This window comes from Anastrepha ludens, chromosome 6 (genome assembly GCF_028408465.1).
Source record: "Anastrepha ludens isolate Willacy chromosome 6, idAnaLude1.1, whole genome shotgun sequence".
NCBI classification, from domain to species: domain Eukaryota; kingdom Metazoa; phylum Arthropoda; class Insecta; order Diptera; family Tephritidae; genus Anastrepha; species Anastrepha ludens.
Genome location: NC_071502.1, coordinates 6,886,049 through 7,145,078, shown reverse-complemented (window position 1 = coordinate 7,145,078; position 259,030 = coordinate 6,886,049). Strand labels below are relative to the sequence as shown.

Below are 259,030 nucleotides of genomic sequence, written 5' to 3'. Positions count from 1 at the left end.
TAGTAGGAGAAGCATTCCCACACATTGATTTTCCGCCTTCATGCTTGATCGTTCGAGAAGTATAATATATCTGGTATCAAAAGAAGCATTTTCTGACCTTCGTACATACTCTCGGCGTCCTCTTGAAACAAATAAAACAATTTTTGTTTCAGTGGACCATAAAATATTGCGCCATTTTTCGACTGGCCAGTGCAGGTGCTCTTCTACAAATTTAATTCTGGCTTGCACATGCCGGGGTTGGAGTAATGGTACCCTTCTTGGGCTTCTGCCGAAAAGTTTAGCTGCGATCAACTTCTTTCTAATTGTGGGCGAATTTAACATTAAGGTTTAACTCAGCCTTATTTTTTTTTTTCTTTTGAGGTATAAAAATACTTCTCTCGAGCTAAAGTCACAATTTTCCTTAACTGTGCTCACGAAAGAGCTTCCGTTCGACCTCTTGTTTCGAGATTTGGTGTCCATTTTTTGGCATTCGCTATCATTTTGGCTGAACATCCGAGCAAATCCTCGATAAACTTGTAAGGTTTGCCTTCTGCCAATAACTTTTTAATGAGTTCTCGATTTTCTTTCGTCCATTTTTGCAAATTATTGTATCAAAAATTATGAATTTATATAAATACCGATAATGTCACTTGAAGTTAATACAAATTTTCACGCTTCATTCGCGTCACTTCAAAAAGAATGAAAGAAAGTGGCTGCGCTATGTCCCCGATAGCCTCACGAATTCCATCTTTGAGGTCTTGAATCGACCTTGGGCTGTTGGCGTAGACCTTCTCTTTCACGTGGCCCCAAAGAAAAAAGTCACAAGATCTCTGTGGCCAATTGTGATCACCTTTTCGAGAGATAACACGGTCCGGAAACTTTTCCCGTAAAAGATCAATGGTTTCGTTGCTTGTGTGGCCGTCGTAGCGCCATCTTGTTGAAAATAAACGTTGTCCATATCAATACCATCTAATTTCGGCCATAAAAAATCGATAATCATCTCTCGATAGCGCAATCCATTCCCAAATAACACCTCTTATTGGAAAACCCTTTATATACATATGAAATGTCGACCGCTGGTTTCGAGAACTTTTGCTACCCACCCCTACTTATTTTGTCTCAGCTTAAGGTAAAGCAAGGCATCTCTTGAATTGAAAAAAAAAAAAAATTCTAATAAATGTTATTTAGACTCTGCATAACAAACTTTAGAACAAATTCAATTTTTTTATTGTAAATTAAGCAATTAACTCAGCTTTCTCTTAATTTTATTTATATTTAAATATTTAGAGCAAGAAATACATACTTACTTTTCTAATTACACCTCCCGGACAACTCCCATTAGCGGACTCTTTTTTCAGTACATTCCCCAAGCCCATAAGAACTTTTGACGTGATAACGTCTTATAATTCGATGTAGCCGGCTGCACGCACAAAAAAATGCGTCGTTATCTTGCTCATGCGTCGTTACCTTGCTTGAACTGCAAGCGAGAGCGCAGAACGCTCAAAGTTGTTTTCAACGACGAGATCAGCATGTTAACTACCGATTGCAGCAGATTACTGGCATATATGACAAACTTTTCGGAGACATTCACATTATATTATGTGGAGATTTCAGACAGCTCCCACCTGTACGAGCAACTCCATGTTATACTATGCTGATCAACCAATTAGGAGGTCCGATTCTTTGGCACAGTATTGATTACTTCCCACTGGTTCGTATTATGCGACAAAACGATGAGCAGTTTTCAACGATTCTAACAAAAATCGGCAATGGACTTCAACCAAGCAACGATAATATCTCCCTTATTGAGTCCAGACGTAAAACTCAGGCTTGGTGCAAGGAAAACGTGCCTAATGCTGGCAGGCTGTATTATAGTAACAATGAAGTGGATTCGTACAACCGAAGCGCAATTCTAAATGCTTACAACTATCCCACACATGATATTATGCTTGGTTATTCAAGTGAACAAGAGAGGAGACGGTACCAAGGTAAACTACACAAGATGACAGTGGCAGAAATCGATGGATTATCGTACCTGCTGCCTTTGGCAGAAGGATATCGCTACATGATAACTTCTAACGTAGATGTCGCTGATGGGTTGGTAAATGGAGCTATTGATGTCTTGCGACATATCGAACATCAACAGTCAGATGTAGATGACAATTCTGCAGAATCAGGACCATCGACCAGTACAACTTCTCCAGCAGCTAGAGAAGAAATTGTTACTTTATGGTTCGAGTTTCTGGAAGAAACAACAGAAACCAGAGCAAAAGTTAAATGTCGACCTCACGTGCAAATTAAGCCAAATACTTTGTCCACAAACTGGATACCAGTTTATAAGAAATTAGCAACTATTACACTAACAAAAACTATAAAATGCAAATGAAAAGAGTTTCCTTGCGTTCCTGCTTGTGCCATCACTATTCAGAAGTCACAAGGTAGGACGTTTGCTGTTATTGTTTATAAATACTCATCCAAGCAACCGCAACAGTTGGTGTACGTGGGCGCCGAGTCGAGTAACAAGTATAGAAGGCTTACATATTATCACTAAAAAAGATGCTCCATTTCGCTTTAAACACGGATGGGAGGGAAACGATTCACAGACAGCAAGAGATATCCGTAACGAATACATTCGTGTACTTCGTGAACGCACACTTCGCACAATTGCTGATACTGCAGTACAATTCTGTAATGGCTCAAACAATGCAGGACAAACTCTAATAACGAACCTTAATTCACTGAGTTTGCCTGCTCACTTTGCAGATATTGAAAGAGACACAGTGATTCCAAGGTCTGATTATTTGATTTTGACTGAAACGTGGATGCGTGACAATTGTGATCCAATTTCAATTGAAAATTTTGAATGTGTAACCCGGCAGAATAATCGATCAGATTCTGAAATAAACGCAGCAAGTGGAGTGACAATTTATAGAAATTTATCATCGTCATCCACGGCCAAAATTATCAACGTTGAACTGTCGAATACAACCCGCCTTATTAGAAACACTGGTGACGTTTGCTTGACAGAAGTTACATGATTAACCCGTGATACCAGGTTTAAAATGGTTCTTGGCGCAGTTTATATTCATTCTGGAGCAAATATCTCTAACATCCGTGTTCTGCTGCATCAAGCACTATTTCCGTATGTTCACAACAGCCAGTATGTAGGTACATCCCAACATGGAAGTTGATACCGATGTACCAATTCTTCTTTGTGGTGACTTCAACAAAAACGTGAAAAATGACGAAACATTTATCAAATTCATGAAAGACATGTTCAATGGACGATTAGAACGATGATAGGAAAAGTAGGATATGAAAGGGGGTGTTTCGAGTGTAATGTGTCTTGAAAAAGTTAAATCGATGATGTTGCCTCATAGTGTTGTTGGCTTACTAACGTCTGATGCACAATCGAAATTGAACATATCTTTCATGAATTTGATAAATGTTTCGTCATTTTTCACGCTTGTGTAAATGTAACTTGATCAATTCCATTGGGATTCCATTTACCTCCTCCTCTATGTCCATACAAAATATCTATCAAACAAATAAAATTAAAATTTTGTTTTGAAAATTGCAACCATTCCATCAGTATTTTCTTATGATGTTGTCACGTTAGACTTTAATGTTTTCTTCTTGTGCCTCCCATAACATATTATTGGGTAGTTGAGAAAGTCTTCGTATTTCTAATCAAACTTCAACTCATTTTTTTTTATAATATATTTATAATGAACTTTATTAAACCAAATATGTACCATTTTGGTCGACCACCTTTTGCCATTTTTCTTCTAGAGAAATTATTCCATCAGTGTAAAACTTTTGAGGTTTCTCGGCGAAAAACTGCGACAAGTAATTTTTACAGGCTTCTCTTGAAGCCAACTTTACTCCATTAAGGGTCTTCTGCATTGACCGAAGCAAATGGTAGTCCGATGGTGCAAGGTCAGGGCTATATGGTGGATGCATCAAAACTTCCCAGCCAAGCTCTCCCAGTTTTTGCCGAGTCATCAAAGATGTGTGTGGCCTAGCGTTGTCCTGATGGAATACGACGCCCTTTCTGCTGATCAGTTCTGGCCATTTTTTTTCGATTGCTTGCTTCAATCTCATCAGTTGTTGACAGTAAAGTGTAGAATCAATCGTTCGAGCAGGCTGGAGCAGCTCATAGTGGATGATTCCTTTCCAATCCCACCAAACACACAGCATAACTATCGAGGCTTCAATCCTGGCTTTGCGACCATTTGTTGAGCTTCACCACCCTTGCACCATGATCTTTTTTGCACATTATTGTCATATTTGATCCATTTTTCGTCTCCTGTTACCATTCGCTTCAGAAATGGTTCGATTTCATTGCAGATGTTAATTTTCACAGACAATTCATGTGGTACCCAAACATCGACCTTCTTTTTGTAACCAACCTTTTTTAAATGGTTCAAAACCGTTTGATGATGAATGTGCCTCGGCTATGTCATGGCAGCTTATGTGACGGTCCTGGTCAATCTTTTCCATAATTTCATCGACGTTTTCAACGATAGGTCGACCGGAGCGAGGTGCATCTTTCACATCAAAATTTCCAGAACGGAAGCGAGCGAACCATTGTTGTGCTACACGAACAGATACAGCATCGTCTCCGTAAACTTCACAAATTTCATTGGTGGCTTGCGTGGCATTCTTCCCTTTTTTATACAAAAATTTCAAAATATAGCGAATTTCCTCATTATTTTCACTCATTTTTGAACAGCTAGAACTTTTTTTCAACTTCTCCGAATTTAATTTTTTTTTGTTAAATGAAGCTTAAAATGTCACCTTTCTAACTCCATATGATATGACACAATGTGATTGGTACCACTGGAGATAGATGACTCCAACGACATCTATTGACAAAATACGAAAAGACTTTTTCGACTACCCAATATACACTTTTTTTACACTTCTCTTATAAGGGGACACATTTTTCAGCCCCTTCATCCACTTTTGTCTAAATTAATAATTATCTCAGTTTAAATTCAAAATCACAGTTATAATTTCTGGCATACCTGTTGAGCTACGTCGTGACTTAAACTTAAATAAATTTTATTGAAAAATGTGAGTTTAATTTTTGATAGCCTCTTTAGCTCAGTGGTAGAGCACTGGTCTCGTAAACCAGGGGTCGTGAGTTCAAACCTCACAGGAGGCAAACCATTTTCTCAAGTGCTTGTTTTTTAACGAGACGCTATTTTAAATAATAAATAATCTTTGCACGTGCCTGTAAAATGAAAACGTAGGAAAATTTCGATCTGTCTCAAGCTTTACTCTTATTTTCAAAAGCAGCTAAACTTCCATTTGACAAGCTTCCATTCCAAATGCACTAGGAACTACAGTTACTCGTACATATATTCTTCGTAAATCACTACTTACTAATCGTTTAAACCATTTACATACATAAGCATATACATACATAAGCATATACATACATACATGTTGAGTAAACTTGTCATTTATGTACAGATTTGATCAAGAATCTCGGCGTCTAGATTAGCGATAGGCAGCAGAGGTGCCCATCAGCGATTGCACTGCCGATGGGGCACGAAGAGTGTTGCATATGCATAGGCGCTCTTAAGAGTAGTGCATGAAAGAAGTGTTAATATTTCAGTAACTCAGCAACGCATTTAGGAAAACTCTATTCATTTGATGCATAATTCAGGGGTTGCATACGTCCAGCAGCGCCAAAAAAGCGCCAAAAGAAAAACTGTTTTTAGAAGGGATGACAATAGAAATAAATATAAAAAATGTTTATAAATTGTTTATTAGTACTTAAACTTTATAAAAAAAATATTTTCATTTTTCTTTACAAAAATTAGTAGAGTAAGATCGGGTATTGTGGGCTATTCGGGTAATGTGGTCAATGTCTGTATTTTTCATAATAACAAACATGCTATAGAAATATTGCTTATAAGCTTCAAAATTCATATAACGGATGTTTTACGCTGCTCGCCTTTTGAATTAGACTCTTTACTGAGGAGTAGTTGATCAAAATATTTTGTGAAGTGCAGTCGATTTGTTTTTCAGTGGCGTGTAATAGTAATGGTATTTTTTTAGCAAGTGACTATTTTTAGAGTGTGAAAGTTCAGATAGAATGACTAAACTATTCTACATTTTTTAATGCTTTTTCTTGTAAGTGGTGCAGTGGCTAATGTGGGCTAGTCAGCGTCGGGTATTGTGAACTAGTAGCCCACATTACTCCCTTAGTATTTTCCTAATTCTCGTTAATTTTCCTGCTTTGTATTTCCCAACTATACATATTTAGACATGCCAAAAATAGAGAAATAAAGAAATGGGATTCCGGTATGCTGGAAAAATCCATTGAAGCTGTTAGAAATGAGATGGGCACACTTTTTGGATCAAACACTTTTGATGTGCCGCGTATTACATTGCAAAGAATGGCAAGGAGTAATGCATCCCTAGCCTGCTTTTAAAAGCCCCACTTGGACTTAAGCCAAAACTGGACGAAGCCACAGAAAAATACCTTGTAAAATATACATTAGAAATGAAATCAAGACTTTGCGGCCTCACACGATATTCGACCCCTGGCGTTTCAATTGACGGAATTGCCAAAGTGCCAAATAATTTTTCGGTTCTTTGCATGGAAAGGTTGGCAGCATGGATTCCTGCGCAGGCACAAAAAATGACCTTAGTTTTCGCTCTCCATCGGGAAAATGTAAAGATGTTTTTCGAATTACTTGAGCAAGAGTATGAGAAACACAAATGTCCACCATCTGCTATACAGAATGTGGATTTATATTTACCTAAGGTTAATTATTTTCTTTCAAATAGTCAACCAAGAAGGTAATTAATTAAAATTCAAAAAACATATAAATAAATTTATTGACTTATTATTCTCTTACAATTGTTTTTGGTGATTTTATATAGTGGCCCATTTTACCCGAATACCCTGGGCCACATTACCCACCATTTTTCTTTTCATCAAGTTTTTAGCAGACGAAAACGATTATATTAGGGTACATTTTGCAATAAAATGTAAAGATAATTCAATATCTGTTAGAAAGAAAAAAATATCGATTTTCCATTACGATTATTTTGGCAGAAATTAATATCAAGGTAAAATGGTGCCCACAATACCCGACTTTACTCTATACCTCTATGCTCCACGATCTGCATCATTTCTCTTTGAAATTTTGATGGATCTGTAAAAAGTAAAAAGATTCTTGAAAAATAAAGTTTTCCGTCCCGGATTTTTGAATTTCGAAAAAGTTTGCAATTTACGGCATTAAAAAAAAAAAAAATTGAGAAATAAAATCTATAGAGAATGTTTAAAAAAAATCTTTGAATATTAAAAAAAATCCGCATCAAATAATATTAAAAACTGTATGAGTTATCATGCAGACCGTGCCGGAAAAATTAGTTTCGAAAAAAACGAGTTTATCCTTTCAAGTGCAAATCGCTCGAGGTCGCGCGCATTTAAATCAAGAACATAAAAACAACTAAGCTTTAGTTTCATAAACCTTAGCATATCGACCCCCACATACACTCATAATGTTTCATAGACATCCCTGGACATACTTTAGAATAACAAAGTAACCGACAGGCTGAATAGCTCCGAAAGTAACGGCCAGCTACCTCAAACAAAGGACAGCTACAAAATCCATCTTAAATATGAAGATCTCGTAAAATTCCAATAGTTATGAAATCACCTAATTTAAAAACTCTTCACCATCTATTCTCCCTACTTTTTGCCTTCCCTAATGTAGTTGACAGTTGCAGGGTTGGCTGCTTTTTCGTGCCTGAAATCTTGACCGCCTGCCAATGGATACTTACGCAAAAGCAGATTAGTCGAATAAAATGATTGCTGCTTTCCGGTAGATGGCTGCGCGTTAGTCAAAATAAGTTAGGTTAGATTGGACTTGGTCGATCCTCTACAGGTAGTTCGCACATAGACCAGAAATTTATCCATAATGATACCAAGTGTTTGTATTTACGAGTTTAGGAATTTTATGTTTTGTCTTTAATACACAGTTTAGCTAATTCGACTGACTTAGCGACTTTCGATTTTTATTTCTTTTTTATGTTGGGACACTAGTCTCGAAAATATGTTCATGGTTTTAGCAATATAGCATGCTTAGTTTGTTTGTGAGAGGTATCATAAAGAAGGTGCATCAAATTATGTGTAAAAAATGGAATTAAGTGAAATATTGACAGTGGCATACGGTGAGAGTACTCTGAGTCAAAAAATATTTGAAAGTGGTATAAGTTTTTATAGAAGATCGAGAAGATGTGAATGACGGCGCTCGATCTGAACGCCCCAGCCCGTGAACAAGCAATGAAAATGCTGAGAAAGTGAAGAAATTTGTCACTAAGCATCTCTCAGGAATTGTTGAATGACTTCAACGATGATCCAGATTTGCTTAAAAGGGTCATAACTGGTGGCGAATCATGGGTATATGGTTATGACATCGAAACCAAAGCCCAATCGTCCAGGGCTGGAAAATTTCCAGGAGAGCCAAGACCAAATAAAGCACGCCAAGTTCGATCAAATGTCAAAATTATGCTCACTGTTTTCTTCGATTACCATGGTGAAGTGCATCAGGAATTCTTACCACAAGGTCGTACGATAAATAAGGAGTATTACCTTGAAGTTATGTGCCGTTTGCGTGAAGCAATACGAAAAACACGCCCTGAATTGTGGAAAAAAATTCATGGCTTTTCCGTCACAATAATGGACCTGCTCACTCATCTTTGCTTGTGAGAGATTATTTGGCCTAAAACAATACCGTTATCATGCCTCAGCCACCGTATTCACCAGATTTGGCTCCCTGCGACTTATTCCTGTTCCCAAGTTTGAACATACCCATGAAAGGATGGCGTTTTGGGACGTTTGAGGAGATAAAAACTGAATCGCTGAGAGAGCTCAAGGCCATACCAAAAAGTGTACATATATCAAAACAGCTTCAAGGGATTGAAAAAACGCTAGCACAAGTGCATTATATCTGAGAGGTACTACTTTGAAGGAGATAAAGTACACCCTATTTTTGGAATACACTTCGTATAATCGCAATGCTGCATTAGTGAATTAAAGTTTATTCATAAATTTATTCTCCGTCAAAGGCACTAAGGCACTTTGTGCCTATTTCTAGTATTTTGCAAGAAGTTTTGATTTTCTGCTTTTATTCGAAAAAAATTGCCACTGATACCAATCTAATTTCTCAAATATGTATATGCTTACAATGAGTCTGCAAGGATGATAGATTAGCAAGTTCGGCTCTCCACTATGGTGAAAAACAAATTGAGCAAGTAACTTCGGTTGCCATGCCACCGGCAAGAATGATAGATTTACTAGGTTTGCTGTTTAACTATGGTGAAAAAGAAAATTGTGAGGGGAACTTCGGCTGTCACTTCACTTGGGAGATTCAGCCGAATTCTGCAAGATCATTTCACACATATATATGTATGTATTCACACACTCATCCAATCAGTAGTTGTACTGACGGCAACGAGATGCCATTGATTCATATGTTTTTGTCTATCACCAACATAGTTTTTAATGAAATTCATGACATCATTTATTTTTTTATATATTTTTTTTTGTCGCCTGCTATTTTTTGTCTGCTAATGGACCACCTTTTAGAACTTCTTCTGCCAGCACTGATGGTACGCTCGCTACAGTTCAAGGAACACTGGAAGGCTGACATGCCTCCAAAATAAAGTGATGAGGATGAGCAGAAGATTGAACTTGAAAATAGCTGTCTGTCCATCCATCCAAAAAAGGCCTTAGATTTCTTTGTGGAGTACTTACAATTCATTATAATAGGACTATCTAGCACTAGATTATGCAAGTTCTGCTGTGATTAAGAGGAGCCCATGGGGCACTTAATCACCAATTGTGAAGCATTTGGTCACAGGATATACAGAATACTGGGCTCGTACCTACTAGAGCCTGAATACTTACAAATGCCTTCTCCTAAGGGGCTGGTTCGATTCCCGGGAATACTGAATAATTGAAATGAAGCACTTAGGGGCACATAATAGATCAATCTGGTCGCGGTGCATAAAGGAATCATCCTAACCCGTACAGTCATTGTCATCGCCGTTACCAAGTGATCTGTTACTCAAACATCTCAAAATGACTACCACAAACATGAGAACCAATCCGTATTCATAAGTAGGGAGAAATATGACGAGTATAATAATTAATTAAAGCAATTAAAGAATACGCAGTCATGTGTATATGCTGGGGATATGGTCCACTGGCTCCTGTCGCCTATATGACCAATCCCCGGAAGCTCCGAAACACCTTTTTCTCGAATGTGATGCCATAGCTAGAAGAAGGATTAGATCTCTCGGCCGGAGGAAAGGCGCATACGCTCAGCTCAATCCAACTCCATATTAGGGTTGTTGAGAGGGCTGGGTTTGGTTGAGGTACTGTGATGAGAAAAGGGCACAAAAGACCGCGGGGTCGAAGTGCATATCTCATTTCGCTCATTCACCAATCCATTAATTCATTATTAACCTATTCACAATAACATCCAGCAGTCTTGTTAGGGAAACCTGTAGGCTATAGGCATCGAATTTTGAAAGCCATATTTCGGCAACATTTTTAAACGTGCCTACATGCCTACAAACCTTCATACATACCTACATTTCTTCAAAACTGCAAAATTGATTGCACAGCTTTTTCTTTTGTTCATTGCTGTATATTTTTTTGCAAACAACTGCATGTCTATGTTTTTATCTTCAACTCAGCTTGTCTTAACATCAAAACGCTTTTAAATTAATAACAACTGTTCTCTTGTCATCCAGGCCCCCCCTAAAAGCTTTACTTAAGAAAAAATTGAGTTGCTTTTTCTCATAATTTCAGGCCAATTCTTATATTTTCTTATAAGCGCCTCTTTAGCTCAGTGGCAGAGCACTGGTCTTGTAAACCAGGGGTCGTGAGTTCAATCCTCACAGGAGGCATGGCACATCTGTGTTCACCCTTTTTTAAAATACAAGGTGGCGCAAAATCAATCGCCCTATGGGAAGATTTATAATTTTAGCAAAGGACGCCGTACGTCAATCATATTTGACACTGCAGGATACAAATAGACAAGTAATAGAGCGCGTAAAGTTAAAAAATAAAAAAAGATTTCCACCACTCGTATCACAGTATTTTTGATTGAATTTTTATTTTTGGATGGTTTAGAAGCAAAGGGCATTTATGAACGAATGTTGAAAGCAAATGATGTATAAAGACTTTTCGCCATCAATTAGTACACTCCCAAGATGGGTTGCTAAATTTAAACATGATCGTACAAGCCTTGAAGGCAATCCACGTCAAGGACGCCCAAAAACTGCAACAACATCAGAAATCGTAGAAAAGAAAACAGGAAATCGTATTGAAAAATCGTGGAATGACTAAAAGAGATTTAGTAGAAACCCTAGGCGTCTCATTGCGCATTGCAAGCAATATTTTGACTGAAGACTGAAGTATTGAGTTTCAGAAAGCTGTGTGCGCAATGGGCGACACATTCGCTAACAATGGAACAAAAACATATTCGTGCATTTTCGAAGGCATAAAATGGATTTTGTGCATCGATTCATTCACTATGGATGAGACTTGTGTCAATCACCATGATCGTAAATCAAAACAGGAGGCTAAAGAGTGGTTTGCACCTGGCTCTTCGGCTCCAAAACAAGTTTGTGTCTAGAAATCGACCAAGAAGTTGTTAGCATCAGTTTTTTGGGATGTGAGGGGAATTTGTTTTGTTGATTACTTCCAAGCAGGTAAAAGTTCTGAATATTATTGTAAACTTTAGACCAGCTGAAAGTAAATATTCGTGAAAAGGGATCCAGTTTGCAAAAGAAAATCATTATTTTTCATTAGGACGTGCCACCAGAGCAGTTTAACAATGAATAAAATCCATAGATAGGGTTTTTCAGTAAGAGCGCTTCAACTTTTGAACTTTTTTGAATAAAACACAAACGGTTTGACTTTTTTAACTAATTTTTTTTTATTATCGAGTTTGAACATATACATTTAAGTATGAAATTCGATTTCTTTTGCATGACCACCGCGTGCACGTTTTACGAAGTCCAATCGTTGAACCCAATTTTCGACCACTCTTTTGCATAAATCGGCCGAAATTCCAGCAATTTCGCGTTCAATATTGGCTCTGAGCTCACAAATCGTCGCCGGCTTGTTACTGTAGACCAATGACTTCACATAACCCCAAAACGGGACGGCTTGTTAAATGGACCGTAAAATGGCCGTAATGCTCTTAAAGTAGCAGCAACAGAACGATTATTTTCATAAAAAATTTGCACGATTTGCAATCGTTGCTCAAGTGTGTAGCGTTCCATGATGAAATGTATACTAATGAAGTTTACAAATGACAAGCGAAAAATAAAAAATATTGCGTCGTTCGCCCTCCCTATCGGAAAAAAGTTGAAGCGCATCTATTAAAAAACCCTATATTATATTTCGAATTGTTGGAGTATTCACCAGATTAGGCCTCTAGTGACTTCCATTGGTTTTCGGACCTAAAAAATGCATGGGTCGAAAGGGTTTTCCATCAAATGGTGAGCTCATAACAGCTGTGGAATAGTGCAAGGTGAAGTCCAAAATAAACAAGACTGAGCTAAAATAGAAACGACAGGAGTTTTGTTCTGATAACTTTAAGTTTATTTATTCAAAATCGTCCCTTCTGGCCTCGATGGACCGTTCTGCCGCATCTAAAAGCTTTTCGAAATGTGTTTCAAGTCATTGAGCGGAATGTCCTTCAGGATGTCGGTACAAGACTTTTGGATGGCCTTTACGGACGCAAAACGTTTTCCTTTCATGGCCATATGCAATTTTCCGAATAGGTAGAAGTTACAGGGAGCCATATCAGGCGAATACGGTGAAGATTGATGGTTAAAATAAGATTTCCAATCAAAAAATCAGTGACAAGAGTAGATCGATGAGATGGTGCATTATCACGCAATAAGCGCCAGCTTCGTCCTTCGCGGTATTCAGGGTGAATTCGACGAATGCGATGCAACAAACGCTTCAAAACGCTAATATAGAAAATTGCATTGACGGTTTGGCCCATTGGCACGAGCTCCTTGTGGACTATTCCCATGGAATTGTAAAAACAAATGAGAATCGACTCGATTTTTCACTTCTCCAAACGCGATTTTTTGGGTGGTGGCTTAGTTTCAATCTCAGGTTCATATTGGAAACAGCACGTTTCATCACCAGTTACAATGTTTTAAAGGAAGTTCTCGTCTTTTCTCGCCTTGTTAATGAGGTCTTTCGAATGTTGAATTCTAAGCAATTTTTGGTCCGCAGTTAACTTGTGCCGAACGAAACCTGCACAGACCTTTTATAAGCCCAAATGATCAGTTAAAATGCGATAAATCGATGTTTTTGAGATATTCAATTCCGATTCCATGAAATTCAACTTTGATTTCTGTTCATTTTTGATAAATTTACGAACAATTTTGATGAAGTTTTCGGTTTTTTTCCTCACAACCATCTCTGAAACCACTCATGAACTCTGGCTCGAAACTCATTTTAGACGCAATAACTTCACTTCCACTGAACCGAATGTCACCAAGCTTTCACTGGAAGTCAGATAGGGATCTATCTCCCAACGCACTAACTCAATAAAAAGATGGCGCTATCAAAAACATTTTTATGATGCCAGTCTTGTTCATTATGGACCTCACCTTGTGTTTTAAAGCCCTTCCAGATCTTCACTTCAGGGATGGACTTCATAATTTGGAATCTCGTAGGAACAAGTGTATTGATGTTCAGGGAGACAATTTTATTTTTATTTTTCCTTATTCACTCCTCTCGGGAGTATGGGGCCTCAACAAGACTTAGTCTTGCGTTGGTTTCGTTAATCTATTTTGCTTTCTGGCAGGGTAGGTGATTAGCCTATCGCTACACCAGGGAGACTATACTGAGAAATATGTAAAGTGCATTTCAAACCATAAAATTGTGTTTTTCTCATCGAACCGCAAAACTTATATCACAACTTAGTATAAAGTATATCTTATTTTCTATTAGTTAACATATTTTGCTTCTTCTTCTCGTTGGGAGAGAATTTTCGCTTCTTCATCTTCAGAGCATCTTCATTTAGACGGGTGGCTGCTGATGGCTTATTCTGTTACCGAACACAACTATTGCTTATAGCCGCCATAAACTAAGTCAGCCAAACACTAAATGAACCACCCTGTTATGTGGTTCTCCACACAAATCAAGCTGCATTAAAAAATCGACCCACTATAATAAGAATATCTACATATATAAATATTTGGCTAATGTGTTTTTAAATGCCTTATTTCGCTTTTAATTTAAATTTTGGCATAAAATGCTTAATATAATCCATGCACATATAAATTAAAAAATCATTTACCTTTCAACCTTCACTCCAATCAAATGTGAACGAAATGTTGGGATTTTCGCGCAAAAGTTTATTCATTTTACTTGTTGCAACACTTTGTGGAAATGTGGAAAATGCAAGTGACTTGGATGATTAACATAAAACAAAAGTTCCTCTAATTTATGTGCTTGTTGATTTTATAGAAGCTATTCAAATTATCAAGTATTACCTGCCTCTCCCTGGATGAGAGTTTCATCATATTTGAAACTTGCCGCCTGAAAGCAGTGAAACGTGACACAGCTGAGCTATCGATTTATGCGAAATTGTTCCAGTTGCCTATTACGAATGTTAAGGTGGGTAAGTGCGTATTTTAGTATTATTCAACTCTCTTCGTTTTTCCAGCTCGGCGTAACGTTGAGGAAACGCAACGCCTATGTGAATTCCCCGCTTTATGAGTATCAGATCGATGGCTGTGCTTTTTTTCGCAATAAGCGGCGAAATCCATTGGCTGAGCTATTTTATAACTTTTTGGGTCTTAAAACCCACAGCAATGTAAATCACTCATGTCCTTATGATGTAAGAATGAAGTGTATCAAAAAAACCGAATTATCGAATTACTTAGCATTGCTGAATTTGTACTATTTTTTCCAGCACGACATAATTTTAGATCGTTTTGTGCTCAATCAAAATTTTGCGTCTGTGGTTCCATTGCCTGTGGGATCTTACTTAATTTCAACAAATTGGCAGATAGATGCAGTGGTACGCGCTAATGTTTCTCTCGGCTTGGAGGCTTTGGATAAAAATTGAAATAAATGCAAATTAAAATCTGTATATTTCTCATTACAAATATTTATGAAAGTCTTGCATACTCGTATAAAAGGTGTTTGAAAATGACAAATGGAAATAATATTCTTCAAGTTGGCATTGCTTAAGGGGGAAGTCTACTGTGACAAGGGAAAAAACAGGCTTATTTTCCGGATTTTATTTCTAACAAAATATTGCTCGTACATAAAATCTATTAAACTCTTATCTTTATTATATATTTAAGTTTTTGAAAAAAAAATTTTAAGTCAAAATATTCAAAATGGCCGCTGTGGCACTTCTGCAAGCGCAGGTCCGCTTTTCTTAGGTGCCTAAACGGTGTACATGAAATCTTACGTTTCGGTGATCTAAAACAAAAAAACAAAATATTGTTATCATATACATAGTATTGACTCTCGTCTGACGTAGGATTATGTCGATAAAAAATTTTGGCGTTGAAAAAAAAAATTCTTGAAATTTTTTTCTTTTTTTTGCCTAAAATTGATGTTACTATTGTTTATAACAATTTAACAAATAACGATATCAAAAAAATCCTATGTCAGACGAGAGACACTATTACAGAGAATATATAATTAAATTTTTAAGCTGATTCATTTATCAGAACTCGAGATATCGTGTACACCGTATACAAAAACTTAGTTTCGAGAAAAATGCGTTTAAAGTTTCAGTTTGCAGCGTTTAAAGCTTTGGAGCGCTTCGGGAAAAGGTCGAAATTTCAACGAAGAAAAATTTAGCCAGCTGTAACACATATTGTACCTTATTTAAGAGGGTTCAAAGTATTTTTTAAGCTAATAAAAAAAAAATCGATTTTTTGAAAAATTCACAGTAGACTTCCCCCTTAACACTTATTTACATTTTTTTCCACTATTCATTTAACAATTTTATGGCATTAAAGTTAACCCTCCTTAATTTTACGGCTTCATTTTAACCAAAGCAACCTTCCTGAAATTAGTGCTAGACTTGCAATGACTGACTAAGAAATTCAAAATTTTTTTAACTTTTTTCAAATCAAATAATTAAAAAATAAATGTGTGTATAAATAAAATTGAGTACTTGGCATTTTAAAAGAGATTATAATTTTTTTAATTATTTATAAAAATGCGTAGTTGTAAAAGAGGAGCTCGGCCAAACACCCAAAAAGGGTGTAAGCGCTAATTATAAAGAGTGGTTAAGTTTCAAGGACCGCTGTTAATTTTGAATAAAATACAATTTTTTTAGGAAATTGTTGTCACTTCTCTTTATTATGATAATAATGGTTTGACTCAATTACGTATGGAACAAAATATCGGCCAAATGGGTGCCTCGGCTTCGGCGGCAAACCTCCAAAGACCACCAAATTCAAATAGTTCCTTATCTAAAGAGTGGTTAAGTTTCAAGAGCCGGTGTTAATTTTGAATAAAATACAATTGTTTTACGAAATTATTGTCACTTCTCTTCATTATGCTAATAGTGGTATGGCTCAATTACGTATTGAACAAAGTATCGGCCAAATGGCCGCCGCGACCTCGGCGGCACACCTCCCTCCGATGGTCCAAATTTTTGATGACGCTGAGGCATAATTGAGGTTCTATGCCGTTAATGTGCCGAAATATCTCTTCATTTAGCTCTTGAATTGTTACTGGCCTATCGACGTACACTTTTTCTTTCAAATAACCCCAAAGAAAGAAGTCCAACGGTGTCGTTGACGTTTAGGTGTGGTTCACATTCAACATCAGCCCTTGAAATTTAACCAGCCTTTATATTATAATCGTAACATGTACGAGTTTAACTTATAACGTTGTTTCTAAGGGGTACACTTTTCTAGGATTAATGTTTGAATGATGTCCGCCATATGACCCCCACTATCGGCACATACTTGGCTTTTTCTGGAGGTAAAAGAAAAAAGAAATTCACACAATCTGAGCATTAAATCAGGCTATGTTTTGACAATAAAACATCAATTGCGCACGACTGACGGCGATGAGCCTTCAACTAACGAACCACAAAACTGAAGCAGTTACTGAAGCAGTTCATATTTCCACGACAGTTGGTTCTACGTTATCGAAACGACCCGGATTAATATCCGGCCAAGGACTGTCACAGCATTCCTCGTATGTAAGTATGGGATATGTTTATGCTGCTACAACAACAACAACATTAAATAACTTGGAGTGATGAATAACAGTTGCTTGAACCTTAAAATACAGCCGGATTTCTGCTCTAAATAAGGTGTGCTGCTCTATAGAAGGCATCATCCGAATAACGTCGGTGCTAGACACAGTAGGAACGGGACTAGGTAAGACAGGGCGAGCCCATCCATGAATACACAAATGGCTCAAAGCTCGAGGACATGGTGGGCAGAGGTGCATTTTCCGAGCATCTGGGGATCTCCTTCAGTTTTCGACTTCCCGACTACTGTAGTGTCTTTCAGGGCGGACTGATACCAATAATGAAAGCCGTGACTCTGGTGCGGTGTATTGCGATACCTGGAAATGAAATCTGTATTTTCATTGATAGCCAGGCGGCGATAAAATCCCTCACAAAACAGTCGACAACCTCCAAGGTATCCATGAAATTCTGCACATCTCTTTACAATATGGCTGAGTCATTTCCCCTAAATGGTTCACATGGGTTCCTGGCCACTGTGACATTAAGGGGAACTGCAGAGCTGATGAACTAGCGAAAATCGGTACCACATTGACTGATAGGTACATAGACAATGATATATGTAGGTATACCCTTGCAAACATGTAAACTACGTATCCTTGAAGAAATTGTAAGAGTAGCGAATGAAATATGGCGTAATGAAGCCACTTGCAAAATCGCCCGACAGCTCTGGCCGACTCTCAATGCTAAACGCACGGAACTTCTATTAAGAAGAGATAAGCACAGTCTTAACACACTGATTTCAGTTAATACGGGACACTGTCTATTCGGTAGGCTTGCCCAGAGAATGGGTGTGCAAACACATGACTTCTGTAGAAGTTGTCTAGATGAGGAAGAGGAAGAGACGATTCCGTACCTTCTGTGTCGCTGTCCAGACGTAGGCTCGCCATTTGGGTAGACATTCCTTTAATTAATTGGAAGATCTCGGCTCTGTCGAAATTAAGGATCTTACAAAATTTTTGAAAAGTACACATTGGTTTTAGGAGGGATAAGGGCTAGTTCCCCATGCGGCATCACAATGGGCTATGAGCATGAGTGTGTCCCATAGTGGACAACCGCTTCAACCTAACCTAACCTAGAAATAGTAAAATAATTCTGTATAGTTGGATAGTCAATTCGGTTTTCCTGTACGTCGCTCAAATCTCGGCTAATGGAGTCAATATAAATTCGCACTCAAAAAAAATCAGCAGCTATTTATCGGCTCTATGCATCATTTGCGGTTTTCGCACAATCTGAGGCGAAGCCTCCTTCGTTATCACTGGTCTAATCTAAGACACACCAGCAAAGGAAATGAAGATACTGTATGTAAGATTATCTGCATGTAAGATTATCAATGGAAGAACAAGGCGAAAAGCAATCGTTTCAGGCAAGAAACTTTTTTTGATCGACTTTCAATGGAATACATCAACCAAGGGTAGATGGGCCCATAATAGCAATATAAAGACGTGATTTGAAAGGAGCCATCAACTTTCTATGCAGTTCCTCTCCGTTCATGGCATGTTTCGAAAATACCTCAATAGGTTTAGCATGTCTATATTAAAACGCAATCGACAAGAATTATTGTGCCAATGAGTTAATCAGTCCATTGAGGTAATACGGGAGAGTAATTGTTAGGAGTTAGAAGTATTTGGCACACAGGAGCAGCTGTGAGTTCACAGGTCTTTGAAGTGCACCAAACACCGAATTTTCCTGGTTATAACGGTATTTGAACAATGTTTTTGGGATTTTCACCGTGCATTAAAGAATGATTTTCAAAAGAAATTTCCGAACGACGAGAGACCTTTCATGATGAATTAATTGCCAAGTTAAACTATTCTCAAAAAAAAAAAAACTAAAATTACCGAAATGGCAGAAAAAACAACCTTTATTATAATTTACTTACGGCAATTGAACTGCAATGTGTTACTGGGTTTTCCTACTTAATGAAGCAATGCCTTTAGACATTTTAGATATTGGTCGGGGTCAGCCGAGGTGAAACCGCTTCGACCGGCTTCTGCTAGCCCGATTCTACTTCTTGATTTGCGTGATAATCTCTTACGCAATTTTGGACGAATTTAACAAAGCGCGTCAGTCGTTTCTTCTTCATGCTAACCGGCGTCAATTGGACACACCAAGTGAAGCCAAATCCTTCTCCACCTGATCTTTCCAACACGGAGGAAGCCTTCCTCTACTAACACCATCTGGTACCGCATCGAATACTTTCAGAGCCGGAGCGTTTGTCTCCATTCGGACGACATGGCCCATCCAACGAATTAACAGGATCGCCGCGCTATATCTATGTCGTCGTATAGCTCATACGTTTCCTAGTTTATCGCCTACGATACTCGCCGTCGCCAACGTGCTAAGGTCCAAAAAATCTTCCGCAGAGTCTTTCTCTCAAGCATTCCAAGGGAAGCTTCATCGGATGTTGTCATCTTCTACGCTTCTGCGCCATACATTAGGACGGGCATAATGAGAGTCTTGTAGAGTGTTAGTTTTGTTCGTCGAGAGAGGACTTTACTACTCAATTGACTGCTTAGTCCCAAGTAGCCCTTTTTGGACAGAGAGATTCTACGTTGGATTTTCAGGCTGACATTATTATCGCTGTTAATGCTCTTTTACAACCTCGAAATCATAATTGTCAACATTGACGTGGGTGTCAATACACGAATGCGGCGACTGTTTGTTTGAAGACAGGAGGGACTTCGTTTTGTCCTCGTTCATCACCTGACACATTCGCTTTGCTTCTTTACCTAGTTTGGAGAAGATAGAACTAACAGCGCGGTTGTTAAGGCCGATGATGTCAATATTATCGGCATACGCCAACAATTGTACGCTCTTATAAAATATTGTGTCTGAGCGATTAAGTTCTGCGGCTCGTACGATGCTCTCCAACATCAGGTTAAAGAAGTCACACGACAGCTAGTCACCCTGTCTGAAACCTCGTTTGGTATCAAACGGCTCGGAGAGGTCCTTCCCAATTCTGACGGCGCTGCTGGTGTTGAGCAACGTCATCTTGCATAGCCGTATTAGTTTTGCGGGGATACCAAATTCAGACATCGCGGCATACAGGTAACTCCTTTCCGTTCTGTCGAATGTAGCTTTGTAGTCGACGAAAAGATGGTGTGTGTCGATTCTCCTTTCATGGGTCTTTTCCAAGATTTGGCGTATTGTGAATATTTGGTCGATGGTAGACTTTCCAGGTCTGAAGCCACACTGATAAGGTCCAATCAGTTGGTTGGCGGTGGGCCTCAGCCTTTCACATAATATACTCGCTAGAACCTTATAGGTGATATTTAGAAGACTAATCCCGCGGTCGGTAATTGGCACAGATTGCAGGATCGCCCTTCTTATGGATTGGGCAGAGCACACTTAAATTCCAATCGGCAGGCATGCTTTCATCCGACCATATTTTGCATAGGAGCTGATGCATGTACCTTACCAGCTCTTCCCCGCCATGTTTGAATAGCTCAGCCGGCAGTCCGTCGGCGCCCGCGGCTTTGTTGTTCTTTAGCCGCGTTATCGCCCGATTACTAACACGGTAAGTAGCCTGTGGGACGCATCACTGTTTGAAGCTCACCAGGATAGGCAGGTGGTATCTATACACCAGCTAACCTTGGGTTTTACAAGTGGACAACGATCCCAAGTATTGAAGCCAAAGGTATATAGAGTGGAAACCGCAAAATGGGATTGAAATGTTGGATAGGCCTTCACAGTCGACTGATGTCAACTCCATTGAAAATGTTTTGGCAAGAGTTAAGCAAAAACTTAAGGGGGAAGTCTACTGTGAATTTTTCAAAAAATCGATTTTTTTTTTATTAGCTTAAAAAATACTTTGAACCCTCTTAAATAAGGGACAATATGTGTTACAGCTGGCTAAATTTTTCTTCGTTGAAATTTCGACCTTTTCCCGAAGCGCTCCAAAGCGCGTACCTGCTATACTGAAACTTTAAACGCATTTTTCTCGAAACTAAGTTTTTGTATACGGTGTACACGATATCTCGAGTTCTGATAAATGAATCAGCTTAAAAATTTAATTATATATTCTCTGTAATAGTGTCTCTCGTCTGGCATAGGATTTTTTTGATATCGTTATTTGTTAAATTGTTATAAACAATAGTAACATCAATTTTAGGCAAAAAAAAAGAAAAAAATTTCAAGAATTTTTTTTTCAACGCCAAAATTCTACGTCAGACGAGAGTCAATACTATGTATATGATAACAATATTTTGTTTTTTTGTTTTAGATCACCGAAACGTAAGATTTCATGTACACCGTTTAGGCACCTAAGAAAAGCGGACCTGCGCTTGCAGAAGTGCCACAGCGGCCATTTTGAATATTTTGACTTAAAATTTTTTTTTCAAAAACTTAAATATATAATAAAGATAAGAGTTTAAATAGATTTTATGTACGAGCAATATTTTGTTAGAAATAAAATCCGGAAAATAAGCCTGTTTTTTCCCTTGTCACAGTAGACTTCCCCCTTAAAGGAAAACAAATATGGACGCTCAAACAGTTATGAAGGCAGATTCGGCTGATTTGGAGGCGATTACTTCCGCAACTTGCACTGAAATTAACACAAAATATGACTCGATGATGTGAAGCCATTATAGGTGATGGTGGTGACTATAGATTTTATTGAGTATGTTGCGTATTATAAATATTAAAAGCCCATATATTGTAGATGCGCGAGCACTTCAACAACAAACGAAAAATTTGATGAAGTGAAGAAAATGGTATTGGCCAATCGTCAAATCACCGCTAGAGAAGTTGCTAAGGACCTAGACATATCGGCTGGCTCGTGCCATTCGATTTTTTTTCAATGATTTGGGCGTGAGACGCGTCGCCGCAAAATTCGTACCAAAACTGCTCAATTTCGACATAAAGGCGACATGGAAGGAGGAGCTGAACAAGATAAAAAAAATGATTTTTTCAAGTGCTTTGAAGATTGAAGAAACGTTGGCACAAGTGTATAATATCTCATGGGGATTACTTTGAAAGGGACAAAATAGATACTAATAAATAAATAATTTTTGAAAAAAACACAAAATTAGCGATATTTTTTGAATACACCTCGTACACTAAATATATGATATTAAAAATATAGATGGTCCCGTTTTCGAGACAAACGTATTTTTATTATTTAATTCCCTTTCTAAGCATTTCAGAAAAGGTTCGTTAATACCACAAATTTCTTCCATATTTCAGTGAACTGAACATTAAATAAAGTTACTTATCTCCTTCAGAAGCGTTAGCTACTATCGGAGCATAGAAATACTTTTAAATTAATTAGCTTTCTACAGTCTTTCCATATTAAGTAGAAATAGGTCTTGAGCCCACATGCAGACAAACATATGTGCGCATATATATGCGCCTCTTTAGCTCAGTGGCAGAGCACTGGTCTTGTAAACCAGGGGTCGTGAGTTCAATCCTCACAGGAGGCATCGCATCTATGGTTTTTTTTTTGTAAGCGTTTTTTTGCGATATACAAATATTTTATGCAGAATTTATTGCGAAATAAAATGACATTAAAAGACTTGTCTGAGTTATTTATTTCTTTATTTACTTAGGTTTTTTTTTTCATCACAACTTCTGTTCCTTTTTTTGAATTATGCAGTAAGTGCAGAAAATGAAAACATTTTAGAATAATAGCCTCATTAATGAGATTTTCAATTTATTATTCAAAAGTCAAAATGCAGATAATTAATTTCAGTACAATATTTGCATCCCCCTTTTACTCGCAAATGTTTTTTTTGATTGTAATTTAGAAGGGTTGTTAAGAGTGATCAGATCAAAGCGGCTTTGAGCAAAGAGTTGCGAATATTATTAAAATGCCTGTTTGTATGTATGAACGCGACTCGAGCCACAAATCAAAAAGTCAGTGAACTATCGCACACATACACATATGGATGAGGCTATTCATATGTAGGCACTCGTGCATAGCTACATATACAGCCGTAGGCTCGTACGAGTATTTAGTCTGCGGATAGTGGTGTGTGTGTTTGAGTACTCGACTAAAAATTCATTTACTTCTATAGCATCATAATTCAAAAAGCCGAAATGTTGAAAAAACGGTTTCAAAGCTTTCAATTTACATACCTCCCTGAGTATCATAAAAGTAAATATATAATTTCAGCTGATGAGATGCTCTTAATAGATATCGCCTTGCACTTTTTACACAATCGAGAAGAAGAGTTTGTGCTAATCTCTGCATACTTATCTAGTACAAATTGTATAATAAAAAAAAAAATATTTTCTCGTGCATTGTAATAAAAATCATTGCTCATAAAAGTTATTATCTTCTCGGTAATATCCATTTCTGTGAAATTATTTTCCAAAATACAAATTTATTCTATCATAAATCTTATAAAATAAAGTCGCAAAATAGGTACATACATATGTATGTATGTCCATTGAGTATTTGGCTTATGACTTATCGCGTCGAAAGGAGGTAGTGAACCCTCGAACAGTGGATCGACGTTTCGTCCGGGATGTTTACAATCCTTTCCATTTGGCTGCGGGAGAGTTCCAAAAACTATTCCGGTTAACTCCAGACATGAGTGAGTACCTCATTTCTCAGGTTAACAGTCATCTTAGAGGTTTCCGAATCTTCATGATAATTTAATTCTAAACTCATCCTTTATATTACAAGGTTCTAGCTGCGATTCACCGTTCCATGTCGTCGAGTGACTGAAAAAGATTTAGTAGAAGGCCTTAGGAATCTCTTTGGGCGGTATAAGCAATATTTTGAATGAAGTATTGAGTTTCATAAAGCTGTGTGCGCAATGGGCGCCACATTCGCTAATAATGGATCAAAAACACCATCGAATGCGACTTTCTCGACAACATTTAGATCGTTTTTGAAAGGATAAAATGGATTTTGTGCATTGATCCATTAATTTGGATGAGACTTGAGTTTATCACCATGAGCCTAAATGAAAACAAGAGGCTAAAGAGTGATGTGAACCTGGTTATTGGGCTCCGAAACGAGTTCATGTCCAGAAATCGTTCAAGAAGTGTTAGCATCAGCTTTTTTTGGGATACGAACTGAATTTTGTTGGTGGATTACTTGCAAACTGATATAAAAATAAATTCTGAATATTATTGTAACCTTTTAGACCAGCTGCAGGAAAATATTCGTGAAAAAGAGCCAGTTTGCGATCGAAAAAAAATATTTTTCTTCAGGACAATGCACCGAGTCATAAGAGCATTTTAACAATGGCTAAAATCCATAAGCTAAAATTCGACTTTTTGGTGCATCCACCGTTTTCACCAGACTTCCTCTAGCGACTTCCATCTGTTTCCGGACCTAAAAAAATGCATGCGTGAAAAGCGTTTTTCATCAAATGATGAGGTCATAACAGCAGTAGAAGCATATTTTGCAGCGCTTCCCGATACTCACTTCAGGGAATCGTAATTTGGAATCTCGTTGAAACAAATGTATTGATATTCAGGTAGACTATGCTACTGAAAGATCGTATGCTTTTTGGAACTTGTAGGCCTTGACCTTGAGCTCATTTTTCAATATGCGCCGAATGCTGTCTTATGATATTTTCAGTTCTTTGGCCATTTTTCTTCCACTTCGACGTGGATTTCGTTTAAGTTGAGCCTTCACTTTCCGAACCATTTCTGGCGTTGTTGCGGTTTTTTTCGGTCCCCCTCCCTAGCGTTTTGCAATGCTACCAGTATCATTGTAACATTTCATAGTGCGATACACAAACCTTTTATTCACTTTGACGTGAGTGAGCTCACGAACTCTGGATATGGTTGGTTGTGATTTTCCAGCCAAATATAACGCAATCACACCATTACGTTTGAATTCCATCACAGAAAAAAAAGTTCAACAAAACTGAGACGCAAATGCTTTTCATGGCTTATAAATAATACATATATTGATCTGTCATTAAAACAATTTTGATGTGATGTCATGAGCTGTTTTACAGATACAAGCAGTGTGATACTTCATATCGTTCACCCTGTAAGTAATAAAGTGCATTTAAAACCATAAAATTGTGTTTTTCTTATCGAACCGCAAAACTTATTGAACAACTTAGTAATATGAGCATTAGCTTCAATCGCCTGCGTTGTTTATTTTGAATATCACCAACACAATCTCAGTTTTTGCCGACCTCTCCTGCTGTCACATCCCCTGTTACGTCAGCAAATCAGCTGATTCCTTCAAGATAGCTGAGAGCCGGTCTATGGTCTATTTCATCACTCCTAATGTGACGTACTAAAAATAAATTATTAAAAGAAATTTATTTTAAGTTTCACATCATCATGAATTGAGTCCACTTTTTTATAACCAATCAATCTCATGTCGACGGTATATTCCATAAATTGAACCTACATGGGAATATAGAAAGCAGGAAACTACTAACAGAAATATACATTTTTCTATGTTCTTATAACATAAACAACGCACTGTGCTTCCGAATTTGATTTCAAGTTGCACCTGATTCATTAACTTTTACGTTTCGTTTTTGTTCTTTTTTTTGTTGTGTGACAAAATTCGCGCAAATTATGAATTTTAAAAACAGTTTGATTATAAATAAATGAATGTTAATATATAAAAACAGAGCTTTATTCATTTTGCCTCCTGTGAGGATTGAACTCACGACCCCTGGTTTACAAGACCAGTGCTCTGCCACTGAGCTAAAGAGGCGCTATAAAAAATTGCCTCCAAACAGCTACGGGTTACGGGAAACAAAAACATGTTGGCGTATGAATTTTGTGTTAAAAGTTAAATAGTACAGATTGTGGCCGAAAATAGATTGCAAAATCTAAAAGAAATTTAATTAGCTTGAAAGCAGTTATGTGCCTAGAAATCATCAAGAAAGTGAGTCATGGATGTCATAATTTGGGAAGACTTGTGTGTAAATAGACATAGGTGTATGTGCATGTGTGTATGTGTGCACAAATATGTTGCTTTCCAAATGATGATTTATAGCTGAGGCGATCAAGAATACAAATTTGTATAAACAAGTGCACTTTTATATGAAAATATTTGTTATTGTTGTTAAAGTGCTCAAGCACCTCAGAGGTAAGGGTGCGTGCATGTCGGAGCTGTGATAAGCGATAAGAGCGTCGATAAGAGCGAAGCGTAGAAAATTAATGCATGTATTTTAATAGAAGTGTGCGTGTCGGAGCAGCGCGCTAACTCACTCTTCGCTCGCTATCATCGATAAGAGCGTAGAAATTGTAGGTTAGTAATTTCTTCGCTATTATCGATGATGGACACAGAAGATTTTATAGGTGCAGTATTTTTAAAACCTGCAGTTTGGGATCAAAAAGATCCAAATCACCCCAACAGGTTCATTTTGGATAAATTGTGGCAAGTAAAAGTTTATTGCCTCATCTGAAAAGTATCACTTCATTGCATAAACTAGAATACAGGATGAAAGTATTGCAGCTGACACATGTACTGTTAATAAATCAATACCTATTTATATTGAATGTAACACTGAAAACACCACGGCTAGATGTGATGACAATGCACAAAACAATGAATATCCGATTTAGATTCACAATATTCTAAATGTTTAAAATATTTCATTTTTTTTTGTTATTTACCAATGAATATGTTAATTTTTCTCCAATAAAATTATTCGTACGTATGTACCTTATTGTAAGCATCAATCGCTCCTCTTGCAAGATTGGTCTGTTGTGGCAGTTTTGCCAATTATGCTGCAGTCGATCCGAAATTTGAGACAGAATATAATCGAATGTATCGCTTGTCATTCTCATATATTCGAAAAACTTTTTTGGATCCTGTCTCAAACTATTATAGAGATGGTGAAATTCTCCGAGTTCTAGTCTTGCTTCGTTTAGAGGATGCGCCGAAAACTGACGGTTTTCCCTTACAGTATTATGTAGATGATAATATGCAGCAGTAGGCGTCAACAACAACATATTTTCTTCCTCTGAATCACTCATTATTATAAATATTATAGCTCTTCACTTTTCAAAACTTAAATTGCAAATGCAACTAACGCTCTTATCGCAGCTCTGTTGTATACACCACACAAAACTAAAGCTCGACGCTATGCTTTTGTCGCTGCTCTTATCGACGCTCTTATCGCTTATCACAGCTCTGACATGCACGCACCCTAAGGTAGTTATGTATGTATCTACATAAATAAGCAATGTGCCGTTGAGCACTTAAATATATGTTTCTACTAATATGGCTCATTTGCTGAAAGAATGTCATAACTCAAAACATTAAAAGCTCGTGAAAAACGGTTACAAAGTTTTCAATTTGCTATGCGTCCTAAGTAAAAGTGAATACTAATTTTCTGCTAGTTACTGAGATGTTTTTAATAGACATCATCATGACTTTTTACACGGCATAGACAAAGAGCTGGTTGGTCGCTTTTGCGTACTTACTTCGACATTGGTTTTTAATTAATTTCTTTATTTTTATTACACACTTATAAAAAAGTATAAAAACTACCTCTAAACCGGGCTATTCCTCTCACTATTGTGTTGATATTTTCTATATATATGTACATAATTCACCTTTTCTGTGTACACCTGCGTTCACAATAATAACAAAGTTTGGACTTTTTTTATTTAATTTTTTTTTGTTTTCATAAAAATAAGATAAAATTTCAAATTTTTTTTAACAAATTCCGAAAAAGTTTTTGGATGAGCAGTTTCATAGGCTAATAAATTTTGGTCTATTAAAGTACAAGTTTGCAGTGGATCAAAAATCGAGTTGATTTTTTAGTTTTTTTTCTAGGCGGCCTTCTCGTCGTATGCAAAATAAAATTGTGATTCGCTATTTCGAGGAAAAGCCGTAAAAAAAATTAAAAAAAAAAATTATCAAAAATGAAGGCAATTTTCGAGCCGCTATGATCTTGCACTTTATTATTATTATTAACTTTACTACCTATTAATAACTATTATTAAAATACGGTGGGCTATAAAACTGCATACTCGGAATTCTTCTTAAAATTCCTATCCAAAATATTTGAAATTGCGAAAATTGTTTTAATTTAATTTATAATTTTTTATATATTTATTTATATTAATTTATATATATTTTAATTTTATAAAAAATTTGAAACTTTGAATTATATAATTTTTATTGCTATATTTACAAGAAAAACTGAATAATGAGATAGTCAAACTTTGAAATATGTCGCGCTGATTTTATGTATATATGTTTGTATATTTTCCATGATTCCTAGGAGGAACAAAGTTCCTCGAAGGCTGCTGCTATATATTATGCACATATCGTTCATAAATCTTTTATCAAATTTATTTATCTGTATTTTATTTTTAAAAGCTTACATGATAATAAAATTATTAGTAAACTCAAGCAAACGCAGCGCTAGAGTAGAGGCTTTCGGAAGAAAAAATATTCCACAACATTTTTATCAGCAACAGTGTTGGCACATACTCTAATCACTTGTGGGATCAAAAAATCCCTGAAGGGAAATGCATTGTAAAATTACAACACTAATTTCCATATACAGCAACCAGCACATGCAATATTTCTCCAATAGGCGCCGCCATGCTCGGTATAAGCAGGAAAAATACGCGACAGGGAGCGCTGCGCATAAAAACTACGTTTAAGTCTTTTGTCGGTTGATCGCCATGGGAAGAAGGCAGAGTTTATTGAACTTATGAGCCCTATCATGTAATTCATCGTAGACTGTTTTCCGTAGAAACTACGAAATTGTAATCATACAATTCGTATATCTCGGCACGTGCATTCGAAATTCGGTAGAGTAGCATTCACCGAATACACTCGTAACGTCAAATCTTAGAGTTTCGTACATTTTTTCTACGACGACGTTAGACCAACGGACAAAAATTAGAACGAGTAATAAAAAGAGGATTTAAAAGGAAACAAATACAAAAGCAGTAAAATGAAAGTCCTATATTAACTAAACTATAAATAAAAAGAAATTTTTGAAGTATATGTACTTTTATGTGACTTCCACAGGTATAAAGTAGTATCAACACGGCAGCAGTATGCCACTTCGTTGGAACTAATAAAGGCGAAATCAATCATGGCATTGATACTGTAGTAGACCTTCCGGTTGTAGTAGAGGAATTTTTCTTTAGTGGGAGAAATAAAGTGCGTCCCATCCACACACAAAATTATGCCAGGAAATCTTTATTTTTGGTAGAATTCCATTTTGCTTTCCCGTTTTCAATTGGCACTCATCGTATTTGTAATGACGCCAATACGTCTTTTAGCACACAGCGAAATGTCGACTGCCCCGAAATCTTTGCCAACTCCGTGCTGATAGCCTCCTTTCACAGGAAACCGTAAAACAAAGGATAATCGGAGAACTGGAGTTATGGACGACGACTTCGCTGAGCTTGTGCTGTCTTCAATAAAACCTAAAACGTATATAAATGCAACTTTATTTAACCGGTAATTTTTGATCAACCTGTTTTAAACCGTATTTAAATAAACTTTTTCTTTAACAAAAAGGCAAGCACTTACATTAGTTCGTCCATATCGAGAGGGTTGCTTACATTTCTGAATATTTTTCACTCAATTCTGAGACTCCGTTTGCTTCTCTCACTTTCCTCCTCCATTAACACAACCGCATATGTCAACGAATACATTTTAATTTGAAAGTTCAGCTAACTTGACAAAAACTTAAAGATTATTTGATAAATTGTTTTGTTTACATTGAAGTGAGTGAAATATCAAAATTTGACATTTAAGTTTGCAGCACTTTTTTCGTGTTCACATGGAACCGACGACTAGAATTTTTTCGTATTCGAAGGTTTCCTACGAAACCGAAATAACTGAAATCGACGCCATAAAACCCAAAATGCTTGACAAGGTGATGATAAACGCAGGAAAAAGATCGCAGTTTGTGATTGCTAATAAAGGTTGCCACTTGATTGATATTGTATTCAAAAAATAGTTTTAAAGGGGGAAACCGTTTAGATCGATCAAAAAATCGATTTTTTTTTATTGCATAAATCGTTAGTATAACTACTCAAGTATATGTGGTAAAAAATTTAAAGCGAAATTCGCTTTATTCCGGATTCTATGAGGACTTAAGTGATTGCCCGTCGGTTCCGCACCGTCGCGCGCGTTAGTTAGAACGACGTTTTTCTCGAAACTACTTTTTTTCAACTGGTGGGAATTCTAGCTTAAAAAGTTATCGACCAATCATTCTAAAATTTTTCGGGATTTTTTCTTTATTCAATTCTAATCTATATGAACCTGATTCTGGGAGTATATTATTATTTAAAATATGGGGTTTTACGCAAAATAGATGAAAAAATATGGTAGAAAAAAACTACTTCGTGTTCAAGCGCAACAAAAGCATGCAATTTTCAATATATTTTTACCACAATAAGGTTCACATTCATAGGAAATATGTTAATAAAAAAAAAAATGCTGTTGATTTCATAGATAAATTGCAACTTCAGGAATTCCCACCAGCAAAATACTCGGATGGCGATCGTCCATGGGCTTCAGTAAATTTAAAAGTATACCTAAAAATTTAAATAAAATATCCTCTAAACTTAAACAACTTCTGATTATTCCTTCTTTGTTCGAAAAATTCTCGAAAAACACCAAAATTTTGGCCTCCTAAACCGGTTTCCCCCCTTCTAAATTGTAAATAACCAAACCAAATAAAAATACCTCACTTATACAAATCAGTTGTTTTTGTTTTTCAAAGTTATTCAATGTTTTCATTCGACTCCAAACTGCAGATATTTTTTTATGAGGAGAGAAAATACAAGTTCGCTCTGCCCTGTCGAGGGGCGACCGCTACTAGACAAATTTTTCCCATGATTTGGAGTTTCATGTACGCAGATTTGCACTTGTGCGCTTCCGAATGGTAGTCGCGCACCAACCCATTACCAACCCATACGGCGGTTGTCTTAAGAGTGCTCCTTTGAAAATGAACCAACGCAGATAGGCGCCATGAACCAACATAATAGTTTACCTTACATTTTCCTCCTCTTCAATTACATTTTCTACATTATGTTGGCGCTTTTTAAGTTAGTCTTTCTTTCGTGGCTATTTCTGTTTGTAAACAAACCATTTTCACGCTCCCGCAATCCATTTTTCGTGTAAGTATCAAAGAGTGCATAATTTCGGTATTTCTGTGTGGGTTCTCTTTGAAGCGATATCAATGCTCTTAAGAAATCTAAAAATACATTTCAACCACAAATATTGAAACACCACGCTATGGGCAGATTTTCCATATTTTCAGTTCAGCTGCAGTTTTCTAAAAGAAAAGTTCAATTTTGTATAGCAAAAAGTGAAAGATAATATTTTCTATCGATATACTAAATATAAGAATTGTTGTAACTTATTAATAACCCCCTTCGTCAAACCCATATTGCTTATAATTGAAGAAAAATGTCTTTGGTGGAGAAAACCGGCTTTTTCCCCGACTACTATCTTAACCTGAAAAACTCGCAATCGAGCATTTTTGATGTGCAGGTGGCCAAAATTGCGGCATGTCGCAACGATTACGAGCGGCTGACATTTGTCGAGCAATTTCCTGGCGTGCGGGAACGCGATGCCGAGTTGCAAGTGAGAAGGGTGTATGCGGGCAAAGATGCCGACACGGCAGCACAATTGAAGGAGAAGGGCAATCAGGCGTTCAAAGCTAAGAATTGGTTTGAAGCGATGCTTTTCTATACAAGAAGTTATATGGCTCTACCGGAAGACAAGGGTGAAAGGAGTATTTCTCTATTATTTTTTCATCTCATTATTGGTTAGCTGAATTCACTTTTCTTTTTAGCAAGCGAACGCGCGATTATCTTGGCAAATCGCTCTGCTACACTCTTTCACATGGAGAAATACGATGAGACGCTTATTGATGTCAAACGCTCCATAGATTGGGGATATCCAAAGGAGCTGCTATACAAGCTTTACGAGCGTCAGGCACGTTGCTATCTAGCGCAGGAGAATTTTCCGTATGCAATCGATTGCTTCAAGTGAGCTGCTTGTGTTTTCGGGATACATACACACATATGTACATATTAAATTTAATCGCTCACTTAATGATTGCAGAAAATGCATCACTGCATTGGATGATGCCAAAGTGCCAGCGGATAAACGCAGCAAATTGTGTTTGGATTGCATGACTATGATTAAGTTGCTAGAAAGGGATCCAAAAAGCAGCAAACAGGCGGAGCGACAAATGAAATTAGGTGAGGTGAAATTGACCATGGCCATACCCGACGAGAAAGAGTTCCTCAGTGAAGCGGTGCGCATCGATCAGAATTATGCGGAGGGTAGATTTGCGCGTGCTGCCACCGATATTACAGTGGGTGAGGAGATATTGGTGGAGAAGCCATTTGTGGCGGTGCTGCTAGAAAAATTCGCTAAAACGCATTGCGATAATTGTTTTATAAGGTAATTGGGAATAATATTTGGTTGATTAAGGGGCTAGGGGTAGTCAGAGGCCCGAAAAAATTATGATTTTCAATGATTTTTTTTTGCTAGTCAATTGATTTATTTTACAAAAATAAAAACATAGCATTAATACATAATTTTTCGACGAGACTTTAGTAAAATTAAAAAAAAAAATTAATAATTGTAAAAGTTAATGCGTTTTTGTGGAGCCCATTTCTCCAGAGGCCGCTTGCACTGGTCATCACAAGTCATTGGAGATTCATCTAAAATCAATCGGACAAGAGAAATTAGTTTTATTAATAGATAATATTGTGCCTGATCGAAGCTTTTTCTTTTTTTTTCAAAATTAACAATATGACCGGCTGAGGAAATATTTTTCAGATTTTCGAGAAAAAACCTACAATTAATTGTTAAAAAAAATCGAAATTTTTTAAAAAATATCCTTCTATCAGCCACTCGTTTTTTATGACTTTCAAAACCAGTATAAATTTCATTGAAATCTAACGAGCGGTTTTTAAGTTACAGTGATCACCAGTTCAAAAAACATAGTTTTGAGAAAAATGCACTTAAAGTTTTGCCATCGATTTATGTTGAGTTATACGAATTATTTATTATTATTTAATTACTTACACTGTGTATCTACTCCTTGGCCATATAATAGATCCTCAGCCGTCATAGCAGCTTCCAAAATATCGATTTCCATTTTTTCAGCATACGAACGCTCCTCAGCGCCCGGGTGCCCTTCGTTAAGTGTTGAATAACTCGAAAAGTATTTGTCGGTTTCACCTCAAATTTTCACATAATATTTTAAAGATATTATACTATTATTAATTATTATTATATTATTATTAAAAAAAAATCCATATTTTTAACCCCTTAAGAAATATTTTGTTTTATTGGAATTTATAATTTTTATTTTTTTTTATTTAAAAAACACACCTTTACATATTACATTATAGCTATTTCAATAAACATATTTTTTTCTCTTATTTTGTATTTTTAATTCAATTAATTTTCAGTACACAGTAAATAAACATTCTTTTACTTCTCAGAACCGCAGTACCAGTAGCTTGTCCCAAGTGCGCTGATGTGCTCTACTGTTCCGAAGAGTGTCAATCCAAAGCCAGTTCCACTTATCACAGATATGAGTGCGGAATTTTGCCTACAATTTGGTGTTCGGGCGCATCAATTAACTGTCATATGGCTCTGCGCGTTCTTGCTAATAAATCTTTGGATTATTTCTTAAACATTAAACAAGATATCGAGAAAGAGTTAACCATCGCTGAAATACTCAAGTAAGTACTGGCATACATTTTTACACTCACACATGCATATGCATATATTTCTCTCTTAATTTGCCGTCATATTTTTAAGTTGGTTCAAGTAAAGCGGAGTAAAGTAAAGATAATAAGGCAAATTTCTTGGTTATTAGGCTTACATTTTATGTGCTTGATGCCTCATTGTATATTACCATTGCCAAACTGTGTTTCAACGTCATTTTTGTTTGAGGTTTCCAATGCTGTTGTTTGGCAGTTGAACATGAAACCATTTTGTGGCACTTAGAAAGCGCGGGATTGGTCTAATCCCCACGCCAGACGGTTCTGTAAGAGAATTGAAAAAGTGTTTACCTAGACAACCTGTCTGATTTCAGCTAAGGAAGGAATTGCAAAGGAAGTGCTCTACTGTTTCTTCCTCTTCTTCAGCTCTTCAACTTTTACAATATTCGTGGGAGAAAACTCATAGACTCAAGGAATGCCTGCCAAATAGCCAATGACCGGTGGCACAAGCCACGACCTTCGAGTTATCATTTCTTGAGATGCTAAGCAATTTTTTTGTTTCTTTTTCTTGTTTATTTGCGGCCATAGTAGCTTAGCTGTTACGCGTGAGCCTGCATCTTCCCATGACCTATTGGCATCTTGGGTAATGTTGTTTTTGATTATGAGTTTATTTGCCATAGGTATCTCAATGATACTTTTGTCGCTGATCAGTTGAAGAACAGTATCTTTCCTGGCTAGGTCATCGGCTTTACAGTTTCCCTCAATATCTCTATGTCCCGGAACCCAAATAAGGCTGACCTTGAATACGTCACTAATATCATTTAGTGCTGCCCGGCATTCCTGTGCAACCTTTGATCCTAGTATATCCTCATTCATTGATTTAATGGCCGCCTGGCTGTCCAAGAATATATTTATAGTCGTTACGGCTTGCGTATTTAGATATGTATTACTAAAACTTAGAATGTAGAAAATGATTTTAATAAAAAAAAATGTAATATTAATAAAAAAAGTTATTTTCATAAAAAAAAATTATTTTAATAAAAAAAAAATGTATAAAACAAAAATTTTTTAATAAAAAAAAAATTTCCTGACTTAATCATCATAAGAACTGCCAAGTGGATTTACTCGTAGCTATAAACAGAATTAGTGCTGTTCTCAAGGAAATATAGAATTCCACAATTTAATTCATGAAGCCATCATTAAATGATATACGGCTAGACGTAGGAGATAGCGCCAAATATTTAAGTGTAATTCTCGGCAAGAAACTGATTTGAAACATGAATGTAGAGGACAATGTGAAGAAAGCTACTGTAGCTCTATTCTCGTACAAAAAAGCCATAGAACACAGATGGGGTCCATCTCCGAAGAACATTCACTTACTGCTATCAGACCTATCCTCCTTTACGGGATTGTAATCTGGTGGATGGCTGTCGGAAAGACTACAAATAGAAACAAGTTTCGGAAAGTTCGAGGGCGTTCTTAGAATCACACCTTCTGATGCTTTGAATACTCTTTTCTTCTTGCGTCCCCTAAACAGAATGCAGGTAATACTGTTGCTTGGCTTGTCACAACTAATCAGTGGCGCGATTAAGGTGTTGGACACTCGGCCATGAACCATATTTTAATAGGTTATATAGAACTAGAATTCCAGAAGCCGACTCCGAACGGTAAGTGTTTTTTTTATTTTTAGAAAAAACGATTTACTTGGTCGGAAACACTGCTTATGGATTTTTACTGATGGCTCAAAGCCTGGCGCTAAAGTTGGCTTTGGCGTTTATTGTAAGAAGCCAAAAGTAGGCATTTCAGGTCGACTTCCTAATCAGCGTAGTGTGTTTTAGGCTGAAACTCTTTCCATTAATGAGGCATTTCTGGTTAGGCGAAAATGTGACTACCCTTGGAGAAATCTGTACAGGGTACGCCATCTTTTATGTCAGTATGTAAACGCTGAATAACTTTGTCATTTACCAACCGATCGACTTCAACATACATGTTTTCGATGCGTCAATTCAGTACAATTTCAATCATGGATCGCTTTACAACGAAACAACCGAAAGCGACGCTATAAAACCCGAAATTCTTGACAAGGCGACAAACGCAGAGAAATGATCGCAGTTTGTGATTGCTAATAAACGTGGCCACTTGATTGATATTTTATTCAAAAAATAGTTTTAATAAATTGTAAATAACCAAACCAAATAAAAATACTTCACTTATATAAATCAGTTTTTTTTTTAAAGTTATTCAATGTTTTCATACCGACATAAAACATGGCGCACCCTGAATTTCTTCTGATAGCTAAGCGGCAATTAAAGTTCTTTGTGGGGTTGCCACTAATTCCATTATTAATATTATGGCGTAATATTTCCACATACATCTCATATGGGTGCCAGGACCTGGTGACATACCAGGGAATTGTAAGGCAGGCAAATTAGTGAGAGAGGGCACTAACACTCTCCCCCCTCTTGGTATGTAGAATGTAGGTATACCGCTCTTAACCTACAAACTGCGTGCTGCATTTCATTGTCACTTCAGCCAACACGCGATTTGGTTGATAGTCTGGCGGGTATATCTACAAAAAGAATTTGGACAGCTTGGGACGACAGGCGCTCAAAGGCGCAACTTAATCGGTGAAGAAAAAACGTCTCTAGGTTAGTTGCTTTGATCACAAGCCACTGGCTCCTAGGTGGACATGCTCAAAGATTGAATATATAATACCTCATTTCGCCTATTGCAGAAGCTGCAAGAATTAGGAGAAGGAAGAGTCTGCTAGACACCTGCTTTGTCTCTGTACTGCGTGGCGTGCTACCAGCTTCAGATACTTGGACACAGAAAAAGTCGTAGATGAAAATAGCTAAAATTAAATGTATTTTGAGAACAAAATATAATTATAATCAAGATTGCTTTGAGTTTACAGAACACTTAAAAGAAGATTAAAATCTGTTAAAACAAATCCATTCTGGTGAAAAGTTCCAAAATAAATTTGAGTTGATCTGTTGGAAAAGTTATCGGGTGCTGCCTTATTTGCTTTATTGATCTACTTTTATTGTAAATTAAGAGCCCTATAACATAAATTTCAATTACACACTTAGGAAAAATTATGTAAAGATAATATTTAGGAACCACCTACCTGCTTATCTAATTTTAACATATGACGGCAATTTTTACCAGAGAATTAAAAAAAAATCACGTTTAAACAAAGCTGAGTTTTTCCAATTTTTTTCCTACAGACTACCCAGCGACGACTATAGACGCGTATCACATTTGGAACGCCATGAAAAAACACGCCTGCCATCGAACTTTTTCCAGCACACACTCATGGCGCGCTTTCTAACTAAATGCCTTGCAGAAGCTGGCTACTTTGGTGCGACACCTAAAGCTGAAGATTTGAACACCATTGGCGGCATAATTTTGCGTACTCTGCAGTTCATACAATTCAATACGCACGAAGTGGCCGAATTGCATGCCAAGAAGGCAGATGGCAACGAGAAGACGGTCTTCATTGGCGGAGGACTCTATCCAACTTTGGCGCTCTTCAATCACTCATGCGACCCGGGTGTGGTGCGGTGGGTAGCCGGCAGTCTGTTAAATGCTAGAATGAATTCCCCTTATTTGTATTTTCACATTTTCATATGCAGATACTATCGTGGCACCACGATACATGTGAATACCATACGGCCCATCGAAGCTGGTCTACAGATTGCCGAGAATTATGGACCCATTTATACGCAAGAAGGACGCGAGAAGCGCCAAGCACAACTTAAAGACCTCTACTGGTTCGATTGCACTTGTGATCCCTGTTTGGAGAATTGGCCCACCTTTGAACAGCTGCCAACCGATGTCATACGTTTTCGCTGCGATGGACCGAAACAGTGTAGAGCAATTATCGAAGTGCCGGCCACCTGCAATGATTTCATGATCAAATGCGTGACTTGCGGTGAGAGCACAAACATTTTGAAGGGGCTCAAAGTGATGCAGGTGCGCATAGATAATGTTTTTTGTTTTTTGTTTTGCGTAATGTGTCATAATTGCGTTGATGAATTGTACATTTAGGATACCGAATTGATGACACGCACCGCCAAGCGTCTCTACGATGCAGGCGATTACTCGAAGGCATTGAACAAATTCATTGATCTACTAAAGATTATGTACGAGGTGCTGGCACCGCCCTTCCCCGATTTTTGTCAATGCCAGCAGCACACAAAGGATTGTTTCCTGCACTTGGGCAATTTCTATAATTTGAATTAGTACCTACCGTGCCTACATACATACATACGTACCGAGTTATGCAGCTAATGAAGCTAATTGCTTGTGACATTGCCATTAGTAATGAAATTCGAAATGTTTGCGCAACAACTGGTAATTGTTTAATATGTAGATATTCAATATTTATTAAAGTGTTTTTTATTCAGCAACGAATTGCATTTATTTCGAAAATTATTTACAAACAGGCAAGCGAACAATACTAAATGATGAAAATTGCGCAACAAATATAAAATAATTAGTAAAAAAATGCGCACTACTATTCATCTCATTTTACAATCATTACTACAACTACAACTACAAATATACATACATATGAACGAATACATGCACATACTTCAAATATATGTAGTTATGTGGTTCCATTAGAAATACAACCAATAATTGCTGTAGGTTTTGTAATTCTGCTGACCTGGGCAGTGGGAGCGATGCACTTCGTTGCAACTGGCGTAGCTGACATCGGTGTAGAGGCAGCAGCGGTAGCAACGCACTGGGTATTGGTATTGCCATTCTGTAGTGAAAAAAATCAGATGTATTAATGAAAATAAGTTTCGCATAGCAGCGAGCAGCTTTTTAAAAATCTTTAAAAATAAAATAAAGTCACAAAAACAAAGGAGCGATCAAATCATTGCATTTAAAGTAAAGTGATTTGTGGACGTAAATCGCTTATTGCCCTACAGAGTTACTAAGAAATCGCTCATCCCAACAACAGTGCTATAGAAAAGCGTTAATTTTTTATACAAATATGTACGTGATAACTGTGCGCAACTCGAGTGAAGGCACTGATAACAATGAAAAACAAAATTACTGTAGCCCAATCTATTCATGGAATTGCTTGTTTTTTCTCCCCCAAATATAAGGAATTCCCCACGGCAAGGATTTTCAGTAGAATTCATTGCATTTAATCAATAAATTGTTATGTGCATGCGTGACTTTTGCATTTATGTAGGTCTTTAAACTTTTACATGACTATTTGCATGTACACTTGTGTTCGCAATAATAGCAGCGTGACATATTGCAAAGCTATTACTATTTATTTATTTTATTTTTTTATTTTTTTATACAAATATGGTTTATACGAGTATCTCAACAAAAGCCATATAATTCGAAGTTAAAAACTTGACACAAAATTAAAAAAAAAAATTTTAAAAATTTTATCAAAAATTTCGCGTGTGCAGTTTCATAGCCCATTGAATTTTGATATAATAAATTACAGATTACAATAAATTTGGAGTAAACATACAAAAAATCAGATTTTAGTATCAAAAGTGGCTCACAAGTCACAAGTCTGACAATTTTTTTTGTAATTTTACTGCATTTGAAATAAATTTCAATAATTCGCTGGCAAAAAAAATGTATTTAAAAAATCAACGCAAGCCACTTCTTGGGACAAAAAAAAAAAATTTTTTAATTTATTGAAATCTTTTTTTAATTAAAAATTAAAGCAATAAATTTGGAGTAAATATAGAAAAAACATATTTTGGCAAAAAGAAGTGGCTTAAAAGTCATTTTGATTTCTGACAATTTTTTTTGTAATTTTTCTGCATATAAAAAATTTTCGACCATTCGCCAGCAAAAAAAAAAATTATTTCTAAAATCAACGTGAATATCTAACCACTTCTTTATACCAAAACTTTGTTTTTTGTTTTTAAAAAATTTTTATTAAAATCCTGTTTTTTTTAAATTAAAAATTTTAAAACAATAAATTTGGAGTTAATATAAAAAAACAAAACAAATTTTAATATAAAGAAGTGGCTGGAAAGTCACGTTAATTTCTGAGAATTTTTTTGTAATTTTTCTGCCTGTAGAAAATTTCACCATTCGCTAGAAAAAAAATTTATTTCAAAAATGAACGCGTATCTCGAGCCACTTCTTTACACCAAAACTTTGTTTTTTGTTTTTCAAGAAAATCCTTTTATTTTTAATTAAACATTGTACAACAATAAATTTGGAGTAAACATAAAAAAAAACAATTTTGGTATAAAGAAGTGGCTCAAAAGTTACGTGGATTTCTGAGAATTTTTTTCGTAATTTTTCTCAATATAAAAACATGTCCAACATTCGCCAGCAAAAAAAAAAAAATTTCAAACTTATTTATAACAAAACTTTCTTTATTGTTTTGCAAGAAAATTTATTGAAATATCTTTTTACATTAAAAATTTTAAAATAATAAACAATAAATTTGGAGTAAATATAAAAAAAAAATGATTTTAGTATCAAGAAGCGGCTCAAATGTCACGTTGATTCCTAAAATTTTTTTTAAATTTTTTTAAATACAAAAATGTTCAATCATTCGCCAGCAAAAAAAAATTTAGTTCAAAAATCAACGCGTATATCGAGCGACTTCTTCATAACAAAAAAAATCTTTTTTTTAATTTATTGAAATCCTTTTTTTTAATTAAAAATTTTAAAGCAAAAAATTTGGAGGAAACTTAAGAAAAACAAATTTTGGTATAAAGAAGTAGCAATATAATAAAATTTCGAACATTCGCCAGCAAAAAAAAAACTTTTTTCAAACTTCTTTATAACAAAACTTTGTTTTTTGTTTTTAAAGAAATTTTATTAAAATGTTTTTTTTTTTTAAATTAAAAATTTTAAAACAATAAATTTGGAGTTAATATAAAAAAACAAGACAAATTTTAGTATCAAGAAGTGGCTCAAAAGTCACGTTGACTCCTACAATTTTTTGTAATTTTTATGCATATAAAAAATTTTCCATCATTCCATCAAAAATTAGTTAAAAAATCAACGCGTATATCGAAGTGGCTTCATACCAAAAAAAAATTAAAAAAATGTATTGACATTTTTTTTTTAATTTAAAATTTTAAAGCAATAAATTTGGAGTAAGCATAAAAAAGAAACAAATTTTAGTATAAAGAAGTCACTTTGCTTTCTGACAATTTTTTTTGTAATTTTTCTGCATACAAAATTTTTCGATCAATCGCCAGCAAAAAAAATTAATTTCAAAAATCAACGCGTACATCCAGCCACTCCTTTATACCAAAATTTTGTTTTTTGTTTTTTAAGGAAACTTATTGAAATATTTTTTTTTTAATTAAAGAAAAAAATTTCGAGTGCACAGTTTCACAGCCCATTTTGATATGATAAAATGCAGATTGCATAAAATTTTGACTAAACAAACAAAAAAACAAGCTTTCAATTTATATCAAACAAATTTTGGTATAAAGAAGTGGTTCCATTTCGATCATTCGCTAGCAAACACCAAAAAAGTATTTAAAAAAATCAACGCAAATTTCGTGCAACTTCTTTATAACAAACTTTTTGTAGTCTAAATTTATTGCAATCTGTTTTATTTTTATTTTGTAGAGGCCTACTTTTCTGAGTCGTGGTATAAAGATGTTGTGCTGAAAAATATCTCTGCCCAGATTGTTGGGTTGAATTGATAGTTTGTTAGCATATTTTTGTCGTATCTTTCTATTTCCCCTTGTACCGTCGGTATTTTGAGATTTTTTTAAATTAGATTAGATTTGTGGGGGCGGAGAAGTCCAAGCACTCAGTCAGGAAGACCATTGTACTACACCCGGATAGATTACAATTTAAAGAATGGATGGTCAGAAATTGGTTGGATGTCACTCTTCCGTGAATCTTTTGGATTCGTTGTTGAAACTTAAGAGGTCCGGAAGAGGAAGAGTATGAACTTTGTCCATAGTATGAACTCTGTCATATGGTTTGAACTTTGTCCATACTCTGGACATCGCACCCCAATAGCCTAAGTCTGATTTTAGAAAACGCGGGACAGCTACAGAGACAATGCTTTGCAGTGTCCTCATTCTCACAGCAGGATAGGCATATTGGGTCGTCAACGATTCCCATGATAGCCATATGCTGACCACAGGCGTAGTGCCCTGTTATTACACCCACCAGTACTCTCAAGTCTTTCTATTAAGTTTCAGGAGAAAAATCGCTTTTTTTCTGTTTGGTTCTTTCACAAAGCACTTGGCTACTCTGCAGGAGCCCAACTCAGACCAACGTCTTCTATGGATAGACGTCATGTAGACGTCAAACCATAACTGAATCGATGCAGAATTGGTACCTAGAAAAGGTTCAGGGTCTAGAGGTATGCTAGCAGCGCCTTGATTAGCTAGCAGCAAACACGATCCTCATAATACCACAATGCCAAGGCACCCAAATAAGATAAACTTTGTTGTGTGTTGCAACACTGTTAAGTTTTGTCTTACATTCGCCGACTAACTTCGAAGAGCAGCGTGGGTTAGTAAGGGCTCTTAGTGCAGCTTGACTGTCACTACAAATTCCAATACTACTGCCCCGCTACATTCAAGTTGGCATAGACATCCGTTAAGAGTACCATATCCATCTGTCCCGTAGTATTTTGAGATTACTAAGTATTATTTCATTTAATAGGCTACAAAACTGCATATACAGAATTTTTCCAAAAGTTTTACTAAAAAGCTTGAAATCTTGAAGGAAATTTGTGAATTTTTTTTAATTTAAAAACAAGTTCAAAACCTTAAGTCATATGGTTTGTTGTAGTATTTATAAGGAGCTACATTTTGAAAACAAAAATAAAAATTGTAATTAAAAAAAAAAATTCTATGTGTAGTTAAAACTTTACAATATGTTGCGCTGCTATTATGGCAAAGACTGGTGTTAGTATATGTACAGCTGTGATTAAAAACATCGGGAGTGACTGTACCAAATTCGAGACATACCCAGAAGGTAATTATATTGAGGCTCTAAAATTTCATGTGCATATGCTTTTCATACTCCCATCAATTAAATTTTTTCAATGGCTTGAATGTTTCAAATAACTCAATTTTTCAAAAAAAAAAATGGCTTTAAATACTCATACTTACTCCATGATATTAGTACGAATATCAAACGAAAGGAGATACATATATCCAGCTACTAAAAATAAATTATTGCTTATTTTTAAACCTTTTTCCCTGCTGTTTTGTAAAAAAGTAAAGATAATAGTTGAACTTATCCTCATAAGAAATAAAGTATACGCAGTGGATACCAAACAAAATCTATATTTCTCCTGACGATAACAAAAATGTTAAACAACTTTTGTCGCACGGTGTAGTCCCCATTTAATTTAAATTTGTAATCCAAGAAAGATTTCGAATTTTTTTTCCTGGAAATGGTAAGTATACGAAATAAAAGTAGCGAGCAAAAATGAGAGCAATGGATGCCAAAACGACCAGGTCGGGTAATGTTAAAGAAAAGTGTTTGCAAAAATAAAGTACAATTTCTTCGTATTAAAATCTTCAAAAAAGATATATTTCACTGAAAAGAGATTTGTTTCTGTAGTAATGTTTTTTTGGTTTTTGAAGATTTTAGCTTCACTTCAACGGATTATTGCCAATGTTGGTACTAATTGAATCGGCGGCCTAAATAAAATCTCAGCAAAATGAGACTTTCAAAGCAAATTCCTAGCGATCGAATTTTGAAGCTTTTTTTATCGGCTCAATGCAATCTAAAAAATAAGAGTGGAAAATGTGGGAATGAAAGGTTTACGCCAAAATAGAAACACATTGTGGTAAGCGTCTCAGAATTTGCATTGGTTTGCCTCTAAAAATTTAGGAGCCTAATTCATAATTATACATAGTCCGGGAGCCAGGGGTCGATTTTGGACTGTTTTTTATACTGTAAAGACACTGCATTGCTAACTCTAGAAATTTCGAGTGAAAGTGGAGGAAAGTAAAATTTGTAGGAAAAAATTAAATGAAAATTTCGTTTCTTTTTCTTCTATGAAATAATTCAATATGACCCTATTTTATGATACTTCGGTAACATGAAAGCTTCATAATGGAGAAATTTACAACTTCGTGATCTGTTTTAAATTTAAAAATTAAATATATTTCTTGAATTAAGTTAAGCCATTAGTTTTCACTTGAGAAAAAAATTCTTTTTAGCTACCATTTTCACCAAAAGAGATTTAATTTCACTTCCTGCAGCTTTCATAAATGCAACCTTTTGTGAGGGCGTGTCAAAATTCTAATATTACAAGTGAGCAAACCATTAATGATTGAATCATGGTGATATTGGACATGTTCTCAAATTTTTCTGAAAACTGGTTTATTTGCCGACTTGAAGTAAAGTGAAAAAAAACTTGAAAAAAACTTATTAATTTTGAGATTTGTTCAATACAGAAAATTTCGGTATCGAGTTCTTGAAATTCAAATATCTTCGGTTCTTTATCATACATTTTTTAAGTACTTAGATAAAATATAGTTTAGAAAAATTTTGTTTTTTTAAGAACTTTTGGTAAAAAAGGAATATAAGAAACTTTTCGGGGAAAGAAAAAATATGTTTGTGAAGTTTTTCAAAATTTACAAAAACAATTCTTTTTCTAAAAATTTTGAACACAAATATAAAAGTTTTGTTTTAAGTATATTTTATCCTAAAACCGAAAAAAAATTTATTTAAAAAAATACGTATCTAATTTTATTGGGAAAAAGGAAAAAAAATTGTCTGTGGTGTTTCTCAAAAATTACAAAAAACAATATTTTTCTAAAAATTTTGAGCAAAATATTTAGCTTTCCACAAACAAATTTTGTTTAAATTATATTTATCCTAAAACCGAAACAAGCAAACGAGCAAAAAAATTAGTTTTCCCAAAAAAAACTGTTTTAATTATATTTTATTCTAAAATCGAACCAATTTGACTTTAAACAACTACGTACCGAATTTTTTTGGGAAAAAGAAAAAAATTTGGCTCCATAAATTAATAATAATAATTAAACAAAAAAAAATTAAACCAATCTTTTTCGAAAAATTTTGAGCCAAAAATTTATTTTTCCAAAAAAAAAATTTTTTTTTAATTATATTTTTTCCTAAAACTTTTGTAAAACTAAAAAACTAAGTACCGACTTTTTTTGGCAAAAGGAAAAAATTTTGTCTTGGAGTTTTTCAAATTTTTTTTAAATTTTGAACAAAAAATGAAGTTTTCCAATAAAATTTTCCATAAAATTATATTTTATCTCAAAACAGAAAAATTTTGACTTTAAAAAACTATTCACCGAAATTATGTCAAGAAGGAAAAAAGATCTGTTTGTGGAGTTTTTCAAAAATTACTTTTTGTTTTTTTAATTTTGAGAAAAAAATTAAATTTTTTCCCAAAAAAATTTTTTTTGCCGGGAAAAAGAAAAAATTTTGTCTCCACAGGTTAATAATAATAATTTTCAAAAATTTCAAAAATAATTTGTTTTTCTAAAAATTTTGAGCAAAAAATTTAGTTTTCCAAAAAAAGATTGTTTTTAATTATATTTTATCCTAAAACTTATGTAAAACTAAAAAACTAAGTACCTACTTTTTTTGGGAAAAAGAAAAAAATCTGTCTATGGAGTTGTTCAACTTTTTTAAATTTTGAACAAAAAATAAAATTTTCTAATAAAATTTTCCATAACATTATATTTTATCTTGAAACAGAAGAATTTTTACTGAAATTTTGTCAAGAAGGAAAAAGAAAAAATCTGTGTGTGGAGTTTTTTGAAAATTACAAAAGCTACAATATTTTTCTTTTTAAATTTCGAGTATAAAATTAAATTTTTTCCCAAAAAAATTTGTTTTGCCGGGAAAAAGAAAAAATTTTGTCTTCACAGATTAATAATAATAATTTTCAAAAATTTCAAAAACAATTTTTTTTTTCTAAAAATTTTGAGCAAAAAATTTAGTTTTCTAAAAAAAAATTTTTTTTAACTATATTTTATTATAAATTTTTTGTAAAACTAAAAGACTAAGTACCGACTTTTTTTGGGGGGAAAACATATGTCTATGGAGTTTTTAAATTTTTTTTAAATTTTGAACAAAAAATAAAATTTTCTAATAAAATTTTTTATAAAATTATTTTTTACCTTAAAACCGAAACAATTTGACTTTAAAACACTACTCACCGAAATTTTGTCAAGAAGGAAAAAGAAAAAATCTGTCTCTGGATTTTTTCTAAAATTACAACTTTTTTTAAAATTTGGATTAAAAAATTAAATTTCTTCCCAAAAAAATTTCTTTGTCGGGAAAATTAAAAAAATTTGTCTTCACAGATTGATAATAATAATTTTCAAAAATTACAAAAACAATTTTTTTTCCAAAAATTTTGAGCAAAAAAATTAGTTTTCCAAAAAAAGATTTAGTTTTCCAAAAAAAAAAAAAATTGTTGTTTAATTATATTTTAACCTAAAACTTTTGTAAAACTAAAAAACTAAGTACCGACTTTTTTTGGCAAAGAGAAAAAATTTTGCCTGTGGAGTTTTTCAAATTTTTTTTTTAAATTTTGAGCAAAAAATAAAATTTTCCATAAAATTATATTTTATCCGAAAACCGAAACAATTTGACTTTAAAAAACTATGTACCGAAATTTTGAACATTGAGTAAATCTCGAAGTTATAATTGTTTTTTTCTCAAATATTTTCAATTAACTTCTTTTTATACTCAAGTCAACAAATGAACCAATTTTCAGAAAAATGTCGCGCCATGTTCAAAATATTATGGCAGAAGATCTCGACATAGAATTGCTCATATGTTAGTATAGTCATTTACTTACTGCCGCACATCCACTGTAAATATGGCGACCCGCGATGCGATCTATAGTAGCAGCGATTTTGTTGTGGCTCCTGAGGGGGATTTGGTTTTTGCGGTCGATACGGAGGCACATATGGTTTCCAAGGATTTACCGGTCGATATGATGGATAACCTGGATGTTTTATTGTAGTTGTTGGTCTTGCAGGAGCTATTGGTCTCGCAGTAGTTATTGGTCTTGCAGTGGTACTAGTTGTTGTTGGAAATATGGGAAAATCGGGCCAGCGCTTAGTAGTTGTTTGCGGTAATGCAGTGGTAGTGGTTGTTTTTGGTGTTGTTGTCGTTGATGATGCTGGCTGCTCTGTTGTTGTTGTAGTAGTAGTGGTCGTAGGACTTGCTGTGGTTGTTGGTTGTGCGGTAGTCGTAGTGGTGGCAGTAGTAGTAGTAGTAAGTCTTTCTGTTGTTGTTGTTGGCTGCTCTGTAGTCGTTGTAGGGAGAATAGTAGTTGGCACTCTTGTTGTTGTTGTTGTTGGCTGCTCTGTTGTCGTCGTTGTAGTGGCAGGAGTGGTTGTAGTCGTAAGTGTTTCGGCAGTTGTTGTTGGTTGCTCTGTTGTCGTAGTTGTTGTAGCGGGCGCAGGATTCTCTGTTGTCGTGGTAATAATTGTTGGCGCATCTGTGGTGAACTCAGTGGTTGTTATGGGCAGCTCGGTGGTAGTTTGTGGTGCACTCGTTGTTACTATTTCGGGTTCTAACGGTTCAGGCTCGAAATCTTGCGCCAAAGCGAGACTTAAAAGCAAAACACTGCACCAAAGAAACTGCACTCTTGCCTTGTGATGAAAATTTCAAATATTTATTAGCAAAGGAATTTTTATTGAAAATATATTTTTTTGTTGTTTTTCTTTACTTTTGTTCAATATACTAAGCACAATTACCATTTTGTTGAAAATTTACAAATCTTGCATATGTTTCTAGCTAATTTTCGAACTTTAATAATATTTTCACTTCTCTGCTTGACGGCACTTCCATTCACCAACAGAACTTCTTTCCTACTATTCCTACCAGCTCGCACGCCGGTTGTCACCAAATTGAATTCGCGCTGAAATGGCTCAAGCTTGCCGTCGGTGTCTGGCAGCATTTATCACGAGCATGTGAACTACGAAATATGATCGTTTTCATTCAGTCACATACTTGCTTCATGCAAGTTCGTTCATTCATTTATTTATTCGTTGTTGAATAACCGCCAGCATTTTAGTGCAAATTCCTCCATCATAGGGCTGATAACTGGTGGTTTCATTAGCGGCTCGTAAACGCCTTGACATATCAACAAATTATTTATTTATGCATTCGTCTTCATACGCACACACACGCACTCAAATATACCTATCTAACCATATCAATATATGTACACAAGTATGGTTTACGTGCATGAACTTTATTTACACACTTGAACAGGTTTTGGGGTGCAAATGATGCTGGTGACGTTGGCAGCTCGTCCTCAGCCCAGCTTTAACCGCTTGCTGCTCTTCACCTCGAAATGCGATAGGCATTTGTGGGCAGCTATTGGCATTTGACGACTGATGTTTATTCGGCACCTTGCGCGACTTCGATGACTAAGCCTCACAATTGCAGGTCTGTTTACCCGCCTAAGCTGATGAGAATCCAACGTTCATATGTGAAAAAACAACTCAAATAAAAATATAAAAAAACTTTGTGTATGTGTGTGTGTATAGGCACACTTGAGAGTATAAGTGTACTTGTTGTACTTGACACATGGAAAATTCAAACTCAGCCATACCTACTTGCAATAGCCTGCTTTTTTCTAAATGGTTTAAAATATTAATTTCTTTGGTTATTCAAAGGAATTTCAGTTTTATCAGGAATGACAACTAGCACCAAACGAAATGGTGCAAAGTGCTTCACCCATTGCTTGCTTGACAAAGCTACGAGTTGAAATATTAAAACCCAATTCCGAAAACAGAAATTTCGGATACTCTAAAGGGCTATTTGCATTGTGAAAAGGTGCGGATTAAGGGAATTTTCGATGGCAACTTTGACGAAAAATGACAGTTAATATCTACAAGCATTGTCAATAAAAAAATAATTAAACTTTATAGAGTAGAACAAACTGAAAAAAATCATTACAGCAATACAATTGTGGAATTTGCTATATAAAATACTAAATTTCTTTTCGCTTTGCAATCACCATTCGCATCGCATTACAGGGTAGACCCGCAGGACTCCAACTTTCTGTCCGGCAAGAAAATACACGCGGACTCTTCCTTCGTACACGGTTTGAGCTGTTGTTTTTGCACCGTCCCATGAGATGTCGGCCTCTGCTAGTTTGCGCAATATCGACCTTCTCCAAGTGTTTTTTGGTCGACCGCGATCTCTGCTCCCTTGCGGGTTCCAGCCCATGCTATCTGGTGGATTTCTCAATGTGTGACCTATCCATCGCCACTTTCTGCGTTTGATTTGCCTAAGGATGGTTTCCTCATTCGTAGATCTCCACAGTGCGTCGTTACTGATGGTGTTTGGCCAGAATATTCTGCAGATGATGCGGAGGCATTTGCTGATAAAAGATATGGTTCCTAGAACCAAAGTCATTGGATTCGCGGTGATATTGCGGTGATTATAGTGGATCAAGGCTTGGTTAACGTCCATGAACCTGGAATTAGCAGAGCACAAGACGGATGTGGTTCTAATAAGTAGTATGAAGTCAGTAGAATTTATAAAAATAAATGTTGGGACTATTACTATCAAGGTGTTGATTACATCTTGTTCCAATGGCCACGTTATGTTCCTGAAGCCTTCAAAATTTTAAGCGGAAAAAATATTGTGGATTTTATACTGAAATCAGCTAATCACTGGAAGAGAATCTGCTTGCATGACATTCATAATGATCTAAAACGCGCGGAGCTTCGTAGCCGTCAACAATAACTTGGAGCATTTGAGTTAATCAGCCCCGTGAGATAATACCTTTTTGGCAGTTCCATGGAAAGAGTGCTATATAGTGGAGAGTTGTATAATACGTAGGTAGGAAAATTTTTTGAAGCAATTTACGATCACCGCGGGTGACGTATAAAGTGGAACGACGAGGTAGATCAGCTTATAAATGGCGAAAATGTTATACGTTTTATCAAAGCGCCCCGGTTAAGACGGCTGGGTCATATGTATAACAAGAATGGACGGTACGAAGGTGCATAAGAAAATTGTAGAAGCCAGAGCGTTCAACACAAAACAAGAGGAAGGCCGAGAACAAGATGGGCCAACGAACTAGCGGAGGACATCAATAAACTCGGGATAAGAAATTAGAAAAAAGTCGCAAGCGATCGAGATGTGTGAAGGTCTCTTGTGCCTACTTCCTGCTGCCGAAGCTCACAAAGGCTGTAGTGCCAAAATATGATGGTGATGATTTATTTCGTTCCGTAAAGATTTCCAGCAGGGAAAAGCTGCCACTGTCAAAAAAACAAGTGATCGAAAAAATAAACTGTATGTACCACACTGTTTAGGCTCGACAGATGAATATTAGCACCCTTTGCCTTACGCAACTCCTAAAAATTGTATTTTTATTATTTGCCACTTTCGAATTGAAACTGAATCAATACAAAATCTGGTCACTGGCTGCAGTAGAAGTACTAAAGTAGTTCTAATTTGGCGCCCAGTATTTGCTTAGATTATCTATGCAGCGTCTTGCTCCTCTACACATACTTATATACACTTGGTTTGATTGTATTTATAAGTAGAATTGCTGATACAGCACTGACCTTGCCCATTACACAATAAAAATAAAAAAATGAGTGAAGCAAAACATTTCATTCAGTTACCAGCGAGCAAACATTACAGGGAAAGTAGTGAGGCATAAATTTTGTTTTGTTTTTACATATTAAAAAAAAGACAATTAAGTTTTATTTTGCACAAATATATTGTACTTGTATACGTATTTATTTTTATTTTTAAGTGATAAGAAAGAGCAATGGGGCAGCACTCAAGTGTGTTCTGCTGCTACAGTAAATATTTTTCACTTTACTTGCCGTAAAAGTGTTGCATTGTTTATCGACGATTCCAGAGAATTGTCTTACTAAGAGCCTGACTTTCGTTCTGGGCGTTAAAAAAAATAATAAAATAATAACAAAGGGAGGAGATTTCACTTGTGACTAATACATACATATTTACTCACTGACTAATTTGATGTATGTTGGTCTTGTTACCGATTGTTTGCACAAATGTGCTTTTCTATACTAGTTTTGTTAAGTGCTAAGGTGCAAGCCATTTTTTTTGTTATTTATTATTATTATTATTATTATTTGTAATTGAAATCACAAAGTAAAGAGGTCTACAGCAGGCGCGCTCAAAGTTTGACAGCGCATAGCGGCCCCCAATTCTTCGAAAATGCGCAAAGAGCTGCGCGCTCACTGTCAATGTGTATCTTGGGAGCACATTTTTTATGTTACCCCCTAATTCTGTTCTATGACACAATTTGCATGTACAGGGTCCGCCATATAACTTTACGGAATTAAAAATGCTATAAAAAAGAAACTACTCAATATTTTTCCAAACTGTTTTTTTTTATTTTGCAGTACAATATTTCCGGTTAATGATGGAATACAACTTCATTCATATGTCTGCCTCGGCTAGCCATGCACCATCCCATACGATCGGTCCAATTTTTCAACATATTTTCGATTATATGCGGCTGTATTTCAGCTATGACATCGCGTATGTTGGTCTTCAGTGCATCAATTGTGTCTGGTTTGTTGGCATAACACTGGTCTTCGACGGCACCCTAAAATTCCTATCAATGTTGATTAGGGCCCCCCTATAATGGAAGCATTTTGTTCTACTGATACCGAAACCTTCTTAGTTTGCTGGTCGAAAACCTTAAAATTTATTATAATGGCGTCAAAATAAAGAAGCTTCAGTACCTCATCACAGAACAGACGTCTGTGTACATACCAGTGAAGAGGAAAGGGAGGTAAGAAGGTAGATGAAATGATTGAAGTGCCAGTCTGGCACTCTTCAAGTTGCACTAAAGCGCCGTTTTGATACCCATATGCAACCTAAAATAGACAGATATCTACAGCCAGCCAGAGCTGTTGATATAATAGAGATGATTGATGGGATTTAGGTTGGTGCACTGCTCCAGGCTGTGGAAGAAAAGAGCGCCCAGTGACCTTATTCGTCAAGCTGCCAAACCCGGACATTTACAGAGAAAATGCTCTACAGTCTCCTTCTCTAAAAGGTCCCCACAGCTTCTGCAATGGGGGTTAAATGGTAATCCTAACTTTTCCGCGTGTGTGCCGATCGTCTAGGGACCGGTAAACACAGCTGATGATTTCCATTTCAATTCAACCGGGCTATTCGGGTCATGTTCTTCGATTTCGATGTAACTCAAATATGTTGCTCTCTGGTCAAAATAATGAGACACGTATTTTTTTGTTCGCCCGAAAATTTTTTTTTAAGATTTATCGGCAATTTTCTTTTTCGGCCCAAAATCGATTTTTTTTAAGTAGGTATATAAGAATTTGTTTTCTTTAAATACTCATAACTTAGTCAAAAATGAACCGATTTTAATGATTTCGGGTTCAAAATGATCATCATTACTTACACGAGCGACTTCATTTAGAAACAATTGCAAAACAGTAGTTGAAATTTTTTTATTTTGCAAGTTATGAGTATTTAAAGAAAACAAACTCTTATATACCTACTTAAAAAAAATCGATTTTGGGCCCAAAAACAAAATTGCCGATAAATCTTGAAAAAAATGTTTTCGGGCGAACAAAAAAATGTGTCTCATTATTTTGATCAGAGAGCAACATATTTGAGTTACATCGAAATCGAAGAACATGACCCGAATAGCCCGGTTGAATTGATATGGAAAGTATCAGCTACGAGTTTGGAAATTGAATGGCGAGGAGTCCAAAGGACTTTCTGAGTGCTCCGTATATTGTACTGGGACCGAAGGGTTTTCGAAATGGCACATGAAGAAATGGAGCTCCATCGATTGAGTCGACGCCTTCCTGGCAAGCTCATCAGCAATTTAATTTCCCCCAAAGTTCCTATGTCCTGGAACCCAGATAAGAGAAATGTTATCTGCGCACCCAAGAGATTTGATTTCTTCCTTACAGGAGTTGACCAGCTTCAATCTGCTCCATGACGTCATCAGAGCCTTGATCGCGGCTTAACTATCGGAGAAAATGTTAATATGTCCCTCGCTCCCGCGTTCCCTAAGCATTTTGCATGCCTACAGAATCGCAAAGACTTCTGCTTGTAAAACACTAGCAGTATTCGGCAGTTTAAACGAGATAGATAAATTGGCTGATTTAGAGAAAACCCCTTCGCGGGCTCTCGATTTCATCTTGGAACTGTCAGTGAAGACAGAGCTGCAAGCTTCTGTGCAGATTTTCCCCTCGATCTAATCCAGCCTGTTTGGAAATTGCCCTAGCACGACCCTCAAGTTCGATTTTCAATGTGTAGCTTCCAATGGAGTTTGAAGTCAATTATCACTCCAAGATACTTTACTTTCGATGAGAGCGGGAGAACGTTGTTGTTTAATTTGGAAACTTCTGGTAAATAGCACCAACTCCGTTTTATCAGAGTTGATTCGGAGGCCGCAAGTGGCAGCCCTGCGACTGAGTTCAGCCAGCAGGACCAGGCCATCGGCGTATGCTACTACCTTAACTCCACCCTTATTTCAGAATTTCGTCAATACAACTAGCCAAAGTAAGGGTGAAAGGAGACCACTCTGAACACTGGGAACCAATCGACATGAAAGACGGTCAGTAAAACCAATGGAGGAGAGCAACTCAAGATACCCCACAGAAACGAGACGATTCCCGTTCACTTACAAAAAGGACGTGGTAATACGAAACTATGGTTGAAGCGACGTAAAAGTGGCGGAAGACTCAATTTAAGAAACAGGAAGCAATCAAGCCGACGTCAACACTGAGTCCAAAATGCCAGATGAGATAGCTGAAGAAGGGACTGAAAGCGAGGTGCTACTTCATGAAAACGAGGGAATCGACGACTTTGACTGCGAGCTCGAAGCTTTGAGGCATCTCGGAAGATGAAACTACCAAAAATGTGCTGGCATTAAGCCCAGCAAACATATTTTACCTGAGGAGGAAATAAAACTCAATAAAATATGACAAATATTATACTTAAATTTATTCGGGCAGTTTGGCTCCGAAAAACTCCGAATCCATGAATCTTAGTTCCCTCATAATAATAATATTAATTAAAATAATTTAAAATAATATAATATTAAAATTTTATAAAATAGTACTCTGATTTACAATCACAAAACAGATAACAAAATTTTAACCCCATTCGGGAAATTGCTCTACAGCAGTGTTTTTGTATAAGAGAAGGGCAAACATTGTACTGGAAAGGTGTCGGATTTCTGACTCATTGACTGGTAAAGTGCCGGATATCTGACTCATTGACTAAAGAAATCTGGTCCTACATTTTTAGTGAAATCCTCAGGTGAGTAGGGAAGTTTAAATTTAACATCTTCACTTCAGATTTGTAACCGCAGACTAAGAGAGATGAGAAGACGCAAATGTAACTGTTAAGTATTTTTAGTACAAACGAGTTTTGAAAAGTTTGCTAGTAAGGAACTGAGTTTTGCACCACACAAAAATTGAAAAGATCAAACATCTCTCACCTCAACTAAAACTTTTGTCTTGCTGCCGTGTGCTTTTGTCGTCCACCAGCTGAAATTCCAAATATTGTACTTACAAAAACAGAATATCATACTTTCATAAGTCATCTAAAATTTCTGAGCCTAGCGACTACAAAAATAAAATATATTCATAGGCGCAGTAGCAGCGGCCATGATTCTTTTATATGCGATGGTGCTCAACAGGCTAAAATATTAGATAGCACAACAAAAACAAATTCATTCATAAATTCTAACTCATAGCAAGAGCAAAGTACCCTATGATCAGAAAGTATCGGAAATGTTTAAGTAAAACAAAACAGAGTTAAATTTCAGGCAAATTTATTTTATCTTCTTCAAAACATGACCCGTCTGAAGCAACACACATGTGCTAACGTTTAACCCAGTACTCCACGCACCCTTGGTAGGCCGACGAAAGGATGGCCTTCAGCTCCTTCGTCGCATTTTCTTTGATCTCCTCTATCGACTGAAATCTCCTTCCACAAAGTAGTAACTTCAACTTGGGAAACAAAAAGAAGTCGCACGGGGCCATATCAGGTGAATACGGTGCTTGCACGATGGTATTTACTTGGTGTTTGGCCAAATACTCCAGCACAATTTGAACGCGCCATCGCACGCGTTATCATCATGCAAAATCCAAGAATTGTTTGCCCACATTTCCGGCCGCTTGAAACGTACAGCATCTCTCAAACGCTTCAAAACGGATAAATAATATTCTTTATTGGCTGTCTGGCCCGATGGAAGGTACTCATAGTGCACTACGCCTTGGCAATTGAAAAAAAAACTGTCAACATCACTTTCATTTTTGAGCGGCTTTGGCGCGATTTTTTCGGTTTGGGCTCGTCTTCGAAGCGCCACTCAGACGATTGTTGCTTGGTTTCCATGTCAAATTCATAGACTCGTGTCGCGTTGCACAGTAATTATCCGTCTCATGAAGGTTGGATCACTTTGGGCTTTAGAAATCATCTCCTCAGCAATTGTCTTTCGGTGGTGTTTTTGCACGAAATACAGATCCTTCGGAACGAGCCTGGCTGTATCGCGTCTCATACTCAAAACTTCAACCACTATGTGCTGTGCCGTTCCATATGAAATGCCAAGTTCACTAGGAATCTCTCTTAAGCTGGTATGACGATTTTCAAGCACGATTTATTTCATTTTCTTCACATTTTCATCGGTGTTCGACGTCGGAACGAGGAAAATCTTCCACCACTGTACGACCACTTTTGAAGTATTTATACCACTCGTATGCTCTTGTTCTTGATAGAGCAGATTCGCCAAATGCTTTTTGCAACATTTTCAGAGCATCGGAAGACAAAATTTTGTGCAAACAAACTTATCCATGGTAAAATGCGACACATTGAGAAGAGTTGATTGATGTAAACAAACGCCAGGCAGATACTAATGATCCGATGGCGCTAAAAAGTGACAGCTGTGTGTTTTACAGTCCTACCAACGTAAGAAAAAAATATGAGCCGGTTCCCACGAGCGCGGTTCGTTCAAATTAAACATTCCCGGTACTTTTTGATCATAGGGTACTTTCACTCATAAATCGAGCGCACTGGACGCGCTGAGCCGCCCATAAACAAATTTGTTCAACGATGGCAAAAATGTAAATGCAAGATTGAAGAAATCACTGACGACCATTCGAAAATAGTCAATCTTGGAATAGTCGAAGCTGCTGTAGTGAAATGCCTTCCTAGCGAATCTTCAATTTAGTACTTGCAAGAATGTTTTTTTATTATTTGCGCCTTCTTTTCTTATTTCATTAATATTCTCAGGTGAAATAACGAACAGCCTAAACAGGTTTGTGTCTAAGACACGCGTTTAGCATAGATCCAAACCATCTTTGCGATTGTGAATGAGTCGCACAATAACGCCTAGATTTATGCAGTGTGTATTTAGCGCGACTTGCATTTTTAATACGTCAGAAGTAGGTGGGCGCTTGCTATGTTTTGCTGTTCGCCTGGTAGAATGCGAGTTTACTGATTTCGATTTTCAACATTTGCGATTCCGATTCACGGACACGCACGACCACGACGACGACACGGCACAGCGAATTTTATCGCTTAACTACTAAATAAGAAAAAATGGAATGATTGATGAAGGGGGAAATCGATATTTGGATTCCTATGGTCAAAGATGATTCTGATGCAGCTGCTGGCTGATACCATTGAAAGCGATTTTCTTTTCTGAAATTTATTGATTTGATGAGAATCTGAATTGAATTGATGAGAAGTAGAATCGATTGGTTGCAACAAGGTGGACCGCTAATGGACTTGGTACCGGCAATGATTCGCTCTCAATTTTGTGGAATAGTGTTAGAAGATTGTGGCGTTTTTTTGAACTGCACCAAATAATGGACAAAAATAGGTTTGGATGTGCACTGTTGAAAATTTGACAGTTGAGACCTCTAGAGCCCCTCAATTGTAAAGCAGCTGCCACTACAACGCGGGACTTCGCATATTTATTTCCATAGATTAAAAGCAAAAAAACGTACGCAGATTTGGGCACAATGCCCAAAAATGCCATATTTAACTTTAGTATATTCCTGCCTGACCTGGCAAATTAAAGACTCACAAAAAAATTACCTTAATTTAGAAGCAATGTCTGATCCGCTATCAGAATCAGCCTAAGGAGTGAGTCTAAGTTTACAGCAGCGATGAAGTTTTTGTTTGTTAATATTTACGAAATTTATTCATTTATACAAAATTTAGAAAAATTCAATAGTTTCTCATTTAAATTTGAAACTTTTTAATATGAATTTTTGAACAAACTTTGAGGTATGCAGTTGCTTATCTTATGAGAAAGTAAGCGTAAATTTAAGGGGAAGATACATGTGAAATTTCGAAAAAAAAAAAAAAAATTCATAAAGTGTTAAATTTTATTAAGAATATGTCAAAAAATTTTTAGATCGTAAGTTTAAGTATTTCTGATATTATAGATCCTCAATTGTGACGACTCTATTCTTTGCGTTCCAGCGCTGGGAGAGGTATAGTTACATTGTATTCAAACTTTGGACGTGTTTTTTTCAAAACTATATTTTTCGAATTGGCGTACACGATAACTCGAAAAGTTATTGACCAATCTCCTTGAAATTTATTTTTATGATATTGCTTTCTATGTGAATTTACAAGTTTTCGAAAATTAAAAAAACAAAAATAATTGTTTTCCGAAGCAAAAATAGTAGGAAAATTTGCCCCAAAATTCATTTTTTTTAAGCATTTTATTCCGCGAATTTTTTTTTTCCATTTTTTTTTTAATTGTTTTGAAAATTATGACATTAATAAACAAAAAAAATTTTGGTTTTTTGTATTCGGATCACTGACGCCAATGCTACAATGCCCGCCGATTGAGAAGCCCCGCTGCGATCTTCTTGGAAGAATTGAGTGTACATCCGTCATTTTAAATGATTAAAATAAAGAAAAAAATGTTTATATTATTTTAATGTATAAAGAAACTGTATGCCAATTTGGAAAAATATATATTGACTTCTTCATTTTTAATAATTTTAATGAAAATCAGGGAAAATATGGCCGTTTACAGCCATTTGTCCCCTTAAAGCGACTAAGATCGATTGGATTTTTGATAATTTTTTTCTGAGGGCTTTTTGCTCTTTATTTAATTTCTTGTGGAAAAAAAGGCATTAAAAAATAAAGAACTCCAATTTTTATAAATTGCACATTTTATATGAAAAGAACGGCAAGAGCCGTCCCAAAATTAAAATTAAAAAAATCAACGTGATTTTCCAGGCGTTTGAAACTTTCACTTTTTATTATACTAAAATGTTATGGGCTATAAAAGTGCATATGAAATTTCTCTAAAAATTCGGATAAAAAAGTTCAAAATTTAGATGAAAAGTCGCTGATATTTTTTGAATTCTGTATAAAGTTTGAAAGTTTGACTATGTGCTTTAGTTGAAGAATGAACAATACGTAGGTTAGATTAAATGGCTACCCTAGTTTAGTGCACACTTGGACAAATATTGAAAATTCGCCCGTTGCGATGCCATACAGAGGAGAGGAGAAAGGAGAAGGGAAGGAAGAAGGAGCCTTGGGATTGGAGACGATGATGACCATGCATTTTACGACGACGGAGACGGTGGCTGAAACAAGCTACTGATGAGCTTCACCAAATTTATGATATTTACACCCGCCATATCCGCAGGCGTAACGAAAAAATTAGAGCGCAGATGTCTAAATCGTTGCCAGACGAGAGCAGGTCAGCAGAGAAGAAGGTGCTGAGGTGAGAGTTGAGACAAAAATCTTCCAAATTCATATTTACCGAAACTAACTTCTCAACCTCTTTCGCGGTTATAAAAGGTTTGCTGCACATTCACTGCTCGACATTTAGTAGTGAAATCTTTGCTATATATCAAGCCGCTCTAATAGCCTCCAAAAAGAAAGGTAAATTTTGCATTTGTACCGACAGTCAATCTGCCATAGATGCCGTAAGAAATTTCAACAATAACAGTGTTGTAGTAACTCATGTTCGAGATTTACTTGTCAAGCAAACAAACAAAATTAAATTGATGTGGATACCAGGTCACTGCGGAATTAAAGGCAATGAGTTCGCTGATTATGTCGCGTAAGTGTTCATAAGGAACCGACTCTGTATTTTGACGCTCTGGGAAAAACTGGCTTAAAACGTCTAATAAAGCAGTACCTACAAAACAAGGCTCTATTGAAGTGGAATGAGTACTTTCATCATTACGCGACAATTAATCCCTTCAGAGTAATGCCTACCTATCCACCGGAATCTAAACATGCAGACATTTTGTTGTTCTCACGACTTCGTTTAGGTCACACCCAGATCACTCACAGTTACTTGTTAAACTCTGGAGATGCACCCTGCTGTTTTTGTGGGTCATCTAGAACATCAGTAAAGCATATCCTAGACGAATTCACCCAGTTTACCAATACCAGGCGAATAATTTTTGGCACAGCTCTCCCTTCACAACTTCTAGTTAATACAACATTATCAAATGTAAACACTATATCTAACTTTCTTGTACTGTGTAACATGGCTCATTTAATTTAATATACCTATACTTACACATATTTTATTTACTTGTATTACACATATATTCCTTATTTTAAATATAAGACTAGCAAATATTGTAATTAATCCTAGTTTAGGTATTGTAAAACCAGTTGATGGCCTTGAGCTAGTGCTGTTCTATTTTGCTGCTATTTTCTGTATATTCATATACTTAAAATAAAACATGATTCTTATTAAAGTCGGTAAAACTTTACCGAAACATTTGAATTGATGAAACAAATTTATGGCCACACAAGTTAACTGAGGAGCAAAAATTGCTCTGAATTCAACATTCGAAAGAACTCGAGTTTTTGGGTTTTTGCTCATTAAAGAGGCGAGAGAAGGCGAGAACTTCCTTTACAACATTGTAACTGGTGACCGATTCGTGTTGTTTCCAACATCACCCCGAAACTAAGCGTCAAAATGCCGAATGGAAGGCCCCAAACGAGTCACCAGACAAAAAATCGAGTTTGGAGAAGTCAAAAATCAAGTCGATGCTCGCTTGTTTTTACGATTCCAAGGGAATCGTCCACAAGAAGTTCGTGCCAATGGGCCAAACCGTATATTGGCGTTTTGAAGCGTTTTTTGCATCGCATTCGTCGAATTCGCTCCAAATACCGCGAAGAAGGAAGCTGGTGCTTATTGCATGCTAAAGCACCATCTAATCGATCCACTCTTATGACTGATTTTTTGACTAGAAATCACATTTTATCCATCAATCACTCACGGTATTCGCCTGGTATGCCTCCCTGTGACTTCTACCTATTTGGAAAACAGCATTTGGCCATGAAGGGAAAACGGTGTGCATTCGTAGAGGCCATCCAAAAGGCTTCTACCGACATCCCTAAGGGCATCCCGGTCAATGACCTGAAACACTCTTTCGAAAAGCTTTTAGGTGGCTCAGTAAAAGTGTATCGAGGAGACTATTTGGAATAAATAAACTCGAAGTTATCAGAAGAAAGCTCCTGTTGTTTCCATTGCAGCTCAGTATTGTTTATTTTGGACTTCACTTTGTATAAATAAATGGCTGAAAAAAATTTATAAAGCATTCACCGAAAAAGTAGGTTTTGAAATTCTTAAAAACAAGTGGCAATTTTATCATATAGGCATTATTTTATTTATTTATTAATAATATTTACGAAGATGCACATAAATTTTACAGAATACATACATAAATGTATCGAAGTAAACATATATTTATATAATGTAAATATGTAAATTTATGGAAATCGTAATTATTTTTTTTTTGTTTTTTGTAAATTGTCTTTTAAGGCAAATTGTTGCAAACAACTGTCGAAACGTTTATTTCAATTCACTTCCGCATCCTCGCTAATTATTTGCTAAAATTACAAATAAATCGTAATTATGTATGTAAGTATATAAAAGATTTAGATTAATATCGCAAAACAGTTAGTTAGCATCGGTGATGTGTGTGTGTGTGTGTAGGTATGCGCTACTACTACAAAATATTTGCGTAAATATATTTAAAAAAAACTATTTTCGAGATGTCTTCAAATGTTCGACTTAAAAGTTTTGAAATCAATAATCGGCCAGCAATGGAAGAGTACAAAATATAGCAATTCCATTTGTGAAAGAGCTTTTGAATGGCATAAAAATAAACAATTTGGCGAATGAGCAGCGGCTGCTTGCTATTGAAATTTTTTCAAAAAGTTCTTTGCAAACATTCACAATTTTTCTTTTTTTTTTTAATTTTATTCTTATTATGAATACTTGCTGACTGTGGCATCTTTAGGCGGCGGGCATGAAAGGAAATCGCTAATGAGTGCAGGGGGTGTGGGTGGATGAGGTAAGAGGTAAGAGGTAATGATATCCAACACATGCGAATAAAAAGTGCTGGAGCTAAGCGCGCAGCTTAAAAAATGATAAATGATTAAACGATTTTTTGTACGAATTACAAAGGTATGCATGCAGGTGAGGGTGTGTGCGTGTGGGTGTGTTGATGTGGGTGTGCGGATTCTCGTGGTGCTTATTTAGCTATTTTAAATTAAAATTATAATATTATATTTGGGGGTACACATCCTAATACCATTTGGCGACGTATACGCAACATTTCCATTTCATTTGCGAACGCAAGTGGGCTGCTGTAAACGATGTTTGTTGTATGTAAGTATGTATGTATGCAAATGCGTGAACAGCGCTTAGCTTATTCAGCTCATAGATAATAAACGTACATATGTATGCGCGGAACGGTAAACAAAAATCAAAAACATAACGCACATGCACATACATACACATGCACTATTGGCTGCGGGTGTGTATGGGTGCGTGCACAAGCGAATTTTGTTTCACATTTCTGCTACGGTTTTCTGTTTGTTGTTTTTCTTGTTTTTGTATTCATTTTGTAATTTCTTTGCTTTAGAAATCATACGAATGATCCTCATCATCGCCCTTGCGCACCTTAAAGAAAAGCTTGTAGAAGATTGCCGCAATGATGCCACCAAGTATGGGTCCCACCCAGTAGGCCCAATGATCCGTCCATACGTTGTGAATGACTGCCGGGCCAAAAGAACGCGCTGGATTCATGCTGGAGCCAGTCAATTTGACCTGCAATGGGGGACAGAGAATTAATATTTGTTTTTAATAGATTTTTTTTTTTTTTAATTTTTTTTGTTTTTCATTTTGTTTCTTACAATTTTTTTTTTTTGTTTTTTGTTTTTAATTTTTTTGTTTTTCTTTACATTTTTTTTTTGTTTTTTTTTTGTTTTGATTTTTTTCTAAATATCCATATTTCCACTTACAGCACACAAGTGTCCAGCGGCTATGGAGAGTCCGATAGCAAGTGGCGCCGAGCCTTTGATGTCCGTGCGTCCAGGATCGCATACTGCCTTCACAACGAATACCAAAATGAAGGTGATCAAAGCCTCAATCATTACCACTTGCCCGGCACCGAGTCCAACATCGGCTGAAGAAACGCCTAGATTCGTGCCAGCCAATTCGGAGCTTACAGAAGCCTAAGCAAAATGCAGAAATTTACTTAATAGATTTTTCGCTTTTGTTGTTATTACAGAGGGTTAACGGGAAAGTCGTTTTAGATAACATAGAAGGGCGATAATATTTAGCTTATTTTAATTAATTTGGCTTGTATGATAGATACTCAAAACTTAACAGTTTTCGTGCTATGCGATTTTACAGTTTCTTTTATGAAAATATTTTTCTTTTTTGCGTCTTCTTTTTTTTTTTGAAAGTTTGTTCAAGACTTAAATTTTTGTCTGTTTTTAGTTCAAAGGACCACCACTTTGTACTTACGTATATAAACGCAGCGCCGGCTATGGCACCAACCAGTTGCATGATGATGTAGAATAAACTCTTCAAAATGCTCATTTCACCAACAATGAGAAAGCCAATTGTGACGGCGGGATTGATGTGGCAACCGCTGATATGACCCAGGCCCTGAAATGAGACACAATGAAATGAGATTAGTAAATTTGTGATGGTTATACAGTAAATTAATCTTCTACATAAAGAGGGATGATCCGGCCTGGAACACTGCAGAACTGCAAAGTGTTTTATTACAAGTCCGAACAGAAAACTGTCAAACTTTCTACTAAAACTTAGAAGGAAAGATATTCGGTTGATGGTCGGCATCATTACAGGACACAAGCCATGGGGTCAGCATATGACCACCATTGGAACCATCGAGAACCCAGTATGCCTGTCATGCTTGGAGGAGGCGGATATCACTGAGCACTTTCTCTGTGAGTGTCCTGCCTTTGCTAGAGCAAGGCTACGAGTATTGGGTTCCGATGTCATGAGAATGAGTAATACTCGTTCTCTAAAACTGGAGGATATTTACAGATTTGCCAAAGAATCTGGAAAATTCTCACAGGACTAAATATCTCTGATACTTTTCTCCTTCCGCCTTGACCTACCCCCCTTTCCAGAGCTATAAATACAATGGGCTCTTTAGCCTGAGTGTTTTAGGAGCCACGAAATCTCCTGGTGCTCCTTGGCTCGACCTTTTCAAATTTCAATTTCAAATTGATCTTCATTTAAATTAATTAAATCTCTTCTGAGATAAGTTTCAAGCTTATCAAACGAGTCGATACAGTTTTTGTAAAAGGATGACCAGTATTTTCCTAAAAAATTACTTTAATTAAATAAGGCGCTGTGCTGTCGTTATTGAACGCACTGTGTGTGATGTATCTGAAGATTGGTTCTTGTCAGGAAGTCGCTTGTGATAGATGGACTGAAGTAGGAACTTTATTTTTAGGAAAAGTGGATTTTTCACGCAGATTGATTAGAGGCTCTTATTTATGAGGAACCACAAAAACAAAATCGGACCTAATTCAGCGGCGAATAAAGTATTATCTTGAAGTACTAAGCTCATACCTATGAAACGGGATTTTTTAATAAAATGAAAATGGCTATCAAAATTTGATTTCAATTGTTGGCATAGCTAAAAACACATGCTTCTCATCTCACAGGCGTCATCTTAGATCCCAAACCCAGCTGGAGGTCCATCGTAGAGTGCAAGGTAAAGAAAGCTAATATAGCACTTTACACGTGTAAGAGAATGTTGGGTAAAAATGGGGTCTCGAACGAAAACTATCCAATTGGTCCAACACAGCCATTGTGAGGACAATACTAACATATGCAGCACTAGTCTGGTGGCCCGCAACAACAAAAGAAATACAACCAAGCCAAGCTGAGCAAGCTACAAAGAACAGCGTGTATCTTAACTACAGAAGCGCTTAGCACCAGTCCTACTGAAGCGCTCAATGTGTAAACTCATCTATTACCATTAGACTTACATATAAAAACAATCGCTACTTGCAGCGCGGTGAGACTCAGAGACATAAGAACCAGGACAACAAGGTCGTACGGTCACATCAAAATGCTCCTATAGGGATCCTCGCTGCTCAAAAACAGATCAGACTACACAGTCCCCGACCTTAACTTCAAGAAAGACTTTACGGTACGTTTTCCACCGAGAGCCAAATGGAGCAAAGGGAAGGTGATTGGAAGATACGATATTGAAATCTACACTTACGGTGCTAAAATGAACTGTAATGTGAGAGCTGGCTTCCATTCGGACCCACTCAACCTATCTTAGTCAATTCGACTTCCTGACTATGCCAGCGTCTTCCAGGCGGAACTTTAGCGATCAGGGAAGCATGCAAATCACTAAAACTCTACAAGGAAGTTGATGCAAGAGTAGCTATCTTCTCAGACTGTCAAGAAGCTATCAAGGCCTTAGACTCCAACTTCATTTCATCCAAACTAGTCTTACAGTGTAGAGAGGAACTAGAAGTGCTTATTCATTGACTTGAAATTACTCTGATACGAGTTCCCGGTCATTGAAATACACGTGGTAATGAGAGAGCGGATGAGCTAGCAAGAAAAGGTTCGACAATAGACATAGCAGAGGCGGTGGCAGTCTCCACCTCACTCAACACAGTAAAAGTATCCATTGCTTCACACTATTAGCCGAAAGAAAGTGGAAGCAATTGACTACATATATTACAACAAAAAACAACATGGCCGTCGTACAAAATCCAAAGGACAAATCACCTGTTAGGATGTTCTCGACCAAACATTTCACGCATCACTGCAATCATTACAGATTATTGGAGGGTAAGGGATCTTGCAGCCTGACTCAACCTCACCTTCAATCCCATCTGCAGAAGCTGTCAAGCGGAAGTGGTAAGGAAAGTCTTTTGCACTACTTATGTGAACGTCTAGTGCTAGTCAGGGCACGACTGCGCTCGTTCGGTAAGCCTTTCTTACAGCAAATTAATGAGATCTTAGAAATCGAGATAAATAATTTGCTGGTATACATGGATCAGCAAGACATCATCACATGGGGACAGTGGTAGTAAAGCGGCGCTAGTCGCTAAAAACAACAACAACATCTCTCAGGCTATTTTTAAATATAGATTAGTGAGAGGAAAAAGAAATCCATTATTTTTTCGGTATATGGCTGTAGTTATCGACATCTCGTAAGGTATCGATCAAACTAATTAAAAAAATCATTTGCTGTTTTTCGTTTCTTCCATCCAGTTTCGGGCTACAGGGAATCGAACAAAGACAAGTATAGTTTACAGTTTTTCTTTGATAAAAGCGAAAATACAAGCCAGGTCGCTAAAATTGTGAATGGTGTTTATGATGCCGAGACTTTAATAGCTAATTGCGTGCAATTTTGGTTTCGTCGAAACCGTTACGGCATTTTTGATGTTAAAAAATGTCGATGATGAGAGAAAAGACGAAGGACCGCACAAAAGGGAGACGTGAATAGCCTAAAATGTATCTAAGATGTATATAAGGTATAGCTCTCTCTTTCCTTTTCCTCTACATTATATATCTTTTTTCTCTCTCGCGGAACGAAAATGCCCAAAACGTTGCATGGCCTTGTAATTTTACTCTCCATTCTCGCTCGTCAATCGACGCCTAAGAAGTTTTACTTCAAAAACATGATGAATCGAATTTCCATGTGCGAAGCCTTGGCCAAATGCAATGAAATCAACATACTTTTTAAACTGGTGATGCGACATGGGTCACATACGACAATATTATGCGAAAACGACCGTGATCAAAGCGTGATGAAGCAGCTCAAACGGTGGCCAAACCAGGACTCACGGCTTGAAAGGTTCTATTGGATGTATGATGGGGTTTTCAAGGAATAATTTACTATGAGTTGCTTCCGTATGGCCAAACACTAAATTCAAAACTCTACTGTTAAAAACTGGACCATTTGAAGCTAGCGATTGAGCAGAAACGGACAGAATTGGCCAACAGAAGGGGTTTTGTGTTCCATCAACAAAAAGTAGGGCTGCACACATCTATGGAGACTTGCCAAAAACTCCACGAGCGTAGTTGGGAAGTTTTAATGCATCTACCATATAGTCTGGACCTGGCATAAAGCGATTACCCCCTTTTTCTATCATTGCAAAACTTTCTGAGTGATTAAAAATTGGCATCAAGAGAAGATTGTGAAAGTCGATTACTAGAGTTTTTCGTCTCGACTTCTTTGAGAGAACCATTTTGAAGCTATCTTTAAAATGACAACAAATTATACCAAAAAACGGTGAATTTATGAACTAAAGCAAACAATCGAAACCATCTTAAAAAGAATTTTGAATTTTACGCTGAAATACCCTTTTTGGGTGCTTCGCCGATTTCCTACTCCAATTTGTGGTGTGCGTCTTGATGTTGTTTTACAAATACTTTTTCAAGGCAAAAATACTCTCGGAGGTTTGCCAATCTACTGGGTGTTTCGCAATCAAAATCAATGATATGCAGTTTTTACCTAAACCGATTTAAAAATTGTATAGAATTTAATACGAGTAGGACTTGAAATCACCAAAATAAAAATCCCCAAACATGAAATCCCTATTATTTGTGTGAAAAGCAGCGACTCCACTTAGCACAATCAAGTGCAAGATTTTGAATCAGAACAGCGAAACCACGAAAGAAGAGAGAAAGAACAAGGCTACGTTTAAGATTAACAGTAATAAGTATCCCTCTTTGTCTCAACACAACAAGTTTCTTCATTTTGTCGCAATATCTATCGCAATATTCAACATTCCCACGCTGGGTCCTTTTCCACTACCCAGCTGAATTGTCTGTAGTGCTTCTCACTCAATGTCACGTGATTCGATTTTAAATATGTACGTACATATGTATGTTTATGTATTTAATGAATGTTGTACAGAATAGCTCTTGAATTCAGTTGTGCTGAAATTTGCAATGCTAAAAAGTGATTTAGGTGCGCGCATGCGCTGTCATTCTGCGCACATTCAAAGTACTCCTTTGGTACACACCTGCGTTTGAATTCAAAGCAGACACATTTGCTTACTTCTATTCCATTATAAAAAAAGAGAAAAAAATAATGAGAATTTATGGAAAGTCATTGCGCATGTGTGTATTTCTATCCTATCTGTTTAACCCATTACTGCCTATCGGGTGTTTAAATTAAATAATCATTGAAAGGTGTTTATGCAAACTGTCGCCTACTCGACCTGGTGAAAGGGATCTGTTAAGTTTCGAAAAAGCGTGGACCGGTTGTGGAGAGAAGAGGGAGAAGGGAATATAAGAAGGATGTAGGATGAAGGATGAATTATTATCTCTTTGTTAATGGTTTATTTACTTGAGGTTGATAGCCGAGGTGGGCTCGGTGCTGCCAGGTAACAGTTTGCTTCTGCCTTGTATGCTTATGATAGTCAATGATAGCTCCCGCTGTTACTACCTTCTCATGTTTGTAGGATATAAGTTTATATTTTATTTTTATTTTTTTCCTTTAACTCCTATTGAGTTTTTTTTGTTGAAAATTTTTAGGGAAAAAATCGTTTTTGTCATAATGGAAATACACTCAGCTGCTTATCTTATTTTTTTTTTTTCATTAACAACAGAGACTATGTTTTGTAAGAAAGTTTCCTAATGTTATCCCCATGACTTTTCGAGTTATATACAAATACGTACTGCGAACCAGTGGAAAATACCCCGTGATGGTAATGTAAGTAGTGACGCGCTTCAGTCGATTTGCAAACGGGCATAATACCAATGACTAGAGCCTCGATAGAGCAATATTTTGCAATGATTTTTGACTGGTTCACTGTACGAACTCGTATTTGAACATAGATCGAAAAGTTATATTATAAAAATGCCACTATGAAGCCTTCAGAAACTACTGAGCATAGGCTCAAGGAAAACAAGAAAAAATTCTAAGAAGGTAAGGTGGTTTTCGCAAATGATAAAACAATATTTTTTTCAAAATTTGAACAAACAAATTTTTTGTAGTTTTTGTTTTCAGAGCGCATGTATTTTATTGAAAAATCAAATTTTTTGTGAAATATATTGTAATTTTTTTCTAGAAATGTTCAACAAAAAAAATTTCAATAAAAAATTTATTATTTTTTGAATATATTGTTTAAATTTTTTTTAAATACATATATATTCTTTAAGGACATATATAATATTTTCTTAAAGAAAATTCACTTATCACAAATGCTGAAAAAATAGTTTTTCCTCAAAATTATCAATAAAAAATTTAATTTTTTCAAATATATTGTTTAAGCTTTTTTTTAATACATGCATTCAAAACTCCTGAAAAAATATTTATAAAAAAATTTAAATTTTCCTTTTTAAGTTTTATATATTAAAAAATTTACAAAAAAATTCTTTTTGTTTTTCAAATACGATATTGTTTTTTGCCAAATTTTTAACAAAAAAGTTTAATTTAAAAAAAGTTTGCTCAAATGTTTTTTCTAAAATATTTTGTTTTAAGTTTTTTGTTTTAGTAAATGTGTTTTATTAAACTAGTTTTTTTTTCAAATATAATATTTTTCTCTCAAAATTTTCAACAAAAAATTTAACATTCTCAAGCTTTTTTTTAAGTTTTTGTTTTTTAAATGTTTTAAGGACACACATTTTATTAAAAAATTACAAAAAAAAAATTCTAAATGTTAAAAGGAACCAAAGATGAAATCTTTGTACCAAATTTACAAAATTGAATAAATCTAAAAATTTATTTATTAATTTATTTTCAATTTATATACAAATTTTATAATTTCCTATGTTTTCAGAGAGAAACAAAGGGTCATTAATATATATAATAATATAATATAATGGCCGCTCACTCCCTTAAGTGGGTGTTTGGCCGAGCTACTCCTCTTATTTGTGGCGTGGGTTTTGATTTTTGTACAAATCGAGGAAGCTACAGTTATAAGCCGACTTCCCCAACGACAAATGTTTCGCTTCTTTTTTTTCCTTTAGTTTACTTTTTGTTATACTTAAGCGTACGAATCAACCAATTTTCAGCAAAATTTACGATAGTCTCTACAAACTTGCTTCCGTATACAATTTAAAATAGATTGCGTGGCAGAATAAACTATTCGCCATTAACGGGTTAAAGTTCATGGCTTTTAAGGCACAATTTGTCAGAAATGTAAATAAATACTAGACGGCTACAAGTGATTTGTGTCATGTAAACATTCTGATAGAAGGGGATCTCGTACCAAGAGCTTTCGCTGAGTGTTTGATGGTTGTGAGAAAATACCCATATTTACATATTTAGTTAGAAACAAATTATACTTATAAGTAAAATTATAGAAACTTGGTTGTTAGTGAATCATCACCATCATAGCATCACAGTTCGGCGTGCACCATTGCTTCCGTTACAATTCGCCTCCACGCCACTCGGTTTTCAGCTTTTCTTATGACATCAGATATGCCCAGAGTTCGTATGTCTTCTTCTAACTCATCTCTCTATCTTTTTCTCGGCCGATCGCTTCTTCTGTCGCCTTGTGGATTTATTTATTTATTCATCTACAGAGGTTATTTGCTTCGAATATCTTTTTTACAGTTCTATCACCACTCATGCGCAAAATGTGACGGTGACGGTACCATCGAATTCTTTGCGCTTTAACGTATCGGACAACATTTGCACCTCTGATAAGTGTGCCTAACTCCTCATTGTACCGAATGGGGTGGGTATCATCTTCACGTCGTACAGCGCTCTATACCTTTCTTTCGTAACAAATTAATTGATCGACGTCATTTGATTTCAGCACACAGACTTTGGAACCGTATGTGAGTGTAGGTCTTATGACACTTTTATATATTCGAAGTTTCAGGTTTCTGGAGAGTCGTCTCGACGTCATCAGTTTTGTATGCGCGAAGTTATATGTTATTTGCAGTTCTTATTCTCTCTTGTAGGGCTATTGGTGAATCTTTCTGCGTACTCGGCATATAATTCATTGACTTTTTCAAAGCTATAGTTGCCAAGTTACTTGTTACTTTGCGTTTGGCACCTTCCATATATTTGGCTTTTTCTTCGTTGATGTCAATTCCCTACCCTCCTACTAGTTGATTCTAGGCGCGTAAATGTTTCTTTCAGAGCTTGTTTGCATCTGGCTATAATTATGATGCCATCCGCATAGGCGCTAATTTGTGTATATTTGTAAAAAATGTGAAATTGAAAAGTAGGAATGAGAGCGCGCATCCCCCTGTTTAACATAAGAAATCACTTCGAAACGATTGGCGGACATTGTCTTAAATTCTCATTTGTGCTCAAGTGTTTGTTAAAGTTTTGCTTATCGGAGCTTTTGCTAAGTGTTACCAATTTCAAAGGTATGCCTAAGACCTTTAGATGATGCTCAATATGTACTTTCGGTTCAGTTTGTCAAACACTTCGTTAAAAGCTTTTCATAGCATAGCATAAAAGCACAGCATAGCATAATTTATCAAATATTTGGGACAGTGAAAAGCATTGGTCAAAAATGTTCAAATAGCTCCATTCCAGTGCCAGGCAGCGGATTAATAAGAAAAAAGTACATTCGGCGCACTTTCGACGGGACTACTTTTTGGACATTCAAGTGGTTAGCTTAAGGGGGGAGCCTGCTGTAGAGGCTTCAAAAAATCGTTTTTTTTGCGTAAATGTCTTCCCAAACTATACAAGAATGTGTCCTCAAAATTTCAGAAGCAAATTCAAAATATTTTCGGAGTTACAGAAGAAATTGTGAGCAAGCGTCGAGCAGGTATACTCGTACGAGCGGCCGGAACGCTCGAAGTGCGATTTCTCGGTTTTTTATTTTTGCGATTTTTCCTAATTGGCGGGAAAGATAGGGAAAAAGTTAAACGTCCTATCGAAATTAAATTATCTTCTAGTTGAACTTGAAAAACTTTAAGAACGTTATGATGAACCCACTTTTTAAACAATCTAAAATGAATTTGTTTTTCCACAAAAATTATTATTTTTTAATTAGCGAAAAATTGTTGAATTTCGCACTTTTTGTTTAATTTTCTTGGTTTAACAAGAAGCTGTACTATACTAAAATAAAATTTTTTGGGGGTTTTGGTTTTAGATGAAAATTGCGACCTGCATCTTTCCCGCGAGGCGCTTCGGCAAAATGCTTGTACCAGGCATCATATGACATATATTTCAATGAAAAAATTTGAGAAGACTGCTGAAATATATAAAAATAAAATCTGAAAGTTTCGTTTCAATCGAATATTTCTTACCTTCCCAAAAAAATCCACGAAAATATCGATTTTTTCAAGCCTCTAAAGCAGGCTCCCCCCTTAAAAGATATGAAGAGGCAGCATAGCATAATTTTGTATTCGTGGCGTTTTTAAAATATTTGGGAGAGTGAAAAGGCATCGCTTTGCTCTGAAACCGCATTGATAACTTTTTCGGCGTATTTATTTAGCGTATTATGCAGAATATTTGAAATTTGTTGTTAGCAAATACTAGTTGGCTCAAAAACTACTGTGCAAATTTCAATAAACTGGTTTTAGTTTCTTTCTTATCAACATAGGTTACAAGTGATCCACTCCATGCCACTGTGTTGATATATTTAGAATAATTTCTATTCGAAATTCAATTTGCTTCTTATTCAGAAGGTATTCTGGTAACATGATCAGAAATATTTTTCCGAAAAAACTAGGGTAAATAAGAAAAAAGTACAATCGTCGCACTTTCGGCGGGACTACTGTTTGGACATTGGAAATTAAGCTAACCACCCTTTAACATGCCCTACTACCGAAAAAACTAAAAAGAAAAAAAGCGCAACGTTGATAACAATCGATATTCACAGCCTGTTTGCATAAAACTCATCAGTTACTCGTGCAAAAGAGAAGAAGAAGACCCGCTGGTTTCTTACGGCGAAAAGGAGGCCATCTGTTCAAAACGAGTGAATTCCGCTGTAGAGCACGTACTCCTACACTTATACAAATATACACTTACCCCAGTACATGTGCACATATATTAACATTTACATACGTACATATATTCACATATACATACACGCAATCGTATGGATTTCATGTCATGCCAGCACTTGTCATCTTACAATGCGATGACTTTTCAAAATTTGTTGAACGATTATGCGGTGTTGAAATCAAAAGTGATTATTTGCAAAAAAATAAGAAGGCAGATCAATGATTAAATGTGTGTGCACTTGAATCAGCGTAGACACTTATACGATTATCGCTGATTTAAGATTAGTGCTGCATATGCAGTAATCATTTTTGGCATTCGATTGTGCGTTTGTAAGTTTTATACCCTTCATTAAAAACGTTTATGTGTAAGGTGCATATCGATGCATATATTTTACAATTTTGGGATAAAGGTTGATTTGATTAACCCTCGGATATGTACGCGTACTTACTCCACACAAATAAAAATGTTTAAGGTAGTAGCCCGCTGTGACGGGTTCAAAAAATCAAATTTTTTTTTTACATTTTTTCGGAAGAAAAACATCTTAAAAATATACTATAAAAATTTCAGACAAAAATTTTAATTATTTTTAAAGTTATAGCTAAAATAAGAGAGCGCGCCGTAGTGTGTATGAAAGCGTGTGACACGGCAGCAGCAGCTGTTGTCGAAACTTTAAACGCGTTTTTCTCAAAACCATGTTTTCGAAATTTTGGGGAATCACTGACTCAAAACTATTCAATCGATTTGGCTAAAAATTTAACCCGTTGTTCTAGACACACATATCTAGATCCTGGACCTTTAAAAAATTTAATTTTTTAATAATAAACTATTCAATTTAAACAATTTATGATGAAAAAAAATTAGATTTTGAGAACTTTTTCACAAGTCCGCCATTTTTTTTATTTTTATGTCTATTTTAGGTTCGGGACCTAAAATAAAGTATACAGAATAATAATCTCTTTGAATTTTTTATTCCAGATGACTTTGGAAGGCTGTGTGTTTCCCCGAACCAACTCATCTTATCATTAAATTAATATAAAATTAACTTTAAACATTTTTTTTTATATACTTCAAAACACCAACAAAACATGTAAAAACTTTAAAACGATCGAATTTTTTTTTGTTTTTTTAAAGATTCATGAAAAACGTCGAGATTTCGGTCGTTACACCGGACTACTACCTTAACTGAAACAGTGTTCGTAGAAATTACGTATGAATAGTCATGTTAGGGATGCCAATATTAACGGTTATTGTTGACTTCGGGATTTGGAACATTTCTAATGTAATCGCGATATCGCGGGACTAGTCCCGAAAAAAAATGATCTTAAATTCAGTAAAGTTTTCCGAAAATTCACGCTTGAATATGCATGTTTGGGATAAATACCCAAATTTCGAAAAAAATCATCTTTAATTCAGTAAAGTTTTAACTGAAACAATTTTCCTAAAAATTACGCTCGAATATGCATGTTCGGTATGCGAATATTACCGATTTATATTGAGTCCGGGATTTTGGACCATTTTTAATGTAATCCCGAAATTCCGGAATTCGTCTCGAAAAAATATTATTTAATTCAGTAAAGTTCTTAACTGAAACAGTTTTATGGTTTTGTTGACTACAAGATTTGGACCATTTCTAATATAGTCCCGAAAATTCGGGATTTGTCTCGAAAACAAAATTATCTTAAATTTATTAAAACACTAATGAGTCTTATGTGTTCTGTATAAAAACAAGAGGAATTTTGTCAATTTCATGTATGTCCGTACACTTTTTTTCGGCTTGAAATACTAACAAGAATATAAAAATGAGAAAGTGTTTTGTTTTGTATAAAATTAATCATCCAGTCCGCAGGCTGGTTCAGAGTGAACTCAGGAAGGTAAAGGACGAGCACCAATGGTAACACAATGGGGATATTCAGGCCTAAGTACGTCGGATGACAGCCACTCAGCCTAACCTAACCAAACCTAATCACCCACATTTTGTTCTGAATAACTTTTTTATTAAATAAAAAAAAGTGATTTTGGTTGATGCAAATCTTTCTTTTGAGTTTTACGCCCTCCACTGCTTGTCTGTTTGTATACTTACGGACTACGCCATTTGCAAAAGTAATAAATCTTCCGATAGGATGACTAATTTTGCGCCACCTTGTATATGAAAAATAGGAAATGTGCACATTGGCGAGCTGTATGAGTTTTAAATAGGCAAAGTACAGCGAATAAATACCTAATAGCTCCGCTGGTGAGGCTTAATTGGTGACTGGTGGCTGGTGGCTGATGATGTCGAATTCATTTTTATAAAATTTTGTCTTACGATAGGTTTATGAAAACCAACTCGACAGACGAAATTAGTAGAATGTAGGCTCATTTGCGTAAAGACTACGATCGAACCTTTCAGAGCAAAATAAGATTGCCCTTTAGATTTCTTACTTTTCCGAACTCATCAATGAAAGTCGTTTTGCAGTCATACTGGAGGCCACAGATTTCATATAGTAGAGAAATGATTGACCTAATATTCCTTCTTCCAATACAGAAAAATTCACGTTGAGTGATCGTGAGAAGCTAAATATACAGTCTGTTACATAAGAGCGTGGTCACTGTTACACGTAGTTGAAAAATCATAGCGTCCTGTTTCTTTTTCTATGACATGCCCTCTATGTCCTATAGCCCTCAGTCCTTCATGCTTTTTGTAAAAAGTCAGCTGTCTGTAAAATTTAGTGTTCAATTGAGTGGGTTTTCGAAATGAGTGCTGTTTACGCCTCTCGCTTTGAGGCAATTTTTCTATGTTTGCATGAAAAAGGACCCAAATTAACGCAAACTGCTGCTGCGAAATATATGGGAAAGTCGAAGCAGTTCATTAGCAAGTGGATAAATCGCTATAAAAAGGTCGGTAGCGTTGATGATTTTCCTGATCGCGGAAGTGCAAGCAAAGTCTCAAAAAAAGACGAAAAAATGATTTTCGCATTGTTCTCGAAAGATCCAACTTTGACTTTACGTGGAGCTGCTGTGAAATTGAAAGCAAAAGGTGTTGACATATCTTACCGAACGATTCGCAGGCACTTGCTTGCCAATAAACTGAAATAGCGCAGTACTTTGGAAAAACCAATGTTGAGTGCAAAACACGTTGAAAAACGAGTGGTCTGCACGAAGGAAAACTTGGACCGCCAAGGAAATGGAGCAATGTATTTTTTTCTGATGAATCCTCCTTCTGGGCATTACCGAGCATCCAACACGCCCGTACAACCTCCACCAGTAGGATGCTTCAAAACGGACTGTTAAACACCCCGTCAAGGTCCATGCTTGGGGGTGCTTCTCAAACAAAGGTTTCGGTACTTTTTGTCTTATTAATCGATAATTTAAGTGCCGAAAAAAATTAATTAAATATATCAAAAGGCTTTGTTACCATCTGCTAAGCAATGGTATATCAAGAAAAATGATAGCTGGATCCTTCAAGAGGACAACGGAATTTTCACTTTAGATTGGCCATCTCAGCCACCGTATGCAAATCTCGTAGAAAATGTGTGAGCTCTGATGAAAATGCAACTTCGCAGATGGAAGCCCATGTAATTTAGATCAACTTTCGCGACAAATTCGGAAAATTTGCAGAAGATTGGACTTGCTACTGAGGTATTTGCATTGAGTATTGGCGACCAAATTATCAATAAATTTGCGAATTTTCGAAAAATCAATTGTTGTTACTTTTTAACAGTGACCACGCTCTTATGTAATAGACGTATGTATTTTTAGTGAAGCATCCGGACTAGTACATTTCGTGAAGGCTAAAATACGCCCGGACTAGTACAAGTATGTGGCGGTAGTCAATAACGTTCTGGTATTACACACGCCTCGAAATTATTAAAAAGGCACCACATATTGAGAATTGTTGACTATTTTTTATTTATTTTTTAATTTAAATTATTTTTTGTATTGGAAATATAGTTCAATCTACAATAAACAGCGTAATAATCCAAGTTTCAAACTTTATGCAAGATTTAAAAATTCGTTAAAACTCCTCTCACTCAAATTTCAAACTTTTTTAACGGAGTTAAAAATATTAGGGTACTCAATTTTATAGCTTTTATAAATTTTGGGTTAACAAAGTGCGTTTTCGAAGTCGCTCAAAATTGTGGTTGATTTTTGATAATTTTTCTCCCTGAGGACGTTTCGCATTTTCTCCGTATAAAAAACAAAAATGTAGTGTATTTGCTATATGTAAGGAGAAAAAGCGCATAATCTTCAGGTGAAATATTATAAAAAATCAGCGGAAAGTTTGAGCCCCTTCAAATTTGCAAAATTTTGGTACACTGATTAAAAAGTTTACAATTTAGATGACAATTTGTCGCATTTTAGCCAAATTGAGCAAATTTAACCCAGAAGTAAGGCTATAAAATTGAGTACTCAAATTCTTTCTGAATTCTGAAAAGTTTTGAAATTAGATGAAACTTTCCCAAATTGTTATAAAACTTGTACAAAATTTCAAACTTGGCTTATTATGATGCAAGGGTAGGATCCCATACGTGCGAAATATCTGAAGCTGCTCCCAAACTCTAGAATACTTGACACCAACTCGATGGAGGGTATTAGTCGATGTACCTTAAATATTTCTGTATATTACAAACTTTATAGCGAAACTATGTTCTATTAATTTAAGAAAATTTTGAAGCCTATTGTGGAGGCACAAGTTTGAAATGAGTGCTATGCTGATGCTACACGTCGTATGCGTAATATTTATTTATAAATACTTGAAAAGCTGCTTTATGATTTACGCATTACAAAAAAAAAAAATAAAAAAAATCACGTTGTTGAAGTGTTTTTACATTCGTAAGCGCATTCTAATATAATCATAAACGCCAACTGCTGATTATTAAACTGATTTAATGGGCAAGCAATATTGACTTTTCGCATAGTAAGAGTAGATCTACAAAGAACAGGGTGGGGCATTAATAGTTTGAAAAGTAGTTTAATTCGGCTATAAATTAAATGTGCGTGCACATTTTTTAATACATTTCTTCAGTAAGAAAGATGAAATGGTGCCATTAACCGCTTAATGAACAAGTGAGCAATTTTGTGAAAGTCACGGGTACCGCGATTTTCATACTTTCGAATATTTCAGATCCGTAATGTGAAATTGTTTTGATGTAAAAATGGAAAAGTTAATTGAATTTAATGCACCTGCATATATGTGTTTTGTTGACTTAACAAAAGCATTCGACCGAGTCAAACTGCAAGATGTTTTGAACAACTTGGCCAAACAAGGTGTATCAGCAGACATTCTTACCGTCATTAAAAACCTGAACTGTGATTGGAAAACAAAAATAAGAATAGATGGAAAATATATCAACGAAGTACCATGCGCAAGCGGAATACGAGAAGGAGACTCGCTGAGCCCAATATTCTTCAATACAATAATGGACCAAATAATAGATGGGTATTGTCTTAATAACATGAGCATACCCATTTCATATTATGCAGATGATGCCATATTAATTGCGGACTCTGAAGACAATTCGCAAAGATTACTACATAAGTTTGTAGTTACAGCCAAACAGTTTAATATGGAGGTCTCCAGAGAAAACACAAAAAGTTTAGTAGTTGCCAAGAATGCGGTCAGATGCAAACTTGAAATAGAAAGGACGATGATAGAGCAAGTTATGAAATTTAAATACCTGGGGATAGAAATATCCAGTAACCGCAACATTATTAAGGAAGTCAGAGAGAGATTTAAGCAGGGCGCACGTATTGCACGTTGCATTAGGGATGTTGTATGGTGAAACAAATATATGACCACTGAAAGCAAGACGCGTATATTCAAGACTGTAATAAGGCCAATCCTGACCTATGGAGCCGAAGCACGAGCTGAAAACGCAAAAACGAAACAGCTACTGCGTACAGCTGAAATGCAAGTTCTACGATCCATCGTAGGAAAAACACGTCTTGACTGCATTAGAAATGAGGTCATTCGTGACGAAACTGGCGTTAATGACGTAGTGAAGTTAATAAGAACAAGAAGACGAGCTAGGAATGATCACGGTTCTAGAGCTAGTGACGACAGAATTATCCGAATAGCGAGGGACTATATACCATATGGAAAGCGCGGACCTGGAAGACCACCAAAGAGATGGCACGAAAGCTGGATTTCGACATCAGCTGAAGGACAATAACATTTCGTCATTTTGAATTTTAATAATACTTTGTAATACTTGTATAATTTATAACTATGTAAATGAGTGAAGAAAAACAGGTGAAAACCTATAATAAAAGAATAAGAAGAAAGAAAGAAGAAGAAGCAAAAATGTATCAGCCACAGTGAAAATACCGAAATAAACCTCAAACTCATGAAAAAGTGGTTGTATCTAGAATACAATTTCATTGAAATGACTTCTATGCATTCTATAAACCGAATTTTTTCATGACTGTCGGCGCTCAACACGCCAATGGCAACTTCGATTTTATGCTTTTGAATGGCTGGTTTAACATTTAAGGGTAAATACCAGAAAAAGTACCAGAAAAAATATTCTAATAGAGTCAAGTCGCTGTTACTAGGCGACTAATTGACGTCACCAATTCGCAGTGTGACGAATTTTCTTCCATATAAAGTACATTCGAAAACTTTTATTTATATGACAAAAATAGGCTAGCACTGCCAGCAAAAACTATAGCCAAAAACCAACGGTATTTTATAGCAACTTACAACTGGCACTTTGTACTAAACTTGAATGGGCTATAAGACGGCATACCAAAAATTATTCTAAAAATTCTTACTAAAAAGTTTGCAATTTTGGCGAACAATTGGAAGAATTGTGATAAATTTTTCAAAAAGTCTGAAAAAACAACTTATAGGGTTTTTGTTGAATAGCACATTAAACTTTTATAAGCAATTAAGTTAAATGAAATAAACAAAAGCAAAATAGTGAAAACTGCTCAAAATGACGAACGCGTTTTTTGTTAGCCCTGAGTGCATATTTCATGAACTCTTGCAGTTCCCTTGAATACTGGGCGGTTTATTTATCTTTAACGCATTACTATCAATTATTCATTAATTATTTTTTGATATTCGATTTTAATATCTCACAACTTTGTTCAGGCGAGAATTTACGGATTTATCAAAATTTCGACACCTAAACTAAATTTTTGACACTAAACGCAAATCAGGTTAGGTTAGGTTAGGTGAAGTAGCTGTCCTTCGTCACACCTCGGCCAGTTAGAAGCCCCTTATGATACCACCGGAACTTTCCTAACCTTGCTCTACTTCATCCCCTTTTAACCATTATGTGGCCTTTATAAAGCTGGCTAGTTGGCTTGATATTTTCAACATCAGCAATGCTGTCCAGAAAAGCGAGACCGAGCTATCTGAACCGTCTTCTATACAGAGCTATGCACCCGCATAGAAAGTGGTCGACTGTCTCTTCCTTTTCTATATCCCTACTGCTTCTGCAATACTCATTGTATGGCCCCTAATCTCCTGACATATCTTCCTATCATATTAGATAGCACCAAGATAGGATACCTACTACGATTTTTAAATCCTTCCTACTTAATTTAAGTCAAGAGTCTTAGTGCGGCCCATGTTCCATTCGGTTCACCTTTGTCTACTGATAGTGCAGGTGTTTAACGCTTTCTATTTGGAATTTGCAATAGCAGTGATGTGTCTGTCTATTAAAAGTTTACATGTTGCCAAGGGCGTGGGTATGTCGACCTTGTCCAGACTACTTTGGTGCGTGGAGCCCAATCTAGTTGACTCATTTGTCTCAAAGTTAGTCTCAATGTTATTATGTCCTAGTAGCCAGAGTAGACTAAAACCCTCTGCAAGTTTTTTTGATAATTTGTAAAACTCTTTTACTGACTATCGACGTAAATGAATATTTCTCTTACTGTGACTACGCTTTTATTTAGCACTAAAAGGCTTTCTGAGATTACTAAGTTTTCCGCTTGGAATACGCAGCAATGATCAGTCAAGCGAAAGGATATGTAGGTGTTTATAGCTTCGGAGTACACACCATGTCCCACCTGATCATTGAGTTTAGAGCCATCAGTAGATATACTGACCCCCTTTTCATTATTTATTACACCATTTTTCCAATCCTCTCTGAATGTAGTCGGTCTAGGTATTTATTCATTAGGTCACAGAAGTCAGTGGTGTTCGGAATACCAGGAAGCATCTCAAGTATGCTCGAATGTCCCAGGTTATTTGTCTTGAGCATCGATGATTCCCTCAAGCTTAGCGTCGCTTTGGGGGCAAGTTTTCTACAGTGCAAAGTTGAGCGCGCCAGCAATACTGAAGTTAGCCGCCTCGAAGTTACGCGGTATTAATATCGAAAAGTGTATGAATTCTGCTCTCTCGGAAGCATCATTAATAGAACGGGCGGTTTAGCAGCTGACATACGCAATCGAATAGCAAAAGGTCGCGCTGTTTTTGGCGTGTTAGGCAAAGGTTGGAGATCTTCGCATATATCTAGGCGTACGAAATTAAGCATCTTCGAATCAAACGAGAAGTCTGTCATTCTGTACGGCGGCGAAACATGGAATACGACAATGTGCGATGTACAAGCTCTGCAAGCCATCATCAATCGTGGCCTCCGAAGGATTGTGCGCGTTTTCTGGCCAAACACCATCTCCAATACTGACCTCCGGAGTTTGGCGAAGCAGGTTTCTGTTTATCTCGATATTAAGCGACGAAAATGGAAATGGATTGGGCATACACTACGGAGAATTTCAAAGAGATATTGCAAAAGCACCCTTAAACTGCTGCCCAGAATGCGATTGCAGGCGCGCAGGAGACCATCCAACGCGTGGAGACGATTAGATGAAACAGAAGGGCTTCAAGACCATCCCACGCGTGGAGACGATTAGATGAAACAGAAGGGCTTCAAGACCATCCCACGCGTGGAGACGATTAGATGAAACAGAAGGGCTTCAAGACCAGCCAACACGTGGAGACGATTAGATAAAACAGAAGGGCTTCGAGACCATCCAACACGTGGAAACGATTAGATGAAACAGAAGGGCTTCAAGACCATCCAACACGTGGAGACGATAGATGAAACAGAAGGGCTACAAGACCATCCAACACGTGGAGACGATTACATGAAACAGAAGGGCTTCAAGACCATCCAACACGTGGACACGATTAGATGAAACAGAAGGGCTTCAAGACCATCCAACGCGTGGAGACGATTAGTTGAAACAGAAGGGCTTCAAGACCATCCAACGCGTGGAGACGATTAGTTGAAACAGAAGGGCTTCAAGACCATCCGACGCGTGGAGACGATTAGTTGAAACAGATGCGCTTCAAACAGGCCGTTCGCGGCGACAAATCAAATTTCTTGCATTGAATAAACCGAACTATAACATTTTTGTTGAAGTCCTATGTGCCTCCTAGGAACCACGAAAAAAATATATAGCCGTCTTTTGAGTACTTCAAGCCTCTTGATTGACGTTCTCTTATCAAGGGTTGGGCACCAGACCATAACTCCGTAAGTCATAAGTGGTCGAACAATAGCTGCATATAGCCCGTGAATTATCATATTTTGGGAGCTAAACCCCATTTTAAACATACAGTTGTTTGCATGAGTAGAGCGCCGTGGCTGCATTCTTTACTCTGTCCAGAACATTCAACTTCCATAGAAGTTTCTGGGTTGCTTGCCAGAACGCCAGTTAGTTTAGCTATAAAAATTGAAAAGGAAAATCGATCGCTCAATCGATCCCCAGCGCTTCATGAAGCACTCTGTATATGCGTGTCCATTTTCATAACAATTACACGAAATGTAACTTTTGAACTGACTCCACTGCACCTTATTAACTTCTCTGCTGCATTTAATGCGAATGTTGAGCTTAGAGTACTTCATGAAATTCAGCATAAAATTGAGAATAATCAACACAAAATACAAAAAAAAAATATGCCATACCATCACCAAGAAACGGGTGCGTTTGGGCTTAACCATGTCTATCGAGCTACAACAGCCGTGCAAAACCACACTCGCCCATAACCATAAACAATGTGAAGATGTGATCTGAACATGTCAAGCTGTGCGCTTAGCACTAAATAACCACAACTCAACTGCTCTTGGCTTTTTGCGTTATTCACATATAAAATGTAAGCGCTGCAAAGTTGGCTGGTGGCGGCTGGCTGGTTGCAGCTTAAGCGCTCAAGGCCATCACACAGACAGACACAGAAATGTTACGCATGCGCAAAGAAAAAAATGCAAAAATACGAGCCTACGAAAATCAAATCAGTTTGCAGTTGCTGCTACAAAAACGGATCTGTGCGGCTGCCAACATTTTGAATGGAATCGAAAGTACTTTGATTGAAAATGCATAAAAATTGCCAGCAAAATAGCAAAAAACAAAGTAAAAAAAAACATAACACATATTCAAGTGCGTGTGTATGTGTGTGTGTGTGTGTGTGTGTGTATTGTAGACCCAAAAGTGTTGTCGCAGACAGCTTGGTATTGCGAATGCCAATGTTCATGTCATTGCTGCTGGTTGCCGTCCGCTGGCCATACACTGACCGCCTTTCGCACTAGCCATGACTCTGGCATATCGCATTTGGCTCGCTTTGGCTCGGCTTGGCTGGCTAATGATTTCTGATGCGATAAATTGTAGGCCTTTGGCAAGTAAATAAGTTTTAGCTAAATAATAATACGAATATACGAGTGTCCACATGCAATAAAAGCTGTTCGGCTAATAAATAATATCAGTCAATATCAAAGCTTAGCAGCCAAGCCGCACTTGGCATAGGCCTGCATTTTCCGCTGCCTCGCTTATGCGGGCTTTTGTGCGCACGCATTTAATTTTTCCACAACGCACCGCTCCATTAGCGTTGTTGTCGTTGTGGTCCATGCCCATTCATTTGCGCGCCTGTAGTTTAGCCTAGCGAATTTTGTCTCAATTTAGTCGTTTTGGTCTCACTTGTGGAATACTATTTTCGATTTTTCTTCGCTTAACGTTTATTATTATTTATTCAGATTTAAGAGAGCTTTGTTCATTTTGTTTTTCATTTGCATTAAAGATTTTTCTTTGAGCTTCGCATGACCGCCACCTTCAATGTGATTCCAAAAGATGTGTGCGAAAATTAGCAGCAAGCGTTGATTAAAAGGTTTGTGGATGATTGCAATGCGAGTTGAGAAAATTAAAATTATGCAAAAACTGCGAAGATTGAATTTTGTGTGTATGTAAGTATTTAGTTCTTTCCAAAATTTATGATCTCATAAGATTTCGATTTTTTTAGCGATTTTTTGACTAAGTTTCACTTGATTTAAAATTAAATTTCTCAAAACTGGAATTTCGCTAAATAATATATTAAAATATAAATTAAAACGGAATGAATAAATAAATTTGGTTGAAAATATAATACAAAAATATAGGCCCTTTTAAAGGGTTGTTCAAATACGCGCCAAGATGTTGTTTTAAGGGGTTAGAGGTAGTCAGAATTTTCAAAAAATTGATTTTTTTAACATTTTCTTCATGTATAATATCTTAAAAATATTGTGTGAAAATTTAAAGTGAATCCGACAAATCCTTTTTGAGTTAATCAACAATTAACAAAGGGCGGTTGGGTGCACCGGAGCGTTCGTGTGCTGAAAAAATGGAAGCCGATATTTTGGAAGCTGCTATGACGGCTGAATAAATCGATGACTTTAGCTGCGTTTTTCTCAAAACTATGTTTTTTGAACTGGTGATCACTGTAGCTGAAAAACCGCTTGGTAGGTTTAAATAAAATTTATGCTGCTCTTGAAAAACATAAAAAACTCTCGCCTCATGGAAGGATTTTTTTGTTTTCCAAATTTCGATTTTTTAAAACAATTGTCGGTTTTTTTCTCCAAAAATCTGAAAAATATCTCCTGAGGCCGCCATAATGTTAATTTTGAAAAAAATAAAAGCTTCGATCAGGCACAAGATTATCTATTAATAAAACTAATTTCTCCCGTCCGATTGATTTTGGATGAATTCCAAGGACTTGCGATCATCATCTCAAAGGACTTCTTGAAAAACAGGTGCCACACAAACAGCGATCACTTTTACAATTATGAAATTTTTTTTGTTTTTAAATTTCGTCAAGTCGAAACATGATTTATTAATACTATAATTTAATTTTTGTGAAATACAGCAATTGACTAGCAAAAAAAAAATATTAAAAGTCATCATTTTTTCGGGCCTCTGACTACCCCTAAACAAAACGTGTAAAAATTTAGATTCCTTCCTACTTCAATATTTTAGTCAAAATATGATGAAAAATGTATCCAGAGTACATGAAAGGGACGAAAAAAGTTTGAAACAACTCGTGGCGGTATACAGGGCTCGACTTCCGGGCCATTGCTGTCGTATATAATGTACGACGGTGTTATCCGTGTCATGATGCCAGAGGGAACTGAGGTAATTGGCTTCGCCGACGATACTGCGGTTGTGGTAATGGCTAAAAATTGAGGCATTATCCACAACAACGTGATCTATACAGTTCTAAGAGGCAAACTTGGCACAATAAAAGACCAAAACAGTCCTTAAATCCAGCCGAAAAAAACTCGACGAAGTCACTTTTGTCACTTTTATTCACATCTATTAACTTTTTAGCAAGAACTGATTGTACTTGGTGTAGTCACAAAGAAGGGTCCCGCTTAAAAAGTTGGACGATCACTTTATCCTGCTTCTTTGTAGTCACTCGCTTCAAGCCGCGCTTGGAAAAGTCATCAACAATTTTTTAGACCGTATACCGCTGATTCCACATCACAACAACCTTTTTTGATTTTATAATCACTTTTGTAGATAATTTAATTTCGGCCCTTTCGAGTGCGTGCATAAAAATACCACCTCAAAACGCTCCGTGTACTTCTCACTCATTTTTGTTTGGTTGCGTTTACGGGAAACTTTCGAACGACACTAACCTGATCTAGCACTGGCGTCGTAGTCCTTGAGTGATACCATTGTGCAGCAAAAAGCAGAATGAAATATATCTTGAAGTTACATGAAAAAAACCGGTTCTTTTCTTCTGACACAGACTGTAGGTTAGATAGCGAGAGTACCACGGTTACACTAAAAGTTGCCCTAGAGGCCGCTTTGATATCCTAATGTTGACCACAACCTGCGAAAGGTAATAAAACTCAAAGGCAGAAAAACTGTCTACCGCCATCCGGTGCTGTTGCTGTAGTGGAGCAGTGAAATGGGAACTAGGTTGCACAGCCGTCTCAGGCTATCACCAAAAGGTACACTAAGGAACCTCAAGCGCCGAGTCACCGGACATTTGCAATGAAAGTGTTCAACAGTCGCTTTTTTTGCCGGCGGCCTTCAGCTTCTGCAATGGGAGTTGTACGGAAGTCTAAGATTCTCCACATAAGTTTCGATCACCCAGTGAGTTTGGCAGAAATCAGTGTAAGTTTTGAGTTTCAGAATCTACTGGAGCCATCATTTTTGCATGACTCATCATTTATGTCTGAAAGGTTTTTTTTTAACTTTTCCTTTTGGGGTTTTTTTTTAGTACAACAACAGTTCAACAATTTTACAAAAATATTGCTCAACATAAACCAGCGCTAATAAGTTTGAATGAGTGCTCTGGGTGCTTGTCTGCTGAGTGCTATTGACTGAGTGCATGGGGAAAAAATTTCCAGATATTTTCCGATTCTTATTTTTTTAAGAATTTTGCAGAATTTTGTTTTAAATATATTTTCCAATTGTTTCCCAAATAATTTTGTTTCATTTTGCCTACTACTTCATTATACTAAAAATAACATTTTTTACGAGGTTCTTGTTTCAATGTGACTACTATTAAGGGGAGGTTCTAGTCAAAACCGCCCAAAAAAACTTATTTTCTTGTATTGCTTTATTTTCATCCTTAAGGTCTTAAAAATGTGTTGGCAAAAGGATATTTCCCTATCTAATTGATTTTACGAGTACGAGCGTATAGACGAGAGAGCGCGAGGGCCGAAAAACAGGTAGGAGCGCGCGCTCGTCAAACTTTAAACGCGTTTTTCTCGAAACACCTTTTTTTTGGGCGCGGGGCGCGATTCCGCTTCAACGACTACACCGATTTCGACGTTTGGCGGCGCAAATTAAAGCTTATTCAATTTAGAGGGCCTTCAGAGAGCGGTTTTTGTCAGAACAATTTTTTAGTGTTGTTTTTTTAACGTTAAAACAAATAAAAAAGGCGAAAAGGTGTTTTTTTTCAAAGGGTTCCCATTTTTTCAGAAAGAGTTTTTTCAAAAATTGGAAATTCATAAGGCCCCCTAAAATTCATCTACTTTAAGTTTTTTTTTTTTTGATTTTTTCGTTTCAGATCACTTGGTAGGGTTATAGAGTGCCCTGCGCACATTGTTCATTGCCACGCACGACCGTCGTCAGTGAGGGCTGGAGCTGCAATTTAGTATTTTTTTTACTCGAAAAATTTTTGTAAACTTTTTAAAATATAGACAAATAAATGCTATAAAAGTTAATAAAAAAAAAATACGTATGTACTCTCAAAAACAAAAACAAAACCATGAAATTACGCAAATTTTCGAGCCTTTAGACTAGAATCTCCCCTTCACTCATCAGGACAACCACAAATTACTTTACTTACTTCACAGAAAAAAAAATTTTTCAATTAAGGGAAATTGCAAATTAAAAAAACTACATAAAAATCTTGTTACGTCGATAGCAGCAGCATTGAAAAACCACTAAAATGGAGTACATGAAAATTTAAATTATGCAAGCGGCAACATTTACTTCATCGAAACCAAAAGTATGCAGTTCTATGAAATCATAAAAATTCTGCAACATTTGTTCATTCAAGAATTGGTGCATTCAAAATTTCAGATTGAGAATGAACGCAATCAACACATTTCATAGGAAATTAAAAAAAAAAAAAATTAAAAAATTATATAACCAAAATTTAGAATGAATGTTACAAAAAAATGTTGTCCACATCCGTTCAACGAACCACTAAAAATACCAAACCACACGCCACAAAAACCAATTCGAAGCGTGTTGCATTGCATTGCGTTGGTCGAAAGTTGTGATCACCAATAGTCACGTGAACGAGTGCGTTAGTTACCCCAGCTACTCTCAGCCAGTCAGTTGGTCAGCCAGTTGGTTAGTCGGTCAATTCGACAACCTCAAAGTTAATCAAATCTCGTTACACTCGTTTGACAATAACAGTTCATAAATTGCCGCACAGATTTAATGTACGTTTGGTAGCTGAAAATTCGAGCAGACAAGTGAACGCCACAAATTGATGCACACCATAAAACTTGCAACAAACGCGCCACTTGACCATGTGTGGCCGGGAGAGCAATGGCAACAGCAACGGTTGCCGTTTTGCGCTTAAGTTAGCAGCCGTTATGGCGCACACGGCTGAATGACACAAAAAGCTGAATGACAGTGGCAGCGGCAGCGTTTAACACATTTAAACGCATTTTTAAATGCCAAAAAATGCCGTGTAAACAAATAATTACGCGCCCGTTCGATGGCGCATGCACGCACAACCGGACTCACGCATGCACGACAAACTGCTAACAGCCATTACCATAGCCGAAGCCATTGCCGTTGCCGCGTTGTTGCGATGTCCCTTGCCATTGCCTTTGCAAGCAAATTTCAACGCCGGCAAACACCAATCGCGGTAATCGCGGCAATCACTACCATCAATGCCACGCATCGTCGCCGCAGTCGTAACTCATAATGTGCTTGGTCTTTGGCAGGTACATTGACTATGTCAAATTCAATGCTTACTCAACCCATTGCACTTGCCTGTTTGCCATTTGCTGCTGACTTTGACTTCTGCTGCACGTTCATGGAGCCACGCATTTTGCTACGGGTATAGTCGCCGTACTCTGGCGTATGTAAATTCAACACCTATGCACAAGTATTTGTTCTGAGTTCGAAAACTGAAAGCAGAGCAATATAAGGGGAATAGGGGACAGAGTAAAGAAAAGTTACTCAGAACAAGTAAAACACAAATGTTTTAGCTGTATAGTTTTTCTTCATTAAAAATAATAACTCAAAATATACCTATGAAATGAGATTTTTTTTCAATTTCAAACGTTGGTTACAAACAAAAAATGGTTACAAATTTAATCTTCAAAATAATAGCCATCGCTAGCGACACATTTTTCCCATCTCTCAGGCAATTTGTGGATGCCGCGCCAAAAAAATTGGCCGCCTTTGGCCGCAAACCAATCATCGAGCCATTTTTTGGCTTCTTCGGGAGAATTGAAGCGCTGCTCGGAAAGTGCGTGGCCCATCGATGCAAACAAATGAAAATCGGAAGGCACCAAGTCTGGTGAGTAAGCCGCATGCACCAGCGGTTCCCAATCGTACGTCTCCAGCAATTCCCGGGTCGCTCTTGTTCGATGTGGCGGTGCATTGTCATCAAGAAAATTTATTTTGTGACGCCGATCGGCATATTCTGGGCGTTTTCGGTATATAGCGCTGTTCAAATCGGCCAATTGTCGTTGGTAGCGTGCACCGTCAACTGTTTCACCTGGCTTTAATAGCTCGTACCAAATCATACCACGCTGATCCCAAAAAACACACAGCATTGCCTTGCGGCCGAAGCGATTTGGTTTGACCGTTGTTTTTGGCTTGTGGCCGGACGGACCATACGATCGTTTACACTTGGGATTGGAAAAATACACCCATTTTTCATCACCCGTAACGATTCGATGCAAAAAAGACTTCCTTTTGAACCGGGAGAGCAGCATTTCACAAGTGGTTTCACGATGTCCGCAAATCGTAGTTTGAAGGCACGAAATTCGACATTTTTAAGATCGACAAAAATGTATTTTTGTATGGAACGTAACAAACAATGAACTGAATATTGTTGAAAGATGACAGATATTTGGGAAGGTTTAAAAATATTCCTAGCGACATCTATGTACTAATAGCTGGAAGTCTCATTTCATAGGTATATATAATTTCGATCACACACATAACTGCAGAAATCGACTTTACAGTACCGCATTATTGCTATATAATTTTCCTAGTCTTTCTTTAACGGACTCCAGGTCCACATAATGCATTATTGGCTTGAAAAGAGTGAATACTTCACGTATTTTTCCCATGAGATTTGGTTTCGAATTCGAGACAGCGCAATTACAGCGGGAGGATGGTTTATAACACGAATGAACTTAGCGTGGAAGAGATCAAGAGAATTGTGCGCTATGGTATGTCATGCAACTGTAACTAAAGTGAGTGACATAAAGATAGAGATAACATTTTGATTAGTTTTTACTATATTTTTTTCAGTTATTTAAAAAAAAAATGTAGTGCAGACTTAGTGGAAATTAAAAAAAAAAAATCTTCGCATTTCCAGAAAAATTTCAAACTTTTTAATCAGAATTTAAAAAATAAGTACGCAGGTCTGCTCGTTTCGCCGAGCCTTACCAAAGGGTGAATAGAGGAGGCAACTGGTATAAATTAGGGTTGAGCTCTTTGCATTACCACCAATGGATGTCAATGGATCTGTATTTGTGGCTGCAAGTCAGATCAGTGTTGATCTGTTTTGCTAACCAACCACGATTGATACCTTAAAAGCGAACACTTGCTCTGCTTTTGTTTGTGTTAGAAAAAGTGATGCAAAATTGGACAGTTTACCTAAAACGCAGTCGAGGTAGAACATAAGGAATTATTTATAAACACTACCTGTCAAAAAAACAAAAAAAAGAAATTTGCTTGCAATAAAACCCAAATATTTAGAACCTCACTGTTAGTGAGTGTTAATTGATTGTTTTGGAGTAAACCCCCATATCTCTAAAAAACGCCCCTGGCAATTGCAAACATTTCTCAATGAATGAGCAGCATTAGCCTGTCTAATAGGAATTATATCGCAATTAAATAGCAAAACAATAGTAATTATTGGCGCAAAGATTAACTTTGAATGGAGCTGCTAATTATATTTAGATTTGCTTCGATCATTTGCAATTGTGGATTTCCCCTTCACAAAGCTTTTACATGCACATCTAAACAAATTCGTATAATTTCCCTTCATAACTGAATATCAACATTTGATTTTCAAATGCCAGACACGTAACAAACGACAGTTGTATCGAGCGAAAGAATGCGCGACTGAATTGGCAAATATCCAAAGATGCGCAGGAATGCGCTGAATTACAATTGTTTTTGAAATGTTTTTGAATAAAAAAAATATTTCAACTTTGTTTTCTGAATCTGTTTATTGCTTTAGTGCTGCATAAAGTTTAAAATAATTGTTTTCTGGAAATGCGCTGCCTCAACAACTAGGCGCTAAGCTAGAAAATGCATTTTTATGTAAATACATTTTTTAACATCCCAAACTCGCTTCCCGCTACCATATCGAGACAGTTTTATAGCACAGATAACATCTATTATTGTGTAATAAAAAGGAAGGAAAATCAGCAGCATCAATAAAAAATCAATTCACTTAGTAGTGGCCGACAGCATGTCAAATCCCTCATTTATATGCCCTCCAGCATTTTATAGCCAGTCTGGCTAAGCCCATTAATTTACGATTCATCCATCAGTCAGTTCAGCTATGACTATTTTTGAATTCACAATTATATTGCAAATAAATGAATAAATTGGCAATGGTGCGACTCTTCCGTATTTTTACGAAAGCAGTAACAACTGGCAAAGCGAATCCGCTGTCGTTAAATACTGGATGCGGCTGGAGTGAATGTGAGCTATTGCTTAATGCATGGAATGAAAATGATGTGTATGCAAATTGTGTAGGGGAATGAGCCAAAGCGCGAATTGATGCACCTATACAAATAAATAGTCGGCTACATGCAAGCGCTGGAGCAGAGAAACAATAGATATTTTAAAAGATTTTTTTTCTAGTTCAGAGGCTTAAATAATTGGACTGGGTTTTAGTAGATTTACATAATTCTAAATGAAGGAGTAATGCGAGAAACTTTATCCTAATCCCCACTAAAAATTAAAAATATTATTATTAGATCTATAAAAGTTCTGAGCATTTTTTGTGCTTTATTTTGACGATGAAATTTCCATAGTTATGACTATCCGACTTAGATTAAACAAATCTGTTTTGTTGAATTTCCTTGCAATGGGATAGGAGCTAAACAAACTTCACTTCTTAAATTAACTGCATTTTGTACGGGTTTAGGTCACGCAAAATTCGCTAAAGTATATGCCGAGAACTTCTGTAAACAATGCACAGTGGTCGCAAAGATCATGTTTGCCGCGAAAAACTATATTAGAACAACTGATTCATTGTAAATATCAGGTCAGTCCATAAGTTCGTGCGTATTTTACCCATAATTTCACTTTTTTACAATTTTTGCATACAAAAAATTATGCGCGGAATATAACGGAACTATTTATATTTTCTTTAATATATTGTGCATTCAACAAGTGATTTTAATCGTGGAAAGACGCACGTGTTGTTAAAAAATAAAATGTATTTTTTGTATTTTTTTAAAAAAGTAGTAAAAATTCAACAACTGCTGCTGCAGACATAAACACTGTTCACGGAGAGGATACCGTTAGTGGAAGGACTGCGCAAAAGTGGTTTTCAAAAGTCCGAAGTGGTAACTGCGACGTGGAGGATGCCCCGCGCTCTGGTCGTCCTGAAGTCTTTAACTCCGACGCCTTGCTCGACCTCTTGGAAGCAGAGCCAAATTTGCAGTCGATATGATAGCTCAGAGGTTAAATTCATCGCATGGAATAGTTCACAGGCACCTGGTTCAGATGGGAAAAGTTTCAAAGCTGCGAAAATGGGTTCCGCATAGACTTTCCGTCGCCAACCTTCAGCAGAGAGTGAATGTGTGTTCTCAGCTTTCTGAAACGTATCGTTACCGGTGATAAAAAACGGGTCCTTTACAATGAGGTCTTGTTCGCAAACACCAATGGTTAGATAAAGATGAAACACCAGAACCGACCCCTAGAGATGGCCTTCATCCCAAGAATATTCTCCTGTCTATTTGGTGGGATATGACCGGTATTTTGTTTATTATGAACTTCTGGAACTATACCAGACGATAACTGCTGATTATTATTCCCATCAGATATCAAACCTGAATGAGGCACTTAAAAAAAATCGACCGTCTTTAGTGAATAGATGCAAAGTTTTGTTGCACCACGACAACGCAAGACCTCATACCGGAAGGCAAACATTAGGCAAGCTGAACGAGCTCGGATGGGAGCTTCAATCCCACATGAGTAACAAGAACTACTCCAGAAAAGAAGCTATAAAAAGGGATATCGAGGCGTATTTTGGCTTAAAGGACAAACAATTTTTTGAGCAGGGTATTAAAAATTTGCCTTAACGTTGGGAAGACATTGTAAATAATGAAGGAAAATACATTATTGATTAATAAATACTTTAAACATCTTTTGACGTGATAATGTCTTATAATTCGATGGAGCCGGCTGCACGCACCAAAAAATGCGTCGTTACCTTGCTTGAACTGCAAGCGAGAGCGCGGAACGAACGACAAAGAGGCACAATCGGCCCCCGCGTTCGGAAACGTTCGACATCTAGCACTCTCCTTCTTGAGTGAGCATATATATGTATGTATATGCGCATTTGTATATAAATTCACATACTTGTATTTGCATATGCCATCTTCCTGTGTGCATGGTAATGAACCATTTATCTGTTGAGAATAGGACGATGATAAGAAAAGTAGGAAATGAGTTTGAGTGTTTCGAGTGTAAATTGTCTTGAAAAAGGCAAATCGATGATGGTGCCTCTTCGTGTTGTTGACTTATTAACGTCTGATGCACAATCGAAATTGAACATATCTTTCATGAATTTGATAAATGTTTCGTAATTTTTCACGTGTAAATGTGTAAATGTAACTTGACCTATTCCATTGCGTTTCCATTTACCTCCTCCTCTATATCCATACAAAATATCTATCAAACAAATAAAATTAAAATTTTCTTTTGAAAAATGCAACCATTCCATGAGTATTTTTTTATGACGTTGTCACGTTCAACTATCATCTGTAAACCGACTTTACAGACAATCTCTTTTTTATTAATTTTAAAACCACCTTTAAAAAACACACGAACTTATGGACTGACCTGATATATTGTCGGTGGAAAGTGTGATTTTTAAATACTTTTGTAGAATCAGTACGCTCGGCTATCGACAGCTTTCTTCTCCTCTCAATATTTAAAGCTTACAGCTTTTAGTCTTTTTATAGTTTTCAGCAAATCTGTTCTGACCTAAGCATGCCCATAACTTTTTCAATACTCCAGAGAAAGTTCATCTGTAGATATTCTGGACTTTTGCATGATGATGACTGAGAAAGTCGCCTTAGTCAGGCAATTTAAAGCATACTGTCTCTGTTGGCCAAGTCAGACCAACCAAATTACCTGAATGTTATATGAATTAATCGTTTCGGTATCCTTGTTTTGCTTTAAACAGGCTGGGATTCTTCAAGTCCTCCGATAGAGGGAAGAAAAATGTATGTATTGTATATACGTGGGTTAGTTGCTCATGGCATAAAAAGGAAATATTCAACTCTATTACTCGTTTTTACATCAGCAAGATGTTGTAAGGCAATTCAAAAGGTAAACCTCTATGCACAAGGCCTCACTTAACTAAGATTTTTAACCCCAATTTCGCAGAATTTTCTTCAGCGCTTATAGACAAGCACAAGTCAGTGCATATATAAGATTTTAAAATTTAACAAAGAAAGCCAACCAACCCGTTTCGAGTAAGGACAAGATAAAAAGTTATCTACCAACGATTTCTGCACATTTCGGCACATCAAAGGTTGTGGTTGCCTGACGTTGCAAAAATGTTTGCCTTTTGCGCACAACATCACATGACGACTCACGTTTATGCAAATACTCTACGCAAATATTGTACAATTAGCAACGGTAATACTATCGCACACACTGTTATCTTTATTGCCAATAGTACGCGATACTCCTATTTTCATTAAACTGTTATATGTTAACTTTAATCGAATGCCTACTGTGTGGGTGAAGTGAAGTGGCCGTGGTATTTCATGCTTCATAAATTTGCGTGCTTTAATTGCGATTGGTAATTAAATTGGGCGGCCCACCTAGCGAATGATGAAAAACAAAATAAGATTTTAATGAAACACCTGTCCGAACAAATACACTCGCACGTATTTGTCTGTACATAAATTCAACGGTAAATGATATTACATAAATCAACATGCGAACGAAACAACAAATACAAAAAGAACAACAAAGGAGAACAATGGGCTTGTCTAGTTGAGTGATGTAAAGCTGGGTTGGTTGATAAGTTTAATTCACTGGCCGCAATGTGCTTACCTACAACAACAAGGGTACACACACATATAATATTATTACTGAAGTTGCATTGGGTATACTTGAGCTGCGTGAAGGCAAAAAGCCAGCGTTCACATTTGAAAACTGAGGTTGCAATTTTAGGCAATCAAGCATGCAATTAAAATTCAAAATAAATTTCAACTATTTTTAGATAAATTTTTACCTTTACTTTTTATTTATACAGATTTTTTCTATTGTTTATTTAACTGAATACCTTTTTATGGCCCGTTGTTGTTGTTGGCCCTATTATGGTCCAGTGGTCGAAATCGAGTGAGTTATGTAAAACAGGCTCAGTATTTATTAAAACGCAATTGCGCCGAGCATCATGGTCGAAAGCTTTTGAGAATGCTTTGCTCACAGAACGGAGAGCAACGAAAGAAAAATACCGGGTGTTTGCTTAAAAGAAAGTTATGCTCAAAGTTGAAGTATCTCCGAATAATAGAAAATGGTTCAAATAAATTAAAATTATTTCTTAGATTATATCTAGAAAATAATTTACTTTATATAGGCTTTTTGAAGTGAAACTTCTTAGGCGTCGATGGACGAGCGAGAATGGAGAGTAAAATTTCAAGGTCATGCAACGTTTTGGGCATTTTCGTTCCGCGAGAGAGAAAAAGGATATAACGTAGAGGAAATGAAATGATGTTCGTTTGTACGCATTTTTTGGGCCGATACGAGGCCAATTTTATTCGTTCTTTTTTCATTTTATAGGGATCCACTAGGGGAAGGTTTTTAGCAAAAAATTTTTTTTTTTTAATATTTTCTTCATATAAAAAAAAGAAAAAATCAAAATATTGTACAAATTGTGTTTATAGTGAAAATTTGCCACAGAACTTGCTCGATTCTTAGATTAAGTTTCGAATTAACATTCATTTTATATGTACAACTTTTTTTGAATAAATATGCGAATTTTTCGTTATTGTGAAACGATTTGCAAATTTTTTTCGACGGAGCGTAAACATAAACAACAACATGATTATGATACATACATGAATAATGTTAGCCATGAAACTGGTGGATTGTTTTTCTTGGATGCTTCTGGGGGAACAGGAAAAACCTTTTTGATTTCATTGATATTAACAAGAATTCGATCAGATAATAACGTTGCATTGGCACTCGCTTCTTCCGGAATTGCGGCTACATTACTGGAAGGCGGTCGCACAGCACATTCTGCATTAAAGTTGCCTTTGCGTATGCAGGTAAATGAAACACCAACATGTAATATTTCGAAAGCATCTGGAATGGCAAAAGTTCTTAAAGTATGTAATCTCATCGGATGGGACGAGTGTACTATGGCACACAAGAACCCATTGGAAGCACTTGATAGAACTTTGAAATATCTACGAGGAAGCCAAACAGTCTTTGGAGGTGGCATGATTTTATTGGCTGGAGATTTCAGGCAAACATTACCTGTGGTCCCAAAATCTACAGCTGCAGTTGACATCAATGCATGCTTAAAATCATCGTATTTATGGAGACATACCAACACGCTTACACTTGCTACAAACGTACGTGTTCAACTACAGAACGATCCGTCAGCAGCTGAATTTTCACACCAATTACTGAAAATCGGAAATGGCCAAATGTCTGTCGATCCAACAGGAATGATTACATTGCCTAACAATTTCTGCACTTTTGCACAGTCTAAAGAGGCATTGATACAGGGTATATTTCCAAACATAGTACAACATTACAAAAACCATGATTGGCTCAGCGAAAGAGCAGTTTTAGATGGGAAAAATAAGGACGTCAACGATATAAAGGAAGCAATTTTGGATCAAATACCTGGTGACAAAGTTGCATATAAGTACTATAAGTCAATGGACGCTATTACTGATCAAGATGATGTCGTAAATTATCCAACTGAAATCTTAAACTCACTCGATTTGCCAGGCCTACCACATCATAATTTACGATTAAAAATTGGAGCACCGATTATTATGCTGCGCAACATTCGCTGTGAAGAAGCTAATGGGTAACGTTATTGAAGCAACAATTTTGAAAGGGAAGTACAAACGAGAAGACCTTTTGATACCCAGAATTCCACTGATTCCGACGGATTTACCATTCGAGTTCAAACGTTTGCAGTTCCCTATTCGCCTTGCCTTCGCTATGACATTTAATAAGGCGCAAGGACAGTCTCTACAAATGTACGGTATTAATTTAGAATACCCAATTTTTTCTCATGGACAATTGTGTGTAGCTTGCTCATGAGTAGGCAAACCATCGTCATTATTCATTTACGCGAAAGATGGAAAAACCAATAACGTTGTCTACCAAAAAGTGTTACAATAAAGTTCGAATGAAATTGTATCAAAGAATTTGCTTTGTTTCGTATTAATTTTATTCTCTTTCAGCAAATCATTGAATTTATCGCCTAGCGAAGCGGGCGAGGGTGCGCTGGTATAGTGTAATAATATTCTGAATATCTGAATTGAAGTATAACTACCTGGGGGGTAAGGTCGTACAATTTGCACTTCTTTCTCTTCTTCTTATGTATCTTTTCAATAAAAAATTTCAACTTTTAATAGAAATTCAACTCTAAATTTCAATATTGAATTTTGAATTTTAAAGCTTTGAATTTTGAGCTTACAATTTTGGGTTGTGATTTTTGAATTCTGGGTTTTTAATTTTGAGATTTGATTTTTAAAGTCTGAAGTAAATATTTTAGATTTTGAAATAAAATTTTTGAATTTTGAATTTTGTATTTTTAAATATTGAGATATGATTTTTGAAATCTGAATTTAAAATTTTAGGTTTTTAAAACAAATTTTTGAATTTGGGGATTGCATTTTTATTTTTGAGTATAAAATTTTAGATTTTGAATTAGAATTTTTGAATTTCGAGGTTTGAATTTTTAATTTTGTGATTTTATTTTTGAATTCTGAATGTGAAGTTTTAGGTTTTGAATTAAATTCTTTTAATTTTGAGCTTTGAGCCTTGGGTTTGCATTTTAGTTTTAATTTTTGAATTGTGAATTAATTTTGAATTAAGAGTTTGTAATTTTGATCCCTGAATTTGGTATTTTTAATTTTGGTTTTTGATTTTTAAACTTTGAATTTTAAATTGCGAATTTTCAGTTATGATTTTTCAATTTTTAATTTTTAATTCTTAATTATGGATTTCGAGCAATGAATTTTGACTTTTGAATTACGAACGTAGGTTAATTTGAACTTTTAGTATAAAACTTTTAACAAAAATAAATCTAAAACAGCCCTTAGCTTTGAGTTATAAATTTTGTATTTTGAATTTATAATTTTGATTTTTCATCTTTGTTTTCTCAGCTTTGGATTTTGAATTTTGAACTTTGAATTTTGAGTTTAGAATTTTTTTATTTTTAATTTAGAATTTTAGTTTTTGAATTTGGAATTCGAAGCTTTGAATCCTGAGCTTTGAATTAAGATTTTTGAGATTGAAATTTTGGGGCTTAAATTTCTAGTTTTGAGCCCTGAGGCTTAAGTTTTTTATTTTGAGTTTTGAATTAAGGTTTAAGTTTTGAATTTCGGTTACTGATTTTATAATTTTGAATTTGGAATTATGAATTATGGGTTTTGAGTGTTGAACTTGGACTTTTAATTTGATATTTGAATTTGGAATTTTTAATCTTGAATCTTATGTTTTGAAATTTGAATTTTGAAATTTAAAATTTTGAGTTATGAATTTTGAAATTAAAATAAATAATAAATTTTAAAATTTGGAATTATGAATTTTGTGTTTAAAGTTTAAAATTTGGAATTATGAATTTTGAATTTCAGAGTTTGGGTTTTGAACTCTGAATTTTGAATTTTAGAGTTGGAGTTTGGAACTCTGAATTTTTGTATTTTGAATTTGGAGTTTTGTTTTTTGAATTTTGAATATGGAATGTTAAGCATTGAACCTTAGTTTTTGAACTCAAAATTTTTCATTTTGAATCTTGATTAATTTGATTTAGGAATTCTGAATTTCAAACTTTGAATCTTAATTTCTTTTTTCTAACTTTGAATTTCGAAACTGAAATTTGAAATTTTGAATTATGAATTCCAAATTTTGAAGACTGAATTTTGGCTTTTAAATTACTTTTAAATTTGGAATTTTAAACCTTGAATCTTAAATTTCGAGTTTTGAGCTTGAAGTTTAAATTTTCGAATTTTGAATTTTTATTTGAATTTATTTAATGTTTGGTTCTCGAATTATGAATGGAACTGGGACGTTAAAGTATTTAATTTGGATTTTTTAATATTGAACTTTGAATTTTGAATTTTGTCCGTTGAATTTTGATTTCGAAGTTCTGCATTTTGATTTTCGAATGTTGAATATTGAATTGAACTTGAACTTCAATTTGAATATAGAAATTCGAAAATTAAATTTTTTAACTTCCAATTTTAAATTTAAACTGGAACTTAAATTTGGTTGCCTATAAGCAAAATTTTTATAAAATTTGAATTTGAATTTGATTTGAATGTCCACAGTTTGAATCACCGCCACCTTCTCCGCTCTGCATCCCAACTTTTATGGGATAATTAACTGCAGGATATATTTAAGAAATGTTCGAGCAATTACTCTGTGTCAAATGCATTATTGCGCTGACATTTGTAATATTGAAATTTTCAATGCTACAGGTGCGTACAGTGAACTGCGCTGAGCTGCCAGCCATAGTATCATAGCCAGCAGCAACAACAACAATAGAAACAACAAGATTGCAAGATTGAACGCAATGAAAAAAGCATAATTCGATAATTGTCAAAGTTGGGCGAGTAACTTAGCGAGCGAGCGACTAACCGAGCGCTGATTAATGCTAATTACGGCAAATGCCTGCCATTTATGCCCCACTGCACCGCACCGCACGGCACTTCATGCAGATCCACCACGCGCCTTACCTCAATCTAGAACTTCTTTGCACGCAATCGCTTTGCTTTGGTCGTGCGAGTGTGCGTGTGTTTGCCCGCACGCGTAATTAAGCGTTGCAAGCGTTTTAGTTGGCGTTCGCTGACAAATCAGTTGAAAGATTTAGTTGCTGATATTCGCTTTAATGCCATGCGTTTAGCGGTTGCAGTCACGCATGCGCCGCTACTCGTATTTGCGTTCTCATTCACAGAAAATGTAGTTTTGTCAGCCATTTAGTTTGGCTTTTTTTTTTGTTTTTTGATTTCGTCGTTTGTTTTGTTGTTTTGCGCGTTGCACTTGCCACGCTGGTGATCTTGTTTTTTTTTTGTTCGCAATTCGACGAACGCATTTAAAAAATGTTTTCATGCTTCCAATTTTATTATTTTATTTTCAGTTAATTGTCTTAATTTTTGCTTTTATACTTAGCAGCTGGTTAAACAAGTCTGAGAAGTCTGAAAAGTAAATGCCAATGCCTTAGAAATATGTGGCTTAGGCCTAAATATGAGTTCATTACTCGTTTATTAAGTGTGTTAAACAGTCACTGCACAGTGGAGGCGTGCGCTCAGAATAATGGGCTATTTTTTGCTTGAAAGAATCATAACAGAAGTGTGGACATTTTTTTAAGTATAAAAATTATTTTAGCATTAAAACTGGGGCAGGTGAAAATTGTGCTTTTATGAGAAAGCAAACCTTAAGCGCTACTGGATTCTAAATAAATATTTTTGTTAAAAAATTTGAGTTTATGATGTACATAAAAATAAAGAAATTTTAAACTTAAATTTTTGGTGTCTATAAAAATAAAGAAATTTTAATTTTAGATTTTAAAATTTCAATACATTTCTTTCCAAGTGCTTTATTAGGTGGAAAGTCCGAAAAACTTTATATTAGTTTGATAAAGGAAATTTAAATTGATTCTATTTTTGAGGGTTTAAATACGACTGTAGCTACTTATTTTTTAAGACATGTAAATACGAAAATAAAATGAATATTTATCAATAAATATTAAAATTTTATAAATAATATAAATGTAAAAAAAAAGTAGAGTCTAAGTCACACAACGATGTGTCTGAATTATTGGTGAAGTAAAAAATGCTGACCACTTCTTGCTAGTTGGCTTTACTGAGCCACAATGCATAAGTATTTAGAGCATCACATCAGACTATATGAAGATTTAAAGGAGACCTTATGCGTAAAAATTTGTTTGTTTTTAGTGAAACCAATTGTGCATTACAGCGTTCTAAAATAATAGTAAGAAAAGAGAAAATTTTATATAACTCTGTGGGCAAAAAGTAAGGTGAATTTATTTGTCAAACTTCGTGGGATTAAAATTTCGCTCTAGTTATTTTTTCCATGAGTTGGCAGCACTGTTAATAACATCTGGGTCAACTTTCATGTGAATGTCATTATCAGTAATATATTTACGCTTGTGTTTACCAAACGACCAAGAGTACATTTTTCGATTTTTACAATGTCTTATTTGATTGAGCAGAGAAGTGCCATCAAATTTTGTTTGCGGAATGAAATTTCGGCTGCGGAAACGTTTAGCATGTCGCAGAAGGCATTTGGTGACTCGACCATGTCGCAGAAAAATGTTTATAAGTGGTACAAAGACTTCAAAAAGGGTTGAGAACGTGTTGATGACTTGGAGCGCTCCGGACGACCATCGACGTCAACAGATGACCAACACGTCAATAAAGTGAAGGAGTTAGTGCTCAAAAATCGTCGGTTGACGATATGACTGATATGATCGGAATATCAGAAAGATCTGTGAAAACCATTTTGAAAGACCATTTGGGCCTACGAAAAGTCAAATCTCGTTTGGTACCGAAAACTCTCAATTTCTTGGAAAAAAGTCGTCGCGTTGATGTGTCTGAAACAATGCTTTCAGACTATCAGGACAAGCTCAAATACATCATTACGGGAGATGAGACTTGGATTTATGCTTAGGACCCTGAAACAACCGACCAATCAAGCGAATATCGTGCTAAAGGCGAGGCCAGACCGAAAAGAGCACGTCAAAGTCGTTCAAAAATAAAGGTCATGATGACAGTTTTTTTCGATTTTCGTGGTGTGGTGCACTATGAATTCCTTCCACCTGGCCAAACTGTTAATAAGGAATATTATTTGAGCGTTATGCGTCATTTACGTGAAGCAATTCGTCTAAAAAGACCAGAATTATGAGCCAACAACTCTTGGTTTTTGCATCACGATAATGCACCGTCTCACACTGCATTCGTTCTTCGTGACCATTTCGCCAAAAATTCCACGCATATCGTTCCGCAACCACCCTATTCGCCTGATTTGGCTCCGTGTGACTTCTGGCTATTCCAAAAACTCAAGAGACCACTCCGGGGAACGCGTGTCGAGTCGATTGAGGAGATAAGAGCTGAATCGAAGACGGTGCTGATGGCTATACCGGAAATAGACTATTTGGCATGTTTCGGGGATTGGAAAAATCGTTGGCATAAGTGTATTTCATCGATAGGGGATTATTGTGAAGGGGATGAAATTGATTTACAAGAATAAATAAAGATTTTCATTTTACAACCAAAGTCACCTTACTTTTTGCCCACAGTAGTATTCTTCAGAACCACGGTTGAGGCGAAAAATTGGAGCGGGCGGCAAAAGAATTGTGCGGCTTATAGACCTCTTGCTGTTTCATCGAATGGTAAGCAAATAATTTATTAATGCAACTATGTTCTGGCAATATGAATGTCGAAGTTGACTCAGATGCACTCAAAAATGTTGAAAAGGCGTGAAAATCGGCGAATTATATAAAGCGGGAATCAATGTTTTTTTTTGTGTTTGGTGGGGTTGTAAGAGATTTATCTACTAATAATGCGGTTCTCTACTATCACCAACTAAACGAATTGAAATAGGTTGTCTCAATTCTCTTTAACGGCTGTGAGAAACTTCAACAAATTGGATGGGAGGTTTTATCACAACTGCCGTACAGTTCAGGCCTGGCATCAAACGTTTAGCACATTTGAAAAATTTCTTTAGTAATACAAACTGACCTGAAGAAAGGCTTGTGAAAACGAGCTATTCTAATTTTTATTTACTCATAAGTACGAAGATGTTTTTAATTGTAGAATTATAAGGTTGGAACAATTACAAATGGAGAAAAAGTATGGAATAAAACGGAGCATCTTTGTTCTATATAAGGCTGGAAGAGTAGCCTATAACAGGCTATACATTTCATTATCGAAATGGTTCACTCTTTTTGCTTTACCGAAATAGGCTGCTATTAATTGTAGTTATCTGAACGGTAGCCGCAGCCTTAGTCGATAGGGTTGGTTCGAAACTTTGGGCATGAAACACCAGGTAGGTCAAATGGTTAGAGCAAGTAGCACTAAAGCGCCGTTTAAGTACCATTTTGAGACCTCCAACTGGCAGATATCTACAGCCAGCTAGAGCTGTTCATGTAATGGAGAAAATTGATGGGACTTAGGTTGGTGCACTGCCCCAGGCTGTCGAAGAGAGGAGCGCCCAGTGACCCTTGTCGTCTAGCTGCCAAACCCGGACATTTACAGAGAAAGTGCTCAATAGTCTCCTTCCCTGAAAGGTTCCCGCAGCTTTTGCAATTGGGGTTAAATGGTAACAATAATGGTAAATGGTAATGGTAACCCTAGGGTTAAATGGTCAGTCCAGAATGAAACAAGGCGAATTCATTCTCTGTTTTTATCTTCTCCAATCAAACGTACAAAACATTGTTGTTGGTCTAATGCCACCACGTTTAATAAATCCGCCTTGAAATCAAGCAAGTTTTCCCTTAGGGTATTTTTCAAACAAATTCTGAAATAGGGCGTTGTTGAACCATTTGCTAAGATACGACGTTTCCAAGTTAGAGCGATCTTCCACTCAGCTTACGTTATACCTGTATTGCTTTTTGTTGGACGATAACAAAGGCTTTAAGGCTTATTCATTCAAAACTGAATCGCTTAATTCTTAGTACTGTATTTTTTAAGTTGAAATTTATTTTTCTCATCCCATATTGCCATGGTTTAGCCGATTGCGTTCTTAATAACGAGATAGTAATCACTCAATAACAACGCCGGCATGTCTTAATGAATATTTTTTAATTTAATATTTATTTTTTTGCACCTACTAGGTTCTCTACTACTGTTGAATTTTATTTAATTGCCAATATTTTCCAACTTGTTTTACAGTGATTGAAATGGGGATGCGCAATTGAAAAGCGTGAGTAATTAATTTAAATCACGCGTCTGACCTTGCCAATGAGCGGCGATAAACATTTGTTGAGTTAGCATTTAGAATGGTTTAACAATTTATTTGAGAGGTCGAAAACTATAATTGGCTTGAAATAATATCTCAATATTTAGTTTTCTATTTTTGTATTCCATACCTGTGATAGCTAATATATGTACGTATTTGTGTGAGTAGTCAATTTAATTTATATGAATGAAATATTTATTTTTCACACTTACCAGCGCCATTGTGGCCACCACCAAGCCAAAACAGAAGGCAATCTGCGGCACCGATGGGGAATATGAAACATCGCCTGTGCAACTGCCAACACCGATGGCGACCAGGAAAAACGTGCCCAAGAACTCGCCAATCAGTGCACGCCAGAAGCGTTTACTATCTGTGATATCGCTGATACCGATGATTTTCGGAATATCTGTAATTTGAGAGAAAAGAAAAGAGAAATTTGACGTTAGCAGCTGAAGGTTGGAAGGCAGGACATGCATTTTTGAGGAAAAAATGAAGAAATATGATTCATTCGCAGAAATGGTCAAGCTGATGAAAAAATTATTATTATAAAATTAAAAGAAAAAATAGAAAAATATTTAAAAAATGATTGTTATGAAATTAAAAGAAATAATTGGAAAAAATTACTATTATAAAACTAAAAAAAGAAAAATTTATTATTATAAAATTAAAAGAAAAAATAGAAAAAATTATTATCATAAAATTAAAAAAAAAAATAGAAAAAATTACAAATATAAAATTAAAAAAAATATAGGAAAAATTATTAAAATAAATTTAAATTAAATAAAAATTAAAAAAAAAAACATTATTACAAAATTAAGAAAAAATATAGAAGAAATTACTTGTTATTATAGAATTAAAAGAAAAAAATGGAAAAAATTACTGTTATAAAATTCCAAAAAAATTGAAAGAACTATTAATTTAAAATTAAAAGAAAAAAATAGAAAAAATTACTATTGTAAAATTAAAAAAAAATATTGAAAAAATTATTGTTATAAAATTAAAAGAAAAAATAGAAAGAATTGGTTGGTTGGTTTAAGGGTGACCCCGCATCGGGGTGCCACATAGACCGCAAGTTGGGTCCGTTGTGTTGCCCTAGAGCTCATTATGTTATATGATTTCCCCACCTAACCGAGATTTTTATTGTAGATTTTGGTCAAAGATATTAATTCGTTTCGAGAATTTGATGAGAGATTCGATTTTCAGGTTCGAGAGTACTGAAAGATTGTCAATTGTTGGAGACCCAAGAAGAGCGAGTCGACTTCTGGCTAGACCGGGACAACTGCACAGCAAGTGTCTGCTCGATACTTCCTCATCTTCGTCCTCGCAGTATCTGCACAGGTCGTTTTGAGGAACCCCGAGCCGACGTGCGTGAGTGCCCAAAAGACAGTGACCGGTGATGAGAGATATTACATGCCTTAGTTCGTGTTTCGAAAGACTTATAAGGGTTTTTGTCTGTTTCAGATTGTAGGATGGCCAGATTTGTCTGGTCGTAACGCAAGTAGTTTCCTCTCGCCACCTCCGATCAGCAATGCTGTGAAATTCTCGATCAATAAGCAATTTGCATGTTGAGAGCGGAATGTGGATTGTGGGTAAGTTACTAACATTTAATTGCGCAGCTCCAGCTCTTGCGAGCTCATCAGCTTTGCAGTTACCTTCGAATCCACTGTGACCCGGTATCCAGATAACTTGGACAGAATTCTGAACACTTATCTCGTTAAGAGATAAGAGACAGGATCGAACCACATCTGAGTGGGTATAAGAGGAGCTGAGGGCTCGAACGGCCGCTTGACTGTCGGTGAAAAGCGGATATCCTCTAGTGATATTCTATTTTCTAAGAGAGTTTTCGCAGCATACCAGATAGCGCATACTTCCGCTTGGAATACGCTACAGTAGTCGGGTAATCTAAATGATAGATTGATGTGAGGGGAATTGGAAAAGATTCCAAATCCCACTTTGCCGTCTTGTTTTGAACCATCTGTATATATAATCAGATGGCCATCGATTTCGGTTAGATTTGTCTTCCATTCTTCCCTAGTTGGGAGTGAACAGGAGAATAGCAAGGGTGATGGAAGACTTACATGATAGTCCTATGTCGGAAGAGATAACAGTGTTCCTCTTCAGTATGGCCGAATGGCCAAGATACTTATTCTATTTCGATATAGCATTCATGCGTGTCGCTGCTTTCGCTGCAATCGCTTTGTCAGCCAGATCGGTAGGGAACAAGTGAAGCAACGTATTTAGAGCCTTAGTAGGTGTTTACTTAAGCATCCTGTTATCAGGAGGCAGGCTGTTCTTTGGACTCGATCAATTGTGGCTACTCTGCACCGTTTTTCGAGTGCTGTCCACCATACAACCACACCGTAGAAGAGTATCGGTTTGATGATCGAGGTATACATCCAATAAATGATCCGAGGTGAAAAACCCCAGGTTTTGCCTATAGAAAGAATTACTATTATAAAATAAAAAAAAGACAAATAGAAAAAATTATTATCATAAAATTAAAAAAAAAAATGGAACAAATTATTAAAATAAAATTAAAAGAATGGAAAAAATTATTCAAATAAAATTAAAAAATTACTATTATAAAACTAAAAAAAGAAAAAAATTTAAAAATTATTATTATAAAATAAAATACAAAAAAATGGAAAAAAGTGCTATTATAAAGAGAGGAAAATTTATTATTATAAAATAAAAAAAAAATTGAAAAAATTATTATTTTAAAATTAAAAAAAAAATGATTTAAGTAAAATTAAAAAAAAGTAGAAAAAAGTAGAAAAAAGTACTATTATAAAATATAAATAAAATAAATAAAAAAACAAAAGTTGGAAAAATTATTATTATAAAATAAAAAGAAAAAATATAAAAAATTATTAAAAAAAAAAAAAAAAAATTGATGTGCTATAAAAAATAAGACCATTCAAGCACCTGAAAATGTTTTGCCTAAATGTAACGTATTTGTGCACTTCAATATATGTAATTTTCGAGTTTTAAACAAACAAAGCATTGGCATTGAAAGTTATCAATGGCTTTTCATTTTAATTTTCGTTTCATTACTTTAAAGGACAAAAAATAAAAAGTAAAAAAGTACCACAAAGTCTTCGTTTGTTAAAAAGTACAGAAAAAATACAAAACTAAAGTTATTGGATTAATAAAAGCATTTTTATGTTTTGGCTTTCAAATGTTCATTATCTTAGCTGCAAATCAATAAACAAAGCCACAATTTTGCTTCTTAGCAGTGAGTGAGTGAGTGGCAATCAAGAGATAGCCGCAATGACTAGCGTCAGTCATGCTCATATACCTACATACATACATACAAAAATACAACTTCCTAATGAATGACTGGAACGTCACACGTTTTTTTTTCAGTTTTTGTTTATGTTAACAACCGTGGGGAGTGAGTGATTTGTGGATTGACAAGCGTGATATTGGCGCTGATAAATCATATATACTTGCCCATATACATATGTATGTATGTGTGTATGTATTTCAGAAAGCCGGTTTATAGTTTTGCTATCACTACTTTGCTTTTTACTGCTTTTCGTGTTTGATGAGTTTTGTTTTTTTTTACGAAAATAAAAATGTTTGCTAAATTTATTCACACTTGATTCCAAATATTCAAAGCTGTGGTATGAAAGCTGCACTTAATTAAATGAAGCTGCAAAAATCATATTTTATTTATGTAGTATTGAAATAATAAAATTGTTTTTTGTTCGATTTTTAATTAGTTTTATTTTTTTTTTAAATAAACTTTTTAAAAACAAAATAAAAAAGACCTTATACTTTTGGTTACATTTTTGTGAAAACCACGAGCGTCAAGTAGTTAAGAGAATTTAATTTTATATACCACAACATATTCCAATTTGCACTCGATGTACGGAACACTACGATGGCATCTATGTCGCACCGCTATTCCGCTCTCAGTAAATTTGACGGATTCTCTGTATGTGTGACATCGCCCTGCTGTAATTTATTTGTCTGTTGTTTGTGTAATTTCTTCTTATTCTTGCATGCTTGTTCCCTTTTCAAATTTCTCTCAGGCAATTGCACCAGCGTAACGGCACGCAAAAATTTCTCTCAAAAATCCTCTCCCTTGTATTCTAGCATTGTTGCATTTTAAAGAGTTACTCATACGCTACGGTAGCCCAGAGCTCGACTCTAATTACTCTATATCTAAATTAGCATAAGTTACTATGCGTGAGATCAGTTTACCTATACAACCAAATAAGATTTTTTAGTCTTAGTTGTGACAGATGGCTCGCGGAAAGAAATGCGCTAAGGGAGTAGATTGGCGACATCGCGCCGAGCAACATAATCAGCAAAATGCTCGAACGCGAGGACAGCTGGAACGCGGTAAAGAAATATATCGAGAACGTACTACGAAAAACAAAAGTTTGACCTCGACACAGTGCATCAAAGCGGAGCCGCACAGATAGAGACACAAGACGACGAGCCTATAGCATGAAAGCTGGTTATAGATATGGTGGACCCAGACGTGGGTGAATAGAATTGGTCCTTTATGGATACCGTTCTGGGTTCTCCCGAAGTAATATACAAAGTAGTCCCGGGAAGGGTGTCTCCCCAGAAGGAGAGCAGGGATCGTTTTAGTGGCCACACTACACGACGTAGTAGACGACGGTCGCTATAAGTACGAAGGCATTTTGAACCCTACCTTACCCACCAAAAACCAAAAAAAAAGTTAAATAAGTAAGAGGAAATTAAAAGGGAATCCAAGTGGAATTAATTAATGTCTGAGTGCTGCACGTGCTAGTTGTCCCGACAAAAAAAAAATAAAATAAAAAAAAACTGTGACGACAGAAGCAAACATCAAAGCCCGCTGGGCAGAGTACTACAATAAATTGTTGAACGAGGAAAATTACCATAAACTTTTTAAATTAGGAAGTCCAGTCTTAGGGCCAATCGTGGAAATTTATGATGTGATGACGCTGGACAGAGAAACCTGGCATATGAGGACAAGGAGAGCCGACCCCAAATAGGGACAAGTCAAAGATAGAGAAAGAAATTTTAGAACTTGATATTATAGTGCCGTAAGTCTATTTTCATCACTTCTTTACTATTTTCTGTAGGCAATAAGAAACAATACAAGCAAAATAAATAACCCACAAACCCAAACAGCCAGTAACCCAAAAAAATAACCCACATTCTGGGTTCTCACCCTATTCCCTACTCCATCATCAATCCGAAGATCCTCGCTATCTTCTTTTTTCTTATTGCACGCTTCGTTCATCGCTCTTTACTTATTTGTAGCCTTCGCTATTATCACTTCGTTCAGCGTCATTGCTAAGTGCACAGCTTTGAGTACATTTGCGTTGCCAATAATAGCATACCCTATGATCGAAAAGTACCGGGTTGACTGTTTTCCTCGATTGCCAAGGCGTAGTGCACCATGAGTACCTACCATCGGGCCAGACAGTCAATAAAAAAACTGTATTTATCCATTTTGAAGCGTTTGACTGATGCTGTACCTCGCAAATGGCCGGAAATGTGGGCACCGAGCCCAAATTGTGATGGATTATTTGACCAAACACCAAGTAAAGACCATCGTGCAAGCACCGTATTCACCTGATATGCAACGTGCGACTTCTTTTTGTTTCCCAAGTGGAAGTTACCACTTCGTGGAAGGAGATTTCAATCAATAGAGGATATCAAAGAGAATGCGACGAAGGAGCTGAAGGCGATCCCTTCATCGGCCTACGAGGGTTGCATGGAGGACTGGGTTAAACGTAGGCACATGTGTATTGCTTCAGACCGGTCATATTTTGAAGAAGATAAAATAAATTTGCCTGAAATTTAACTCTGTTTTGTTTTATTTAAATATTCCAAGTAATGTCTTATATAGGGTATATAAACCCACTTCACTTCGCGTTTGCCCTCCACCTGGCATCAAGAAAGGGGTAACGGTGCAGAAAAATGTTATAAAAGTGATAATCGTAAGGAGTTTGAGAGTAGTCTCGATTTGCATTGGCCACCAACGCAAATGCATATAATTTATTTTCTTAAATACATTAAAGGACTTTTACCACGGCGTTCGTTTTTTTGTTGTTTTGTTTTGGTACTATGAGCCGATTGGATTAGCCAATATCAAGCAAGTACTACAATAATAAAACATGCAAGATTTATTTTATGAGAAAATATACTTTTATGACAATACTTAATTCACTTTAGTTGCGAGCTTCCAAGTTTCTATTTTGTTTACTGCAGCCACCGTCTTTTGATATTTCGTATAATTTTTTATGTTTTTTAAAATTAAAATTACTTTCAGGATTTCTAGTTCTCCAAGCTTAGTTTTAGCTGTTCTTGGTTATCTAAACATTTTATTCTTTTACGCGCTCTGTCATAAAAGTCACGAAAATATGCTTCAAGCAATCAAAATTGTTATGTGAAATATTTCGTAACATTTTTCATGGACCCACTCATCAAAAAATAAAAAAAACTTATCTGACGTATAGTATTTCAACTTTTTTTTGAACAGCACTAACTACACTTATCAGACACAAATTATCTTGGATTAAACACAACCATAATCATAAATCAATTAAATAATATGGAAGCATATTTACTGCCTTTTTTAATAGTACAGCAAGCAAATAAGATAGTGAATATGTTTGTGAATATGTACGTCTGCTGAAGCTGTTAACATTCCAAAATTTTATTGCGCCATTAAAAACAATTCTTAAGATCCGAAAAGAGAAGTATTTTCGTACACAAATTTGTTAAGTTGTTAAGATAAAGAACTGTAGGTATTTCGATAAGAACGCCATAATGATAGGAGAAGGAATCTGGGCCAAGAAACGCGGAACATTTTACCGATTTTCTGCAATGATTTATGACTTTGTATGCCCATATAAACATAAGTTTGTACAAGTCTGCGCTTGCATGTAGTACTTGCACAATTTTTAAAATGTTATCCTAATGAAAGTGCTTCAGAGTTCGTGAACTCAAAGGCCTTGAATGAAAGTGCATACCTCGACCTGACTTACTTGGGGTAAAAGTAAATAGCGAATCACGTTTTTTTTTGAATATTTCGAATGTGAGATTAAGAGTTACCTTTAATCTTTTAAGTAAAAGCCAAAGAAATTTAATATTTTAGCAAATTTATTAAAACACTAGCAAACCCGGCCCCCTTCACTGGGCACACTAAAATAGAATAGATATGGTTTAGAACAGAAAATATATGATTTTCATATTATTTATTTCTTTATTCTTTATTCAAGCGCTTTGGCATAAACAATATTTTTTGTTTTTCTATTTGTTTTTGAGTAAATATAAAATATGAATTGAAAATCAGGAAAAAAGAAGATTGTTTTTAAATTTCAAATCAACGCATATGAATAAACAATCGTCTTTTTTCCTGATCATGCATGAATTTTTCGTTTCAATTTATATGTTTTATTAAGCATTGGAGCTTTTTTAACCATTATCCATTTATATTTTTCAAAAAAAAAAACGAAAAAAAATTTTTTTTCCACGAACACATAATTTCATTTGAACATTCGGATTTCACATTAAATTCTCAAATTTCGTAAGAAATTATTCACTGTCCCAAAATCCACTCCAAAAAAATTCACAAACAATTTTTACATGTTGCACTTACGTTTTTTCTTTATGGCATCCAAATCAGAAAGAAATATTGACACATTTGTAACTCACACTGTCAATTTGACAGTTCAGTTCCGCCCCAAGCGTTAAAAAAGTAAGCGACATTATGGCTGGTTCAAAAGAACGCTGTACCCGTTGCCAGTGCTCCGAATTACAACCAAACTTTACGAAACCCATTTTCAATACTTACTTAACAATGTGCGTAAGTTTGGTTTAATTCGGTGCAAAGACACGGCGGGTCCACGTATTGGCATATATTTTGAGACCCTAGTCATCAATAGGTATGAAAATTACCCCGTATTAAAGCACTTATAACAGCTTCAATTTGATATCCATATTGTACAAACACATTCTAGGGTCCACGTTTTGGTCTCTATATCGAGACCCTAGTCACGGAGCGGCATGAAAAATACTCTGGACTAATGCATTCACCAACAGCTTCCATTTGATACCCATATTGTACATACACATCCGAAGGTTACCCGGGTCCACGTTTTGACCTATATCTCGAGCCCTATTTCCAAAATAAAATACAATCCATGTTACTCGTGGATGATGTAGCTTTCGAATGGTGAAAGAATTTTTAAAATCCGTCCAGTAGTTTTTGAGCCTATTCATTACAAACAAACAAAGTTTTCCTCTTTATAATATTAGTATAGATATGAGCATATAATTAAAAGATATATTTTTTCATTCCATACTGGCCTCCCATGGTCTGACTGGAGACTTTAAACTCAGGAAACTGTGAACTAAATCTTATTTAGAACTATTTTTAGAAATTTAATTTTTTTATTTTTTATTTTCCAAAATTTCAAGAAAGTCAGAAAAAACTGTATGGAGATATACGACCTTCGCCGAAGGCCCCTGGCTAAGGTAACTTCAAATTAAGAAAATCTTGAACCAATGAGACTGATTTTAATTTTAATTATTTTTTATGTCATTCTATCACCCTCTCTGATATTTCTGTATGGGGCCTTAGTATGGTGGACTGCGACAAGAAAACTGGCATACTTAATGCCACTGGAAAGGATTCAACGACTCGCTGCTCTGTGCATAACAGGAGCGATGAAAACCACTCCAACGGCGGCGCTGGAAATGATACTCAGCATGTCACTTATTGACCTTATGGCGGAAAACCTGGCAGCGAAATCCGCGAAAAGGCTAGTGGCTGCGGGGTATTCACCTACAGAACCCTCGGTCACAGCTCACTAGGAAAGTGGACATCAGGTTGCACGGACTACATGACTCCGTACTTTAATGGGGAGAGAAGGTTTCGCACTACGATTGAAGAGGAGGAATGGCACAAAGGCATGAAGCATGGGACTTTTCACACCTATACAGACGGCTCTAAAACTTTAGACGGTGTGGGAGCGGGTATTTACTGCTCAAAACTAGGGATAAGGCAGCCTATCAAGGTGCCAGACCCCAGCAGTATTTTCCAAGCGGAAGTTTTTGCTCTGGGAAAGCCGCGGAGCTAGTCTACATAAGAACTAGAAAGAACTCAACAATAATATACGTGGACAGTCAAGCAGCAATAAAAGCAATAAGCTCATATTGTATTAAGTCCAAAAATGTTCGACGGAGCAGGGAGGCCATAGAAAGGCTAGCCGCAAACAGGAGGCTGCATATCTACTGGGTGCCTGGTCACAAAGGCATTATGGGGAACGACATAGTAGATGAGATAGCAAAAAATAGCTGTTAGACTACCACTTCAACAAGGTACCAAACGGCATACCAAAACCGCTAAACACAATATACAATGAAATGGAAAGCTAGGTGAACTAATCTGACCACATGCAAAACAGCAAAAGTTATGTGTACAACTAATGACAAAAACTGACTTAATTCGTACTTACGCTCTCGGGAAAAGACTGCAGAACTCTTATAGATATGCTAACAGGTCATAATCTATTGGCTGCACAGGATTGCTAACACGGACAAATGCAGGAAATGCAGAGAGGATGTTGTGGAAACTTTAGAACACCTTCTCTGCGTCTATCCGGCATTATGAAAAACGCAACTAAAATGCCTGGGAGCCCCACTGTTTGAGGGTCTGGAGGACGTCTCAAAAGCGGAGCTCCCAGCTCTACTTAGATTCGCCAAAAGCGCTGACATCCTAGATGATGTCTACTTTAGGTATTCATAGAGGTCGGTCTCCATCTGGTATCGTTAGGGACCAAAAGGTCTATGCGTGGTTTATTGCCAACCAGGCTAACCTAACCTAACCTATCTCATTCTTTCAATTTAAAAATTTTTTGTATTAATTTTTCGAATAATTTGTGATTTTTTGTCTTTATTTTTAAATATTTTTAATTAATTATTAAAATAATTTTTTTTATTAATTTTGGAAAATATTTTTTTATACTAAATTTTTTTTTTTTTAATTTTTAATTTTTTTTTTTAATTTTCAATTAAAAATTTTGTTAAAAAAAGTTTTTTTAAGTAATTTTTTTTTCTTCTCTTCAAAGATTAAAGTCCATGAAAACTTCTGCTTTCAATAAAAAATTAAAATTTTTTTTTTAAATTGTTGAAATTAAAAAAAGGTTTTTTAGATTAGATTTTTGATTAATTTTATTTTTTTTCAAAAGCTATATACCATTAAAATATTTATTAACTAATTATTAAAACAATTCTTTTTTATTAATTTTGGAAAATATTTTTTTTTCAGAATATTTTTTTTGAAATTTTTTAACAAACTCTAAATTCCATTCAATTTTCCATTTTCAATTAAAAATCTTTGAAAAATATTGTTTTTTCATTAACTTTTTTTTTTCTCTTGAAAGACTAAAGTCCATTAAAACTTCCATTTTCAATAAAAAATTACAATTTTATTTTTAAATTGTTGAAATTAAGAAACAGTTTTTTTTAATTAATAAAAAAAAAAATGAATTAAAAAGATTTCTAATTTTTATATTTTGTAAGATTTTTAATTAGAATTTTTATTTGTCTTCAAAAGCTAATTTCTATTAAAACTTCCATATTCTGTAAACAATTTTTTAAATATATTTTTTTTAATTGCTGGAATGAAAAAGTCTTTATAGTTAATAAAAAATTCTTCGCAACTCGTTTTGGTTTTAATTTATTGCTTTCATGAGGGCTGAACTGCAACTGAACTTGCTACATTCGTATATGAACTATGTTGCCCAAAAAATATCTCACTTGTATTGGTTAAGGAAAAAATATTAGAGAAGCAAGAACCTTTTGTAACCGCTATGACAGTTATACGAGTATAAAATATTTAGATAAGGAACTATTTGGCAGCCATTTGGCCGATATTTTGTCCCACACGTAATTGAACCATACCAATATTATCATAATAAAGAGAAATGACAATAATTTCCTAAAAAAATTGTATTTTATTCAAAATCAACACCGGCCCTTGAAACTTAACCACCCTTTTTAATAGTTGAACTTTTTCAAGTAACTGGTTATGAAAGTCATAAATTCACTAAACATAGGATTTTAGTCTCACTTCCTTTAGAGCAATTTCTTATCACTTTTGGCATACAAAACAAAAAAACAACACGAAATCAACAAAATTATTCAAATTCAAATTACCCTCGGAGGTGATGTCCCTTGTGAATGTCATTTCTGTATTTTCGTGAAAGGTTTTCTTCTCACGCTGCTCGTAGGAGATTTGCACTTGTGTTGTGGTGTCTACCGGAGGAGATTTCTGTACTGCCGACGCCATGCAACTAAATACTGCTCGATCGCTTAGCTACGCAGTTGAGCAGCCGCTTTGCATACGAATCAAACGCTTCACTATTAGATATTCGACTGTGGACAATTTGACCGGCGAGTGAGATGTTAAAAAATGTGTTTGAGTTAATGTGATAATAACGCCACCGACACTAACGTTAAACTGCCAACTGCACACCTTTCGTGAGCGATACAGCTTTTCTACACAATTCGAAATGGTTTTTTTCTTTCGTTGCAATACAAAATTTCACGCCGTGATGCTGCGTTAATTGCTTTTGCTTTTATTTTTGTTATTTAAATTTTTCTACGAAATTATTCTACGCGTATCCAAAAGAAGCAGCACCAATCGACAATGCACGAATGTTACGCAAATAAAAGCAAAGACAAAATCAACTAGAATATTACCGGCTTTTTTGTATTGTTAATTAATTGTAATAATTGTCGATTAAATGACGAAAATAAGTAACAAAGGCGAATAATTGCTAATTTATACGTAACGCAAAGTAATGCGAAATATTTCACGCTAATCGCTTACAGTCTATTTTTCGACAATTGTTTTAATGTATCTATTTTTTTTTGTTCAAACTGTAGTGCTGCGCGATCGATAGCGGCAGGTGCGCTTGGTTGACAGTCGAGTTTCGAACTGAAGCGTACGGCCAAAGTGCGATAGCTTTTTTTCTTCGTTGAATTTCGTTGCTGCTACTAAAGTATTTGCGTTAGGGCAGTGCTGTAGGAGCCTTGACTACTCACTGAATCGTATGTTGAGGGCACACCTGAGTTGCTGACGTAGTCAAGAAGTGCTGATAAGGCCAATAACAAGCAGTGTTATAAGCAAAAATCTGTGAGCACAACAACAATATCTACGCGTACTCTTGAAGTTATGACAAAATATAGGCATGAACAAGCAGTGATTGTTACGCGTACTCAGCAGTGATAGCGATGGGATGGCCGCCTAAGGGCGCACTCAATTAATGGGTGTATGACAAGTGCCAGAGGGTGGTGAGCAGGGTGGTGTGGAGGCTGACAAAGTTAACGAGCGGCACTCCATTAGGCAATGCCGCTGTCTTATCAATCTTCACTGCTGCTATTCACTTGATGCCGAGTGGTTGACATGAATTTATTGAAGCGCGCAAATATTTATAACTTCCCGAATGGGTTGCTTATTCAGAGGTACAAGTGTGCTTACATATGTAATATAGGTATATATAAAAATAGTACAATCAGGATCTCCAAAAAAGGTAAAAAAGACAAGTCAAAAAAAGTTATCATAAAATTCGATTGAGAAAATTTTGCGAATATATAAAGCGAAAAGCGATTGGTGGGGAAGTAATAAATTAATTATAACGTAACTTCTGATAAAACAAAAAATCAAAAAAAATACTAATCAATTACTACCGCTACAACATATTATTTTTGATCACATTTTTTGGTGTTTACCAAACAAACTCTCTGATAATTTTGTCATTACTCGTAATATGCCAATAGCTACCATCAGATATGAAATGGGCACCAGACTATTAGTGATTATGTAGTGTTCATAGTATTTGAGGGCTTCCATGTTTTGCGCGCACTTAGCTACTACGAGTTGTGTGGAACTGAGATTCCTTACTGTTACATATAAAGATAAGCAATGATTGCGGTCGAATGATAAATTGGTGGGTAGTTGAGCAGGAGAACGCGCATCGCGTCTTATGACTGTGCGTTTACTGACAAATTTTCTAATCACGCCACATTTTTAGCAATGACTAACGTTTTCGTTAACCCTTCGAAACATGATGTAAACACCAGCAAGCAGACTATGCAACCTTAGCTAAAACATTATTTTTTTACAACATTTTAATTGATAATGATAATTTGAAATTAACTAATATTTTTGAAAATGAATTAATGTGATGATCGCATGATCAGTTGTGCTATTAGTAGAGGCTGTAAACGGCCACCCTTCATTTTGGTCATAGCAAAGAACTTGATTGTGTGAAAAATGTGGCAGTACAAAGTGGCGCAAAATTAATCACTCGGTGCTTGAAAATTGCAACGCACGCCAATCATATTTGACACTTGTGAACTAGAAAGCCACAGTGTACAAACATACCAGCATTGAAGCGCGTAAAGGTCCAAATTAAGATTTCTATCACTCAAACTATTAGGTGCGCAAATAAGTTCTCGCTGTTTGTCAATAGATGCCCCCAGCAGTGTGTGCTAGTCGATTCTAACATAACTCAAACGTCACAAACCAAGCTTAGACATATGGTAAACAAACTGCTTCGACATATTAGTGATTTTGTTTTGGTATCACATACTTTTGGGTTTGGGAAAATGCCTGATTTTGTGCCGAATAATCGTCATTTGCGGGAAGTGTGGATTTTCCTCTTTCATTCGAAAAAATGGCGGCTGAAGCGCATCGAGAGCTACAAAAAGTTTATGGAGATGCTGCTTTAAGTGAAACAAAGTGCCGAGATTAGTTCCGTCGCTTCAAAGACGGTGATTTTAATGTTGACTACCGTCCTCAGGCCAAAAACCTTCGAAGATGCTGAATTGGAGGCATTGCTCAATGAGGATCCAAGTCAAACGCAAGAAGAGGTTGCTTCAGTATTAGAAGTTACCCACCAATGCATTTCAAAGCGATTGCATGCTTTGAGAATGATTCAGGAACAGGGGGCTTGGGTTCCTTATGAGTTAAAACCAAGGTACGTTGAACGACGTTTTTTCGCCTGTGAACAACTGCTCCAGCGGCAAAAAAGGAAGGGTGGAAGTGGTTTCTTCATCGCATCGTGACGGGTGATGAAAAATGGATTCATTATAGTAATCCAAACAAAAGAAAGTCATGAGACTGCCCGGTCATGCTTCTAATCGGACCAACTGCAAAACAGCAAAAGTTATGTGTACAACTAACGACAAAAAACTGACTCAATTCGTACTTACGCTCTCGCGAAAGGGCTGCAGAACTACCTGATATTATAGGTATGCTAACAGGTCATAATCTATTGGCTGCACATGCGTAAAAGATAGGGATTGCTAACACGGACAGATGCAGGAAATGCAGAGAGGATGTTGTGGGAACTTTAGAACATTTTCTACGTGTTTGTCCAGAATTATTAAAAACGCGTTTAAAATGCCTGGGAGCCCCACTGTTTGAGGGTATAGAGAACGTGCCAAAAGCGGATCTCCCAGCTCTGCGTAGATTCGCCAAAAGCGCTAACATCCTACATGATGTCTACTTTCAGTATTCATAGATTTCGGTATTCATCTGGTATCAGTAGGAACCAAAAGGTCTATGCGTGGCTTATTGCCAATCAGGCTAGCCTAACCTAACCTATTATTAGGCCTCTTCTATTCGCCACTTCTCAGCTCGCTATCTCTTTGCTCAACTTGCTTAACGAAAAATTTGCATGTGTAAGCAACAACAAAGTTATCGAGCAAGATTTGATGCAGGGGAGGATGGTTATGCCTCATTAAAATGCTTTAACTCATTATTTTACAAAAAAAAAAATGTAAGGCAGCTCAATTCCAGCGTTGCAAAGATATGTTCATTTATACCAGCAGCTTCATTTGTTCGCCACTTGCTAACGCTTGGCGAAAAGAAGAGGCCTACTATTATATTCTTTTTGCCGTTACCCACGGACAACATACATATACTTTCTTGTAAAAAACAATGACAATGAATTTTTATCGCTTTTTGAGTGGTCTATGAATTTTCAAGATAGCCAAAAAGGCGGTGAAGATGACTCACACCCAGCGCGCCCTTCGATGTCAGGCATGGATGATAATATGAAAAAAAAAATGATAATCTGATTCCAGTTGACTGTCTGTTAAATATTTGTGAGGATTCAGTTATTAGTAAATTACAGAGCGCGAAAAAATGTAGCTCCTCAACAGAACCTAGTTTTGACTATTTTTATTTTTTTTCTATTAGACTTTTCATTTTTTTTTTTATAAAAGCATAGCCTATTTGTTAAATAAAATATGAATAAAAATTTATAACTTTATATAAAAAATATTGTATATTAGAAGAATTAATTTTATCCCCAGATAAGAAAAAAAAAATGTCGTCATGTGAAGAAAATGGAAAGAAGAGGAAAAAATTAGAAAAAACGACTAGACTTTTTAGCAACTTTAAACTTGCACTCGAATATATTAATATTTAATGGAAAACTAAACTGCATAAACAAATTAAAAAAAGAAATGTCGCAAAAATTTTTAGCGAAAGAATAAAATTTTTCCTAAAAATTTTGTTTCAATATATTATATTTTATACTAAAAAATTAAAAAAAAATAATTATAAAAATGTTAAAAAGAACCAAAGAAATTTGATTTGAAAAACCTCCATACCAAAATTTTCAACATAAAACAAATCTCAAAATTTAAAGTTTTTTTCCTAAAATATTTTTTTGTAAATATATTTTATCCAAAAAATTTTAAAAATTTTAAAAGGAATCGAGGACATTTGATTTGAAACACCTCCCTAACAACATTCAACATTGAATAAATCTCTAAATTATTAAATTTTTTTTTGAATCGCTTTCAATTTTACGGCTTACTTTTTATTACACTCAGCTAACAATTAAACAAATTTTCCGAACAATTGACGACAAAATCTTAAAAAAAAATAATTAGAAATGTCAAAACGAACCAAAGGAATTTGGCTTGAAAAACCTCTATACCAAAATTGTAAAATACAATCTTTGAAAATATTTTGGTTTGTGAAAGAAAGGAATTTTTTGTCCTTATTTAGACTCATTTCGAGGAAGATTGAAGAAAAAAAGTGACAATGAAATTTATGGTCAAATATGAAATGATTTAGTGGAACGCAAGCAAAGCATGAATAAAAGATTTTTGAGTGCTGTTGACATACTGGATTCCTGCATACAATACAAAAGCAACGAGTTTTTCGACGAAGCTTCGACGCCTCCTTGTAGGAAAAGACGACAAACGCTCTTCGCTGAGAGTGTATCGACTCCGGTTGGTTGATTGCCTACAAATAACGGCATATGAATAATCCATATGAATAATCCATATGAATAATCCATATGAGTTTCGATGTTTGCAAGGGCCAATGTGTTCGATAAAGTTGTCAAACAATTTCGTCTCACATTATTTTTTCTGAGCCCATCAACTTCCTTCCTTTCCGGCCCATACCTGGGTGCCTAACCGAAAGGTTTTAAAAAATGTTGCCAATGGAGAGTTAAGTCCATAGAATAAGGGAGTAAATGGTTATGAGAAATTCACACAAATTCGTTGTTCTTGAAATATTGTAGGCTACACATGTCAAAAAACCGAAACACAAAAAAAAAAAAAAAAAAAATATAATGACTTCCCTTTCCAAATATGTATGAGTTTTATTTGAATTAAGAAAGTAAACTTGAACTTGAAAGACCCTGCATATATCTTTTACCTCGTGCGTAATGGTTTTGTGATATCTTTAAAAAAGATAGCAAAATATTGCAAAGAAGGCGATAGAATTGAACCTACTTAACGAAAAAGGTGAGCCACTGCGAAAATTAAGAGGCTGTTTGGCGCTCGGTCTGGGATGCGCTAAAATCCCAAAAAGGTGCGGAAGAAAAAATTGCCCGCATAGTCACTTTAAAGCGTGTCTGCAAGAAACTAACCAAATTTTGAATAAATAAAAATTTGAATAAATGAAAAAATTGTATACACATAATAAATTACACCTTTCAATTGCTTCTTCCAACTGCGCATTGTTGTTTGCCAAAAATGAGATACTAAATTTCACAATAAAAATTGTATTCAATTTCAAATTGATGTCGCCAGCGCGAGATATGAATCCATCAATTTATCTGCGCCGTTTGGCATTCGAAGTTGCGCAAATTCACCAGCACAGCAACGCCCAGAACGACGAATGACGAAAGCCAATTTATGCAAATAAATATTTCAATAAAATACAGTTGTTAGCCGAACGACGTCAGAAATAACAAAACATGTGTGTATGTATGTATGAACGCGCTTAGATATGTAAATACAAGTACAATAGTGAAATATCTCATTAAAAAATCGCATTACTGTAGCACAAATTCTTAACTTTTGGTATTCTGACGACAAATTGACACAGGCACTGGCAAGCTTCGCAATATAATTTAAGTCACGTTTTGTTATTAAGCGCTCGTGCTATAATTTTTTTTCTTACTCTCCACCCTTTCTATGCCAACAGCTTTGGGAAGCAAATATTTTGCATGCGGCAGTACTTTTGTTTTGGGTTGGGTGTGGAAGACCTTATCGCCGCCAAAAAATCGTAATTACAGGTTGATTTTTGTTTTTTTTTGCTGTTTTCAAATTAAATTAGTTAAATGCGCTTTAAATTGAGCGAAATTGCGTTGCTAATAGCTCCAAAGGAGGGACAGTCATATGTTTGCACGCCAAATACTTAAAATTATTATTATTTGACTTTTTTGCATCGCTTTTGCCATTTTTGTAAGTTAATTGACCGTCAGATCCAGACACATAAAATAAGTTTTTTTTTGGGGGCTTAAAAATTGAATTGTAATGTTTGTGTGTTCGAATTTGAGACAATTCGGAAATCTCGAATATAAACAATAAAATAAATTTACGATTTTCTCATTAAATTCATTCGCACAATAAATGATGATTTGCAGTGTGATAGCCAATTTATTTAACTTGTTTTGGCATTTCGCTGGTAGATTTTTCGTAAATTATTATATACATTAAATACATATGCACATTTGTCAACGTTGTAATAAATAAATTGTTCTGAAAAACACATCAAGAAATTCTAAGAAACATTTTTGGTAATTTTTTTTTTCATTTAAAAGGCCGATAAATTTACGGTAATAAATGAAACTTATTTTTGAAGATCCCATAAGCAATTTGAATGTGAGTAATAATTATTTATTTAAGGTACAAAAGGCCGTGATATGATCGTGAGATGACGTGAACGAAGCTGCTTTTCATTCATTCAATAAATATTTAAATTCTTAGTAAGAGTTTATTATAGAAAATAATATGCAAGGAAACGCCTTTCAATATTAAAAATGATGCCTCAACGCAGCATCAACGCGAACAAATCTTGTGCCTTTTATGCAGATTTCAACTTAGGGAACAGTTGGAAGTCAAACGTTGCAAGATCCGGCGAACAAGAGGCTGCTCTAACATTGAAATGCTACTCTTGCGATTTCTCATAAATCGTCCCCTTAGTATAACAATAGCCTATGTGCTCATAGGCTATTATTTTTTTATTGAATTTTTTGATTCTCCATCGTCGATTTTATATGTGGTCAATATTTTGTCAAATTCTAGTTCAACAAAGTGGGTCAAAACGTCAGTCAAAAAATAATAAATATTTACAGACATAACGAGATTTGAGTGAGAGCTACTTTCGACAAAAAGTTTGAAATTCATTTTCCCAAAACATCCAAAAATTTATAGGCTATTTTAATACTAAGGGGACGAAATATGTATTTTGGCTACTGGAGAGACAGTCCTTGGCCGGATATAAACTTGGATTAGCGTAAAACCGATTGCCGTAATAGTTTATGACTAATGGCTAAAGATCCAGCGGCTACCCTGGCTGGGTCGTGTCGTCCGCACGCATATAAACGCTCCGGCTCTGAAAGTATTGGATGCAGTACCAGCTGGTGGTAGCAGAGGAAGAGGAAGGCTTCCTCTTCGAAGGAAATATCAGGTGGAGAAAGACTTGGTTTCACTTGGTGTGCCCAACTGGCACCGGTTAGCACGAGAAAGAAACGATTGGCGCGCTTTGTTAAACTCGGCCAAAATCGCGTAAGCAGTTATCGCGCCAATTAAGAAGAAGAAAAAGAAGAATAGCGCAGTCTTGAAATGTTTTGCAAAAAGTATTATTTCACATACAATTTATTTCTGAAATAAACGATTTTTTTAATATACTTTACATTCACTTGGCTGTTCTTCCAATTACAAAAGGCTGTGTTGCCAAACCAACAACGAAAAACAAAACGAACAGAACGAATCATAAATTAAGGGGTTACATGCGTCCAAAATTAAAAAAAACATCGATTTTTTTACAGATTATTATTCTTTATAGTTTTAGGTATATTTCTGTGGTAGTAAACAAATTGTAAAAATTCCCCATAGATACAAAGTTATGGTAGAAAATGTAACTGCCCGACGTGAGTTTGATGCACGAATCAAGGCTATGAAAGCAACAAAAGAGCCCAGAACATGGAAAGAAATAAATAACAGCAACTGCTTACTGATCAGAAAGGCTACAATGCGAAGCTGGAATGGGAGATTAGACGTAGGTTAACAAAATAAATTAAAAAATTCATTCTAAGTTCTTGATTTAGATGCAAGCGACCTCGAGTGAAATGCACTTAAAAGTTTAAACTCGTTTTTCTCGAAACTACTTTTTTCCACCCGGTCTGCATAATAATCCATACAGTTTTTAATATTTTTGATGCTGTTTTTGTTGAGTATTCTAATGTGTTTTCTCTATACTATTTTGAGCCATATTTTTGATATTTTTATTAAAAAATTTTATAAACGTAATTAAAGTGTGACATTTACAGACATTTTGGACAAATTTTGTCATGCCCTCGACAAAAGGCCACAAGGAACTGCTGTGTGTCAACAAAGCTAATTTCTAAAACCGAGCGCGATATATCTTATAGGTATAAGTACAGGGTAGGCCAAATAAGACCTACTAATGTTAAGCACAAATAACTTTTTTATTTTTTGACATATTTATTTTTTTCTTTTTGTAGGTTATAATTGAATTGTTGGAAATTTATTATGGAACCCTACAGTACAACACAACGCGTTAAAATTATCGAGTTTTTCTATTCTTACACAATTAGCCACACAAAGTGATTTTTTAAATAATGTTTTGATGTCGGATGAAGCGCATTTCCATTTAAATGGTTATGACAACAAACAAAACTGTAGATTGTGGGGCTCTGAAAATCCAAGGGCAACACACCAACATCAGTTGCACCCATCTAAATGTATTGTTTGGTGCGGTGTTATGCCCTAGTCCATATTTCTTCGAAAATGAGGATGAAACGCAGGAATCGTTTTCAGGAGCTTCTTACAGAATATTGATTGAAAACTTTTTGCGGCCAATGGCGGAGCAGTAGTATCCTAATTTGTGGTTTCAACAAGATGGAGCAACTGCGCATACTGCTAGGCAGTAGTCTTTAGTCATTAGTAGGTCATATTTGGCCCACCCTGTATAAGATAAATATAAATTTTTTTAACTAATTTTCATCTGAAAGGAAGTATTTAATTTTCTGGCTATCACAGTAATCAACACAACAGCGTCAATAGGAAGGAGTCCACGTAGTAAATGAAACGTCGCAATGCAATTTTTTTTTAATTTAATTGATATTTAAAACGATGAATATGGAGCTTATGCCAGTATTTAGATTATGCAAGTGTGTGTGTGTAATATGTATGTATTTAAAAAAAAAAAATTTAGAAAAAAAACAATAAATACAATATCCGCAAGTGGGATTATTGTATTGCACGCGCGATTTGACTTTCTGCGCTTACTAAGTGTCAACTATCTGAGGCCATGAAATAGCAAAAAACGGATATCCATAAAATTCTTGTGTAAATAACTGCCGACTTTTCAACGAAAACGCCCCAACTGACTTTGGCGGGTTTTGCCTTTAGCGTAATAAATCATGGTCTTGCATAAAGATAATTCATATTTCTATTCAACTTATGATAAGCTGAATTTTTAGGCCCGAGCTAAGCGCATGAAAAGTATAAAAATAGTATCAGTATTTAGCAAATTAGTGCTTGAATGCCAGCGAGCGCTAAGTCGACTTAAGTTGTTGTTCTGTTCTTCAGTGCACACATACGAATGTAGATGTAATAATTTGCTTGTGTGGTAATCAGTAATAAGGTAATCAGTGATTAAAGTATTATCTAACTGTGTGTTAATTGTGATTGCAATAAAAATAGAATAGAATTTTCATTTTCAATTTGCAATTTTTAGCACCGTGAATGCCACTGAAGGCGTGCATTGAAGATGCTGTGCCGGGAGAAGAGATATGTATGTATGTATGTGTCTCTAGAATTGTAAACAACACTGCTGGAGTGCAATGAAAAATTAATTAACAATCATGTCGGTATGTGAGTATATAACGCTGAGTGTCGGCATTGAGTAGTAAAAGTTCAAAAATATGCGTGAAAAAAATTTAAAACATATAAAAAAAAATAAAATATAAAAAAGTCAGCAACAGCACAACTCGCATTGAATTGAAGAATTTTTTTAATTTTTTTTGCAAAGTAGCAAATTGCAAAAAAATAACGCTAATTTTAATGTGACTGTCAGCAACATTTCGGCCAGTATGGTGTTGTTGTTTGATGTGAAGGAGATGAGCGGCAGCTGTTTGTTGTTGTTGTTGTTTCGTTGACCAACTGCCACTCACATGCAATTACTTAGAATGCGGCAGCCAATAGTAGCTAATTTACAATACATTGCAACAACAACAACAACAACAGTAACAACAATGTGTGTAGATTAAATCAAATTATTTATCACCTCAGCGGTTAGCATTGCATTACAGCAGCGTGTGGCTGGCTGGCTGGCTGGCTGTTGCCACAAAACGTGGCAATTGCGGTAGCTATCAATGGCTACAGCAACAACCACACGAACATATGCCACTTTTGCAACAATTGCCATTTGCTGTGGCGGCTGAAGTTCAAATCGTCACCTTGTTCGCCGACTTGGCGGTCGCCGCAGTGTTGATTGCTCGCTTGTTGTGCGCGCTGCTCAGCGCTCAGTTGTGGTGTCAGTTACGCTACCGGCTCGCCCGCTGGTTACTGTGAGCGGTTACAATGAACTTGATTTTGTATTATTAGCTAATTTGTTTTCTTTTTTTGCTTTGCATTTTTTGCAATTTTCGCATCGTTTTTTGCTCAGTTCGCTAATTCGTTTCGAACGTGTAAAACATCTCCTCATTACAACTCTTGCCCGTGCGATTGCTGGCTAATAAAGTTATTAATTTTAAGACAAATTTTTGATGTGTAATATTTTATAAATATTTCAATACCAATTTATTGCTATTGTTAGCGAAAATATGTTGATGGCTGATTTATATTTGCCAACTTTACATTAAAAAATGTTTGATTGCTTTCACGAATTCATTAAAATGTTTTATTTTTGGAAAAAATATTGGGAACGCTTGAGATGAGCTGTGGTTGAAGTGAAAATAGGAACACCTGAGCTATGCAAAGGCGGACACATAACCATTTCAATAAAAAATATGTGCTATATTAATCAAATATCACAGAAAATAGTTTATTTAAAATAATTTCCATAACTGGGTACACTGCATACACAGTGAGGTGTTAAGGGGTTCCGGTGGTCTAGAGCTCGAAAATTTAGGGTTTGTTGGTTGGTTGGCTAAACTAGCGCTTCCGCACCAGTTTGTTGCCACATCCTCGTTACCAACTTGCTTAACGGTTATTTACAGCATGACTACATCCAGTCTGTGCGGTTCAGGAACCTTATCAGGTTGTTGACGTCTAAGCCAGACAGTTGTTGGAGACTCTCGAACAGCGATTGACCCAGGGTTAACATTCTGTCCTTCCATAGGGCAGAGCATTCACAGAGGAAATGGAAGATTGTTTCCTTTTTCTCCCGTTGTTTAGAACTATGACAGTATGTGTTGTGAGGGATACCCATTTTGGCTGCTTGTTCTCCGATAGACTAAAAGCCAGTTATGACTGCCATTAGTCTCCAGGCGTCCCGTCGATTCATGCTTATTTACGTCAATAATTGCTTGAGGTTGTAGGTAGGTCATAACGTTCTACTAATTTTGCATTTCGTCTGAAATTTGGGGTATTTTCAGGAATTTTTTTTGTAATAAAAAAAATCAAAAACTATGTTTAAATTTTTTAGGCCTTTTATATAATTTCGTTTACATACAAAAAAACATTTTTTTTTATTAATAATTTTCAAAATGGCGCTGAAATTAACCTCACCGAAAAATTAGACCTGGATGGTGTTGTCCATTTTGACTCTTCTATTTATCTGAAACACAAAAACCAAACGAATTACACCGAGTTACACACATTCTGTCCTATGAACCAAATATACTTTTTCGGAAAGGGTATAAAAAATAAAAATACACGTGTATCGGCGATTTTCATGTACACGTCACAATTTTTTTTTTGTATTTTATAACTTTAAACGAGCAATTCTTGTATGCATATCTGTATAGCCACACGATCTCAGGATTAGCTTAACGGATTTGAATGAAATTGGGCACACAGATAGTGTATCACATTTCTAGACTTTTCACCTAGGTGTTGCCACTGACAATGTTTCGCGGGGTTGCCACCTGTTCGAAATTAAGAAAAAAAAAATTGCATGAGATATGCCGATGAGGGTATCAAAAGAAAGGTATTTCACTCCGCATTACAATAGAGATATAAAACCCCGAATATTTTAATTAATTTTATTATATTAAAATTAAAAATTGTTACATTAAAAATTTTAATGCTTTTAAAGAAACTTAGGCCTTTTATTTTTGCGTTTGTAAGCATTTGTGTCAGTATCGCGACAAATAGACCAACAGTATTCGCTAAGCATATGCGTAATGTCTTGTCCTTTAAAGCGCTTTTCAATAGCCGCAATGTCCTGATGGAACCTTTCGCCATGTTCATCGCTACAATCTCCTAAATCACCAGGGAAACAATCTAAATGATTGTGAAGGAAATGGATCTTTAGCGACATTAATATGCCCATTTCGCCATATGCCGAAATCATTTCTGCAACAATATTTTTATAATAACTCAATAACGGCAACTGTGCCTTTCCATGCACGTTGTTCGATAGCATTCAATTTTGATGAAAATTCATAACTTGCAACTATTTTTTTTATCTGCGGACCACTGAAAACACCTTAAATTATACACATCATTAAAAAAATAAAGTTACTAAAAGCCTTCGTAAAAAAAATACCTGCATGCTACAATTTTTTTTTTTTAATTTTACATAATAAAACATTTCCACGAGTCTGCCTGCAGAAATTCAGCGCGATTGGATCACGGAGAAAGGGTTGAAAATTGATCCAAAGTTTTTCACACAGGTAGACTACGAGGTCTATATTTTATACATAAAAAAAAAATTCTGACGTGTACATGAAAATCGCCGACACACGTGTATTTTTATTTTTTATCCCCTTTCCGAAAAAGTATATTTCGTTCATAGGACAGAAGAAAAGTTCGTTCTTGTAACGCAGTGTTATTAATCAATACTATAGCCATATGCCTATGTGCCGTACTAGAATAAAAAAAATGCCAAAATGGCACGGTTTTGACTTTCACACTTTAAAATCGGGTTTTTTTTCAGTTTTTTAATCATAAAAATACGAAATAATTGAAATAATAATATGATTCTAGTACGGGCTAATCACCAACCAGAAATATAATAGATTAACGAAACCAACGCAATACAAGTCTTGTCGAAGGCCGCTCTCTACCCAGTTAATGGGCTGTAGAAACTACAATATTGGAAATTTGCGCATGAAAATTTCACTGTACATTCTTAAGATACTATATTTTCGAAATATCGGAAAAACAAGAAATCGATATTTTGAAATTTTTAGACCACCGGGTCCCCTTAATGGCGGCTTTTTTGACAATTTGTATGTGAAGTGGCTTACATGAGTTAGTAGTTTGCTTCCGCTAATAAACAGTTTTTCTAGTACAAATAATTAAACATTTTTAGTATGTTCTATGTATTTCTTGTACACATTTTTTATTTTGGCTATTCACTCACTCATTGGCAGCCTCGGTAGTCTAGCGTTAGTGCACTAGCCTGCCATATCCCAGAGGTTGTGGGTTCGAGTCCCACGTAAAGCACGGCCCTCGCACTTTTCCAAACTTACCTTCTTTCCTAGTTTCCAAAAAAAAAAAAACTTAATTCCTCAACCCCAACAACCTTATCCTTCCAATCCTTATATATATATAATTGGCGCGTACACCATTTTTGGGTGTTTGGCCTAACTCCTCCTTCTATTTGAGGTGTGCGTCTTGATGTTGTTCCACGAATGGAGGAACCTACAGTTTCAAGCCGACTCCGAACGACAGATATTTTTATGAGGAGCTTTTTCATGGCAGAAATACACTCGGAGGTTTGCCATTGCCATTCTTAATTTTGGTGTTTTGGTGTGAAGGCGGCCGCCTTCCAATCCTTACTCCAGCACAAAAAGTCAGCGCATTACTTGCATTGTGGCTGCTAAAACAAGCAAAAAAATAAATAAAAAGACGCAGTTACACATTGTATCAGTGGCGCCAGCAAGAGGAGGCGGGCAGTCGCGGTAATAGCGCAGACACGCCAAATTTAGCGAAGTCCTCAACCATCTGTGTGATACTTCTGCCAGAAAAATTTCACACACAGATGGCGCTTCAAGCAGTAAGAAGCAACGACAGGTGTTCCTAAGCAACGACAGCTGGCCATTCCCAGTACTTAGGCCTGGTAGCGGCAGGCTAATCACCTATCGTGTCAGAAAGCAAATAGATTAGCGAAACCAGCGCAAGACTGAGTCTTGTCGAGGCCCTATACTCCCGAGTGAAGTAAACAAGGAAAAAAATGGGCTCACTAGGCATATTTGTTTTCTGTCGCAAAAAAATAATCATCTTTTGAGCGCAAGGAGTAAGTCACCTCGACCATTTACTTGGTATGCTGTGCTCGGTGTGATGAAGGAAAATCACCTTGTGTTACCTCATTTGGAGTAAGCGCGAGACAACAAAAAAAAATCAATTTTGCCCTCACTTTCACTCGAATATAGACGTCTCCTTAAGGCTGGTATGCACTTTCAGAATGGGAACTTCGCATAAAAAACGTTCAAAAATAGAAAACATTTTTTTTTAAGGTGCTACAATGGGAAAACATTCCATACTACAGTCTGACTTCCACCCGAAAAACATACCTTTTTTCAAAAGTCTGCCATTTTGCTATTTTTCAAAAAAATTTTCCCAATGCAGCACCTGCCAGAATGACAAGCCTACAGAACAATAATCAGTTTAACTTATTCGTTTCAGATGTCCTGAAGAGCCCGGTTGACAAGGCACCTACCTTTGTTTAAGACGCTTACTTTGGTGCCACACTACTAGAAAAAATTGTGTAAAAAAATTTGTTTTTGTATATTATTTGATGTCAATAATAACATACTATAAAATTAAAAAAATCGCATTTTATTTTCTTTAAAAAAAAAAAATTCTTAAAAAATATCTATAAAAAATGAGTATTTGACCAGACTACTACCTTAAGTCAATACACAGCTCAGAAAAAGTTTGCTTAAACTTCTCACAATTTTTTTCTAAAGATTCTTAAAACAAGGATGTAAAAGAATGATATTGCATTTATTTTTGTTTTTTAAAGTCATAGCAGCGCAGTAAATGTCTGTCTAGTATGACTAAATCGAGTGATCTAGCTAGCTATGCCACAACGGGTGATTACGTGACCGGGAAACGCTGCCTTCACAATATCCATTGTAGTCCATGCTGTGAGTGCGGTTAAATCGTCTTGTTGAAACCAATGTTCACCAAGCTTCGTTCATCCAATCACGGCAGTAAGAAGTCGTTTATCATGGCCCTGTGGCGTACGCCAGTAACAGCGACCACATGACGGCCGATGACGGTAAAAAAAAGAGCCCAATCACCAGTACACAATAGCTTTGAGTGAATGTAATGACTTTCCTGCATTACACGTGAATTTTGAGTCGCCCAAAAAAGAAGATTTTGCTTATTGACGTAATCGCTTAAATAGAAATATGCCTCGTCGTTCATGATGATTTTCGACACAAAATCGTTATCCTCGTTGTTGAGATTAAGGAAGGCTTGAGAGTTTTGAAATTGAAATTAAAATTTGAAAAGGTCGAGCCAAGGAGCACCAGGAGATTTGGTGGCTCCTAAAACACTCAGGCTAAAGAGCCCATTGTATTTAAAGCTCTGGAAAGGGGGTAGATAGTCAAGGAGGAAGGAGAAAAGTATCAGAGAAAGAGATAGGAAAGAATGGAGACAGAGATAGAGAATTGTGAGAATTTTCCAGATTCTTTGGCAAATCTGTAAATATCCTCCAGTTTTAGAGAACGAATATTACTCATTCTCATGACATCGGAACCCAATACTCGTAGCCGTGCTCTAGCAAAGGCAGGACACTCACAGGCTTGACAGTAATTCACACGCGACTGTGTATTTTACAAAAATTCGCTGTAGGGATTGTCTAGTGATGTCAAATTGCGTGTCCCGTCGTCGGGTTCATGCATCTTTGTTATCAGCAACATCGAAAGTCGCAGTCGCGATATTCTCGGCAGAATTACCTTTCGGGAAGGGCCAAGCCCTGCAAGATATCATCTTTTTATTGCAATCTATTCGAGCCGAGCAGCTAAGCGCTGGAATGTTTGCCAGTTGGCGCGACACGATTCGGAAATCGATGTCGATATTCACGCTGCGCCAACACCATCGACCGATTATTGGTAAAAAAATCGACACTTTTATTCCACGCTCTTGCGAAGTATAGCGCTCCATTGCTTGTATTTTTGTAAGCTGCAGCTGTTTAGTTCGCAAGTGATAAATATGATTCATGTACGGCCCGATTTGAAAAAGTTATACAATTTTTTGATAGGGTGATTAATTTTGCGCCACCCCATTTATGTACTTATAGCATCTAATATATGCAAATTCTTGTGACATAGGCTATGCATTGGAGTAAATATGTATTATATAAGTTCATATAATTCTCATTAAGCGAAAATACCACGAGGAAAGGGCTCACTTGAGAACTTGGGGGTATGATCGTTTCCATCAAGGCAAGCTGTGTGCCCAGCTGCCAAGATCCAATATGTCTAAGCTCAGGGTTTTTATGAGTCTCTCTTTTTCTTCTACTATCCATAGTTCACCATACTTAATCACATGCCAACATTACTTGTCTGCCACTCTTCTTCACGAAGCGGAAAGAATACAAAATATTTCTTGCGCTTGCTTCTTCTAACACCTAAAAGGCCTTTAAGCAATCACAAAATTTAAAGTAAAAAGTTAAAAGGTTTTCAAGTTCTTTCTCACAATTTTTATGAAGTGACAGATGTGAGAAAAATCAATTAATCCTAATTATTTGTGTTCTTATCGGCTTAATAGCGGACAGAATCGGTTAAACAAAACTTACATTGTTTAGCGAAACAAAATCGATTTGCATAAAATTTTTAGCACAAAGTCGTAAATTAGCAGTAATTAGTTTTCTCGCCGTGTGCGCGTGCTTTTCAATTATTCCGATTTTTTTGTAACAATTCAATATTCGTTTTTATTGATACAACTAATTCTTTGCGGCTGAGTTACGAGTTGCTCTTTACTTCCATTTATTTTAGTTGTTTACACCTTTTTTCGTTTATCGGTTTTTTGTTTAAATATTGATTATTGACACGTTTCGATGTTTAATGACTGCTTTGTGTGGCGTTGAAAGGTTTGTTTTTACTGTTGCAAGCTGTGAGCTGCGCGATTAACCGTGAAAACACACGAAGTTTAAGCCTCTACAGTAAATGCATACAAATATTTTTGCATTTATTTGTTGTTGTTTAGTTTTGCTGAAAAATAGTGAGTAGTAATTGGAGCATTTGATACTTTGTTGTTTTTGTAGAAAAAACAGACATTTTCAGTGCTTCGAGACGACAGCTTCTTTGCGCTTGTTACGCTTTAATCTGTGAAATAGGCAAATGCTGTTGGAATGAGCGAACACAGCAGGAAAATAAACAAAAAATTAAGTTATCGGCGACAACCGAAAGCAAATATTTGCTGTTTCAATTAGTTTTTCACGCTACGATTACGGTTGGTGTCGTTTGTTTAAGGTTCCAAGGCAGAATACAAATGAGTATGTGTTGGTAGGCGTAAATGAGTTTTTGCGGTTTGGAGCTTTTTGTATTTACTTACTTTAGTAGTGGAGTTTGTAGATCTTTAACGGTATATCGAAGAAGGGTAGGAAATGGAACTCTTTGGCTAAATGAAATGAAAAATAATACTGAGAATACCTCGACGCGATCAGGAAGAGAATATTCGGCGATCAAGTACAGGGTCCGCCACTCGAAGTGTAACCAACTTCAGACCGCTCGCGCAGTTGATGAATGGCATTAGCTGTCTGTTGGTTGGCTAAATCACAGTCCAGAGTATTGTTAACAAGCGCGCGTAAGCATTTTGCCGAGAGTAAAAGCGAAAAAAGAAAATCAGAAATGGATTTCAAGTCTGGACTAATGGACTAAACTGATGTTACCTGTCATGTTCGATCGACTGTCGCAAACCCTTCTGTCATTAAGCAGAGGTGAGTGCAGATGGCTGGTTGGACTGATGACGGGCCACTTTCTGTGGGCGAAGCACATGGAAAGGTTGGGCATCTCAGACCCTCTGCCCAGCTTGTGAAGAGGAGGATGAGACGGCGTATCACTTCCTGTGCGTCTGCCCCGCCTTCACTCGAATCAGGTTTGAGGTCTTTGGCACTGATGTGCTAAGAAGCGACCATCTTGGCTCCTTGGCACCACAAGATCTACTCAGATTTCTTCGGAGATCGGGTAGATTTAAAGAAAATTAAAAGGGAATCAAAGTGTAGTACAATGGACTTAATTCATGTCTGAGTGCTGCACTTGCTAGTTGTCCCGACAAAAAACAAAAAAAAAAAAAAAAAATGTATTTCAAACGTAATAGCGTGATTGCATTATATTTGGCTGGAAAATCACAACCAGCGATTGTTCGTAAGCTCGAGCACTTTAAAGTAAATACAATTTTTGTTTATCGCACCATTACTCGTCACAGTTACTGGCAGCATCGCGAAACTCCAGGGCGGTGGCCATCAAAAGATTGCAACGCCACGTGAAATGGTTCAAAAATGAAAAAGCGACTTGAGCGAAATCCACGACGAAGTGCCAATGAAATTACGAAAGAACTGAAACTATCTGACCGTAGCATCCTCCGCATACTGAAAAATGATCTCAAAGTCAAGCATAACAAGATCCAAAAGATCCAAAACGGGCATGATCTCACACCAAAGCAGCAACAAGTCACACTTGAGAGAGCAAAGGAGTTACTTCGCTTTGCCGAAAGCAGTCAATTTCCGTGTTGCAAACATTGTGTTTTCCGACAAGAAAATTTTTCAAATTGAGCAATTCTTAACTCCCAAAATGATATTTGACCGACCGTTCATACGAGAATTTGACTCATCGATTGGCCACCAGGAGGCAGCACCCGCCACAGGTAATGGTTTGAGCCGCTGTAACCGCAGATGGGCAGAATTTAGTTACAGGGTGTTGTTCAGTGATCTAATAAATATTTTTACGTTTCTGCCAAAAGCACGCATCAACTCATTCGGCCACGGCGGCCACCTCATAAAACCCAACTACTTATGTATTAATTGTCTGACCTTCTGGCAGAAATTCGTGGTACACAGTACCGTTGTAAGCCGTTAAAACCGTGAGCATCGCGTTATTTTTTGACAGAAGACGACATGGTTTTTTTCGTCTTGGTTCATGAGGAGCTCTTCAATCATTCGTCTGACGTCTGCTTGATTGCGTGTCGTGCTCATAAACCCACCTCCCAGTAATGATGCGTTTGATGAATGTTGGGTCGGATTCAGCTTTGGGAATAATGTCTTTGACGATATCAACGCGAATCATTTTGACGTGATAACGTCTTCTAATTCGATTTAACAGGCTGCACGCACGAAAAAATGTGTCGTTACCTTGCTCATTAGTGTTACCTTGCTCTTTAGTGTTACCTTGCTCATATGTAGTTACCTTGCTCATTAGTGTTACCTTGCTCTTTAGTGTTACCTTGCTCGTATGTAGTTACCTTGCTCATTAGTGTTACCTTGCTCTTTAGTGTTACCTTCCTCTTTAGTGTTACCTTGCTCATTAGTGTTACCTTGCTCTTTAGTGTTACCTTGCTCATTAGTGTTACCTTGCTCTTTAGTGTTACCTTGCTCTTTAGTGTTACCTTGCTCATTAGTGTTACCTTGCTCTTTAGTGTTACCTTGCTCATTAGTGTTACCTTGCTCATTAGTGTTACCTTGCTCATTGCATTGCATGAACTGCAAGCGAAAGCGCGGAACGAACGACAAAGCAAACAAAGCAAACGAACGGCAACGTTCGACATCTTGCTCTCTCCTACTTAAGTGAGCGTATATATGTATGTATATGCGCATATGTACATATATAAATTCACGTATTTGTATTTGCATATGCCTTCTTATTGATTATTATTAATTTGATTTAAGAATTTAAAATAAAACCAAGTTTGTTAATAATACCTGTTGTTTTAATGTTATAATTATTAATTTTTTTATTATATATGAAGGAAAAAATGTATTTTAATATTTACCATATACCTTATAAGATATGTTGTCTATACTAATATTATAAAGAGGAAAACTTTGTTTGTTTGTAATGAATAGGCTCAAAACTACTGGACCGATTTTAAAAATTCTTTCACCATTCGAAAGCTACATCATCCTCGAGATATAGGTCAAAACGTGGACCCGGGTAACCTTCGGATATGTATGTACAATATGGGTATCAAATGGAAGCTGTTGGTGAATTCTTTAGTACAGAGTATTTTTCATGCCGCTCCGTGACTAGGGTCTCGAGATAGAGACCAAAACGTGGACCCTAGAATGTGTTTGTACAATATGGATATCAAATTGAAGCTGTTGGTGAATGCTTTAGTACAGAGTATTTTTCATGCCACTCCGTGACTGGGGTCTCGAGATATAGAGCAAAACGTGGACCCGGGTAACCTTTGGTTGTGTATGTACAATATGGGTATCAAATGAAAGCTGTTGATAAGTGCTTTAATACAGGGTAATTTTCATACCTATTGATGACTAGGGTCTGGAAATATATGCCAAAACGTGGACCCGCCGTGTCTTTTCACCGAATTAAACCAAACTTACACACATTGTTAAGGAGGTATTGAAGATGGTTTCCGTATAGTTGGGATACCTATTGGTAGATAGGGTCTGAAGATATAGGCCAAAACGTGGACCCGGGTAACCTTCGGATGTGTATGTACAATATGGGTATCAAATGGAAGCTGTTGGTGAATGCTTTAGTTCAGACTATTTCCATCCGCTCCGTGACTAGGGTCTCGAGATAGAGACCAAAACGTGGACCCTAGAATGTGTTTGTACAATATGGATATCAAATGAAAGCTGTTGATAAGTGCTTTAATACGGGGTAATTTTCATACCTATTGATGACTAGGGTCTCGAAATATATGCCAAAACGTGGACCCGCCGTGTCTTTGAACCGAATTAAACCAAACTTACACACATTGTTAAGTAGGTATTGAAGATGATTTCCGTATAGTTTGAATACCTATTGGTAGATAGGGTCTCGAGATATAGGTCAAAACGTGGACCCAGGTAACCTTCGGACGTGTATGTACAATATGGGTATCAAATGAATGCTTTATGATATGTTATGTTATGTTATGTTATGTTATGTTATGTTATGCTATGTTATGTTATGTTATGTTATGTTATGTTATGTTATGCTATGTTATGTTATGTTATGTTATGTTATGTTATGTTATGTTATGTTATGTTATGTTATGTTATGTTATGTTATGTTATGTTATGTTATGTTATGTTATGTTATGTTATGTTATGTTATGTTATGTTATGTTATGTTATGTTATGTTATGTTATGTTATGTTATGTTATGTTATGTTATGTTATGTTATGTTATGTTATGTTATGTTATGTTATGTTATGTTATGTTATGTTATGTTATGTTATGTTATGTTATGTTATGTTATGTTATGTTATGTTATGTTATGTTATGTTATGTTATGTTATGTTATGTTATGTTATGTTACGTTATGTTACGTTATGTTATGTTATGTTATGTTATGTTATGTTATGTTATGTTATGTTATGTTATGTTATGTTATGTTATGTTATGTTATGTTATGTTATGTTGTGTTGTGTTGTGTTGTGTTGTGTTGTGTTGTGTTGTGTTGTGTTGTGTTGTGTTGTGTTGTGTTGTGTTGTGTTGTGTTGTGTTGTGTTGTGTTGTGTTGTGTTGTGTTGTGTTGTGTTGTGTTGTGTTGTGTTGTGTTGTGTTGTGTTGTGTTGTGTTGTGTTGTGTTGTGTTGTGTTGTGTTGTGTTGTGTTGTGTTGTGTTGTGTTGTGTTGTGTTGTGTTGTGTTGTGTTGTGTTGTGTTGTGTTGTGTTGTGTTGTGTTGTGTTGTGTTGTGTTGTGTTGTGTTGTGTTGTGTTGTGTTGTGTTGTGTTGTGTTGTGTTGTGTTGTGTTGTGTTGTGTTGTGTTATGTTATGTTATATTATGTTATGTTAATGTTAACTCATTCTCTATATCCATACAAAATATCTATCAAACAAATAAAATTAAAATTTTCTTTTGAAAAATGCAACCATTCAATCAGTATTTTCTTATGACGTTATCACGTTAAACTATCGTCAGTAAACCGACTTTACAGACAACCTCTTTTTTTGCATTAAATTCCGCACCGTTGAGACGAAATTTGCAGCAACAAGGCGCAAACCCAAATCATTTACAACAATGTCCTTTACGCCCCCTCAAACAATTTCCAAGCCCTGTGCCGGCTTTCTGCTGGTTAATTTGCGGTTATTAATCAACTTTTCTTTCACTTTATTGATGTTTTTAACAGTTTTCGATGTCGACGTCCTGCCACCACGTTCATTATCCTCCATGGACTCACGATCTCATCTGATGCGTTCATATCAGACGACTGTTTACCTCAGAGTATCATCACGAAACAGTTCCCAACATTTCTAAGGTTTCCACGCCATTGAATCCATTGAGCGCAAAATTTAATACAAAATCGTTGTAGAAATTCATTTTTAAATCTTTAAAATCTCGAAAAAAGTGCAGAAGTAGATTTACTCAACTTTTAAAAAAGTCAAGCAATGGCGATAAAATTTTGGGTAGGAATATTAATCACAGATGTGGGAACTTAAGAAAAAAGAAAGAACAGAACTCACTTCAATTTGCCTACAGCGTCACTTGGCGGTTGTTCCGGGAACATTTTGATCAAAGGGGTATGACGACGCTTTCAAAATTTCCATTGAAATACATGGAAAAATCCACCTTTCCGTACATTTGGTATAAAATATTTAAAAATCGATGTTAATAAAGTTTTTTGGGCAATCCTGTACTTAGTTTAGTTTTATCATAGATCAACTCAGATTTGTGTTAGTTCTTATCGATTTTGGAAAAATAATTTGCTCTCAAACGCTCTCTTTTACTCGAAAATATGCTCCCGGAATGCGAGTGGGGAGCTCACTTAGCAGCAGCTCACTTCGCAACAGATCCCTGGGTAGATCATGAAATGAGTATTTTACCTCAGTTATTGAGCACTACAAATCATTCGACCTCAAGAATCATACAATTTTTCTTTATACCAAATTTGTTGCTGACTCAACTCGCATGACCAAATATGGCCACTCCAAAACCATTGCAATCAGCAGAAGTTTTATCGTATTCGAAACACCTTAATATGACAATAAAAAAAGTTATGTCTTTTGATAAAATCTACTATTTTAACAAATGTTCTAGCAAAGTCAAAGGTTATTTTTAGTGATGATCTTCAAAAAATTGCTGATATAAACAGTCGTATATTTTGCCAAGGCGAAGTCAAATTGTATAATTTTTTTTTTTTTAACAAATAGGCAAAGTAGGCAAATTCTTGCTAAAACAACTGATTCACTTTTTCATTGCGCAAGGCACACCCGTCAATGCGCAAGCGCAAATACCTTTTTTCGTATTAATTTTTCGTTCTTTTTTCCACTGTCTTACAATAGGCGCTGATGCCAAATGCCTTTGGGCCAATTCCACGCATGATTTGCGACGTTGCAGATTTCGCACTATTTTTCGCAATTGGACAGGTAGACAGGCGGCAGATCGGTTTGCTTCATTTGGGTTGGGTATTGTTTGCTGTTTGTTTAATTTAAAGTACGACTATGTTTTATTGCTTAATTTTTGCATCTGTCACACTCACACACACACACTCGAGTCGCTGTGCGTATGCGATACGAATAGCACTCTATCAAAATCCTTGACAGGAAATGTCAAAAATATTTCAAACAACCGCAGACAAGGCAACGCTCGCCTACAAATTTGCTCCAGTTAACCGCAACAAACCGAAAGTTAAATAAAAATAGTCACTCGTATGCGTATGCATAGTATGTGTGTATGTGTGTGTATGTAGTCATTAGATAGCAGCAATTAATCACAACAAAATTGCGTGGAATGAACCACTGATACACCTATTGTACTTGTTAATATATTATGTTATAAAATATATTTTCTCGCATGCAATTTTTTATTTTTTTCTACTGTGCGAATTCCTGTCCATTGCTAACAAAATTTATTCATGCGCTTCGCTCGAAAATATAGACCAAATGTTGGCAAAAAAGTGCATAGAAAATATGTTTTCTTTTCACTATTTGATTGCTGATTTGATTGTTATGCAAAATAATTGTATAGGGTTTCCCAATAAGACCAATTTTTGAAATGTGAAAAATCTCAGTTTTTTATGTGAAAAGTTCGGATGCTTTTTTTATTACAAAATAAATCCGATAAATGTTCGCCTCACTCCGTTGCTCCTTTTGGCGATGAAATTTAGAAAGTTATTGTTCTTTGAATATTTCAGTCCATAGATTTCTCTTTCGTAAATGACATTAACCCTTTTCCCCAAAAACCCCAAAGATAAAAATTCAGTGGCTTCAAATTGCATGATTTGGTTTTGACTCCGCAAAACTCTCAACATTTCTGTAGGGAATTTTACCATTTGCCGTCCTTTGTGCTTTCATGCAATTCTCCATAACCAAACGCCAATGCTCAAAGACGGCAGCTGTCACAGAACAACTCCAAAATGCACACATAATAAATTGCCCTATATTCAAAAGGTGTATTCTCAGTGGAACACCCAATATTACTGGGTTCTGCTATTTGTTATAAAAAACTTTTTTTGCTAAACTGTTTATGTTATTTTCTAAACCTTGTTGTTCTCTAATTAATTGCTTAACAAATCTTATTTTTTGCTACTAAATTTACAGTCATTGAGGGCGTGTTTACAGCTCATTGTGTTTGTAGGTAGATTGCAGCCAGCGATTAAAAGCTTATTAAAAGTCGTATATTAAAGTCACAATGTCAGCGCTCGGATCGTTTGTGTTGAAACTGACGCATGCTGTTGTTTGCTCTTTTTAATAAATAGCTGACTTCTGTTTATAAAAATGTATGCAAATTTTATGTTTAACCATAATTTTTTTTTTTTACTGATTGTTATTCTTTTATCCTCATTGGTTCGTGTTGGTTAAAGCTTATACATATATGTTAATTATGTATGTATGTGAGCTGTTCTCTGTGAAGTGATCCAGGTATTTAAACATGGTATTCATTTTTTCGAAAGTGGTTTTATTTGTAGGCCTGAGTATATTAAGAAGTACGCCAAAAAAATTGGAGAAAAATGTATTAATTTTGAGATTTATTCAATGTTGAATATTTTGGAATGGCGTTAAGTAAATTTTTTTATAACTCTATTTATTAAATACCAGCTGTCTTAATTTAATTTCATATTTAGTGTTACGTTGTTAGTTTTCGTTACGCATAGTTCAGATTTTAAATCTTTATGGTAAATCAATGGGTATACACTTTCTTAGTCTGCGCGATAAGTTGGTGCTTTTTTTTATACAAGACATGAACGAAAAGCACCCAGTGGTGCAATCATTTTTAGATTTTTGCTGATTAGCATAATAAATCCGTTGTGGACTTCCTCTTCAGTCTGTTAAAGGAGATCGGATTGAGAGTTATTTCTGCAATAAAAGGATTTGGATTGGAGTCTTATATTTCTTCAGCTATTGTGGGAAATTTGAGATCCCGATGTATTTGGCCATTTGTGAAATAATAAGGGGCCTTTGTAATCATTCTTAGGGTTTTTGATTGGAATCTTTGGAGATTTTCGATGTTAGAGTTAGCTGCCTTGCTCCAGAGCTCTATGCCATATGTCCTTATGTGTTGGTTTCAAGATGACAGAGTAGAGTAAAAGCTTGCTTTTGAGAGAAACATGAGAATTTCGATTAAGTAGCCATAGACATAGCGCAGCGAATAAAGATCCAGTGGCTACGTTGGCTGGGTCATGTCGTCCGAATGGATACAAATGCTCCGGCTGTGAAAGTATTCGATGCGGTACCAGCTGGTGTTAGCAGAGGAAGAGGAAGGCCTCCTCTGCGTTGGAAAGATCAGGTGGAGAAGGACTTGGCTTCACTTGGTGTGCCCAACTGGCGTCGGTTAGCACGACAAAGAAACGACTGGCGCGCTTTGTTAAACTTGGCCAAAATAGCGTAAGCGGTTGTCGCGCCAATTAAAGAGAAGACGAACCAGTATAAGTTTCGGAATTTAATTCCAAGTGCTTTGTGTTTGGTGAAAATATGCGCTTTCAACTGGCAATGTGGTGTGCGTCTTGATGTGGTTCCTCAAATGGAGAGACCTACAGTTTCAAGCCGACTCCGAACGGCAGAAATTTTTTATGAGGAGCTTTTTCATGGCTTGGAGGTTTGCCATTGCCTGCCGAGGAGCAACCGCTAGTAGAAAACAATTTTTCTTCATTTTATTTTTTGTCACATCAGCGTTTATTTCCCAATCTTTCAGCCATCGAGCTATTTATCAAGTCCTTTATCAAGTCCCCCTTCGGGGTGGGCGTCTAAAGCGAGTAAAGTCCCTACGATAGTCTCCTCTGTAACTGATAGATCTTTTGTGTAAAGCAAGTAAACTATTGGGCGCATAGACAGGACCTTGAGATACGCCAGCTAAACTTTCATAGTATTCAGACAGTTCTTCGTTATGTTGAACAAAGGAGTATCGGTCTTTGGGGCAAAACAGGATAAAAGTATACCTACTTATTAATGAGTAGAGTGAGTTTTATTTTGTAGAGTAACCGTCATGCCAAATGCGGTCAAAGCCTTGAAATATGTCGAGAAATGCCGCTGTGCAATATTTCTTCTGCTCAAAAGCTTTGTGAACACTTTTACGAGTCTGTGTTGTTGTCGATGTTGCCGTGAGTCTTTCTAAAGACGAATCGTCGGTGATTTGGGGTTCATTTTCGGCCTTCGATTATGGGCGTTATTTTTTTGTGAAAGAGAATTATTAAATTAGAGACTCGAGGATTCAGATGGATGGCAAGCCGGTTATTATATTTATAACTAATATAGCTAATTTCATCGAGTGCAGCTGGTACTTTTAAATATCGGTGTATTATTTCGTTGCAGGAATGCCATAGTACATTTGTACGTACTCGTACTCATACGTATACTTTTGATTGAAACCTTTGGTACTTTGGATTGAAAGCTGAAAGGATTTCTATGTTTCGTTTTCGTATTTGAATATAACGGAAAGGTCAATAGAATTCCATTATAAAACTTTCAAGAATTAAATACTGAGCTCAGTCTCGGATATTAATGAGAAAAATGAGAAAATAATCTAATGCAAGTATTTTTCACAAATGACAAAGATATATTTTTCTCGAAAATTTTTAACAAAAAAAAAATTTCTTGAAACTATATATTTTTCCAAAACAAATTATAAGAAAGTGACAAGCAACCGAAGATATTTGACTCTAAAAAACTACTTAACAAAATTTTCAATATAGAACAAATCTGAAAATTATAAGATTTTTACCAAAATTCTGTTTATTTCTTATAAAAATTAACCAATTTTCAGACAACTTTAAGATCAAGCCCAAAATACTTGGAGTTCTAGACGCGCATACAGGCTTTTTTCTGAAAAAAATAGTAAAATGGCTATATGGCATTGCCCAGCATTATGCAGAAGTCATCTTAGCTGTCTTGGTTTTGCCTTCCCATCCCCGTTGCACCATAATTGCGCAGCAGAAGATCGCCAATTTATTAAACTTCGAACAAAAGTGGACCACGAGGCTTACGCTTTCTGGTCTTTGTCAGATAGATGTTGCTCAGCCAAGCTAACACAACTTAAATTTCGTTATACAGGGTCCGGCACTCGAAGTGTAACCAATTAAAAAGACCATAAATTTAGTTTGGAAAAATACTTCTAATGAATACACACACACGTACACACACAACACTCGCTTGCAAAGTTAACTTTTTAATACATTTTTGATTTTACTCTATGGCGTCACCGCCCTGTTCCCCTGCTACTCTGTCTACCTTAAAATCAATAAACCCATAAAAAACTATGTTGCCAATAAACGAACTATAAAATTTTTGATTGAATTGCCAATAATGGGTACGATTATAACTCATTCTCTATATTTTAGTAAGCCTTACCTTTTTTTGCTTGACGATAAATGCTCTATCGCACCTAATGGAAAATTTTCAATTTTTACACCCCAACCTATAACGGTGTTAAATCAACCGAAAAGATAATTCATGTAGGTGTGAGTCGATGACATTAAAATTTGGCTAGTCATTTTTTAATATTTTTTAACAAACACCCCACAAAACAGGCAATCAATAGGACTGTGCGGGTAATAAAATAAATCCGAAGTGTTTGAAATCACATAAAAGTGATTTACGATCTGTCAATAAATCACCGCAATGTTTGTACAAAACTACGCCAATTAACGATAATATCAATAATTGACTATGATATTGATTTTTTTCTATGACGAACTCATTCAGGTGATGCTTTCCTGCAAGACCTGTTGCCATAAAAAGTTAAGTGAGTGTAGTGAAACTTGATTTCAGTGCAATTCGTCGGCGCGCCGGTGATAGACGATATATTTAATTGTATGAAAAGGTATCTGAATCCATATAGTACATATCGACGTTATTTACAGCAGCATTGATTTACTATTTTATTATTTTATGCTATTTTATATTTAATTTTTTACTCGTAACTCTCTTTGCCGATAATACCGAATGACCCCAAATATTGAATGTGAAAGCGCTGGTATTGCAAATGTCATAGCTGAGAAAAAAAGTGAGTCCCTTTTATTGTATGGGTGTTTTATGCGAATGCTAAAGAAATGGATACCACTTTTTCTGAACTGATAGTCATTTGGTGAACCAAAAATTCTTCGCGTTCACTTTTTTCTATTCAATAGACAGGTGAATTTTGAGGAGCTGTGCCTCGATATTTGCGAATTGCCTGCTCCCTTTTTCCTTTTTTGTGCTCATTTTTAATTTTTGGGTTGTTTTTTATTTATTACAAGTTTTCGTTTTGGCAAAATTAACAAAATTATCTAGGAGTGAAAAAAAATTCGTTCAGAAAAACATGATTCTGTCAGAATGAGAGAAAATGTGAAGGAAAAATTTTGCGTTTTAACATTTTATTAATAATTTTTATATTTTTCTGTAAATTTGACGTTTCCTGAGACAACAGATCGTATTTGCACAGATTCTAACAGTTCATAATTTCCAATTTTCCTATGAAGAAATGTACGTATGTACCATACGAGTACATAAAACTGCGTTAACCGGGTGGCCCATATATACAGTCATGGCCAAAAGTATTAGGAATTCGACTAAAATACAAGTAATCTCAAATGTGGCTGCCAAAGTAACCGCTTCTTTTTGCAAATGTGTCACTAGTGTGTTTAAACTTTGATTACAGCGAGAAATTGTATCATATTATGGAAAAACCATGGCACACTTGGGGCGTAAAGTCTAAAAAGTTGAATTATTTAAGGAATGCTTAAAATATTTGCGCATTGTAACTCTTCCGAACTGGAAAACAAAAAGCGGGAACATTTCGAGTTTAGTGATATATCTATCTTCAGTACAGGCCCTGAAATCTGAAAATGTGAAAAGGAAGTCCACCACCCCCTCCAGGGGCTCTAGGGGGGTGGGATATATGTGCCCCATTAGGTGTTTTGAGCGGGACCTTTAAGTCCCATTAGGTTTCTATATCATGCTAATAAATAAATACCAAATAATAAGTTGGATGTTTTGTATCAACTAAAATAATGTATTTCATTTATTTTGAAAAAAAAAATTAAGTGAAATTATATTTAATTCAAATATTATAGCAATCAACGCTTATGATAAGGAGCGAAACAATTCTTCCGTAGTGGAACTTCACATTCTTCACATATTGTTTTAGTACGCCTTTCAACATTTTTGAGGCGACAGTCAGCGCATCGTCGTCTTGTGCTTCCTTCGATTGGTAGATGAGTAGCGGACTTTGCATAAGTCTTTTTCTTTTGGGAAATGTAACCAGACCTTCCACTGCGAATATTGGCGGCTGTTTTCTGACCTTCGGCAATCAGCTCTTCTGCCAAAATTACTATAAAATCAATCAATGGCATCTTTTGGCGACGTAGCTCTGAATATAAAATTCATGAATTCTCAACGGACATCATCAAAAGTCGATAAAAAATTTTCTTCCACCACCTATTGGCTTTTTGGTTCAAATCATATAAGCCAGCCATTTGATCTGCTCTATCGACTTCTCCAATAATTTCGCGATAAAACTATATCATCTTAGGACATGGTGTAGGTATTATTTTTCCATCCCTCTGCTTTTTTCGTATGGTTGTCATTTGATCGTCGTGGCAGTTGCTTAGGAGGATAACTTCTTTTGTATCCAGCCATTTCGTGTACATTAGTCCAGAGCTGCTTGCATTACTGAGTCAGATCGTCCGATATGTGAAGAAATGATGGAGGTTCGTTGAGCTTGAACAGTCTTTCGTGATTGAAAATTTTCATCAGGTATGAACCAACCCGTAACATTTTCAAATGTCGACACATAATTATTTTCACCACTTTCCGTTGATTGCGACTTATCATTTTCAGGAAAAGTATTATTTCCGTTATCTTCGCTAGATTTTTCTGATAAGAAGCTATCCTCTTCAGAGGGCTCGTAATTATCGTCACTGCCGTCTGAAAAATCGACTTCACCAAGGTCACCAGATTCGTCATACTCCATTATATATATATATATATATATATATAATTGGCGCGTACACCCTTTGTTTTGGGTGTTTGGCCGAGCTCCTTCTCCTATTTGTGGTGTGCGTCTTGACGTTGTTCCACAAATGGAGGGACCTACAGTTTCAAGCTGACTCCGAACGGCAGGTATTTTTCTGAGGAGCTTTTTCATGGCAGAAATGCACTCGGAGGTTTGCCATTGCCTGCCGAGGGGCGACCGCTAATAGAAAAATGTTTTTATTAATTTTGGTGTTTTACCGAGATTCGAACCGACGTTCTCTCTGTGAATTCCGAATGGTAATCACTCACCAACCCATTCGGCTATGGCGGCCGCCATTAGCTTGGCCAATATATCCTCTTCATTTAATTTTCTCGAGATATTTCAAGGTTTTTCTAAATCAGAACAGGTTTATGATTAAATATATTAAAAATTTAGAAAGGTTAGAGAATGTCGACAAGCTCTAAACGGGCCATATTTATGCCAATAAATAAACTTAACGGGACACATAGATCCCATTAATAAAAATAATCGCAATAAGACTTAGAAACTGGAATAACGCTACATTACTTAACTTATTCAATTACGGTGATCCAATTCGAACTTAGTTTTAATAAAATCTACTATTTTTTACACTTGTTTGCACTGAAAAAATCGAATATTCACAAGAAAATAGAAATTGATTCAAACGGAGTCACGTTTAGCAGCAAACTAAGCGGCGTCTGTTTACTATTTTAGCATAAAAAAACACGGAACCGTTTTCAATGAGTTGTAATGGAAATTTTAGACTATAGTTATAAGAAAACTTTTGCTGGGACGTATGTGTCCCAATAGGTCCGAAAGGGTTAAACTTGGTAGTCAATGTGTGAATAATCTTTAGTTTAAAGTAAAAAATCCTCTACAGCCCTTGCTGCTCTGTTGGAAAAAATGCAATGTGATTAATGTTTGAAAGTATATTGACTTATTTTTTTATCTGCGTTACTTTCATTTGCATTATTAAAAAAAGTTTAACCAGAATTTCTTATCTGAGTAAAAGCACTTCTTTCACCACCTCCGTTTTCTTTTTGTCGATTTGATATTAATGGATAATGGTCTTAGTACTACACTGGATTCCCTTTTAGTGCGCGCAGAAATTACCAATGAAATTTGCGAATGTATTTCACATCCGGTGCTCTATTTTCCATTTGGTTTCTATGACAAGTTCAATATGATTTTGTGTTTTTCTCTCAGGCGTACACATCCCATACATTCTTATCATTCCTGACATTCCAAATGAGCCATTTTAATTAGCACATGTCGTCATATCTTATCAGAGCAGGGCTCTAACCTGGTTTTGAAATGAAAATGAAGTTCAGCTGAAGACATACACAAGTGCACATACGTGCCTATGTATGTATGTTGTGTATTACAATTGATAAATTTCAAATTACCAGCACGCGAGTGTAGATATGTTTTTCGAAAAGTAGACCGAAACAAATGCAAAAATGTTGGCCGGCAACAGAAAATGTTAAGGATTCTCTTCAAATCGCATGCAAAGGTCAAGTTAAATGCAATTTCTTAAATTATCGCGCACAGCAATCGAAGTAGTTCAACCATTATTTGCATGTATACAGTTTAATCTGTGGAAATGTATCTCCAGCTATTGAATTATGTGGTAGTTCTTGTTTTCCGCTGTGCAATTTTGCTTATCATCCTTTTTTAACATTTCTTGTATTTGGCAGTTCTTTGTGTTGTATTGTACAATTTCGCTATTTCCGGTGCGCGCCACTATGCAAGGAGTGAGAGCCAACTGAAGGTTTGTTATTGTACTAAAAATGTTGAGAATAAGAAACACATACAGGTTGGTGCGGAATAGTTTGTAGGCAGAGTAGAGTGCGGTGTAGTAATGGTCATCACTGCAAAAAAAAAAAAATTTACTAAACTGATTATATAAAAATCATGATTGGCGACTTCAACACCAAAGTGGGGAAGGAACGAATTTTCATTGTGCAGTCGGAAAATTAAGCCTCCATGACGAAACAGAGACTGATCGACTTCGCCGGCGCTCGAAACCTGGTAGTCTGCATCACCAAATTCCGGCATAAAAACTTACACCAAGCTACGTAGTTACCTCCTGATCGAAAAAAGCGAAATAGGATCGATCATTAGATGTGCATACGATCCGAGAAGCCAACATCGACTCAGATCATTACTTTGTTACCTTGTTACCAAAAAACGTACATCTTAGAACGCAAAGAATGTTCGATATAGGAAAGCTGCAATCGTAACAGACAGCCAGAAGATTTACTACTCGACTCTTACTGCTACCCTCAGAGAGTACTGCCCAACAAACCGATTTCGACGAGTCCGAAAAAACAGTTGGTATGACGAGGAATGTCATGCTGCCGCACAAATAAAGGATGCTGCCTATAGAGCCAGCCACGGACTTTCTTCATAATGGGTAGAAAATGCGCAACGTCGTAAGGCGAACAATTTTTGAAAAATCGAAAACAACAACAAGACTTTTCAGCCAATTGGGATTTGCATTTTAAATGGGCCATGAAATTTCCCGTGGTATGAAACTGCACTTGAATAAGCTGGGAACTAAAATTGAATGGACTTTGAAACTGCGTATCTAAGTTTTTCTTGGAAATTATGATTAAAAAGTTGTAAATTTTAATGAATATTTGTCGAATTTTTGTAAATCTTCTATAAAGTTTGAAGCTTTAATTTTCACTATATTTGTTGTAGAGTGAGTCATATTTTTTATAAAAAATTAATGAAAATTAAAAAAAAAAGTAGTTAAAACTGGCCAAAATATTGACCACGGGAGTAAATGAAAATAATTATTAATTTATTTATTTAGTTATTAGAAATATATTTATTAAATATTATGAAAAGCACATTACAAAAGACACTAGTAGCTAAGACTATCGGCCCAAGTCTAAATATTACCTAACCTCATCTAAGCTTGAGCTGACGAGCTTGCTTAGGCAGACATCCGCTTGCGTAGGATGAGTACGTCGAACATATATCCCTCACTCTCTGTTTTGAAGACGAAACTAGACGAGGAAATAACTTTGGAAGCACAGTCCATGTATATGGGAAGTCTCGACTCAAACTGGATTGTTAAAATTCAACACGAAAACAACCAACTTTATTCTATCACTCTCAAGGAAGTAATGTAAAATATTGGTTGGAGTAGTGACGGAGCATTGTTTCACTCCATATCACGCAGCTAAAATAGGATTGGTTAAGAGCGACGCATGTAATTTACGTGAAGAAGGAAGGAGCGCATTAGAACACCTCCTTTGCGACTGCCCTGCTCTGAGCAGAACTCGTTACAACTGCCTGGTAGACTTTTCTTCTCTGAAGAATATTGCTGACAAAAGTTTAAACTGTTTATCAAATCACGCCAAGACACGTATCACGAACTAGGTGTAACACGACTCCAACAACACTGGTAACACTACGGACCCATGTGGTCTATGTGAGATATATTCCGATCACCCAGATATAACTAACTTAACCTCATCAAATGGCATTTCACTGATTATTACGTAGCAGAAGTTTCTGGAAGAAGCTCGGTCTGTGTTACTAATGAAATTCGCTGCTTTTTTAAGCCGACAAATTCAAATAATTTAAAAATTCAAATACCACTTATCACGTTTATTAAAAAGTTTGCAATCTACGATTTAGTGCTAGTAAAAACATTTTCCTTAAAATGGCAACTGTATTTGCGACAAGAGTGCGAGCAAGTATACGAGGTGTGTTCAAAAAGTATCGCGAATTTTGTGTTTTTTCAAAAATTATTTATTTATTCATTAATATCTATTTTGTTCCCTTCAAACTAATCCTCATGAGATATTATGCAGTTCTGCCAACGTTTTTTCCAATCTTCGAAGCACTTCAAAAAATCATTTTTTTTATCTTGTTCAGCTCCTCCTTCGATGCCGTCTTTATGTCGTCAATCGTAAAGTAGCGTCGTCTTTTCATGGAACTCTTCAGTTTCGGGAACAAGAAAAAGTCACAGGGGCCAGATCTGGAGAATACGGTGGCTGTGGCATCATTAGTGTGTTATTTTTGGTCAAAAAGTCGCGCACAAGCAGCGATGTGTGAGCAGGGGCGTTATCGTGATGCAGGAGCCAATTTTTGTTCTTCCACAAATCCGAGCGTTTCTGGCGGATTGCTTAGCGCAAATAGCGCATAACTTACAGGTTATATTCCTTATTGACCGTTTTACTCTGTGGCAAGAACTTTTGAGTCACAACGCCCCTGAAACGAAGAAAACGGTAAGCAAAACTTTTACATTCGACCAAACTTGGCGCGCTTTTTTCGGTCTTGGCTCGTGCGGCAGCTTCCATTGAGACGATTGAGCTTTGGTTTCCACGTCATAAACGTCATAACTATAAACCCACGATTCGTCACCAGTTATGACCCTCTGAAGCAAATTTAGGTCGTCGCGTTGGGTCGACAGAGTCAAACATCTCATTAGCAATGTTCATGCTATGATGCTTTTGGTCGAAATTGAGCAGTTTTGGTACGAATTTTGGGGCGACCCGTCTCATGCCCAAATCATTGAAAAAAATCGAATGGCACGAGCCAATCGATAAGTCGAGGTCCTCAGCAACTTCCCTAACGGTGATTCGACTTTGGCCGATTCCATTTTCTTCACTTCATCAATTTTTTCGTCTGTTGTTGAAGTGCTCGAGCGTCCGGCACGCTTTTCGTCGTTCACATCTTCTCGGCCTTCTGAGAACATTTTGTACCACCGATAAACGTTGCTTTGGTTCAAAGTAGCTTCTCCGTATGACACAGTCAATATTCGGAATGCATCCGCGCACTTAATTTCGTTTTTCATACAAAATTTGATACAGATTCTTTGGTCCATCTTTTTGAATAGGTAAAAATCGAAGGAGTGCCGAAACACGTGCAAGCAAAGCAGCTGTCAAACTTTAACTGAACATTGAAAAACGCCGAACTGGTCGGAATGAGTGAGAGATATGAGTACCAACATCTCGCCACAAAAAAATCAAAATTCGAATTTACATAACCTGCGAAAATTCAAAATTCGCGATACTTTTTGAACACACCTCGTATACCAAATGTAAGTAGGTTTGCTTGTCCACTGTTTAAGTGTCATTGAGGGCATGGCGGTCAAATTGCAACTCACCACATGCCCAGCTCAGTCGTTATTAGAGCGCGCCATCTAATTTATGGTATTCAGTTTTATTCCTTTTTTTCTACATAAGCGGATTGTGAAGTTGGCTTGCAATTTCTCTTGATTTGCTGATGCTACGCCTCTAGGCTTTCATTGAACTTTCCCAAATTTACATATGCACATACATATATAATATATGTATATATGTAAGCACGTATGCTTTTAATGAGAGGTCTGGTATACTTATTTATTATGCAAATCACGCATGCAAAATTCCGTCTGCGCGTCAAAGCATGAACTGAAGAGCAGGGCAATGCTCAAAATATTGGCAGAGTTTTGATTGCATGCACAAAAGGCAAAGTAAATAAATATTCAATTAATGTAAAAGTAATTAAAATGTTGTAAACATTACCTGTTCTTTTGTTAGATAATTACCGATATTCAATTTTTTAGTTGTTAAATGCCATGGACGGATGAAGACAAGATTAAAAAAATTAATTAAAAAAATTTAAAAAAGTTTTTTGTGTTCAGAAATACGCAAAACTGTACGCTAACACTGTCGTCAACTTTGAGCAAAAAATTGATGCATTGTTTCAGCCAAAAGCAAAAAGCCTCTGTGTATTATTGGTAAGCGATTGGCCGCACATTTCCTTTTGTTTGCTGAATTTTTGATTTATTTCATTTCGTTTATCAATCGACAATGAAGAAGTGCCTTCATTAATTTTGTTGCTTTAATAATTGTAATATATTTAATTGTTTTACTGACACTCTGCTGCATATTTCTCACTTGCCTAATGTTGGTAGTTGTTCATTTGTTTTGTCTAAATAAATTAAACAGATTCCAATTGCTGATATTTGAAAGAATTTTGAATTTTCAGTCCACACTTGAGAATTTACTTTTATAAAGTATTTAAGTATAATTTGATACCAATTATTTCGATTGCATATCTGATAAGTTAATTGCGTATAATTTACGTACAAATTTGATACGTCTGATTTGTTGCCCAGTGGCGTAAAAGATAATGGAGAGATTCCCCTTGTACTTATGGGCGCCTATTTTGGCAAAATCACGTTTTGAAGCTAATCATAAGGCATTCATATGTTACCTCGTACCTAATCAAAAGATATGCATACCTTAGGTTATCTTTTATTCTGAAAATATTAATGCTTATAAGATAAAAAGTTCAATAAACCGGAAGCTATTGTTTTTTTTAATTAAAAAATATTATAAAATTCAAGCCAATCAAATAGTACGCATGGGTTTAGCTGTGAGCAAGCAAGCAGTGGTGGTGATAGAAGACAGCCTCTATTCCAAAATAAACTGAACATTTTAAAAATAATTAATCAAAAATGATTAATCAACACCCTGCCATAAATAATTATAGCATATGAACTTATACGCAAGTTTTGACATTTTATTTGGTTTTCATATAATTTTAAAAATATTTCAGAATTTTTAGAAAAATTTTAAGTATGCAGTGGTTCAAGGGGTTACATATAGTTAGAATTTACCTGAATAATATTTAATTCTGATGATTTTTTCAATTGTTTTTAGACAATTTTTTCCTATAGCCGCCATTTTATCAAAAATCAAATTTTGACTATTCCTTCGATTAATACAAAGACACAAAAAGAGTCTAATTGGTTTTTCGATTTCAGATAATCCAAACCGGAGATATTTTGTCCAACGCTGAACGCTTGTTTTTGGAGGACGCTTTGGAGATCATCTGCAGGAGTCGTGCACTTCAATATTTTCACTAACTTTACTACTTTAAAGTAGACATTATTTGAATAATTAAAAATTGTATTTGTTTAATAAAATCGTTCTTTGTAAAAAAATCTCAAAAAACGTGATTTTTCAACCTTAGAAGTGTATATAACCCCTCAATAAATTGTGATTCCAGCCCATTTAAGTTCAGTTCCATTCTATGAGCTATGATTTCATGGTCCACTCGAAATGCAAGTTCCAATTGGCTCAAAATTTCTGTTGATTTTTGAAAATAATTTACTCTTCCGGCGTTTCGCAATTTCTCCACATAGAAAAAATTTCGAGCATTTGTAAGAAAAAAAAATTAATATATAAAAAATCAAAGAGATTTATTTGCGACTTCAAACTTGCACTTTATTGTACTACAATTTAAGCTAAAATCTGCATACCAAATTCATAAAATGCAAGTTTCAGTAAGTTCAAAAATCTTGTTTATTTTTGGCAATTTGTTTTTGCTGACGATGTTGGTTGTTTCCTTCCATATAAAAAATGTCAAGCATTGACACACTACAAAAACAGAATTAATTTTTAATCAATTAAGCCCATTTGCTCTACATTAAACCAAACTTCAACAGGCTATAAAACGACAGGTGGCACAAAAGTAATCGCCACTGCGGAAGGTGTTACAATTTTCGCAACGTACTTCGTACGTACGTCAATAATATTTGACACGTGATAACTAGACAGGTGCAGTAGTCAGACAAGCAGTGGAGCGCGTAAGGTCAAAATGTATTAATTTTATTCAGCAAAAAAAAAAAAAATCGATGATTAATTTTGCGCCACCGTGTACTACATACCTGAAATGTGTCTCTTTTCACGAAGAATATGCGCTTTTAAACGTATTTTTTTATTATTTTTTATTTTTATGCTATTAGTAATTTTTCTAATTGAATTCATTTAATTGTATTGTAATTTATAAAAATATTATGGAAAACCCACAAATAGTTTTTAAAAATTCGAAAAATTTACTAAGAAAAGAAAATGTTTTTCCTCTATTACACTGTGCGACAGTGAAATTATACTTTTATGGAGACCTAGTTCAACTTGTAGGTATAGTAAAACTAAGAAAAATGGTATAGGAGAAATTTCCAATACACCCCCAAAATCTCATTTTATGGCCATAAAACCGTTTTTCAGTAGGTTGATGTGAAGAATAACTCCTAACTTTGCCAATTTTCATCCGATTTCGAATTTGCTTTTTTAGTTCGAAAGAACAAAAACAAGCCTTTTTGACAGTGTGTTGACATTTTTTCTTATTTTTTTAATTTTTTAATTTTTTTTTTTTTGTCACACAGTGTTATTAACTTAAAGGTAAGCAAAATTTTACATTCGCATCCAAAAATCGTGTCGACTGGTGTTATCACTATATCCGGCTTTCGCTTCGATACACAATTTTACACGATTTCCCAAGTTATCAAACGAGGGTCAAATGTAATTAGGAATGTTGGTCACAGCGCTCTTTTGCGGCTTGTATGGCTTCAGTCAATTCATGACTATTTTTTCCAAAGCCGAAAGCCAAATGTAGTTCCCGCAGTAGATGACAGTCACAATGAGGTGAATACGACGAATGACAACAAAATAATTTGCCCACTTTATTTATCATAAATTAACTCACTCTTAGCAATCGGTAGATTATTTGGCTGTTTGAAACAAATATTGAGCTGAGCTTATGAAGCGCTAAATACTCGGTCAAAATGCGATACGCAGTTATTTCAGAAATTCCCAATTCTATTTCAATGATTTTTTACACAGGATTTTTTATTATTTGTCATTATATATTATTGAAATCGCGAACTTTTCGATATTTTTGTGTTGATAACTGACTCTGTGGATAAACTGGTTCTATGAGTATTTCTTTATCCAATAGAAATCGCCTGTGTCACTTGTAAATGTCATTTTTATATATTTTATGAAGCATTTGATGCATTTCCGTAAAAGTTATACACCCCGCACATCAATATTTTGACCAGTTGGACTATTTTTTCTCTTTTTCTCAGTATTTCTTAGTATTTTTTGTATTTTTTATCTGACAAAAGCCAAGTATCAAAATTTATAAAATAACTAGAAAAAATCCAAACAACTAACTTTTCATCCCTTTCTCGTTCTTTTTAATCAGAAATTTTTGGAATGATTTTTGATAAGCTATAGGTACAAACTTTCTGAATTCTAAAGGGTGGTTAAATTAAGGGTCGATGTTGAATGTGAACCACACTTAAACGTCAACGACACCGTTGAACTTCTTTCTTTGGGGTTATTTGAAAGAAAAGGTGTACGTCGATAAGCCAGCAACATTTGAAGAGCTAAAGGATGAGATAATTCGGCACATCAACGGCATAGAACCTCAATTATGCCTCAGCGTCATCGAAAATTTGGACCATCGGATGGAGGTGTGCCGCCGAGGTCGCGGCGGTCATTTGGCCAATATTTTGTTTTGTACGTAATTCAGCCACACCAATATTATCATAATAAAGAGAAATGATAATAATTTCTTAAAAAACTTTTATTTTATTCAAAATCAACACCGGCCTTTGAAACTTAACCACCCTTTAGTATAATAAAATGCCAGTTTAAAGCTGCTCAAAACTCTCGTTGATTTTGGATAATTTTTCTCGGCGCGCGCTACTCATTTTTTTCTTTTATAAGAAAAGTCGTATATTTATAAGCAACTAGCAAAGATGGCTCAGTAAAAAAATGTATTATATTTACATACGAATTTTTATATTTACTTCACTGTATGAAAATGATGGGCTAATGCATATATCAGAGAGAATTTCTTTTTAAGATATAATCATAAGACACAAAATTTGTTTAAAAAAAGTTTGGTTTTTTTGTAATAGTGGATGTGTGAACCTATATATATATATATGTATATATGTATACACAAGAGTCACATGGTTGGCAGTCTCGCCAGCGTCTGGCCTAAAATCTTTTTAATTAAACTGATTAGCTTCATTAATTGGTTACGATTCAAGGCATATTTAACTATAAGATATGACTTGCACGCCGCAGATTAATAGTATCTACGATTATCAGAATATGCTCTGTTTATTCATACACTTTTTTCTTTAAAAAAAAGGAATTATGTAAGAAAAAAAGTATAGAAGGAACCCGATCCACTACCGCCCTACAGTGCATGCTAATAAATCTGCGGTCCCTTGGCAATAGACGTACCCTTCTTCAGTCCTTGATGTCTGTTTTTGATGCTATTTGTGGTTCTGTTGACTCTCCCGAAGTTCTTGAACAAATTGGATTCAATGTTCTTCATAAAACTTTACGGTTTTACTATCCATTTAACGTCAACACAGTCAAATAAAACCGCTATAATTTTGTCTCTATTACGCGAGCCTTTACTGAGTCAAAAATTATCTACAGACTACGCGAGCTAGATTTTGCTATGCCAAGATTTCTTTTCCATTTGATAATTGCGTCCTACTATTCATAATAGAAAACAGAATGCAGGAATTAATTTTATGTATGTAAATATATGAGGTGGTGAGGTTCTTCTAATCATAGACTTAAATAAATAAAACGAAGTGAAATGTAAGCAATCCTCTGGTGGCATACTTTTACGAAGATGCATAGAAGCGATTCTATGCCAAGGGGATCCCCATATTTTGGACATTGTCATAATTTTTTTGCAAATTGATTTATTTGGAGGGGAAGTAGGAAGAAAACTAAAAAAAATTTAAGAAAATTTGTCATTTGAGGATTATTCAATGTTAATGTTTTTTAGAGTGAAATATCTTCAGTTCGTTTATGAAATTTTAACTTTTTCTCTTAATACTTTTACGATAAAATATACTTTTAAACACATTTTTTTTGGGAAAGAATTTAAGTTTTTGTTCAAAACTTTGCCAAAATATTTCTTTCTGAGATTAAAAACAAAATTCCTACCCTCAGAGCTGAGTCTACGCTCAGTATTCTCTGAAAGTTTCATAGTGGAACTCTCATAACTTTTCAAATCTTATTCAAATACGAGTAGCAAACTGGTGAAAAATCAGTGCAAAATACTACTCAGTGAAGCGCTCATATGTTATGGGCGTTTGAAAATTGATCGAGGCATGGCTACACAACTGAGTAAATAAGTAAATAACGGGATTTTTAAAAATTGAAGAAAAAAATAGAAGAAATATAGTTTTTCTCAAAAGTTTTCGAAAAAATTTCTTAAAAAATTATTTAAGAACTTTTTTTTAATTTTAGTTTTTAACAAAAATATATACATTTTTCCTTAAACATTTTTTAAACACCAAAGAAGAAAAATAGAAAAATATAGTTATTCTCAAAAATTGTTGAAAAATTTTCTTTTGTAAATTTTAATTTTTAGTATAAATATATAGATTTTTTTTTTAATTTTAGTTTTTAATACAAATATATTCATTTTTACTTAAAAAAATTTTAAACATTAAATAAAAAAACAGAAAAAAAATATAGTTTTTCTCAAAAATTTTTGACAATTTTTTTTTTAATTTTAGTTTTTAATAATTAAAATATATAAATTTTTCCTTAAAAAATGTTTAAACATTAAAGAAAAAAAATAGAAAAAATATAGTTTTTCTCAAAAATTTTTGAAAAATTTTCTTTTTTAAAATTTAGATTTTAATCTTATATATAAAATAAAGTCAACTTTTTGTGTGTGTTCGCTAACCGGCCGTGTCTTTGCACCGAATTAAACCAAACTTACACACATTGTTAAGAAGGTATTGAAAATGGTTTCCGTATAGTTTGGATACATATTGGTGGATAGGGTTCGAGATATAGGTCAAAACGTGGACCCGGGTAAGCTTTGGATGTGTATGTACAATGTGGGTACCAAATGGAAGCTGTTAGTGAATGCTTTAGTTCAGAGTATTTTCATGCCGCTCCGTGACTAGGGTCTCGAGATAGAGACAAAAACGTGGACCCGGGTAACCCTAGAATGTGTTTGCACAATATGGATATCAAATTGAAGCTGTTGGTGAATGCTTTAGTACAGAGTATTTTTCATGCCGCTCCGTGACTGGGGTCTCGAGATATAAGTCAAGACGTGGACCCGGGTAACCTTTGGTTGTTTATGTACAATATGGGTAACAAATGAAAGCTGTTGATAAGTGCTTTAATACGGGGTAATTTTCATATCTATTGATGACTAGGGTCTCGAAATATATGCCAAAACGTGGACCCGCAGTGTCTTTGCACCGAATTAAACCAAACTTACACACATTATTAAGAAGGTATTGAAAATGGTTCCCGTATAGTTTGGATACCTATTGGTGGATAGGGTTCGAGATATAGGTCAAAACGTGGATCCGGGTAAGCTTTGGATGTGTATGTACAATGTGGGTATCAAATGGAAGCTGTTGGTGAATGCTTTAGTTCGGAGTATTTTTCATGCCGCTCCGTGACTAGGGTCTCGAGATAGAGACAAAAACGTGGACCCGGGTAACCCTAGAATCTGTTTGTACAATATCGATATCAAATGGAAGCTGTTGGTGAATGCTTTAGTACAGAGTATTTTTCATGCCGCTCCGTGACTGGGGTCTCGAGATATATGTAAGTCAAAACGTGGACCCGGGTAACCTTTGGTTGTGTATGTACAATATGGGTATAAAATGAAAGCTGTTGATAAGTGCTTTAATACGGGGTAATTTTCATACCTATTGATGACTAGGGTCTCGAAATATATGCCAAAACGTGGACCCGCCGTGTCTTTGCTCAGCGAAGCGGGCCGGGTTTGCTAGTAGAACTATATAATTTTTTTTTTAATTTTAGTTTTTAATAAAAATAGTCAAATTTTTTCTTAAAAAAATTTCGAAACATTAAAAAAAATAGAAAAAATATAGTATTTCTCAAAAATTTTTGAAAAACATTTTTTTTTTATTTTAATTTTTAATGAAAGTAAATAAATTTTTTTTATAGTAGTTTTTAATGGTTTTTAAGAAATATATATTATATAAATTTTTCCTTAAAAAAAAGTTTTGAACATTAAAGAAATAAATAGAAAAAATATAGTTTTTCTGAAAAATTTTGGTAAAAATTAAAAAAAAAAAATTTAAAAAAAAAAATTTTTAAGATTTTAGTTGTTAATAAAAATATATACATTTTTCCTAAAAAAATTGTAAAAAAAAGGATTTTTTAATATAAATCTATATATTTTTCCAAGAAGTATATTTTATTGTAAAAAATTAAAAAAATATAAAAAAATGTTAAAAGAACTGAAGTAATTTGACTTTAAAAAATGCATAACAGGATTCCTAACATTGAATAAATCTGAAATAAATTATATATTTATTAAATTTTTTTTTTCAAAATTTAAGAAAAAAAAATTTAATATTAGGGTAATTTTCCTAAAAATTTCTTAAAAAAATATTTAAAATAAATTTCTCAAAAATGTTAATTTTTAACAAAAAATTATTAATTTCAAACTTTAAAAAAAAAAAAAAATTTTTTTATCCTAAAAAATTATAAAAGTGTTCAAAAGGACCGAAGTTATTTTTTTTTTTTAAATCCATACCACCATTTCTAAAATTAAATAAGTCTACAGTTTATTAAACTTTCTTCAAAGCTTGTTTACTTTTCTTCTTACTATACTCAGTTCCACAAATAAATCAATTTTCAACAAAAATTGGCGACAAGGTCTGAAATACTTAGCTCACTTGATTGGGATCACTCATATATATAAGAAAAGGGCATGTAAAGAAGCCAACATTTTCTATGAGAAGACGTACGAAAACTGCGTCGAAGTCGTCCGGTTGCCAAGTGAAAGTTATAGGTACAATTTTTTTTTATTAACATATACTGATTCACTTCAAAATTCTTCCGTAGACACAAATGGTATTTGGCTATTTAGTAATTAAATTACAATAATTATTAAAATTAATTAAATTAATAAAATTAATTGTTTTATAAATTTATTAAAATTGTTACTGTTATTGTTTAGTTTTTTTAGCCAAATTTTTAAAACCAAATTGAAAATAATAGTTTACCTAAAAAGGTAGAGATATCACACTTCAGGCTAAAGCTCTTAGTACAATTGAAAATCTGTATGTCAATTATCGTGGTGCGAAATATTAACCAGGACTTGTGGTAAAAATGAAAATTAATGAGCAACGCCCCATAATTAAAAATCTTAACAGATCCTCTCAATAGCACGCAATTCAATTTGAGTGCGCAGCTATCAGCCACAAAGCGGAACTAAGCTTTTGAGTTGTGCGCATTATTTGCTTCTCGGGTTCCCTTTTCTGCACAGCCAATGAAACCAAAATTTGTCTGTACCTGCAGCTATTTTAAGTTAAAACATATTAGAAATGTGCGCTTTTTCTTTTCTTTTTTTACCAGACTGAGTCACAGAAGGTCTGGGCAGATACGCCCAGTTTATTATGTATATAATATTTTTTTTTAGCTTTTCCTTTACACACCCTCTTAGTGATATTTGTATGTCATTACACACTTAATCATTAAATGTAGCTATTTGCGATAACTGTATTCACGCAATGCTCCCTTCATCTAAAAATTACCTTTGTGCAATACATTACGAGTATTACTACATATTATTTATAGCAACACCATTAAGATGGTAGAAATTTCATACCGGCATTCCGCACATAAATTAATTTTCTCTTCAAATTTTATACACAAATTTTTTCTTAAGGGAAAATAAAACAAAACCTATTGCGTGCAAAAGGTACATAAAAAAGGAGACTACACGCCTCGATAAATTGAGTGGATGAGAATAAAAGTCAAGGCAAATTTTAGTTCTACAATATTAAAAAATAAAAATTCAAAATTACTTGAATTAAAGCAGCAGCCTTTAAAACGCGGGCCACTGTATTGAATTCATTGGAGCAAAGAGATTTTAATAAAAAGCGTGAAACAGTGAATGTTATGAAATCAAAGATAATATCTATTACAAAATAAAAACTTATTTTCGAGTTTGTGTGAGATCAGAGGAAGATTTCATACCTGAATATTTTTCGCATCAAAACTCTGGAAAATTTAAAAAAATTACAAGTGTTGTGAGAATGATAACCTTTATTCTGACAAGAAGGGCATGTAACACTAGTCAAAAGATAAAAACATTGTATGGAGTAAGAACTATCTGAAAGTCAAAGTAGAATGTAGCCAGTCCTATTTCAAAAAGGACGCCTACACATCAGTACATAATAAATAATTTCTAGACAGTAAAGTTACTTTGACATTTGTCAGTTAGACAGATATACAATTTTACTCGCGTTAAAATTATTGAAACTTATTACGAAAGTGGTCGATCTTTAAGAACAACATAGCGCGAAATCCGTTTTTTTTTTGTGAGAAATAATTGGGCGAATGAATCGACAATTCGAAGGTCGAAGTCAAGAAACTGCTTCTGTCGAGGGTAGAAAAGGGACTGGCAGAGCAGACACCCGACGTTCTGTTGCGAATATTGCTGCTTTGGCCCAAAAGTTTGCTGAAAAACCTTGAACATCGATATTAAGACGTTCCCCACAATTATGCATTCATTTTTCACATATAGTTGATAAGAGCCGTGTTTTTTTAAATAAAAATAGTGAAACCAGAAATGTTTCATTTTAAAGTATCTAGGCACGTAAGTCATGCGTTGTCGTTGCTAGGCAAATTCGAGGCGCCATTTACTCAATCAATGACAAAAATTTTAGTTGAAAAAACAACTTCTCAAGGTTTGTATTTGTGACTGATTCGAAAAATATTGATGATATATCGATTCATGCTCACATTAATAGGACTATGAATAAGTTCGTGCGGTTTTTTTCGAAATTTGAAACTTTATTGACGTAAAATGGTTACAAATTTAATATTCAAAATATTGTCCATCGCTTACTACTACTTTTTCCCATCTTTCTGGCAATTCACGGATTCCCTTTGTGAAAAATTCGGTCGGTTTTGCCGCAATCCACGAATCGATCCATTTTTTGACTTCATCGTAATTACGGAAGTGCTGGTCAGCCAGGCCATGTTGCATCGATCGGAAGAGATAGTAATCGGATGGCGCAAGGTCTGGACTATACGGCGGGTGGGGTAGGACATCCCATTTGAGCGTTTCTAAGTATGTTTTGACCACTTGTGCAACATGTGGCCGAGCATTGTCATGTTGCAAAATAACTTTGTCGTGTCTATCGGCGTATTGCGGCCGTTTTTCTCGCAGTGCTCGGCTCAAACGCATCAATTGTCGTCGGTAGACATCCCCCGTAATCGTTTCATTCGGTTTCAGTAGCTCATAATACACAACACCCAGCTGGTCCCACCAGATACACAGCATAACCTTCAGGCCATGAATATTCTGCGCCGACGTCGATGTTGAAGCATGGCCAGGGTATCCATACGTTGCCCGACGTTTTGGATTGTCGTAATGGACCCACTTTTCATCGCCAGTCACAATTCGATGCAAAAAACCCTTTCTTTTGTGCCGTTGAAGCAGTTGTTCGCATGCCATAAAACGGCGTTCAACGTCTCTTGGCTTCAATTCATACGGCACCCAATGGCCTACCTTTCGGATCATTCCCATGGCTTTTAAACGTTTGGAAATGGTTGATTGATCAACTCCCAAAGTTTTTGCAACCTCTTCTTGCGTTTGAGCCGGATCTTGATCGAGCAATTCCTCCAATTCGGTATCCATGAACTTTGGCGGCGCACCCTCGCGTTCTTCGTCTTCCAAGCCAAAATCACCACTTTTAAAGCGTGCAAACCACTTCTGGCACATTCGCTCAGATAGAGCATGCTCACCATAAACTTCCACCAAGATACGATGGCTTTCGGCTGCTTTTTTCTTCATATTAAAATAATGAAGAAGAATTCCCCGCAAAAACACATTATTTGGCACGAAATTCGACATTTTCAAGTGTGGTAAAAATATTGTTGTTTACGCTTCAAATAAAAAACTTATACTGACGTTTGTGCCTTACGACAGTAGCTCTCCAATGAATGTTTGGAAATGTGGATCGATGGAATAATAATCAAGTTACGCCATCTGTTGTAAAACCGCACGAACTTATTCATAGTCCTATTAGCTTGATTTCGAGCAGAATATACAATACATATAAATCCAGCGTGAGTATATTGAAAATCATTGGAATGCACCCACAGGAAAGAATCATTTAAATTATTAACTTTTCTTATAAGATTTGAGGATAAAAGTATAACGAAGAGTTATGTTAACCAATTAAAGTCTTTTGGCACATATGGACATATGGACTTCCCTGCAAAAAGGAATATATGTGCCATATAAAAATGTTTCGCTCGTGAAATTTTACTATGTACGATATAGTAGAATATACAATATTATAAACTATGCGTTGTGGAGAGATACGAGGGTCATTTAAAAAGTCCGTGCCAAAATGTGAACTACTTAATTATTTGGGTAAGCCATTCTTACCTTTTGACATAGTCTTCTTTTTGCCTTATACACTTTGTCCAACGCTGTTCTAATTTGTTGATCGCTTCCGATTAAGCCGATTAGGATTTGTCCTGGTGTGGAAAATAGCCATTCGTTTCTGCAATGACCTCCTTGTTTGAATAAAATCTTTCTCCCGGCAGCTATTTCTTTAAATTGGGGAACAAAAATTAGTTTAAAGGGACCTGCTGAGTCAAGTCTGGAGAAGAGGGAGGATGCTAAACGAGTTGGAACCCTATTTCCATTGATTTTGCGACCACAACTGCTGCAGCGTGGGCTGGTATGACTTCGTGATGGAAAAGGAAAATCACTTGACATCCTCGATTCAAACGAATGACAAACACAAAGAATTGAAACAAACCGGCTGAAACTTGGTGTGTGTTCTTGCAAGAGATACTAATCACTAAACAGAACCTCAATACCTCCCAGTAGTGTTACCTTTCTTACTCTGCACGGACCTTTGAAAAGGCTCTCGTACGTGATATATGTTTTATTTAAATTTCTTCCTCAAAAACTCAGATCAGTTACTTAAAATTGAATTAGGCAGGTCTCATTAAATAACTTTTTTCCAATAGGGCGGCCGCCGTAGCCGAATGGGTTGGTGCGTGACTACCATTCGGAATTCACAGAGTGAACGTTGGTTCGAATCTCGGTGAAACACCAAAATTAAGAAAAACATTTTTCTAATAGCGGTCGCCCCTCGGTAGGCAATGCCAAATCTCCGAGTGTATTTCTGCCATGAAAGATCTCGTCATAAAAAAACAAAATATTTTTCGTTCAGAATCGGCTTGAAACTGTAGGTCCCTCCATTTGTGGAACAACATCAAGATGCATACCACAAATTGGAGGAGGAGCTCGGCCAAACACCCAAAAAAGGGTGTACGTGCCAATTATACAATATATATATCTATGTATATATGAGGTGAAGGCAATTGTTCGAAATCTTAGTTTTTAACTTCAAACAAACAAAAATAAATTTTTATTTCCAATAGAAATGGAGTTAATATACAAGGTGAAGTCCAAAATAAACAAGACTGAGCTAAAATAGATATCTTTTCTTTATTTATTCAAAATAGTCCTCTCTGGCCTCGATACACTATTTTGCGCGATCTAAAAGCTTTTCGAAAGAGTCTTTCAGGCCATTGACGGGAATACCCTTCAGGATATCGGTACAAGCCTTTTGGATGACCTCTACGGACGCAAAACGCTTTCCTTTCATGGCCAAATGAAATTTTCCGAATAGGTGGAAGTCACAAGGAGCCATATCATGCGAATACGGTGATTGATGGTTAAAATGCGATTTCTAGTCAAAAAAAAATCAGTCTCAAAAGTGGATCGATGATCGGCCTTTTCATGCAATAAGCGCCAACTTCCTCCTTGTATTTTGAGTGTCTCATCGAAAAATTAGCACAATTCCGGCCCCCAAACCAAAAATGTTACAAAGAAACCAAAATTTTAATTAGAAAATATGATAAGTTGAGTATTAGTTCTAGTCCCTTCATATCGTGGCAAATCGTTTCAGTTAAATAAATTGATAAATAAAAACCAACTTCATATTTTGGTTGTCCCAATTCTTATATTTATTTATATTTTATTAAAATATTGCTCTGATATTCTTTTCCACCTCGAACTCTTTTGCTAAGCCGTATTTTCATATTTTCATATTTTCATACTTTCATATTCTCATATTTTTATGTATTATATAAGTGCGAGTTAGTATAGCATTTCCACTTTAAATGGCCATTTCCGGCCATTACGCACATTTTCGTGCCAGAAAGCCATGTGTCATAGCGAGAAGGTGTGAAAGCGTGCGGCTACTGCCATGTCAGAAGGAGGTGCTAGTACGTACAGATGTACACACAGATATATGTATGTAAGTGTACATTTATGAACATTTATATACTTGCATTTAGTACACACCCTTTCCTTTTACCACCTCCGCCACTAACACGGACAGGGGTTAAGTGAATAAATGAACCAAGTTGATATATCTGAACGCATTTCATAATCTAGCACAGGCGCTTGTAATTGAGGTGTGAAAGCACATTGGTCGGCGGCATAAAATTTTAGTATAGTTTTATATTGGAAAGAAAATAGTATTTATATGACACATACCCAGCCAACACATTAGAGAGAATCGGTGGTTTTGTGGAATAGTTTTTAGTTTTCTCGCAAAATAACAAAAAAAACAATAAGAACATTCTTTTGTCTGCTCGCAAAGTACTATAAGTAAAAATATTAGAATTTTTGTTTCAATATCTTCGTTAAAGTATTACTATGTAGGGTCAATAGCCGACCATAAGTGGCCAACACAGCAATCAAAAATCGACACGTGATAATTTGTGAACAAATAATTTATTAAATTACTGTTTTACCAAAATTTCGACTTCAATAATGATTAAGATCTAGTAAAAACCATTTCACTTGCTGAAGAAATTCTCGTGCGTCTCTTATGGTGTAGAAGTACTTACTTTTTACGTAGTATTTAATGGAACAATGGCTTTGTATCTTAACAGATTTGATAAAAAATATTTTTAAAACCTTGTAAAAACATAAATGTACATATGTAAGCCTTTATGAAAACCTTTAAAAGTAATAATTGTCTCAGAGGAAGTGTTGTAAGATTTCTAAAAAATTCAATGGAATGCTCGGGGGAACTTGAAATCGCTAAACGTGGGGGGCGGCTAAACATGTCCGTCCCTCCAAGAAAAAACTATTATGAGAAGAAGGCGGCCAACAGGGTCTTATTTACACTTGGAGGAGAGGTAGCAATAGACCAGCTACCCGAAGACCAGGCTAAATCGCTAGAGTGGGCAAAGGGAGTAATATCCGACTTGGGAAAACCGGCGGGTGCTACTCCTAAAAGACAACGGGTCGCCAAAAGGCAGAAGATGGAAAGTTGTCCTAGATATATATATATTCTTGTATATATAGGATGGGCCATGTAAAATTTGCTTTTTGAATCGGCTATAAAAAAAAAAACTAATCAATATTTTTTCAAACTTCTTTTTTTTATTTTGAAGATTGAATATTGTCATTTATGAATGAAAAATAATATCGTCCAAATGACTGCCACGACTGGCTTTACGGTAGGCCATTCGATTAACCCAATTTTTAAGCACATTTTCGATTGTTTGGGCTCCAACTTCATGAATGGCAACTTCGATTTCGTGTTTTAAAGCATCAATCGTTTCTGGATGGTTCGCATAGCATTTGTCCTTAACGGCTCCCCACAAAAAATAGTCCAACCGGCTTAAATCACAGCTCCGAGGCGGCCTATTGATATCGGAATTTCGGCTGATTATTCGGTTTTCAAAAACGGTAGCCAAATGTTGGAGTGTAACTTTGGCAGTGTGACAAGTTGCACCGTCCTGTTGAAACCAAATGTCATCCATGTCATCCTTTTCAATTTTTGGAAACAACTCGTTGAGCATGTCATGGTAACGCTCGCCATTTACTGTAACTGCGGCTGCTCACTCATTTTCGAAAAAAATGGCCCAATGATGCCGACAGACCAAAAACCGCACCAAACAGTGACTCGTTGTGGATGCATTTGCTTCTCTACTGTAACGTGTGGATTTTCTGAGCCCCAAATCCGACAATTTTGCTTATTGTCGTGGCCACCGATGTGAAAATGAGCTTCATCAGAAAAGAAGAAAAAGATTCACCACTTTGGAAATAGGTTTTCAATATTTCCCAATTTTGTTCAAGCGTATAGCGTCCCATTTCGTAAATGTCAAACCTTTAAGTAAATTATGAACACATCTGACATGTCATTTGTATTACCATTCTCAAAAAAATAGCTGGTTCAAAAAGCAAACGCTATATTCTTGTATATATATCTATAATTGGCACCTATACCATTTTTGGGTGTGCAGAAATACACTCAGAGGCTTGCCAATGCCTGCTCGGGGCGACCGCTATTAGAAAAAACTTTTTCCTCATTTCGGTATTTCACGGAGTTTCGAACCTACGTTTCTCCGAATTCCGAATGGTAGTCATGTACCAACTCATACGGCTGCGGCGGCCGCCTAGATACTAAGGCATAATGTCCAAAGCTCAACCCTTCCTGAGATACTCGATTTTTCGCATATTTAAAAACAAAAAATCGATTCGCTTAAACGTCCACTTCTGTTTTTAATGTTAGCCCAAGTGTCCGATTTTTTTCCTGTTTCTAGTTAAATGATACCAACACTGAGAACTGGCTGTTTGATAAAGTTTTAAATTTACGATTAAAATTTTTGGCTCACAAAGTATTTCTTACTTCACATCATTAAAACAAAAATTTGTTGTGTGGAAGCTTTTCTGCAAATTATTTTTGAAAACTAATATATCCTCAAATAATAAATTCGAACTGGGAAAAATTGTAAGATTTCTATTTTTTTAAACATCGCGCGTCAAAAAAAAAAAAACAAATTCTACAAAACTACCTGCACTTTGCTAAAAATATTCACTCACTTCACAAACTTTTACTCATTATTTCCTCATCCTGAAAATTCTTCTTAGATATATTTTTTAACTCGGGAGATATTATAATTAAATAGACCAGTTCTGTAAGCCAACTGAAATTGCGCAATTTGTATCTTTATAAGATTCACATACACAAAAATCAGAAGTATAGATTTTGAAGTTAGCGAAATATTCAAAAATTACAACAGCCCTAATAAATAGACTTTAAGATTTTATAGCGACCTACCAGGCAAATGTTAGCAGCATACATACGAGCACATATCAAAATTGACTGCTGACCAACTATTCAACGTTGCATGGGTGCAGTGCTTTCGAAGGACCTTTGTTAAATGCTCATATTTCATTTTATCAAAAAATATTCTAAAGTTACTATCTTCCTCTTGCTTGTATGCACTTATATAAGGCGGTATACAAAGGTCGTTTTGGCCATTTCAAAGGGCTATGACCAACAAATAATTTTGTGTGCATTTTTGGTTTTAGTTCATTTGAACTTGCAGCTGTGGCGCGGAACCTTAGTGGCGTGCCACAAAAGGACACGTGACCCACTTTGGAAAGGAAACGATTAGCATATTTTTGTGCTACTGTTAGTGCTAGGCTAGTTTTTGTGAGTTTTTGTTGGAAAGCTTTTATTGAAAAGGAAATGTACTTTAAATTTTCCACTTTTCAATTTCTTTTGCGACTCATTCATGATCACGCGAGGAACTAGGAGTAATAATTATTTTTAGAATTAGTTTTTTTCTTGTTCACTCCACTCGGGTGCATAGGGTCTCGAAAACCCAGTCTTGTGTTGTTTTTGTTAATCTATTTTGCTTTCTGGCAGGGTAGGTGATTAGCCTGCCGCTAGCATTTTTTAGAATTAGTGCATTAATTAAGATTTCCTGCCTGAAAATAATTGAAGTGATACTTGCAGTAATCCTAAAAATAAAATAAAACACTAGAAATAGTAAGCCTGTGCGCCTAGCCAATTAGAATTATTACTTGCCCTTTTTTGCGGGCCTTGTTTTGTCTTGACTCCTTTGATTTATGAAATTTACCTGGTTTCTTCCAGCTCTTTCACTACTTGTATTTGGCGATGGCCTATTAGAGTTTCAAGGCCTATTGTTTGGTGACGGCTATTAAAAGTCAGAATAGTTAGGTGTAATATTGTTGCATTTATATGAGCGGCTTCCGGCCGACCTTTTGTTATGTTTGTTATTAAATTTCTTTATTTATATGAATAATAAAAAATTCAATCAGTCAAATTTGTAAATAAGAAGATATTAGACAATTTATGAAAATCTAAGTTGTATTTCCAAAAGTTTGCCAAGTGCTCAAAAGTTGTTGTAGTAAAAGAGGATTACCAGGCTGAGTCTTCATTATCAAAGCGCATGTATTACATGCATTAAAGGTGATGACAACAGACCAACAACAATGTTTTGCACGTCTAATTGTCACGGCAAAGTATTTTGAAAATAGAAAACAAAAAATTAATTCGCCTTGTTTTATTCTGTGTTGACAGCCACATGGACACGGCGAAAAAAAAACCAACTCAGCTGATTTACCAACATCACCTTTAATAGATTCGCCTTGTTTCACATGAAGAGCTAACATTAAATAAAAATTACAATATTGGGGAAAATTAAAACGTCTTTAATTAAGAATTAGTGCGGTCATAACATCATGGGTAGCCTTAAAATTTGCCATTTAAAGAATTATTCGATTATTTTGTGATTTTATCGACATTTTTTCAACTTCAAAAATGCCTGAATTTAATCGATGAAACCAAAGTTGTACGTAATTAACTGTTACAGTATCGGCACCACCATTCACAATTTCAGCGGCCTGCCTTACATTTTCGCCTTTATCAAAGAAAAACTGTTACATGTACTATTTTTCTCTTTTTTGACTTCCATTGTTAACTCCCTCTAACTCATAACTGAATGGGACAAACAAAAAACAGCAAAATATTTTTTTTTATGTGAAATGTCATCTTGACAACGAGCGAAAACCTTAAATTGTTTGATTCATACATTACGAGATATCGGTTACCACAGTCATCTACCGAGAAAGTAATGGATTTCTTTTTCCTCAAACTAATGATCTGATAATTTTCTAATTTTTTAATTTCAGATATGATTTCAATAATAAAATATTCGATGGATTTGCAATATTTAGCGCAAATTTTCTTTATAGTCTACTACGTCCCAATCTCAAATGGTTTGAAAAAAATGTTAAAAATAATTCAAATAAAGGGTGGTTAAGTTTTAAGGGCCGGTGTTGATTTTGAATAAAGTACAATTTTTTTAGGAAATTATTGTCATTTCCATTTATTATGATAATATTAGTATGGCTCAATTACGTATGGAACAATGGCCTTGGCGGCACACTTCCATCCAATGGTCCAAATTTTCGATGATGCTGAGGCATAATTAAGGTTCTATGCCGTTAATGTGCCGAATTATCTCATCTTTTAGCTCTTGAATTGTCGCTAGCTTATCGACGTACACTTTTTCTTTCAAATAACCCCAAAGAAAGAAGTCCAACGGTGTCGTTAACGTTTAGGTGTGGTTTACATTCAACATCGGCCCTTGAAATTTAACCACCCTTTATATATCTGAGCGAAATGAGAGGTGAGTGAGAGATGCAGTAAGATTTCAAGTAAACATTTTAGCTCCTAAGCTTCCACTTGGAAGGGTCGTTTCGACCTTTAATTCAAGAAACTTTTCCAAAAACGATTTTGAGAAGTCGTTTGAGGGTTAAATGTCTCTTAGAGAGTATTCTGGGAACATTTTTACTAGGGAGTTTCTTAGACAAAACTTTTGTAATGAAAATCGCGCGATTTGTTACTGATAATTGCATATTTACAGGCGATGGGAGAATAATAATAAGCAAAATTTCTTTACGGAAGAGCTAATGAGGCACTCAAGTGTTTGAATTATTCCATATATGTAACAGTTCTATCTACATATCTAGCCTGAGCACATACTTAGCTGGATATTTTGATGAAAAAGTCAGCAATCAGCTCCCAACAAAGCGGAACGTTTTTATCGCTAATTCAAGCAACCCCTCCATGGAGAGTTGTTAGAGGGTTAAAGTGAATGATGGAAAGATCACCTGAAGGCGCTAAATGACTGTCAATCGCCACTGCCAAAAGCATGAGTTACTTATGAAGAAGTCTGTAAAGTGACCCAGTAGCTAAGTGGAGTTTCTTTTACAAAATTTATTAAACGCCCGCAAAGGATTCATTTCTTAAAAGAACGACTATATTCAACATTTAATGTTCAAGGTAGCAATGCAATCGAGGCAAATGGAGTATTAAATTAAGTTAGACACATAATAATTTATACTACTGTCATTGAGCATAGAGTGCCCTGCCTTACGAAGGACAAGCGCTGTGGTGGAAAGAACATTCTTTGGCACATATCGGACATGTACTTCATTTAAACGATTATTTAGCACTTTCTTGTGCTGAGAAAGGAGCACATAAATAATTTACTTTTAAAACATATTTAAGTACCTCCTGCTAGCAACTTTTCCGCAACAAAGTATGTACGTGTATGCATGCATATGCCTGTTAGGCATTGTTTTTCTTGGTTGTTAACATTTCAGATATGCAAATGCGAACGTTAAGAATTTATTGTAATTTGCAAATTGCCCTTTGCGGATGTCACTGCAAAACATACATACTTTTGTGTATGCGGTTATGTTGAAAATCTTGTTTATTTTAAACGCACGCTACCTACTAAACTACATTTTTTTTCCTCCATTTTCTTCGCACAGGTGGAAACCTGCTTCAATTACGTCGCAACTTTTTACGGCCTCATTGCAGTGGTCATAAAGCTTCACAGGCAAAATAGTCGGTCTATCATTCACTCACTAGTCACTTAGACATTCAGTCAATTCTGCTGTTAGTCTGTTATTCACATTCCGTTCTCGTATATGGTACACACACACGCAAATACATACTCGGGCATACATATCTATTTTTATGATACCTACATATAATTGTAAACAATAGCAGTGCTTTCTCGCATGTCTGGCAACTGCCAACGATGCTCATTTAGGTGTCATTGTTGTTCGTTTGTTGTTTAATGAAAAGTAATTTCTAAAAATTTCTAAAAATTATAAAATTCTTTTGGGAGCTATAATTAACTGCTGGCGAATGTTTTAATAGAGTTGAGAATTACATCATACTTTGGGAAATTGCACTTATAAAGTTTTTGTCTTACAAACATGCATACACTTGAGCTCATATAATTAGGTCCCTTTTCGCGCATGCACGAAGTCTTTTATATGGAAGAAAACTCTTAATATTGTATGTAAAAAAATGTCAAAAATCAAGGGAATTCTTGAGCGACTTCAAACTTACACGTTATTACTCAAGAATTTAATGGGCTCTAAAACTGCATACACAGAAGTTTTCTTGAATTAAAAAATTTAATATTTTGAAGAAAATTTAAATTTTTTTTAATTATGTTGACTTTTGTATAAAGTTAGAAACTTTGATTTATAAGGTGTTTTTTATACTATGAACTATATTCTCATAAAAAATTAATGGAAAATAAAACTTAATGGGCTAGAATCATGATTCAATGATAAAAGGTTTGCTCAGTAAGCAGCTTTCTCGTGCTCTCTTGACAAATCGGCTCCCTTAGCAAGACACCTATATTGAAAATAAATAAAACAGTGATAGAACTAAAGGAAGACGTCAAGTATCTAGGTTTAACCTTAGATAAAAAACTCATTTGGGAATCACATATAAATAATATAACAAAAAAAGCCACGACATCTTTGTGGACAACCAAACAATTACTAGGGAGATCCTGGGGCCTCAGCCCTAGTATGGATGGTTAGACCAATCATACTGTATGGGGCACTAGTATGGTGGAGCAAATCTATCCAACAAACAGCGGTAACCAAACTGGGAAAAGTACAAAGGCTTGCTTGCCTATGCATCACAGGGGCTATGAGAACTACCCCTAGCGGAACTACTACTAGCGGAATTATAGGCAATAATGGAAGCAGTAAACATCATGCAACGTAGAAAACACAAGAGAGTAAAGATTAGAATACTCTCGGACAGCCAATCAGTTCTTTAGATAGCTATACCTACATCTCAAAAACTCTCTTAGAATGCCACAAGGCACTCAATAACCTGGCATCCAAAAAGAGTGTTTCATTAATTTGGGTACCAGGACATGAGGGGGGCAGATGTAAATTTCATCGGACCTAGTCCCATGTTTGGATTTAACAAAAACAGTCTAAAACAAAAAGTAAAATACTGGGCCAAAACTCTATTAAATCAGCATTGGAACAATGTAGAGGGTCTTAGACACTCCAAAAAGTTCCTAAGTTTCAACGCTAAAAGAGCTAACATGGCCCTCACGTTAAACAAAAAGAGCATTCGCCCTCTCACAGGCGCCCTCACGGGTCACTTCATCTACACCTTCACTAACACCAGCACCAGCAGATTTTGCTGCGAAGATGAGGAGTCTATAGAACATCTCATTATCGAATGTGCGGGGTTGACGCATAGAAGGAAAAAGTTATTAAACAATTTCATGCTTATAGATGAAGACCTAAAATCACTCCCTCAGAAGGAGCTGGTACAGTTCATAAGCATACTTAACAGTCAATAGACAGCATAGGGTGCACAATAGATCAATATGGTCGCAGTGCTAAAGGGCCATACCTTAACCCTTTACTACCATTAACCATTAACCAAGACACTGGGTTGCTGGCTCTAGAAATTTTGAGTAACAGTGGAGGAAAAGTAAAATTTGTAGAAAACGCATTTCATTTTGAAAATGGTCTGCAACGAGCAACAATTTCCTAAAGAGTTTTCATCAGTATGTTCAGGACTATGGTAGTACGACATGAAATAATACCTCTTAAGTCAGGACATGATAGAGTAATTGACGCAATCCAAGATCGCTGAGTCGAGAATTTACAAATCTTTAATTTAGGCGGAATTCTTGTTTTGCTAGCATTTCCCAAAGAGTTACGACATGGAGAATAATTGAGTAGTACCGACGCGATCGATAACATAGCATACCTCATTATAAAAAAGTTGGGATTGACGGAACTTATTTCCAATGAGCCCACCTTCCCCTGGATGGATGAAGTGTCCAGAGGAGGTTTAACAAAACACAGTACCAGCATGAAAAATCTCCTCATAAAAAACCATCTGCCGGAATCGGCTTAAAACTGTAGGTCCTTCCATTTGTGGAACAACATTAAGACACGCGCTACAAATAGGAAGAGGATCTCGGCTAAATAACTAACAGAATCGTAAGTGCCAATTATTTATTTATTTTTAACAAAATAGTTTTATATTGGCGAACCTTCGCAACTTCGCGATCGGTTTTAAATTTAAAAATTAATTCACAAAATAAAATCTTAGATTAAGTGAAATAATTTCTTGTTTTTATATCAGACTTGGCAATTTTCGCTAATAACTTCTATTTGTACTAATCTTTACTTTCAAATATTTATTAAAATGAATTTTTTGAACCGTTCGCAGTTTCTTTCCATTTAAGTAAAAAAATTCTTCTTTCCTACCATTTTTTCCAAAAAGGATTTAATATGTTCCCCTTTTATTCACCTTCTTAAATATTATACAACCTTTTGTAAGGGAGTGTCAAAAATCGAATGTCACTAGTGAACAAACCTTTAATAACACAGGTCAACAACGTTTTGTTCTAGGTAAGTGTAGGGTCATTATCGAAGTAATTTTTTGCGTAGAATCCGAATCTGGGGTTTAAATTGCTCTATCATGTCAGGATTTTGAGATATCCTAACCTAAAAGTGCAAAAAACGCTTTTTTGCCCATTTTTGAGGCTATGTAGCTACGCAGATTTTGCTCTTCATAAAAAAGTAAACATAGTATTTTAAAGTATAAGTCTTTCTCTTTTAAATGCCGTTGAGTTTGCTTAAATATCTTTATTTTTCACTGAGATATCGCATTTTGAAGTTTCCATGTCATCTTTGGTGCGTTGACGGAAAGTGGGTCACTTCCGAAAACGTCAAACGCAAACCGTCGTGGTCGAATTGCGGTAAGTCTACGTAAACGGTAGCCAATCCAGTATACGCGGCCCGGAAGGTTTGATATGTGTTTGCTGGGATTACCCTATAATCATCTGCTATGAACAATTGGACGGTCTGCAGGAAGCAATCCTAAAGAAGCGCCCAGAATTGTGTAGGTTCATTTAATGCCTAACTGACGTGATTTCGGTTCACTTCTACGCTTTTCTAAAACACTTCACTACAAAAAAGTCACAAAGTTTCTTGTGTCGTTGATTTAAAACTCGACTCATTAAGAAGAATTACGGAAATGACAAGATTTTTTGGCCTTTCGATTGTTTTGTTGTTGTAGCAAATATTGTAGTAATTTCAATTTTCTGCACATTGTGGCGCGTGGAGTTCATTCACATGCGATTTCAGTTAAATCACTTGTTATTATCATTACAGGCGAAATACGTGCTGTTGTTGTTGTTGTTTTCATTATTTTGTCTTGTCTTGTGATTACTTTCTGCTTTGGCTTAGCTTTCTAAACATGCCATAGCTGGCATGCCATGAACTGTATGGACGAGCGGGAGAAAGAAATAGATGTAAAATGAAATATGAGTGCCAGTGAGGTTGATATTAGTGGAAAGTGAGACATGCAACAATTTAAACTTCAAGTATGTCGTTGCATGACAAACAAGTATCCAAGTAAGTAGATTAAGAAATCGTGGTTTTCCAATATTTGCTTGTATTGGGGTGTGCTTTAAAACCGTTATATTTCAGTGTGACTGATTGCGTGCCTAAAGGTAAGAAATGGGAAGCATTCATTGAACTCACTTGAGAATTTTGTCTCATGGAAATATGGCTCTCGCTGTAGGTTAAGGTTGGTATGGATAGTAAATTAACTGAGTCTTAATTACTGAATGAATTTGAAAATACTCAAAAGATTTAGTAACGCTCTTTTTTTTATGATACTTACTCTTTTAATGTATTCTATAAGATTTACTATCATCTCGGGCGATATCGCCACAATTGCAATTTAAATGTTCACTTCGCGGCTTGCTACAGTCTTTGGTATGTTGGCATAAATTTTAGTTTTTAAAAATTTCTACAAAAAGAATTCCGAAAAAGCCAAATCTTGAGATCTTTCTAGGCAGTCAATATCGGTGTTTTTCATATCACAAGCCCCGGGTACTTCTAACGCAAAAATTTCATCGTGGGAACTAAAAGTTATGCATTACATATTTTTGCATTTGCTAACACAAAAAGAGTGCAAACATCTACGGTTACTGATTGGCAATTCGTCGACTATTAATAAAAATGGCTCAGTCAAGGTTTTCAAGTAAACGCCGGCCCAACCTGCTACTTTCTGATCGGAGAGTAGTGTTTCGTGAGTGATGTGAGGATCATCAACAACTCCATTGATCAGGTTGTGAAATGCAAACTTTGAGTCAAAAATAACACCCAGGCCGGAGATTTTATTCAAAGTAGAAAGAAAAGAGCAGCCAATAGGGCAGGAAATGGAGAAAGGGGAACGAAGTTTGGAGAAACAATCAAACATTTTTTTGCTTAATATTTGTCAAAGTTACGCCGTCTTGAGTAGATGTACCTCCGCACGTTTTTTAGTTTTCTTTACTATTTTAAAAATGGACTTGAATTTGCAACGAGTTTGCTCTAAATTTTGCGTTAAAAATGGATTAAGTGGTGCGAAAATCTTAGAAATGTTGGGATACTATTTCGGTAATGATACTCTAAAGAAAACAGCCGTTTACGAGTGGCATGAAAACCACATGGCTTTCAGTCAAAAAATAAATCAATGCTCATGTTTTTTATAGATTACAACGACGAGGTACATCAAGTCAAACCTTTGCTAGGGACTATTACCATATTTGGACTTTATCAGACGTGTATTTTGCACTAAGATAACGCACCGTGGCGCAGCGCCATCATTAGTCGTGAATTTTTTACCAAGAACGAAACAAATACCATCCAACAGCCATCGAGTTCAACTGATATGGCTCTCTGTGATTTTCTTCTGTTTGGTGGAGTCAAAACACGGGAAACGCGTAGAAAGATGTAACGGAAAATCGCGTACGGGCTCTGATGGCTGTCCCAAAAATAGAGTTCCAGAAATTTTTCGAAAGCTGGATCAAACGCTTAAGTGTCTTACAGTTGATGGGGAGTTGGTTGGTTGGTTGATAACTTGAAGGCGATACTATCACTTAGGAATAAATTTGTGTTTTAAATTCTCTGATTTCGGGGTACTTTTTGAACAAGGTGGTATACAAATACAGATATTTTAAAAGAAATATCGGATAAAATAGTGTTGCGCATCAAGCAAAAAAATTAACGAGAATTTAAAGCTACTTCAAACTTGCACTTTATTATAGTACAACTTTATGGACTATAAAACTTAGTACCCAATTTTTGAAGTGAAAACTTCTTTAGAATCGTTGGGAGTGATTTGAGAAAAAGTGAAACGAAAAAAGCGACACTCTTGGCTACGAATATTACATATACACGTAGCGACGAACTAAATAACTTTTAGGCCAGCGCCGACAGCATGGCGCGATAGGCGAGCGGCTAGCAATGTGAGCTTCCGATCCAAAATCCTTGGTTCGAATCACAAGAAAAAAATTTTTTTTATACAGTTATTTTATTTTATTTTATGATATGTTTATGAGGAGCTTTTTTTCATGGCAGAAATACACTCGGTGTTTTGCCATTGCCTGCTGAGGGGTGAGCGCTATTAGAAAAATAGTTTTCCTTAATTTTGGTGTTTTCACCGAGATTCGAACTGACGTTCTCTCTGTGAATTCTGAATAGTAGTCACGCACCAACCCATTCGGCTACGGCGTTTGTTTAATTTTACTGATGCAAAAATGAGGAAAAATATATGAATAAAGTTTGCTTACTGTTTACACATTTTCCAAAGGTGACGGAGAACCAAAAAAAAAGTCGATTTTCAAACAAATACGAGTGCATATGTGTAATTGTGTTAGAGTTTCGGTCACGCCCCAGCAAAACCTGCGTGCATATGTGGTTGTAACATTCAAAAAAATGTAATTGTGTTAGAGTTTCGGTCATGCAGGTTTTGCTGGGGACGCTCATAATAGCAACCGCGTGTGTATTTTTATATTCGTAAATATTTTCATTTTTAAATATTTACCGCAATTATGCCGAAAAATAATGCTGAAAAGTGTCGTGAATATCGACAGGAAAAAAAATCAATAAATAGCATCACGGAATTCATTCACGAAAATTTAATAAAGTATACACCAGAAGTATCGCGGATACTTAGAAAAGATTATAATAAAGTTCCAATGATTTTAAGTGGTGATTTTAACGTAAATTTTGCATTGGACACAGCGGTTCCTTTAATTGACTTTCTCAATACAACATTCAATTTAAAAATGTGTAACAATCGCACTGAATCGACAACACGATCAAAAACAACAATTGACGCGGTATTTCAAAGATATGTTGACAACATCGAAACCAAAGCATTTGTATCATATTTTAGCTATCATAAGCCTATCGTATCATTTGTTGAAATTGAAAACATTGAGGATGAATAATAATAAAATGAAGAAAATAAAATATGAACTTTATAGAAATATTATAATGAACCTATAATTATCCCGCTCCTAATGCTGCTTTCGTCTCATTCTCTCTCAGTTTGTTTTACGGAAGGTTTCACTTCTATCGCGTCTAACCGTTAGACTGGTGTTTTTTTTCTGAAGATTGTACATACAAATTTTAAAATCTTGGTGGCAAGTTTTATTTAAAGTTTGAGATTTTAATGGACTTTCTTATAAAGGGTGGTTAAATTTCAAGGCCCGATGTTGAATGTAAACTACAACTTAACGTCAAGCTTTTTCTGCACCTCATTTGACATTTTTCAATTTTAGACTAATTCAATTTGAACCATAGAAAGGTACTCAATCGAGCAATGCGTTAAAGTTATTCAGGCTTATTACGAAAACGGGCGTTCAAATCAAAATGCATATCGCGCACTTCGTGATTTTTTGCCCAATTTAATCGTCCAAATGTGCGTATAATCGGAAAAATTGTGCAAAAGTTTGAGCGAACCGGGTCTGTAGGAGATGTGAAAACACCAGTGCATGCTCGTACTGCAGAAAATATTGCTGCTCTTCGCGATAGTGTGGCTGAAGAGCCGTCCACCTCAACTCATCGTCGTGCCCAACAATTGCACCTCTCACGCTCGTCGTTGATGAACATTATGCATAAAGACTTGCATTTACACGCTTACAAGGTGCAATTGACTCAAGAACTAAAGGCTCTTGCCCATTTCAAGCGTCGTCAATGGTCAGAATGGTGGCAGGAAATAGCAACAATGAATGACCAATTTTCGAAGAAAATCATCTTCAGTGATGAGGCACATTTTCACGTCAGTGGATTCTTCAATAAGCAGAATTGCCGCATTTGGGCGAATGATAATCCGAGAGTGATTGCCGAAAAACCAATGCACCCACAAAGAGTGACTATTTGATGCGGTTTATGGGTCGGCGGCATCATTGGGCCGTATTTTTTCCAAAATGAGGCCGATCAGGCAGTTACTGTGAATAGTGTTCGCTATCGTGAGATGATAACGAACTTTTTATGGCCCGAATTGGAAGACATGGATGTGGACGATATGTGGTCTCAACAGGACGGTGCCACTTGTCACACAGCTAACGAAACAATGGCTCTTTTGCGCGAAAAATTTGATGGCCGAATACTCTCACGTCGCGGCGCTGTCAATTGGCCGCCAAGATCATGTGATTTGACACCGTTGGACTTCTTTGTTTGGAGGTATTTGAAAGAAAAGGTGTACGTCGATAAGCCAGCAACAATTTAAGAGCTAAAGGAAGAGATAATTTGGCACATTAATGGCATAGAACCTCACTCAGTTATGCCTCAGCGTCATCGAAAATTAGGACCATCGTATGGAAGTGTGCCGCCGAGGCCGAGACGGCCATTTGGCCGATGTTTTGTTCTATACGTATAAAGAGAAATGATAATAATTTTCTTAAAAAAAATTGAATTTTATTCAAAATCAACACCGGCCAATGAAACTTAACCACCCTTTATATATATAATTGGCGCGTACACTCTTTTGGGTGTTTGGCCGAGTTCCTCCTCCTATTTGTGGTGTGGGTTTTGATCTTGTTCTACAAATGGACCTACAGTTTCAAGCCGACTCCGAACGGCAGATATTTTTATGAGGAGCGCACCAACCCATTCGGCTACGGGGGTCGCAGGTTAGTAACAAGTTTTCATAATTTATTTGTGTTTTATTAAGTCATGCATTTTTTTGAAAATGTTGTTCATTCTATCTATGTAATGCCAAGTTTCAAACTTTATACAAATTTCAAAAAAAAAAAAAAAAAAAATTCAACAATTTCCCTAAAAATTTCACACTTTTCAGTCAAAATATTTAGAACAATATTGAGTATGCAATTTCATAGCCCATTATAATTTTACAAATGCCAGTAATTAACTTACACAAGTTTTGCTTGCCAAGATTTCGACTAAAAGTGTAATAGAATTTCTTATAAATGAAAGGCAAAAATTTACTATTAATTCACTTTGAGAAGCGATATATATTAGTGAGTTAATTGGCGCTTTCATTACTAAGCACTGACACACAAATCACTTTTACTAAGCAATAAAAACACTTGAAATAAGTATACAAGTAATTATGTCATCATAGAGCGATAAATTCTAAATGCTAAATTTTCCACTCATCTTCAAGTTAAATAGAATTATTGGTAATAAAATTGCCTTCTCACGCCTTTCTGGGGTCTAATTAATTGCTTGCGAATGTCGGATGTCTTTGAGAGAAATTCACAAATCTACAAATGTGAAACTGACACACACACACTTACACGCATACTTTACTACATGAAGACACACATACGCACATACGCACATACACACATTCATACATTGCAACTCTGTCGCTTAGCTAACCAATTTCATTTCGGTATTCCCTACTTTGTTTGTTATTCAATTAAAAATAATTAAGAAAGCAATGCCCACCCACACAGCCACAGACATGGATGAGCATCTAAACAAATCTACACATTTACATATTCATATGTAAGTATTAAATATTTAATTGTGCTTTCGAAGTTTATAATCGCAATTTTATTATAAAACTCTTTATGAACAATAGCTGCCTCCTAATGGAATAGAACTCAAATTACTAAATACCACTTAGGTTATATGGCCTCGGCGGAAATGGAAAATTTTATACTCGTGCAAGTTTTTTGCTGAACTTTGTTTTGCACAATTAAAAAGTTCTCACTATTACTCACTTCTATTATTTTGTTCAAGTGAATGTAACTCGGTTTCCTTTTTGTTGTTGTTGTTGTCGGCACTTTGAAATCTCCAAACTGAATGATTTGCGTGCGCGCTCATTAGCTTTATGAATGATTGAAAGTAATGCGAGAAAAACAAATAAACTCGAGTAGGATAATTGTAAAAGATTTTAAAAAATTTAAAAGAATTTTTAATATTGAGAAAAAAAAAAATGATTAAAAATGATGTTGGACATATTATATACAGGTACATATTAGACAAAATGTTCTCAAAGCTTTGCAAGGTGGCGCAAAATGAATCACCATATCGGAAGTTTTATAATTTTTACAAATGGTGTTGTATGCCAATCGAATTGCTCCCTTGGAACTAGACAGTAATGGAGTGCGTAAAGATTTCCGTCACTCAAAATCGATTTTTTTTTGTCAGTAAAAAATAACTCGAAAAAAATTGGATATAAGTACAAGGTCAATATAGCCTTCTACGCCTATAAATCTATGCCAATTTGACATATGGTTGCCTAGTTTGGTGGGTAGCTCTTCAGAAGGGCTACAACACCACTAAACTAGGGAGAGTGCAGAGAACTGCATGTGTGGGCATCACTGGTGCTTGTAGAACATGTCCCACTGCTGCGCTCGACGTTATTCTGCACTTACTTCCTGCAGACCTGGAGGTTAAATCCATTGCTGCTTAGAGCGCTATTAGGTTGAAAGAGATTGACCTCTGGAGACAATTTCCTGTAGGACATAGTAGCATCTTGAAGCAGATCTCCCCTTCCTTCACTGTTCTTCGCACTGATCTCTCCATACGCAAACTGGGATTTGAGGGTTGTGCTAAGGCTATCTTTCCGAGCAGGCAAGATTGGAAAGAGGGGAGAGTCGGTACGGATATAGGTACCTCTGTTTTCACTGACGGATCCAAAATGGAATCTGGAATGGGAGCGGGGGTTTTCTCTGGATCAACCAGCATTTCGGTCTCCTTTAAACTGCCGGAAACGAGCAGCGTTTTTCAAGCAGAGGTTTTCGCGATCCTGCAGGCATGCAAAATGCTTCAAGATCGCTGTTTGGTGGGAGACATTAACATTTTTTCCGATAGCCAAGCTCCGATCAGGGCACTGTCGTCGCCGTATTGTAACTCTTTTCTGGTGAACTCCTGTAAGGAGGAACTCAAACATCTCGATCGAACAGGAAACATCTCCCTGGGTTCCTGGGCACAGAAATATAGAGGGAAATGAAATTGCCGATGAGCTTGCCAGGAAGGGGTCGACAGAACCGGTCTCAGCTGTCCCTCTCTCAGACATCGGTGTGCCTTTGACCGTTGTTAAAAGGAAACTACACAATTTCTTTCTAAGAAAAACGCAAGACAGATGGAGGTCTGTCTCATCGTGCGCTATTTCGAAAACACTATGGCCCGAATACGATAGAAACAGAACGCTTAAGGTGATGGGAATCCCCCGCCATTCAATTTCCAAACTCATTGTGGTGTTCACTGGTCACTGGGTGATTGGTACTCAGGCGGAGAAGCTTGGAATTCGGTACAACCCCTAGTGCAGAAGCTGTGCGGATCCTACAGAGAAAGAGACTGTTGAACATTTTCTCTGAAAATGTGCGGCTCTGGTGGCTAGGCGCTTGAGATACCTTAGCGTGCCCTTTGGGGATGACTTGAAGAAATTCTCCAGCCTAGATCCCTTCTCTCTCCTCCACTACATCAACAGCACTGGATGGCTGTAGAAGGGTTTCTCTTCCTAATAATTTTTCTTCCCACAGGTAATGGTCCACATTATGGTATCAAAACGGCACGTAAGTGCTACTTGAAGTGAGTTTAATTAAATCTCTAATTTGCCTTTTTTTAATATTAATTTTTTATTTTTAATTTTTCGCATTTATTTTTATTTTTGCTTTTAATTTTAAATAATTTTTTATTTCTTTAAATTTGCAATTTCAAGCCATACATTTTTTCATTTTATTTAAGTTGATGTTTTAAGTTTTTTGTCTTGTGCTGAATACCTTTGCTTATATAATTTTGTTAATTTTACAAAATAATTAAATTTAAAATATAAAAAAAAAGTAAAATAAATATTTATATTATATTATTATATAATATTTTCGTTTTTCAAGGATCATAAAATTGAGTAGACGTTGTTTTATTTTTCTTTTATTGTATTTCACATTAAACTTTTAGTTTAAAATAAACTCTTTTAGAAATACTCAAAATGAATTAATTGTTATTACATGATACACCTATATATGTATTTGATTTTTTGTAAAAAAATTATTCAAAACCAAATGGGAGGACAATTTTTGTGCCCCCTTGTAGCTAAAAAAGTCAAGCCTTCGTTATATGGAGAAAATGCGTAAGACCGCCAAAAAAAAATTCTCAAAAATTTACGCGATTTTTAAGCCTCTGCAAACTTGCACTTTATTATACCCAAATTCAATGGTCTATAAAACCAAGTACCCTAAATTTTTGAAAAACTCTGCTTAAAATCTGTGGAATTTTGATAGAGATATGTAGATTTTTTTTTAAATTTGAGCGAAGTTTGAAAGCTGAATCTATATCGTTTTTCTTATTGAAATAAACTTTGTTTTCAGAAACAAAAAACTATTAAAATTAAATAGGAAGCAATTCATTTATCAAAATTTGTCAAAAAGTCCCTTTGCCATAATTATGAGATGCACTGTTTGTGTGTACATATGCAAGAATATACCCTACAAGACAGTTGACTATCATATAAGCACTCATATTATCATCATCACTATCCTCATCCAACTACACATTTTTGTTCTAGCCATGGGAAAGTTCTGATAGTTTCCCCTTGCCGGTGTGATATTCTATCTCTCTTTTACCAATAGCAATTTCTTATAACTGAAAAATATGTCTACTATGCTCTAAACTACTCATTTTCGTCATCAAAAAGTAATCAGCACAAACTCCTCAATAACTCCTCATTTTCGTTAAAAATCAGACTGAGGAGTTTAGTTAAAATGTTTTATTTAGAAATTATACAATTTACAATATATTTTTGTGTTTTCATTGAGATTCGAACTCACGAATTTTCAATATTTTTTTGTTTACATTAAAAAAAAAAAATATTCACACCAATTCGGTGTTTCATCCACAGAGATTCGAATTCACAAATTTTCAAGTCTTAGCCAAGCATCCACTCGCCGGGATTTAACAAGTATGAAACAAAGATAGCTAAATTTCACACTAGAACTGTTTTCAGAGCAACCGCATTACAGTAGATATATTTTTCACTTATATGGAATTGCTATTGGTAAAAGAGAGATAGAAGTCACACCGAACAGGTGAAAAGAATATCAAATGAAATATTTGATTTCCCCATTAAAAAATGTTGTATATGCTATTCTGATAATGAGAATGTATTAGAGTTTAATAAAATACTTGTAAATGTGTTGGAATTTTTGTCAAAAGTGCTCAGCACTGTCTTGTAGGGTATGTACTAAACTCTTCTTCTTCTACAGGGCCGGCATTTCACTTTCAGTTTCATTTCACTGTATTATCAACACTTCACATAAAGCCTCTAGGCTTAGTGTCGTATAAATTCTATATAATTAATTAATTGACCATTCTAGGGGCTTATAGTACTTTGCGGTTTAATCCCATAAGATGTATTTCTATTTTTATCTACAAATATGCAGACACTATAAATATTCTTCGAGTGTAGTTTGAGTGCCAAAAAAGTGGCAATCTTATCTTAATTCGCTTATGGTCGTCGACTGGCTTGATAATAGTTTATTTGTGTAAGTTTTTCTTCTTTTCAGATAGTTTTTTTGTTTTTGTATTTATAGTTTTTGGTTACCAAACAGTAAATTACTTTATTCTAGCGCAGTTAGTCACATGGCTTTTTGTGAATTTTGTTCAAAAGTTGGCAATTTGCTCAGTTATGAACTTTGGATGGATGCCGCTTATAGAAGCGCAGGTGGCGGCGAGAAGTTGCGACCAAACATGAACTTCAACTTGAGGCTTGAATTTGAAATTTCAATTAAACACATGCGCTTGTGTGAACTTTGGATAAGTGTATAGGCGAATGCTTGTGTGTATTGGTGAAGCTGGCGAAATTCGCATAGCAAAGCAACTAAAACGTGACTCCACCAAATTAACGCATTCCATTAAACCAGCAGCCAAGCAACAGAGTTGATGACACCGTTGGACAGTTGGCCGCACCGGTAGCGGTCCACACCCATTCATGTGCGTGTGTGTGCATGTGTGTGTGTGAAAATAGCAGAAAATAAGCTAAAAAAGCAATGTAAATAAATAAATTAATTAAGGAAGTCAGCTGAAGATGAACGAACAAGATTTTGGAGAAGTTTGTTGTGATAAAAGTTTTGTTGTTATTTTTTTTTTTTTTTCAAATTAATTATATTAATTGTTGTAGACATAAATTTCCTTTTTCAGCAGACATATGAAAGTATACACAATTCGGTTTCTCCATCACCTGCAGCGTAAAGGGAAGCAAATATTTTGAATTTGTTAATTGTTGCGGTTGAATTGATTTATGCATTTGTATGTGTCTCTATGTATGTATGTATGTTTACATGTATTGTATTCTAAAAACCACGCAAAAAATTTTAGGTTTTTGTGGCGAAATTTTACCAAAATATTTGCATAAAAAAAGGCAGTAGAAATCCATTTTTTTATCATTTTTTCCTCCCTTCGCATTAAAATTTCCATTCTGTGCCATAAATACAACAGCGAAAAGGGGTTAAGTTAGGCTTGAAATGACACATTAAATGTTGTTGTTAACTCAATTTTACGATGACATCAATGGCTGCATGCGAGCGCTGCGTGTGCGCTATATTTGTGTATATTCGTAAAGGTTCTTTGGCTTGTGCAAGAAAAAATGCCGATTAATAAAGATATTTTTTTTCAGTGTTCAAAACTCCAGAATAAGACAATTCGTGTACATGAAAAAAAAACAGAAGCTTTTAAATTACTTTTCTTTTTCTTCTTCTTATAGTACTTGGATCTACAGCTGTTTGAGTATTGCAATCGGCCACTTGTTATTTATAAACATTTGTACATATTTACATACATTTCTGCGTTCTGTTTTTATTGTTCAAATGTTATTCAGTTAACTTTACTCGTAAACACCTTTTCGTCACTGGAACTGGTTAAATTTTTTGTTTTAGTTAACAAAGCTCACTCATGACAAGTGTTCTTTCTTTCCCACATACTTTTTATACATTCTGGCTGGCCTAGCCGAGTTGGTTAGCTCATGACTAGCATTCTGTTGATCCCTGATTCAGTTATCGTTGCAAATATGAAACACCAAATGGTAGACATTTTTTTTCTAAAAATTTATCCCGATGCGCATTTTTGTCTTCACAATACTTCCTATAAAAAGCATCTGCCGTTCGGTGCAGCATCAAAGAGCTCATCAAATTGAGAACCTTAACTCAATGCCAATTAATTGGCTATAATACAAAAATATTTACGCGATATTTTTTTATGTAAACGAAATATTTATTTGATTTAAAAAAAAAAAATAACTTATTTATAATAAAAACTAAAAAGTGTAAAAAAAATTGAAGAGTTTAGTGTGGGTATATTTAGGATTTTTTTTTGCCTGAATTACGTCTTTTTTGCAAATTGCATTGGCATTCCCTTCCCATCGCAGAATAGCTACGGCGCAGGATAAGTGAATAAATTATTTCTTTATTTATTTTTTTATAAACACAATTTCATTATGTATTGGCAGCAAACGAAACATATTTCGCACACACAAAATTGCTGAAGTCTAAACTTCTAACATATAAATGTAAACTCCGCCTGCACCTGTCAATAAAACTGCCGATGCTGTCCTACGGCTGCGAGTACTAGCCAATAACAAAGCAAAGACGAAAGCAGCTGAAGAGTGTTCGAGTGAAAAGTGCTCCGAAGGGTGTTTGGCCCCATACGCTGCAACGATGGAATATACCAAATTCACTACAACGATGAGTTGCTGAACTTATGACGGGGAGAATACGTCGTTAAACACATTAAATCCCACAGACGTCTATGGTTAGGACACTCTGTGTGCATCTTCAAAAATCCATTTTAACAACAAACCCTATGATAAGCTGGGCTCGAGGGCGTCTAAAGTTATTTTGGCTTGACCAAGTCATAGCCGACCTGAAAAAACTACGAGTTGGGAGCTAAAAGTCTATTGTTATGAACCATGCAGATTGGAAGAGGATTTTGGACGAAGCTAAATCTCACCCTGAGATGTAATCGCTACAGGTTGATTATAATTTATAAAGGAAAGCTTATTCATCATTTAGCCGTTTTCCGGGCATACTTGACTAGTAAACTGAATTAATAGCCAGCTTATTGAGTTCGAACTCACATAAGAAGTTTGTCTTTGAGCTGAAGGTCAGTATTACTTGTGCTCCTACGTATTGAAGTTAGATAAATTCTCATTTACTTTCTGTGTAGTAAATAAATGAAAATAAAATACATTTGTCTTTAAGCCACTTCAAGGATTTTGGTGGTGGCGCTGTGGTCGAAATATTTCTATTTATTTCTCTAAATTTTACTTATGAACCGATTTTTTTTGTCGGCACAACTAGAGCACTAGAGCCACTCAGACACAATTAAGTCCATTGTACTGCACGGATTCCCTTTGAGTAGATCTTGTGGTCGCTTCTTAACACATCAGTGACAAAGACCTCAAGACTGATTCTATCGAAGCGGAGCAGACGCACAGAAAGTGGTTCGCCATCATATCCTCCTCTTCACAAGCTGGGCAGAGTACACTGTCTGAGATGCCTACCTTTTCCATGTGCTTAATGTCAGAAGGATTTGCGACAGTCGGTCGAATATGACAGGTAACAAAGGGTTTAGTCCATCTGCAGCCTCTCTTATCCTACTAGGCTCGCTTGTGGATTGAAGTAACCCATTTGCTAACCGTGGCTTTGATGGCTGCAGAAGGGAGTGGCAGAACAGGCTCCTGGCCAAAGAAGTTCGCCTCAGAGCCCATCCTAGCTAAGCAGTCAGAGGTCTCATTACCCACTATACCCACGTGTCCCGAGACCCATGTTAGCATTACGCTATTATGTCTACCGACATAGTTCAGCCTGGATTTACAGGATTCGACTACCCCAGTTTGGCTGCCGCTGCAGGTACATACAGATCTGCCTCTCCATCAGTTTTCCACAAAGTTTTTGCCGAGCTCATTTTCAGAGTTTGACCACAATTGAGTCTCTGGCAGCACCACACTGTATCTCTTTTCAAGTACGACTTTTGATGGCATGAAGAGAATCGTTAGATCGATTTCCATGCCTTCTCTGTTTTTGAGTGCCGGACAGGGGCCGTACCAATTCCCATTGTGTTTCAGCCTGCCGAGTTGATATACTTCATATCAGATTGAGCCGTAGCGAAGCATGTGGGGTTTGCTAGGTACCAAAGCTGACAAAGCAGATGAACTTGCTAGAATGGGTAATACCTCTTGATGTTCAATTGGGTAGAACGTTGAACCTTGTAAATTACTAATGGATAGGGAAACCATCAACATGGTATATATAATTTTATAAAATAGTTGTATGTATTAAGCAAACAGACATGACGGAAATGGAACAACAGTCGCTCAAAAAGCCTGTTGAGATTTCACAGAGAAGTTACAAGAAGCAAGGTCAACTGGTCATTGTTTAATAGGTAACCACGCTAGAAGGTTGGGTACTCCATACTACGATTTCGGTAGAAGCTGTCTTAACACGGAAGAAGAGGAAACCATCAGACACCTTCTACGTGAGTGAGAAGGAGATGTAGGATGTAGCGCATCTATGACTAACTAACGAAGCTTATAAAATTGGCAGAACGGTTTAAAAAGGAACTCATAGTATAAGGAAAAGTTCCAGTGGTATCGCAAAGGATCTACCCCAGGTCTAAATGTGTCATTACGTGGCTGTCGTAACAACTTACCTACCAAATCTATCGGCCAGTTATGATAAGATATGCGAACCAATACAAGAAAATTGGGATTCCGCAGGATTCAATTTAAATTCTCTAGTTAAATATTCAGGTTTTTCCTGAAAAGTAATAAAAAGTATTGCCATGACACCCGATGCTGTGATGAGGTTCATGAAAGCGCGCTAAAGAAAGGTCGCGTGAAATTTTAAGTGAGTACTAATTTTAAAAACTTAAATCAACCCTCGCTGGGACAACCACAAGAAAGTTGCAAGCAAACTGATATCATGATATTGGTATATTACCATGGGAACACCACAAAAAGATGCTTATCATAATTAGAAATGCCATGATACTAGTTCGCATGCATTCAATTCGGAGCTGCCCTATTGAAATTCGATGAGAGAGCACAGCTGATGTGATCGGATTGAAGATACTCTTTTCAGTATTCATTGACATTTTATGACTTACGCCTCAACATCTTTCACAAATCGTATTATTGTCTTACGAAATTCGACGCTCTGTGAAAAGTGAAAAGAGTTCATCGCGCGCTCAGGCCAACGTATGATGAGCCCACGCGATGATGCCCATTTTTGGCTTAATAGCTATGTCAATAAGCAAAAAATTGCCATATTTGTTCTGAAGACCAACCCGAAGCCATTCATGAGCAGCCTTTCCATCCTTTGAAAACAACCGTTTGAAGTGGCATAAGGGCTGCATCAATCATCGGCCCATATTTCTTCAAAGACGGAGTTGGCGCCAATGATGAATGCTATCTACGAACGCGCCATGATAAACGACTTTTTGATGCAGGATGCACAGAAATTGAAGTTCGTGATCTCCACAACATTTCGTTCCAAAAAAACGGCGCTACTTTTATTAATTTATCTGTCGTCTCGGACCAGTGTATTGACCACCAAGATCGTGTGATATCACACCTTTGGATTTTTATTTGTGGGGGTACTAAAGTTATTCACGAGGTACCGACCGCAGTCCTCTAGCGAGTCATTCAAAATTGGTGTTAACGGACGGCCGAATTACGGCGTAGTTGCGGCTGTCGGACTGGAGGTCAACATCGCCAAGACCAAGGCCATGAGAGTTAACCATAATAACGCAAGCAGGTTGTCAGTTGACGGATGCCCCGTGGAATTAGTCGAAAGTTTCTGCTACCTCGGCTGCATCATCACGGCAGATGGTGGAGCAGATGAAGATGTCAACTGCAGGCTAAAGAAAGCAAGGGCGGCGTTCGAGCGAATGGATACAGTATGGGGGAGTGCGCTAATCTCCAGGCGCACTAAACAACGAATATTCGGCACATGCGTGAAGTCCGTATTGTTGTATGGAAGCGAAACATGGCTGGTCTCTAACACCATCACACAGAGGCTACAATGCTTCGTCAACAAATGCCTCCGCATCAGCTGCAGAATATTTTGGTCAAACACCATCAGTAACGACGCACTGTGGAGTTTAACGAAGGAGGAACCCATCCTTAGGTCACACATTGAGTAAACAACCAGATAGCATCACGCAAATGGCTCTGGACTGGAACCCGCAAGGAAGCAGAGGTCGCGGTCGACCAGAAAACACTTGGAGAAGGTCGATGCTGCGCGAACCAGCAGATGCTGACATCTCATGGGACGGTGCAAAAACAACAACACAGAACCGTGTACAATGGAAGAGTCTTATCGAGGCCCTATGCTCCCGAGAGAAGTGAACAAGGAAAATAAGAAAAGAAAAAAAAATATCTTTAAAAAATAAATATCATGAATGGTTCTATACAAAAATAATAAATTGCCCAATCAGTTTGAACTGTCGTTGTTATATTTCAATTCAAAATCTGATACTACCAAATTGTTTAAAAAAAAATAAAATAAATAAATAATTGGCGCGTACACTTCTGTTAGGTGTTTGGCCGAGCTCCTCCTCCTATTTGTGGTGTGCGTCTGGATGTTGTTCCACAAATGGAGGGACTTACAGTTTCAAGCCGACTCCGAACGGCAGATATTTTTATGAGGAGCTTTTTCAGGGCAGAAATACACTCGGAGGTTTGCCATTGCCTGCCGAGGGGCGACCGCTATTAGAAAAATGTTTTTCTTAATTTTGGTGTTTCACCGAGATTCGAACCAACGTTCACTCTGTGAATTCCGAATGGTAATCACGCACCAACCCATTCGGCTACGGCGGCCGAATTGATTAGCCCTTATAATTTGGTGGGCTATTGCCGAGGAGCGACCGCTATTAGAAATTCCAATCTCGGAGAAACACCAAAATAAAGAAAACCATTTTTCTAATAGCGGTCGCCCCTCGGCAGGCAATGGCAAACCTCCGAGCAAAACTCTGCCATGAAAAAGCTCCTCATAAAAATATCTGCAAATAGGCGGAGGAGCTCGGTCAAGCACCCGGAAAAGGATGTACGCGCCAATTATATATATATGTGTGACCTGGTATATGAAAAGGTACCTTACGTGTCAAAAAATCATTTTTCACTTTTTTGTTGATTCGAATAGTGTGTGAAAGGCTCTTTAAAATGGTGAAAACCAGAAAGTCATAATTTGTTTGTAAGTTTGTTAAAAGTAAAAAAAAAAGAAAAGTACAAATACGAAAAAGACTGAAAAGTTTAAAGTTTAACTGCTGTTTTCTCGAAACTTGTTTTCGCACGTAAGGTACCTTTTCGTAGACCAGGTCACATATATTGTCAAATTTCAGTTGAGGGAAGAAAAGATACAAAAACTCGCACTTGAACAAACAGGCCCCCATCAACCAATGAAATAACACCACCTTGTAAGGATTTGCCTTGGTTTTATGTTACTAACTTTCCAAACAATTTCAACAAGTTGGCAATCTTATACGAATGACCACTCCGAGGTATCCAACAGGGTAAGATAACATCACTTAAGATAATAAAAAGAAACCATCTGCATTTATCAACTGCTTTGAATGTTTTTCTCTAATTGCTTCAATTTGTTATCTGCGCTGAATTCGCATTTGTTCAAAGCAAATATAAAATTTAACAAAATATCCAACAAGTGTTTTCAAGTGGTCAACTGCTGGTAAAGGGGTTTCCCAACAGTCATTCAACACTTTTTATAGCTTTTTTTATATAAAATTCACTTACCACGTTTCTCCTCCATTTTTGATAAGTCTGTATTGGTTTAAAGTGGTGCTTTTATGATCGATTGAAAACAAATGCTTTCGCAGTGTGAAATGTGTTCGCAAAAAATATGTTTTTGTTGCGCTGATTTTTTTTTGTTTGTTTTTAATTTGGTGCTGTTTAGCAAAAAGCACAATAGCACTTGTCTGCAATTAAAGCGTTGCAAAATCACAATCAAATGTCCAATGTGGGCTGAAACGTGGCGCGTAGTTGGTTTCTTCACAAAATTCACTTAAAAAGTGTTCGTCTGCAAGTGGCTGTGTGCTGGTAATCAATGAAATGAAACGAAACGAAAGTCACAATTAATTCACCGCTTCAATGGGCGCGCTTGCCTGTGTGTGCGTGTTTATGCGTGTTTATGCGCGTGCAAGTGCAAGTGGGCGCAACAAAATTAAAATCAAAAGTTTGAATTTGGCAAAAAGTAAAGAGAAGGCACTTATTTTTATTGCGATTTCAATTGGCAAATTGTTTTTCGCTTTCAAACACTAAACTATTGTCTATTCAGCAGCAATTGCAGCCAACCATTTCTTCTTTATCGCCAGTTTTTTTTGCTTGTTTTGTTTTCTTTTCACTGCCAAATAAAGGAGTCCAAAAAGCGTGTGCTTAGAAAACGAAAGTGCGGTCCAGCTGCACCAAATGCTCGTGGGTGAATTGGTGAAGTTTTCGGTCTTGTTTTTCACCTTACTTCGATTAACAACTGAATATCTTTGATGCTCCACAAACACACACAATTTCTAATGAAATAAAAGTGCACGTAGAAAGTTTTTCTAATTACTTTAAAATAAAAATAATGAAATGTCACTAACAAAAAAAGTTGCTTTTCTCTATGTTGATTTAATCAAAAATTCAATGGCGCGAAAGTAGTTGATTAATTTACAATTTTTTTTTTGATAAAACCTTCTAAGCTGCTGATAACCATGTGAAGTTGTTGCTGCCACTCGATTCGATTTCAACAAATCTGGTGTGTAAATATTTGTAACAGTTTAATCACTTCTTTAAAGGCACTTTGAGTTAGTTAGTATGGGTAATTTCAACAAATTGACTATTTTATTAGATTTTTGTTTGTTGTTTTGAATTTCTTTAATTTGTAATTTTGTTGCGGTTGTTTCTTTGATTGCGCGTTGCTACCACGTTCGGTGTTCGAGCGTAAATAAACACAGTCTGCAGTTGACTTCAGCTGATATAGTAGTTGGAAGCGCAAAAACGGCGCGCGCACACATCACCAGCAACACCAACAACAAACAACCAAAGCAACCAAACAACCAGCAGCAGCACCAACACGAACGCCAGCCTCAGTCGCAGTCGCAGCCCCGGTCGTAGTCAATCAAGCCGGGCAAGTTAACGCGGCCTCTGAGTTAAAGCAGGCAGGCATGGCAATCAGCCAACTCGCATAAGCAGTTAGCAGGCGAGCAGAGCTCAGCGGCTTCACGCAGCAGCTTCATGTTGACGGCGACGTTGTCGTCGTTTGGCGCTGTTTACCTTTTAGTCGTTGGTTACTTAAAAGGCCGGTTAACTGTGTGTTATTTTAATGATAAATGCGAGATTTTTGTTATTTCCAACTTCTGAAAGGCTTGCATGTAACTGCAGATCAGTAATGCTGATGGTAGCGCATTCGCTTTTGCCGTTCTAGAGAAACGAACACCTGGTTTTGTGAGTTGCTAATTTTTTCTAAGATTTATCTAAGATACTTGCCTTCTCTTGGCACAGGCGGCTTCTAAAACGGTCAGCGATGTACGATTCTATTAAAACTGACGTTCACAATAGTCTAAATCTTGGAAAAGTTCCTAGATAAAATAAATGCCAAATCTCATTTCTTTATCGATTTCAAAAACTTTCCTTTTTTTATCTAAATTCCGGTTGACGAGTCCCAATCAAACGATTACGGCTTGACTTTTATTACGCCTATCCTTAAAAGCGGGAATAAAAATAATATTGAAAATTATAGGCCGATTCCCAAGCTAACTACAGTTCAAGGCAAATTCATTATAGAAAACAAAGAATGAATTCGCCTTGTTTCATTCTGGACTGACATCCACATAGACATGATGAAAGAAAAAAAAAAATAAATCAGCTGATTTACCGATACCACCTTTAATAGATTCGCCTTGCTACAGTTTCTAAATTATTTGAGTGAATAGTCAACGTAGTGCCGAAGACTAATGTGGCCGCTCTTGGGGTGTTGGAGGGAAAGGGACTTCGAAAAATGTTCGGTCCTCTTCGCGTTGGCGATAACTACTAACTCTAAACGCATCAATATTCAGCGCTTGCGTTGGCTGGGCCACGTCGAGCGTATGGATCCAGAAACTCCAGCAAAGAAGCTGTTCGGATGGCAAGTTAGAGGACAATGACATAGGGGAAGACCATGACTCCGATGGAAGGACCAAGTCGAGGGAGTGCTATTATCGCTTGGGCCTTCTCCAACGCGCCTTCAGAGGACAATGACATAGGGGAAGGGTAGAAGGCGCGCGCAAGGTAAAGACGCCTGGCAAGACTTGTTGCAGTAGGCCTTAATCCAGTAATGGAAGATAGTATAAATATACTTTGCCGTTAAACATTTGTTATTTCCTAATCAACATGGATTTGTTGCGGGCAGATGTACGTTAACGAATTTCGCTGCTTTTATTGAAGATTGTTTGGATATCAGGGATTTTGGGGTTTTCAAATGGATGTAATCCATACAGATTTTCTAAGGCTTTTGACAGTGTATCCACCCAATATTAATAACTAAACTTGAGCGTTTTGCCTTTCGACTAGGGCTTTTCTTTTTCTTCTAGGACTTTTTTTTTCTTTTTCGACGAAGGCTTTTATTTTAACAAAAAACCATAATTATATCAATAAATTAATCAGTTATATTTTCGCCGTTGCTGTTTGCAACCACTTCAAATCGCCGTTCCGCCACAAATCGCCTGGTCTGGTGTCAAAGAAATTGTTAAGCCAGTTTTTAAGGACCCTTCGGATGGTTTGACGGATAACGGAAAATATGGTATTCGGTCGGTGCAACGTCTGGAGAATACGGCGGACCTTGAAGGACTTGTCATTTGAGCTCTTTGCGTGCGGCTTTCACTTAATTCGTGAATTAGTACGGTTTGATCATGTCGATCTGGTCTCGTGAGGCACCCAGGTTCTCAATTTTTCTGTACATCCCATTGAATGAATCGTTTTATGATCGCAGTTAATGTTTTCCGCCAATTTCCGACTAGTTTGGCGACCCTTGCTCTTCAAAAGTGATTTGAGACGTTGTTCATCGAATTCAGAAGGCCTTGCGCTACGGGACGTGTCATCGACGTCAAAGCAACCATTTTTGAACTTTGCAAACCATTTCCGTGCTGTAGACTCACCTATGACACCTTCTCCATACACGTCGCAAATGGTCCGGGCTGCTTCGGCAACTTTTTGACCTCAATGAAAAGCAAAGAAGAGCAGGTGTAAAAAATGTTGATTATTGCCTCCTGGGTATTCCATTTCTAAGCCTCAAAACTAATAAAATTAAATAACTGAAAAATACAATTAACATAATTTTGTAGAGTGGAAAGAGTTCTTTCGAATGAATACTTACCCTTAAAAACGCTATGGACGTATTCCTCAACCCAATAATTAAAAAATGTGCGTGGCGAAAAAACAAACTATATACATTTTTTGTTAAAGTGTTTTTTAGAAAATTATTTTACATTTTTGGCAAACACGCGCCTTAGATTTTTTCTTTTTACTTTCTTTATTAGCTGAGGCTATGCTCAGAGTCTCCGTATGCCTCATAATGGGTCTCCATAGCTTTTCTAGTTATATTCAAATACGTAAATTAAATCAGTGAAAAATACTGCTATAATGAAACGATTGCATACTCCCTCGCATATTACACCCGTTGCAAATCGCTACGCATATTAGTAAGCAGGAAGGTACTTTTTTCGAATATATTTTATCTTAAAAAGTGAAAAATCTTCTGAAGTAGAATTATTGCTGACTTTATTTTACTCCTGAAATGGGGAGAATTTTTTATAAAAAAAATACTAATTATTCTTTCAAATTAATTTTATCATCTTCAAAATGTGCCGTTTCCGAAATAAAGCATTTATACTCGTATGTACCAACGAAGAAGCCAAACATCGAAACATTTTTGAAACGCATTTTCTTGAATCACCTTCATTTTTGAAATCACCTAGAGTTCAAGCCGCGTATTCTCATTTATGGCCGTTTTTTTTGATTGAAAAGGGTTGTCCCGAAGTAGTCATTTGAGTTCTGAAAAGAGAAGAATGTAGCCATATCCATATCAGGTGAATATTTTTGATTTTTCGATGATATTTTTAGAGTTTTTGGATAACAATTTGTTCATAATGATCGATAAGTTGGTTTGGTACGCTGTTTCGAAATCCTTGAGTTTTTTCAAAAAGTTTGGACCTCTTCCATGTACTTTCTTCCCCAAATGTCATATAATGCCTGGATAATATGCTTTATTTAGCAGTTGACCTTTAACAATCCCTGTAAATGGAATTTTTAAACCTATAATTCCAAGTAGTTTAGGTCGCCAAATGAATTCCGTTAAACTGAAGTTCATTTTTGACAGATTGTGCCAACTCTCTCAACGTCTTCGTTTAAGAGTACAGCATAAAATTTTCGTAAAGCAAACAATTTGGGGGAAGCGCTAGTTGGGTTCTGGATGAATTACCACTCTAACCAACCAACCAACCAACCAAATAAGTTGGGACTTTTGCCAAAGAATGCGGACCCAGTCCCTCTAAGAGGAAACTTTTTTCTTTGGTTTGCTGTTTTATGACAAAGATATTGGGATTGGTGTTGAACTACTCTCAATTGCGATTACTCTGTTATAGCCAAATAAAATCAACTACGAGTGAAAAGTGAAACTTCCATTAACGCCTTGAAAGCTTTCGTTTTATTTGTTTGTGATTTTGTTTGCCGTTTTTATCAATGAATACATTTTTTCTATAATAATTTGACGACGAGATAGCTTCCTGCTGATGAAAAATTCAATAAGAAGGGACTTAAACGAAAAACACCAATTGCCTTTTTTAATGTAAGAATAAGAAGTATATTTATGTACTATAGAAATTATCACAGTAAATATTTTAAAAATGAGTTACATATTCCTATATGATCTTGAAGAGCAATGATCTTATAGAGTCACTTAAATTTCCAATTATCTTTAAAACAAATTACTTTCTGTCATATAGACAGGTATAATATATTTTGGAAGCAATAAAAAAAAATTAAAGTAATAATTGAAGTTCAGTTTAGACTTACCACATAACACGTGGGCTGAAATGTCACGGGCCTAACAAAGAAAACACGTTTTCTTTTTATTCAAAATTAGCTTTATTTCCATCAAGAACTACGCAATCATTCTAGCGGCGCTCTAACATTTTAAAACCCCTTTTGTACTACGATTTATCTTTTGCCTTAAAATAGGCCTCAATTTCAGCGACAACATCTGCATTCGAGCGAAATTTCTTACCGGCGAGCACTTTTTTAGGTCGGAGAACAGCCAGTAGTCGCTGGGAGTCACATCTAGCGAATGTGGTGGATATGGGAGCAATTCTTTGTTTTGTTCTGCTCAGAGTCATAAACACGTACTTGTTTTTGGTCAACAGTGAGCAAACGCGGCACACACTTTCAACATAACTTTCTCATAGTCAAATGCTCAAGCATTAGAAAGCCAACACGCGCTTTCGATATCTTTAGGATGTCAGCTAAGTCACGCAACTTCGCTTTTCGATCATTCAAACGATTTTGTGGATTTTTTTGGTGTTTTCTGGTGTTACCGCCTCATTTGGACGTTCTCTGCGTTGTGCATTATCGGTATCTCTGATGGAGCGGGGCCCCCATAAGACTTTTCAAGCCATTGCTTGGCTATAACGGGATTTAGGTATTTTTCCCCATCAGGAAGCAGTGTAAAATTAAAACACGAAATTCTTGTTGATCCATTGTTTTGAAAATAACTAAAGTAGCGACACTCTTAGCACAATAACTCACAAACTAATGAGTAGAATATCATGAAATTTCAACAGTTGTCTTTTTAAGGTTAACCCTTATGTCAATAACCGGGTACCCGAGTACCCTTTTCCATCTTTGAGATAGTACACTGCTTGATAAAAGTTTTTCCCACCGATCCTCGTTATTTGGTCAATTCTACATCGATCTATGCTTTCAACTTCTTTTTTTATGAAAATAACATTTGATTCCTGGGGGTCAAACTAATTGACGCGCTTGTTTAATAACCAGGGAACCCGGGAACCCACTTGATTCCAGTGTATTGTTCGTGCTGTAATTATAATAAATTCAATATTGAAAGTGCAAAATTGGAGAAAGGTTATCCAGAATTATAGTACATACAAATCATTATTATTGATAAAAAATTTGTATGTAAGCGACGGCTAAGTCCTTCACTATTCGTTCGCCTTGATTCGTCTTACGACCCTCTGCTGATGCCCGTATAAATCTGTACATGAAGTGGACATGAAGTTCCATATTTGGCGGGTTTCGATGGAAGGTATTGTATGAATCTGAGAATTCCGAAGAAAGCGTACATCTCTGTAGGCGTCAAATCTTTCCACACGTACTGTTTTTTTCAGGATTTGCTTCATTATACTTCTGGTACTCCATGTTTGATTTCCTGTTAGTGTGTCGTATAATGATATCTATCAACCAATTCATTCGTGGCAGTCAATTCGAACGTGGCCAAGATTGATAAAGTCTCCGTGCTTCGATGAGGACCACAACTCTGGCGAATTATATTTGGAGCTGCAATTTGACGTTGATTGGAAGTTGGTGTTTTTTCCATCTTGTACCGTCCTTGGCCACAAGAAAATCAGGCGCCGATTCATGTGATGTGTCCACTTCAGTAGTCTCGTCGTCATATTCTTCTTGCTGGACTTCGCTATCACGGTCACCAGGTATCTCTTCACTGTCAGAAATTTCAGTCAGACGTTGTGACTCTTCTCTCGCTAACAAAAACCACTCTTCATCCTCACTATCTGACGTGGAACTCTCAGGGCCTGACTTATCTCCCAGTAACGCGGCCAAATACGCTGACCTCTCTACAGCGGTCAACCTAATAATGAAATACATAACAGATCATTTTTTTACTTTCATCAAGGTCGTAAATTTATACCGAAATATTGTAGTAATCTTATATAAGTTTACCTTGCGAATTCTTGCTCAGATAGTTCTTCCATTTTCTTCTCAATTAGGTTTTTTTTAATCACACTGAAATCGTCTACACTTCTCAACTGCTCAGCGAATACTAAATGAAATAGACAACAAAGACGCGGTCACATTACAACCGAGGTACCTTATGACGTCAGTTCTTGACGTCATAGGGCTCGGGTAGTCGCACATCTGCCTACCATTTGTAGGGGGGCATGCGACTACCTGAAAAGCCGGTACGTTATAAGAATAGACCTGGAAAAATGCAAAGAAAAAATATCTGAAAAATACTGTACTTGCTCAAACAGCTACAGATCTTTCAATTAGCCATATATTTATTAACGTGCGTTTGCCAAACGAGTGACGATAGTTGGAGTAGAAGGTTGTAAAATGACATTTCAACCGTTTCGGTGATCAAAGCAAATTGATTAACGCGCCAAAAGTAGGCAAAAAATACCATTGGAAGTGCAAAGAAATGTCAGCGTCAAGTGCAACACTGCACCCAAGTGTCAAATTTGAAGCTAATAAGGACAAAAATAAATAGTACAAATTTATGTGGAGTGATATAGAAAAAAAAATATGAAAACCTGAATTTAACACGAGAGAGGGGGGAGAGATCTAAACCGGGGCTCCCATGCATGGAACAACCAACTTAGAAGTTTCACTTCTACCGTGCGTGAGTCTGACAGACCCTAGTTTTTTATAATTTAAGCGGATTAGGGAAATTTTCTATGGCAACATTGGCGAAAAGTAACAGTTAATATCTATTGTGAATGAAAAATAATGAAACTTTTAAAGAGAAGAACAAGAAAGACTGAAAACAATCGTGCAGCAATAAAATTCTGGAACAATATGAAGAGCACAAGAGCACATTTTATAGCATTTTTGTTTTATTTTTATGTTTAAAAATGTATTTTGCAGAAGAAACGTTCAACCTGAATGGAGAGAGACGAGTAGGCGATCGCAATCAAATGAGAAGAACGCGGAAATGAGATGTTATAGATGCAATGCTTGTTGCACTAACACGTTTGAAATCTCATTATTTGCAGTTTTGAGCAGTTTGAGAAATACCAATTTACAATTTTTCTTAAATAAAAAAATATTATTTCTCTCCAATATACAAATAAGCTGCTCACTAATCCAAGTAAGAACCGTCTGTCCCACTACGATTTTTATCATCCATATCAGGAAAATAAAAAAAAAACACAAAAATAAGTTTGAATCAAAATTAATCATTAAATTTTGTTTTTGAATAACTTTTTTACTAAATAATTCTCCACTGCTTGTCGGTTTGTATGCTGCAGCTGTCTAGTTCAAATTTTGCATTATTATAAATCTTTTCATAGGGTGATTAATTTTGTGATAAATAAATGTCGAAGGCATTCGTGGATAGAGTTGCAGAAAATTTCCAATTGTGCTTATCTAATGGTGTTTTCTTTTTGACCACTAAATGTTGACTTTTATTTGCCCTCCATATATTTGATGTACTTTTCTCGTCAACCCTTACAGAGTGCTCGATGTCGATTGACAAAATGCGCATTTAAAATTAAAGAAATAAATTAATAAAAATTTGCAAAAAATTCCAAATTTGCCCTATCAGCACTTGACAAAGGCGTTGGAAGCCCTGTAATGCTGCTAATAATGCAAAAAAAAAAACAAAGTAAATGTGCGTACTATTCTGTCTGTGCCTTTTACATGAGACCCAAAGCTGTTGAAACATATCAAATAAAATGTATTCAGGCGGGCACCAATTTTCGGTTCCTTTTAAATATTTCATTTGTATGCTTGAAATTAGGCAGCACTTAAAAAGTGATGGGTGAGATTTCAGCAGGTTAGAGCAGCATATTTATGGTGTAAAAGCAGCATTATGACATAGCATAGAAAACACTTTAAATAAACTTCCCAATACAGTGTTCGCGTTTGCGCCGGTACGTTGCGTTAACATCGGACGCTTGCCTCCTCTGTTGGCTCTAGCATTGACGCTAGTACTGGCGCTGCTGCTGGCGTTGCTGTTACTACTGCTGCTTCTGATTTTACTGCTGTCATTGCTTTTATACATATATACGAGTACTATAAACCGCATATATTGTCATTTCACTTTCAACTTGGCCATAATATTTACAATAACCTCAATGGCGTTGCTACTTTCATGACGGAAAATGCTTTATTTTGGTTCCTCGCAAAAAGAAATGAGGTGTGTTACGGTGTGGAGATATACTCGTATAAGTAGATATGTATGTTGTATGTTCGATTCGCTTTCCATTACCATTTTCCTTTGTCAATAGTTTACAATGTATGGGTGTGTGAATGTTTTCTTTCTTTTATGTGAATCAATGATGTCAGCTGAGTTCGAGAGCTGCTCATTCCATCTTTAATGTATTGTATTTATATATGCATTGTATGCATGGGTGCGTGTATGTAGTAGTGCAAAACCAGAAAAGACAAAGCAAATAAAATGCCTGAGTGCGGAGAATGGACAAACCCGGTTGTGCGGCAGCTAAGTCACGTGCTTTTGCTATTACAGTTTTATGTGTAATTTTTGTGGCCCATCGTTGGTTATCTTAGGTGAGTGAAGAAAATTGCAACAAGTTGATAATTTTTTGTGTGGCTTTTTTTCTAATTTTAAAGCAGCTTTCATAATTTAATTTTTGATAAATTAAATGAGATATAAATAATAATGGCAATTATATTTAGGTTATTAAATCATTGATTTCAGATAATTCAGTTTAAGTAATTGTTACTTGAGTGTACTTCTCAACTAAGTGCAATATTGCTATTTCTTTGGATAGCCAAACCGCAATTCAGGCACAGGATTCTATTACAATAACTTCTAAGCTGGTGGAACAAAGCAGAAATGGCCTCGTCGTCTTGACTGTAAACTATAAAGTTACCTTAATCTGGGACTTCGGACATCGGAGCATTGAAGGAAACGAAAAAGCGGACGAACTGGTAAGAGGGAGATCTGCCATGAATAACATTCTTGCAGTATCGGTATGCACACCAATGGATACAATCAAGAATGCAATTTCCATAAAATACCTAGGAATCGAGATTGTAGATGGAGGGACTAGACGAAATGCAAAATTAACAGAATTTTATGGTCTACCTACAACCACAAAGAAACGTAAATACTGACGAATATGAAATGAAGGGATGCTTGCAGACTCACAAATGATAGCTGGCTTCTGGTCTATCTAACCGGGGAGGAAAAAGCCAAAATGGGCACAGTTGTAGACCGGAGAAAAAGGAAACCCTTGTTACAGTTGGGGTGCTCCCGTAGGTTTCACCCTTGCAGACACCTACTTGAGCCAGAGCCGCCTCCTAGGCACGTCAAGAGACAGCTTCTAAACTAAGCCGACGAGATCCAGGACAAAACTGACAGAAATCTACTAAACCAGACAGTATTTAGGCAGTCAATAAACGACATTCACCGGGATACCGTCACCACCCTCTTAAGCTCCCGTCCTGTGAATGCCGTAATCGGAGACCAACCACCACCTATTACAGATGAAGAGCTCCATCTTCCGCGTGAGACACGTGTAACACTGGCCCAACTACGTTCTGGATACTGGAGCAGGTTAAATTCCTACTTATCTAGAATCGACCCCGACATACCAAACATATGTCCGGCATGTGAAGATACCCCGCACGACACTAACCACCTTTTCACATGCCCCATCAAACTCACTCATCTAACACCCCTCTCCCTCTGGACCCAACCCGTCGAAACAGCATGTTTCCTGGGCCTACCTTTAGATAAGCCAGACGAAGACGACCGGTGATATACCCTACACTGACGTGGCTTCTATTACTGTTAAAATAAGAACAACAACAATAAATCCTTTTCTATTTCCTTTGTGTATGCCATGCATTATGAAAGGAGAGATTCTCAACCCTTAGTAAGCCACTATTCGAGAGTTTCGAACAACGGTGTGCCTTAGGTTGGTCACAAACAGGGTACAATTCCCAGCGACTTGTTGTTGTTGGAAGTAAGTCCCGCGTATATGGCGAAGAACATGCACAAATTAAATGTAATTTGTATTCAAGTAATTGAGAATTTTCATTTACCATGGATTTGTTGCTTGTTTGTGCCACAGTTTGTGGATTTTCTCATTTTTTACTGAACGTCGCCGAGATAAGAGTAAGCGGAAGAATGTCAAATGTTAATAAAACAATTTTACACTCCTCTGAAGCACTCATTTCCATATTTCATAACAACTTAATATGAAAACGATTCGCCCTATTTTGCATTTTTCTTTTTTCGTTTTTTTCTTCTTAATAACCGCAAAAGCAATCGCATCATCCGCTGTTTTGTTTCGCATGTTAACAGTACGACGATCGCAACGAAATGATGGTTTTTGGATTTGTGTACAGTGTGTGTGCTGCGGACTAGGCCCAAATCGCTGGGAATTGTGCACTGTTTGTGGCCAGCCTTAGACGTCAACAACCTAATAAGGTTTATAAGCCGTACATACTGGATATAGTCATGCTGTAAGTGTGGTAACCATTAAACAAGTTGGTAGCGAGGATGTGGCGAGAAAATGGAGCGGATGGTCTAGTTGGATTCTGGATGAATCACCTCTTTAACCAACTAACCAACCAACCAACTTCTAGAATCTGTCGAATAAAAAAGCCGAATGGGCTTAAAATATGTGGGGCTTTACTTCGGGTTTTTAATTTAATAATAAAATAAATAATAAAAGAAAAGTATTGAAATGTAATCACCTAAAGATTTGCGATCTTGAAAATTTATTGGGTTTAGTTTTATGAGGGTTGTCCTTTTTATTTTGCGTCTTTGCAACACTAAATGTGATGAGCAATAATTCGATATTTTTATCGAATAGGTAATTTTTAGCACAAAATTATATACAACGTTTTCACTTACGCGTTTTACTTGTTCTTTTTTCAGTGAGTTGAAAATTATACTCGCTCAAAGGATGGAATTAACTCATGAGAAAATTTTCGTGAACTATCTAGAACGGATGCGCTGATCAACTAACTTGACTTTTGGCGTTAAAGTACCTCACTCAGCGACTTTGAAATGCTGATACAACGAGCTCCAACAGAGAGCTTTAGTAAAAGTATAGCTCCAGCTCACTACTGAAGGTGGATTATTCAGTCTTGGTGAAGCACATATGCAAGTATTGGATACATTTAATATCTTGTCGCTTTCTTTATTTTCTGTATGCATTTTGAGTTCTGAGTCAAGACACAAGGTGGAATTCGTCACTAAAAGGGGCCTGAGTGAATCCATTTTGAGTTATTTAAGAATTTGGGGTTGACTTTTGGGATGACATTTTCTGAAAATTGGTTTATTTGTAAGCTTGAGTATAATAAGAAGTAAACCGAAAAATTTCTGGAAAAAATTTAACAATTTTGAAACTTTTTACAGTTGAAAATTTTGGTATGGAGTTTGTTAAGATCAAGTGTCTTCGGTTTTATTTAAATAATATTTTTATAAAAAATTTTAACCCTGTACTACATGAATTAATAAAGTGTTGAAAAAAAATTATTTCACTGTGGAATTAGTTTTATTTAGTTATCAATAAGGCACAATAAAAAAAAATAAATTAATGAAAAAATATATGATAAATAATGAAAAACTTTTATATATATTTTTTTCGTTAACGGAATCTTATATAAAAACTAGGTGTAAGGTATAGAAAACAATTTTAAAGTAGAAGAAGATGAGTATATCGACTGCATTAATACATTTTTTTTTTTGTTAAAAGTGATCACATTTTACTAAGTTATCCTTTTTTCAAAAAGTAATCACTCGTATTTTAATTCTGAATTTTTACCCACTTGCGCAAAAGTGAGGTCATTTCGAAATGTCATAAAATCAGAGACAATATTTTGTGTTCTATTGTTTCTAAATATGTATCAGATGGACTAAAATAGTTTGATTTAAAGTATGCTTTTTAGGGAAAAGTTGTTGGATAAACGAATATAATATTTTTGTTATTAGGTGCGCAACTAAGTTCCCGCTGTTTGTCAATAGATGCCGCCAGCAGAGTGTGCTAGTCGAATCTAACGTAACCTAAACATCATAGACCAAGCTTAGACATATGGTAAACAAACTGCTTCGACACATTAGTGATTTTGTTTTGGTATCATCTACTATTGGTTTTGTGAAAATGCCTGATTTTGTGCCGAATAATCGTCATTTGTGGGAGGTGTTGATTTTCCTTTTTCATGCGAAAAAACGGCGGCTGAAGCGCATCGAGAGCTATAAAAAGTTTATGGAGACGCTGCTTTAAGTGAAACAACGTGCCGAGATTAGTTCCGTAGCTCCAAAGGCGGTGATTTTAATGTTGACGATCGTCCGCATGAAGGAAGGCCAAAAACCTTCGAAGACGCTGGATTGGAGCCATTGCTCAATGAGGATCCGTGTCAAACGCAAGAAGAGCTTTCTTCAGTATTAGGAGTTACCCACCAATCGATTTCTAAGCGATTGCATGCTTTTGGAATGATTCAGAAACAGGGCACTTGGGTTCCTTATGAGTTAAAACCAAGGGATGCTGAACGCCGTTTTTTCGCCTGTGAACAACTGCTCCAGCGGCATAAAAGGAAGGGTTTTCTTCATCGCATTATGACGGGTGATGAAAAATGGATTCATTACAGCAATCCAAAGAAAAGAAAGTCATGGGGACTGACGGGTCATGTTTCTACGTCGTCGCCTCGGCCGAATATTCACGCTGCGATGGTTATGCTATGTATTTAGTATAACCAAGTTGGTGTTATTTATTATGAACTGTTAAAACCAAGCTAAACCGTCACATCGGTATCGACTTCAATTGATGCGATTGAGCCGAGCACTGCGCGAGAAGCGACAGCAATGCACTGAGAGTCATGGAAAAGTTATTCTGCAGCATGATAACGTTCGGCCTCACGTTGCCAAACCCGTTAAAACCTACTTGGAAACACTGAAATGGGAAATCCGTCCCCACTCGCAATATTCTCTAGATATTGCGCAGTCCGATTATCACCTTTTCCGATCGATGGCACATGGTCTAGTTGACCAGCAGTTCCATTCATATGAAGACATCAAAATATGGCTTGATCCGTGGATAGCCTCAAAAGATGAACAGTTTTACCGCGACGGTATACGAGATCTACCAGAAAGATGGGAAAAAGTAGTTATCGTTTTTTAAAAACCTTACATTTATTTAAAAAATCAAATTTTTTCCTTAATTCATACGATTTTGATTTATTTTTGTATAAATTAAATGCAACTATTCAACAAATTTCAATACAAATTCTTGTATCTACGCTTCTTACGCTTCATTGCGTTATATGCTTCCGGTCTATGCGTATTTAGTATGTCTATGCACCCAACCGGGTAAAGATAATATCAGCAGTTCATGTTTTTGTAATTTCTTTCGCATTTTCGTTTTTGCCTCACTTTTGTCACTAACCTATCTTCTTCCTTTCTGTACAAAATATTTGTCGCATTTGCTTTGCTACTTCATCGACTTTTGTCACAATCAACAGTTGCAAATTTATTGATAAAACAAATGTACATTTGTGCACTTGTATGCTAATATTTTCTGGGTCTTTATTTTTATCGCTGCCAGAAACATGAATACATTTCTCATTCCCGCCCTATTTGAGATGTTGGTTTGACATTCAGTATGTCAGCGAAGTTCGTGAAAAGTTCTTGGTATGTACATGGGCATATGATTATGGTAGTATATTTATATTGTACATACAAACATTCTTATATTCAAATAAATAAGAAAATACAGTAGACGTTCGATAATGCAGAAACCCGGTTAAATAAAAATTTTAAATGGAGTAGAAGGGATTTCAAATAAATTTGGTTCAAAAGGATATACACAACTTAAGGTATTTCAGTACCGTGGCATAGGCAAGGGAGCGCTAATCAACCTAACAGAAGAACACGAAGAGGCTCATAGGGACCTACACTGGCACAACGCATAATGTTTGAGGCTCCTCAGAGTACTTTAACAATCTTACAAATTTCTGGGTTTATTCAAGAAGAAAGTTTAAGTATTCCGACAAGTTATGTTGACTATATTCTTCCCACCTCTCGATCAATTTGTTGCTGTTGATGCCGTTTGGTTTGGTGTCAAAGAAGTTGTTGAGCCTGTTTTGAAGTGGCTCTTTGTCATCAAAGGTAACGCCCTTCATATGGTTTGACAGGGAGTGGAAAAGATGGTAATCGGTCAGTGCAAGATGCGGAGAATACGGCGGATGCTGAACGACCCTTGATTCGAGCTTTTGGGGTGCGGCTTCAACGACTTGTGCAACATGAGGCCTGACGTTGTCGTGAAGGAGTTTGGTTAGATCATGTCGATCAGGTCTTTTCAGTCGAATAGCCTCGCTCACGCAGTGTGGCTAGGCAATGTATAGCTCCTTGTTGACCTGCTCACCGTGCCATTCTTTTCGAGCGTTTCCCAGTGCACCGTGCCCTTCCAGCCTCACCAAACACATATCTGGATCTTCTTTGTATGAAGATCCGGCTTGACTCTCGGCTTTGACGTATCTCCTGGAGTCACTGACTCCTTTGTTTGCTTCATATCGATGTGTAGGCACCATTTCTCAAAAAGCGCTGCTTATGACCCTTGCTCGATGGCGAGCGAGATGCTGAGAAGAAATTTGAAGGTGACTTTTTTTGTTTTTTTTTCGTTCAGCTCGTGAGGCTCTTCTTGAGCGATTTAATGTATTTTGGACGTAGTAATACTTCCATTTTGTCATTTATTTTTCCGCGTCGGCTTAAAACTGGAGGGACCATTTGTGGAACTACATCAATACGCACGCCACAAATAGGAGCAAAAGCTCTGCTAAACACCTAACAGAAATGTACGCGCCAATTATTTATTTATTATTTCAGAAGGTCTCGCGAAAGCTTCCGATGTGTTTAGTTAAAAGGTATGCCAATTAATAAAAATCGTTAAAAAAACTTAACCAAGCCCTAACAGGTAGGAAAGGCTACTTGATGGAATTTCCAGGCTACGCCTTTTCACTAAATGTTTACTTTTTCACATCAATAAATCAAAAAAAAAAAATCGGTATGGAGACTATTCTTCAAATTATTCTGAAAAGTAGAATGTGTTTTTAACTATCCGATAAGGTGTGATATTGAATAATAATAATAAGAATAGTGTAACGAGCCAACTTAACGAAACATCGATTCCGAGCACCACCTGTTTCGTACCTGGTATAATTTAAACAATCGAAAAAGGACTGGTGAACATTTCTATTTTTTTGTGATCCATGTCCACTGCTTTCCAACCGCTCCTTTTGCTTTAGTCTGCTTGTGTAATTCGTCCATGGAAGGTAAGCTACTCCGTGCCTTTGAAAAATATCTGTAAAAATCTTTTTGATTGATTTTCTGTTTTTGATTTTCTTTTTGGGACTGTGCAAATAAGTTTGCGAACTTAAATGTGTAGGAGAACTTTACCGATAATCTTTTATATAAGTTAATAAATAATAAATTTATTTGTGTTTTTAAAAAAGATCTAAGAGCTTAGCTCTTTATTTATTGAGTTATCTTTTTACACTGTGACTTAAAATTACAAATTTTCTTATAGGTAAATAAACTTATGCTGGTCTTTTACATACTTCTTTATTGATCAGCATTTTAATTATTTGGCACAGTTTAGCAAAAGTAAACATAAATGATTTATAAGCATTTAGCTGCAATGTAAGCAGTCATGAAATCAGTACAACGAACTTAGCCAAATATGCTGACTAAATATTGAAATATGACAACTGATATGAAATAACTAAATATTAATAATTGTAAATAAATGTTGCATTAACTTATACACACGTATAGGTATGTACAGCGCGTTAAGGCCCCTGCCTCTTGAGAAGTGGAGTGTTTTGGGAGTTTTTTTGAAAGTGCGTAAAACAGAAAGGAAAAAGAATTTTTTATTTTTGAAAATTTAATTTAATTTTTTTTTTTGGCCATACAAGGTTCGTTCAAAAAGTAGGCAGCCTTCAAAAAATTTTTCTCCAATAACAAGTATGTCGCAGGCAACACGGATTCCGGGACTCACAAGTGTCTGAATCAAAAAGACATAAGGGTCTTGTTCAGTGTAACTGTCGTTATTGTGTGAACTACGATCTTTAAAAAAAATAAAATTTCCCAAATGGTGGACGTTAAAAGATGAAAAACCATTTTTTGACACTTTTTTGACTTTAAAGATCCAAAAAAAATTCTAAAAATGTTTGTTTTCCAAATCATCGTACTTTAAACGATAACGACATCAATTCAACTTCATTCAAATCTGTTAAGTATAACTGGCTATATCTGTGTCCATTGTCCAAGTGAAGACCATGTTTTGAAGGCTGACAACTTTTTTAACGAACTTTGTTTGGCTAAAAAAAACTTTTAAATTAAGTTTTCAAAAATAAAAAATCTTTTTTCGTTTCCGTTTTACACACTTTCAAAGAAACATACAAAAAACCCCATTTCTAATGAGGTGAGGGCCTTAAATAAGTATAGTGCAGAAACTTACCGGGAAGTTTTTACAATTTGTCTGATTCTGATTGAATTACAATAATTTGCTTATGAAAATAGAGTTAATTCTAATACAAAAATCATTTTAATTCAAGTTATAAAATTTTGGAATTTTTAAAAATCTTGCACAAAGCTTCAAAATTGTATTATTATTTCCTTTGTTATAAATATATATATTTAAATTTTTATAAAAAAAAATAACAGGAATTAAAAGAAAAAAAAAATAGTAAAAATGTGTTGACATATGGTCCCCTGGAATGGATACAAACGCTTCGGCTCTGAAAGTAATCGATGCGGTACCAGCTGGCGGTAGCAGTGGAAGAGGAAGACCTCCTCCACGTTGGAAAGATCAGGTGGAGAAAGACTTGGCTTCACTTGGTGTGCCCAATTGGCGCCGGTTAGCACGAGAAAGAAACGACTGGCGCGCTTTGTTAAGCTCGGCCAAAATCGCGTAAGCCACTTAAGAAGAAAAAGAAAATTGTTCAGCGAAAAGAACACCTTTCTTATTGACAGCCATCCTGTTAATTCATTTCGAATGATTTTCGAAACTTACACATACCACATACATATGGAAACTTACACAGTCAATTGGCCCTGAAAGCTTTAAAATCGCCTAATATTAACGCGAAGACAGTAAAAGAATGTATCGACGTTTTGCCAGAACTATCACAGTACTTTGTAATAAACCTGTTCTGGGTGCCGGGCCATAGAGACATAAAAGGCAACTGCAAAGCAAATGAACTGGCGAGATTGGGTACCACATTACCAATCCAAGGAGACAAAGCGAACATACCTATACGTTTAGCAACTTGCAAGATGCTTATAGATAAACACACTACGAGTATCAGAGCTGCCAACAGGCTATGGACCCAGTCCCTGACATAGGCAACAAGTAGAATGACGTGGCCAGAATGGAACATGGGCCGCACAAACCGACTGTTGAAACTAAACAGGAAAAACATGATAAATCTTCTCGGGGTCCTAACAGGGCATTGTCTACAGGCATGCCAGTAGACTGGGAGCGCCCTATAACGACTATTGCAGAAGCTGCAACGACCTCGAAGAAGAAGAGACTATAGAACACTTTCTATGCGGGTGCATGGCTCTGGATAGAAGAAGGTTCAATATTTTAGGAAAAAGTTCCCTGAATAACTTGGCAGAAGTAGCCAATATAAAAATAACAAGTCTTGTTAGGTATATCAAAGCCAATGAGGTTCGATGGTTCAATGAGGACAATGTAGAGTGAGGAGAGGGGACAGCGCGGGTGGTATCACAATGGGTCTACAGCAGGCCTAAGTGTGTCAAACGACAACCACTATACCCACCTATCTACCTACACATACCAACTTTACTTACTTTCGATTCACTCATTAAATTAACTTTTATTATTAACTAGCTGGCCCGGCTAACTTTGCTCCGCTCTAGAGGCAATAAAAAAGCAGATTTTTGATTTTATTAAGTTAACTTTTTTATTAATAAAGTATTTCAATGAAGTTTTAATAGATTGCACTCTTTAGTTAAGCACCTTGTGATACAGGACATTTTTTGTTTTATTATCAGGTGCAAGAACAAACAACACAGATGGTTTTCCGACCCGTGAACATGCAACGTGTCATATGAACGATGGCATGCGTTCCAAAGCACTCTGGAACAGCCTGACCAACGCATGATGCTCATGAAGTAGTTGCTGCAGATCTTTAAGAATTGCTATTTTCATTGCTGCATTGACGCCGATCAAGTTGTTCTTCCATGTTGCCCATGAAGTATATTTGTAAAAATTTATGCTATGCATCTTCGAAAGGTTGCAATGATCCAATTCGATGGTGAATCTGTCCTTGTATCTATAAAAAGCAAATTCAGTATTTTTTATTTATAAACACTTTTTTTATATTCAGCAAACATTATACGTATGAATAATTATAGTTAGTTCAAAAACAAATCAATAAATACATTGAATGTCGGATTAAACCCTCGTTCTTCGATAATGTCTGCCCCAATGTCTGCCTGAGGACATTTGGAAACAACCATTGTATTTTTGAGTGTTTGCAAGAAAATGACGTGATTCTGGTGTTTCGCCACAAAGCAATGAATGCAATGGCTCAGGAGGCGGGGTCAATAATGGCAATTTCACTCTTCCACTAAGGCAGCCCAGTCCAGGCGCTTCTCTGGAAAACTTCAATGCGCCACAATACTCGCAAACAACGTTCATTGGCCCAATGCAAACGCTAGGATGCAAGCAGGAATTAGTGTTGCAATCATATCGAAACGCTGCTCGATTCAAATCAGCACTTGATAATTATCTTCTTGTGCGTCGAAAATGATCTACTTGTTGATCTCTGTTATTCGCTCGACGATTTCGCATTGCCAACCGAGCCGTTTCGCGGGCTGCCTCGCTTTGCTCTTGTGATTGAGAAGCATGAAGTCGAGCCATACTAACGCGGCGCTCTTCACGGCCAATTCCTTGTGCTTCTTCAGTCGTTTCATTCGCAATGTTTTGTATCCTTCTTGCATTACGGCTTTGTCGGGAAAGATTCGTCTTGGTCGCGGCATTGATAATGATGATTCAAATAGAATACAAATTACTGTGATTATATATTTCTGACAAAATTTATATTATCAAATTTTCTACTTAACCATAGACAAAACTACGTTTAGCTGTCATTTGCGTTTTGTTATTCCATATCAGATGCGTTTTTGTTATACCACATTTTAAAGTGACTTCAGGGAAACGCGTTCGAATGGGATTTATCCAATGTCCGTCTCCTGGTTCTAAGCTACCTCTCCACCAATTTTCAGACAAATCGGTTCAGCCGTTCTCGAGTTATAAACAGTGTAACAAACATGACTTTCATTTATATATATAATTTTTTAATTTATTATAAAAATATGAATAGAAACGTAATAAAAGGAAGCCAAGTAATGGACAAACAAAATATACGAAACTAATAATAAATGGCAATGTACTTGCGGGCCTCTCTGAATCATACACACATACGCACACACTCCCAAGCCAACGGGGCTTAAACAGTAGTCAGTCAGGTAAATCGCATTTGTTCAATTAACAATTCCAATTCGTGCTGTAAAACATCTCGTTTGGAATCTGACTATGACTTCGTTTTCCCATTCAACGCTGCGCCAAATGGATGAGAAAAAGAGCAGTACAGTTAACTATACTTGTACGAATATAATAAAGCAACAAATAAAACAAATTGTGTAGTTGAGTGGCCGCTGGCACTGCTAACTGCTGCTAAAAACTGACTAAGGGTGTTTAGGTATTGGTTAAAAATAACGACATTGAAATTGTAAATCTTAATGTGAACAGCACACGCGCATGCGCGTATCCCAAAGGCTCCACAAGCGTCTCGAACATGACTGCGAGTGCCCGTGCCGTTATAATAATAAAAATCACAATTAATAACAGCAATTAACGGGGGAACGATGAAAGATGACGATGGCGGCCGCGTGTTGTTACAACGCACCTTTTCAACTACGTGCAGCCATATGTGCAGACATGGCCTATGGGCTGGGAGGGAGAGTAACATACATACATATGTACATATGTAGGTGAGCGTATAATACATTGAAAATTCGAAAACATGTCATATACCATACAGGCGCAGAGGTGGAATGTTTTAGCACCTGCCAAATAAGTCTCCATTTGATTCATACACTACTGAGCAGCATTGCATAGGCATAAACGCATAATGGCCTATCGTGCTTCTATAAATAGCTGATGTGTAATGACCTGCGGCCAGGCATGATTCAGCTGAAAAGTGCGTTTGTGCTGTCATGCGGCTTTGCAAAAGCCTAAAGAAGTTAAAGGTGCTGTTATAGTGTCTATGTAACACTGGAAGAAATTAAGATAGCGCAAGTAAAAATTAAATGAAGTGGATGAAATTAAATTGAAATATAATTTAGTATTTCATAATCATTCTTACACTATTTCGCAGCTCTTAGTTATAATTTTTTTTCCTTGTTCACTCCTCTCGGGAGCATAGGCCCGCGACACGAGTGGTCTTGCATTGGTCTCGTTAATCTGAATCTTGATTTCTGACAGGGTACGTGATTAGCGTGCCGCTACCAGTCCTACATAGTGGGAAGCCCACCTGTCGTTGCTTAGGAACAACGCATTCTTACTGCTTGGAGCTCCATCTGTGTTTCAAATTTTTCTGCCAGAAGGATCGCACATATGGTTGAGGACTTCGCTAAATATGGTGTGTCTGCGCTATTACCGCGGTTGCCCGCTTCCTCTTGCAGGCGCCACTGATGCAAGGTGTAACTGTGAGTTTTTTTTGTTTTTTGCTTGTTTTAGCAGCCACAATGCAAATAAAGCGCTGACTATTATGCGGGAGTAAGGATGGAAAGGATAAGTTTTTGGGTTTGAGGAATGGGATTTGTTTTTTTTTTTTGTTCTACAAAGGAAAGTGGGTTAATCTCGCTATCCGCAAATGGGAGTTTGAGGGGCGTGCCAGGGTAATATTTCCAAATAGACAGGATTGGAACGAGCGGAAGATTTGGACTCGAACCTCTGTTTTCACTAACGGCTCCAAGATGTAATCGGCAGACGGAGCAAGATTTTTCTCTAAATCTGCCAATTGATGCATTTGCTTAAAATTGCCGAATATGCTAGTGCTTTTCAGGCAGAAGTCCTTGTAATCCTTCAGACATGCAAAATACTTAGGGAACGTGGGAGCGAGGGAGGTATTAACATTTATTGCGATAGCTCTGACGACGCTGATGACGTTGGTGAAGATCCAAACTAGTCAACTCATATAAGGAGGTGATCGAATCGCTTGGGTGGGCAGGTAACATTTATCTGATCCTGGCTCCAGGACATAGGGACACAGAGGAAAATGAAATTGCTGATGAGGTTGCCAGAAAGGGGTCTAAATTGGTCTTAGAGACCTTCTACCCGATCATCGGAGTCGCCTTAACTATGTTAATAGGGAATTGTCCAACATATTTCTCAAGAAAGGGCAGAAAGTATGAGGCTCCATTTGTTCGTGTGTTATTTCGAAAACCCTTTGACGGCAGTACAATAGACGCAGGGGAAGTTCTGGGAACTCCGAACTCTGAAAGTGTCCGAGCTTGGCAGCTAACCGATTACGGTCTCTAAGTGCTTCTCTATTCTCCCGTCTGCGACGTTATTGTAAGTACACCTTCGAAATTATTATCATATTGCAAAGTTTTGACTATTTTTAAAATATGTTTTTTTTTTTATACGGCGAAAATGCGAAATATTGTCTGAGGAAAACTAGAATAGAAAAAATAAAAATTTGAGCGACCTCAGACTTGAACTTTGTTGTACTCAAATTTAATGAGTTACAAATTTGCGCACCAAATTTTTTTTTTAACAGTGATTTGCCGAAGGTTGACATTCTCTATTTCCATGAGGCAGGGCATTCACAGCGGAAATGGAAAATCGTCCCCGAAATCGCCCTCTGGTTGTTTAGAACTGTGGCAGTATGTGCATGAGGGATGCCAATTTTGACTGCTTGTTTCAAGGTAGGCCAGAAGCCCGTTATCACTGCCATGAGTTTGCAGGCATTCCTTCGTTTGATATATGTCAGTATGGACTTTTGCTTGTGGTTATAGGTGGACCACAATTCTGCTTACTTTGCTGTCTGCTGTCTGGTCCGATTCGTAGATATTTTGAGGATTTGCATTCTGGATTGTACCCAGTGCTGTGAATACCGATTCTGCAAGAATGGCAGATCTCCCTCTTACTACATAGATCGTTCACTTTTTCGTTTCATTCAATTAAGTCAACTTTAAGGGACCCAGATTATGGTAACTTTAAGGTTTTCTCTCAAGGTGGTAAGGCTATTTCTGCTTTGTTCCACCAATTTAGAGCCTGTTATAGCCGTATTTAGTGCCTTGATTGCAGCTTGGCTATCCGAAATAATAGCGTTACTATCCTTATAAGAGAAGTTTGATATTAATAGTCGACAAGCTTCCCCTATTGCCAATACTTCCGCCTGGAAGACACTGCAAGTATTAGGGAGACGCAGATTCTTCATATCCAAGTTGAATATGAGAATGTATACCAGCTCTGTGTAGACTGTTGTGCCGAAGTCGTTTAGTGAAAGTCCCTTACTCTATTCCATCTCTAATTCCGTTGAACTGATTTTTTTGCAATAATAGCCTAGCAAGACCATACGTTTTTCCTTCCAGCGCCCCGCTTGATTTAACCGAAATGCACTTATGGTAGCCAGCAATGAGCTCTATTTTTATAAAAAAATACCGAGCATTAAAAATAGCCAAAACTGGTAAAAGATGCCATACTTTTTTCGCGAGCTTTACATATAATGGGACTTGACCTAATTTCCGTGCATGCCACTCTTTTTATGTGGCCTTGAAGTTTCTGAGAAATTGAAACATTTTGAAAAAAACTCTGTGCGGCAGCCAAAAAAGAACAAGAATGCAGTATAACAATTTGGAAAGAGGAAAATTCGTAGCATATTGCACCATTCGCTATTTTGTTTTAATTTCTTTAACAGTATAATGAAGTTTTCATAATTTGGTCTCAAGCTGATCTAAATGATTTGAAAAAAATCGTTACAAACTATACTGCCTTTAAGAGGTTCCGGTGATCTAGTGCTCCACAATTTAGGGTATTTTCAGGATTTTTTTTTTTACAAAAAAAAAAATCAAAAACGATATTTAAATTTTTTATGCTTTTAACTTAACTTCTTTTACATACAAAAATTAAAAAAAAATTTTCAAAAATGGCGCTGAAGTGGATTCTCCCGAAAAATTGGCTTTGGACGGTGTTGTCCATTTTGGCTCTTCTATTTATCTGAAACACAAAAACCGAAAAAATTATTATTCAATATGACTGTAGATATGCCCCGTACTAGAATAAAAAAATAAAAATAAAAAAATTTGACAAAATGGCGCGATTTTGAATTTGGCACTCTAAAAATCGGGTTTTTTTCAGTTTTTTAATTAAAAGAATATGAAATAATTGAAATAAAAATACGATTCTAGTACGGGCGATAGCCATTGTTGTTGTGAACAACATATTAAAATTTCAGACGATTCGGTTAAATAGTTTTTTTTTTTTGACAACACCAGGCCGGAAAAAGTCGTTTCGAGATAAATGAATTTAAAATTTGAGGTACAGGATGCGCGTACCGCTCTCTACCTAGTTAATGGGCTGTAGAAGCAATAATATTGAGAAGTTCCGCATGAAAATTTCACAGTATATTCTTAAGCTATTATACTTTCGAAGTATCGAAAAAACAAAAACCGATTTCTTGCAATTTCTAGAGTCTATAATAGAATTTAGTGGCGCATATTTTTGTGGATCATTTTGAGCTAATATTTCTTACCCGTCCAAGTCAGTTTCACCCTTATTTCTTAAAATTTGAAATATACTAAATTTGTAGGGTCGGAGGAGGGTTGAAATATTCTCCAAAAAATACTTTCTGCGAATATTAGTAGAGGTCTTCTCAGCCGAAAATAGTGGTCGTTTACTAACAAAAGCGCTCTACTAATGTGTTCGGAAGCATTTTGTTTGGAAGAAAATGCTCAAGGCCGTATGCAAAGAAATTATCTAAAATCAACGCGATTTTTGTGCACCTTCGAATGTTTGTTGTTTCTCATAAGTTTTAACAAGTTTCTTTGTTCACTACCACAAGCCCGATTTTGTTCAACCCGACTACTGATGGTTTTGCAAATTAGTTTTTCATCTGGTATGGGTCTTCATCGGCCGCCGCAGCCGAATGAGTTAGTGCGTGACTACCATTCGCAATTCACAGAGAGAACGTAGGCTCGAGTCTCGGTGAAACACCAAAATTAAGAAAAAGTTTTTTCTAATAGCGGTTGCCCCTCGGCAAGCAATGGCCAATTTCCGAGTGTATTTCTGTCATGAAAAAGCTCTTCATAAAAATATCTGCCGTTCGGAGTCGGCTTGAAACTGTAGGTCCCTCCATTTGTGGAACAACAACAAGACGCACACCATAAATAGGAGGAGGAGCTCGGCCAAACACCCAGAAAGGGTGTACGCGCCAATTATATATATATATAAGGGCCTTCATCGTGCAAAGTTTCCAAAGCCTCCAAGAAAACTAAACCTAACAGAAAAACAAAAAAGAAAAAAAATATTATGTATTTCTCTCAATGTACGTACCTGTAAGGGTTTAGCACTGCCTGGTCTACCTTGGACCAAAATAAATAAATGAGTTGCAAGCGAACAAAAAAAAAAAAAACGAAAACGAATATAGCGAAAACCAAACATAGCAGTCATATGACGTGATATGAGTGATATGTAGCAAAATGCCACATTGTATGTGTTGTTTGTGTATAAATGCAAAGGTTAATAATTTTTTTTCTAATTTTTATGAAACATTAACGGCAGAAATTTGCTGAAAACCAGAAACCAATTCCTATTTTACAATAAAAAAATATGCATGCCTGTACTTGAAGGCTCACCCACAACAACACGCACAAGTACAGGTATTTAGGCTTCAAATCTCAAACGCATTACCGCTATTTATACGCTGCGAATGCACGCCATTCGATTGCTATTACAAAGTAATAAAAATAGTTACTTCGTAGTTGTAGGTCTCTAGTGCCAAGTGCAGATTTATGGTCGAAAAGTATGTAGGCTAAAAAACAAAAAAAGGAAAATAAGCAAACACCAAAGAAGTAATAACAAAATGCGTACTTTAAATTTAAGGTCAGGGCGAAGTAAGCGCTAAAATTTTTATTTATTGTATTTCAATACATATTTTATTGTATTGGAGTCGCTATTGTTGTTGTGATTACCATTTTGTATATACAAACAATATGGAATACTCGCTAATATTACATTTTCTGCCACTTAATTGATAGATCATTTCATCGCATGCGCGCAGTGCTTTTAAAGCTCTGGTTTTTTCTCATTTGTTTATTTTTAAAATTTTATTATAACATTTCATTTTACACTTTTCATTATCTTTTACATATTTTTTAATTTTTGTTTGTTTTGCATGGCATGAAATTTCATTAAACACGCAATTACAGTTAATTGCGAATTTTTCGTTATTTCTTTTCTCGTGCAACCATTTCAGATTGCCTCATTACGACTTTGTTTGTCAAATTGTGAATTGGTTTTTATTTGGTGTCTTTTTTTGCGCTTCAATTTGTTTACACTTTTTGCTGCTTGTTTGAGAAGCGACGTTTGCAGATGGTTTTGCAAATTTTGCCGTGGATCTTCTTTTTACTATTTTTTATTGTACGCTTGCCGAAATTGAAGCGCGAGATGATGAAAGATGGAATTAGATACGGTTGGTTCATCAATAAAACAACAGCTATTAATAAATATTTAGCTTATACATTTATTGGCAATTTTAATTTGTTTCTGCTGGGCAGGCTGCGAATTTCAAACTTTATAGCTTAAGACAAGATAAGATTAAATATGGAGAGGCACGTATGAGGCAACACAAGTCATTACTTCCGCAAAGTACTTTCCGGCGCTCAAATAAGGGTTAAAAGGCTGCGCCATAGGATCAGCCAAACAATTTTGGAAAAAATAGTAAACCAGATCCATCATAGGCCACATATTCATTTAAAATGTGTTGACACGAAGACGAATCCATTAAAGGTGGTGTAGGTAAATCACCTGAGTTGTTTTTTTCTTTCGCCGTGTCCATGTGGCTGTCCAGTTTAGAATGAAACAAGGCGAATTCATTATTTGTTTTCTAGTTTCTCAATACTTTGCTTTGAAAACCAAACGTACAGAACATTGTTGTTGGTTTAGTGCCATCACCTTTAATGAATGCGCCTTGGTTGAAACATTTTATTTTCAGACAGAGTGCAAATTCAGTTTCAGTAGACAACCCCATGCGCTGCAGTTGGCAACACAATCGATTTTGGCCAGTGGGTTTAAGCAATACTAAATCAACACTAGCCAACCGATATTCGTAATTCCTACTAAAGCGGTAATGTTTGCCCCTACCTCTAAAAGGTAAGATCCCTCGAATGCATTTCAACACGTAATCTGAACAAAGTGCACCCAATCATTTATTAGCCTCCGTGATACAATTAGCACAAAATTGCTGCCCAACACCTAAATATTAGTTTTTTTCCGGAATGACGCCCGTGATGAGGAGACTCTCATGAGTACTGCTATACTGGCATAGCAGTATGCACAACTTGTAGCCTAACAGCTACACCTACGTACTAAACACCTCTCCACTATCTACCAATCTCCCCGCGGAACTGCCCAAAAAGGAATTACTTCACGGGGCTCGCTTCCAGTTATCACTCGAATCTATAATATTTTCTCCGTTTAATATACCACAGGTTTCGGGAGCATAGCGTGGGCGTTGAAACAAGACGTGATCAGCGTCTTCTTCCCTATCCGTACAGATTGGGCAGTTTGGGGAACTGTCATAGCCGAATCTATGGAGGTATTTAAGAAATACTCCGTGCCCTGAAAGGAATTGGGGTAGGTGGAAGTTTGTTTCCCCATAGTTCCTTTCTAACCACGTCGTAAGAATGGGTCCATCTACCTTTCCGTGATCTATTCCACCGGTCTTGCCAGTGGGCGATCGAACGACGCCTTTCTTCTTCTGCAATATTTTTACGATCTACCGTCGTGTTCAGATAGCCTTACATACACTCTCCACATTTCTTTCTCCAAAATGTCTACAGGGACTAGTCCTGCTATAACGAAGGAAGCATCGTCCGAAACTGTACGGAAGCCGCAGATATTTATTTATCTATTTAAGTTCAGTGCATCAGCTCAGATCGGTGCGACATACAAAAAACCGTGCTGACTACCCTTCTATATAGTATTCTTTTACTGTGGCTAGGCCCGCCATTGTTTGGAATTATTCGCGACAGACAGACAATGCCTTCTTCACAGCGTATTCCAGGTGCGTTTTGTAGTTTAAACGGCTGTAAACCATCACTCCTGCATATTTACTAGCGGGTTTTGAACTAATGATTACAGTCCAAACATTCACATTTATAGTTTCTTCTATCTTCCTGCTGCTTATTGGGACTACATCGGCCTTATGCTCAACTAATTCCAGCTTCATTGACCTTAGCCAAATCATGATCTTGCTTACTGATTCATGGGCGATCCTCTCAATTTCGTGGATAAGTTTTGATACTATTACCACCGCGATATCATTCGTGAATCCAATGACTTTAGTTCTAGGGGGCATTTCCAGTCTTAGAACCCCGTCATACATTAGGTTCCATACCAGTGGGCCCAGAACTGATCCTTGAGGAACCCCTACTGATACGATATACTCCTCAACGCCTTTGTCACTTCTAAACCTCAGTTTACGGTCCGCTTAATTATGTGAACAGCAGTGTATGTTCATGGCTATTAAAAGCTCCATAGTATCCATTATATGGTGCTCGTATAGAGATATTTATCGTTCGAATTGGCTCACTTGCAGAATATGTTACGAAAAGTTCACTGGCGCTGCGTTCGAGTTGCTTTTAAAAGTCGTTTTTGCAGGTTAATTCAGCTCAAAACACAAACATAAATGAATTACATGAAAATAAGTTATTTTCAGAAAAAGAGATATATTTTTAATTTTTTATTTTTTCCTTTAACTTCTATTGGAACATAATGCCCTATATATAATATAAGTAGGTAGGTAGGTAAGTAAAATGGTTGAAGTGCCGGTCTGCCACTCCTCAAGATGCACTAAAGCGCCGCTTTGATACCATTATAAGACCTCCAACAGGCAGATATCTACAGCCAGCTAGAGCTGTTGATATAACGGAGAAGATTGATGCGATTTAGGTTGGCGCACTGCCCCAGGTTGTCGAAGAAAAGAGCACCCAGTGACCTCAGTCGTCTAGCTTCCAAGCCGGGACATTTACAGAGAAAGTGCTCAACAGTCTCCTTCTCTGAAGGGTCCCCACAGCTTCCGCAATTGGGGTTAAATGGTACCCTAGCTTTTCCGGTAAACACGGCTACGAGTTTGGAAATTGAATAGAGGAGGAGGAGTCCAAAGGACTTTCTGAGTCTTTCGTATATTGTACTGAGACCAAAGGGTTTTCGAAATAGCACACGAAGAAATAGAGCTCTTTTCTGCGCTATCTCGAGATATAAATTGTACAGTTACCCTTTCACAACTGTCAGGGCGATGCCGATGACCGGGTAGGAGGTCTCTGAGGCCAATTCAGTCCCCTTTCTGGCAAGCTCATCAGCAATTTCATTTCCCTCTATGTTCATATGTCTTGGAACCCAGATCAGAGAAATGTTACCCGCACACCCAAAAGATTTGATCTCCTCCTTACAGCAGTTTACGAATTTCGTTCTGCACCATGACGTCGTCAGAGCCTTAATCGTGGCTTGACTGTCGGAGAAAATTTTAATATCTCCCTCGCTCCCACGTTCCCCAAGCATTTTGCATGCCTGCAGGATCGCAAAGACTTCTGCTTGAAAAACACTAGCAGTATTCGGCAGTTTAAAGGAGATAGATAAATTGGCTGATTTAGAGAAAACCCCTGCTCCGATTCCCGATTCCATCTTGGAACCTTTCCAAAATCTCAGCAATGACTGAGGGAAACGGTCAGGACCAAGTCATCGGTACTATCTTAACCCCACCCTTATTTCACAACTTCGTCAATACAACTAGCCAAAATAGGGGCGGAAGAACACCACTCTGCGGCGTCCCCCTGTGAACGAATCTAGTGACTTTAGCCCCTCTTGCGATCGCATTAACTTTTCTGCAGCCAAGCAGGGGCGAGATCCAGAGACAGATATGTTTTCCACCTCTAGTCTATGTAACGCATTGATAATTGACTCCGCCATAATGTAATTAAAATCACCTTCTATACCTATGAAGGCCGCCAAAGAGAATTGTTTGGCTTCCAGAGATTTTTCCACAACCTCGTGTAAGGCAGATTGCCTGGATTTCCCTTTCAGGCAAGCATGTTGCGTTGGAGATAATTTGGATTCGATGTGCTCTCGGATATGATAATCAACCAATCTTTCAAACACTTTTAGGATAAATGAGGTAAGACTTATAGGCCTAATGTCCTTGGCCGAGTCGAGACCCCTCCTCCCTGCTTTGGGTATGAAAGCAACCCGCGTTTTCTTCCTGTTCGCGGGAACGTGATACACGTCAAGCAGATTTTTTGCAGGATAGGAACTACAGAGGTACTTGTTTTCTGAACCATCACAGGCAAGATATCGTCAGAACCAGGAGATTTAAAAGAAGAAAAATTACTTATTGCCCACGTGATTCTGTCAACTGACAGGATAGATTCCAGGGAAACATCGAGTAGTCCTACCTGTCGACAATGTCGCGTCGGGTAATAGAATTTTCCGGAAAGTTATTATATATTTAATTGGCGCGTACACCCTTTTTCGGTGTTGGGCCGAGCTCCTTTTCCGATTTGTGGCGTGCGTCTTGATGTTGTTCCACAAATGGAGGGACCTACAGTTTCAAGCCGACTCCGAACGGCAGATATTTTTATGAGGAGCATTTTCATGACAGAAATACACTCGGAAGTTTGTCATTGCCTGCTGAGGAGCGACCACTATTTGAAGAAACTTGTTCTTTATTTTGATCTTCCACCAAGATTCGAACCTACGTTCTCTCTCTGAATTCAGAATGGTGCGTGACTACCAACCCATTTACTATTTAATACTCCAAAGAATTTGGCTTGGCGGCACAGCAAGAAGAATGTGAAGCGCGTAATTTATGCGCATTAAAATTCGGCAAAAAATGGGAAATGCTGACGGCTTCCGACACTTTAGCTTATCGACTCCTATTCATCCAAGCAAATTAGTTACTAAGCAATAATAAAATGAGAAATCATCTTTTTTGTTACGTCAATGCTGATTATTAGTTTTTTTAATATAATTTATATGAGCGTAACCATCCACGAGCAGTTTCAACTTACTTTCGGTTATTAATACGTAGTGCCATACAAGAATTCTAGCTAATTTGCTAATGCTCGAAAGAGGATGAGTAACGGGAAAAAAGGCAGGGTGACCCACCTAAGTTAGTTATTAACTGCGCCAATGGGGAATCGTCAGCAATAACGTGTGAATGTAAAGGAACTGAAAACAGTGTATCCATCTTTAATCCAGTGACATACGAGGAGGGTTGTGCCTGACTTAATAGTAGGAATGAATTAAAGAGTATAATAAATGGGCAACTCAACTTTAAATGGAGCAGTTCAACCTTAAATGGAGCAGCTATCAGAGTAAGGTTGGTAGTTTCGGACAGGCAAAATGGTTACAAAATTTATTAGTAATAATACAATAATTGCGCGGCGCATGCAACATTCACAGCGTTTCCTTGCATAGCAGAAATGTTTGTGGATCCTTATCCAAGACAGGCGTTGCCTCCCCGCTGTGTGATATTCGCATTAATCTTTGTTATTTTGTTAACTGATAGTTGCATACGTCATTTGCTTTTTGTAAGCACACTGTAAATGTATTTTAATAATTACTTGAATCAAATACCGGTGATATTTTAGAAAATTTTCTTTTGTATAGAGAACTGACATTTTCCCGACATCAAAGTCACCTAAAAGTGGTTTACCCAGGTCGATGTAATTGAGTTGATTTTAAAGAACAACAACTAGACTCAAGTTTTCCGCAAGTTCTTGATGTGCTGAATCCGAATCTGTCTGCCGAAGAGGCACAACACGTCATGTTTTCGAGATATTAAAAGTACATTGCGCTATATTTAAGGTTATGTATATTTGTTTTTAAAGGGCGTAACAGTATCTCGAAAAATATGTAATTCTTTCACTTTTAAACTCAGTTTGAATAAACATTGCTTACTAACTTCGTTTTACTGGACTTTTTTCTCCATATAGCACAACATTTTTTTATAAGGAGGAAATGCGTAATACCGCCAAGGAAACAAATTATAAAAAATGAACGCAAGTTTTCAGGAATTTAAATTTACCCTTTATTATAGAGAATTCACCGGAAGCAGTCAAAAGTTTGAACCTCTGCATAATCGAAGCAAAAACTACATTTTTGCGCAATAGGAAAATTCCCAATGCATGCAAATCTGCCATATTGACAAGCAGTTACACTTTTGAGCTGGTGGCGTCGTTCAAATATCTTGGATCTATCATCTCTGCGGGCGCAACATTCGAACAAAAAACTAGAACGGGGCTCCAGGCAGGGAACGTGGATTTCTTCTCGCTATACAAGGTTCTAGGTCCCTCTTTTCTTTCTAAGCGAACGAAGCTTAAACTCTACAAAATAATAATTAGGCCTTGCATTATTTATGCTTCTGAAACCTGTGAGATGCGTAAGCCGGATGAAGAAAAGCTTGACATACTTGAGCGAAAAATCCTACGACGCATACAGTGCAGATATATCGCATCAACTATCGCCTACGTTATAACAAAGCTGAATTAATGGGTCCCGGTGGTCTAGAGCTCGAAAATTTAGGGTATTTTTAGTAATTTTTTCCCAATAAGAAATTAAAAACTATATTTAAATTTTTTAAGCTTTTTAATTAACTTCTTTTACATACAAAGCGTAGGAATAGCCTCACCAACTTGAGTGAAAACCATAGAGTAACCTTGATTTGGGTCCCGGGACACCGGAACATAGAAGGTAACGAAAAAGCTGATGAACTGGCAAGAGGGGGATCTGCCATGAATAGCGCTCTTGCAGTACCAGTATTCACTCCACTAGGTGCGGTCAAGAATGCAATTTCCCTAAAATACCTTCGAATTGCAGATTGTAGATGGAGAGACCAGGCGAAATGCAAAATCAGCAGAACGTTATGGCCCACCTACAACCTCAAGCAATTGTTGACATTAATAAACATGAAACGACGGGACACCTGTAGACTTACGGCAGTCATAACTGGCTTCTGGTCTATCGGAGAACAAGCCGCCAAAATGGGCATCCCTCACAACACATACTGTCATAGTTGTAAACAACCGGAGGATAAAGAAACAATCTTCCATTTCTTCTGTGAATGCCCTGCCCTATGGAAGGACAGAAGTTAACCCTGGGCAAACCGCTGTTCGAAAGTCTCGAGCAACTGTCTGGCGTAGACGTCAACAACCTAATAAGGTTCCTAAACCGCACAGACTGGATATAGTCCTGCTGCAAATAACTGTTAAACAATTTGGTAACGAGGATGTGGCAACAAAATGGTGCGGGAGCGCTAGTTGGATTCTGGATGAATCACCACTCTAACCAACCAACCAACATACAAAAAAAAGCATTTTTTTTTTAATTTTAATAATTTTAAAAATAGTGCTGAAGAGACCCTCCCAAAAATTTGACCTGGACGGTGTTGTCCATTTTGGTCTTCTATTTATCTGAAACATAAAAACCAAAGAAATTATTAATCAGTATAACTGTAGCTATGTCCCCTGCTAAAATAAAAATAAAAAATTTTACAAAATGGCGCGGTTTTGAATTTGACACTCTAACAATCGGATTTGTTTTTCAGTTTTTTATTACAAAAAAAACGAAATAATTGCAATAATAATATGATTATTGTACAAGCGGCATCCATTGAATAGTTCTTTTTTTTGACAACACCAGGCCGAAAAAGTAGTTTTGAGATAATTCAGTTTAAAGTTTTGACCATTGAAATGCGACCATTGATGCCTGCTAAAACAGCTGAAGAATCGAAAGTACTGAGAATAACCTTCCAAAAATTTGACAGTATATTCTTTAAAGCCTTATCTTTCGAAATATCAAAAAAAATTGACTGATTTTTTGAAAGTTCTAGATCACCGGGACTCCTTAAACGATTTCCAAATTGCCGACTACATCTAGCTTTAGCGTCTTAAGTGGACTGGATATGTTCTGAGGATGTGAACAAACGAAATTCCAAAAAAGATCTACAATAGTAAACTGTTGCGCCTTATTAAAGGGCTCACCCAAGGAAAAGCGGGATTGATACAGTTAATGACGACGCTAAGATCTTTGGACTGAAAATCTGGAGGGTGCCTGCAAGGGATGGAGATTGGACAATATCGACATGACTGCGCAAAATGCTGATTTGCGATCATTTGTCGCGTGCTGCAGAACAGCTCAATTACTGTCCATTCGGCAGGAACACACCCGTATTTACTTATAACACATCGATCGACACTGCCTTCAAACCTCACTTGGGTATTCTCGCTTTCGCAGGTCAAGCTCCAATATTTTCTTGCTACTGTTGACTTTTTTACGGGCCCTAGGGTTACAATCAAATATACGCACCACAAGTCCAGTGTAAAATCCACTCATCCGATATCTGCCTTAACCAGATTTAACTAACACGAACTAAAGTAGGGACCCTTCTTTTCATACTGTTGGCAATCTGCGCATTCTAACTAAAATCGCCTACTTGCCACTCCTCGCTTTGTACGTTGGAATTTCATATTGTGTTGAGTCTAACAACTATGCGACCACTATTACATAGTTACGATAATATGCAAACTTACATGCGTATGCACTTGTACATATTTTTTAATGCTGGGCTCTTAATTTTTCATTGCTTTGTTTGTATGCTCACACGCAATGTACGCCAAGAATTCCCCGCTATTGGTTACACACTCGCACATACCTACATTTGATATTAATGCGGAATTCAGTGAAGACGTTTTACTGTTTTTAGTACTATAAAATTCTTTTTTTACTTCAGCTATTCACAGTCTTACGATTCTCATAAATCTGCCACAACTTCTCGGCTCCACAAGCACTTTCAATTACGATTCGTGTTGTTGTTTTTTAATAGGACCATTAAAATATGTTCAAGAACTCAACGACTTTCGGCCAAATGCCACAAGCGTACTTATCTCGGATTAAATGCTCGTATATGGCTTTTTTACGCACATTTTGATATTTAATTTTTTGATTTTGATTTTATGAATTGTTTTCATAGCAGAATTGTTAAAATTTTTCAGTGATTCTCAACGATTCTCAAAGCGCTTGAGCTCATACCATTTGCTGTTTACTCAATTAAATTCTTGCTTTTTGTTGGGTGCTTTATGACTTCAGGCTTAAGACGAGGTGATCAATTGAGTTTCTTTGTTGGTTTTTTATGGCTTTATTTAGAAAAAAGATGGCATGTCAAAGTGAGTTCGTAATGATTCTAAAGATTCTCGAAATTGTTCAGAATAATATTTGCTTAGGATAAGTGCTATTAGAAACTCGTTTTCAGTGGACATAATCCATCTTAGAGAATTACTTTTTTTCGGCATCAAATTCCTTTTTAATAATACTGGCTGCTTTGTGGTGCCTTTCGCAATCAGGTGCTGTATCTGTAGTTGTAATAAAAGAGTTCCATTGCGTATTCTTCAAATTCACAACTTCTGAGCAAATAAAAGCACGAGCGCTAAAGAATAACGAAACGTGAGTGAGGGTGTTTCAATAAGCCTCTTAACGCCTTGGTTGCGGATTTATTTGAGAAAAAAATTTTTGGTTGCTTGGAGACGTTTTTAAAAGCAATAAATTTTACGTAAGAATTCAGTTATTTCTAAAATATGAGTGGCATGTGTAGAATTAAGATGGCTTCAGCTAATTAGAATTGCAAAAGAAAAAATAAATCAATAAAAACAAAATACGTCATCCGCTCCCAGGACGAATATGTGCACGACGTGTCTTAGATGTCAAATGTACCTAAGGAGTTAGAACTAGAACAGAATACTTGCTTATTTCGGAGCATTTTCCACAAATATCAAGGTTTTGCGACTAATCTGAGGAATAGTTTTTTGGGGCCATAGAAGCCTCTTCGAAACAATGGCAAAACGAATTTACTATGAGCTAGAGGCTTATCACATGGATCCCAAGAATGATTATGCATATGCAAGTAAAAATTAATGTAAATTTACAGTGACGTAATTGTAAAGGGTGGTTAAACTTCAAGGGCCGATGTTGAATGTGAACCACAACTAAACGTCAACGGCACCATTGGACTTCTTTCTTTGGGGTTATTTGAAAGAAAGGGTGTACGTCGATAAGCCAGCAACAATTAAAGAGCTAAAAAAGTTGTATTTTATTCAAAACCAACACCGGCCCTAGAAACTTAGCCACCCTTTATATGTATGTCGCCGTAGACGAATGGGTTCGTGCGTGCCTACCATTTGGGAGTAAATAAAGGAGCTATTACAGTACAGAATAGAAACGAATAATTTTATTTTTGACAAAATAATGAAAACAATATTCTACATTACGCCAGTTGAGCAGTGACTTAAGTTTTGTATTTGTATAATTTCGAGATTACGACAGACTTCGTTTATCTAGGAACCGGCATTAACACCGATAATAATGTTAGCCTTTTTTTGTGGAGGAGGGGAAGCATCAAAAGCCTATGGCCGAAGCCGTGGTGTGGGACTTTAACCCAACTAAGCCCCCCTCATATCCTACGGTATGCCGTCCTGGAACTTCACCGTTAAGTAGTACGTCAGGAAGCCGTTGTGAGTTTATTATTACTCAATCGTCTGTTATTGTCATTTTATTCTGTAAATTGTGTTAAGGAGCTCTTTCTAGGGCCCTACGTGCATATTCCGCTTATTGAAGGTTCGCTCGACGGTTTCTGCCCAATGGTGTTATGTTACCTACACATCTCAACCGCGAGAAGGTCGATAGGCACCATTCCCGTTATCACATGAATTGCGTCATCTGAGACAGTGCGACAGGCACTAGCTACTCGCAGGACGTCAAGTTTGTATGTGCCTCGTATGTGTTGGAGGTATGATGGCTTCATGTTTGCCCAGATTGATGCTGCCTACAGAATCACTGAGCTCGTGACTGTGAACAGGAGTTTCCGTATACTTGCGCGAGGACTGCCAATATTACACATTAGTCTAATTAGAGAATCTCTCTTGCCATCAAGTGCTACTTTGGACTAAGTAAGCAATTGAGTAGTAAAGTCCCGCAGAAGCGTGGACGACGACAACAGAAAAATATTCTGCTGAAGACTTTTGGACCTTTGCACGTTGGTGACGGCAAGTATCGTAGGCAGGGAACTATGAGCTAAGATAAGTTTTACGACGGCATCGACATAGCGCGACAAATAAAGATCCAGCGGTTACGTTGGCTGGGTCATATTGTCCGAATGGATACAAACGCACCGGCATGGAAAGTATTCGATGCGGTACCAGCTGGTGGTAGCAATGGAAACGGATAACCTCCTCTGCGTTGGAAATATCAGGTGGAAAAGGACTTGGCTTAACTTGGGGTATCCAACCGGTGCCGGTAAGCACAAGAAAGAAACAGGGAGGGCTCAAGGTGGGTCTGTCAGCTAACAAACACTTGGAGTGAGTATTTGCTACGTCATGCACATCGATCACCTTGAAAGGGATGAAATGACCACCAGTGCATATTACGAGGAGGTAGACCTATTTAAATCATTCGATGTCACTTTGAAAATTCCCGTGGAAAAAGTTTTCTTCCACCAGGACAACGTAACATTGCAAAGGTTCGCTATCGCATTAAACAACCTGAATGAATTGGTCCAGGATTTCCTGCTTCATTCAGCGAATTCTCTAGTTTTTTGCCCTTGCGACTATGAACTGTTTTCAAATTCGACCTAATGGCACGATAGTGAGAGACTTTGGTTACTCCAAGAATTTTTTGAACTTCAATGCCAACAGAGCAAAATCTGTTCTAACCCTAGATAAAAAGGGCCTCAGATTACTCTGTGGAACACCCACAGGTAACTTTGCCTGTAATAAACACTTTCACAAAATAGGGTTATCGAGTACGAGATCATGCAGGTTCTGCTGTGAGGAAGAGGAGTCTAAGAAACACTTAATAACCAATTGTGAGGCATTGGGCAGCAGGAGACACAGAATCCTGGGCTCGTACCTACTAAAGGAGAAAGGAGTATTGCTCCCTCCTAAGGAGCTGGTTCGATTTCTCGGTATACTAAATAATTATAATTAAGTAATTAGGGGCGCACAATAGATTAATCTGGTCGCAGTGCATAAAAGCCTTAGCCTAACCCGTACAACCATTACCTTTGGTCGAATGAAGAGGTCATTGATGAAGCAAGCGCTCAAATTGAGGGCGAAGAGAAATTGTATTATTTGAACAGTTTTAAAAAATTTGAGAAATTTTGTATAAAATGTATATATCCCAAAAAAAACTTCTGAACTGATTGTTGGTTACGAGAATTTCTAGAGAGTTGGTGCAAGGTGGTGCCGATAACTCTTGAAAAAAATTTTTTTCGGGCGAACAAAAAAATACGTGTCTCATTATTTTGACCAGAGAGCAACATATTTCAGTTACATCGAAATCGAAGAACATGACCCGAATAGCCCGGTTGAATTGAAATGGAAAGTATCAGTTTTATTGTGCATCTAATTTTAGTACGTAAAAGTGAAGTTTGATTTTTTTTCGTAAAACTTGTTTTAAATTTTTTTCGCATACTTTCATTGTACATTTTCTTCCACAGAAAATGCATCCGTTTCGTTCGTTTTCTTCTGAGAATACCTCTGCTGCAATTTTTTGCGGAATACTTTTGGGACCATTTTAAACCTCCATCGAGCTGAAAAATTTAATATTTTTCCACATTTAAAAAAAAAGGGTCAGAAAGACTTCCATGTGCTTTACATTGAAGAAAAGCCTCAACATCGTATAAAAAAAATTGTCTAAAAGCAACGAAATTTTTGAATGGCTTTAAACTTTCACTTTGTGATAGTAAAATTGAATAGACTAGAAAGCTGCATACCCAGAAGTTCTCTAAAGCTTCTGATTAAAAAGTTTAAAATTTTACGATAGTTTTTTTGAAATTTTTGTGAATTTCGTACAAAGTATGAAACTTTGGCTTATAAGATGTTGGTTAAGAAATGATTGGTTAATTTATGTAGTATAAATGTGAAAAATTATAAAAAAAACTTACTCTGAAAAATATTAGGAAATTATTAGAAGATGAAGTGACTTAATTATGCGAACACAAGTGTATTTCTTTAGCTCTTGCGCTTCAAGCACATAATTCACTTGAATACCACGGCTATTCAAATTTTATTTTTACAACGTCTTTCTTGATGGCCGAGATGTGAAAGTAGAAACAATGCCAAGGTCACTTTTTGGTGGCGGCAAAGGCAGTAGTTCCGACAAAACCCATAAAGCCGCATACAAATTGCAACTCTTTAAAAACGAAACATCAAAACACTTCCAACGCCTACGCACAAGCGGTGCAGCCGCGACACTTGACACATCAATAAAAAATCAGAAAACAACCTAACAAAACACAAAAAAAATTAATAAATAACAAGTCTTGAAACGCAAAAATCACTAGAAAAATCGGCCACAAGGCAAAGCAGGTGCGGATGGTGGTGCGTGGCATTCAACGGGTAATATTAGATGCGTCAACTGACACTGCGCCAAGTACATTATTACCGTTTGAATTTTGGTTTTCCTTTTCTATTAAGCTTCATTTGTTATTTTAATTATTATTTTAATGGCTTTAACTGATTTGTTGCTGTTTTAGTTATTTCCCACGACACTCAATCATTGCACACTTCAAATTTAGGCTAAGAAAAAAAGGTGTAGCGCAAAATGAATAAGTAAAAGGGTGACGAGGGGTTGAACAGAGAATTGGCAAGTGAAATATGGCGAAGACAAGTTTGACAGCCACACAATTGTCGAGACCCAGCTGCCAAGGTGTGCGCTGCAGAATTGCGCACTGATTCAGTTGTCAAGATATACTCTTACCCACACACACACAATACATTCGCGCATACATACAAAGCCACTCAGATGCTGAAATGCTGAAATGTGTGAGTCAATGGCAATGCCATTAACATTATTAATAACAATAACAAACTATTCATATGTGCAAAGGCTGTAATGATGGTTGCCAAGATGACAAGTAAAGATCGGAAAATGATAAAAAATACAAGAACATAGGCGCTTGCTTAATGAACAAAGACGCATGAGCCAGAAATAGGTTAAATGTGTGCGCTAGATAAGTTAAGATAAAAAGAATATGGCAGTGTACTCAGGCAATGTGAGGCAAAGTATTTGTTGAAACAGAAACACGCTGTAACTATGAGTGCGATTCTATTGAAAGTGAAAATTGGTTTTTCGTGTAATTGAGCAGTGAAGAATGCGAAGTAAGCTAAAATAATTTGTGTGAGATTAATTCTGGAAATTTTGGTATAGAATTTTGTAAAGTATTCACAGAGGTCGGTCTCCATCTGGTATGGCTAGGGACCAAAAGGTCTATGCGTGGCTTATTGCCAACCAGGCTAACCAAATCTAACCATTGTAAAGTGAAATACATTCGCGTTTTTAACGTTTCTATATTTCTTAATAGAGTTTTTTAAGATAAAACATATTTAAAAATTGTTTTGATAAGAATTAAATTTAAATATTTTTTTTTTTTAAATCACAATTATAATTAATTTATAGATATAAATTCTCTCTTGGAGAAAAATTAAATTTAATAAAATAAAAATTTTTGGAAACGAATAAAATTAAAAAAGTTTTTTGTAAAAAAATAAAATTGAGAACCCGTTTTTTGGAAAATAATTAATATTACAAATATATTATGGAGTATATGTTTTGGAAAAAAATAGTAAAAACAAATATGTTTTTTGTGAAAAAATTAATAATACACAAATTAAAAAAAAATCAGTTGAAAGAGGTTTTTTGGAAACAAATAAATAGGACAAATATAGAAAAAAAAAACATTTTTGTTTTTTTTATCAACAGTACAAAGTAATAGTACTTTAACATTAGTATATTCTCGTACAACTAGAATGATTTTATCACGAAAGTTACTTAGTCTAAATTTATCCACTAGTTCATTAATAACTCAATCCAATTTATGTATATTAGCTTAACTGTAATAGAAAGAAGATAAGACTTTGGTAGTAGGAAAAGAAAAGAGGAATTTAGAAGAGAAAAAACAAAATTTATTGCCCTAATTCAATGCAGTCAAACACTTTTAAAGTAATTATACACTTGTGCCCTGTAGTTAAATCTGTTAAGTCCAGTTTTCACAATTACAGGTAAAGAGTTCCACACTTTAACATCGTTAATGAAAAATAATCTAGATGATGTTACCTAGCATCATGCTGGAGCGATACATTTGTTGTGTCTGCGAAATTTTACTGGTATCAAATTCTCTGTGAGGTATGGAGGGGACTTGCAACCCTGTAATGTAAGTTTGCACATAAATATGCAATTTCTAGCAGACAAATAACTGTTAAGGCAACAGCCCAGTAACCTTGTTCATAAGCCAGATATAGGTATGATCGTATCTACAAATCCCATATACATATCTCATGGCGTTATTAAATGCCACATTATGTTTATGGCGAGACGTGCAGTCAAGTATGCTGTATGCCTCCTCAGAGTAGGTAATGAGAGGCATAATTAGCTGGATACTAATATGCGTTTCGTCTTCGCTAACGCGAATGTTGCAGAAACAAATAAAATTTAAAATTAAGTTGTTAGGAAAAATATAGAACAAAACAATTTTTTTGTGGGAATTTGATTTGGAAAAAATAGAAAAAAAATTTATGGAAAGTTGTTTTGGAAATAAATTAAAAAATTGTTTTGGAAAAAAATTAAAATAAAAAATAGTTTAAAAAAACTAAAAAACACGCTTTTATTGCTAATCGAACTAAAAAGTAGAAAATAAATTTTAATGACAAAGAGACCTATAATGAAGTAATAGCAAATCGAACGATCAGTCATAGTCAACTACCTCAGAACAGAATTATAACAAAAATTAAGATACAAATAGAATAATTCAAATTAGAGTTAAAAGCGTGGGATACATTTTGCTTCACTTTCATAACCCTCTGTACATAGGTAGATGCCAATAGAATATTTACTATATCAAGCATCCCACGCTTTTAACTCTAATTTGAATTATTCTATTTGTATCTTAATTTTTGTTATAATTCTGTTCTGAGGTAGTTGACTATGACTGATCGTTCGATTTGCTATTACTTCATTATAGGTCTCTTTGTCATTAAAATTTATTTTCTACTTTTTAGTTCGATTAGCAATAAAAGCGTGTTTTTTAGTTTTTTTAAACTATTTTTTATTTTCTACTTTTTAGTTCGATTAGCAAAAAAGCGTGTTTTTTAGTTTCTTTAAACTATTTTTTGTTTATTATGAATGAAAATTATTGTTATCATTGCAGTCAGTAAATAAATGATTCGATATATTCGTGTTATATTTAATTCCTTTCTTATCGACTGTGAGTCTAAAGCTATGCAGTTATCGGCCGTGATAAAGAAGTAATCGGGATGAAGAACTTACTTCGTGGAGGGAGCCTGAGAAACTGATTTACAAGAATAAATAAAGATTTTTTTCATTTTACAACCAAATTCACCTTACTTTTTGCCCACAGGTAAAAAAAGAAAATATTAATCCTGGCAATCCTAATAAGGATAATGGAAAACTTTTATCAAATTATTGCATTGTCGTCGGTCCTTGATAGGTGTGCAAATTTTCAAGACGATGAGATTTTTAGAAGCCAGTGAAAATTAAGCTCAAAGATTCCGTTACATACATACATACATACATACATACATACATACATACAACCCGGCCTAATAAAAGTGTGTTAAAAAAAAGATTCAAAGATTCAAATTCACCTTACTTTTTGCCCACAGGTAAAAAAAGAAAATATTAATCCTGGCAATCCCAATAAGGATAATGGAAAACTTTTATCAAATTAGTGCATTGTCATCGGTCCTTGATAGGTGTGCAAAATTTCAAGTCGATCAGATGTTTAGAAGCCAGTGAAAATTAAGCTCAAAGATTCCGTTACATACATACATACATGCATACATACATACATACATACATACATACAACCCGACCTAATAAAAGTGTGTTAAAAAAAAATCTCTTTGGAAAAAGAAAACTAAAACATTTGAGTTTCAAAAAAATTTTGTTTTTTGAGGAAAAAGTTATAAAATAATATTATATAAACAGTTTTTGAGATTAAAAGACGTTTTTTGGAAACAAATAAAATTTAAAATTAAGTTGTTAGGAAAAATATAGAACAAAACAATTTTTTTGTGGGAATTTTGTTTGGAAAAAAACAAAACAAAAAGATTTTATGGAAATTAGTTTTGGACATAAATCTAAAAAATTCTTTTAGAAAAAAATTAAAAAAAAGTAATTGTTTTTGGAAAACAGGAAACTAAAACATTTGAGGAAACAAATTATAAAATAATATAAACAGGAAAAAAATGAATTAAAATAGCTGTTTTGGAAACACTTAAAAAAAATTGTTTTTGGGAATAACGAAAACTAAAACATTTTTTTTGAAAAAAATAATAAAGTAATATAAACAATTTTTGGAAAAAAAATTTAATTAAAATAGCTGATTTGGAAACAAGTAAAAAAAAATGATTTTAAAAAATTTTTTATGGAGCATATGTTTTTGAAAAAGAAATTCTTCTAATTTTTGTTTGGAAAAAATTTAAAATGTGTAACGGAAAGTTTTTTTTTTAGAAAAAAAAGAAAAAATCATGTTTTTGGAGAAAAATTTAAAAAAAAATGTTTTTAGAAACAAGCATTTTAAGCGTCTGTTTTTCAAAATGTTTGCAAAATTTTTTTTTGTCATTTTGTAATACCTTCAAAATAATATAGAAAAAACTTGTTTGTGGTAAAAAATAATATAATAAAAAATAATTTACATGTAAAAAATAACCACTTTTTGTTCTATAAAGATCCGTTTTTCCTTTTCAGCGAATTTTTTATCAGAAACTACCACAAAATGGAAAAGTTGCCTCGTTTGGTATCAATTATTAATACAGAAATAAGCAACAAATAAGAGAAGGTGTTTTCCCAAAATTCAAATTTTCAAAAAAAAAAAAACAAAAAGAATTATTACGAAAAAAACAATTATTTGAAAAAAATATTAAATTTAAAAAAATTTATTTTAGAAATTTAATATAAAAAAATTTGTTTGAAAAAAAAAAAAAAATTACATTGTATGAAAAAGACAGAATTAAAACAAATTTTTGGCATTAAATGCGAAATGCCAAAAATTAAAAAGAATTTTTTTGGGAAAACAATTTAATTAAAAAATAATTTTTAATAATAAATAAAAATAATAGAAGAAATTTGAATTTAAAAATAACTTTGTTTGGGGGGAAAAATAAAAAAAAAGATTAAAACAAAATTATTTTAGTAAAAAGAAATAAAAAAAAAAAATTTTTCGAAAAAACTAAATTCAAAAAAAGTGTTTTTTTGGAAATAAATAAAATTTGAAAAAAGTCATTAATTATTTTGGGTTTCTGCCTGGTATAAAAAAGATTTGGGGGGAAAAATTGAAAAAGAAAAAAGGTTTCGGAACAAAAAAAGAAACAAAATTGTTTGGAAAAAACTAAAATAAAATACGTCTTTTTTGGAAACAACTAAAATTTGAAAATAGACTTTATATATTTTCGGTTTCTGCCTGGTATAAAAAAAATTAAGAAATTAATTAAATTTATAAATAATTTTTAATAATAAAAATAAAGGAAGGGATTTGAAATAAAAATGAAGGAAGGAATTTAAATTTAAAAATAATTTGATTTGGGGGCAAAAATCAAAAACAAAATTATTAAAAAAAAAAAAAAAAAATTATTTTAGAAAAAAGAAATTTAGAAAAAAGAAATTTAGAAAAAACTGTTTGGAAAAAACTAAATTCAAATTAAAAATAAATTTTCCGGAGAAAACTAAATTCAAAAAAAGGATTTTTTGGAAACAAATAAAATTGAAAGAAGGCATTGCCATCTCTGCTGGTATAAAAATGAATTTTTTAAGGAAAATAATTAAATTTAAAAATACAATAATTTTAATAATAAATAAAAATAAGTTTGTAATTATTTATTATTTCATTTAATTATAATTTTTGATAATATAATTAAAAAAAATTGAAAAAATTTTTAAATTGCTTTTTTGGAAGAAAATTATACCTATACAAAATTTTTTGTTTGGGGGGAAAACGATTTTTGAAAAAAAAGTAAATTAAAAAAAATTATTTAAAAAAAAAATTTTTAAATATTGTTTGGAAAATACTAAAATAAAAAATGTGGTTTTTAGAAAAATAAAAATTAAAAACAGGGCATTAATTATTTTGGGTTTCTGCCTGGTACATCTACTTTCGTATTTCTTATTTCTATTAATAGTTCATTTTAGCACTTTTAGCTCCATTGAAAGCAGTAAAAACATTTGCCGGTTTAATGAAAAAACCCAACATATTTTAAGTGTCGTTTAACTGCCAGGAAGACATATTTATTTATTCTCAAAAATAATAATAATAATATAAAATGTGTACTTACAAATGTACTTTTGTGTTAATTGCACAAATAAGGAAATTTCCGTGCGTAATTGGTTTTTGTCATTTTTCAATACCTACAAAAGAAAAGTGAAAAAGCTTTTTTGTTGGAATTTTGTTTGGAAAAAAACAAAACAAAAAGGTTTTATGGAAATTAGTTTTGGACATAAATCTAAAAAATTGTTTTGGAAAAAAATTAAAAAAAAGTAATTGTTTTTGGAAAACAGGAAACTAAATATTTGAGGAAAAAAATTATATTATAAAATAATATAAACAGGAAAAAAAAATTAATTAAAATAGCTGTTTTGGAAACACTTAAAAAAATTGTTTTTGGGAATAACGAAAACTAAAACATTTTTTTTTGAAAAAAATAATAAAATAATATAAACAATTTTTGGAAAAAAAATTTAACTAAAATAGCTGATTTGGAAACAAGTAAAAAAAAATGATTTTAAAAAATTTTTTTATGGAGCATATGTTTTTGAAAAAGAAATTCTTCTAATTTTTGTTTGGAAAAAATTTAAAATGTGTAACGGAAAGTTTTTTTTTAGAAAAAAAAAAGAAAAAACCATTTTTTTGGAGAAAAATTAAAAAAAAAATGTTTTTAGAAACAAGCATTTTAAGCGTCTGTTTTTCAAAATGTTTGCAAAATTTTTTTTTTGTCATTTTGTAATACCTTCAAAATAATATAGAAAAAACTTGTTTGTGGTAAAAAATAATATAATAAAAAATAATTTACATGTAAAAAATAACCACTTTTTGTTCTATAAAGATCCGTTTTTCCTTTTCAGCGAATTTTTTATCAGAAACTACCACAAAATGGAAAAGTTGCCTCGTTTGGTATCAATTATTAATACAGAAATAAGCAACAAATAAGAGAAGGTGTTTTCCCAAAATTCAAATTTAAAAACAAAAAAAAAACAGAATTATTACGAAAAAAAAAAATTATTTGAAAAAAATATTCAATTTAAAAAAATTTATTTTAGAAATTTAATATAAAAAAATTTGTTTGAAAAAAAAAAAAAATTACATTGTATGAAAAAGACAGAATTAAAACAAATTTTTGGCATTAAATGCGAAATGCCAAAAATTAAAAAGAATTTTTTTGGGAAAACAATTTAATCAAAAAATAATTTTTAATAATATAATAAATAAGAATAATAGAAGAAATTTGAATTTAAAAATAACTTTGTTTGGGGGGAAAAATAAAAAAAAAGATTAAAACAAAATTATTTTAGTAAAAAGAAATAAAAAAAAAAATGTTTCGAAAAAACTAAATTCAAAAAAAGTGTTTTTTTGGAAATAAATAAAATTTGAAAAAAGTCATTAATTATTTTGGGCTTCTGCCTGGTATAAAAAAGATTTGGGGGGAAAAATTGAAAAAGAAAAAAGGTTTCGGAACAAAAAAAGAAACAAAATTGTTTGGAAAAAACTAAAATAAAATACGTCTTTTTTGGAAACAACTAAAATTTGAAAATAGACTTTATATATTTTCGGTTTCTGCCTGGTATAAAAAAAATTAGGAAATTAATTAAATTTATAAATAATTTTTAATAATAAAAATAAAGGAAGGGATTTGAAATAAAAATGAAGGAAGGAATTTAAATTTAAAAATAATTTGATTTGGGGGCAAAAATCAAAAACAAAATTATTAAAAAAAAAAAAAAAAATTATTTTAGAAAAAAGAAATTTAGAAAAAATTGTTTGGAAAAAACTAAATTCAAATTAAAAATAAATTTTCCGGAGAAAACTAAATTCAAAAAAAGGATTTTTTGGAAACAAATAAAATTGAAAGAAGGCATTGCCATCTCTGCTGGTATAAAAATGAATTTTTTAAGGAAAATAATTAAATTTAAAAATACAATAATTTTAATAATAAATAAAAATAAGTTTGTAATTATTTATTATTTCATTTAATTATAATTTTTGATAATTAAAAAAAATTGAAAAAATTTTTAAATTGCTTTTTTGGAAGAAAATTATACCTATACAAAATTTTTTGTTTGGGGGGAAAACGATTTTTGAAAAAAAAGTAAATTAAAAAAAATTATTTAAAAAAAAAATTTTTAAATATTGTTTGGAAAATACTAAAATAAAAAATGTGGTTTTTAGAAAATAAAAATTGAAAACAGGGCATTAATTATTTTGGGTTTCTGCCTGGTACATCTACTTTCGTATTTCTTATTTCTATTAATAGTTCATTTTAGCACTTTTAGCTCCATTGAAAGCAGTAAAAACATTTGCCGGTTTAATGAAAAAACCCAACATATTTTAAGTGTCGTTTAACTGCCAGGAAGACATATTTATTTATTCTCAAAAATAATAATAATAATATAAAATGTGTACTTACAAATGTACTTTTGTGTTAATTGCACAAATAAGGAAATTTCCGTGCGTAATTTAGCTTTAGGCGATCGAAGCTAAGCAACTACAGACATTAATGAGAATCATCTGACAATGCCAAATGTATATCAGACAAATCTACATAGAAGTAATGTACCTATAAGTAAATTTAAGACAGTTCTCTTGGATATTTTAATGTGTGTACATATGTATGTACAGTAATGGGTATTCTCACTGTGCACGTGCAAATGATATTTTTAAATATTTTATTTTACCTTAATTAAGTTGTATGTATGTATTATACTTATATATATATTTATATACCATCATATCTACACATCATAAGCATATACATGTGTATGTAGAAAAGTATAAAAAAGGTGTTATGTCAGTAAGTGCGATTGATACGATAATTCGCAACATGAGTAGATATGTATGTACGTAGCTGGTGTAGCTAATTGATTTCCATACCAAAACATGAATTGGTCATTTTTGCTTACGCGTGCGCAGCAATCATTCTTTCCTTTTGAGCTAAACCGCAATGAAGCAGATCTGACTATAAAATTATGTGCGGGCACATGTAAATATACTCATACATGTCTACACACAAACACACATATGTAAAGTACTCGTGTTAAATGCGAATGGTGTGCGCGTAAGGTGCGTGTGTGGGATAGACAATTAAGTGAAGTACTCGAATGACACTTTAAAATACAACTCAGAAAAGTTGTAATGCCAATAAAAAATGCTCACTTGTGCTCTAAGTGCTAATTAACCCTTAGAGCATGGAAGGTAAAATAAACTAAAGTATTTCTATGATACAATTGTGAGATGCCTACATATAGTATGGGTAGGTAGGTTCAATAGTTGAAGTACCACTCTCGCACTGCCCAAGTGGCACTAAAGCGCAGTTTTGATTCTCCAGCGGGCAGATATCTACAGCCGACCCGATCTGTTGATGTAATGAAGAAGGTTGATGGAATTTAGGTTTTAGCACTGCCTCAGTATCTATATGCACTTCAATATGTTTAAATACCGTATGTATATGTACATTATTTATGTACCTTTTTATTAAGTTCAGAAGACTTAAGGGGTAGGGGTAAGGGGTAGTCAGAATTTTCAAAAAATTGTATTTTTTTGTTTTTGTATTTTCTGAAAGTATAATATCTTAAAAATATTGCGCGAAAATTTGAAGTGAATCCGACAAATACTTTTCAAGTTATTCAACAATTAACAAAGGGCGCTCGAGTGCTCCGGAGCGTTCGTATGCTGAAAAATGAATGCTGCACGTATAAAAGTGGCAGATAAGCGCGCTAACGATAACACTCGAGAAGGTAGAATGCTACGTAGGTAACAGCAAATCAACATTTTGGTAGCTGCTATGACGGCTGAAGAACGATTATATGGCCCAGGAATAGATGGCACAGTGTAAGTAATTAAATAATTCGTAAAACTCTACATAAATCGATGGCATAACTTTAAATGCATTTTTCTCAAAACTATGTTTTTTGAACTGGTGATCTTCCCTTCTTAATTGGCGCGAGTTTAACAAAGCGCGCGCAATCGTTTCTTTCTCGTATTAACCGGCGCTAATTGGACACACCAAGTGAAGCCAAGTTCTTCTTCACCTGATCTTTCCAACACAGAGGAGACCTTGCTCTTTCTCTACTACCACCAGCTGGTACCGCATCGAATACTTTCACAGCCGGAGTGTTTGTATCCATTCGGATGACATGACCTAGCCAACGTAGCCGCTGGATCTTTATTCGCTGCGCTATGTCTATGTCGTTGTAAAGCTCATACAGCTCATCGTTCCATCGCCTGCGATATTCGCCGTTGCCAACGTGCAAAGGTCCAAAAATCTTACGCAGAATCCTGAACTGGTGATCACTGTAACTTAAAGGCCGCTTGGTAGATTTCAATAAAATTTATACTGCTTTAGAAAAACATAAAAAGCTCTTGCCTCAACGCAGAATTTTGTTTTTTAATTTCGATTTTTTTAAACAATTAATTGTCGGTTTTTTCTAAAAAATATTTCCAGAGACCGCCATATTGTCAATTTTGAAAAACAAAAAAGCTTCGATCAGGCACAAGATAACCTATTAATAAAACTAAATAATTTCTCTTGCCCGATTGGTTTTAGATGCATCTCCAAGGACTTGTGATGATCACCGCAAGGGACTTCTTGAGAAACGGGACCCAACACAAACAGCGATAACATTACAGTTATTAGGTGCGCAAATAAGTTCCCGCTGTTTGTCAATAGATGCCGCCAACAGTGTGTGCTAGTTGAATCTAACATAACCCAAACGTCATAAACCAAGCTTAGATATATGGCAAACAAACTGCTTCAACACATTAGTGATTTTGTTTTGGATTCATATACTTTTGGATTTTTGTGAAAATGTCTGATTTTGTGCCGAATAATCGTCATTTGCGGGAAGTGTTGATTTTCCTCTTTCATTCGAAAAAAACAGCGGCTGAAGCGCATCGAGAGCCACAAAAAGTTTATGGAGATGCTGCTTTAAGTGAAACAACGTGTCGAGATTGGTTCCGGTTCCGCGCTTTAAAGACGGTGATTTTAATGTTGACGACCGTCCGCGCGCCGCATGAAGGACGGCCAAAAACTTTCGAAGACGCTGATTTGGAGGCATTGCTCAATGAAGATCCGTGTCAAAGGCAAGAAGAGCTTGTTTCAGTATTAGGAGTTACCCGCCAATCCATTTCCAAGCGATTTCATGCTTTGGGAATGACTCTGAAACAGGGGACTTGGATTCCTTATGAGTTAAAACCAATGGATGTTGAACGTCGTTTTTTCGCCTGTGAACAACTGCTTCAGCAGCATAAAAGGAAGGGTTTTCTTCATCGCATCGCAACGGGTGATGAAAAATGGATTCATTACAGCAATCCAAAGAAAAGAAAGTCATGGGGACTGCCCGGTCATGCTTCTAAGTCGTCGCCTCGGTCGAATATTCACGCTGCGAAGGTTATGCTATGTATTTGGTGGGACCAAGTAGGTGTTATTTCTTATGAGCCCTTAAAACCAAGCAAAACCATCACTGTGGATCGGTATCGACTTCAATTGATGCGATTGAGCCGAGCACTGTGCGAGAAGCGGCCGCAATATGCGGAGAGGCATGAAAAAGTTATTCTACAGCATGACAACGCTCGGCCTCACATTGCCAAACCCGTTAAAACCTACCTGGAAACACTGAAATGGGAAATCCTACCTCCCCCGCCATATTTTGCGCCGTCCGATTATGACCTCTTCCGATCGATGGCCCAAGGTCTAGCTGACCAGCAGTTCCATTCATATGAAGACACCAAAAAATGGCTTGATCCGTGGATAGCCTCAAAAGAGGAACAGTTTTAAGGCGACGGTATACGAGATCTACCAGAAAGATGGGGGAAAGTATTAGCCAGCGATGGGTAATACTTTCAATGATTCACTTGTAACCATGTTTTCAGAATAAAGATGTATTTTCATCAAAAAAAAAACAAAAACAGCGAGAACTTAGTTGCACATCTAATATCAATTTTTTGTTTTTTTGAAATTTTGCTAAAGTCAACTCAAAACATGATAAATAAACCAATTATAGAAAATCATCATTTTTTACGGGCCTCTGACTACCCTTAACCCCTTAAAAAACTTGTTCTCGCTCGCTTTTAAAGCTCTTGTTTATCTTTTTTTAATTTTTAACGTTTGTAGTACGCAGCTTGAACAAAGAAAAGAATACATTAGACCATTTCACAATTAAATTCGTGGGATAAGCTTAGCATCATGGCATTTGTGTAATTTTTTTAGTTTTATTTTCTGTTCATATAAACATAAGCACGTATACATTTTGCCACCGCGTTCACGTGGTAATTTGCAATTGCCGTGATGCCAGACTATTTGCACTTAATTGTAAACTGCCTTTTTGTTTATTAATTTCCTTTTTAATATGCTATGTATTGTCTATTATGAGAATTTTAACTGATGGATTGTCAGCGCAGAAATGTTTTGCTATTTAGTTTTAGAGGTGTAGCAAATCCTGGTCGTACCTGCTAATAATTTTAATTTATTAGGCACAGCTTTTTTGTGTGCTCTGCATGGCAAATTTTACTGTATTTATAAATATAAGTCGCAAAATAAAAATATATGTATTAAATTATAGCAATTGCTGCATAGTAATTGGCGCTTATTCTTATAACATTTTTGAATAATAACATTTCTAACGGGTGGTTAAGTTTCAAGGGCCGGTGTTGATTTTGAATAAAGTACAATTGTTTTAGGAAATTATTGTCATTTCTCTTTATTATGATAATATTGGTATGGCTCAATTACGTATGGAACAAAATATCTGCCAAATGGCCGCCGCGGCCTGGTTGCCACACCTCCATCCGATGGTCCAAATTTTCGATGACGCTGAGGCATAATTGAGGTTCAATGCCGTTAATGTGCCGAATTATCTCATCCCTTAGCTCTTGAATTGTTGGTGGCTTATCGACAAACACCTTTTCTTTCAAATAATCCCAAAGAAAGAAGTCAACGGTGTCGTTGACGTTTAGGTGTGGTTCACATTCTTATATATGCATCAAAATGGACATTCATAACAATAAAACCCGAGAAGTCGGCTGCTGCAGCAGCTGCTAGCTACTTGCTCTCGAACGCTCCGGAGCGCCCGAGCGCCCTTTGTTAATTGTTGAATAACTCGAAAAGTATTTGTCGGTTTCACATCAAAATTTCACACAATATTTTTAAGATATTATATTATACTTTAAGAAAATGCAAAAAAAATACCATTTTTTGATAATTCTGACTACCCATAACCCCTTATGCACCTTCAATGGTATTCACGTAATGTAGTGTTCACGTTAGGGCGAGTGCCCTGTAGTGCAACTGCAAGTTGTATAACAAATACTCTATAATTAAATGAAACTTTAGCAAGTAATAAATACTCAAGTCAAAAAACAGTAATTTTACTTTAAACATATAACAACTAAATTTCAGCACAGTAGCAGTCATAAATTTTAATGCCCTGAGATTTACATGACAACTGAGTGACTAACTGGAAGATTGAGTCACTGCGCCCAATGATGAATGTGGAGGCGAAAGAGTGTGTAAGGAAGGAGGTGAGGGAAAGAGGCGAATGTGAATGACCTAGTAAGTATCTTTTGTGGCATTTTTGTGACCAAAAGTTTCAATTTTTTTTTTGTAAAACATTAAAGAACATAGTAGCGTGGGAAGCAAGCAAAAGTTATTTGGAAATCAGTTTCAATTTGTTTAATTGGCAAAAATCAGCTGCCGCTAGTTTCACACCTACCTTAGACTTCCTGCCGCTATTAATTAAATTGCCAAGGCATGACAACACAGCTATTCACTACATATACATTCACTCACACACACACATATATATATACATATTTCATATTGACTAAGTGAAAGTAAATGAGCTCACACGCCTTGAATGCGAAAAATGTTGGCTTTGGGTTTGGTCCTGGCAAATCGATGAAATCCTTTTGTATATTTGCTTCGTTTTTGCATGAAATGCATAGATAAATGAAAAGCGAAATAGGCAAGCATTACGTAAGTCTACTACACCTACAAACACATCTGTATGTACTCTGCTCTTCGGTTTATGCAAATGCAAGTGCAAATGCATTTTTATCAGATACTTTCACTGGCCAACGCCTGTCGCGCTGAATGGCTCAAGAGAAGTTGGCTCCGCAAAACGACTTTGATGTTGATGAATGTGCGGGCCGCGTTGATGGGACATGCAAAATGTGTACAGGTATAAAATGGTAGAGTAATTTTTATTAATATAAAGGATTTGACGCTGGTCTATTTACTTGTCCTAGTAAGATTTGCCTTTAGTGGTCTCTTGGGGTATTAGCCTAAGTGACTAGATGAAAAATGAAGGCGAGGAAAGCGAAAGTGTTGATCAAAAGCAAGTATGTGATGGGTTTTTTACAAATGAAAAATTTTCAGATAAATACGAAAATAATTGCACAGTACAACAAAAAAAATTTGTTTATTAAAACTGATCAGAAATTTTCATTTATTTCAGATGTTGTACGAATTAAATTTAATAGCAAATAGTGAATGAATTTAGAAGCCATAACTACTTCTTTTGATTTTTGTTTTCATTTCAAATAAATTTTTAAAAAATATAGTTCATTCGACAGCAAATATCATATAAATCCAAGTTTCCAACTTAGTGCAGATTCAAAAAAAAAAAAATAAAAATGTATATAAAAATTTCTAATATTTTATTCAAAATCAAAAAAAAATTTTTGCATGCGCAGTTTTATGCCTCATTAATTTTGGTATAGTAAAGCGTAAGTCTGAAGTAACTGAACATTTTCTGTGATTTCTTTTTTTAATTTTTTTCCATAGCGGTGTTGCGTATTTTCCCGTGTAACTCGATGATATTATATTTGTGTGTAAAAATTTATGAAAAATCTATGTGCACGAAATTTGTCCGGCAATTGAATCTATTGGGTTAAAGGGAGTGCCTGCAATTTAAAAATGGACTGCATGTGCGTAACAAATTACGAGAGTCTGTTTCAAATATGGTTAGAAAGCCAAAAGAACCCCCTTTGGAGGAAAGAAAATAATATAATATCTAATTTTCAAATTCCACAAAAATAAGCATTTAAACCATCCACAGCATGAAAGGAATTCGTTAAACTTAGGCAGCGTTCAAAAAGGACTGAAAAATGTAAGAGGACCCGCTGGTCTAGAAATATCCAAAAATTGTTTTTTACAATGGCTTAAGAGGGGCCTCTTATCAGTCGGCTTAAAAATATCGATTTTTTTTACTGCTATCGATAGATGTATTATAGGAGAATATACCCTCAAAATTTCATAGCGGAATTCATACTGATTTCGGAGGTACAGGCCTGTGTACCGTCCCTCGTCAGGCGAGCTCGTCTACCTTCTGAAAATTTTGAAACACGTTTTCTCAAAACCATGTTTTCGAAAATGGCGAAAAGATTATTCCTGTGTGTCGCTTTTTTCGCCTCGAAAAAAAATTGAGAAAAAACACCTTTTTTTGAAGCCTCTGTTCAGAGCAAATCAATTGGAGCAGTCGTTATATAGAAAATGCAGAAACCCGCCAATAAAATAAATTTTCAAAGAATCCGTTGTTTGAGTCATTTGAAATTTACACCAAAAAACAATGGACTATTCGAAATTTTACTTAAAATTCTCATTTAAAATTTTGATAAAAATTGTTTAAGTTTTTTTTTAATTTGCACAAAGTTTGAAACTTGGATTGCTATGGTTTTTGCATGAAAAAGAACTTTGTTTCCATGAAAAAATTATTAAACTTAAATAAGAAACAAAAAAATGGTCCAAACTTGACAATAAGTCTCTTTCTATATTAGAATGTATACAATGAGCCAAGGCGAATCTATTAAAGGTGGTATCGGCAAATCAGCTGATTTGTTCTGTCAGCCCAGAATGCATGAAAGCGAATTCAATTTTTGGTTTCTACTTTTCCAATACTTTTCTTTGACAATCAAACGCACAAAATATTGTTGTTGGTCTAGTGCTACCATCTTTAATAAATGCATCTTGCAATGAGCCAATTAGCCAATTAGCCAAAACAATGAATGTTAATATGCTTATTTGACAATTCGTTTACATGATTGTGGGAAAATTTTCATTAATTTTTTCACAGAAAAAAATTTCATTACCGAAATCAAACAACTAACACATCTTAATCACTTCACATACAATTTGTCAAATAAGGAGTTAGCGTTAGTCAGAATTTTCAAAAAATTTAACTTTTTTTACATTTTCTTAAAGTATAACATCGTAAAAATATTGTATAAAAATTTGAGGTGAACCCGACAAATACTTCTCGAGTTATTCGACAATTAACAAAAGACGCTCGGACGCTCCTGAATCGATGGCAAAACTTTAAATGCGTTTTTTCTCAAAACTGTGTTTTTTGAATTGGTGATCAGTGTAACTTAAAAACCGCTTGGCAGATTTCAATAAAATTTATACTGCTTTTGAAAAACATAAAAAAATTGTGCTTCATCCAAGAATTTTTTTTTCAAAAATTTCGATTTTTTTTAAACAATTAATTGTCGGTTTTTTCTCGAAAATCTGAAAAATATTTCCTGAGGCCGCCATATTGTTAATTTTGAAAAAAAAGTTCCTATTAGGCACAAGATTATCTATTAATAAAACTAATTTCTCTTGTCCGATTGATTTTAGATGAATCTCAAAGGACTTGTGATGATCACCGCAAGGGGCTTCTGCAGAAACGGGCTCCACACAAGCAGTGATAACTTTTTTAATTATTAAATTTTGCGAAAGTCAAGTCGAAACATGATGAATTAATGCAGTGTTTTTATTTTTGTAAAATAGCGCAACTGACTAGCAAAAAAAAAAAAAATTATTAAAAATCATCGTTTTTTCGGACCTCTGACTAACCCCCTAACCCCATAAGCATATTGTTAATGGCTGGTTCAGTGTGTGCACTGCTCACTGTGCTATGTGTGGAGTATTTAGAGATATTTTGAAAAATTGAAATAAGTCGTCAGCCACGTGTCAGGACCGATTAAGTTTTAATCGATTGGAAAGCGCGTTTTTCTTCAAGTGTTTAATAGTAATAATTAATTAAATTTATATTATGATAATTTAATTTTATAATTTATTAAAATTCCGTATTTTTCCTAGAAAAATGAATGTCATTCGTTTTGAAAGATTTATGCGTGAAAAGTTACTTTTGCATACTTCGCTTAGAGAGGGTTAATATCAAGTAACCAGTGGCCTCAAAACTGCGGAGTGTTGAGTAACTAAATAAGAGTCTCTACTCTAACAACAGTTTGAAAGCTATGCGTTGCGGTAACACTACAACTGTGGTTCTAATATTAGCTAAAATGCTTGTTGTCGATATGTTGCAGCTCATGCACAGTTTTGCTGGTATTTTCAAACATCACATATAGGTGGCGCCACTAGCGGCCTGCAGTGGAGTTTAAGCATTTTGTTTGTTACGGTTTGAAAAACAAAAACCTGGAATTAAAAAAAATAGTTAAAAAAATTCAAATTAAATAAATATTGTAAAAGTTGCATGTGAATTATTGTACAAACAAAGTTTGCTGTTAATTGATTGCGTTGGAAACATATACCATAATGGCGATGAGAACATAAATGTATATACAGGTACAGTCAAACTTCTCTACCTCGAATTTCTCTCTAACTTCGATGTAAATTTTGGCGCCTGTTTCTCTAAGGCGAATTATTTAGAGAAAATCCCAAATTATGTATGCTTTTTTCCGCGAAACCCTTGTTTGGGAAAGTACTTAGTCCTTTTGACGTTTGTTCTTTGTATAGAGTTTGTTAATCAGCTTGAATAGCACCTTCGTAATCTTCAGTCTGTTTACCCTTACTTCAAAGCGTGTTTTAAAGTCTTTGCCTATTGAAGAAAAATATAGGCCAATAAAATAAATCGGATGAGGAAAAAAAGAACAAAGAAGTGACTGAAAAATATGGCATCCCAGCAAACCTGGTTAAACCAATTTTATAAAATAAAGAATCAGTAATAGTGTCGTTCGAGTCTGGTGCTACTTCTGAGCGTTGCAAAATAATGAAGAAAGTTACGTTTAAAAATAAGGACAAAGCTGTCCCCGAACGGTTTACAGCAGCTAGGAACATGCCAATATCTGGGGACATATTAAAGGGCACAGCAATGGACTTTGCAAGGCGATTTGGGTATGAAAACTTCAACACAAACACGGGTTTGTGGAAGCAGAGGTACTAATTGAAATCGAAATTTGAAAAGGTCGAGCCAAGGAGCACCCGGAAATTTGGTTGCTCCTTAAACACTCAAGCCAAAAAGCCCATTGTATTTAAAGCTCTGGAAAGAGGGTAGATAGTCAAGGAGAGAAGGAGAAAAGTATCAGGGGAAGAGATAGGAAAGAATAGAGACAGAGACAAAGGTAGTTAGTCCCGTGAGAATTTTCCAGATTCTTTGGCAAATCTGTAAATATCCTCCAGTTTTAGAGAACGAATATTACTCATTCTCACGACATCGGAACCCAAAACTCGTAGCCGCGCTCTAGCAAAGGCACTGTGCTCAGCGCTATCCGCCTCTTCCAAGCATGACAAGTACATTGGGTCCTCAATGATTCCAATGGTAGTCATATGCTGACCCCATGGGTTGTGCCCTGCAATGATACCGACCATCAACCGAATGTCTTTCCTTCCAAGTTTTAGTAGAAAGTTTGAGCAGAAGTACTAAGTACAAGGGGTAACTGATGAATTATTGGGATGAGGAATAAGATCACAGTGTTTTTATGTTCTCTTTTATTTTTCAACAATTTGTTTGTTGTTTGGAAAAGAGGAAGTTTCATTCGATAGAACTCTTTCTACTCTACAAGACTATGTTATTTGCATTTTTGAGTTATTTAGATTTTTTGTTTGTTTTTAAATGGAATCCCCAAGAGCCAAAAATCAATATTTTCGACACCTGCTCTTCTTTGCTTTTCATCGAGGTCAAAAAGCAGCCCGGGACATATCGGTATGGAGAAGGTGTCATAGGCGAGTCTACAGCCCGGAAATGACCCCGCAGCGGATGGTCTTCTAAATTCTGAAAAAATGATGAAGAACGTCTCAAATCACTTCTGAAGGAGAACGGTCGCCACACCAGTCGTGAATTGGTGAAAACAATGAATTGCGGTCATAAAACAATTTTCAGTCATCTTCATTCAATGGGATTTACCGAAAAATTGGGAGCTTGCGTGCCTGGGTGCCTCACGAGCTCAACGAAAAAAACAAAGAAAGTCGCCTTCAAATTGCTTCTCAGCATCTCGCCCGCCATCGAGCAAGACGCGGTCATAAACAGCGTTTATTGTATCAAATCGTCAAGGGAGATAATAAATGGTGCCTGTACATCAATGCAAAGAAAGAAGTAGGTGGCTCCAGGAGGTACACCAAAGCCAAGAGTCAAGCCGTATCTTCATACAAAGAAGACCTTGATATGTCTTTGGTGGGACTGGGAGGGCATGGTGCACTGGGAAATGCTCGAAAAGAATGCCATGGTCAACAAGGAGCTCTACATTGTTCAGCCTCACCGCGTGAATGAGTCTATTCGACTGACTGATCGACTTGATCGACATTGTAAAACCATACCCCTTCACAACACTAGGGCCCATCTTGTGTAAGTCGACAAAGCCACATTCCAAGAGCTCGAATAGGAGGTCCTTCAGCATCCGTCGTATTCTGTGGACCTTCAACCGACCGATTACCAACTTTTCCGCTCCCAGTCAAACCATAGAGATAACAAAGAGATCCTTAAAAACTGACTCAAAAACTTCTTTGACACCAGACCAGACGATTTTTGGCGGAACAGTATCAACAAATTGGTAGAGAAGTGGGAAGAGGTTGTAAACAGCAATAGCGAATGAGTAATTAACTTATTGATAAAATTAGTGTTTTTGTTTGAACAAAATTCTTCGGTAAAAACGCTACGAATTTATTCCTCAACCAAATAATTTACTTTGACAACGTTCCATGTAGCCGCACTATTAAAATTTTAAGTTGATTTTAATTTTATGCCCTTGATGCTGGACAAGTTTCTTTCCACTTAACATTGAAAAAAAGAAAAAAAAAATCATTGGAAGATGAAGAATTTGGTTTATTGCTAACAGCAGACGGCTTCTCGCATTCGCAAGCAGACGCACAGCTTCTCTTCCATTACATGATCGCGTTCCACATTGCTACATTCTTCATTCGGTATATTCTCGTCGTCTTACAGATTTTCTTCCAATCACTGTTTGATAATAGTATCACTAGGAGCCATTTTTAGCGAAAGCAATAAAAAGTACACTTTCAAAGAAAACTCATGTAACGTATGTAGCTTTCCTAGCATAGAACTTTACGACCAGTGGCGGAAGTTTCTTTACCAACTCCAGGCAAATACGCGACATGCAACATAAGTACTTTTAATCTCATGGAATTTTTTTTTTCATTTCAGTCCAACTGTTTTTCCGGATATGTTAGGTTTAATAAAATACATTTTTTTCGAAAATAGTCTTTTGCATCAAAAAAACTTATTTGGTTCATTCTTTGTAAATACCTTGGAAGTGTTTAATTTGAACGAAGTATATTATAAAAAATTCCATTAGCTTTAATCTAAAACATTATTGCTTTGATCGATAAACGAATTCTACATGGGGTCTATGAGACATAGATCTCAGATAGAATGTTGAGGGTAAAATTCGTGAAATATTTTATAAATCAATGATCCGCTTGTTTTCCAGTTCATTTTGGTGCGACTTCGCTGTTAGTTAGGTGATTTTTCTGCTTTTATATGTATCTTTGAATAATTTTTCACCTACGATCCTCTATATTCTACAAACCTGCCTGTGAGAGTTACCTTCATTACCAAGACAGGTAAAATTTCAAATGTATCCCCTAAGGATTTCACGCCAATCAGCCTCTCATTGTTCTTACAGAAAGACCTTGAGAGGCTTATTGATCTGCATATAAGATGTGAGACTCCTCGGGGGTATTTGGCTATTGTAAAAGCAGATCGCTAGAGTCTGCCTTGCACACTATTGTTAAAGATATGGAGGTACCTCTCCCTCAGAAAGAGTTCATGTGGGCGCCTTTCTCGAAATTGAGGGGACTTTTAACAATGCCCTCTTGCACAATCACCAGGTCTCTGGATAAACAAGGGGTCGGAGCGAACTTTATTAGGCTTATCCATAAAATGCTTAAGGATAGAATGGTTGCGGCAGAGTGGGGCTGCGCCTCTCTCCGTCGGCAGGTGAGTAGAGTCACTCTGAAAGGCGGTGTTCACGCGCCACTACTTTGTGTCGTTGTGCTTAACGACTTGCTAGATGAGCTGTAGAGGCGAGACTTCTAGCCCATTGCTTAAGCGGATGTCGTGGCACTTATTGTCAGAAGAAAGTTTAATAATACTTTGGAACTGATGCAGGGTTATCTTCAAAATGAAATTTGAATAAGTCGAGCCAAGGAGCACCAACCGATTTGGTGGCTCTTAAACACTCAGGCTAAAAAGCCCATTGTATATAGAACTCTGGAAAGAGGGTAGATAGTCAAGGAGGTAAGGAGACAAGTATCAGAGAAAGAGATAGGAAAGAATAGAGACAGAGATAAAGGTAGTTAGTTCTGTGAGAATTGTCCAGATTCTTTTCCAAACCTGTAAATATCCTCCAGTTTTAGAGAACAAATATTACTCGCTACAGGGTTATCTTAATCTGGTTCTGTAATGAACCGCAAATTGCGGTCACTCGATAAATCCTCTGAAGATGGAGATCGTCTTATTTACGAGGAAATATAAAATACCTAGAGCCTTTCTCCCTCAATAGCGGGCTAACGGCTAACATGGAAGTCCACCAACGAGGCGAGAATTAGGAAGGCAACAGCCCCTTGTAAGCTTGTAGAGGCGCTATCGGCAAAATAAGGGGTCTCTTCCCTAAAGGTACGTTCTGGCTTTATAATACAATTAAAATAATTTCGTTGTGCGGAGTCCTTGTCGCCTTCAAAGGATGACATCAGTTAAGAAGCTGGAGGCGATCCAAAGGTTTGCTTCCTTTGGAATCAGTGGGGCGCTTCGGGCCACTCCTACTCTAGCACTCAACGCTATGCTGGATGTGTCAAGGTCTTTGACAATTTGTTTTCTGACCATCTCGACGAATGCTCGACATTTTTTAAATGAAAGAAAACACCCAAAAAAAAAACAAAAAACGAAATTTATGAGCCCGCTTGAACCTTCACTTCATTATACTAAACTGCATACACGAGATGTTCCTAAACATTCTGATTAAAAGGTCTGGGTATTGTATGAACGTTTGTTCAATTTTTTTTCTCATTTACACAAAGTCTGAAACCTCGTCTTATGTGGCTTTTATAGGAAAATGAGTAACATTTTCAATAAAAAAAGCCTGCCGCACTATGTGCGCATATTTGAAGTGAAACCTCTTAATTTCTGGATTAAATTTAAATATTTTAATGAGGATTGAAATGATTTTTTATAAAATTTAATACAATAATAGTGGATAATAAAGGGTGTTTTTTTAGAGGTTAGGTTTTCAAGTTGGCACTACTTTTTTCGTAGATGGTCTTTTTGACAGCTGTCACTTGATTTATGCTCAGTTTGGTTTGCCATTTCATAATGAATAGACTTACACCTGAACAACGTTTGCAAATCGTGCAAATTTATTACGAAAATAATGGTTCGGTTCGCGCGACGCATCGAAGAAAATTTTTTTCAGCGATGAAGCTCACTTTTGGTTGAATGGGTATGTCAACAAGCCATTGCTGAGACGCCGTTACATCCTCAAAAAGTTACTGTTAGGTGTGCTCTATGGGCAGAGGGAATCTTTGGTCCATATTTCTTTAAAAATGAAGCCGGCCATAATGTTACAGCCAATGGAGAGCGCTATAGAGCCATGATTAATGACTTTTTCGTGCCTGAATTGGACGATGTTGATGTGGACGACCTTTGGTTCCAACAAGACGGCGCTACATGCCATACAGCCAACGCAACAATCGATTTATTGAAGGAAACTTTTGGTGAGCTCATTATCTCGCGCTGTGGACCTGTGGCGTGGCCTCCAAGATCGTGCGATATAACACCACTGGACTATTTCTTGTGGGGCTATGTGAAGTCGCTTGTCTACGCAGATAAGCCCGAGACGATTGACGTCTTGGAAGAGAATATTCGGCGCGTTATTGCTGACATACGGCCCCAATTGCTGCAAAAAGTGGTCGAAAATTGGGCCTCTCGGCTGGAATTTATTCGAGCCAGCCGCGGCGGCCTTATCTTTATAATAAAGCTAAATTCTTTAGGCACACACCTCTAAAAAAACACCCTTTATTATTACTTACTAATTTCTGAAATTTGCATATTAATCGGTGCTTCAATAGCCTGTACATTTTGTATTGATGGTGCAATTGCAGCAGTGGATACAATCGGTTTGTGGCAACTGAAATAGGATATACGAGTATATGTTCTTGACTCGATTGTGTCGATATAGCAAGAAAATACGGCATCTATAGTTGTTCCTGATTTTTGTTGGTCATTACTCATTTGTAAATTCAGTTGATGTTCTAAAAATTCTATTAATTTCATGGAAGTGTCCGATGCAAAATTTACATTGAAATCTCCAGTTTCAATGAGAGGTTTCAGATCGTCGCGTTGAGGAAGAAGTTTACCACCATCACGAGTGTATCTTAATAACAAACCATGTAAAAATGCGACAATGTCGTTGATATGTGAATTCGGAGTTATGTAGACACCCACAATTACTATGTTTTGCCCATTTATCGCACGGCACACAGAAACACAAATATCACCGACATCTTCTGCTGTAGCTGCATTTGATGTTGACTGTACAGCGGTAAATCGTAAGTGTGGTGTGAGGACATTCACGGTATCAATTTTGTTGTGGTAGATTGCGACTTCTCCGGTTCGAACATTACTTCTTTTACACTGGATGATGCAGTTAAAATTCGGAACTGATTTCCTCGACTTCACGCAACCAAGTCTCATGAAAAATTATCACTTTCCATCTTTCCATAAGTGGATTCAATACGTCAGTTGCATGAGCACGTAGACTTCGACAATTAAAACAGTATATCGACAATCCTTCACTTTGTTGTATAAATTGAATCATTTGTTGATCAAGAGTTTCGAAACAATTCATCGACAGTCTTAGAAATTCTGCTTGCAATGATGTCTTTGTAGTTGATGGTCTCCGGTCATGGTAGAATCTCAAATCATCATTGCGTGTAATTATAAACAATCCATCAATGGAAGTAACTCGTGACAGTGCGACATTCACTAGTGATTGTGGTTGCTTTTTCTCGTATTCATAGACTACGAAGCACCGCACAAATCGAAGAAAGAGAATAGCTTGTATGCCGTGGGTTTAAACATTTCGTGACGGTTTTTAGTAACGCTAGCTCGTGTGTCGCGGCCTTGAAATTATACTCTGACGCGCGTAAAAAAGTTTGACTTCAAAAATTTATTTAAATGAAATAAGAAACAAATGAATTGTCAAAACATGTCAATAAGTCCCAACACAGAAGTATTTTAACGCAGTGTGTACTTCCATTTCAAAATCGATTAAATCTAAACTTATTCGCCAGGCATAAAAATCCACCTCCAACTGTTCACACATTGATAACAAAACACAAACCTACTCGTGTTTTATCTGCACTTACGTCGCCCTCCTGCGGCACTTAAATTAACCTTCCAAATATTCTTTGCATTATTGTTCCTCAAAATCTACTTTTATTAATCACTGTCTTTTATCACTTTTCCAATTATGGCGAGCTTTTGTTTGCCCTAACCCTACGCGAGTGAGATGCTGCCTCAAGTGGCGGCAGTCGTTGATGCTTTTGGGCGAGTGAAAGGTTTGGGTATTCTTCGCTTGCACGCAGACTGGCAGGATGCGCCCACCCACACAACACGAAGAAGAAGAAGAAGGAGAAAAACAGGAGACAAAAGTAGAGAGTGTCACTCAATGTTGTTGACACGAACACTTAAGCCCGTTGCTGACGCTTTATGACACGTGTAATGCGATACAAAGTATGCAATTAAACAAAAACTTTCAGCTTAACACACAGTCGACTACTGCGAGCCGATGGAGGCTGGTGGCAAGCATTTCTATTCATCTCGAATGAAATGGGTAAATATTTTCTTGGGTGGTGGGGGAATGTGAGGGGGTGACTGTCAAATTACCGTTGCATGCAACAGTCTGTGTGGTTGCGAGTTAACGACAAAAATATTCAAATAATCGCTATAAAAACGAGCTCAAGTTGTAGCTGTAGAAGATTAAAGCGGGGAAGGAGAGTTGCTGCTACTCATTTGTGCAACAGCAGTTATCTTAAGCAAACAGCCACACACATACAATCACACACACAAGCAAGAATACAAAAGTGTAGTTAGACAAAGTTCATGTAAAAGAAATCAGTGCTGACATTAAGCAGCTGGTGGCTCTAACACACACTCACACACACACACACACATATGTGCTCATGTGTAGCACATGAGTAAAATTCATTAGCGCAACTTTTTAAAATTAAAACAAAACAAAACGGAAATGCGTGTAGCAAAATCAAAGAACAACAAAGTTGCTTTAACTCTCCAATTCGTGAGCCAAAGTGAGTCGAAATGTTTTTTTTTTATTTGCAAAACGTAAATGCATAACAGCCAAGCGCTTCTAAAGATGCCCTCTAATTGAGGTCGAAATATCGGCAGACAAATAAATGAATAAATGAAATAATGGCATTTTTGTTTTATTGTTAAGCCGGCCTTCAGCTCAGAAAATAAAAATATGAGAACTAAAAAAAAAAAATGAAATTAAAAAAATTTTTTTGAAGTTAATTTAAAAAATTTGTATTATACTTTTGAACGACTGTTACTGACTCGAATGTTGCCGTTTATAGAAAATAGGAGAGTTATTCCAATGCACCAATTTGGCTTTCAAAAAAATCACTCTACAATCGGCCAAGTTCACAGGGTTGTTAGAACCATAGAGTGTGCGATAGAGGAAAATAAAGTTTGCGCAGCGGTATTCCTTGACGTCTCGCAGGCGTTTGATAAAGTTTGGCATACGGGCTTACTCCACAAACTTCTAGAGACATTATTCCATCAGTGTAAAACTTTTGTGGTTTCTCGGCGAAAAACTGCGACATGTAATTTTCACAGGCTTCTCTTGAAGCCAACTTTACTCCATTAAGGGAGTTCTGCATAGACCGAAACAAATGGTAGTCCGATGGTGCAAGGTCAGGACTATATGGTGGATGCATCAAAACTTCCCAGCCAAGCTCTCCCAGTTTTTGCCGAGTCATCAAAGATGTGTGTGGCCTAGCGTTGTCCTTATGGAAGACCGCGCCCTTTCTGCTAATCAATTCTGGCCGTTTTTCGATTGCTTACTTCAATCTCATCAGTTGTTGACAGTAAAGTGTAGAATCAATCGTTCGAGGTGGCTGGAGCAGCTCATAGTGGATGATTCCTTTCCAATCCCGCCAAACACACAGCACAACCTTTCGAGGCGTCAATCCTGGCTTTGCGACCATTTGTTGAGCTTCACCACCCTTGCACCATGATCTTTTTCGCACATTATTGTCATATTTGATCCACTTTTCGTCTCCTGTTACCATTCGCTTCAGAAATGGTTCGATTTCATTTCGTTTCAGCAAAGAATCGCAGATGTTAATTCGGTCCATTCAATTTTTCACAGAAAATTCATATGGTACTCAAACATCGAGCTTCTTTTTGTAACCAACCTTTTTTAAATGGTTCAAAACCGTTTGATGATGAATGTTTAGTGCCTTGGCGATGTCATGGCAGCTTATGTGACGGTCCTGGTCAATCTTTTCCATAATTTCATCGACTTTTTCAACGATAGGTCGACCGGAGCGAGGTGCATCTTTCACATCGAAATTTCCAGTAAAGCGAGCGAAGCGTTGTTGTGCTACACGAACAGATACAGCATCGTCTCCATAAACTTCACAAATTTCATTGGTGGCTTTCCTTTTTTATACAAAAATTTCAAAATATAGCGAATTTCTTTATTATTTTCACTCATTTTTGAACAGCTATAACATTTTTTCAACTTCTCCGAATTTAATTTTTTTTTGGTAAAATGAAGCTTAAAATGTCACCTTTCTAACACCATATGATATGACACAATGTGATTGGTAGCACTGGAGATAGATGACTCCAACAGCATCTATTGACAAAATACGAAAAGACTTTTTCGACTACCCAATATCTTGGAATAACCCTTGATGCTAAATTGCGTTGGAAGGCGCATGTCAAGAAAAAGCGTGAAGAGCTGGAATTAAAAACAAAAAACCTTCTTTATCTTATTGGTAGACAATCTATTATGTCAACGAACAACAAACTACTGCTATATAATCAAATTCTTGAACAGGTCTGGACGTATGGCATTCAGCTATGGGGATGCTCAAGCGAATCTTGCATGACTATTGATTGCATGATTATTATTCCAAAATAAAGTGTTGCGCAACATCGTCAATGCTCCATACTATGTGAGAAATCTCGACCTCCATCGTGATCTTGGTATGCTGCTCGTCACTGACGTGGCGAAAAAGTATGACAACGTTTAAGTACACTTGTCAACGCTGAAGCGTTGGCTTTGCTCTA

The 259,030-nt window shown here is 35.9% G+C and overlaps 5 protein-coding genes and 4 non-coding genes across 10 annotated transcripts; 5 read left to right on the top strand and 4 right to left on the bottom strand.

The window, feature by feature from the left end:
• Positions 1-5,077: 5,077 nt before the first annotated feature.
• Trnat-cgu (transfer RNA threonine (anticodon CGU)) lies at positions 5,078-5,149 on the top strand. The gene has a single exon. It is a non-coding gene; the product is annotated as a tRNA-Thr (tRNA).
• Positions 5,150-10,851: 5,702 nt separating this feature from the next.
• Positions 10,852-10,923, top strand: Trnat-ugu (transfer RNA threonine (anticodon UGU)). Its single transcript has one exon. It is a non-coding gene; the product is annotated as a tRNA-Thr (tRNA).
• A 629-nt stretch (positions 10,924-11,552) lies between these two features.
• Positions 11,553-15,122, top strand: LOC128868826 (uncharacterized). Its single transcript, XM_054111360.1, has 4 exons — positions 11,553-11,642; positions 14,519-14,668; positions 14,718-14,891; positions 14,967-15,122. Exons 1-4 carry the CDS (start codon positions 11,553-11,555, stop codon positions 15,120-15,122), a joined length of 570 nt encoding a protein of 189 aa, XP_053967335.1.
• Positions 15,123-22,633: 7,511 nt separating this feature from the next.
• On the top strand, positions 22,634-22,705 carry Trnat-ugu (transfer RNA threonine (anticodon UGU)). Its single transcript has one exon. It is a non-coding gene; the product is annotated as a tRNA-Thr (tRNA).
• A 3,149-nt stretch (positions 22,706-25,854) lies between these two features.
• On the bottom strand, positions 25,855-25,926 carry Trnat-ugu (transfer RNA threonine (anticodon UGU)). The gene has a single exon. It is a non-coding gene; the product is annotated as a tRNA-Thr (tRNA).
• A 5,528-nt stretch (positions 25,927-31,454) lies between these two features.
• Positions 31,455-38,308, top strand: LOC128867375 (SET and MYND domain-containing protein 4). The gene is made up of 7 exons (XM_054108532.1): positions 31,455-31,933; positions 32,003-32,198; positions 32,275-32,619; positions 33,672-33,914; positions 37,124-37,459; positions 37,532-37,871; positions 37,947-38,308. The coding sequence occupies exons 1-7, from the start codon at positions 31,615-31,617 to the stop codon at positions 38,139-38,141; spliced, it is 1,974 nt and encodes a 657-aa protein (XP_053964507.1). The 5' UTR covers positions 31,455-31,614; the 3' UTR covers positions 38,142-38,308.
• Positions 38,292-47,840, bottom strand: LOC128867376 (integumentary mucin C.1). Its single transcript, XM_054108533.1, has 3 exons — positions 47,588-47,840; positions 46,681-47,482; positions 38,292-38,667 (listed from the first exon to the last, which is right to left on the bottom strand). Exons 1-3 carry the CDS (start codon positions 47,588-47,590, stop codon positions 38,522-38,524), a joined length of 951 nt encoding a protein of 316 aa, XP_053964508.1. The 5' UTR covers positions 47,591-47,840; the 3' UTR covers positions 38,292-38,521.
• A 13,852-nt stretch (positions 47,841-61,692) lies between these two features.
• LOC128868536 (aquaporin) lies at positions 61,693-192,841 on the bottom strand. Of its 2 annotated transcripts, XM_054110736.1 has the most exons (6): positions 192,600-192,841; positions 191,667-191,966; positions 103,585-103,778; positions 62,638-62,781; positions 62,130-62,342; positions 61,693-61,935 (listed from the first exon to the last, which is right to left on the bottom strand). In XM_054110736.1, the coding sequence occupies exons 2-6, from the start codon at positions 191,680-191,682 to the stop codon at positions 61,747-61,749; spliced, it is 756 nt and encodes a 251-aa protein (XP_053966711.1). In that variant the 5' UTR covers positions 191,683-191,966; positions 192,600-192,841; the 3' UTR covers positions 61,693-61,746. The 2 variants fall into 2 exon arrangements, with proteins under 2 accessions (XP_053966711.1, XP_053966710.1); XM_054110735.1 differs by lacking the exons at positions 191,667-191,966; positions 192,600-192,841 and adding an exon at positions 114,548-115,343.
• Positions 192,842-198,440: 5,599 nt separating this feature from the next.
• LOC128868824 (uncharacterized) lies at positions 198,441-198,923 on the bottom strand. The gene is made up of 2 exons (XM_054111358.1): positions 198,855-198,923; positions 198,441-198,762 (listed from the first exon to the last, which is right to left on the bottom strand). Exons 1-2 carry the CDS (start codon positions 198,884-198,886, stop codon positions 198,441-198,443), a joined length of 354 nt encoding a protein of 117 aa, XP_053967333.1. The 5' UTR covers positions 198,887-198,923.
• Positions 198,924-259,030: the final 60,107 nt, after the last annotated feature.

Bases quoted from the DNA above. Each gene is read 5' to 3' on its own strand.
- LOC128868826 (XM_054111360.1), top strand. From the start codon at position 11,553: ATGGATGAGACTTGTGTCAATCACCATGATCGTAAATCAAAACAGGAG. The intron at 11,643-14,518 runs GTTTGTGTCTAG...TTGATTTTATAG, and splicing joins GCTCTTCGGCTCCAAAACAA to AAGCTATTCAAATTATCAAG. The intron at 14,892-14,966 runs GTAAGAATGAAG...TATTTTTTCCAG, and splicing joins ATCACTCATGTCCTTATGAT to CACGACATAATTTTAGATCG.
- LOC128867375 (XM_054108532.1), top strand. From the start codon at position 31,615: ATGTCTTTGGTGGAGAAAACCGGCTTTTTCCCCGACTACTATCTTAAC. The intron at 32,620-33,671 runs GTAATTGGGAAT...TTTACTTCTCAG, and splicing joins TGCGATAATTGTTTTATAAG to AACCGCAGTACCAGTAGCTT. The intron at 37,872-37,946 runs GTGCGCATAGAT...TTGTACATTTAG, and splicing joins AGGGGCTCAAAGTGATGCAG to GATACCGAATTGATGACACG.
- LOC128867376 (XM_054108533.1), bottom strand. The intron at 38,668-46,680 runs GTAAGTAAATGA...TTTTCACTACAG, and splicing joins TTTACAGTGGATGTGCGGCA to AATGGCAATACCAATACCCA.
- LOC128868536 (XM_054110735.1), bottom strand. From the start codon at position 114,680: ATGGCGTCGGCAGTACAGAAATCTCCTCCGGTAGACACCACAACACAA. The intron at 103,779-114,547 runs GTAATTTGAATT...CTCAAATTACAG, and splicing joins AAGGGACATCACCTCCGAGG to ATATTCCGAAAATCATCGGT. The intron at 61,936-62,129 runs GTAAGTGGAAAT...CCCCCATTGCAG, and splicing joins CCGCTGGACACTTGTGTGCT to GTCAAATTGACTGGCTCCAG.
- LOC128868824 (XM_054111358.1), bottom strand. From the start codon at position 198,886: ATGGAAGAACTATCTGAGCAAGAATTCGCAAG. The intron at 198,763-198,854 runs GTAAACTTATAT...TTTCATTATTAG, and splicing joins TCTGAGCAAGAATTCGCAAG to GTTGACCGCTGTAGAGAGGT.